Source organism: Balaenoptera acutorostrata, chromosome 21 (assembly GCF_949987535.1).
Source record: "Balaenoptera acutorostrata chromosome 21, mBalAcu1.1, whole genome shotgun sequence".
NCBI classification, from domain to species: Eukaryota; Metazoa; Chordata; class Mammalia; order Artiodactyla; family Balaenopteridae; genus Balaenoptera; species Balaenoptera acutorostrata.
The window spans coordinates 12,788,612-13,074,797 of record NC_080084.1 but is presented as its reverse complement, the minus strand read 5'-3'; the positions used below and the strand labels follow the sequence as shown (position 1 = coordinate 13,074,797).

General features: G+C 41.1%; 1 protein-coding gene, 1 long non-coding RNA gene and 1 other non-coding gene across 4 annotated transcripts in view; 1 reads left to right on the top strand and 2 right to left on the bottom strand.

The window, feature by feature from the left end:
* DUSP26 (dual specificity phosphatase 26) overlaps window positions 1-638 on the bottom strand; it is a 6,861-nt gene extending 6,223 nt beyond the window's left edge. For both annotated transcript variants that reach the window (XM_007170096.3, XM_007170095.3), the window contains exon 1: window positions 363-638. The gene's annotated coding sequence lies outside the window, so the exon portion shown is untranslated. The remainder of the gene's footprint in view (window positions 1-362) is intronic.
* Window positions 639-43,197: 42,559 nt separating this feature from the next.
* On the top strand, window positions 43,198-151,918 carry LOC130706144 (uncharacterized). The gene is made up of 4 exons (XR_009006550.1): window positions 43,198-43,268; window positions 82,471-82,569; window positions 135,682-135,739; window positions 151,476-151,918. It is a non-coding gene; the product is annotated as an uncharacterized LOC130706144 (long non-coding RNA).
* On the bottom strand, window positions 126,519-126,625 carry LOC114236294 (U6 spliceosomal RNA). Its single transcript, XR_003622263.2, has one exon. It is a non-coding gene; the product is annotated as a U6 spliceosomal RNA (small nuclear RNA).
* Window positions 151,919-286,186: the final 134,268 nt, after the last annotated feature.

Sequence of the window (286,186 nt, the reverse complement as noted above, 5' to 3'; positions counted from 1 at the left end):
ATTCTGCCGCCTGTGTGAAGCTGAACGGTGCAAAGAGAGCGGGAAGCAGACCAGGTGTAGCAGGAGCTCCGTGTGACTCTATTTCTCCCCATTCCGTCACGGGGTGCCCCCCCGGGCACTCTCCAACCCCATCCGCAGGCTTCTGGGGGCCCTGGTCTGCCGCCCCCCTCCCTCCCTCTGCTGTCGCGGTTGTAACAGGTTCATGGCTGTCGCCCAGCCCTCGTCAGCCCAGACAGCCTGGCGCGGAGGAAGGAGGGAGGGAGCCCAGGCGGGCCCCGCAGGTTGTCTCCCAGGCCCCTTCCCCCCGCCTCGCTCCGCAGCCCCGGTCCCCGCGCCTCGCCCACCCGCCCCGGCCCCGCTACCTCGGGAGGCGGCGCGGGTCTCAGTCCCGGAGGCAGATCGCAGGCTCAGACAGCCCCACGGCCATGACTCTGCTGCCACCGCCGCCTCGGCTGCCAGCGCCAGACCGGTTGACGGATTAGCATCTATTTTTAAGCCATGACACGCACGTCGAAGCAGGGCTGGTATCAGTGTGCGTGTGTGTCAGCGACACGCAGGGACACAGCCTCACACCCGGTGGCCCGAGTGGACACGCGGCGTGGGCCACGCAGCCCGCACCCCCTGCGGCCCCGCCTCACAGGCATGCTAGTGTGTATGTGTATTTTCGGAGCTGCGCCAATGACAGGCGCTTTGCCTAAAGCTGACATTATGTAAGTCGTCCCAGACTGTGTCTTGAGCACACACGCTCCACCCCAGGCAGCATTAATTAATTACACAGACACGAGGATGATTCCCACTCACTTGTACATTTCTCCTTCTCCGAGAACACCGTGGTACAGATAACTATTGTTCCTAACCCTGATCAGTATTTACTATATACCACGTGCTTCACATATCTTAGCTCATCTTATCCTCACCACAAGTCTGTGAGGGAGGTGATATTGTTATTGTACCCATTTTAGGCAGGTGGAGACGAAGAGGCACAGAGAGGCTAAGGGATCTGCCCAGGGCACGCTGGGCATCGCCAGAGCTGAGCTTCACACTCTGGCTGCCTGGCTGGGAAGTTCAAGTCCTTAAGGGCTTTCTGAACAAATGTCCCCCGCACAGTGGGGAAGGCACAGTGGATTTCTATCCGGAAAGCCATTTTGGGCAGCTCAGCTCCTAGTGAATTTCCCTTTCCTCCACTCCTGAAGAAATTCATGTGCTGCTTTTTGGGGATATTTAGCTTCACTTGCTTTTCTACCGTAAGCACCTTGTAGGCTCCAGTATTGTAAACACTTGCAAAGCAAGGACAGTGTTGTGGTCCCCGGTGCCCAGCTCACTGTGTGATGGGGAGGTGGGGGCAATAATGAATGTTATCAGGTGACGCTTTGAGAACCAGGAAGAGTCCAGGAGAGCTGCCTGACAGGAGGAAGGCAGGAAGAAGATAAGGTCATGCTGGACCTGGCTTAGGATGGGTAGGCGGTATCTACTGTAGCTGAAATCAGGATGGACTACATTCCCAGAGGGATAGTAGATCAGGCTTTGAAATCTGAGTCAGAGAAAGTGACACAATCCCCAGTTCAGTTCCATCGCAGGGTGTCATCGAAGAGTAATTCCCCCCTCCACCCAACCTTTTCCTCTCTAGAGAAGCACACACAATTCCTCTCTGTTTTCCTTGTGCCTTCTTGGTATGCAATTTACCTGAAGACATGAATCCTCATCATTTAAAACAAAAAACCCTTCACGGGTTCCCTGGTGGCGCAGTGGCTAAGAATCTGCCTGCCAAGGCGGGGGACACGGGTTCAAGCCCTGGTCCGGGAAGATCCCACATGCCGCTGAGCAACTAAGCCTGTGCGCCACAACTACAGAGCCTGTGCCCTAGAGCCCGCGAGCCACAACTACTGAGCCCGTGTGCCACAACTACTGAAGCCCACGTGCCTAGAGCCCGTGCTCCACAACCAGAGAAGCCACCGCAATGAGAAGCCTGTGCACCGCAACGAAGAGTAGCCCCCGCTCGGCGAAACTAGAGAAAGCCCGCGCACAGTAACAAAGACCCAATGCAGCCAAAAATAAATAAAATAAAATAAAAGAATAAACAAACAAACAAAACAAACAAACAAAAACCCTCCTGGGAAATTTGAAATTTGAATTTGTCGATCCAGGAAAGCCCAGGTGAAAAATGGTCACAAATCAAACTGTCAAAGAGCATATATCACACACTAACCTCATCTGAAGTGACAGTCTTTAGGGTTGGTAGGTTGTGAAGATGTTGTAGATGAACTTCATCCCAATGTTTAGCAAGATTTCTGTTTCAACCCTGCATTGCACTTTTCTCAAAAAGCTGGGAAAATATGCTTTAAAGCATATGATAGAAAATACAGGCAGATGTTTATGGGTAACCATAGAAACTGTCCACGTATTAACATCTTCATGAGGATGGGGTCAACCTACAACTCAAGTGGCTTCATACTTTTCTTTGTAACTAGAAGGCTTATTATGCTTCCAGGTGACACCAACCTAAATTAAGGATGGAGTGGGGAGAGAGAATGGAGGAAAGAGTTGCAAGGAGAAGGTAATGGAGAAGGTGGGACAGGTAACGGGCAGAAGGAAAGAGAAGAAGCATGTAATGATAACTTATTCTCGTCAATTCTTTGAACTTTCACATTTATCAACTCATTTAATCCCACCCTCCTTTTACGTGGGTGTTATTTTCCTCATTGAATACTTGAGGAGACTGATACCTGGCCAAATTAGTTAACTCACCCACAGCTAGTAAGTGGCAGAGCAGCGGTCAAAGCCCAGGGCTATCCAATTCCAAAATTTTATCTTCCAAGATGAGGCTGAAGTGTCACTTCCTCTACAAAGCCTTTCTGGATCTACTCTTATTTGTCCATTTCCTTCTTTGTGCCTGTGATGACTTCTAGCCAAGGACTTCTGAGCTAATTGGACTTCCTGAGTTTCTACATTTATTTAAATCTCTGTTCCCATTACTAGAAGTCATGAATGGATGTACCACACTGGGATAAACAGAACAGAGATGGAAAAATAAGGCTACTGAGAACTAGGAATAGATTTCCAAGTGGTTTCTAAAGAAATACACTCTCTTCTAAAAATAATTACGTAGAGAGAGAGGGCAAAGAAGTTCAGTATGAGTAGAGAGGGGGAAAAACACACACACACGAAAGACTAACAAATATATGTTAAATGGTAATTCTAACTGCTATTGTTGAACTATGGACTCTGTGGTACTGGGTTAAATGCTAATTTAATCCCATAAATAGGTACTAGCAATTTCATTTTACAGTTGAGGAAACAGGTTTGGTGGTGGTAAACCCATTCCGCAGCAGCCAAATAACTAATAATTGGGATTGGGGCATGGATTGAAACCTAGAACTGTTTAAAACCAAAACCTGGGCCTCAAAGCACTGTAGTATACCTGAAGAAAAATCATAGTTAATAGTTAAAGTGTATCAAGCCCTACTGTGTGCCAGGCATGCAGCAGCACTTACAGGAATTTCTCGCAAGAATCGGGAGCAAGGCATTCTCAAGCACCCCGCACGCCCCCCCTTGTCTCTTAGGGGGCGTGGCTCCCGGTGGCAGGATCTGCCGGTGCTGGAGGTTGGGAGCGGCCTTTAGTCCCCGGGGAGTGTCAGCTGCTGCTCTGTAATCCTTTCCCCTAAGTAGAGAAGTGCAGATCGAGAGGGACCTGGCTTCCTTTCAACCCCGCCCTCGGCACTGCCCCTCCAGCCTGTTCTGGGCTGGTGCACCCGGACCTCACCTCTGCTGCAGGTTTAAAGAGCCCTTTCATCTACAGGTTCAAACCGCAGAGGACCGACAGGTATGACTTTATTGAGCGATGGGAGTATGGTGAGGGGAGGCGGGGCAGAGAAAAACTCCACGTCTTTCCTTTGAGGATGCCCTGTATGGATGCTGACTTATTCTTCCAGATCTCCATCCTCCCAGGTCCTGCGCTTCTTTGGCTTCTTCCTCCTCCCCTATTTAGCATCTCCTCTTCCCCGGGTCCCTGCATGTGATTTGTGTGCCTGTCCTCCCAGGCGTCAGCCAGGGATTAAGGGGCTGGTTTCCCCACCCAGGCTCCTGCCAGCTCTGAATAGGCGAGGAGGGCTAGTGGGTCCTCTAGATAGAGTGAGAGTCTGGGTTTTGCCTCAACTCTACAATCTTCCTTCTCCGTCTCTCCACCAAAGCATTCTGTAGCCACTTTCTCTCAGATTTAACTAGGGGTGGACACATCTTACCACTATGAATATTCATTTCTTCTAAGAACCACACGTTTATCACAAGGAGCAGATATTCTTTCCATTAGCCTGGTACTGTAATGAAAATAAACTCTGGGGAGACTAGTGGTCCTAGAGTGGAAATAAACGAGGATCATTATTTGCAAACAAAACAGGATATAGAAGGAATATACAGTAAATATCACTATTACAAAAAAAGAAGAAAAAAGAAAAAGAAATCATGTAGGAACACACATTTCGAAAAAGATTGAAAAAGAAATATGCCAGATAAAGAGGTAAGCTCAGAGTGAGATTACAGATAACTTTTATCCTGTGCTTTAAACTGTCTACATTTCCCGCATTTTCTACAATCAGTATGAATTAATTTAAAATGTCAGTTCTATGAAACTGGTTGAGACTTCCTTAGTGGAAGTAACTGTCCCACCAGTGCTTGGAGAGAATATTCAATCTGTTTTGGGATACAAATTTCTATCTTTATTTCCCTTCTGTATAAGGTTTTAAATATTCTAAATTCTTAATTTCTGATCTTGTTTTACCAGATTTTGAGGGAGGGATTAAAACCCACCACATGTTTGTGGGTTTGTTAATTTCTTCTTCTAATTCTGTCCATTTTGGGGGGTGGGAGACAGTACCAGTCTGTATTATTAGATACACAAAGTTCATAGGTTTTTTTTCCTTTAATTAATTAATTAATTATATTTTTGGCTGCACTGGGTCTTCATTGCTGCACCCGAGCTTTCTCTAGTTGTGGCGAGCGGGGGCTACTCTTCGTTGCCGGGTGTGGGCTTCTCATTGCGGTGGCTTCTCTTGTTGTGGAGCACGGGCTGTAGGCCCGCGGGCTTCAATAGTTGTGGCACCCGTGTCCCCTGCATTGGCAGGCAGATTCTTAACCACTGCACCACCAGGGAAACCCCAGTTCATAGGGTTTTAAAAAATGTATCCTTGTTATTTAAAAAAAATTTTTTTAGTCAATAGGCAGTTTCTCTAAGACTTAAAAAAATCTCTCTTTGTTGGAATAATATATCTTTACATATAATTCTATTTTAAGTATAACTCAAACTGTTTATAGATAGATTAAAAATTAATCTATATTTTAATCAGTGACTCTCTTTTTATATTTATTGTGTTTACTAGTATTTAAAAAAATGACTTCCACCATCTTATTTTGTGTTTTCTATCTGTTGTGCTTTCTCTTTCTTCTTTTGTCCTTTTCTTTCTTTGGGTGAATTTATCTAGTGTTCTTTATCCATGTTACTGCGCTCTGTTGATTTGAAAGTTAATGTCTACATTTAATTGATACTTTTATGCTCTCCCTGAATAAGACAAGGATTTTTATTTTAATTTCCCTCAGAAACACTTTCTTTCCCATTTTCTTTATTATTATTATCTACTACTTTGAAACCAGCTTTAAAAAATTTCTTTGTTTTAGTCATCAATCACATAAGGCACGTAATTTAAAGAATCAACGCATTCTGAAATATTTATACAAAAATAGCGACCTTCTAATTATTGTCTTCCATCCATATCCCAAGGAAACATATTGAACAATTTCAGGTATTAAAATTTTTGTACCTCTCAATATGTTTATGTTGCTATCTCTTAATTTTTCAGTTTTAGGCATTATCTGTTAATTTCTCACTATGAATGCTGAGGGTTTATTTCTCTTCTATTTCATACCTCCAAGATATATATAAGCATTCCCTCTTTATGCATTTTTTATATGTACAGCTATATCATAATTTTGTTATATAAATATTCAGTATTTGAGATATTACAACTATATAATCATTATTCACATTGAATCGTGTTGTTTGTTATGATTACTTTTTTTTCTTACATGACTTTGTTTTCCCTTCAGTTAATAATTATTTTTTTGTGTGTTTCATTGCTTAATTTTCAATGGATGTCTCACTAATTCAGCCCCACACTTTTCCCCAGTTGCCTAAATTTCCTGTCAGTAAACATATCAGTTATTTTCTCAGTATCGTTTTTTTCCGTAAGTCTTTTCTGGAGCCTTCTGACTTATCCCCATCTGGATAGGTTGCTCTCAACACTAGTGAAGAACTGTTACTCTGGGATCGATCTCCTTTTACTCTCATGCTGGGAATTCCTTTTGCTTCTGGAAGCCCTGTTTCCTGGGCATCCTCTGTTCTTCGTATGCTACCACCATACTCAAATATCCCTGATATCCTCCCAGTCAAGAAAGGCTCTGTTTTACTTCTTTAGAGAATAAGCTTTATTTCTTCAAGGAAGGAGCAATTGCCTGATTGCAGTGATTGGAGGTCTGTGGAGTTTAATTTAAACAGACTTCCAATCCAGTCTATGTTTTTATTTATTTTTATTTTTTATTTTTTTTAACATCTTATTGGAGTATAATTGCTTTACAATGGTGTGTTAGTTTCTGCTTTATAACAAAGTGAATCAGCTATACATATACATATATCCCCATATCTCCTCCCTCTTGTGTCTCCCTCCCACCCTCCTTATCCCACCCCTCTAGGTGGACACAAAGCACCGAGCTCATCTCCCTGTGCTATGCGGCTGCTTCCCACTAGCTATCTAATTTACATTTGGTAGTGTATATATGTCCATGCCACTCTCTCACTTCGTCCCAGCTTACCCTTCCCCCTCCCCGTGTCCTCAAGTCCATTCTCTACGTCTGAGTCTTTATTCCTGTCCTGCCCCTAGGTTCTTCAGAACTAGTTTTTTTTTTTTTTTTTTTTTTTTAGATTCCATATATATGTGTTAGCATACTGTATTTGTTTTTCTCTTTCTGACTTACTTCACTCTCTATGATGGACTCTAGGTCCATCCACCTCACTACAAATAACTCAATTTAGTTTCTTTTTATGGCTGAGTCATATTCCATTGTATATATGTGCCACATCTTCTTTATCCATTCATCTGTCGATGGACACTTAGGTTGCTTCCATGTCCTCGTTATTGTAAATACTGCTGCAATGAAGATTGTGGTACATGACTCATTTTGAATTATGGTTTTCTCTGGGTATATGCCCAGTAGTGGGATTGCTGGGTCATATGGTAGTTCTATTTTTAGTTTTTCAGGGAACCTCCATACTGTTCTCCATAGTGGCTGTATCAATTTACATTCCCACCAACAGTGCAAGAGGGTTCCCTTTTCTCCACACCCTCTCCAGCATTTATTGTTTGTAGATTTTTTGATGATGGCCATTCTGACTGCTGTGAGGTGATACCTCACTGTAGTTTTGATTTGCATTTCTCTAATGATTAGAGATGTTGAGCATTCTTTCATGTGTTTGTTGGCAATCTGTATATCTTCTTTGGAGAAATGTCTATTTAGGTCTTCTGCCCATTTTTGGATTGGGTTGTTTGTTTTTTTGATATTGAGCTGCATGAGCTGCTTATAAATTTTGGAGATTAATCCTTTGTCAGTTGCTTCATTTGCAAATATTTTTTCCCATTCTGAGGGTTGTCTTTTTGTCTTGTTTATGGTTTCCTTTGTTGCACAAAAGCTTTTAAATTTCATTAGATCCCATTTGTTTATTTTTGTTTTTATTTCCATTTCTCTAAGAAGTGGGTCAAAAAGGATCTTGCTGTAATTTATGTCATAGAGTGTTCTGCCTATGTTTTCCTCTACGAGTTTGATAGTGTCTGGCCTTACATTTAAGTCTTTAATCCATTTTGAGTTTATTTTTGTGTATGGTGTTAGGGAGTGTTCTAATTTCATTCTTTTCCATGTAGCTGTCCAGTTTTCCCAGCACCACTTATTGAAGAGGCTGTCTTTTCTCCATTATATATTCTTGCCTCCTTTATCAAAAATAAGGACCATATGTGCAGTCTATGTTTTTAATTCATCTTCCGGAGATACCTAGAGCTGCCAGTTCCTTGGCCTTTTGGCTGCTCTGATGTGTCAATCAGATCAATCACCAATGTCCCCAACTGACTTGCCTTCTGCTCTTCAGCATCCAATTTTTTTTTTTTTTAATTTATTTTTGGCTGTGCTGGGTCTTCGTTTCTGTGCGAGGGCTTTCTCCAGTTGTGGCAAGCGGGGGCCACTCTTCATTGCGGTGCACGGGCCTCTCACTATCCTGGCCTCTCTTGCTGCGGAGCACAGGCTCCAGACGCGCAGGCTCAGTAATTGTGGCTCACGGGCTTAGTTGCTCCATGGCATGTGGGATCCTCCCAGACCAGGGCTCGAACCCGTGTCCCCTGCACTGGCAGGCAGATTCTCAACCACTGCGCCACCAGGGAAGCCCCCAGCATCCAATATTTTGTTGTAACTGAAATAGTTCCTGTTCTTTTCATTCTGGTGGGTTTTATGTTTTTAAAAAAGTCTTTCAACTGTCATTTTTGTGGGGTTTCAGGAAGAAGCAGAAGTAAATTTTTTTTTTTTAAATATGCTATCTTTCACCAGGAATGACAGCTGGCTTTTGAAAACACACAAAAAAATGATTGATATTCTAATTGTTTTCACATGCCATATTTATCTAGCTTTACCAGCATGTTTTAACAATTCTTTTGCCTACTCTTGCTTCTTTATCCTGTTCATCTCTTCTAGGTCCTTTTTTTTCTTATTTTGTAGTTCTTTTTGTTAGGGACTGTTAATAGTAAATTTCTAAGTGCTTGAATGTCAAAAAATTTCTAATTTGCCTCAACTTGTAAATGATATTTTGCCTGACTTTAGAAATTTAGGTTCCCAATTATGTTTCTTCAGCACATCAAAGATATTACTTTGTTGTCTTCCAGCAGTTATTTTATTTTATTTTTTTTTAATTAATTAATTAATTAATTTATTTATGACTGTGTTGGGTCTTCGTTTCTGTGCGAGGGCTTTCTCTAGTTGCGGCAAGCGGGGTCCACTCTTCATCGCGGTGCGTGGGCCTCTCACCATCGCGGCCTCTCTTGTTGCGGAGCACAGGCTCCAGACGCGCAGGCTCAGTAGTTGTGGCTCACGGGCCCAGTTGCTCCGCGGCATGTGGGATCCTCCCAGACCAGGGCTCGAACCCGTGTCCCCTGCATTGGCAGGCAGATTCTCAACCACTGCGCCACCAGGGAAGCCCAGCAGTTATTTTTGCTGATGAGAAGTCTTTTTTCTTTTTTTTTTTCAGTGTTCTCATCATTAGTTTATTGTAATCTGCCTTTTCTCTTCGTTGGCTTTAAGTTTTTCTCTTTGTTCTTGTAGAATGCTGGCTTCCCAATTAGTACCCGAAAAGCCTCTTGGTAACACAAAACTGAGTTTATTGCTTATTAGAGTAAGGGAGAATTCTAACTTGACAGATAGCATCTCCTAGAAGGAACTATAAGACCTGATCTATTGAGACTTTCAAGTCTGGTTTAAGGTGGGTCTTTCACCGCAGGGACTTGATTGGATTACCATGACATAGGAGTTTAGGATTTGTAGAAACAGCAAAGTGAAAGTTTTTGTTGTTGTTATTTTTGTAAAGGAAAGTACAACATTTATTGCAAGTGTCAAGCAAGGAAAATGGGCAACTCATGCTCTGAGATGAAGATTTTGAGATGAGGCATTTAAAGAGTCTTGGAATGTAAACTGTGTGTTGATCCTTTCTGGAGTTGCTGGGCCTTTTGACAAATTTCTATGATGAACTATAATGTTATTTGTAACTTTCATCTTCTTGGACAAGAGTCACCTGGGATAGCAAAATGATGCTAACGAAGACAGTGAAATAGTAAAGTCATGTCAGTGCAGACAACAAACTGTGTGTGGGGTCCATCGCTTTGGTTTTCATTGTCCTACCTTGTGGCCCTTTTTCAGCCTGAGCTGAAGCCATTAGTATCTGGGCACGTAATCAATCTAGATCGTCTCTGCTATTGGAGGTATCACAATCATGTATCAAATTTCTGGGAATGGTTGGTTCATTTGCAACTTTTATGTTTTTGACAAGAGTCACCTGGGAGAGCAAAGTTATGCCAATGAAGAAAATGAAAAGGAAAGTCACCTTATTAATATAGAATTAATTTGTGTGGAACAAGTTATATGGAAGTAGATTATTTTATTTCTCATTCTTAATGTTCTGTAGTTTTATGAAAAGTATTGAAATGTGATTTGCTACAGGCTTGGGTGTCCTCAAGATGTGGTTTCCTGTAGAGGAACTGGTGAGAGAGAGAGAGAGAAAGAGAGAGAGAGAGAGAGAGAGACCCTCAAATGGAAGCCATAGTCTTTTCATAACCTAATATTGGAAGAGATATCCCCTTACTTCTGGGGTATTCTATTTATTTTGAAGAGTGTCACTAAGTCCAGTCTACACTGAATAGGAGGGGAATTAATTTCCACCCCATGGAGGGAGGAGCATCAAAGAATTTGTGGAGCTATTTTCAAAACCACCACATTCAGGGAAGAAGTCTGGCTTCTATCCTCATTCCCTCCTCCATTTTGCCTTCTTCCCATTGTGTGTAATGATGTTAAAAATTATGCTTTATTTTTCATTGTTTAGTATAAGAAAAAAATGATCTTGCCCATCTTTTTCTTTGATAGCTTACTGGTAGCTTACTGTTTATACTTTTCTCCAAAATATTTTTTCTTAAACTTAACAATGTATTTTGAAGATCATTTATTTGCAGTATAAAAAATACTCCTCATTCTACTGTGTAGTGATACCATAGGATATTCAACCAATACTCCACTGATGGACATATGCTTTGGTTTCAATCTCTTTTTACCATAAATAGTGTTGCAAGGAATATTCTTTTGATATTATTAAAACTTCTGGATAGTGGGTTTCAGCCCATTGAACTGTGGAATGGTAGCTTAGCTTAGTTTAGCCAAAACCCTGTCTCAGGATTTTGTTCTCAGAAGACAGTTCATATCTGAGTCCAGGACAAATGTGTTATAAAAACTCAGGGTTCTTGTTTTGTGTGGATACTTCTGTTGTTTTTTTTTTTTAATCTTGGCCCCTACATTTTATTTTTATTTATATTTATTTATTTTGGTCGCACCGCATGGCATGTGAAACTTCCCCAACCAGGGATCAAACCCATGCCCCTGCAGTGGAAGTGTAGAGTCTTAACCACTGGACCTCCAAGGAAGTCCCAATATAGCTTATTTTTTTAACCAGTGATCCAATCAAGGTTCACAGATTACATCTGGTTGCTTTGCCTTTTGAACACCATGTTTCCCCCACCATTACATTGGCTTATGAGACATCCCTAGCTAGTTGTCTTAAAGGATGTCCCGCATACTGGACTTGTTTTATCATAGTGTCATTTGAATTTTTCCTTTATTCCTGTATTTTCTGTAAGCTTAGAGTTCTGTCAAAAGCTGTGGGTCTTTAAACATTCTGACAAGAACCCTCATACATGGTGGTGTGTACTTCACAACACATTAGAAATGGCACTGTACTTTTCAAGTATAATTTTATATTCCTATTTTATTAAACATTTTTATGTGTTTTCAGCTGGGACAAAGCACAACAATAGTGCTTTTTTTTCTTTCAGTTTAATTTTTAAAACTTTTTTGCAGATTATATTCCATTATAGGTTATTACAAGATATTGGATATAATTTCCTGTGCTATATAGTAAATCCTTGTTGCTTATCTATTTTAGGTATAGTAGTTTGTATCTGTTAATCCCATACTCCTAAAATAGCCTGGCAATCCAAATATTGAATGAATGAATGAATAAATACAAATTTAAAAGTCATGCCCAATGCTGGTTTGCATGAAGGGGAGTGTGGTTGAGAGACACCGTGAGGAAGATCATCTTGACATTTTTGTCATAATGGTCAACACACCCCCCACCACCCCCCGGTGTTTAATTCAGCATTAGTTTAAATCGGCCTGGTGTTTAATTCAGCATTAGCTTAAACACTGGAAGTCTATTGTGTGCAGGGCACAATGCTTACCTGTCAATCGTCTTTATTCATTTTAGCAACACAGATTCCAGAGATGAGAAAATACAATCACTGAAGAAAAAAGCTTAAATGATCTGTAATTTGGCTGCAGAAGGGAAGATTGAAGAGAAATTCAGAGATTATTTTTTTTCAGTTTATCGAAGTATCCTCCATCCTTTATGAGGTCTGATGTGTTTCCATATTAGAGCATAAAAGTAGATAAAGAGGACTTCTAAACATGTGTGTCTGTTACAAAATGTTGCCAGCAATAAATACTTGTAATGAATAAATAAATAGTATAGCTTTAAGCCAGGATTAATTTCTTCAACCTGAAATGGTTTAAGTTAACTTCTATAGTACACCAGGTTGAGGCTCTCAGTGATATTTTTAGGGCTTTTCTGTACTTCTGATTGCAGGTTCAGAATAAGTAACAAAAATTAATTTAGCTGAATCTTAATTATCCATGGGGGGAGGAAAGTTGGGAGCTTAAATGTATGACTGACTAAACACCTATAATGGCCACAATCTTTACCAGTGATCCTGAGAAATTATATCCAGTGAATTCACTGGGAATTCCAGCTAGAGTTAGTGAAAGCTTGGTGAAGTGTATATAAAAATTCCTTGTACTATTCTTGCAAGTTTTCTATAAATTTGAAATTATTTCCACAAAAAATGTTAAAAATAAGGACTCTGGTGCCTAAGATGAATGAAATAGATATATTGAGTATATTTTTATCTAGGTACCACACATGCATTATTGTTAATATATTTTACTTTTATGCCCTTATCAAGCATATTTACCTTTCTCTGGATATAATTCCAACACAATTGGTGTATACTTCTAAATCAGTATGAAATTAAAGGAAGCAAATCAGAAATCCAGAGTGGTGATATTTAATAACTTAAAAGCAATGGAGGTACAGGAAAAGGGAAAAATCCAAGAACTAAAAAACATAGAGGCAAATAGTCCCTCATACTTCAATAGCCCCTTGGGCATTGCTGTTTTGCAGCATTGCAAAATAATTGAGGGAATGAGTTGACATTGATGTATGAATTCATGTATGTAAAGCAATTAGAACAGTTCTGGCACATGGCAAGCTTTGAATAAGTATTAGCTCTTGTTAGATTGATCACGATATTCTTGTGCTATCACACAAAGGGTAAATTCAGCTCAATTACTTCTAGGAAGGCAAGACACTTTGCAATAGATTGTGTTGGATGAACGGGTGAAGGAAGTAATGAAACCTCAGTGCCTCCCTTGTGCTGTTTTTTGTTTTTTTTTTTTTGGCTACTCCACGTAGCATGTGGGATTTTAGTTCCCCGCCCAGGGATCAAACCCACGCCCCCTGCATTGGGAGCGCAGAGTCTTAACCACTGGACTGCCAGGGAAGTCTTCCCTTATGCTGTTGAGAAATGTTGACCCAGTTTTTCCCTCCTCCCTGCACCCAGGTTGGTATCACTCATGTACATAGTATGTTCTGCTTGGGAACTTGCCCCAGTGGCTATAGCCGCATTGTGGACGTTGGAAGGCAGCTGTATATGGACTATCCCAAATGGTTTAAAAGCAATTGAGGGGGACAGAGGAGAGGAAGGGGGATAAAGGAAAGAGGAAGGTGTGAAAATTGGTGATAGGGCCGCCAGCAAGCTCTTGGCTCGCTAGAAAGCTCAGCTGTTCACAATGAGTCATTTCCTTCAAGTTCAGCTGGCACCAGGGACTTCTTTTTAATGATGGAATGAAAGGCTTTGTGTCTAGGAAGGGACTTTCAGAGCATAGGGGAGCAGGAGTAAATAAAGGCATGCAGCGTTTGAATGTTGGTTCTAGGCCTTTTTGCCTGTGGCAAATCATTAATCCCATTGAGCTTTAGTTCCTTGCCTGTAGTTTGGGGTAAATAGCTCCACCAGGCCCTGTTGACCTCATAGGGCTATTGTGGGGCTCATAGACACCACACACACACACACACACACACACACACACACACACACACAGAGTGCGATGCAAATTGAAGGGGTTATTTTCAGGTTGAATGGTGGGGCTCAGGAAGCCTTTCCCAGACCTCTCCACAATCACCCCACCAGGGCTGAGAGCATATTTACTAAGGAAGACCACGGGCTTTGACCTCAGATACCTGGTGCGAATCCTGGCTTTCTGCCTGAGTGATGTGGACAAGTTACTTAAGAGTTTCTAAATCTCAATTTGCTCATCTATAGTGTGACTTGTTTGGTTGTGAGGATTGAATGAGATAAAGCACATAAAGCACTTCACTTACTCAGCACTGGTTTGTAGTAAGCACTCAGTAAATAGCTATTATTATTATTCCTGTGTAAATCATGTACTAACTCCTCGCCCATAGAGAATTTATTGGTTCATTCATTCCTTTATTTATGTTTCACATATATGTGTGTGTGTGTGTGTGTGTGTGTGTGTGTGTGTCTTCTCTCATTTAAGTGGGCACAAAGAAGCAAGAACATGTTTAGAGATCATTTAAGGAGGTCATCCATGGGGACCACATTTTTGGAACCAAGAATCAGAATGCATGATCAGAAAAAGTATGAGTGACATTAGGGCATCATGGGACAGGATACCTGTAATTGGGTGGCCTCGGAGAATCTGGAATTTGTTGGAGGGGGTAAATGAACTGGGACCAAAAATACCAAAAAGCAGGGGTTTGGGGTTGGGAGAAGGAAAAGAGACCTGGGAGGAATTCACCTCTCCAGCCACTGGAGGCTGCTCTGGTTGTTCTTATAAGTAGCTCCATGCAGCCAGCAGACTTTACCAGCCAAGGAATCTCACACTGAACAGGGAAGAGTCAAGATGGGAAGGAACTATTATCAAAGGGGAACACCATGGACACAGAACTATTCATCCCTGGCAGGAGAGAGACAAGTCATGAAAAGCAGGTCTCCTCTGAGGACAAAACAGCATTATTTATGAAAGTCTGGTGGGGAGGTAGGTCAGCTAAGCCACATGACATCTGAACTTTATAGAACTCAAGATTTCCTCCTAATTAGAGAACATAATGGGAACGTAAATACCTCTGAGGGAGAAGTGTCAAATTCACACTGATCAACATCAAATTCTTTCCTGACAGCAAGCTTTTGTGAGACACAGGAAGGAAATAGAACTGTTTCCTCTTAAAACCTGTTTCTAATTATAAACTTTTCCATCATGGGAAAAAAAATGCAAAAAACTGTAAAGAAAATATATTACTCTTATTCCCACAATCCAAAGATAACTTCTGCTGATGAAGTAAATTTGTTTTCAGTTTTAAGATTTGCCACTGTAGGTATAGAATAAATTTATAAGACCAAACATTTGGGAAACAATATTAATTTTTAAACTCTAGTATATTAAATATTCATCATTTTGAATTTGGCAAATGCCTGAAGTCACAATAAGAAAATAAAAAAGTCACTCCAAAATCCCAACACTCAGAGGTAGACTGAATAATATTTGGCTCTTTTGCCTTCCATTTTTTTACCTTGTGTATAGATACACAGATATTTTTATGAAAATCAGAATCATATTGTACATACTATTTTGTAAATGGCTTTTCCACTTGGGGGTATTTTCATAATTATTTCCCCATTCATTAAATATTTTTAAATATAAACCATTTTAAACGGTTACACAGTATTTTACTGTGTGAATGCCATCAATGTGTAACCAATTAGAAAGAGACATTTTAAGAAATATGCAGGAAAAGAAGTTTTCTAGTACCTTTAAACATTTTGGAAATAACCATTTCAATCCAAACAATTCTAAAATTCTTACATGTTTACAAAAGAAGATTCAATAAGGCAGGTCAAATAGGAGATAGTCAAAATAAAAACAAAATAAAAAAACCATCATAAGAAAATAAAGCAAAACAAAACGAAAACACAGTCATAGCTTTTCACATAAAGTCTATAATTTAGTTTTCTATTAACTCAAATTAGTCTCTGCCCAGTGAGCCCAAACTAATGAGGGGCTTTTTCAATTAGTGTTTATCTTAGAAGCACTCAAACCTGATATACTCCAAACCAAACTGATTTCTTCCTTCTCCCCTCTCCTCCTGCTCTATTTCTTGTCTCATTAGGGTGCGGCTCCTTTTTGGTCCCTAATCCTCAAACCTAAGCTCCTCAGTCTCCCTTGGTTCCTTCCCCGCCCCAACCTGACTCAACAGGTCACCAAATTACGTCACTTCCGTAACGTTAATCTTTCAAAGCACCCCCCCCCCTCTGCCATCACTGTCACTCCGTGGGTGGGTCCTCCTCAGTTCTTAGTTGGACCACACTGAGAGCCTCCAGACGGCTCCAACGCTCTCTACTTTACCCTGTTGGGGAGGAAGACATTTCCTTCTACCCTTCTAGGTGCTCTGGCTGGTCTAAGAGTTACATGGACATGAGACAGTTAAACAGGAGAAAGTCAAACAAAAGTTGACTAACATGTATCCATGGAAGAGATCCAGGAAAACTGGGCAACTCATCAAAATGGCCCAAACCCTCCACTTAAATACCATCTTCAGCTAAAGACAAAAAGAGGATGTTGGGGAGTAGTGGTTTGGGACTTCAGAAGAGAGGAAGGCAATGCACATGGAGATGGAAAGCAAATGTTTGGTAAATAAATGTTTGCCAAGCCCTGCAGAGACAGTGGGACCCAGAGTGGACGCTGATATCTAGGGGGTTCCCCCATCACACCTGATCCATATTCTTTGCAGATGTCTCTGGTGACAGCTTTATTCCAGGAACAGGCCCTCTATTTAAATTCTTTAAGCAGCTAAGGGGGGAGGTCAAAGTTTATTCCTGAGTCTTTTGGGCTGCAGAAATAAAATTCATATTTTGTGGCAAGACAAGGAAAATTTAAACATAAAAATTGTCTCTGCCTGTTGGAGTCTCCTCCCTGCATTAACCAGACCTCCTTAGGAGATAACATTCCTCCTTAATCTTGTAAGGGGTCATAATGACCCACTCTTGCTTTGTACATGCAAATATGGATGGTGTAAACTGTCATTATATCCTTTGATGTATAACCCTTTGTCTCAAGAACATATATAACTGTGCTTTGACCTCTAATGGATGAAACAGTCCTCAGAGCTTTCTGAAAGACTGTCTCCCTGGTTATAATCCTCAGGTTGGCTTGAATAAAATTTCCCATTTCTTTCTTAGATCAACTATTGATTAAATTTTTTGGCAACAGGGCCTTGCTTGTTTTCAGCTCAAAATAATCTGCATGCCAAAGAGACATGTTAGGGTGGCAAGCTTTGATCCCCTACAACCTCAGATATATTTCTACATTGCTAACTGAGTAGCGATTTTTTCTTTTTTTTTTTTTGCCACACCGTGAGGCATGCGGGATCTTAGTTCCCTGACCAGGGATCAAACCCGTGCCCCCTGCAGTGGGAGCATGGAGTCTTATCTACTGGACTGCCAGGGAAGTCCCCGTAGTAACTTTTTTAAGTGCACATTTCATTTTGTCCCCGTTGCTTAAAGTGGTTCATCGTTCCCCACTGGCTTTAGAGAAAAATCCAAACTCTTCAGCAGGGCAGCCCCTGTCTAACCTCATTTCCTATTTCCCACTCTATTGCACACCAGTTCCAAGGAACCATGTGCAATTTCCAAAATATTCCATGTTCCTTCTCATCTTCATACCTTTGTAGGAGCCTGGGGTCTCTTAGCCTGTTTTCCCTCCTTTTTTACTTGGCTCTGTCTACCCATCATTTAAAACTCAACTCCAAGGTGATCTCACCCAGTAAGTACTTCTCTCTCTCTTCATACTATCCAATCTGGAATAGTTATCTCTTTTATGTGCTTTTGTAGCCCCCAGAAGCACAATTCTATCATAGTGCTTATCACACTGCATTGTCATACTGGTTACTTATTTCTCACTTACACTCAACTTGGGGCCATCTGAGCCCGGGACACTATCTTTTATCTCTGCATTTCCCTCTAGCTGAGAAAAGGCTCACACCAATCTTAAGTGTTAAAGTCAAGCATAACTGATGTGTGGGAACTTCTCAGGACCTGGGACCACTTGGGGCACTTCACTGAGAAAGGTAAGATCTTCACCAAGGGGAAGGAAGAGGTAGGTTTGTGTTTTTAAATTAATTCTTTCTTAAGTTGATAGGTATGGTGGTATTAAAATATATCCATGTTTTTTTTTAGCTATCCATACATTTTTTAAAATTTTTTTAATTTTTGAATTGTGTAGACTATTAGTAAGAAGGAATCCTTTTTTTTTTTTAACCAGATTTTATATTTTATTCAAATCACCTTTATTTTAAATTTATTTTTTTATTTATTTATGGCTGTGTTGGGTCTTCGTTTTTTTTTTTTTTTTGTGCGAGGGCTTTCTCCAGTTGCAGCAAGCGGGGGCCTCTCTTCACCGCGATGCGCGGGCCTCTCACTATCGCGGCCTCTCTTGTTGCGGAGCACAGGCTCCAGACGCGCAGGCTCAGTAGTTGTGGCTCACGGGCCTAGTTGCTCCGCGGCATGTGGGATCCTCCCAGACCAGGGCTCGAACCCGTGTCCCCTGCATTGGCAGGCAGACTCCCAACCACTGCGCCACCAGGGAAGCCCCATACATTTTTTTGATAGTTTTCCCTTTAAAAAGTGGAGCCTAATCTTTTATTTATTTATTTATTTATTTATTTATTTATTTATTTATTTATTTATTTATGGCTGTGTTGGGTCTTCGTTTCTGTGTGAGGGCTTTCTCTAGTTGCGGCAAGCGGGGGCCACTCTTCATCGCGGTGCGCGGGCCTCTCACTATCGCGGCCTCTCTTGTTGCGGAGCACAGGCTCCAGACGCGCAGGCTCAGTAATTGTGGCTCACGGGCCCATTTGCTCCGCGGCATGTGGGATCTTCCCAGACCAGGGGTCGAACCTGTGTCCGCTGCATTGGCAGGCAGATTCTCAACCACTGCGCCACCAGGGAAGCCCTATACTTACTGATTTTTAAGAAAAGAATGTGATGAAAGTGCTGGTGTATGACTTCTGAGACTAGGTCATAAAAGGAATTGCAGGTTTTCTGCCTTGCTCTTTCTCAGATAACTTGTTTTTGGGAAACCATTTGCCGTCCCCAAATCTGTTCTTGATTTTGAATGTTAAATTGGTCTAAGTTCACCCAATTATTACTTTAAAAATTTCTTTATTGTGGTAAATATATATATATATATATTTATATTTACCATTTTAACCATTTTTAAGTGTAAAATTCAGTGGCATTAATTACATGCACCATGTTGTACAACCATCACCAGTATCTATTTCCAAAACTTTTTCATTACCCCAAACAGAAACTCTATAACCATAAAGCAATAATTTCACATTTCTCCTTCCTCATCCTCTGGTAACTTCTAATTTATTACACCTTCTGGGTCTATGAATTTGCTAATTCTAGGCATCTCATATAATGGAACCATACAATATTTGTCCTTTTGTGTCTGCCTGGCTTGTTTCACTTGGCATAATATTTTCTTTTTTTTTTCCCTGTGGCATATGAGATCTTAGTTCCCTGAGCACGGATTGAACCTGTGCCCCCTGAAGTGGAAGTGCAGAGTCCCAACCACTGGACCACCAGGGAAGTCCGTGGCATAATGTTTTCAAAGTTCACTTCTGTTGTAACATGTGTCCAAACTTTATTCCTTTTTAATGGCTGAATAATATTCCATTGTATGGGCAAAATTAATCGATGGTGCTGGAAGTCAGAATAATGCTTATCTCTGCGTGGGAGGATATTGATTGGGAAGGGCCATGAGGAGGCCTTCTGGGATTTTGGAAATGTTCTGTATCTTTTTTGGGTTTTTTTCTCATTTTTTCCAGTTTTTTTGAGATATAATTGACATATAAGGAAATGTTCTGTATCTTGAACATTTGTGTTCTATTCTGCTGTGCACATAAGATTAATGCACCTTACTATATGTATCTTATACTTCAGTTAAAAACAAAAGATCTGCCTTCTCACTTAGAGCTCCCCAGGTTCCCTGGCTAGCTTTCTTAGGGACCATGCCAGTCCTTAAGCCTCAGAAGAATGATACTTCCACAGGAGGGAGTACTTCTCTCTTGAGAAATTCTCCCTAACAGAAGTGGCAGCTAGGGAGGGTGGCAGGGAAGGCCTCATGGGGAGGGGGAATGGTGACCATTTGGGTGCTTGGTGTGTTAAATCTTCCAGGTATTGGGGTGAGGTGATAATTCTGAACAATTACTTAATAACTCTCTTGAACTGAGTCATATCTTTTTTTAAAAAATAAATTTATTTATTAAAAAAAATTCCATCGTATGTATTTACCACATTTTGTTTATCAATTCACCTGCTGATGGACACTTGAGTTGCCTCCACCTTTTGGCTATTGTGAATAATGCTGGTATGAACATTGGTGTGCAACTGTCTGTTTGAATTCCTGCTTTCAATTCCTTTGAGGAGTGGAATTGCTGGATCGTATGATAATTCTACGTCTAGCTTTTCGAGGAACTGCCAGAGTGTTTTCCACAAAAGTCACACAATGCTATGCTCCCACCAGTAAGGCACACAGATTCAAATTTCTCTCCATCCTCACTGACTTTTGTTATTTCTTGTTTTTTGGATAATAGCCATCCTAATGGGTGTCAAGCAGTATCTTACTGTGATTTTTGTTGGTATTTCCCTAATGGCTACTGAAGTTGAACATCTCAGGTTTTGTGGGTTTCAGAAACATTTTCTCACTTGGTTCCCCAAACCATGATTAGTATCATCATTTTGTAGATATTGAAACTGAGTCTTTTATACCTTGTGACTTGATGAAGTTTCACAGTTTTAAGAGTCCAAACCAGGAGGGATATTCAGGACTTCTGACTCCAATGTGCCTTCTTGTTTTGTAAATTCTTAAACATCTTACAGTGCAAGGCAATCTTAACACTCTTTTTACATGGCAAGGTATAAGTCAAGGTTCTGGGCAAGCCTTTCTGTTTCAAGCATGAATATTTTGGGCACATGAAAAGCAGTACCCTTTTATCTCTTAAGAGTGGACAGTAGTTCCTGCTACCCACACTTAAGGTCATGGAGAACACAGGTGACTTATCGGTGAAAAATGTGACCATTTATTGATCAGGAAGGATCAGGGAGAATCTCTGCTTCCCATTCAGTATTGACAGTTCCAGGGAGAAAACAGAAGGCAGAAGTCTGGCCAACCCCCCACCCCCCCCCGTCACCCCGAAAAAAAACGCTTCCATAATCTTGGACCTGAATTCAGATTCTTTTTTTCCTGGGCTTAGTCTCACATTCCTAGAAAGTGCCTATTTGTACTTGGAAGGAAATACAAGTCGCTTACGCAAAATCTTTGATATTTTGTTTTATCACAGCCTCAGCAAGCGCCACCTGGTGGAAAGATTCTGAAAATACAAGACTGCGTTTTTCCTCCCTTTAGGATGTTTGCTCCAAGTCCCTTGGTTACTGTCTTCCTGCACGTGAAGTACCAGAAGGTGGCATGAGTCAGTGTTTTCTTTCTGGTGACTGTTTATTCATTTGTGAATCTTTTTCAATTTTATGTTCATGACATTGGATTTGGGGAAAGGAAGGAGTCACGAGTATATGGAATTGGGATATCCTTTTGTCTTTCAAATGGAATTGAGATCAAGGTTCCAATTGCCCTGAAGTTCTGGATCTGGTTCTGAGGCATCAGAAGTCCACCACTACTGCTGGGGACGGAGGTGTGTGTTGGAAATGGGCGTGGAGATGACCACGGAGGGCTCAGTGTTCAGAACACCCGTGGCAGATCCTGAGGTTCTCAGAGTAGATCACTTTCAGGGGAGCAGAGCCAGTGTGCAGCCCGGGTCCTGATCAGACTTCAAAGACCAGGATGATGCAAGAATCCGGCTACAGTGACATCCCCCAGAACAGCCCCTGCAGCCACTGGGCACACACTCCGGGATCCTGCAGGTTTCCTGCTGGCTTTGGAGAACCCAGGAGATGCCACTGCTTCCAAAGTCGGCATCCTAGCATCCGAATACATCGCAGGCAACACACATTCTCAGGATTATGTGTTTTCCACCTGGCAGTCAGGCTTGGATCTGCGTGGCCTTCTTTCAGGCAGTTTTCATCCAGTTTTCGGCGGATGGCTTTGCGCTTATGAAACAGTTTGAGGCTGTAGCAGGGTTTCTGATGCTGAAGATGGGCCCGAGAGATTCTGCTTGCCTCTTTCCTTTGTGAGGTTCTCTCTCAGCTTCCTTCATTTTCTGATCCAACTCACCAGTGTTGGCTCAATCAGCTTCCAGCCATCAGGGCACTATTCCTCTTCTTTTCATTTCCCACGTGTAGGCTGCTTGAATTGATCTGAGCGTCGGGACACGCAGAACTCGTTTTCCCCGTCCTTTCCCCGCTGCTGCCTTTAGTCCTGAGCCTCTGTGAAGGTCCACGGGCTGTTTAAAGTGCTCCCACTTGATTGAGTCATGATTAACCCAGGGATTTGGGACTTTGTTTACATCTGCCAATCCCTTCAGAGCTGCATCTCAGCTAAGGTTTGGCTGGCTAACTGGGAGACAGAATGCTACAGACCATCCAGGGAATAATAATTATAACCCAGCCCAGATAATCACAGAGCTGTAATTGAAACAATTCACAAATCCAGAGTATAAATAATATGTTTATGAATTTAACTAAACGACGGACTGGAAATGTTTTCACAGGCTTGGCTCTTGCTAGTTTAATTGCCTCTTTATATGGCAAGAATGATGCCATATTTTCTATAGCATGGATAGAAAAGTAATTCAGCCTTTCCTCCAGCACAGGTGATCCCAGTGAGTTTTCTATGGCTGATCATTTAGAAAAGCTCCTTTCAGCTTCTCAAGCCCACCCTGGCTGGTCCCCTTCTTGGGTTTTCCCACAGTTTCTGGTCCAGCAGGTGCCACCTGCCAGGGGATCCTCTGGCAGCCCTCTGTCCCAGTTATGGAGAAGAACTTATGTATGTGAGGGCCCTTGGGTAGGCTGAAAATGGTCCCTCCAAAGATACTCATATCTATTCCATGGAACCTGTTACCTTGTACGGAAAAAGGATTTTGAGAAGGGGAGATTATTCTAGATTATCTGAGTGGGCCCTAAAAGCAATCACATGTATCTTCTTCTTCTTTTTTCTTTTTATTTATTTATTTACTTGGCTGCACCGGGTCTTAGTTGCAGCATGTGGGATCTTTGTTGCCGTGTGCAGGATCTTCAGTTGCCATGTGTGGGATCTTTAGTTGCAGCATGCGAACTCTTAGTTGCGGCATGCAGGATCTAGTTCCCTGACCAGGGATCAAACCTGGGCTCCCTGCTTTGGGAGCATGGAGTCTTAATTGCTGGACCACCAGGGAAGTCCCCACATGTATCTTCATAAGAGGGAGGCAAAGGGAAATTGGACCCAGGATAAGGCAATGTGACCATGGGGGGCAGAGATTGGAGGGATGTGGCCACAAGTCAGGGAGGGCTGGGAGCCGCCAGAAACTGGGAGGGGCAAGAACAGATGTCCCCTAGAGCCTCTGGGGGGAGCATGGTCCTGCCGACACCGTAATTGGGGCCAGGGATACTGATTTCAGACTTGTGGCCTCCAGAATGGTGAGAGAATAAATATGTGCTGCTTTAAGTTTCCAAGTTTGTGGTAATTTGTTCCAGCAGCACAGGAAAGTAATACAACTCTGAGGCTTAAGTTTGATTAGCTTCATACCAAACCCAACTGTTTTGATGTTTTAGACTTTGGGGCAAAAGATTGAAGGGGCGGGAGGGGGGTGGAGAATCCATCTTCAGAAAGGTGTTTTGGAGATTCCACGTGTCTGCTAAGAAGGGCGGTCAGGTTATCGCTGTGGGACTCTGGGGGGCTCTTTTAGATTTCTCAGTTTCCTGATGTTGGCCCTTTCTGTCACTGCTCTGCTTACTTTCACGTTTAGCAAGAATAGAAGGGCTTGTGTGTTTGTTTTGGTAGACTGTAAAGGGGGCGCTGGATGGGAACAATGAATTCTTTTACATAGGAAGTCTTGGGAGAACTAGGAATAGAATCCTATGAAATAAAATCAAGGTGGCAGTTTTGAAGAGGGACTGGAAAATAATATGTCAGGCTCAACACAAGAAAATGAGAAATCTGGGATTGGGAGTATGGGATTAGCAGAGGCAAACTATCATATAAAGGGTGGATAAACAACAAGGTCATACTGTATAGCACAGGGAACTATATTCAATATCCTGTGACAAACCATAATTGAAAAGAATATGAAAAGGAATATATACATGTATAACTGAGTCACTTTGCTGTACAGAAGAAATTAACACAACATTGTAAACCAACTCTACTTCAATAAAATTAAAAAAAAAAAAAAAAGAAAATGGGAAATCTGAAGCTACTGCTTACCCAGAGGTGGGTGTCCATGGGTTCTGCCCCATCAGCACTGCACAACCTTACACAGACTTAATTCCTACTAGTGAAGATGCAAGAAGAAAGCTATTGGTCTGTAGCAGATTGCATTATTGTTCCCGATTATCTTCTCTTCCCACCCCTGTAAGAGGAGCCTACATCTCTGCCTGTTGTCATGAGATTTACTGCGTGTGACTTTGGGAGGAGGATCTTTCCCACCTCACCTGTATCAGGCTTGGCAGATGATCTGATTTGGCTAATATGATTGGAAAGAGCAGTGTGCCGGTTCCCTGGAGAAGCTTTAGGAACCATCAGAATGTTTCTTCTGCTTTCCTGCTTCTCTCCTTCTGCCAGGGGATAAGTAAGTCCCAGGTGGGGACTGTTCCTTTGACCCAGACCCCCGAAGACAAGGAGGGAAGCCACGGTTGACCCTCCATGGATAAGTAGTAAGAACGGTCTCTGTGGTTTTCAGCCTTTGAGATTCTGGGGTTGGTTTTCTCACATAAACCCATAATTAAGTGGAGGTTGGGGGGATATGAGAAAGGAGGCCCCCCTTACCACATCTCCGTTACCTTAAGTGTGAAGGCGAGAGCTATAGTGGTGTTGTGAATGCATTTTCAGAAAAGGAAGCATGAGTGGGTGGAGGAAAGAGTCCTTTTGACCAGGGAGGTTCCTGGTAAGAGTGAACTTTGAACTTTTAGAAGGATATGAAGTTGTTAGCTAAGTGGAAAAATAGGGAAAACACTCCAACAGAGAGTGGGGGACACATCCCAGGAAAAGTAGAGAACTGCACGAGAGAATGGTGCCTGCAGAAAGCCTGGGTGGGGGCTTCCCTGGTGGCGCAGTGGTTAAGAATCCGCCTGCCAATGCAGGGGGCATGGGTTCGAGCCCTGGTCTGGGAAGATCCCACATGCCGCGGAGCAACTAAGCCCGTGAGCCACAACTACTGAGCCTGCGTGCCACAACTACTGAAGCCTGCGTGCCTGGAGCCCGTGCTCTGCAACAAGAGAAGCCACCGCAATGAGAAGCCCGTGCACCGCAACAAAGAGTAGCCCCCGCTCTCTGCAACTAGAGAAAACCTGCATGCAGCAACGAAGACCCAATGCGGCCATAAAAAAAAAAAAAAAAAAAAAAAAGCCTGGGTGGGACGGCTGCGCTTCGGTTGTGTGTGTGAGGTGTTGTGAATTTCTTGCAAAAGGATTTGAATTTCATTTCCAAATCTCTGGAGAGATAACAAAAGATTTCAAGCAGGAACAGTAGTATCACATTTAGGTTTTATAACGGATGGAATGGATGATCTCTTAGGTAACGGGTTGGGCTCAAAACAAGTACTGAAGGGCTGAAAAGAACCAGTGAGCTCTACCACGTCCTAAGTGTTCCAGGTGCTTGGTTTGCAAAGGTGTTCTCCAGCAACCACCTCACTAAAGGCAGCAGTAGCGGGTTTCAACTTCTACGAACAAATACACATAATAGTATTGGAACATTCTTGGCCCTTTAAAAAGGGAACAACATGAGATCTTGCGAGTGTGTGTTAAGTGAGTGCCTTGTGTTTCTCCCACTTGGCAGATGGGCTACTCCTCAGCTGAATGCCCCTGGCTATGTCACTCTTAATTATTGTTTACTCCGTTCCTAGAATGTGCCATTGGTTGAAGAAAGGAAGTGTAAGGAACACAGATTTTAAAACATTACAAGTTAGGAGTAGAGATTGAAAATATTTCTGTAAATTCCCTTCAAGTAGATCTTTATCATCAGTTTGAGTTATCTCCCATCGCTCAAATGTTTAAGAGACACATTCAATGTCTCTGGCCTAAAACATAGGTTAAAAAGAGAAAATAGAGTGGTGGGTATATAGCAGTTCTCCTTTGCATTAAATGGGAGTAAATTCTGTTCGTACCCAAAATATGTTATTTGCAGAGAAGTACAGTTGACCCTTGAGCAGCATGCATTTGAACTGTGTGGAGCAACTTATACGCGGGCTTTTTTTTTAATTATAATTTTTTTTATTATGTTTATTTATTTATATTTATTTTTGGCTGTGTTGGGTCTTTGTTGCTGCGCGTGGGCTTTCTCTAGTTGCGGCGAGCAGGGGCTACTCTTCGTTGCCGTGCGTGGGCTTCTCATTGCAGTGGCTTCTCTCGTTGTTGAGCACGGGCTCTAGGCACGTGGGCTTCAGTAGTTGCAGCATGTGGGCTCAGTAGTTGTGGCGCACAGGCTTAGTTGCTCCGTGGCATGTGGGATCTTCCTGGACCAGGGATCGAACCCTTGTCTGCTGCATTGGCAAGCGGATTCTCAACCACTGCGCCACCAGGGAAGCCCTACACGGGCTTTTTAAAATAGAAAATACTACAGTACTACTCGATCCTCGGTTGGTTAACTCCGAGGATGCAGAAAGTCAGATATGAAGGAACTATGAGTATAGAGGAACCACAGATGCAGAGGGCTGACTATAAATTATACACAGATTTTTGACCATGAGTAGGGTCAGGGCTCCTAACCCACAAGCTGTTCAAGGGCCAACAGTACTTGTAAATATCAATATCTCTCATCTTGTCAATTAAGAATAAAACACACAAATATTAAACGCCTTCATATTTTAATGCAAAATAAATGAATTCAGACATTTAGGGAGTGCAGGCAGTTTCTGCCTGTATTTGATGGCTTAACATAGGGTTGATTTGAATACATATTTTGATATAAATTCAGTCTTCAATGTAATTTGATACCAGTTTAGAATTTTTGACAACAAAAATATTTTCTTTAACTTAAAAATTTTATTTATTTATTTTATTGAAGTATAGTTGATTTACAATGCTGTGTTAATTTCTGTTGTACAACAAAGTGATTCAGTTATATATATACATATATACACACATTCTTTTTATATTCTTTTCCATTATGGTTTATCACAGGATATTGAATATAGTTCCCTGTGCTATACAGTAGGACCTTGTTGTTTAACCAGGACATACTTTTTATTTTTTTATTTTAATTTTATTGGAAAATATTGATTTACAATTTGTGTTAGTTTCAGGGGTACAGTGAAGTGATTCAGTTATACATAGACATATACATGTATTCATTCTTTTTTAGATTCTTTTCTCATATAAGTTACCACAGAATATTGACTATAGTTCCCTGTGCTATACAGTAGGTCCTTGTTGGTTATCTATTTTACATACAGTAGTGTGTGTATGTTCATTTCCAAAATATTTTTTCTATATAAAAAATTTAAGGGAAATTAAATGACATATCATTTACTAAATGAGAATCAGTTAACATGTGTCTATATGAATTAGCACAGTACCCGGCCCACATCAGGGCCTCAAGCCATATTTATTGAATAAATGAATATATATTGTTAAGATTATATTAAAATAAATTTCATAATACAATCTTTCAAGATCTAAAATATTTTTTCTACATAAAATTGCTTCCATATCGTAGATTAAGTAAAAGGGTGAAATAATTTTAGAAAATCTTAAGAAAGTTTGAGGTTCTGTATTACTGTTTTAAGGGGCAGGACCACGGACGGAGTGGCTGTCTCTAGGGGGCGCTATTCACACGGACCATAATGTGAAGGGCACTAGAAGTGAATTCAGAAATCAAGGAGATTGGGAACTTCCCTGGCGGTCCAGTAGTTAAGACTGTGGTCTCAATTCAGGGGACACGGGTTTGATCCCTGGTAGGGTAACTAAGATACTGCAAGCCCCCCCCCCAAAAAAAATCAATGAGAATGACAAATATCTCTCTGCATAGAAGGTTTCATCACATCCTCCCACCATCTTGCAAAGATGGTATTATATCCTATTTCAGACGTAGGGAAACTAAGCCTAACAAGCTTATTGTCTTGTTCCAGGCCACGTGGCAGGTTAGTGGAAGGCTTCAGATCTAAGCACAGGTCTCCCTGGTCAGAATGCCTGTCTGTCTGCCTCAGATCCTGCCTTGAGGGCTTATTACCGAGATCTTAAAGGGCAACGAGGAAGACCTGAAAAGGTGGCAGGTCAGAGAAAGGGACGAACAGTCCGGAGCATTTAGGAGGTGGTCCATGGGCGTGGGGTGTGATGGAGCAGGGGCGGAGCTTGCCGCTGGGTGGGCGGAAGCAGGTGGGAATTGTTGGGGGCTGGGCTTCGGTTTGGGACACGGTGTTTGTGAGTCGCTGGGACACTGACACGCACAGGCCAGGTTGGTAGTTGTCGGTGTTTGCCTGGAGCTTCGGAGTGTTGTCTGCATCCTGAAGACGCTTTGGGCAAAAGCTATAGAGGAAACTACCAAAGATAATGTTGACTTCCTTCTAGATTTTGTCAGGGGATGGCGCTGGACAGGAACCTTGGCTCAGGGTTTACCTGGAAGTGGATGCAGCTGGGGCCCTGGGAGTGCAGGCAGGCCCTTCATACTCTCACCTCCCTCCCCAGCCCCCGTGTTATCTTTATTTTATTTTTTAAAATTTATTTTTATTTTTTTGCTTTTTCAGTCCCCTCCACTCTTCCCTCCTGGTAACCATAAGTTCATTCTCTAATGAGAATTACTTTACTATGTTACTGTGTTATTTTTACTATGGGGGTGGAGGGGTTAGGTCAGGCCCTCAGCCCTGGGTGCTGCAGGCACTGTCCAGACTTTACTGTCTGTACAACCCAGCATTGCTCTAGGTCATGGGCACCGAAGGACGAACATCGCTGGGCCAGGGGCTTCACTCCGCTGCCACGAGCCTGAATTGAACCTGTGATCGTACCCTAGCCCGCCCTTTCCCTGCAGACCTGGCCTGGGCCTCTCTGCCTGTGCCTGTGGCTGAGCCGGGAGGTGGGGGGGGGCCTGAGATGCTGAGAAAAGGTGTGACGGGAGAAGGTGTGTGTGCTTCCGCTCTGCCTCCAAGCGGGGCTTGGAATGTTACCACGGGGTCTATTATAATGCAGTCAGTTTCTGACTTTCAGTGGGAACACAAAAGCTGTTGGCAGCTACGACCCCTCCTTCCTGAGCTGCCCTGGTGAGCCTTTATAGGTGTGTGTGTGTGTGCGCGCGCGCACGTGTGTGTAGGTAGGTAGGATGGGGGTGGGCACAGAGGAAGGGCACGAGTTCATAAAGAAAATGAAAAGAATCACAAGGATCGGAGAGAGAGAAAGAACTGGGGAAACAGTGACTCCTACCTACGTAAGCAATGATAATTTACGCTAGGAAAGGGCAGAAGGGGTAGTGAGATGAGTGGCCTTTCTGGAGAGCGAGGGAGTCACGCGAGGAAGCGGAAGGAGAGGCACTATTCTTGGCGGTGCCAGGGGGACTGCGGCTTTTATTAAAATAAGAAAGTCGGTGGTTTGTAGTGAGGTGGATGGACCTAGAGTCTGTCATACAGAGTGAAGTAAGTCAGAAAGAGAAAAACAAATACCGTATGCTAACATATATATGGAATCTAAAAAAAAGGTTCTGAAGAACCTAGGGGCAGGGCAGGAATAAATATGCAGACATAGAGAATGGACCTGAGGACACGGGGAGGGGGAAGGGTAAGCTGGGATGAAGTGAGAGAGTGGCATGGACGTATATACACTACCAAATGTAAAACAGATAGCTAGTGGGAAGCAGCCACATAGCACAGGGAGATCAGCTCAGTGCTTTGTGACCACCTAGGGGGTGGGATAGGGAGGGTGGGAGGGAGGGAGACGCAAGAGGGAAGAGCTATGGGGACATATGTATATGTATAGCTGATTCACTTTGTTATACAGCAGAAACTAACACAACAATGTAAAGCAATTATACTCCAATAAAGATGTCAAAAAGAAAAAAGGGCGGTGGAAGACAGGTGCTGAGAGCAGGCAGAGTTTTAGCAGAGTCGCTCACCATGCCCCGAAGCGGAGGTCTTACCTATCTATCGGCTGCTGGCTTCTGCGGCCGCCACCACTTGTGGGGACAGCAGGTAACCCAGCTTTCCTTCCCACCCAGCCTCTTTGTGATGGGTAAGCAGCTGAGCACATGTTTGGTCAGAAATATGCAGCCCAGATTCTATCTGGTCTCTGGGAGAAGGAGCTTTAGGTAATTACACGTATTCAGCTCAGACAGTGAATTCCACTCGACCAAGAATCCTCGTAGATACTGTGTCTCTACAGAACCTGTTCATTCAAACAGTGTTCTGTGCACTGTTTGCACCAGTGCACCAGGGAGGTCAGTTTCCAGTTTAGGGTGCTAAGGAGACTCAGTTCACGACTCTCCTTTGTAAGCTGCTAAAATTCACTAACTTGCAGTGCGTTTCTCGGCCAGAAAGACTGTAGAGTGAAAGGACAGCTCTCCAATTTCTTGCTGCTTCTGGAAAACAAGCCAGATCTTGCAAGGATTTTATTGTTGCCTCTTATGGGTTGAATTACATTCTCCCAAACTCATACATTGAAGTCTAACCCCCAGTAGCTTAGAATAAGGCCTTTTTAAAAAAAATTTTATTGGAGTATAGTTGACTTACAATGTTGTGTTACTTTCTGCTGTACAGCAAAGTGACTCAGTTATACAGATACATACATCCACTCTTGTTTAGATTCTTTTCCCATACAGGCCATTACAGTGTACTGAGTAGAGTTCCCTGTGCTTTACAGTAGGTCCTTATTATTAGTTATCTATTTTACATATAGTAGTGTGCATATGTCGATACCAATCTCTCATTTATTCTACTCCCCCTTCCTCCTGGTAACCCTAAGATTGTTTTCTACATCTTTAACTCTATTTCTGTTGTTTTTTTTGTTTTTGTTTTTTTTTTTTAAAGCTGGCTCTTTTCTTTTTTTTTTTTTTTCCAATTGTTAATTTATTTATTTATGGCTGTGTTGGGTCTTCGTTTCTGTGTGAGGGCTTTCTCTAGTTGTGGCAAGCGGGGTCCACTCTTCATCGCGGTGCGCGGGCCTCTCACTATCACGGCCTCTCCTGTTACGGAGCACAGGCTCCAGACGCGCAGGCTCAGTAATTGTGGCTCACGGGCCCAGTTGCTCCACGGCATGTGGGATCTTCCCAGACCAGGGCTCGAACCCGTGTCCCCTGCATTGGCAGGCAGATTCTCAACCACTGCGCCACCAGGGAAGCCCTCTATTTCTGTTTTGTAAATAAGTTCATTTGTAGCATTTTTTAAGATACATATAAGTGATATCATGCGATATTTGTGAATAGGACCTTTTACGGAAATGGGGTCCTTGCAGATATAATTAGTTAAGATGCAGTCCTGCTGGAGTACGGTGGTCCTTTAATCGAAGGACACCTTTTATTAAGTCCTTAATAAAAAGGAAATTTGGATACAGACAGGCATACAGGGAGAATGCCATGTGAACATGAAGGTGGCCATCTACAAGCCAAGAAGAGAGGCCTAGAACAGACACTCCCTCAGTCCTCGGAAGGAACCAATCCCGCTGACACCTTGATCTTGGACTTCCAGCCTCCAGAACGGGACACTTATCTTTCTGTTTAAGCCACCCAGTCTGTGGGACTTTGCTATAGTAGCCCTAGCAAATGAATACACTGACCATTGGTGGTCACCAATCGGAAATAACCAATGTGCACACACTGCAAAAGGAATTAAGTTTCCAGAATCGTAGAAAACCTTTACCATTTTGGTGGGGTCCAGGTTGCCTTCTGGGTGTTCTCTGGCTTTTGCTTTCAACTAGAGCCTAGCATATCCCTTTTGAAATTACTCAGTCATTCTAATAGGTGATAGCATGTGCTATTTGTTCACATTACTTATTCTCTCTCCACCCTTGCCATATCTCCCTGAGCAGAACTCACATGCCCATTTGACTGGCTTTGGTTCTGGCCTTATAACTTGAGTTGGCTGGTGGAGCATGGGTGGATGTAATAGCCCCACTCCCTGCCAAACAGAAGCTTTTTTTTTAAAACTTTATTTATTTGTTGATATTTATTTATTTTGGCCATGACATGCAGCATGCGGGATCTTAGTTCCCTGACCAGTGATTGAACCCGTGCCCCCTGAATTGACAGGCAGTTATTTTACACTATTTTTAAAAATTAATTTATTTTATTTTTAATTTATTTTTGGCTGCGTTGGGTCTTCCTTGCTGCGCGCAGGGGGCTACTCTTCGTTGTGGTGTGCGGGCTTCTCTTGTTGTGGAGCACGGCTCTAGGCACGCGGGCTTCAGTAGTTGCAGCACATGGGCTCAGTAGTTGTGGCTCACGGGCTCTAGAGCACAGGCTCAGTAGTTGTGGTGCACGGGCTTAGTTGCTTCGCGGCATGTGGGATCTTCCCAGACCAGGGCTCGAACCCGTGTCCCCTGCATTGGCAGGTGGATTCTTAACCACTGTGCCACCAGGGAAGCCCCAAAGCTAGTTTTTTTTTTTTTTTTTTTTGGCCACGCCGTGCAGCATGCTGGATCTTAGTTCCCCGACCAGGGATAGAACCCGGGCTCCCACAGTGAAAGTGCCGAGTCCTAACCACTGGACTGCCAGGGAACTCCTGAGAACTACTGCTTTAGAGAAAATAACAGTGATTAAAAAAACTTCCCTGATGACTTGCTATTACTGCCACTTCTTGACCTGTGTAAGTTCCCTACACTTTCCTCCTTTCTACCTGTAACATTAAGCAGAAGACTAGATGTCTCCACCTATGATCTGGGTCTCAGTTCTGTCTACCTCCTCAGAGGTGGTTCAATCAACTTTTCATTTTTTTCTCCTCTATTTTCCAAAGTTTTCTCTCTACTGGCTTTCCCTTTTGAATAGGCATGTATCTGAGTCTCTCTCATTTTATATATATTAAAAAAAGACAAAAGCAAAAAACAACTTCTCCTTGACATGATGCTGCCTTCTGTCTGCTTCCAGAACATTTATAACCCATCTTCTTGAAAGAGTTGATATGCTCACTGTTGCCACTTGTGGTAGGAAGAATCCTAAAGATGCCTCCCCCAAGATTCCTGTCCCTAGGTTTCTTGATCAAACACTAATCTAGATACTTCTGTGAAGGGATTTTGCAGGTAGAATTAGGTAATTAATCAGCTAAATTTAACATAGGGAGATTATCTGGGATTATCTAGGTGGACCCAACGTAATCACATGAGCCTTTAAAAGCAGAAAAGGAAGGCAGGAGAGATGATCCAGGTGGAGAGGTCAGGGAGATTTGAAGTGTGATCAAGATTGGACCAAAGTCAGCTCTATTTGACTTTGAAGATGGAGCTGGGGAATGTAGGCCGCCCCTAGATGCTGAGAACAATCCACAGCTGGCAGAGAGCAAGGAAATGGGGACTTCAGTCCAACAACCACATGGAGCAGAATTCTGCCAACAACTGGAAAGAGTAGATTTTTCCCCAGAGTCTCCAGGTAAGAGCCCACCAGCCCACACTTTGATTAGCCTGGTGAGACCTGAAGCAGCCCTCTTGGCTTGTGACCTATCAGCTATGGCATAATAAGCTTATGTTGGGTTAAGTCACTACATTTGTGGTAATTTGTTATGACACAAGTAGGAAGCCAATACACCACTCCCTCGTCTCCCATTCGCTCTTCTGCACATTGTTTTCAACTTTCTCCTCATCACTCTACTGAAACATTTATGATTAAGTTTTCAGTTATATTTTGTTGCTAAATCCCATGGATGCTTCTCAGGCCTGTCTAACTTGATGCCTCTGCAGGATTTGATGCTGCTTCTGCAACTCTCACCTCCTGTGAATTCCATAATACTGCTCTCTGCATTTTCCTGTCCTCTCTCTGTCACTTCTCATTTTTCTTCAATAGCTTCTTTTCCTCTGCTGTCACTGAAATATTTAAATTCCCCAGAGTTCTATTTTTAATTCTCATTTTATGACCTTTCCCTGATTCCTCTTATTTTTTTTCATGACTTCTACCACAGAATGATGGACAAAGTTGTCAGGGAGGAAAAACTTTCCTTCTACACTGTTTGGTTCATGGTCTAGGGGACTGTGAATTAAACTTATTGAAGAGAGATTAACAGGAGAAAAGTCACATAATTTTTATTAATGGGAGGTTGGGCCATTGATAGAGAACTATCAAGGGATAACAATAAAAACATAAAAAATATTGAGATATTATCTAACCACAATGAGCTATCACCTCACACCTGTTAGAATGGCTTTATCAAAAAGATAAGAAATAACAAGTATTGGTGAGGGTATGGAGAAAAGGGGACCCTTGTGCACTATTGGTGAAAATGTAAATTGGTGCAGCTGCTATGGAAAACAGTATGGAGGTTCCTCAAAAAATTAAAAATAGAACTACCACATGATCTAGCAATTCCATCCCTGGGTATTTATCCAAATAAAACAAAAACACTAACTCAAAAAGATATAGGCACCCTTGTGTTCATCAGAGCATTATTTATAATAACCAAGATATAGAAACAACCTAAATGTCCATCAACAGATGAGTGTTAAAGAAAATGTGATATATATATATATGAATATTAGCCAGCCATAAAAAAGAATGAAATCTTGCCATTTGTGACAACGTGGATGGACCGTGAGAGTATTAGGCTAAGTGAAATAAGTCAGACAGAGAAACACAAATACCCTATGATCTCATTTATATGTGGGATCTAAAAAGCAAAACAAATCAAAATGAAACAAACAAGCTCAAAGATACAGAGAACGTATTGGTGGTTGCCAGAGGTGGGAGTTGGCAAAATGCATGAAGCGGGTCAAAGGTACAAACTTATAGTTATAAAATAAGTAAGTCATGGGGATGTAATGTACAGCATGGCAACTATAGTTAATAATAATACTGCACTGCATATTTCAAAGTTACTAAGAGAGTAGACCTTAAACATTCTCAACATGAGAAAAAATAATTCTGTAACAATGTATGATGATGGATGTTAGCTAGACTTATTGTGGTGATCATTTCACAATATATACAAATATTAAATCATTATGTTGTATACCAGAAACTAATATAATGTCTTATGTCAATTATACCTCAATAAAATAAAAGAAGAAATTTGATAAAATTGTTAATGACTGTTATAGTATTATATTTTTGGCCTTCTGATGGTATTTCCTGTTAAATAAGAAGAATTACTTTCAAAGGAATGAATATCTAATGGAATTTAAATGACGATAGTCTGAAACTACCAGCCCTGTTTACCAACTTAAATTGTATCAGTAAAGCAACTATCTTTCTACCTCTCCGAGAAAATTGATATTACTTTTGCTGATCTTTTTCCTCTCACTTCCACAATATGTATTTTCCTTTTCATCTTGTGGTTCCTCTAGGGCCTCAATAATCAGTAAGCTTCATCTCATAAATGAATTCTATTCTATTGAGAGTAACTGTTTGGAGCAAAGTCTTGTATATACTGTATCCTGGATTAGTGAGAAATAGAGCCAAGATCAGTTAGTAATATCTACAATGGGAGTGGTTGTTCATATACAATAAATTTGCTCCTCCAAATTTAACCAAATGTTTGTATGATACCATTAGTATTATTTGACTAGACTGTGTGTCTACAGTCTTCAAGTGCTCAGAACTAGAAATTAAAATAGGAATTAGAAATTAAAAAATCTTGAACAGATTTTTTTTAATTAAAAAAAATTAAACCTCAGTAACACCAGTAGATCCTTTAAAAAACCTTTGAATACTGTAGCAGTGAAAATATCATCTTCTTGGCTCTGGACTGAAATCTGAACTTTAGCTAACTACAAGTTTAATTAACTTGATGTAGGTAGAGTTGGTCAGAAAAAGGCTGATTGTCTCGTGTCTTATGGTAAACTAAATATATATTAATTAATTAGCCTTAGAACAATATTATTAACTGGAACTGCTGGGCTAAGCTCATCCTTAATCGTGTTAACGATGATGTTACGTATTTCTGTGTGCTATTACTAGATATAAACATGCCACACATATAAAATAAATAAAAAATAAACATTTTATTATATAAAGTTTAATAAAATGTTTATTTTTTGCATGGCAGTTCACAGCAAAGAAGTGAAACTCAAAGAAGTGTTTAGACCTGGAGGCTTACATATCATTTTTAACAAAGGGAAGGGGCTTTGGGCTTCGGGGAATGATAAATCAACGGGAAGTGGCTAGGAAATCTAGGGGGGGAAACCAATGGAAGATAAAGATGATTTTAGAGGTTTGTTGATGCAGACTTATCTTCATTGCCAACTTCAGTGATATGAGTCACTCTCCTCTCCCTCGTATGGGAGAACAGGCAACTTCACAAGGGAAATTTATGCTCTGCTTTTAGGCAGACAAAAGGAGGCCAGATAATTTCTCTTACATCTGTTGATTCTCAATTGCCTTCAGCTCAAAGTAATCCTTATGCCAAAATGGCATATTTTGGGGTAACATATCCTGATCCCCTTCAAAATCTTTATCTATAGCTCTATGACTATTATTATTTAATGAACATTTATCCTCTACCTGGTCCCACAGACACCTTAAGAAGAACTTGTCTTAAACTGAAGTCAACTTTTCTCTCACCTTTACGGGACCAAACTCTCCTCTTAGAGGGTCCATTTGTGAATAGCATCAGCATCTACCCTGAATTAGCTAGGATTAGGATTGAATAACAGAAAATCCCAAATAACAGTGTATTAAAATAGATGTTGGGCTCTCCCACAAAAGAAATTCACAACCAGGCCAATCCAGGCTGGTATTGTGGCTTCTACACACCTGGACTATGTCTATCTTTCTGCCTCAATATTATAGAACACGATTTCTGTAGCCCAGGTCACCTCATGGTCCAAAACAGCTGCAGAGATCCTGCCATCGTATGGGATTCTAGGCAGCAGAAAGGAGGAAATGAGGAAGGTCAGCTAAGACTGTAGGGGAGAATAACTATGGAACATGTTGCCACCTTAAATAAAGTTCTCCATTCATACATCACTTCTTGTAAGAAATACTTCCTGACCTTCTCTCTCACCCAGTTTAGGCTAATTTCTCTCCCTCTGAGCTGCCCTGACAGCCTGTATAGACTTGTAAACTAAAGGGCAGTATGCACACTACTTTGTAATTGTCTATTTCTCTATCCATTTTCTCCCATAGTGTCCAAACTCCTTGAAGGAATGGACCATGTCTTAATTATCTTTGCATATCTAGGACCTAACAGAGTGCCTGGCTCTCAGTAAATGCTGAATTACTGAATGTGTCTCCAGAATAAAGCAGATTCTAAATACATATCTATTTCTCTATGATTAAATCATATTTACAGCAACATTTCTAAAATTTAAAAAAGGTAGTAGAAAATGGGCACAATGTCAGGGCTTTGTCATAAAACAAATGTAACACTTAGGTTTCTGGTACACTTGAGTGGGAAGAGGTGGTCTTACTTGGCATTGGAAGGGTATGGACTTTGGATAGAAGTATGTTTTAATTCTGGCTCTGACACTTATAAGTCTTACAACCTCGGGGAAATTGTTTCACCTCTGAATTTTGGAATCTTTTTCAGTAAAAATAGAGTTAATAATGGCGACCTTTCGGATTCTTGTAAGGAGTAACATAAAATATAACGTGAGCGGTCTGGTTTAACGCTTGCCACGTGGAAGAAAACCAACAAATAATACTATGCTTAATTCTTTCTCCCCAACTTCTCTTTCTATCTCTTTGCTTGATTCCTCTTTTCTTGCCCCCCTTTTTTTCCCAGACAGATATCATGTCGATGGAATAAAGAACTCTGGGCACAAGGATGGGAGTTTGAATCTCAGCCCTGCCGCTGACTGTATTTGTTATGTTTCTACACTGCGTGAGCTGTTTTTATTTTATTCCTTGAGTTACATTTCTTTGCTTCACGCCCAGCCCCTACCATAGTGCTATGTACAGAGTTTATTCAGTCATATTTATTCATTAGGAAATATCCACTGGGCCCCTGTGGTTTCTAGTTAAAGAGCCGCTCCTGGGGGAAGGATTTTCATGGCAGGGGAGGGTGAACCGGTTCCGGGATGAAGCAGCAGCTGCTGACCTGGCCCATCACTACCGGCTGGCAGCCATCTGCTTGGTCAGCACTTGATTGATGGGACATAGAAAGGAATGAAAACCAATCAAGAAAGATGACCTTTCGTGGAATTAAGCAATTTGCAAGCAGCTGCAGAAATCCTGGGAACCCACGCCCTACCCCGCCCGGTAAGAGCTCGCAGCTTTGCTGGGCTTTCCTGTTGGACTCACATCAAACTCGTTAATGTCAATAAGAAAGAAATTGAGCTAGTAGTCTTTGTTGTGAGCCTAACGAAGCCTTTGCTGGTGCACGGAATTTCTCCCTTTGATTTTCCTTTCTTTGCTTTTTTCTGTTTCACTTGATTTAATGTCCTTCTTGGCAGTGGCTCTTTCACTTTTTATTTTCAAACAACAGAGGGGGGGATGGAGAAGGGGGAGAGAAGTTTAAAAACCAAGGAAAACTTTGAAGTGAGTGTTTACCCTTTCTCCAGCGTGAGGCACTAAGATCCTCCCCAATCCAAGTCTGGGAACACTTTGCCTTAGACTGATGAGTGGTGAGGGAAAGGTGGGGTCCCGTTATGTTGTGGGTTAGAATTCACTCCAAGGGAGAGCTGAGTCCCTCCCTCTCTGCTGAACCACTTCTCAATGTGCTGTTTCTCAGCTGGCAAGATTGGTAAATTATGCCCTAATTTACCTCTAAGTGGTAAGTTAGGTTGTAGATCACACGAAATCCATCTCAAACTGACTTAAGCCAAAGGGAGACTTTTAGCTCATCTAGCTGAAAACTCCCAGGGTGAAGTTGGCTTTAGGTAATGTCATCAGAAATTGGTTCCTCTCCATCTCTTGGTTTTATAGTCAGATTTATTGGCAGGCTTCATGTGGTAGTTTCTGGAAACTGCAGGATAATATCTACCCAAGGTTAAGTTCAACAGAAGAAAAGAGAGAAAAGAGAGAGAGGGAGAGAGAGAGAGAGAGAGAATCTCTTTCCTGCAGTTCCTGCATAAATCCTGGGGTTAACTCTGATTGGAACAATTTGAGATGACTGGACCAATCACTGTGGCAAAGGAATGAAGTTTGCCAATAGGCCAGACCTGGGTCATATATTCTCACTGACCAATCACTGGACTAGGGAATTTGGGGACCATGACTGTCAAGCCTTAGTTACATATTGTACTCTTGATCTGGGGTGGATCCCACCCAGACCATATGGCCTGAGAACAGAGAAGGTTTGTGTTCCTGCAAATAGAAAAGGAAATGTGACATACTATTGCCATTAAAAAAAACAACAAAAAAAGGAATGACTTCAAGGCAACCAAACCAAACCAAACCAAACAATTATCCGTAAAAACTGGGTGGTGGGTAGAGAGATTAAATTTCTCTTAAGTAGAATAATGCCATTCATAGCCACAGTTGGGCAAACACGATGAAGACTCTGGCTTAGTGCTTTATTCTCCTATTCCAATAATTATCATAGTCATAATCAGCATTTTAGTAATTACCATAATGATATGGAATAGATAATCTTATGATACATTGTCTCATTCTATGTATATTAGTCTTGACAATTCTTTTTTACTTTAAACTTTGTCATACACTACTTTTTGGTCCCCCACAAAGGCTGAAATAAAAGTAAATATAAACTAAAAAAGGAAAGCTTTTACAGATAATTATGACAGTGTACCATGAACCGAAGAGTATGATTAAATTAACTCTTGCCCCATGAGTCTAAAATTTTTTTAAAAACACATTTTTTTTTTCTTTTACCATGACAAATGTTCAGACAATATATTCTTAGTGTTCAACAAATACTTGAGTTACCTAGTCTTTTGGGATGAGGGACATCTTTTCATTAGTTTGAGGACTAAAGGAAATATTACCAAAACAGAGGTATAGGTTATGATGAAAACAAAAAAATAATAGAAATTTAAAAATATAAATAATTAAAAAACTGTTGTAGATATAAAACTTATAGAATACAAAAGATTTGTTTAAAAGGGGAAAAAGCCTTAAAAAAGATGATTTTCTTTGAGTCACAAGGCATGCTGATTCATCTATATATAACTGAAGTAACAAAACAGTGAGGTCATGGAAACTCAGTAAACTGTCACAAGGTAGCTGGTTAAAATAAGCCTTCTGTGACCAAAATAGTTTACAAGCTAGTGTTCTAACAGTTTACTGTAGCAAATACTTTAACAAATGTAGTTTCCTATAACAAATATTTATAGTATCAGAATTGTCAGTCAACAGTGCTTGGGACTATTAAAACAAACCTTTCAATATTACAGGAAAGTTCTTTGCTATTCTCAGTAAACAGTCTCAGACAGAAACTCAACTTTATGCCGACAGGACACAGAACAAGTCTACATTTAACGTGAATTTTATGATTTGTTGCCTGTGAATGTTCACTAAGCTTTTCCTCCAGTCTAAGCAGATGGAATATCTAGTAGAACACTTTGTCTTTTCAAAGTTCCCATTCCACAGTCTTCCAATTCTTTTCAAGCGTTCTCATTATCCTGCTAATTAGGTTTTGTAGCCTTTGGCTTCAGTTACATTTTCTAGTCAAGGTTGAATTTTAAAATCTGGGGCAACTATGAAGGAGAAATATTATCAGCGGGCTGTGATTTCTCTGGTGGGCGCTAGGAGCCCATCACTTACCATGACTGTGAGATATGATTCTGGAATTTTACATTTTAGCCTGATGGGGACGGGAGAAATAGGTTACCACACCAAGGCTAAGTGTTTTGAAGTCAAGCATTCTGTTCCTGTTTCTCTGTGTTCCCCGCATGAAATGCAGATGTATAATAAATGCCATGTACGTATTGAAATGGATTCTCCTGCTCTTTTGAATTCAGCAGCAAAACCAAAGAGAATATAAATAGCAGGTAAATAATGCTACAGATTATGGCCCAGATCCACACCTTGGACTTTATGTTTTTCGGGTTCATGCTGCTGTTGTCTGAAATATTTCTGTATGCAGAGTGATGTTTTCCTCTGGGGCCCTAGAGACTCCTTGGCTGAAGCTCAGAGCACACGATTTTATTTTAACTGCATAACCGATCTTATAGGAATCCTATCTCATCTATTCCAAGTTGGTGAGCAAATGGTTATCTACCAGGGCCAAATAATGAGTGGTAATATGCCAATAATATCCATCTCCCAGCTTAGGAAAGAAAATTCTGAAATTACTCACTGCAGTATGAATTTGATAAGAGATGCCATTTACAGAACACTCTATGACATAAATCACAGCAAGATCCTTTTTGACCCACCTCCTAGAGAAATAGAAATAAAAACAAAAATAAACAAATGGGACCTAATGAAACTTAAAAGCTTTTGCACAGCAGAGGAAACCATAAACAAAATGAAAAGACAACCCTCAGAATGGGAGAAAATATTTGTAAATGAAGCACCTGAGAAAGGATTTATCTCCAAAATTTACAAGCAGCTCATTCAGCTCAATATCACAAAAACAAACAACCCAATCCAAAAATGGGCAGAAGACCTAAATAGACATTTCTCCAAAGAAGATATACAGATTGCCAACAAACACATGAAAGGATGCTCAACATTACTAATCATTAGAGAAATGCAAATCAAAACTACCATGAGCTATCACCTCACACCAGTCAGAATGGCCATCATCAAAAAATATACAAACAATAAATGCTGGATAGGGTGTGGAGAAAAGGGAACCCTCTTGCACTGTTGGTGGGAATGTAAATTGATACAGCCACTATGGAGAACAGTATGGAGGTTCCTTAAAAAACTAAAAATAGAACCACCATACGACCCAGCAATGCCACTACTGGTTATATACCCTGAGAAAACCATAATTCAAAAAGAGTCATGTACCACAATGTTCATTGCAGCACTCTTTACAATAGCCAGGACATGGAAGCAACCTACGTGTCCATCGACAGATGAATGGATAAAGAAGATGTGGCACATATATACGATGGAATATTACTCAGCCATAAAAAGAAACGAAATGGAGGTATTTGTAATGAGGTGGATGGAGTTAGAGTCTGTCATAGAGAGTGAAGTCAGTCAGAAAGAGAAAAACAAATACTGTATGCTAACACATATATATGGAATCTAAAAAAAAAAAAGAAAGGTTCTGAAGAACCTAGGGGCAGGACAGGAATAAAGACTCAGACGTAGAGAATGGACTTGAGGACATGGGGAGGGGGAAGGGTAAGCTGGGACAAAGTGAGAGAGTGGCATGGACATATATACACTACCAAATGTAAAATAGATAGCTAGTGGGGAGCAGCCGCATAGCACAGGGAGATCAGCTCGGTGCTTTGTGACCACCTAGAGGGGTGGGATAGGGAGGGTGGGAGGGAGACACAAGAGGGAGGAGATATGGGGATATATATGTATACACATAGCTGATTCACTTTGTTATAAAGCAGAAACTAACACACCATTGTAAAGCAATTATCCTCCAATAAAGATGTTAAAAAAAAAAAAAAAGAGATGCCATTTAATTTAGCCTTTGCTGGAGCTGTAAGGAAAACTCATCTGGCAAAGGGTCCTTCTACATAGTTTTCCTATTAAAGTTTAGATTTCTCTTTTTTGTTTATTTGTTTTTGTTTTTTTTGGCCACACCACACAGCATGTGGGATCTTAGTTCCCTGACCAGGGATCAAACCTTCGCCCCCTGCAGTGGAAGCACGGAGTCTTAACCACTGGACCCCCAGGGAAGTCCCAACATACAAATGTTTGAGGGTAGTTAATATATTAAGTAATTAGGCACAGTAACTTGGCTTTCAGTTTATGTGATTTGCCAGAAACAATTAACCAGACCATTCAGGAGTGGAAACTGGGGTAGTAAGTTTCCACGGGGGGTGTGGTCAGTGGTGCTTGAGGGGGAATCAGGGAAGGTCCGAGTCTGGGAGGTCCCAGATTTTACAATACGCTTCGTTGAGTATCTCTGAAAGATGTTGGACAACTAAAGCTCATCAAAAATTGTGGGCATGGAAAGCAGGAGAAACGGGAAAATACATCTCCAAAAGGTGAGTAGAATGCTGAACATTAACTTGGCTTATGTCATAAATTTTCTGAAATCTGGCTCCATCTCTGTTTTGCTTAATTGTACTTAGGTCAGTGTGTGTACATTTCAGGTGCAATAGAGGGTCTGAACATTCTATGTTTAACTAAATATTCTTTTAATGCCTACATATTAAACAAAGTCTCCTACTCAGTATACCTGGGTGTATACATATATAAAACTTAAGAGGAGAAATGTGATGGGTGTGCACTTATTATGTCTCCCTTGTACTCAGGCTATTTTTTTTTTTAAATTGGAGGATAGTTGATTTACAATGTTGTGTTCGTTTCAGCGGTACAGCAAAGTGACTCAGTTATACATAGGTGATTGTATATCTATTCTTTTTCAGATTCTTTTCCCTTATAGGTTATTACAAAATACTGAGTAGAATTCCTTGCGCTGTGTAGTAGGTCCTTGTTGGTTATCTATTTTATATATAGTAGTGGTACACAGGGTAATTTTGAGACATGAGGAGATGGTCTCATAATGGTCTTATAATGACGGGGCTCATCATAAATTCTGACCCTACAGACAGTGTTTCAACATTAAGTAATCCATCTTGAGTAAACGAAATGAAAGAAAACAGAAAGCTTAGTTGCTGCATAAGGGGCGAAGTCTGTAAAACAATGTAGGTAAAAGGGTAAGTTAGCAAAACAGCCTGATGAGTGTAGGTAAGTGGAAGGGTAACCTACTTCAATAATGTGCTGAGCTACTGGGATAACAGAATATTTACCTAAGACAAGGAGCACACATTTGCCATGGCATCAATGATCTTTTCATTCTTTCCATCCGAGGAAAGCGATTTCACTTCCATACAGCAGGTGGCAGCATTGTGGGCAACAACCCCTGCTCAGCCATGGTTGGCTGACTTTGATGAATCCGACAAGGCAGACATGCTTGTTTGCATTACAAGAGACTGTAGCTTTTTAGAATTTCATTAGGAAGAGAAAGACCACACTTACTGCTTTACAATCATTTAACATTTTCAGTATGTCCTTAGAGCAGGCAAATAAGGTAGCTGTGCTACAAGCTCCTGGGTGGCTATTTCAAAATCAGAGATAAGATTTTGATAAATTCTTGCCCTCAGTGAAAATAGATCTGCTTTTAATTATATTTACAAAATAATATTAGTGGCTACATCTTGGTGAGGTTACAGTCTGAAAATAATCATTGTGTTGCTAAAGCCAGACTATTAGTTTTCAGCTGGAGAAGTTATTCTTTTACATATTTTATTTTCTTGATTCTGTTCATATTTTGAAGAATGCCTTCTTTAACAATAAAAACTGGCAAGTTTTTACCATTTGCTGAGTTTTGTTCAGAACATTTAAATTCTTAGATTATGAGCTCCTCGAGAGTAGCCATTGTGTCTTAATTATGGTGTATTATTAACACTTTTTTTTTTCTTTTTCTTTTTGGGCCACACCACAATGTGGCATGCAGGATCTTAGTTCCCCGACCAGGGATCGAACCCATGCCCCCTTGCAGTGGAATTGCGGAGTCTTAACCACTGGACCACCAGGGAAGTCCCTGTGGTGTATTAATTATCAATACTGATAGAATACATGGAAAAATAATGATATTTAATATTTATTGAGGGCCTACTCTGTGCCAGTCACTGTTCCAAATGCTTTACAGGTATTAATACATTTAATTCTCATCACAAGGCTCTAAGGAAGATACTATTATTATCTCTGTTTTATAGATGAGGAAAGGAGGCATAGAGAGATTAAGCAGCCTCTAGAGAATTTCCGGGATATGATAATCTTGGTTATTTCCTGGTTTCTGAATGGTTTTTTGGTTTGGTATCCCTCAGAATGCTAAACTTGTGAGTTCCTTAAAAGTTGATGCAAAGCAACGTTTCATATATTTTATAAATTGTATTTTGCCATGTATGGAAATGCTGTGTGATTCCACTTACAGGAGGTCCCTAGAGTAGTGAAATTCATGGAAATAGGAAGTAGAATGGTGGTTACCAGGCTCTGGGGAAAAGGAGAAATGAGGACTTCTTTAATGGATATAGGATTTTACTTCTGTGAGATGAAAAAATTTCTGGAGATCTGTCAACACATCAGTATGAATATACTTAACACGACTGAACTGTACACTCAAAAATTGTTAAGATGGTAAATTTTGTATTATGTTTTTATCATAATTAAAAATGAAAAAAAAAAAAGAAACTTGTCCAAGAGGGACAAACTAAACATCATATTTTGTCATTATGTAGTAGATTGTTTGTAGTTAATTAAAATTTCGTTTGAGGCTCTTAACACATTAAAATCATATTTGTTGGACCAGGAAGCAAAGTAGCATGTTTGCTTCTATTCTTTTAATGTTCCTAACAATGAACTCTTAAAGAAAATCCATTTGAAATGCCAAAGCCCTTGATAAGGAGCTTTAATAGTATGCAACCGTTTTTGTGTGTGTATGTGGTAAAAAACACAACACAATTTACCGTTTTAACCATTTTTAAGTGTATATTCAGTTCTGTTAAGTGTATTCACATTGTAGTGCAACAGATATCTACAACCTTTTCATCTTGCAACACTGAAAGTCTATACCCACTAAACCCTAATTTGTTACCCCACGACCCCAGCCTTTTCTGCTTTCTGTTTCTATGACTTTGACTACTTTAGATGCTTCATATGCACGCACTTGTACAGGATTTGTCCTTTTGTGACTGGTTTATTTTGCTTAGCATAATGTCCTTGAAGTTCATCCATGTTAATGCATGTGACAGGATTTTTCTTCTTTTTTAAGGCTGCGTAACATTCCATTGTATGTATATACCACATTTTCTTTATCCATTCATCTGTTGATCAACATTTGGGGTGCTTCCACCTCTTGGCTATTGTGAATGATACTGAGATGAACTTGGGTGTGTAGATATCTCTTCAAGATCCTGCTTTGAATTCTTTTGGATACATCCCCAAAAGTGGGATTGCTGGATCATGTGGTAATTTTATTTTTAATTTTTTGAGAGACCTCATACTGTTTTCCATAATGGTTGCACCATTTTACATTCCCACCAACAAGATTTCCAATTTTTTCACATCTTTGCCAACACTCGTTATTTTCTGTTCTTTTGACAGTGACCATCCTAATGGGTGTGAGGTGATATCTCGTTGTGGTTTTGATTTGTATTTCTCTTGTGATTAGTGATGTTGAACAGTTTTATATGGTTATTCATATATCTTCTTTGGAGAATTGTCTACTCAAATCCTTTGACCATTTTTAAATTGGGTTATTTATTTTCTTGTTGTTGAGTTGTAGAAATTCCTTATATTTTCTGGATATTAACTCCATCAGATATATGATTTGCAAATATTTTCTTCCATTCCTTAGGCTGCCTTTTCACTCTGTTGATTGTTTCCTTTGATGTGCAGAAGTTTCCAAGTTTGATATAATACTATTTGTCTCTTTTAGCTTTTGTTACCTGTGATTTTGGTGTCATATCCAAGAAACCATCACCAAATCCAGTGTCCCAAAGCTCCCCCTCCAATGCTTTCTTCCAGTTTGATAGTTTTAGGTCTTACATTTAAATATTTAATTCATTTGGAATTAATTTTTGTATATGGTATAAGGTAAGGGTCCAACTTCATTCGCTTGCATGTGGATATCCAGTTTTCTCAGCACAATTTGTTGAACGAGCTGTCTTTTTCCCATTGTGTAGTCTTGGCACCCTTGTTGAAAATCATTTGCCATATATGCAGGGGTTTATTTCTGGGCTCTCTGTTCTATTCCATTGGTCTATGTATCTGTCTTTATGCCAGTACCACACTGTCTTAATTACTGTTGCTTTGTAGTATGTTTTGAAATCAGGAAGTGTGAGGTCTCCAAGTTTGTCCTTCTTTTGCAAGATTGTTTTGGCTATTCAGGGTTTCTTGAGATTCCTTATTAATTTTAGGATGGTTCTAATTCTGAAAAAGTGCCGTTGGGATTTTGATAGGGATTGCATTGAATCTATAGATTGCTCTGGGTGGTATGGATATTCCATAAACAGTTTTTAAATGGAGATGAAAAGTGTCAATAAAGGCACAATGTGTTAATGTACTAATTACTCCTAGTTTGTAAATATTACCATAAATATGGTACAGTGGGAAGAATCCTAGACTTTGAAACAGAAGATTTGGATTTAAATAATTACTTTGCTCTGTGACCTCATGCAAATTATTGCATATCTCTGAGCCATAGTTTTTTCATCTTTAATGAGGATAATAATCCTTTGTGTCTCCTAGAATTACTGAATGGATTGAATGAGTTAATGGTAGAAGAGCACTTAGGAATATTAATGATTATAATTATAAAATTGTGATCAATACTAGTAATGCTTTACATTTACATGGCAAATTATATAAGAAGTCTATGCTTTATGTCAGAGGAGACTATCTTAGCTTGTGAAATGATAGAAGACAAAGAGTAGTGCTTGTTTACTTTCTGTATGTGTCACGTAGAAACACAAACAACAAATTTCTGGGTAAGCTTTCTGGTGATGCTGCCAATGATAGTTAAGATGGTCATGGATGATATTCCCAAACATCAAAAGACAGTTTTACTTAGGAAAGAGATATATCTGTAGTTTGACTCTCTTAAGTGAGCCCACTTAAGATAACCCCTTACTATAAGTGTGGACTTTTTAGAAAGTGGAATTTCTTTTTTTTTTTTTCTTGTTGTTTTGTTCATCCTACCACCTAGAGATCTAGCACCCACCGCTGTTAACATTCTGGGACAAATTTCCTTCCTGTTTTTTTATACATATTTTTACATAGCTGAGCTCAAACTCTAGATGTAATTTTGCATCCTACTTTTCATATTTAAAAACATACTGTAGTCATTTTCCTATGTCTTTAACGCTCCATAAAATCATATTGATGGCTGCATAATATGATGCATTTAACCAATTGCCTACTGTTAGACTTTTAATATTATTCAATTTTTAACATTAATACTAGGATTTTGTTGCTTCCACTAAGGAAGAACTGATCCAGACCTGACTTTGTTCCTTTCTTAGGAGAACGATCCAGACTCTCTGGCCCTAAGAATTATGGTTCTTATGAGAATTTTCCGTCAAGGGGGATGTGGAGGTCTCTCTGAGATTTAATGGGGTCTTCAAGGACTCTCTGAAATCTGTACCCGTGTTGGTCCCCCAACCTTTTCTTTTGTGAAGATGGGAACAGCACGTGGTATTGCCATTTCCTCTTTTTAAACCATCACCAGGCTGTCATTTCAGCAACGTCTTAACAAATGAAAATCCTCCTCTGAGTCAATAGTAATTATAGGAATTTATCACAATTGCCAATCAAGGTGTTCTGAAGAGACTCATCTTTCTTGTTAAATTATCTTTCACTGCACGCAAACAGTGAGTTATCTTTAGGAAATCAATTGCAGGGAAATTACAGCTTTCACGGAGTGATATAACCTTGCCAACTGTCTTGTTATACATAATTCCTCTACCAAGAAATTCAGCTGGGCTCATATGACTTACTTTTTGGATTCATATTTCAACACAGAAAAAGTGGACAAGTCAACTTCTAAAAGCCCAGGAAGGAGGTGGAGGCAAGGACCAAGACACTTGCAGCTACTTAAATCATCACCCCAGTAGAGGTCAGTAGGCTGGAGCTTGTCATCACAAGGGACTTTGATCCAATGGATTTGGGGGGAACAGTTGGTTACAAGTGGTAGATGTTATTGACTACTCTTTTTATTTTTTAAACATCCTTATTGGAGTATAATTGCTTTACAATGGTGTGCTAGTTTCTGCTTTATAACAAAGTGAATCAGCTATACGTATACATACATCCCCATATCTCCTCCCTCCCTATCCTCACCTCTAGGTGGTCACAGAGCAAGCACGGAGCTGATCTCCCTGTGCTATGTGGCTGCTTCCCACTAGCTAACTGACTACTGTTTACATACCTACACTAGAAGAAACTCTAGTTGGAGGATACTTTAGGCAATTAGTGAGCTCTTAAAAAAACAGTAACATAGGAGGTTTTTCTGAAAAGCCATGGCGATATGGAGTGAACAGGGATCATTTCATGCAGCAGTCGGAGAAAGTTCATTTTAGCATTTAATCTCTGCTGCAGGTTCCCACATCAAATGTATGTCTCATTAATGCTATAACAAGATGGTAATTAACATGTTATTAACCCAGAATTACTAGGAATTTACTATGTGGTTTTTAAATGAACTTGACTTAGCAATTTTTATATTTATTGGCTGTGCCCAGTGCATGTTTTCTTCTTGGAACATGTGTGAGTATACTACGTGATGCCAGTGGTCATGAAAATCAGACAAAATCTTAGACTCTCACATTAGCATGATCTACCTTGGCTTGGCATGTGTATAAAATAGATATGCTGTTATACACTTTGGGATTGGGAGGTTATTAGCAGAAAGCAGAAGGACTTCTTTTAAGTTACGCCTCAGTACCATGTTAATCACTTCTTCTGTGAGTTACCTCATTTAATTCTCACCTCAACACTATGGGATCAGACTATTAGTATTCCCATTTTACAGATCAGGAAACTGAAGCACTTGCCCAAGGTCACAAAGCTAGGAAATGGCAGAAGAGGGGTTTGAACACGGCCAGTGGACTCTGGAGTCCATGTTCAATGGCTCTTTCCTTACTGTGTTCTCTAACAAGGACCCCTGTGGGCCCTGCACTAACAGTCATGCACGAAAGCACAACACCTTCATTATCTCAGTCTGCTGGGTATTGCTTTTCTTGAGAACATCAGAGACCATTTCCCTATATAGAAGCTTGGTCTCTCCTTGGTAGATGGATAAATGCAGCTTCTGGGGAAGGACAGATTGCAAGAGCTGCACTTGACTCCTAGTTTTGCACTAACACTTGTCTGATTTGGGGTAAGTCACTTAATATTTCTAGCCTTAGTTGCTTCATTTTCTTTTTTTTTTAATATATAATTTTTAAAGGTTACTTTCCATTTACGGTTACTAAAAAATATTGGCTGTATTCCCCACGCTATACAATATATCCTTGAGCCTATCTTGCTTCCATATTTGGCAATTGTAAATAAGTCTGCTATGAACATTAGGATGAATGTATCTTTTTGAATTAGTGTTTTTGGTCTTTTTTGGATATAAACCCATGAGTGGAACTGCTGGGTCATGCTTCATTTTCTTTTTAAAAGATAAAATTGCATCAGTTGAAGGCTTCGACCCCTTCCAGAAACTGGATTTTTAATTCTATGGAACTAATCGTTTTAGACACCTTCCTGAATTCTCATATAGTTTCAGGGCTCTGTAACATAGTTCTAAAATCGTGAATTCAGACAGAAGGCCTGGTTAGGAACATGATGACATTCTTCTCAAAGGGCCACTAAGGCTGGAAGAAGGAAGGTGCGAGACAAGGAAGACAAAGCTCCGAGGGAGGGTGGCCAATGCAAGAGGATCCGATGGGGACAGTCAAGGAGAAGGGAGTAGGGCTGGCATTGTCAGGGGTCAAACACAGTGGAACTTGCAAGGGAAAACGACTGAACATAAGAACCGTTGATGGTGGGACCTAAAAGGAAAATCTGATTTGGAAGTTAAATGAAGCCTAGGGTAGTTTGTCGGTGTCTAAAGAATTTTTAAAATAGAGTGGAATGGAATAGAATAGAATTGAATAGAATAAAGTAAAACAAAATAAAACAGAATAAAGTAAAATAAAATAAAATAAAATGCTAGGCTTCTCTATCTGGACAGTCGATGCCCAGTTTTCAGGCAGATTTCTGTGCTATTCGGATATGGGACACAGAAACGTGTTGGATGGCTTTCTGGTTTTGCACAGGTAGGGCTGTTGCTGTTACATTCGGTGCTTTGTGTGGAAAAGGTCCCCCAGGGCAGGCACAGCCCCTTAGGAATGTGGCTTGGGAGCCAATCATGTGTTTGTGGGAAAGGTGCTCCTTCTCGCAGGCAGCTCTCCACGTGCCAGGGGCGTGACCAGGTGCGGGGCCCAGATGCTGGAGGTCACCTGGCTTTCCCACTTAGCCAGGCACCTTTATGTGTATTCAGCTTGCACACCGACCCGCAGCGCCTCCACCTTGGGAACAGGGGTCCTGATGCTGGAAGAATCAGAGGCTTAGCCCATGTCTCTACAGGGTTAAATGTTCTCTGTCTATGTGACTGGCCTTCTGTCTGCACAGTGAAATTGAGATGTCTCCCTGATTCTGTTCCTCCTGTTTATAGGCTGCGGCTTCTGATGGATGTCAGGGGTACTAATACTCGTTGGTTCTACAGGTTGATAGACTGGGGAGATAGCACAAGGGCATAAAATCAACCTGCCAGTCCTGGTTTCTCTCCTTGATCTAGTTATGAGCTTAGCAGCCAAAATAGTTTATGACCCTCTCCGGTCTGGAGAGGATGATGGGGGCAACCTTGCTCCGAGAAATAATGTCCTTGCACTAATTCAGCCAGCAACTGAGCAAATCAAAACGAGGGTCACAAGCATCTGGAGTCAGTACCTTTTCTTTCAGAGTGGGAAGGGTGAGGGCCTTGGAAACAGCAGCCTTTGAATCAGAGCCCAAGGCCAAACACAGTTTGATGGCCCTTCCCGTGCCCTCAGCATCCTCTGGAGCCCTGACTCACAAATCTATAGAAGGCGGCAGCTCTTTACCCTGAAGGGGCGTTGGAGAATCCTCCGGTTCTGTGCAAGCTTCTGTCATTGCTAGAAGCAAATGCTACCCTCTGAGTCTCCAGGGCTTAATGGTACAGGACCTCCGAGCATCTTGGAAGCTGGTGGGGGCAGGGATTGTGGGTAAGTAGTCAGCAGAGAAACCAGCTGATAAATGTTTACGAAAGGAATGTACTACTTTTTCTCTTGTCCTCATTTGTTACGGCAAAAACAATAAAACAACATAAAATGAAATTAATAAAAGAAAAATGTAACCCACAGCCCCCCCATCTCTACACAGCTATTTTCCCTTTTGCACATTGACTCCCGTTCTTGTATCGGTATAGTTACACAGTTCTACATCAGCGATGCAATTTGTAATATACTAGGTGAAGGTAGTCAAATCCTAAATGCCTTCTCCTATTTCTTCTTCCTGTCTTCCTGTTTCTCAATTTTAATGGCTGGATAATATTCATATGTTAAAGTAAGAACATACTTTCAAAACCTTGCTCTTTAACCTTTATTCCTTCTCTGCCCTTCCATCTTTCTTAACTCCATCCTGCATGAATAGGAAGGAATACATATGATGTTTAAACTTGAGAAAATATTCTGGGCTGGCCAAAGCCGAGACAGTGGAAACATGAAGGTCTTGCCTTCAATAATTATACTTTATATCACTTGTCATCAGTAAATTTATATTGGAAAATCCTCCTGTAGTTTGTAAAACCATTTCAGGCATGTTGTCTCATGAGATCCTCACAAGTGTATGGTGGATCTTTTCTCACTCTTATAGGTGAGGAAAGAGAACCACATAAAAGGAAGTGGCAGTTCCAGGATGTAAAGTCAGACTTCTGACTCATTGTCCAGTGAACACCTATTCACCCTTCAAAGCCCAGATCACACATAATGATTTCTCAGTAACTTTTTTTTTTTACAGTGAATAATTCAGTGGCATTCCATTATTATTATTATTATTTTAATATCTTTTTTTAAAAATTAATTTATTTATTTACTTTTGGCTGTATTGGGTCTTCGTTTCTGTGCGAGGGCTTTCTCTAGTTGCGGCAAGCGGGGGCCACTCTTCATCGTGGTGCGCGGGCCTCTCACCATCGTGGCCTCTCTTGTTGTGGAGCACAGGCTCCAGACGCGCAGGCTCAGTAGTTGTGGCTCACGGGCCTAGTTGCTCCGCAGCATGTGGGATCTTCCCAGACCAGGGCTCGAACCCGTGTCCCCTGCATTGGCAGGCAGATTCTCAACCACTGCGCCACCAGGGAAGCCCGATTTCTCAGTAACTTTTGTTATCAGTGTTCTCCTAAATTTCATTCTTGTAGAGTGAAAATTTTCCTTCCTTGCTTTAAAAAGAATTGTGGTAAAATGGACACAACATAAAATTGACCATCTTAACCATTATTAAGTCTGCAGTTCGGGGGCATGAAGTACATACACTCTGTTGTGCGGCCATCACCACCATCCATCTCCAGAATGTTTTCATCATCCCAGACAGAAACTCTGTACCCATTAAATACTAAGTTCCCCATCCCCTTCAGCCTCTGGTAACCTCCCTTATTCTTTCTGTCTTTATGAATTTGCCTATCCTAGGTGCCTCATATAAGTGGGATCATACAATATTTGTCCTTTGTGCCTGATTTATTTTACTTAGCATAATGTCCTCAAGGTTCTTTCATGTTATAGCATGTATCAGAATTTCCTTTCTTTCGAAGGCTGTAAAATATACCTCTGTGTGTGTGTGTGTGTGTGTGTGTGTGTGTATCACATTTTGTTTATCTAGTTATCTGTTGATGGAAACTTGGGTTGCTTCTATCTTTTGCCTTTTATATATAATGCTGCTGTGAACATGGGTGTTTAAGTGTTCGGGTCCCAACTTTTAATTTTTTGAAAGTGGAGTTGCTGGATCCTAGAAGTGGCATTGTTGGATCATGTGATAAATCTATGTTTAACTTTTTGAGGAACCACCCAGCAGTTTTCCATAATGCCTGCACCACTTTATATTCCCACTCGTGATGCCCAAGAGTTCCAATTTCTCCTCACTAACAGTTGTTTTTGATAATAACCATCCTAATGGGTGTGAAGTGGTACCTTCACTGCCCTTTAAACATCTATTAAACATGTCTCTATTGCCCACTCCACGCCACGCGCCATCTTGCGTGGTTTATGTGTCTGAATCCTGTGGGAGACGGTGAGGCGTCTGAAGATGGGAACGGCATATCCCCAGTCCCTAGAATGGTGCCTGGCAGGGCACAGGTGCTCAAGAAATGCTTGTCGAGTTGAATTCTGACTGCTTACTAGCTCCTCATTCTGATTTACCCGTTGCCATCTCTTTTTCAGAAGTGCCCTTTCATTGTTTTGGCATATGAAGGAATGATGACGATGAAAAGGGTTTTTGTCCCCTGAGGAGTCTGGAATAATGAACCATTGCTGGACATCATTTGGCCTTTCCATTTCTTCACAGCTACCAAGAGCCTCACAACTTCACTACACCTTCCCTGGTTTTTATTGAACGAAACGCTTGAGAGCACCTCTTGTATGATAGACAGTGGGTTGGCGCTCAAGATGCAAAGTTGAACAAGACGCAGTGCCTGCACTCAAGAAGTTCCTGGTCTGTTGGGGGAAATACATATAAACAGAGCAATAAAACAGCGTGGAAAGGGCATTGTATACTATACTATGACAAGAACGAGAAAGATGGAACTGATCGTGTGGAGGAGCTGGGGGGTGTCTAACAGAGGAGTTAATATTTAATTTGTCTCTTAAGTGTGAGTAGGGAGAGGTGGGGAGAGGGGTGATCGCAGGAAGTAGGACCAGCCGTGCAAAGTCAGGGAGGGAGGTGAGAATAAGAATCTCGGAGTAATGGAGTATTGGGCAAGATTGTGAGCCAAAGGGAAGTCATGGAAGAAGTTTAAACAGGAAAGGGAAGGGTGGATTAGAGGAGGCTGAGGTAGGAGGCAAGGAGACCCATCGGGAGGGTCTTGTCATCCACAGTCTTGGAGAGAGAAGACGGGGGCTGCAGCCACATTGACCGTGGGGGTGAGAGGCAGGGAGAGGCGCTACAGGTATTTCTAGGCATTTGTAGGTAGTGGCCAATTGAATAGAGGGGATGAGAAAGAAGAAAGTGATGTAGATGGCTCTAAAATGTCTGCATAGGGTAATTCCTCTCTCTTCATCAACGTTTTAAGAGTATTTTATACTGAACACCGTGTGATAAGTCTTTTACCAGACTTTTGAGTCTGTCTCAAAATACCAAAGGTGCATTTATTTATTTATTTTTAGTTCTTTTTTTTTTAATTAATTAATTTATTTATGGCTGTGTTGGGTCTTTGTTTCTGTGCAAGGGCTTTCTCTAGTTGCGGCGAGCGGGGGCCACTCTTCATCGTGGTGCGCGGGCCTCTCACTGTCGCGGCCTCTCTTGTTGTGGAGCACAGGCTCCAGACGCGCAGGCTCAGTAGTTGTGGCTCACGGGCTCAGTTGCTCCGCGGCGTGTGGGATCCTCCCAGACCAGGGCTTGAACCCATGTCCCCTGCATTGGCAGGCAGATTCTCAACCACTGCGCCACCAGGGAAGCCCTATTTTTAGTTCTTTAGAGGATAATGTTTGCATGTGTTTGGCTCATCTTCCTTGTCATGTCTTCATATATCAGTATCAATTTTTAGGAGTCTCTTTATTATGTGCCAGGTGTTTCACATACATGCATTCTGCCCAAATTCCCACAGGGTAGTTATCACTTTTCCCAGGTAGCAGAGAGATGCATTTGTTATTTCATAGACAGGGGTGTTGAAGAAGTCATATTATTAAATCAACTCTATTCCAATATAAAATAAAAATTTTAAAAAAGAAGTCATATTATCTTATCTTAATGGAATCAGTCTAACTTCATGCATCCATTGGAGTGGGAGGAAATTCAATCTGTCATTATTGGAATTCTTTTATCACCCTCTCCCTTGGGGCCATGCAAAGGTCTTAAGGGTCTTGCCTCAAACAGAAGCTTTGGCGAAAGCCCTTTGTTTTCCTGTCCATGATGATCACAGCTCATTTGCTCATTGCCATGTCCACATGTTTTTTTTTTTTTTTTTTTTTAATTATAAGGTTTACACTTTCTTTTTTTTTTTTTTTTTTAAAGTTTTACTTGATTTTATTTATTTATTTATTTATTTTTGGCTGTGTTGGGTCTTCGGTTCGTGCGAGGGCTTTCTCCAGTTGCGGCAAGCGGGGGCCACTCTTCATTGCGGTGCGGGGACCGCTCTTCATCGCGGTGCGGGGACCGCTCTTCATCGCGGTGCGCGGGCCTTTCTCTATCGCGGCCCCTCCCGTCGCGGGGCACAGGCTCCAGACGCGCAGGCTCAGCAATTGTGGCTCACGGGCCCAGCTGCTCCGTGGCACGTGGGATCTTCCCAGACCAGGGCTCGAACCCGTGTCCCCTGCATTAGCAGGCAGATTCTCAACCACTGCGCCACCAGGGAAGCCCCCACATGTTTTTTTTAAAGGCGTCCTTGTCAAGACTGGGCATAAAGGTACTCATGGTTTTCACTTCCCTGTGAAACTATTCAGCCATCCCGTCTTATGTACTGCATTCTCTTAGGGATCCTGCCAGGTTAGGCTTTTTGAAAACAAAAGCCAAGAGAAAAGCTGTCTTCAGTCATCATAAAGCCCCCTGAGTTGAGGGAGGCCTAGATACCTTCTTAGAATGGGAAGGTCAAAATGCAGCAATAACAAAATAAAACAAAAGAATAGTAATTCAGTAAAGCATCCTGCTTTTTAGAGTTGAGGATCGTTACTCAGGTGATTTGCCAAAGTCATTCTCCAACATATAGTAATAGTGGCTCCACAAAGGTGTCCACGCCCTAATCCCTGGAAGTTGTGAATATGCTACTTTACATGGCACAAGGGAAGTTACAGATGGACTTAAAGGGAGAATGATTCTGGATAATTTGAGTGGGTCCAGTCTAATCACATGAATCCTTAAAAGTGGAAGAGGGGAGCAGTAGGTGGGTCAGATGTGAGTGAGGACTTGACTCCATATTGCTGGATTTACAGGAATATGGTAGCCGTTAGAAACCTCTAGAAGCCGTGAACAGCCCTTAGCTACAGCCAACAAGAAAACAGGGATCTTGGTACTACAGCCACATAGAACAGAACTCTGCCAACAACTGGATGAACAAGGTAACGGACCCTCCCCTAGAACTTCTGGAAAGAAACACAGTCTTGCCAACACCTGAGTCTGTAGGTATGACTTAAGAACTTAAGTTCTTAAGAACTTAAGAACTGTAAGATAATACATTTTTGTATTGTTTTTTTGGCCGCAGGGCATGTGCGATCTCAGTTCCCCAACAAGGGATTGAACCCATGTCCCCTGCAGTGGAAGCGCAGAGTCTTAACCACTGGACTGCCAGGGAAGTCCCTAAATTTGTGTTGTTTAAACTGCTAAGTTTGTGATAATTTGTTATGGTAGCAGTAGAAAGCGAATATAGTCACAAAGCTAGTAAAAGCAAAGATTGCACCTGAGGTCATATTCCAAAGCCCATGTTCTCTCCGTTATATAATGTTTCAGGTTAAAAATGTTTCCAGGTCCAGCACTATCCTACACTAAGTTAAATTAGAAAACAGAAGATGTGATTTTTCTTTTTTTCTTTTGTTGAAAAAACAATAGATCTTCTTTAAAGAGAGTCAAACAATACATAAAAATACACAAAAGTAAGTAAAAGCTCCCAGAAATTGCATAACCTAAAAGTCATCGCTAACACCATTTTCACAAACATCTTTCCAGAAAAGTTGCTTTGCATGTGTGTATGATATTTATATTTTTATATATGTTTCTGTAATGGCTTTCTTTTTTTTTTTTGGAATTTTAATTAATTAATTAATTAATTTTATTTCCTTTTTGGTTGCGTTTGGTCTTCGTTGCTGTGTGCAGGCTTTCTCTAGTTGCAGCGAGCGGGGGCTACTCTTCATTGCAGTGTGCAGGCTTCTCACTGTGGTGGCTTCTCTTGTTGCAAAGTGCAGGCTGTAGGTGCTTGGGCTTCAGTAGTTGCAGCATGCGGGCTCAGTAGTTGTGGCTCACGGGCCTAGTTGCACCGCGGCATGTGGGATCTTCCCGGACCAGGGCTTGAACCCGTGTCCCCTGCATTGGCAGGTGGATTCTTAACCACTGCGCCACCAGAGAAGTCCCTGTAATTGCTTTCTTGACTGGACAATTTTTCATCGATATCTTTGTGTCACTAAATATAGATCAACACCATTATTTTAGGTGACTGAATACTATTCTATTGGATGGATGTTTCATAATTTATTTAAGCAATTCTTATAAATGGGCATTTATGTGTTTACAATATTTTGCTCTTAAAAACAATACTGTGATTAATGCCTTTTTATCTTATCTTACTCATTTAAATATCCCATAAAGGTAATTCCTGGGAGTGGAGATTTTCAAGGAGCGTGCATAAATTGCATTTTTATATATTTTGAAAAAGCTACCTTCCAGGATGATTTTATAACTGGCATGCTCACCAACACTGCTTAAGTGAGTTAGTGTTTCCATAGAGCCATTATCACTAGGCTTTGTTAATCTTAATCTTTGTCTACCTGATAAGCAAATAAATAAATAAATTCATCGTTATTCTTTTGGTTTAGACTTTTTGGTTACTATCACAATGAAATGTTTTAAAAATGTTTTTTGGTCACTTATATTTCTTTCTTTGTGGGCCGCCTGTGAAAAATTGATGTGACATAGTGTAAAAGTACAGACTTTCAACAGACGGACCTGGTCTGAATCACTGTTTCATCATCTGCTAGCTGTGAGAGCTTGAGCAAGTTACTCAAAGCATCTAAGCCTCAGTTTTTCCATCTGCCAAATGGGTATAACATTATTTACCTCCTAAAGCATCTGAGAGATTTAAGGGAGATAATTTAAAGCTTTTAGGCTATGCCTGGCATGTAGTAAGGTTTTCATAAATATTAGTTATTATTAATGCTTATGCTTTGTGATTTGCAGGAGCTTAGCAGCTCTTTAATTATTAAGGCTATTTATCCTTTGACATGGATGTTGCAAAATGTTTTGTGCGAGTATATTTTAAACTGGTAGAAATGGAGAGGAAAAACACACCTGTAGGGCTTCCCTGGTGGCGCAGTGGTTGAGAATCTGCCTGCCAATGCAGGGGACACGGGTTCGAGCCCTGGTCTGGGAAGATCCCACATGCCGCGGAGCAACTGGGCCTGTGAGCCACAATTGCTGAGCCTGCGCGTCTGGAGCCTGTGCTCCGCAACAAGAGAGGCCGCGATAGTGAGAGGCCCGCGCACCGCGATGAAGAGTGGCCTCCGCTTGCCGCAACTAGAGAAAACCCTCGCACAGAAACGAAGACCCAACACAGCCAAAAATAAATAAATAAATAAATAAATAAATAAATAAATAAATAAATAAATAAATAAAAAGACATTCATGGAGTGAAACGTTTATTAAAAAAAAAAAAAAGAATAAAGGGCCAGTTAGGAAATTCAGAAAAGAAGGAAAAATGACATTTTTAAAAACAAAAACAAAAACAAAACCCCCCCCAAAACCCACACCTGTACAGTCATATACACGGTGGAGGGCCACACCAACAAAACTTAAGCTGTACGCCAAACAAAACCTGGTAGTCTTCCTAGCAGGTTAGACCCGGCCTTACAAACCCTTTCATTAGCATGATATTAGCAGATCTAAATTCTCGGTCTTTAGGGGGCCAGGAGCCCTGCCCTTTATGGCTTCTTCTTGGCTATGAGGCCCTGTACGGGGGTTTCTGGTTGACCTTTATGTCTCTAACTGGTGTGCATCTCCTTGGGGCCTTGTTGCTATGCTGAGTCCTCCTCTCCTTCCTTGTAGGCGGTAGCTGGCTCAGGTTGGAACAGGGGCCAATGCCCTGGCCCCTTCCCTTGCTGAGACTTGCCCTGAATCGTCAGCTTTCTTTCTCTTTACCGATTGACTCGGGGGCCCAGCCTGACAGCCGCTGACAGAGGAGTGATCCGCTGATTCATGTTAACAACTATTAATAGGGCTCGTTATTTCCCAGGAAACCGACAGGAAGATGCTCCTCCTTGTCTTCTGTTTTCAGGGCACAGTTGATTCCTCTTCACCACATTAAGCGGCAGCCGTTTAAATCAAATTGATGTCTCCAGTTCAAAGCGATGCCTCTGCTGTCTTACCTGTTAATAAATTAAATACGGACGCTGGACTCCTGAGCGTGCCATTTCCCTGCTTTCTGACACGGGATGGAGCTCGTTGCTTGGAGTGAGGCAATGGGGTTTTTTATTTTGAGGCATAAGTGTGAGCATACAGCCTATTTGTGTGGAGTTTCCATAGACGTGTCATTGCGTCTGTCATCTGTCTCTGTATGCATTTTTTTCCCCTGGATTTCCCTCTTTTTATTTATTGCCAAGTTTTATTTTACACCCCCAGTGCCTCAGTGTAATTAACCAAGAGGATTTTACAAGGTCTGGCCTTTCTGGTCTCTTCTGGAAGGATGCTGAATTTGTTTAAAGTGCATATGTATTGGGTAGGTGGAATGGACAGTCAGGCGAGTGTGAATAAGAAATTAAAGTGGGCTTGGAAGGAGAAAACATAAGATTCAAGATCAGTTACCTCTAAAAAGATGTTAAAAAACGTCTAAAATAAAGTCACCTAATATGGATAGCAGCACAGCCTGAAATAACCCAGGACACTGGACTATTATGGTTTACCAGTTGTTTTTTATTGAAAACAAAATGCAAATGAACAAAACCATTGTCCTTTCATCTACTGTGGCCTGCCTGCTTGCATTGTTTGTTTTTTTTTCAATTTTTTTTCACTGAAGTATAGTTGATTTATAATGTGTCAGTCTCTGCTGTACAGCAAAGTGACTCAGTTATACACATAGAGACATTCTTTTTTTATATTCTTTGCCATTATGGTTTATTACAGGATATTGAATATAGTTCCCTGTGCTATACGTTAGGACCTTCTTGTTTATCCATTCTAAATGTAATAGTTTGCATCTACCAACGTTAAACACCCAATCCATCCCTCTCCCTCCCCACCTCCCCCCTTGGCAACCACAAGTCTGTTCTCTATGTCTGTGAGTCTGTTTCTGTTTTGTAGATAGGTTCATTTGTGTCATATTCTAGATTCCACATATAAGTGATATCACATGGTATTTGTCTTCCTCTTTATGACTTACTTCACTTAGTATGATCATCTCTAGTTGCATCCATGTTGCTGCAAATGACATTGTTTTGTTCTTTTTTATGGATGAGTAATATTCCATTTATAAATGTATCACATCTTCTTTATCCATTCATCTGTCGATGGACATTTAGGTTGTTTTCCATGTTTTGGCTGTTGTGAATAATGCTTCTATGAACATACGGGTGCATGTATCTTTTTGAATTATAGTTTTGTCTGGATATATGCCCAGGAGAGGGATTGCTGGATCATATAGTAATTCTATTTTTTAGTTTTCCAAGGAACCTCCATACTGTTTTCCATAGTGATTGCACCAACTTATATTCCCACCAGCAGTGTAGGTGGGTTCCCTTTTCCCTACACCCTCTCTAGCATTTATTTGTAGACTTTTTGATGATGGCCGTTCTGACTGGTGTGAGGTGGTACTTCATTGTAGATTTGATTTGCATTTCTCTAATAATTAGCGAAGTTGAGCATCTTTTCATGTGCCTACTGGCCATCTGTATGTCTTCTTTGGAGAAATGTCTATTAAGGTCTTCTGCCCATTTTTTGATTGGGTTGTTTGTTTTTTTGTTGTTGAGTTGTATGAGCTGTTTGTATATTTTGGAGATTAAGCCCTTGTCCGCTGCATCATTTGCAAATATTTTCTCTCATTCTCTAGGTTGTCTTTTCATTTTGTTTATGGTTTCCTTTGCTGTGCAAAAGCTTGTAAGTTTGATTAGGTCAAGAGGGGACATTGTTAATGGATCTTCTCTTTTCCTCTGACATGTCATTTCTTCAGGGAGGGGTCTGCACCATGTGACCTGGTCAGCGAGGCTGCGGTACTGCCAGTGGTCCTGTGCCCCAGGGGGTGTGCATCTTTCCAAGTGTCTGCAGGGGGATGCTCCCCGCTCCCCAGGGAAGCCTATTTCTGTGTGGGTGCATTTCAGAATATACGTGGCTTGCCTGGGAGTTACTGATTAGCCAAGTGCAGCCCAAAGCCATCGAGGGAGGAAAGACCCCTGAAGGATTGATGTGTAATGGCTTCACAAAGTGGACTGGACTCAAATAAAACTGCCCAGAGGAGGAGCTGACGTGGCGATTGCTTCCCTCAAACCCCTCAAGTGAGTTGGCAGGCCCAGTTTCTGTGGGTGGCACACCTGATGGATTGATTGAACATGGCTGTCAGCCTCCTGCTGAGTGAGTGGCTGGTACCTGAGAGACCCCCGGGGTGTGGGGGGAGCTCCTGCTAGCTCAGAGCCCGAGGGATCCCTTCTTTTTTTTTTTTTTTTTTTTAATTTTATTTTATGGCCACACCACACAGCATGCGGATCTTGGTTCCCCAACCAGGGACCTGCGCCCACAGCAGTGGAAGCACGGAGTCTTAACCACTGGACTTTCAGGGAAGTCCCGAGGGCTCCCTTCTTGTTTCACCAGCCTTGCTGTTGCTTAGCTGACCCTGGGGTGTCCAGACAGTTTAAGAACTCCGAAGGTCATTGTGCAGACAACACACACATGCATGCATGCCCGTGCACACACGTGGTATCTTCTGGGGTCTCACAGCCAAGGGGCAAAAGGAACGAGACCATCGTGAGCTAGCTATTTATTGGAGCAGAGTCACAGAAGAGTCCCTGCATGCAGGCCTAGCATTCTGGCTGTGTGTGTGTGGGACAGGTGCTCCACAGAAAAAGAATACAGTGCAGGCAAGCAGGAAATGTGTTTACCCACAGGGGACTCCACATCCTCCTTCTGGAACAGTCAAGGAAACCACTTCGAGTTGTATGGGCAGCCCTACTATTTTCTCAGGAGGTGGCCACAGAGGAATGTGAGTCCAAGGCCACTGACCCTTACATTCCCTTAGTCTGTGGCCAGATATTTCATTACTTTGTGCCTTGGTTTAGGGTGTTGGCTACTATAAAGCTCCAGTTTCCCTAGGGGAGGAGTGTTTTCACTTGTTTCTTCTTTTACTCATTTACTCCCTACTGTGAGTTGATTTATTAGATCCCCTTCCGTGAACATGTTTTGAGGGGGTGAGTGAGTGGGCATGGTGGGCACCAGAGGATTCCTTAGGAGATAACTAGCCCTGCTGTCCAGGGGGATGGATGTGATGACTCACAATCTAATTGAATGTGACTCTGGGGACACTTGGCTGTCCTCTTGAAATCGAATGTGACCTTGTGGGCCTTACCAGGTATAAAAGGTTTTCCATGCCCCCCATTTCTTGTTTGTAGGAAAAAGACTTTCAGCCTCCTAGACTTTCCCTGAGTTCCAAGGGGCAGATTCAAACAGATCCTAATTAGGGAAGTGAGGGGATGCAGAAAGTAACAATAGTGCAATGATGGGCTAGGGTCCTGGTCCCTCCTTGGGTGATGTACATGACGATCTCGTACACATCTCTGAGTTCTTCTATGGGAACGAAGGCCCCCACCCAGGTAGAGGATGGTCACTTCAGGCTGAGTGCAAGCACGTGAACCCAGACTGGTTGGAATCGGAAGGCTGATGCCTGGAACGCCACCCTCTCACCTCACCACCAACCAATCAGAGGATGGTCACATACCTTGCAGACCTCCCCTCAAATTTTGCCGATAAAAACTCTTCCCTCAAAACCATCTGGGAGTTTGGGCTTTTTGAGCATGAGCTGCCCATTCTCCTTGCTTGGCCCTGCAATAAACCTTTCTCTCCTCCAGACTCTGATGTTTCAGCTTGTTTGGCCTCACTGTGCGTCAGACACATGAACTTGGGTTCGACAACACTCTTGGAGAGGTGGCAGAGGTGGTGGGCGTGGGCAGCGGGAGACATTCATATAGGGGGAACTAAATACACTCATGCTTCTTTCAATCTTTGTTTCTTTAGATTTGTTTGTTCCATTGCATGGGGGAAACTGAGGGCTTAAAATATGCTTCAGGACAATTCCTGCTGAATGTGGCCTGAAGGCCAATGGCATCAATAAATGATGTGCTGCATCTTACATCCAGGCCAAGCTACAGGGAGATGTGGGAAGTGTGAGGTCTGTGCTTGCTGCATCCCCTCTAAGCCCACACCTCCTCTTGCCACTTCATCCCAAACTCCTGATCTTCCACCCCCACCTACTCAGTGGCAGCCTTCCCTGTCTCAGTTGACAAGTTGACAGCCACTTCATCCTTCCAGTAGTTCAGGGCCAAGACCTTGTACATCACTCCTTCCGGTGAGCCTGGTGGTCCCACCCTCAGCATCTAGACAGGAGCTAAGCCTCTTCATGCCTCCACTGCTGTCATCCTGGCTCAACCACTGTCAGTGCTTGCCTGTGAAGTTCAATATAAGGGTCTCCCAGAAGCTCTCCTGCTTCTACCTTTGTCTCTATTGGCTTGAGTCTGTTCTTAGCACAAGAGTCAATGTGGTCCATCTGATCATAATCCAGATCAGGCCACTTTGACTCACAACCTGGTCATAGCTCCCTACTACAGAGTGAAACCAAATTCCTTACAGTGGCCTGCGAGGCCCTGCATGATTCAGCCCCTTCAGCTGTTTCACCTCTTGTCCTCTAGTCTCTTCCTTATTGACCCAGCTCCAACTGTACTGGTTTCATTATTCCTGGAACAGCCCAGAAAGCTCCCACCTGGGCTTTTGCTCTAGACGTCCCCTTTGCCTGGAAAGCTCTTCTCCACTGAGATCTGTGTGGCTAACTCCCTCACCTCCTTCAAAGCTTTACTCATCTTTTAATTATCATTTCCTTGATCATCTTATTTAAAATGGAATTTCCCACTCTTTATTCCCCCAATCATTCTTTACCTTTTCTTTTTTTCTATAGAATATATTACCTTTTAATATACTATATCAACTTAATTATGTTTATTTATTTACCTGTTTTTTGGTCTGTTCCTTACATTCACCAGAATGTAAGTTCCATGAATTGCTGTGTCCATCAGTGATGTATTCCCAATACCTAGAACAATGGCTTGCACAGTATAGGTGCTCAGGATATGGGTTGCTTGCTTTTAGATTGATTTCCTCTCTTAGTTTTGTGCCCTTGCCTTAAAAACTCTCCTCTGACTACTCATTCTGACCTTGTAAACTCATCTACCTTCCCAGGCAATGCCTTGAGCTTCTAGATATTTTTAGATTTTCTATCGACTCCCTTTATAAAAACTTACACATTCTGTGTTCTGTTCTTTGGGAACTTTGCTTTTAGGTAGATAGTTACTCAATCAACCCTGCTACAATGCTATCATTCATTTTTTTGCCCTTTGAAGTGTTTACAGTATAATATACAGTTGAGTTCCCTACATACAAACCTTCAAGTTTTGAACTTTCAAAGATGTGAACATGCGCTCCATCAGTGTCAGGTGTGAGTGAAATGGCAGCTTGCCCTCCATCTCCTATTGCTGACCGTCCTTCTGCTCTACCATCTCCCACCTGCTCTCCCTCCTCCCGTCAGTAACTCTTCTTGCCTGTTCACTTGATGCCAGCCCCTGTATACCGGCTGTTGTACTGTACTACTGTACTTTTCAAGGTACTGTACTGTAAGATAAAAAATGTTTTTAAAATTTTGTTTTTTATGTATTATTTGTGTGAAAAGTATTATAAATCTATTACAGTGCAGTACTATATAGCCGATTGTGTTAGTTGGGTATCTAGGCTAACTTTGCTGGACTTAATGAAGAAACTGGACTTACGAATGCGCTCTCGGAATGAAACTCGTTCGTATGTAGGGGACTTATTGTATTTTGGTCCTAAAAACCAAACATGCTACTCCCAGGAGTTGCTACTGTTTGCTTTTCAAGTTTCCAACAGGGCAGCGGGGCAGATAGCTTTCAATGGTGGAGGAAAAAATTTGTATCTCAAATCAGGTAATAATATAGGTGGTGCTGTCTGGGCTGGGCCTGCCTCTTTCAGTGCGGCAGTCTGGAATCCTAGCCCCAGCCTCTGCCCCAAATTCCTCACATAATTCTCCTATTATTCTTAGCTAAACAAACATTGACTGTGTGTCTATACTTATTACTTCATTTTAACCTTTGCAACATTTCTATCTGGAAGATATTATCATTCTCATTTTTGTAGATGAGGCCACTGAGGCCCAGAGAAGCCAAGTAACTTGTCCAAGTTGGCACAGCCAGACTGCGACCAAGACCATGATAGAATTAGACTCCATATATTTTGAGTCCAAGTTGAATACTTTTTTGTTTTATGAATACATTTTATTTATTTAAATTTTTTTTTTTATTTTTTAGGCCACGCCGTGCAGCATGTGGGATCTTAGTTCCCCAACCAGGGATCAAACCCATGCCCCTGCAGTGGAAGCGTGTAGTCTTAACCACTGGACCGCCAGGGAAGTCCCTACACTTTATTTTTTATGAGCAGTTTTAGGTTCATAGCAAAGTTGAGCAGAAAATACAGAAAGTTCCCATACATTCCCTGTTCCCACACATGTACAATAGCCCCCGACCACAGTGGTACATTTGTTACAATCAATGAACTTACACTGATACCTCACCATCACTCAAAGTCTTAGTTGACAGACACTAGGGTTCACTCTTGGTGTTGTACGTTTCATGGGTTTGGACAAATGTATGAATGACATATATCCATCATAATATCATACCAAATAGTTTCACTGCCCTAAAAATCCTCTGTGCTCTATCTGTTTATCCCTCTCTCCCTCCTGCCTCTAAAAACCGCAGGTTTTGTTACTGTCTCCTTAGTTTTACTTTTTCCAGAATATCATGGAGTTGGAATCGTAAGGCATGTAGCCTTTTCAGGTGGCTTCTTTCACTTAGTAATATGCACTTAATGCTCTTTTCAATATAGCAGATGCCTCTTGGGTCCAAAAAAGTACCCTCTATTGCCCAGAGTACAAAGGCACTCAAACGTGGCTGATTTTGTCATTGTAATGCATTTGTATAATACGTATTTATAAGATGCCTTAATTATAGTCGATTGTGAACATGCAATATGATGTCATTTATTCTGACTTCCCGCCTCCTGGTCCTCAGCCTCTCTTGAAGACAGACCCTCTCCCAAGCCCATAGCAACACACTCTGAGCTGGTGGCTTCCTTATAACTAATGAGGTGTAAATGGTAAGACAAACAAGATGGGGAGAGAGAAGCCAGGAAGGAAGCGGGGGACAAGGACGCAGACACAGAGATGTGGTGACCTCTGATTATCCAAAGCTGTTTATTGAACACATTCTTGTGCTAAGACCGCCTGCTGTCTCCAGTCTGCATGCTGCCTTCACTCCTCCTAATTAAAGCCAGCAGGCTAGGATGGAAGAAAACAATTTCAAGGCAAGGGGGTGGGGGAGGGAGCCAGCAATCACTTTCTTTTCTCTCTTTTTAGGGAGACTCTGAGCTTGTTCTAGGTGAAGCTGGCCTGAAGGACATGCCTGGGAAATTAAAATCCAAGGTAGTCAAAGGCAACCTTTGAATTTACTGTGTTCTATTTCACCCGGGCCTCTGGGACTTCCCTGGCGGTCCAGTGGTTAAGACTCCACGCTCCCAACGCAGGGGGCACGGGTTCGATCCCTGGTCAGGGAACTAAGATCCCGCATGCCATAACGGGGATGCCAAAAAAAGAAAGAAAAGAAAAGAAAATACAACGTGTCACCCGGGACTCTGGACTAGGGCTCAGCCTGCCGTAAGAAAGGGAACCATGAATGAGGGCAAGTTAGCCTCTGTCAGGCTGATGACCCCAATCTGCATGACTCTCTCTCTCCTTGCCTGGATCATTGCTGGAGTCTCAGCTGGAGGAAATAGCTATTCAGAAGTGACTGCATTTGCCATCCCTCTCCTTTCTTCAGTCTACGACACAAGAGGTCCTCAAATTTTGGTGGACGTCAGAATGACCCAGAGGGCTTTTTAAAATACAGATAACTGGGCCCCATCCCCGAGTTTCTGATTCAGTAGAACCGGGTGTGATCCAAGAATATGCGTTTCTAACAAGTTCCCAGGTGATGCTGATACTGCTGGTCTGGGGACCACACTTGGAGAACCACTGCCTCAATCAGCTCTTCCCAGACTTTCTCATGTATAGACCTTCAAAGTCACACATTCTTTTTTATATTCTTCCAAATTTTATTTTATTTTTTTTAAGAATGATAAACTTTATTTTTTAATTTTTTAAAATTTATTTTTCATTGAAGTATAGTTGAATTACAATGTTGTGTTAATTATAGCAAATTTACTCAGTTATACATATATATAAATTCTTTTTCATATTCTTTTCCATTATGGTTTATCACAGATTGAACATAGTTCCCTGTGCTATACAGTAGGACCTTGTTGTTTATCCATTCCATGTATACCAGTTTGCATCTGCTAATCCCAAACTCCCAATCCAACCCTCTCCTATCCCCCTCCCCCTTGGCAACCACCAGTCTGTTCTCTATGTCCCTGATTCTGTTTCTGTTTCATAGATAGGTTCATTTGTGTCATATTTTAGATTCCACATATAAGTGATATATGGTATTTGTCTTTTTCTGACTGACTTCACTTAAGATGATCATCTCTAGTTGCATCCATGTTGCTGCAAATAGCATTATTTTGTTCTTTCTTATGGCTAATATTCCATTGTATATAGGTACCACATCTTCTTTATCCATTCATCTGTCACTGGACATATAGGTTGTTTCCATGTCTTGGCTATTGTGAATAGTGCTGCTATGAACATAGGGGTGCACGTCTCTATTTGAATTATAGTTTTGTCTGGATATATGCCCAGGAGAGGGATTGCTGGATCATATAGTAATTCTATTTTTAGTTTTCTGAGGAACCTCCATACCGTTTTCCACAGTGGGTGCATCAACTTACATTCCCAGCTAACAGTGTAGGAGGGTTCCCTTTTCCCTACACCCTCTCCAGCATTTGTTATTTGTAGACTTTTTAGTGACGGCCATTCTGACCAGCGCAAAGTCATGCATTCTCGAATTTTCCTGATTTGTATTATCCCCATCATACATGGAGCTGAATTGTACCATCATGAGAGGTAATGTTTTCAGCTCAGGGCATTTGTATTGCTAAGGCCGTGGGGCAGGGAGTGGGGAGGCTTTAATATTGGATTATACTTTCTGTTTGGAAGACAAAATCTGTACCTGTTTTTCTGGTTCCACTGAAACTTCTTGGCTGGTGGGAATACTCAGCAGGGCGGCCCTGTGTTTCCTCTCCAGAGGGGCTGGGAGAGTGTATGTTTATCAGAAGGGGTTGCCGGTGACCGGGTTTAATAAACGTACCCCCAAAATGCAGCCCCTTGGCTTGTTGAATATTTCAAGCTGAAGGAATTTGAGAAACAGCAAGTGCAGGAAGGATTTTCTGACCCTCCCCTGAAGCAAATCATAAGACCCTCACATAAGAGATGTCCTCCCTCTACCCGGAGGAAAAGAACCGCTTGTCTCTGAAGATGGAGGGATGCTGACGGCGTGTGAACCAACAGGCCTTGCTCAGTTTCTTCCAGTTCACTAGCCTTAGCTTTTCGTCCTGTCACGTTTTTCCATGACCCTCTTCTTCTCCTCAAACCTGGCACAGAAGGCCGTTTCTGGGGTCTTTATTTCCTATGAAGGCTCCTGTATCACATAAAGCTTGTGTTAAATACATTTGTATGCTTTTCTGTTGCTAACATGTCTTTGGTTTTAGGGGGTCTCAGGTGAGAACTTAGAAGGGTGGAGGAAAAAGATATTTTTTCTCCCCTACACGGGGTTAAGAAACTTCAGAAAGATTACCGGATGCCTCTTAGACACTTTTGTATCTCTGGTTCTGAGGATCCAAATCGTCTTTGTCATCTAGATTGGCCACTGAGGCAGGGGGGATGTCAGGTACCCTGGAAGACGTCTCTGTCCCTCTGCCCCCTGCCCCTTCCACCCTTCTTCAACGGGCTGCAGGCACACGTGGGAAGTTAAACCTTCCGTCTCTTCCCAGTATCTGACATGCTTTGTAAAGAGAGGAAAAGGTAAAAGCATAAGGACCAGTTGAAGCCGTGGAGTGAGATGGGTGGGGCAGGGTGAAAACGGAAAACAATCAGGTACTTTGCATCCTTGATTGTAAGGAAAGGCATGGGTTTGGCTTCAGACAGGCCCAAGGTTGAATTCTAGCAACTCCACTTACACTTTGGGCCAAATACTTAAGCTTTCTTTGTCATCCATGAAATGAAAATAATGATGATGATGATGATGGTGATAAATTTAGTGCCTCCTTCTCCATTGCCCCATCCTCTCCTGCTCAGGTGAGAAGTGTTTGCTTTTGTCTGGGCTTCACATTTTAGGGGAGAAAGACATAAACTGTGTCAATCTACATCAGATGCTGCTTTTGCGATGGGAATCGCCTTTTATTTTTTTTATTTTTTTAACATCTTTATTGGAGTATAATTGCTTTACAATGGTGTATTAGTTTCTGCTTTATAAAAAAGTGAATCAGTTATACATATACATATGTTCCCATATATCTTCCCTCTTGCATCTCCCTCCCTCCCACCTTCCCCATCCCACCCCTCTAGGTGGTCACAAAGCACCGAGCTGATCTCCCTGTGCTATGCGGCTGCTTCCCACTAGCTATCTATTTTACATTTGGTAGTGTATATATGTCCATGACACTCTCTCACCCTGTCACATCTCACCCCACCCCCTCCCCATATCCTCAAGTCCATTCGCTAGTAGGTCTGTGTCCTTATTCCCGTCTTGCCACTAGGTTCTTCATGGCCTTTTTTTTTTTTTTTTCTTAGATTCCGTATATATGTGTTAGCATACTGTATTTGTTTTTCTCTTTCTGACTTACTTCACTCTGTATGACAGACTCTAACTCCATCCACCTCATTACAAATACCTCCATTTCATTTCTTTTTATGGCTGAGTAATATTCCATTGTATATATGTGCCACATCTTCTTTATCCATTCATCCGATGATAGACACTTAGGTTGCTTCCATGTCCTGGCTATTGTAAATAGAGCTGCAATGAACATTTTGGTACATGACTCTTTTTGAACTATGGTTTTCTCAGGGTATATGCCCAGTAGTGGGATTGCTGGGTCGTATGGTAGTTCTATTTGTAGTTTTTTAAGGAACCCCCATACTGTTCTCCATAGTGGCGCTATCAATTTACATTCCCACCAACAGTGCAAGAGTGTTCCCTTTCCTCCACACCCTCTCCAGCATTTATTGTTTCTAGATTTTTTGATGATGGCCATTCTGACCGGTGTGAGATGACATCTCATTGTAGTTTTGATTTGCATTTCTCTAATGATTAATGATGTTGAGCATTCTTTCATGTGTCTGTTGGCAATCTGTATATCTTCTTTGGAGAAATGTCTATTTAGGTCTTCTGCCCATTTTTGGATTGGGTTGTTCGTTTTTTTGTTATTGAGCTGCATGAGCTGCTTGTAAATCTTGGAGATTAATCCTTTGTCAGTTGCTTCATTTGCAAATATTTTCTCCCATTCTGAGGGTTGTCTTTTGGTCTTGTTTATGGTTTCCTTTGCTGTGCAAAAGCTTTTAAGTTTCATTAGGTCCCATTTGTTTATTTGTGTTCTTATTTCCATTTCTCTGGGAGCTGGGTCAAAAAGAATCTTGCTGTGATGTATGTCATAGAGTGTTCTGCCTATGTTTTCCTCTAAGAGTTTGATAGTGTCTGGCCTTGCACTTAGGTCTTTAATCCATTTTGAGTTTATTTTTGTGCATGGTGTCAGGGAGTGTACTAATTTCATACTCTTACATGTATCTGTCCAATTTTCCCAGCACCACTTATTGAAGAGGCTGTCTTTTCTCCACTGTATATGCTTGCCTCCTTTATCAAAGATAAGGTGACCATATGTGCGTCGGTTTATCTCTGGGCTTTCTATCCTGTTCCATTGATCTATATTTCTGTTTTTGTGCCAGTACCAAACTGTCTTGATTACTGTAGCTTTGTAATATAGTCTGAAGTCAGGGAGCCTGATTCCTCCAGCTCCATTTTTCGTTCTCAAGATTGCTTTGGCTATTCGGGGTCTTTTGTGTTTCCATACAAATTGTGAAATTTTTTGTTCTAGTTCTGTGAAAAATGCCAGTGGTAGTTTGATAGGGATTGCATTGAATCTGTAGATTGCTTTGGGTAGTAGAGTCATTTTCACAATGTTGATTCTTCCAATCCAGGAACATGGTATATCTCTCCATCTATTTGTATCATCTTTAATTTCTTTCATCAGTGTCTTATAATTTTCTGCATACAGGTCTTTTGTCTCCTTAGGTAGGTTTATTCCTAGATATTTTATTCTTTTTGTTGCAGTGGTAAATGGGAGTGTTTTCTTAATTTCACTTTCAGATTTTTCGTCATTAGTGTATAGAAATGCAAGAGATTTCTGTGCATTAATTTTGTATCCTGCTACTTTACCAAATTCATTGATTAGCTCTAGGAGTTTTCTGGTAGCATCTTTAGGATTCTCTATGTATAGTATCATGTCATCTGCAAACAGTGACAGCTTTACTTCTTCTTTTCTGATTTGGATTCCTTTTATTTCTTTGTCTTCTCTGATTGCTGTGGCTAACACTTCCAAAACTATGTTGAATAATAGTGGTGAGAGTGGGCAACCTTGTCTTGTTCCAGATCTTAGTGGAAATGGTTTCAGTTTTTCACCATTGAGGACAATGTTGGCTGTGGGTTTGTCATATATGGCCTTTATTATGTTGAGGAAAGTTCCCTCTATGCCTACTTTCTGCAGGGCTTTTATCATAAATGGGTGTTGAATTTTGTCGAAAGCTTTCTCTGCATCTATTGAGATTATCATATGGTTTTTCTCCTTCAATTTGTTAATATGGTGTATCACATTGATTGATTTGCGTATATTGAAGAATCCTTGCATTCCTGGAATAAACCCCACTTGATCATGGTGTATGATCCTTTTAATATGCTGTTGGATTCTGTTTGCTAGTATTTTGTTGAGGGTTTTTGCATCTATGTTCATCAGTGATATTGGCCTGTAGTTTTCTTTCTTTGTGACATCTTTGTCTGGTTTTGGTATCAGGGTGATGGTGGCCTCGTAGAATGAGTTGGGGAGTGTTCCTCCCTCTGCAACATTTTGGAAGAGTTTGAGAAGAATAGGTGTTAGCTCTTCTCTAAATGTTTGATAGAATTCACCTGTGAAGCCATCTGGTCCTGGGCTTTTGTTTGTTGGAAGGTTTTTAATCACAGTTTCAATTTCAGTGCTTGTGATTGGTCTGTTCATATTTTCTATTTCTTCCTGGTTCAGTCTCGGCAGATTGTGCATTTCTCAGAATCTGTCCATTTCTTCCAGGTTGTCCATTTTATTGGCATAGAGTTGCTTGTAGTAATCTCTCATGATCTTTTGTATTTCTGCAGTGTCAGTGGTTACTTCTCCTTTTTCATTTCTAATTCTATTGATTTGAGTCTTCTCCCTTTTTCTCTTGATGAGTCTGGCTAATGGTTTATCAATTTTGTTTATCTTCTCGAAGAACCAGCTTTTAGTTTCATTGATTTTTGCTATTGTTTCCTTCATTTCTTTTTCATTTATTTCTGACCTGATCTTTATGATTTCTTTCCTTCTGCTAGCTTTGGGGTTTTTTTGTTCTTCTTTCTCTAATTGCTTCAGGTGCAAGGTTAGGTTGTTTATTCGAGATGTTTCCTGTTTCTTGAGGTAGGCTTGTATTGCTATAAACTTCCCCCTTAGCACTGCTTTTGCTGCGTCCCATAGGTTTTGGGTCGTCGTGTCTCCATTGTCATTTGTTTCTAGGTATTTTTTGATTTCCCCTTTGATTTCTTCAGTGATCACTTCGTTATTAAGTAGTGTATTGTGTAGCCTCCATGTGTTTGTATTTTTTACAGATCTTTTCCTGTAATTGATATCTAGTCTCATAGTGTTGTGGTCAGAAAAGATACTTGATACGATTTCAATTTTCTTAAATTTACCAAGGCTTGATTTGTGACCCAAGATATGATCTATCCTGGAGAATGTCCCATGAGCACTTGAGAAAAATGTGTATTCTGTTGTTTTTGGGTGGAATGTCCTATAAATATCAATTAAGTCCATCTTGTTTAATGTATCATTTAAAGCTTGAGTTTCCTTATTTATTTTCATTTTGGATGATCTGTCCATTGGTGAAAGTGGGGTGTTAAAGTCCCCTACTATGATTGTGTTGCTGTCGATTTCCCCTTTTATGGCTGTTAGTATTTGCCTTATGTATTGAGGTGCTCCTATGTTGGGTGCATAAATATTTACAATTGTTATACCTTCCTCTTGGATCGATCCCTTGATCATTATATAGTGTCCTTCTTTGTCTCTTGTAATAGTCTTTATTTTAAAGTCTATTTTGTCTGATATGAGAATTGCTACTCCAGCTTTCTTTTGATTTCCATTTGCATGGAATATCTTTTTCCATCCCCTCACTTTCAGTCTGTATGTGTCTCTAGGTCTGAAGTGGGTCTCTTGTAGACAGCATATATATGGGTCTTGTTTTTGTATCCATTCAGCCAGTCTGTGTCTTTTGGTGGGAGCATTTAATCCATTTACATTCAAGGTAATTATCGATATGTATGTTCCTATTCCCATTTTCTTAAATGTTTTGGGTTTGTTATTGTAGGTGTTTTCCTTCTCTTGTGTTTCTTGCCTAGAGAAGTTCCTTTAGCATTTGTTGTAAAGCTGGTTTGGTGGTGCTGAACTCTCTCAGCTTTTGCTTGTCTCTAAAGGTTTTAATTTCTCCATCACATGTGAATGAGATCCTTGCTGGGTAGAGTAATCTTGGTTGTAGGTTTTTCTCCTTCATCACTTTAAGTATATCCTGCCACTCCCTTCTGGCTTGCAGAGTTTCTGCTGAAAGATCAGCTGTTAACCTTATGGGGATTCCCTTGTGTGTTATTTGTTGTTTTTCCCTTGCTGCTTTTAATATGTTTTCTTTATATTTAATTTTTGACAGTTTGATTGATATGTGTCTTGGCATGTTTCTCCTTGGATTTATCCTGTATGGGACTCTCTGTGCTTCCAGGACTTGATTAACTATTTCCTTTCCCATATTAGGGAAGTTTTCAACTATAATCTCTTCAAATATTTCCTCAGTCCCTTTCTTTTTCTCTTCTTCTTCTGGGACCCCTATAATTCAAATGTTGGTGCGTTTAATATTGTTCCAGAGGTCTCTGAGACTGTCCTCAGTTCTTTTCATTCTTTTTTCTTTATTCTGCTCTGCAGTAGTTATTTCCACCATTTTATCTTCCAGGTCACTTATCCTTTCTTCTGCCTCAGTTATTCTGCTATTGATCCCATCTAGAGTATTTTTAATTTCATTTATTGTGTTTTTCATCGTTGCTTGGTTCCTCTTTAGTTCTTCTACATCCTTGTTAAATGTTTCTTGCATTTTGTCTATTCTATTTCCAAGATTCTGGATCATCCTTACTATCATTATTCTGAATTCTTTTTCAGGTAGACTACCTATTTCCTCTTCATTTGTTAGGTCTGGTGTGTTTTGACCCTGCTCCTTCATCTGCTGTGTGTTTTTCTGTCGTCTCATTTTGCTTATCTTACTGTGTTTGGGGTCTCCTTTTCACAGGCTGCAGGTTCGTAGTTCCTGTTGTTTTTGGTATCTGTCCCCAGTGGCTAAGGTTGGTTCAGTGGGTTGTGTAGACTTGCTGGTGGAGGGAACTAGTGCCTGAGTTCTGGTGGATGAGGCTGGATCTTGTCTTTCTGGTGGGCACGTCCATGTCTGGTGGTGTATTTTGGGGTGTCTGTGGCCTTATTATGATTTTAGGCAGCCTCTCTGCTAATGGATGGGACTGTGTTCCTGTCTTGCTAGTTGTTTGGCATAGGGTGTCCAGCACTGTAGCTTGCTGGTCGTTGAGTGAAGCTGGGTCTTGATGCTGAGATGGAGATCTCTGGGAGATTTTTGCCATTTGGTATTACATGGAGCTGGGAGGTCTCTTGTGGACCAGTGTCCTGAAGTTGGCTCTCCCACCTCAGAGGCACGGCCCTGATGCCTGGCTGGAGCACCAAGAGCCTTTCATCCACACGGCTCAGAGTAAAAGGGAGAAAAAACAAAAAGAAAGAAAGAAAGAGGCTATAATATAGTGAAGTAAAATAAAGCTATTATAAAGCAAAGCTATACAGACAAAATCTCACCCAGAAGCATGTACATATACACTCACAAAAAAAGGAAAAGGGGAAAAATTAATATCTCCTGCTCCCAAAGTCCACCTCCTGAATTTGGGATGATTCGTTGTCTATTCAGGTATTCCACAGGTGCAGGCACATCAAGTTGTTTGTGGAGCTTTAATCCGCTGCTCCTGAGGCTGCTGGGAGAGATTTCCCCTTCTCTTCTGTGTTCGCACAGCTCCCGGGGTTCAGCTTTGGATTTGGACCCTCCTCTGCGTGTAGGTCGCCTGAGGGCGTCTGTTCCCCGCCCAGACAGGACGGGGTTAAAGGAGCAGTTGCTTCGGGGGCTCTGGCTCGCCAAGGCCGCGGGGAGGGAGGAGTACGGAGGAGGCGGGGCGAGCCTGTGGCGGCCGAGGCCGGCATGACGTTGCACCAGCTCGAGGCGCGCAGTGCGTTCTCCCGGGAAAGTTGTCCCCGGATCACGGGACGCTGGCAGTGGCGGGCTGCACAGGCTACCGGGAGGGGCGGTGTGGAGAGTGACCTGGGCTCGCACACAGGCTTCTTGGTGGCGGCAGCAGCAGCTCCAGCGTCTCACGCCCGTCTCTGGGGTCCGCGCTGATGGCCGCGGCTCGCGCCCGTGTCTGGAGTTCGTTTAGGCGGTGCTCTGAATCCCCTCTCCTTGCATGCCGCGAAACAAAGAGGCAAGAAAAAGTCTCTTGCCTCTTCGGCAGCTGCAAACATTTTCCCGGTCTCCCTCCTGGCCAGCTGTGGCGCACTAACCCCTTCAGGCTGTGTTCACGCCGCCAGCCCCAGTCCTCTCCCTGCGATCCGACCGCAGCCCGAGCCTCAGCTCCCAGCCCCGCCCGCCCCGGCGGCTAAGCAGACGAGCCTCTCGGGCTGGTGAGTGCTGCTCGGCGCCGAGCCTCTGTGTGGGAACCTCTCCGCTTTGCCCTCCGCACCCCTGTGGCTGCGCTCTCCTCCGTGGCTCCGAAGCTTCCCCCCTCTGCCACCCGCAGTCTCTGCCCGTGAAGGGGCTTCCTAGTGCGTGGAAACCTTTCCTCCTTCACGGCTCCCTCCCACTGGTGCAGGGCCCGTCCCTAGTCTTTTGTCTCTGTTATTTCTTTTTTCTTTTGCCCTACCCAAGTACGTGGGGGAGTTTCTTGCCTTTTGGGAGGTCTGACATCTTCTGCCAGCGTCCAATGGGTGTTCTGTAGGAGCAGTTCCACGTGTAGATGTATTTCTACTGTATCTGTGGGAAGGAAGGTGATCTCCGCGTCTTACTCTTCCGCCATCTTCTCTCCTGTCGGGAGTCGCCTTTTAAAAGGGAGCGTTCTGTGGAGAAGGTGAAGCTTAACACCCAAGCTAGAGTTTCAGTCTTCCAAGGCAAAACTCATTTGGGGTGAGGATGGATTGGAGACTTTCTGGTGTCGGTCAAAACCCCCCTCCAAATCACCTGTCTGGTTCTCATTCCTGGATCTTAGAAAGTGGGTATTTGCACCACCTTTGCAATTGCCATGCTCGCTGCGGGAGAGGCTTCTCTATGAGAGCAAGCGGGTAAGCAAGACCCTTTCTGGGCCTTAACAGGGTTCTGTTAGTTTCTGCCCACAATCTGGTGGTGATGCTGGTGGTGTGTGTGTGTGTGTGTGTGTGTGTGTGTGTGTAAAATTATATATACATATAAAATAGCTATATAGAAAAATAAATAGATAAATATATATGTGTATATAATAGTTATATATATTTATATATATAAAGTAGTACTATATATGATAACTCTGTAGATGGTAAAATTATGTATATTACATATATGTATATATAATAGCTATATAAAAATAAACATATATAAGTAGATACATTTATTTATGTACATATAATAGCTATATATAAGTTATATATATAATATATATAAAGTAGTATTATATATGATAATTCTGTAGATGGTAAAATTATATATATTACATATATATGTGTATATAATAGCTATATATTAATATATTAAATATATGTATATACATATTTATATATGTATATATAATAGCTATGTATAAATATATAAAAAATATATAAATAGATACATATTTATATATGTATATATACTAGCTCTATATATTTGTATATATTTATTAGATAGTACTATATATAATAACACTGTAGATGTGACTTGTTGTTGTTGTTACTTGTTTCCAAGATAGGTTGTGACAAATGCTACACTAGTGGTAGCAGTGAAGGGCCCCGGGCCACAGGTGAGTTGGTTGGCAGTGCTTGGAGGAAGAGGAGTGCAGCTGGCAGGAAGGGCACCTCGGGCAGAGGGAGGGGCCCGAGCAAAGGCGCTTATCCAGACAGCTCGCATCCTGGGCAAAGTGATGGAGGGCAGTGCAGGAGCACGGATAGAGCTGTGGCCTCTGGCCCCGGGTTCCTGTCCCCTCCGCGTCACCTCAGGGCCTTCCAAACCACTGAGCTGATAGCAATTCATTTGTCTTGAAGGACAAACTCCATGCCCTTGCTTTACTCTAATGCTGCATTCTTTGGGTGTCAGATTCCAAACAGCCCAGGAATGGTGCAGCTCTGTCCACACGTGGCTTTTTGAGAGGCTGATCGTAACCTTTTGGGTCCCTGGGTAGCTCACCTCTGCGGTTGTTTGGCCCATTTGCTATAAATGACTATCTCTAGCATTTGGTTAATTATGTGATTACAGCACCCAGTGACAAGGAGAAAATTAAAAACCCGTGCTGCATTTTCTATAACACTTTATTGCTCTATGCAAAAGAGGGCAAAGGCAATTTAGCTGAGCTGCGGTGAGCAAGAGCTGTTTCCTTTCCCTCATTTCGGCCCCTCTCTCCTCTTGCCCTGGGGAGAAGTTGTGTTCGCAGTTGACTAAAGCAGGGAAGAGAGCAGGTGTGGAAGAAAACATAAATTACCATTATCCCTGACAATTCTGGGCAGTGCCCCCCACAGAGAAGGTGCTCAGCCAGACATTTCCCCTCCTAATTTCAATAAAGGCCAGGAAGTTGTGGGCTTTGGGTTGAGTGCATTACACTGTGTAGAACACAGGTTCAGCCTGGGCTCTGCATTTGATCTTTATTTCTTTATGTTCACCTGTTGTGATTGTGCCTCCTTAGAAAAACCAAAGAGACACAGATCAGGATGCACTGCTAATATGCAAAGACCACATTTCTTAGAGCCGAGAGACCCGAGTTTGCTTCCTAACTCTGCCACCTGCCTGGTGTCTGATGTTGGGCCAGTGCTTACTCTCTCTAAGCTTTGGTTTCCTCACTTATAAAATGGAGAGTTTTAAGATGCACTTTTTTTTTTCTCACATTTTACCATCTCTGAAATCAGGATGCCCTTGTAACAGATGGTGTCTGGGCAGGTGTCAAAGTTTAACTGACCTAATTTTTTTCTTTTTTAGTGTTCCATAAAATAATATTGGGTCTTAGAATTGGCATTTTAGGCTTGACGAATTAAGATACTGTGTAGTCTCATAGGGATCTGAAGAGGAAATAGATGTAATCCACGTGGCTCCCTATAATATTGTAAGACTCTGAGGATATGAATTCTAATTCTGGCACCTTGGTGTCACCTAGGCAAGTTATTCAAACTTGACTCTCTCATCTGGACAGTAGAATAATCCCCCAAATCTCCTTAAGAATTATCATAAGGCAGTCTAGGACTGAAGAAGTAAACAAGGATTAGAAGGCAATATTATCTGTACCGTCTCTACCTTCAACAAATGTTTGTGGATATGCAAAGATTCATGGAGGATAGAAAGATAAAGAAAAGCTGGTCTCAGATGGGGCTTATGGTTTGTGGGTGGAGGTGGCATATCTGGACGCAATAATATTAATATACTATGTACTATTAATACACTAATATTAATAATACGAATCCAAGGTGGAATGGGATACATGTGGTAATTGAAGTACAAAAAGCATTGTGAATAGAAGAGAGAATTTCAGCAGGCAAATGCAGGAAATAGAACATTGGCTTTGAATCTTGAACTATGTCTAGGGTTTGAAAATGCAGAAATGAAGGAAATGGACAATGAAACATACTAGAAAAGAGTAGGGTGTGCTCAAGAGGTGACATGCGACCTAGTTTGACTCTAGTGTTTGGGGGCTTGAGGGACACGTAAGAGGACACGACAGCAACTCTGTAAGTGGCGCCACTGTCAGCCTGCTTGCTCAAGCCAAGCACTTCGAAGTCATCTCTGACGTCGGCTTTCACTCTTCTTTTTCCTCTGCCTCTCTCACGTGTGATCCAAGAGTACATTTTGGTGATCTACATCCCCGACATACCAAGACTCAGTTCATCTCTCTCTGTCTCTCTTGCTTCCACTCTGGTCCAAGCCACAATCATCTCTCACTTGAACTTGACCTCAGCTTCCAACTGGGCTCGCAGCTTCATCCCTTGCCCCACTGCCACCCCTTGTAACTGACCCACTTAAATTGAATATCACATTAGTTTGCGTCCTTGCTTAAAATCTACTAATGGCTTCTCATCAGACATGGAGTAAAAATCCAGATTTCTCCCCTTGCCTGCAAGGCCTCAGTGGTCCACGCATGTCCCCTCCCCACCCTCATCTTACACTGCTCTTCCCCATGTATCAGATAACCTGCCCTCTGTGGTCTTCTTCATGGTTCCGCCAGGTCTTTGTCTTGGCTGGGTCCTTTATTTGACACCCTTACCCCCTAGAGGGTCACATGGCTTGCCCTTTGTTATTCACATCTCAGCTTAAATGTCAGTTGCTCTGACGCTGTAGCAAAACTCCCCTGCCATCCTCTGTCACTCAGCTTCCTTTTTCTTCACAGCATTTATCACCATTTGAAATTTTTGCTTGCTTGCTTAATTTATCTCCCTTCTACTATTGTATATGAAACTAGGAATCTTCTTTTTAAAATTTCTCTTTGACATTAAAAAGATTGAAATATAGTTGATATATGATATTATATAAGTTATAGGGGTACAATACAGTGACTCACAATTTTTAAAGGTTATTCTTCATATATAGTTATTTTAAAACATTTGCTGTATTCCTTGTGTTGTACAACATATCCTTGTAGCTTATCTATTTATTTATTTTTTTGTTTTTTGGCCACGCCATGTGGCTTGTGGGATCTTAGTTCCCCGACCAGGGATTGAACCCGTGCCCCCTGTAGTGGAAGTTCCACGGAGTCCTAACCACTGGACGGCCAGGGAATTCCCGACATACCCTCGTAGCTTATCTTACACTTCATGAAGCTAGAAATCTTGACGGTCTTGTTTCCCCAGTATCTCTCGTGTCCGGAACAGTGCCTGACACTTACTAGATATGTATTGAATAAATAAGCAAGCCTGGAACGGAGGTGGAGGTTGGGTTTTGGAGTGCTTGGTGCTATGCTAAGGAGTCTGGACTCCGCTTAATAATCAAGAGGAGAAGCATTGCAAATCTTTCAGCAGGGGATTAACACAATTAGAATTAAACTTTAGGAGTATTAGCTAGCGGCAGGATGAAAGATGAATTAGGAAGGAGACTAGAAGTAAGAGGTTACTTAGGAAACCAGACCTCAAGTACTAGACTACTTGACTTTTTCTAAACTATTTGTTGATTTTCTGCCTTCTTTCTTTAGCCTTGTGCACAAGAAATAGTATTTGGATGCTCATATAATCCCCTGGGCATAAACCATTACAGCATCTATCACTTTCAGATGTCCTTCTTTGTACTCATTTGTTTCCTCCTCCTTTCCTCCCATCACTAGGCTCTGGCCTCATCGAGGCTGTGGACCATGTCTTGTTTTTCTCTTGCTCTCAGAGTCTGACACAATGTAAGGCACATGGCAAGTGCTTAATACATGTTTGTGGAGTGAACAGATGTGAACAGTAAACACCTTCAAGTGTTTGTGGAAGGCTATTATCCTGACTCATTTCAGGTTGGTCAATAGGCAAAAGCCTTTCTTGTTGCAGAAATCTAGAAATGAAGGCTTTAACGACTTGGGAGGCTGAGGTACAGAGATAAAAGAATGATGAGTGAAAAGATGATGAGATTTTATTTTAGTCTCTTCTCTAGACTTTGACCTATTACAGAGTTTTTCAGGTCATAAATGAAGAAGAGATGTTTAGATCATTTCTAGGAGTGCTGAGAAGGTGTCTGTGGTCATAATTCAGTATGTTTTATTTTGGGGAATGAGAAATCCTGTTTTCATTTCATTTGTTGTTTCTAAGCTCTGAAGATTGCCAATTAGCCCTTGCCCTCACTGGATGCCTCTGTAAATTTTTAAAATTCATGGTCCTTGAAAAAACAAAGCAAACAGCCCTATTATTTTTTTCTGCACTTTTGTATCTTTTTTATAGCCTGCTTTTTTTTTTTTTCAGGCCACGCCATGTGGCATGTGGGATCTTAGTTCCCCGACCAGGGATCGAACCCGGGCCCCCTGGGGTGGGAGTGCAGAGTCTTAACCACTGGACTGCCAGGTAAGTCCCTATAGCCTGCTTTATATTATGGTTATTCTTTGGTGAGTCTTCTCTGCTAGATGGGGTGAGTCTTCTCTGCTAGATTATTTTAAAAAATTAATTAATTTATTATTTGTTTTTGGTTGCATTGGGTCTTTGTTGCTGTGCTCGGGCTTTCTGTAGTTGCAGCGAGCCAGGGCTACTCTTCGTGGAGGTGCGCAGGCTTCTTGTTGTGGTGGCTTCTCTTGTTGTGGAGCACGGGCTCTAGTTGTGCGGGTTTCAGTAGTTGTGGCACACAGGCTCAGTAGTTGTGGCTTGTGGGCTCTAGAGCACAGGCTCAGTAGTTGTGGTGCACGGGCTTAGTTGCTCTGCGGCATGTGGGATCATCCCAGACCAGGGCTCGAACCGGTGTCCCCTGAATAGGCAGGTGGGTTCTTAACCACTGCGCCACCAGGGAAGCCCTCTGCTAGATTTTTAAGGCAGGCACTGTGCTCATTCATTTCTTAGCATGGAGCCAGGTACATGGAAGGGGCTTAATTGATGCAGATTCTATTGAATTTATTATAATTGTTCATTAAGAACCAGAGAAGGGACTGTTTAGCTTTTTGTCAGTCCCCACAGAAACTAGGAGTTCATGTCATGTTTTTTCATCTTTGTTAGAGCTGAAAACATTTGTACATTGCCTTCAGATAATTCACAAAAATTGTATATACCTGTTGTATGGGTCTATCTATCATCTATGTATGTAAGTACGTATGTATATATGTTTCTGTCCATTTTCTATCTGTCTATCTCTATCTATCTATCTACCTATGTATCTATCTATCTACCTATCTATCTACCTATCTATAATGTATGTATGTACATATTGATCATCTATATATGTAAGTATGTATGTATCTATTATCTATCATCTATGTATGTATGTAGTATGTATCTATTATCTATCATCTATCTATCTATCTATCTATCTATCTATCTATCTATCTACCTATCTACCAATCTATCTATCTATATCTATCTGAGTCTAACAATACAGACGTCTCTCTCACATTAGATAGCTGTTCAGAAACTGGGTGGTATCTGTGGTATGAAGATTGCCCTTGAAAGACCTCTATTGATGTCTTTTTGACATTTTTGCATTATTTTGCAGCTTCCGGGGTGTGGGCAGGAGGGATTTCCTGAGTCTTTGTCAACGATGACTTCTGTGGAGTTTTCCTAAGGGGAGGACTCTGTCTGAGGTGGTGAGCAGAATCAGAGCTTACAGCGATTCTTCCTTGAAGAGCGGGTAGCTGCAAAGCCTCTCTGTGGTCTTGGGCTGAACTTGAGCTGTACAGATGTATTTAGCCCTGGCGTAGGCACTCAGAACCCCAGGAGATGTTGGTTCTGAATCCCGAGGGGGCCTTGGAAATCCCTAATGGGATTGCTGGAGCTGCCATCACTGGCACATTTATCCCCAAAGGTCTGATTCTCTAGACTCAGTCCGAGCTTGGTCAGGCAGCCCCCTTCTTGTTCCCCTTAACTCAAGAGGAAATCAGCGAACTGGGAATGGGAAGGCCAACTTCCAAACAGCAGCTTGGTAGGACCTGTGAAACATAGGCAGGTACTGGTGGCAAACGGTCTTCTTGGCTGCCGGACTGCGGTCATGCTGGAAATCAGGATTCAGTCCATACATCCAGGTAGACATCCAAGTTACTTTACTCCATGGGCCCTAGTTTCTTTTTGGGTTTTGATTTTAAGTCTAGGTTTCACAGAGCTAATTAAAAAAATCATAGTATTGATGTATGTATGTATGGAGCCCGGAGAAGAGAAACCTGAGGCCTTGGGGAAATGCATCAGAGTGAGGCCGGGAGATAGTTAGTGCCCTTAAAAGCTTCACAAAGGTGGCCCCAGCAGTTAAAAGGAACCCCTGTGAGCTAGCCCCGAGCCAGCCATCTTCAAATGATAACCTGGGAGGGAAAATTTCCAACAACCTCCATTGGCAGCTGACAGTTACTGATTTCCAGAGGAAGCCATGGCACTAGGTAAAACTGGCCACAGAGAAGAGTATTATACAGAATGGTACCTGTAAGAATGAACAAGTTACTGATCCTCTCAAGATAGATCAGTATAAAAGATTTTTACATAAGTGGTCACATCAATGATGGAGAAAAATGATTACAGTCAAATGAACTAAATAGATTCTGGAGATGGAAGAGAGAGGACTTTGGGATGAATAGGCACCATGCCCACAAGCCAGGCCAGGTGATGATTTCTTGGCTTCTGGGTTATTTTCTAACCTGGGGCACTGAAGGGGGGAGGGTGTTAGCCACAAAGTTCCTACTGCAGAGGTAAAAACCATCAATTTATTCTTCTTGCCAATGGACCACCTGTAGAGATGACCTAGAGGGCATGATAGATAGCTCCTTCTTGTCTGGCAGGGGGGAGGTTAGGGACAGTTCTGCACAGAGGCAGAAGAATGGCCATACCATCCTGTGGCTGCAGGTCCCTCGAAGAGGTCGGGAGCCCTCAGCGTGGATGAAGAGGCAGCTGCAAGGCATCGCCCAGGGAGACGGTCTTGAGACTGTAGTTATGGGTCTAGCTGGTAGATTCCTTGGTGTGCGCCCAGCACAGGCACTCACTACCTGTGGGACCTGGCAAGTATTTCCTGTTTTGGTGCCTTGGATTCCTTACCTGTCAAGTGGGGATAATAAAGGTACCTCCTGCATAGGCTTTTGCTGGGGAAAAAACCCACTAAGTATTATTATAGAGCAGGTGTCCACAGACTATAGCCGGTGGGCTAAATCCAGCAAGCCACCTGTTTTTGTAAATAAAGCTTGATTGGACCTCCGCCACACCCATTCGTTTCCTGTTGTCTGCGGCTGCTTTCAGGCCACAACGGCAGAGCTGAGTAGTTGTGACAGACGCCATACATCCCACAAAGCCTAACATATTTATTCTCTGGCCCTTACAGAAAAAGTTTCCCGACCTCTGTTAGAAGCATAAAAATCAGGAGGAACAACTATGAAAGAGAATTTGCAAAGTGTCTTAGCGTTGGTTGATAAGAAGACTAGGGGTGGGGTACATGTGGGGAGGTGGGGTTTGACTCACAACCTTAAGTTTTCCAAAATGTGTGTGTGTCAGTCATATTTAGAATGCAGCCCTGTGGTATTTTCCACTGCATCTCATGCGCAGGGTTACGCTGCCTGCCTGCCAGCGCACCAGGCTTTATCCCCTGCCAGGGAAGTGTGTTGGCTGTTTCTACTTGGCCTCTCTTTTGACCTTTGGGCTTTCTACCCATCCTTCTCTGATCGTGGAACACAGTTGTATGTTGGGATCTCAGGATGGTAGGAATGAGATGCCAGAACAGGAGACACAGGACTGCATTTTTGTTTATTGTGTTTGAGTTAACGTGTTTCCATGAACTCCCTTCAGGCAGAAGGGAGTCTGCAGCCTCATAAAAAAAAAAATCAGTGTACTTTCCTAGTGATCAGAGATTTGGGCTCACTCAGGGGAATGCTCAGAAAATGCTTTGAATTTGAAGCCTGATGGGGCAGGACCAGGCTTTGTGGTATAATTGGAAGAATTCATATAAACCAGCTTTAACTGAAACATCCCTGTTCCCTCTCAGGGGCTGAAGCCTGAGGGTTGATACCTAATAGGCTTCAGGAATCATCCTGAAGCACCCTTAGGAAGGAGATCTGGGTTTTGATGGTATTTATAATATGCTGTTACCTGGGGGAGCTGACTCCCAAACTAACAAATGCATTTGAAGGATTAGGGTCTTAGAATCACAAAATGACAGGGACAGCAAGGCCCTAGAGACCATCCAACTGCATCCTCTTCAGGAGGCAGAAGAGACCCAGAAATGAGATGAGACCAATCCAAAGTCATACTGTCAGCCACAAACCAATACTCCGACATGAAAGAAGGTGATATGAAAGGTCTGACTCAGTGGGACCCCCAGACCTCTAGGCTGTTTTGACATTTTTATTAGGAGATTTGTGAGTGGTTTTCTATACCTATATTTATATGTGTTTAGGTCAAATAGGTTAACTTGAATGTCAGGTTTTATTATTTTGGTTAGAAATATATTAACCTAGTGTGTTAACACTGGTTCTTGTCTGCAACTAGAAAACTCTGGTTGGCATTATATATATGTTTATATATATACATATAAATCAGAGCTTATTACTGTGCAAATATATAATAGATATCATATAGTATATTTATAATTCAGTTGGAGAACTAATTCTATCCAGAAAATGCAGTGGATTTGATAGATACAATATTTCTAAGTATGGCATCTATTAGGTGATGGCTAATAAGAGGGTTTCCCAGTAGGGAAATAATTTGGGACCACTGATCTAGACCAGGGTCAACAAACTATAGCTGGCAGGCCAAACTTGTTTTTGCAAGTAAAAATTTATTAGAACCCAGACACACTCACTGTACTGTCTGTGATTGCTCTCCTAATAGCAGCGGAGATGAGAAGTTACACAGAGACCACATAGCCCCCCAGAGCCTAAAATGGTTGCCTTCTGGCCCATTACAGAAAAAGCCTGTAGACCTCTGACCTGGTCTGCCCTCTCATTTCTCATATCCCGTGAGGACACTAGCCTGGGAGGTAGAGTGACCTGCCCTGGGTCCTGTGGCTGCACCGGGCAGAGCCTGAACGGAAACCATCTTTTCTGTTTCCCTCTTTGTGCTTCTGGGCCTACATCACAGGGTACCGCCCACACCTGCTCAAGGTTCTGCTTCTCCAGTTACCATCCATTTACCTCAGGAGGAAATGGGTCCTATGAAGAGTAAGGTTTTGAAAAGGGAAAGGGAGGGAAAGGTCTGGAACATGGTGACTCTTGGGGTCCAGGGAGGTCACAGTGGGAGATTTGGGCAGGGTCCACAGTAAGAGGGAATTCATAGTTAGGTGTGGTCAACTTCTTCAACTTAACGTTTTTAGTTTTTCTGCTGTAGGAGGCTTAGGTCCCTGTCTTTACAGAGCATGTATTATGTGCCAAGCCCTGGCTATGTCTTTGTAAGGGTATGTCATCAATTCTTATGACAAACATATGGGGTAGGGGGTATTTTTCTTCCTATTTCAGAGGATGAGACAGAGTCACAGAGATGTAAAGTCACATGGCCACTATCACGGAGCTGGAACATGGTAGGGCTGGGGTTTGGACCTGTGAAGATAAACTCTAGGGCTAGCCTCATCTTAATAGCCCCTTGTATACAACATTCTTGCTTCTTTTCTGATGCTGGGCCTGTCGTAATGTGGAGAAGCACTTATTTCTTCTTTGGGAAAAAAAAGCAGAATTTACATTTATATTAACTCTAGTTTCCTTCTCTGTGACTCAGCGCAGAGAATCTTTCTTACAGGGTTCTGTTTTCTTCCAGGATGAAGCTGCTCATCCTTCAGACACCGCATACAGAAGAAGCAACTAATAATAATAATAATGCTTACCTCCTGTTTACAGGACCCCTTTCCATATAATTTACTCCAAGAGACCAGGATGCTCCAAGACAGAGAAAGAATAAGATTAATTTCTAGGGAAGGAAGTTCTGTCACTGAATCCAAATTATAATTTGAAAATAATAAACAAATCCAAATGGAATTATCTTTGAAACTGTCTTTAGTGTGACTAGAAAGGAAATCATCTTTAGAAAAATAACGGTTAACATTTTACTTATTTATTTATTTATTTTTGGCTGCCTTGGGTCTTCGTTGCTGCACGCGGGCTTTCTCTAGTTGTGGCGAACAGGGGCTACTCTCCGTTGCGGTGGACGGGCTTCTCATTACGGTAGCTTCTCTTGTTGTGGAACACGGGCTCTAGAGTGCAGGCTCAGTAGTTGTGGCACATGGGCTCAGTAGTTGTGGCACTCGGGCTCTAGAGCGCAGGCTCAGTAGTTGTGCACGCAGGTTCAGTAGTTGTGGCGCACGGGCTTAGTTGCTCCGTGGCATGTGGGATCTTCCTGGACCAGGGCTCAAACCCGTGTCCCCTGCATTGGCAGGTGGATTCTTAACCACTGCACCACCAGGGAAGTCCCGACAACCAATATTTTTTTAGAAACGTTTTTTTTTGTAAATCACTAGAGACTCATAGAAAGTTACAAGAAAAGAAAAATATATATATACAGGGAAGACCTGTTTTTCCCGAATGGTAACATCTTGCATAGCTAGAGTATAATATAAAAACCAGGAAATTGACATTGGTACAAACGTCCACCCACAAAACTTATTCAGATTTCAGTAGTTTGACATATACTCATTTGTGTGCATATATGTATAGTTCTTTGCAATTTTATCACATGTGTACATTTGTGTAGCCATGACTGCAATCAAGATATGAATTGTTTCATCACCACCAGGCTCCCTTGTGCAACTGCTTTATAACCACCCCATGGCCCCTCTCAACCATGTCTCTGTTATCTCTCTGTATAATATTGTTATTTCAAGACTCACGTTAAATGCAGTCATGCAGTATTTAGCCTTCTGGGACTGATTTTCTTTTTCCCTTTTTTTTTTTTTTGGCCACACTGCGGGGCTTGCGGGATCTTAGTTCCCGACCAGGGATTGAACCAGGGCCCTCTGCAGTGAAAGCACTGAGTCCTAACCACTGGACCACCAGGGAATTCTCCGAGGCTGATTTTTTTAACTCAGCAGAATGCCCTTGAGATCCATCTAAGTTGTTACATGTGTCAGTGGTTCATTCCTTTTTATGGCTGTGTAGTATTCCATGGTGAGGATGTACCACTCTTTGTTTAACAATTCACCCGTTGAAGGACATTTTAGTTGTTTCCAGTTTGTTTGACTATTATAAATAAAGCTTCTATGTACATTCAAGTACAGGTTTTTTTTTTGACATAAATTTTCATTTCTGGAACTTCCCTAGTGGTCCAGTGGTTAAGACTCCACGCTTCCAATGCAGGGGGCATGGGTTCGATCCCTGGTTGGGGAACTAAGATCCAAAATGCTGTGTGGTATGGCCAAATAATTTTTTTTTTTTTCATTTCTCTGGATGAATGCACAGGAGTACCATGTTGGGTCATACAGTAAGGACATGCTTAGTTTCTAAGAATCTGCCAAATTGCTTTCCAGAGTAGCTGAACCATGTTACAGTGTATGAGTGACCCCATTTCTCTACATCTTCACCAGCATTAGGTGTTATCACTATTTTTCATTTTAACAGTTCTAATACGTGCATAATGATATATTATTATGGTTTTAATTTGCATTTCCCTAATGGCTAATAATGTTGATTATGCTTTCATGTGCTTTTTTGTCATCTGTATATCCTTTTCAGTGAAATGTCTATTCATGTGTGATGCTTATTATCTAATTGGATCATTTGTTTTTTATTGCTGAGTTTTGAGAGTCTTTTATATACTTTATATCTGAGTCCATTGTTGAATATGTAGTGTAGTGTGTATTTTCTCCCACTCTGTGGCTTGTCTTGTCATTTTCTTCACAGGTAGTTTTTTTTTTCAGAGTAAAATTTTTTATTTTCATGAAGTTCAATTTTATCAGTTTTTCCTTTTATGGATTGTGCTTTTGGTGTCAAATGAAATGATCTTTTACTGGAAGGTGGGAGTTGGCTGGGAGTAGTGAGAGGGCAAGAACAAGGGGGTTAATGATAAAGCACTAAAAGTCTAAGTGACCTTTTTATTCTCCTTGCATGAAGGGTGGTCTTGGGTCTTGTTTTAGCATCAAGCCATCAGGGGATTGCGAGTCAAGCCCTCGGCATGCCACGAGGCTTCAGGGAAGGAGACAGAGGCGGGGTGTCAGTGGTGTGGGCTCAGAAAAAAATCCTCAAGAGCCAAGAGCTATCTCTGAGAATTAATGGACTGCTTTCCTCCAGCCTAGTCAAATAATCCAGCTCATTTCATGTGAGATAAATTACAGGACCTCGTCACCCTGGCTCCTAGGGGAGGACACTTCTGTGATTCATGGCGCTCGCCCCCTGGGAGCCCAAGGCGGCAGAGGACCTGCCTTGCTGACTGATGACTTGTGGCTCTGTGACCTCGCCACAGGGCTGCTATTCAAGGAGACGGGGTGGGGTGGGAAGCGTGTGCTGGGGAGGATTTCAAATGAAGTCACTGCTCCCGGCACAGACTGAGTGCCAGCCACCCAAGAAGGACAGTCTTTAGGACTACTGTCAAGTTATACCCAGCATCACTATCTAGTGTTCTGAGGGGCCTGGCCTGACTCAAGCAAATGTCCCAAACAGTCAGCGTTCAGCTTCGTGGTGCTTGGCGTTTGTGGGTGGTTGTGTTGTTTGCTGCTGTTGCATATGCGTTCAGTGTGTGGAGGGTTGTTTTGCAAGGGAGTGGAGAATGCTGGGCGTATGCCAGTATGAATGGGGCTGGCAGAAATGGAATGGATCGTGATCTTGTGGGCACAAGGGATTCTACCAAGTGGCATGTGTGTCTGGTCCTTTGAACAATGGAGAGGAATGGAAATTAACCACAGAGCAGCTTCCTGCCACCACTGCCCCTTTAAACCTCTTCACAGCAGCTGGTTTTCTTGCCGCTAGGTAACAACTCAGGTATCTGCTGACTTTTCTGGTCACTCGGAGGTAGTATAAAATCCAACAATTCTTTTCAGTAACTAACAGCCTAGTTTCAGAAAGTAGAATGCCTACTGCCTGATAGTAACCTGTAGGTCAATTCTAACTCACAGTTAAGACTTCTCCCCTTCCTCCAGCCCTAGCCAAGTCTAAGAGAGAAGCCTATAGCAGATGAAGAGGGCTGTGGTCAGCTCCTCCTACATTTCCTTCTCCTACATTCCTGCTTTCCTGCATTTCCTACATTTTCCGTTTGACTCCCTGTTATTTCTGACCCTTCCAGGTTAGAGATGAGAGGCCAGATGGAGGTGACCAGGGGAGCAGAATATTATTTAATGGACACCGTAGGGAGATGGCTTCAAGCTCTCTAAGCTTGACAGATATTTAAAATAGAATCCTTCTGGCTTCTGGTACTCTGGTTGGTTCTTTCTGGCTTCTGGTACTCTGGTTGGTTCTTTCTGGCTTCTGGTACTCTGGTTGGTTCTTTCTGGCTTCTGGTACTCTGGTTGGTTCTTTGGACATGCTTCACCTCCCAGCTGCTGGAGGTCTCTCACCAGCTGTCTCCTGACTGCAGCTGGAGATACCTGTATTCTGGCCGGTCACTTATTTCTTCTACAGCCCTTGGGAATTTGGCAATACCTTCAGCTAGCATCTCTCTAGTACAGTGCCTGAATGGGGGTGATTTTGTCTTCCAGGGCACATTTGGCAATATCTGGAAACACTTTCGCTTGTCACAACTATCGGCGTCTAGTAGATAGTGACCAAGAATGCTACTAAGTATCATACAAGGCATAGGACAGTCCCACACAACAAAGAATGATCCATCCCCAAATGTCAATAGTACCAAGGCTGAGCAACCCAACTCTAGCACAAGGAAAACTCTCATACATCCTTTGAGCTCACACATCCTGGGCTTGCAGGTGGCTATTGCTGGAGTCCGTCTCCTTCAGCTTACCTGTCACCAGCCAGCCAGCACATCCCTCGCCTGAATCCCCCAAACTGCAGTTCTCTGCGTGGTCCTGCTGAAATCCGGCTTCCTTGGCTTGGGGGTGGGGCACACAGTACAACTTTTTTCAGAGGAATTTTCCTAATAAATCTCTCCTCTTCCACTTTTACTCCCTTGCTGTGGGTGATGGACTTAGGAGTTATCTAACTGAGTATTATAAAATTTATCAGCTATTTATTGTCGCAAGAATTCTGTGTCACAACCTCAGAACCTCCATGGTGTACAACAATGTGCATATTTATTGCCTGTGTCCTTCGTGTGGTCGACTAGGGTTCTGTTAATCTGAACTTGCTCATATATCTGGGGGTCAACTGGCCATTTCCCGATCTGGGCTGGGGCTTGGTTGGGGCGATTGCCCTATGTGTCTTTCATCCTCCGGAAGGCTTGCTTGGACACGTTCCCATGGCAATGACAGAGGAGCAAGAGTGTGGGCAAGTTCAATTAGCTTTTTAAGCCTCTGCTTGTGTCGTGCTTGTGTCATATTTGCTAATACCCCAATCACCAAACCTAGTCACATAGCCAGGTCTAGAAGTCCAGAGTCAGCGTGGCAGAGCACAGGAAGGCAAAGTGGATGGATACAAGAAGGGGTGAAAGATTGGAGACATTGATGCCAGAGATCTATCCCACTTCCTTTCAAATTTCTACAATGTATTCACTTAAGAATGTGGCATCTCTTAGCTTCAAGGCTCAGCTGAAACATACACAGGAAGATTCTCATATTAACATACAATAAACACATACGTATGTTTATCTCACCCACTGTTGTACGTATAGTTGGCATGCAACGGATATCATTGCCTTTATTGCAAAAAATAAAGAAAATAAATGAATGAATGGGTGAGTAGATGAATGAGATGGGAGCAGCTTGACAGCCAGCATCTGAGGAGGCAAAAACCTACTAGCTCTATCTGACCCGGCCTCTCTCAGCCGCTTGTTACCACGTCCCCAAGAAACACAGGTTATAAACCCATACCCGATCTCACACCTTCAAATCAGGGAAATAAAAAGTAGAAACTTTTCAGGAAAAAGACAAGAAACTCCAGAGGTATAGGAAAGAAATGTTAGGATTTCTTTGAATTCAGAGAGGCACCAAAGCGGAAAAGCTCAGTAAGACAGGGTTGGACTTACCCGCACCTGTCTTTTCTTCTTCTTTTCTCCTTTCTCTGTTATGTAGCAATCTCAGACATTTATTGGGAGCTAAATATGTGTAAGGCACTGACATACCAGTTTCACAAGCGTTATTTCCTTACAACAACTTGGAGAGGCCTGTATGATGCTTATTTTACTACAGAGGAAACTGAGGCTTGGAGAGAGGTTACAGAACTTGTTTAATCTCACAGAGCTGGTAACGAGTAAAATAAAAAAAAGTTGAATTCAAGTCTGTCTGTCATTTAATCACTGTATTTTTCTGCCTCATACCTTAAGTTTGGGTTTGCTTTGTTTGAAAAAAAGAAATCTCAAGCCATACTTTGTTCATACTTTCCTCTATTTTGGTGGAAGAAATGGGTTGATTCATTTCAAGCACTGAGAAAGCTTTACCCCTTCAAACATCAGCCCTTCACCCCATACGTCTATCACCCAGAGATGTGTTTTCTTTGCCTCCTCTGGGCCACTTAATTACATTCTCTCTTCTTTAGGAGGAAAGCTGACATGTAATTATTTCCACGATTAGCACTCTTGTGCAGCTAATTGTAATTATGCCTTATAATCACAGTTATAATCATCAATTACTCATTGCTGCTTCATTTGAATGTTTTCCTTTATCCCAGCTTCACAAAGTTGATGGAGGTAATGTGCCTGCTTACACACACACACACACACACACACACACACACACACACACACTTATAAATCATGCATGGTCATTATTTGGTCTTCTCTGTTCTCACCTTTGTTCTTGTCCCAAATTTCATTACAGTATTTCACTGGCCACTGCCCAGCTGGTATTGCCTCTCGTTTCTGGCTTGGCTTGCTTTAAGCACCTTCTATTGACCCTACAGGTGAGGGAGAGATTCTTACCCTAGAATTTGGGGGATGGCTAAACACATGACACCGGACACTGGGCAGGTGAGATGGACAGCAGTTGATTAATCACATATACTCACAGCCCTGGGGAGGGGAACACTGGGCCATGCCAGGCCTACCCAGCAGTTGTCCTTGGGAGCAGAGTGAACAACCAGGGGCTGTAGGAGGCTGACTTTCTAGTATCAAGAGATTGGGGTGTCCCTGGAAGGAAGTGATTGGCTTAAATCATTCTGTGCCTGCTTCCCATGATAGGGAGGGCCCTTTGGCTGTGGGGCTTTACCTGTGGGAGCATAATGGCGAGTGGAACTTGCAGTTAGGCTATTCAAGAATTTCACCAGGTATCAAGGCAGCACATAATATTGGTCTTATTTCAGGCCTTAGACCACACCACTCCCACCTAGAAGTGGGAACAGGGTTGCTGTAGAAAAAGAGGTTATAAGCCCGGGCCCTGGTGGTGGACAGTGCAGGTTTGAGCTTCAATACTTTGATCATGGGAAAATTCCTTAACATTCCTGTGTCCTGATTTCCCCACCTGCAAACGGGAGTGATTCTGCATGTACTTCATCAGGTCGTTGCAAATATTACTCCTGTTCTGTCTTGTCTATAAAGCACTTAGCTCCGTGCCTACCCCACTGCACTGCTCCAAACATGTATCTAGTCTTCAGGACAAGATGTCTCCAGTTTTGATCTTCCAGTGAGTTCTCTAGGGTCTAGAGGACAACTACACTTTCTCTATTTCTTTCATTTCTAAGATGCTTGAGGAAAATGATGCTGCTAATAGAGTTCTAAGATTGCAGAACTCAAATTCTAGTGCCAGGGGCTTCCCTGGTGATGCAGTGGTTGAGAATCTGCCTGCCAATGCAGGGGACACGGGTTCGAGCCCTTGTCTGGGAAGATCCCACATGCCGCGGAGCAACTAGGCCTGTGAGCCACAATTACTGAGCCTGAGTGTCTGGAGCCTGTGCTCCGCAACAAGAGAGGCCGCGATAGTGAGAGACCCGCGCACCGCGATGAAGAGTGGCCCCCACTTGCCGCAACTAGAGAAAGTCCTCGCACAGAAACGAAGACCCAACACAGCCATAAATGAATAAATTAAAAAAAAAAATTCTAGTGCCAGGCTGCACAGTCCTCATAAAGAAGAACCATGTGTGGTCTAGGGACCTCGTGCATCTCTCCTTGTCACCATCAGATTATTTAAATATCACTAGTAAGCACCACACACCATTCAATATTCCTTAAATATTCTTTGGCCTGGGCTGCAGCCTGAACAACTTTGAGACCCTCAATCCACTACCGTTTTCCAAGAGCTTCAAGACACATGGAGATGAACCACCAGGCAGCCTGGATATTGTTTTGTTTTGCAGGCATCACTGCCTGCTTCAGGGATGCCTCGTCATACTCCCTGAGTATCGAAAGCTCTAAATCCATTAATCCGTTCGATTCTTCAAGTCCTGGATGGCATCTTCCCATCAAACTTTCCCTTTTCTCCTAAGACATGATACTGCCCTTTTCTAAATGCCTCTATTCATGGTCTGTTCCAATCTTGGACACTTATCTATATCATTGCAGTGTCTTGTGTTGCTGATTATATTTTTATAAAAGCAAACCTCATCTGTCCACTTAAGATGTGAGTCTGGCACAGAATGGGCACTGGTTGTACTGCTGCTAATTAACCTTCCAAAAACTGTGTGTGAGATGATCTCTGTGTTCCAAGCCCTGGTGGGATTGTGTAGATGGTCCCAGAGGAGGAACAGGGCCCGAGGTTGTTGACAGGCAGAATCTCCTGGGTCTTATTTTTGGTCCCGCTGCTGATGCTGTACTTGGCTTTTGCCATCTGATAGAGGGAAGCTGATTCTGGGCTTTGTCATCATTTCTGGTCTCAAATCAGAGTCAAACAGAAAAGGACCCTGATCCTGGAGAGTTTAGTAGCAGGTTTGCTGTGAAATTGCCCTTTGGGAAAGCTGAGAGAAGTAAGAGAAACTAATACTGAGTGTCTTCTATGTTAGTCACATGACAGACATTACCCCCCCAAAAATGGCATCTCTGCATTACAATCATAGAGCACACATGTGGCAGGTTGGATTCTCCAAGAAGCAGCCTCTGAGATGGAGATTGTCAAGTGGGAAATTGACTAGGGAAATTTATTAGGGTTTAACACCTGAGTGGGGGCAGGAGGGTGGGGAAGGGAGGAAGCAGGCATTGGGTGGAGGGAGAAGCTGGGCTGCGGTGTAGTCACCACAAAGCCCTCAGCAAGCCCATGGGAAGTTCTAGAGCTGGGATCAGGGGCCCAGGCCTTTGTAACCTCAGCCAGCAGTCACTGCATGTGTGTTGTCTCTGGGAAGGGATGCAATTTGGGGCAAAGCAAGGTGGCTCTCTTTCTTCAAGGGCAATTCCCAAAGAGGGATGACAGCTGCGGGCAGCACCCACAGACGTTGAGGAAACGAGTCATTGACTTCTGAAGGGGGGATTTCATGGTGCAGCATGGCACTCAGCACACATTTCTGAAGTCCGTGGAGCCTGTGCTCTTCATCTCTGAGAAATGCTTCTCACTCATCCTGGCAGGTCCCAGTGGCCATGTTGTCTTCTGACACCATTCTCCTGACCTTAGGTGAATGGACCAGGCATGGATCCTGGATCAAGTTGGGCCAATCAACTGTTCTGCCCCAGGGACAGATACACTGGATACCAGTTGGTTGGAGTGGTGGCCTTCGTTTTATGCCATATGCACAGAGGTGCTGAGAAAGCCAGTCTGTAAAGAGACACAGATGTGATAGCTCATGGGGTCAAAAGGAGGTGAAGGGACAGACTGTCTGGATTCCTGAGGACTTTGTGTTTCCTGGTGCTCTTTGCCCGTGAGGCCTGATTGAACTTCCTGTTCTTGGGTTCTGTATTAAAAAAGCCTGGTGTTCTCTTATTTCCCATCTCCTTTTCCTCAAGTCAAAGAGGGCTTCTGTTACTTCCAAAAAAAAAAAAGAAAGAAAGAAAGAAAGAAAAAAAAAGAGCACTGATTAAGACCACAGATGATGAAATTGAGGTTCAGAGAGGTCAAGGAACTTATCACCAAATCACAGCAAATTAGTGACAGAATAATGATTCAAATTCAGTTTTTTCTTTATTTCCAACAGAAAAATTTCTTTTCTACTATACAGTGTAACACATTTAAAGTTAACCAAAATGAAATCCAAGGTTTGGGATTATTATATTCATCTACATATGTTTTATCTTTTAAGGTTTTAAAGTACATTCACATGCATCATTTCATTAGATTTGATCAATACGGAGAACTTGGGTGTAGACAGAGCAGATACAATAATCTCCATTTTGCAGATAAGGAATCTGAGCCCAGGGCCAAAGTCCAAGATAGAGAGAGAGAGACTGAATTTTGTAGGTGGGTCCAGTTGAGCCTAGAAGTATCTCTCTTTGATGCCAGTATATTCAGTTTTGGCCTCAACAGTTGGCTCAAAAGGGACAGAAGCCAAAAGGCTGTGTTAGGTGCTGGCTTCTGTGGAATCAGAGTTGGGTGGAGCTTTCTGGCTGAAGGATCATAAGATGCTGAAAACTGGAAGGAAAAAGAAAAGTCAGGATCCTAATCCTGTAGAGATCAGGGACAAACACCGAATCCTGGGATTGGAGGGGGTCCCTTGATTCTCATAGATCCAAGAGTCTAAAGAGGAGATTGGAGCAAAGCCCCAGGAGACTCCTGGGTCTGTGTAGCTCCCTGTCTGCTGTGGGGTTGGCCGTGACCATGAAGATGAGCTTGAAGAACGAGAAGCTGGGAGACGGTTTACTCAAGAGCATCGTGTGACAGAGACTGGCTGGTCCTGTGTACATTTTCCCAGTCAGTGGCAAGTTCTTTTTCAGAATGAGGCCATGTATAAATAAATATCGAACCAATAAGGGAAGAAAGAGTGCTTCTGGCTGATGTGAATTTAATATAATCAGCCCCACTTCTTAGACTCTGAGCTATTTTATCTTTGGAGTCTTGAAAACAGATCTAATATAAACCATGACTACTTTGAACTCTGTAAGTTATAAGATAGGCATAGAACTGCCGGTTTCTTCCTGATAATTTTCCGCTAGTTATCTCATTCTCTACATATTCAGGATATACCTTTGGGGATTGAGTGCCAGCCTTCTGTTGCCGAATTACAATTGGTACATGTGGATGCTCCTTGTCATTGGTTACCAAATTCCTACCCGTGTCTCCCTGTTGGAGAGTCTGGTGAGCAGAGTAACCATGGTTACCTGGCTGGGTGGATCATCTTATTCTAATATTTCCATGTCCAGTCCTTATTCTTAAGGTTGACCCAATAACAACTGCCGATGAGGGAGCAGTGGTTGTCTGAAAGTTAAATGGATTTTTCTGGGGTCTATGATGGAATCTGGCACACAATTTTTTGAGAAGGTATTGATAAATAAGCAACTTTAAGAGACACAAGAGGGAATTCCCTGGCAGTCCAATGGTTAGGACTCTGCGCTCTCACTGCCGAGGGCCCAGCCAAAAGAACAAAAAAAAAGAGAGAGAGAGAGAGATACCAGAGAGGTGGTAGTGTGTGTGCCTGTGCCTGAGTGTGTGATGGACGGAGATGAGGATTCTGTGGGTATGGTGGACACAGAGTGCTAAAATGGCTTTGTTAGTCAATGATTTCATCCTTTTTTTTTTCCTCTTTATTTTTTCCTCTGATAGAACTCTGACTAGATTTTCATACAAATTATGCCAAGTTAATTATTTCATTCTTTTCAACTAAACAAGGACAGTTAGGAAAATTACTTCTGTGGTCCTAGATTTCACTGAAACTTGGATTCAGACCATGTTTCTTACCTCACCTCTAACAAAGGGCGCTGGCGGGAGGTGGGGAAGGGCAAGATTAGAGCTGCAAAATGATTCTGTTTCTTATTCTGAGGAAGCCAGACTCCTTTGCAGATGAATAAATAAAGAACAGTCCTCCAACTCTGAGGTGACTGCTTTCTTAATAAAACTTACAGGAATATATACACTTCTTACTTTTGATAAATTTTTTTTTGCAAAATTAGAGAAGAGTAGAAAAAGGAACAAAAATTCTTGCACCCAAATTCCACCTCTCAGACTTCTTCCATCACATTAAGTGTTCATCCTTCTATTCATAGACACTGTACATATAGACAGAGAGAAAGGAATAATCCCATAAGATAGGATAGACCAATATGTTGCTTTTTGCACAACGTTTTAACTTTAGTTTTATATGACGTCAACAGAAGAAAAAGAAACAAGTGAATTTTTAGGCGTTGCTGAACTTACATAAATGTTTTTTCACCTCAAGAGTTTTTAGGTTTTGAAAAGATCTTGTTAAGGCTATGAGCAAAGACTAGGAAAAAAATTAGGAAATGGAAACCCTCTTGTGTGTTTTATAACTTGATGCTTCCATTTTTGACAGTATTGAGTGTCTCCTTGCTATGAAGATGAAGAAATTAGCACTTTGAACAGCTTTCTGCATCTCCTCTTTCCTCCCAGACTCCCAACTACTATTTTTACTGTGTCAATGTTTATAACATTTACATTCTATTCTGTAACCATAATTTTGGCACTTATTGAGTTTAAGTTCTGTGTTTAAGAACTTTCAAATTCCAAAGATGGTAACACATATCTCAATGACATTCCTTCTCCCACCCAACATCTGAGTTCTCTCTCCAGGAGCCAAGCCCTGTCCAGATCCATCTAGTTTTTCTGTGGCCTTTCATTTCTCTCCTGGGTGGGATTCATGGTTGCCTGGACCAAAAGACATCTTCTTTCTTGGTTTATTCCACGTATTTTGGGGAATATTTACTCAACTAACTTCCTGGGGACACCTTGTTTTATGAGACTAGACTCTAAAAATGTTTGTGGGTTACTGCATTTGGCAAAATCTGAAGGTTGACAACAAACACAGGTACAGATTTTAAAACCCCGGCATGATTGTTTGAGAAGGTGAGACATTCTTCTATTTAAAAAAAGCCTTTTATTTTCTTTAAAGTAAAACATGTCCTTTATATATAATTTAGGAAATAGAGATAAACAAAAAGCAAACAATGAATCTCTCCCACAATTCGACCACCCAGAGATAAGAATTGCTAAAAATTGTAGTAATTAGGTTATTTTGTATTCTTATAATCTCCTTCTGTATTCACAGAAAAATACTTATTTATCTTTAAAAATAGAGATATGATTATACTATAATATTGTTTGTAGTCTGATGTTTTAAAACTCAGTGTTATTGGGAAATATCTTAATTGCATTTTCATTTATTGTTTTAAATAAGTGTAGCCTTTTAAAACCAATTCAGAAAATGTCAGAATCAGGATGATCTGAAATAACATTACCATCAAGTAATACAATACTTTTATTTTAAATAGGTCTAAGGATTTTACCTATATCATTACATTTATTAAACACACACACACACACACACACCCACCCTCAAAAGCATGGAATAGGGAGGAGACATTTGTAACCTGTTCAATTTTTTTTCTTTTCTTCTGAACACAATAATTGAGACAGATAATGATTTGTATAGAGATGGTAATTGTGACGGTTAATTTTATACATCAACTTGACGGGGATGTAGGGAGCCCATATTAAACGTTATTTCTGGGTGTGTCTGTGAGGGCGTTTCAGATGAGATTAGAGTTTGAATCAGTAAAGTGGATGACTTTCCCCAATATGGGTGGGTATCATCCAACCTATTAAAGACCTGAATAGAACAAAACGGCTAGGAAAGGGAGAGTTCTCCGCAGGGAAAACATTTCCTGATCTTTCCGAAAAGCTACATATCTCAAAGGTACAGTGATAGCCAGGAAAAGCTTTTTATATTCCATCTGCCTCAGTTTCATCATTGTCTAGTGAAAGTCTGAATCAGTGGTATGAGGTCATATTTTCATGTAAATTCATTTCACTGACCATTCAATCCCCTACAATAATAGTTATAATTTTCTTCAGTTGGTCTGCAGTTGGTTGAAGACCCCTTGGAGTAAGTCTGAGGTCCTCAGGTAGAGGGACTTCTGCTGAGATGGCCAGAGCCACATAGAGAGTCCAGGCACCTTTCTCCACTTAAAGCCAACTGCCCAGGTCAAAGGAAGTATCAAGAAACAAATGAGAGAATGGCTGGATTAGTTTGCTAGGGCTGCCATAACAAAGGACAGCAAACAATGTGGCTTAAAACAACAGAAATGTATTCTCTTACAGTTTTGGAGGCTAGAAATCCAAAATCAAGGTATCGGCAGGGACGTGTTCCCTCTGAATCCTTCCTTGCCTCTTTCTAGCTTCTGGTGGTACCATCCATCCTTGATGTCCCTTGGCTTGCAGAGATGCAGAGCTCCAATCTCTGCCTCCATCTTCACAGGGCACCTTTCTATCTTCATGCCATCTTCTTATGAAGACCCCAGTCTGACTGAAATAAGGACCCACACTATTCCAGCATTACCTCCTCTTAACTAATTGTATCTGCAAAGGCCCTGAGTCCAAATAAGTCACACTCTGGGGTCCTGGGGGATTTAGGACTTCAACAGCTCTTTTTGTGGGACACAGTTCAACCCATGACCATGGCCGCTAAGATTTTAGCCTTGGATGCAAGGCTTTAAAAAGTAATGACAAATGTCACACAGCCAATACTATGCTTTTCTTTCTTTTGCCAAATCTACACTTGCCTGATGACAGCGAGGAAAAGGGCAAAGGAAATGATATGATATTTGGTTTCTTGAGAAATTGTGACCCTTGGAAGGTCTAGTTATTAGAGGTAGTTTTGAAAAATAACCACTGTGCCTATCATTAGTGTAACCTTTTAGAGTTTACAAGATGCTGTCACATACGTTGTCACTTTGATCCTGACAAGGATCCTGTGGGATGGACAGGGCAGGCATTGCCATTTCCTCCATTTTACAAAAGTGAAAGCAGGTTACACAGCTAATAAGTCGTGGTCTCTGACATCAGATTACTTTTTCACACCACCCACAGTGACTCAAATCTCTCTCTTCTCTGGCCCCTGTATTATATTTAGCAGGTATTAACAGGCATTTCCTTGGGCCACATCAGTCTAGGACAATTGTGGAGAAGCAGCAGAATAATAAACCCATCAATCCCTGGGAATGGCTGATAAACATTCTGTCCAGCTTTTTCAAGTGCCTAGGAGCTCCTGGATGGCTTTAGGGCTTTTTGTTCCTTCAGTAGATTTAACAGAAAGTCTATGCTTTCCTTCCAGTCTTTCGCTCCATGTGTGAGCAGTTATAAACACATGTTTATATAGGCAAAAAGAGAATCTTATGAAGAGAGGGTGCTTTTATTTATTTATTAATTTAATTTATTTTATTAAAAATTTGATTGGATTATAGTTGATTTACAATGTTGTGTTAGTTTCAGGTGTACAGCAAAGTAAATCAGTTATACGTATACATATATTCATTCTTTTTCAGATTCTTTTCTCATATAGGTTATCACAGAATGATGGGTAGAGCTCCCTGTGCTATACAGTAGGTCCCCGTTGGTCATCTATCCTATATATAGTAGTTTGTGTGTGTGTTCATCACAAGCTCCTGATTTATCCCTCCCCCCGACATTTCCCCTTTGGTAACCATAAGTTTGTTTTTGATATCTGTAAGTCTGTTTCTGTTTTGTAAATAAATTCATTTGTATCATTTTCTTAAATTAGATTCCACATATGAGTGATATCATATGATATTTGTCTTTCTCTGTCTGACTTCACTTGGTATGATCATCTCTAGGTCTATCCATGTTGCTGCAAATGGCATTATTTCATTCTTTTAAAAAATTTTTAAAATTTTTAAAATTTAATTTAACTTTATTTTTTTAATACAGCAGGTTCTTATTAGTTATCTATTTTATACATATTAGTTTATATATGTCAATCCCAATCTCCCAATTCATCCCACCCCCTCACCCCCGCTTTCCACCTTGGTGTCCATGTTTGTTCTCTACATCTGTGTCTCTATTTCTGCCTTGCAAACCAGTTTATCTGTACCATTTTTCTAGATTCTACATATATGCGTTAATATATGATATTTGTTTTTCTCTTTCTAACTTGCCTCACTCGGTATGACAGTCTCTAGGTCCAACCACGTCTCTACAAATGACCCAATTTTGTTCCTTTTTATGGCTGAGCAATATTCCATTGTATATATGTACCACATCTTCTTTATCCATTCCTCTGTTGATGGACATTTGGGTTGCTTCCATGTCTTAGCTATTGTAAATAGTGCTGCAATGAACACTGGGGTGCAAGGTTCTTTGGGGTGCAGTGTATCTTTTCGAATTATGGTTTTCTCTGGATATATGCCCAAGAGTGGGATTGCTATATCATATGGTAATTCTATTTTTAGTTTTTAAAGGAGCCTCCAGACTGTTCTCCATAGTGGTTGTACCAATTTACATTCCCACCAAGAGTGTAAGAGGGTTCGCTTTTCTCCACATGAGAGGGTGCTTTTAAAGGGAAGGGAGATTTAAGCTTTTTCTTACCTGGAGAAGGCTTATGATCCTCACTCACAGTTACCTATTTTTTAAAAAAAAATTTAAAAAATGTATTTATTTATTTTTGGCTGCGTTGGGTCTTCGTTGCTGTGCGTGGGCTTTTCTCTAGTTGCGGTGAGCGGGGGCTACTCTTCGTTGCGGTGCGCGGGCTTCTCATTGCGGTGGCTTCTCTCGTTGAGGAGCACGGCCTCCAGGTGCGCGGGCTTCAGTAGTTGTTGCTCCTGGGCTCTAGAGCGCAGGCTCAGTAGTTGTGGCACACGGGCTCAGTAGTTGTCAGGCACGGGCTTAGTTGCTCCGCGGCATGTGGGATCTTCCCGGACCAGGGATCAAACCCGTGTCACCTACATTGGCAGGCGGATTCTTAACCACTGCGCCACCAGGGAAGCCCAAATAAACATTTTACCAGTAATACATGTAGATGGAGCATACATCAAAACTACATAAAAAGTACACACTGAACAACCCTGATTCTCCTCATGCCTCCATTGCCTGTTTCCATCCTCTGCAAATAGGAACATATATTTTTATTTCCCCAACACCCTACCTTTTACACAAAAGGAAGCATACTATATACAGTCTTCTGAATCTTGCTTTTTTCATTCAGCAATGCATTTTGGAAGCCTTTGCATAACAGTGTATAGACAACTTCTTCATTCTGTGTTACACTGCACAGGAATCTATTATATGAATGACCATAAGTAACTTAAATAGTCCCCCATGGAAGAACCCCTGCATGTTCAAACTTGTTATCATAGACAATGCTGGAAAAAAATGTGTACACACACCAGTTAGTACATATGCAAATATATCTAGGACCAATTCCAAGAAATGAGGTACTGGGTCAAAGGATAAATGGATGAACTTTGAAAATGTTATGTTAAATGAAAGAAGTCTGACACAAAAGGGCCACATGTTGTCTAATTCCATTTATATGAAATGTTCAGAATAGGTAATTCCAAAGAAATCGACAGTAGTTTAGTGGTTGCCAGGGGTTGGAGGGAGGGGGGAATGGAGAGGTTCTGCTTATGGGTCTGGGCTTTCTTTTTGGGGTGATGAAAATGGTCTAAAATTACATAGTGATGATGGTTGCATGACTTTGTGAATATACTAAAGACTACTGAATTGTATACTTTTGCAAGATGAATTTTATGGTATGCGAATTATAGCTCAATAAAGCAGTGACAAAAAATAGTTAAGATCTTGGGGTGTCAGAGGGCAGGAATAGTTCCTTGATCAGGCTGTGCTCACGTTTCCAGAGAAATCCCCCAAGACAGGTAACGTGGAAGCACTGAGCCATGTCACTAAATTCCACTGCATTGCCTGGAGACCCCTGCCCTAAATTATCCTGAAGACTTTGCAGTACCAATTCAGAAAATTAATTCAAAACTGGAATTGGGAGAAATTCTCAGGAGGGAAGGTATGCATGTCACTGAGCCCCTTCTGACATGCTAGACAGACAGAATGAAGAATTGATCAGATGGAATGATTAGGAAGAGATGCCATCCCCCAAAGAATCCCATTTTGTTATTGCAGGCATCTTTGCTCATTATTCTGATGAAAGGTGTGAGCCTCTGCCTTTCTGTGCAGATGAATATGGACGTGGGGTGTCTGCTGGAAGATGAAAGCATGCCAGCTGGCTGGGGCAGATTATGGTACCTGGAGTTAGACTTAATCAGCGGCAAATACGATCATCCACGCTCCCTCTTGCTTGTTCCAGGTCGCCCCGAAGAGGCCACCAGCTGGTGTTTTGGGGATTGAGCTGATGAGATATTATTACCTGACAGTCTTCATTTTCAAAAATAAAAAGAGATTCAAATGAATGCAGGGATCCTTGTATGCATGATGTTTGGGCAACTGTGTATAGACTTTAAAGGGTAGGGAGTTGGAGAACGGAGGCGCTCATGGGCCATTTGCTTGTGACCCTAGGAAGAGGGAAGGTGTCCAATACACACCCCTTTCTCTCTTTTCCATCCCCAACATCCTAGTTTCGGTTCTCCCGTCTCCTATTCTGTCTTTGAAATTTCCTTTTTGCCAAGTTTCTCCGTCTTCACTTTTCGTTCCTCTACTTGAATCACTCCTCTTTCTCAAATACACATTTGACACTGTGCCTCCCTTGCTGAAAAATCCCTGGTAACAGTTTTAGACCGAAGAATAAAGTGCAAAGTCTTCACCTAGGATTCAGGTTCCTCATCGGGTCACAACAGATCCTTCCACTTTGGCTTTCCAGCCATACATCCTAAGTCCCCAATACATTTAAAGAGTTTAGAGAGCATCTGTATCTCCCTTCATTTATGTTAGATATTTTTATTAATCCTTGAAGGCTCAGCTCAAATATATCTTCTCTAAGAAGCCTTTTTCTGATTCCTCCAAGCAGGATTAAATTCACCCTCCATGCCTACACCCCATCCCCCAGACAGATTGCTTATGGGGGTTCGATCAGTTTTCTACACTAGGCTAAATGCCCTAAGAACAGGCTCTTATCCAGCTCTGTATTTTTAGTTCCTAGCACAATCAATATCTTGTTCATTGCTGGTTCTCTGTCTTTCTGTTTCTCTCTCTCTCTCTCTCTCTCTCTCTCTCTCTATATATATATATATATATAAATGAAAAGGTGGACAGTGGGACCAGATACATGAATAAAATATAGGCTAAGATGAAATTCAAACTGGGAAAGATTATGCTAAATTTGGAACTTGCATCTTCTGTTTTTCCTTTGCAAATGAAGGGCACCAAAAACGAAGGCAACAAAAAGGAAGGCAGTGAGAAATGCCAGAATTGTCAGGGGCCTTTGTGATTTGAAAATGGTGTCCTTACCAAGAAATTAAACTGAGCTCATTATCTCATTAACTTTTGACTGGAGAGGGAATATGCAGCTGAAATTGTGTTATCTTTCCAATATGACAAGTTGGTAACAACCTGGGATTTTGAAAGACATTTTGTTTTCTTAGCAAGAAATTCCACCCATACAAATGAGGATCCATGGAGAGGAATTCCATTTGAGAAAGATTCTTAAAGGCAAGAAGCATGTGCGTCTAAATTGCTTTGAGTGCATGATAAATCCCAATGGGTGATAAAGGTATTCTTACACCAAGATTAAATCTTACCACCAACATATTGGAGTAGTTAAAACTTTAACTGCTATACAAGATAATTGTGCTTGACCAACCTTTTTCCTTCTCTCAAGAGATGCTTTGAAATGTGGATAGCAATGCCAGCATGCTTATTAGTGGCCACCATTTTTAATGTCCTTCAACATCTAACAGGATATTGCAAATGGAGATTCTTAAACTGCTTGTTGGTCAGACACTTACTGTATAAACCAGAGGGGATCTGTGTTCCTGGAATGAATTATTTTATTTCTAAAAGTAGGAGGAATGGCATAGAGTGGGAAGAACAATGAACCTGAAGTCAGGGACGTGGGTTTTTTAATTTTTTTTTTATTTTTTTATACAGCACGTTCTTATTAGTTATCCATTTTATACATATTAGTGTATACATGTCAATCCCAATCTCCCAATTCATCCCACCACCACCACCCCTCGCCACTTTCCCCCCTTGGTGTCCATATGTTTGTTCTCTACATCTGTGTCTCTATTTCTGCAGTCAGGGACATGGGTTTTAATTCCAATCCTTCCCCAAGTTTGTTTAAATTTAGTCTCAATTCTCTTAACTATAAAATAGGTAGAAAACATATGCCATAAGATTTTTTTTTCGTGGGGTGCTACTAAGTAGGATCAAAACGGTAGACCACTTGGATGTCTTCTCTGGCTCACAAAGACCCCCATGTCTTAGACTGGCTGGAGAAGGTTCTAAAACATGCTAAGCAAATAGTCTGAGGAGTGATTTTAATTGATGTCTTTCAAACAAATCACTTTGTATATTGTACCTCTTAAAACTTTCAGTTAATACTGGGAGGTAAGGAGTTTAGTATTTTTACTTATTTATTTACTTATTCGTTTATATATTTATTTATTTATTGGCTGCGTGGCATGCGAGATCTTACTTCCTCGACCAGGGATCGAACCCGTGCCCCCTGCAGTGGAAGCGCGGACTCCTAACCACTGGACCGCCAGGGAAGTCCCGGGAACTCAGTATTTTTAAACTCCCTGATGACTATCATCGCTGTTTGCAGGGTGAGTGCCTATAAGCACTGTACTTGGATATGACAGCAAAAATCTGAGGAGACACCCAGCAAGGTCACTTTCTTGAAAAGCAGGCTTCTCCATCTGTGTGAAGGCAAGTGGAGGGAGTGCCATCAGGGTAGCCCCAAGTTCCCTTTGTAAAGTTATTTTGAATCTGCTCTCTTTCACAAAGTAACGAGCACTTACGTTTGAGAAACTAAAATCACACCCTCTTTACCTAATATAGATTTTTCTTTCTGTTTTCCATAGCAAGATGGGCATGCACCTGCACAGTAAAGAGGTCACAAATAAACAAGTTTAGAGAGTAGAGAAAACTATTCATTCTACGGGATCCCTACCCAAAGCTCAAGATCTGCACTCGGAAATAAAGGAGCGTGGGGTGAAAGAGATTGCCCATGAGGACGAAGACACGGCTTTTCAGAGCTGGGGCAGTTAGGGGTGGGGAAAGCCTTTCTTAACATCTGCAGATAACTTTGCACTGAGATGAAAAGGTAACAACATCTGAAAGAATGTTACAGGTGGCTGAATTAATTAACTCCAAATCCCAACACCCCTGAACATCCGGCGTTGGGATTAGGGAATCAGAGCTAGTTTACTAGTGAATCCCAAATCTCAGACATTATTTGGATTCAAATTGGAACAGTTGCAGATGGATCCAGGTGGGAAAAGGATTAAGGAAATAGGGTGGTTGGATATTTTCTTTCTCCTCTGGGAAAAATGATTCCATTTCTTCCCTTTGTCCTCTCATGCTCTCTTCTTTCTGTCTCTTCCATGGACCATTCTTTTCATTCTTCCCTCCCTCCATCCATCCGTCTGTCTCTCTGCTCCATGGAACGTCTGTTTCTTATCTCTTTTCACTCCTGTCACCATTGCTCTGTCTCCACTCTTTTTCTTTCTCCTTCCTTTCATTTGTGGTTTATTTTTGCTTAAAGGCACAAACGTGCTGCTTGATGAGTTTCTGTCATTTCCAGAAAATCTGATTTAACTACAAAAGTGAAAAAATACTGCCGGTATGAAAGTGGGAGTATTAAGGATGTAAATGAACAGCCATCAAGATTGGCAAGAATGCAGTAAAGGCATGACTTCTAAGGCCATATTAAGGTAGCATGGGTGTACCCACTACTGGCTGAGCACATCAGTGGCTAATGGGATTTTATTTTCATGAGGACTAAGCACTGCATCATCAAATCGAGGAACCCTGGGTATCCTCAGCTTCCATGACAATGTTTCTGAAGGAGAAAGATGAGATTTAAGGGGGAAAAAAGTCAAGGGAATCTATTATGTGTAGGGTTTTTAGAATTAGGGATGGGATGGGTTTGACGAAAAAAAAATTTTGGGTGCAACAAAGTAGGGTGTTAATCCCAATTTATCTTCCCTGGGGATGGACATTTGATTCTTATATGATGAACTGGGCTTTGGAGTTAGACAGACTTGAATTTTCACTTGACCTCGTATTGGCTGCTTGACCTTGGGAACATTGTTTAGATTTCCTAAGCTTTGGTCTACTCACCTTAAAAAGGGGGATGAAACCTGCTTCAAGGAATTTCAGAGTGTGTGTTCAATAAGTGAGTTACTATTATTCTTATTTCCATGGAAAAAAAGCCTATGCAAATGCTTTGGTCATACTTAAAACACCCTGCTACTGAAATAATCACCTGGTACTTTCAACTTCTTTTAGAAAGCATGCTTTATATGAATACGAGTGAGGAATTCTCTGGTAGAGTCTGGTATATTAACGGAGCAGCTTGGAATGATGCTTTAGACCAGGCTCAGCAAACTTTTCCTGTGAAGAGCCAACTAGCAAATATTTGAGGCTTTGTGGGCTGCCGTCTCTGCTGCAGCTCTTCAACTTTGCCGTTGGAGCGTGAAAGCAGCCGCAGACGGTATGTAAATGAACAAACGTGGCAGTGTTCCAATACGACTTAATTATTAATGGCTGCTGAAATTAGGATTTCATATACTTTTCCTGTACCATGAAACATTAGTTTTCATTTGTTTTTTTTCCCCCCAACCATTAAAAAAAATGTAAAAAAACCATTCTTGGCTAGTGGGCTGTGCAAAAACAGGCAGCTGGCTAGATTTGACCTGAGCGGTATTTTGCTGACCCCCATTTTCAATCTACAAGATGCTAAGACATCAGTTTGCTTTCTAAGTCACAGATGAGGACTCAGAAGCACAGAGATATTCTGTCATGTGGCTGGAGTCTCTCTTAGCTGAGTGGCAGAGCTGGGATTAGAACCCAGATCTTTTTTTTTTTTTAGTAATTTATTTAAACGGATATATCCAAAATATTTTTACTTCAACATGCTGTCAAATAAAAATTAATGAGATACTTTACACTTTTTTGTGCTAAGTCTTTGAAATTCAGTGTGTTTTATACTTACAGCATACCTTTCAATTCAGATGCTAATTTTTCAATGATTAGAGAGAAATATAGTCCTACCAAAACAATAAATTTGTGTTTAATTGAAAAATATTTTACATTGCTTCACTGTTTTTTTTTAACATCTTTATTAGAGTATAATTGCGTTACAATGGTGTGTTAGTTTCTGCTTTATAACAAAGTGAATCAGCTACACATATACATATATCCCCATAACTCTTCCCTCTTGCGTCTCCCTCCCTCCCACCCTCCCTATCCCACCCCTCTAGGTGGTCACAAAGCACTGAGCTGATCTCCCTGTGCTATGCGGCTGCTTCCCACTAGCTATCTATTTTACGTTTGGTAGTGTATATGTCCATGCCACTCTCTCACTTTGTCACAGCTTACCCTTCCCCCTCCCTGTGTCCTCAAGTCCATTCTGTAGTAGGTCTGCGTCTTTATTCCTGTCCTGCCCCTAGGTTCTTCATGACCATTTTTTTTTTTTAAGATTCCATATATATGTGTTAGCATACGGTATTTGTTTTTCTCTTTCTGACTTACTTCACTCTGTATGACAGACTCTAGGTCCATCCACCTCACTACAAATAACTCAATTTCGTTTCTTTTTATGGCTGAGTAATATTCCCTTGTATATATGTGCCACATCTTCTTGATCCATTCATCTGTCGATGGACACTTAGGTTGCTTCCATGTCCTGGCTATTGTAAATAGAGCTGCAATGAACATTGTGGTACATGACTCTCTTTGAATTATGGTTTTCTCTGGGTATATGCCCAGTAGTGGGATTGCTGGGTCATATGGTAGTTCTATTTTTAGTTTTTTAAGGAACCTCCATACTGTTCTCCATAGTGGCTGTAGAACCCAGATCTTTTGACTATTGGATTCGTGATGGTTTGTCCCTGCTACCTTTTGCTGATTTTATTTTATTTATTATTTTTAAAATTTTATTATTTATTTTATTTATTTATTTTTGGCTGCTTTGGGTCTTTGTTGCTGTGCACGGGCTTTCTCTAGTTGCAGTGAGCAGGGGCTACTCTTCGTTGCGGTGAACGGGCTTCTCATTGTGGTGGCTTCTCTCGTTGCAGAGCATGGGCTCTAGGTGCCCGGGCTTCAGGAGTTGTGGCATGTGGGCTCAGTAGTTGTGGCTCACAGGCTCTGGAGTGCAGGCTTAGTAGTTGTGGCACACGGGCTTAGTTGCTCCGCAGCATGTGGGATCTTCCCGGACCAAGGCTTGAACCCGTGTCCCCTGCATTGACAGGTGGATTCTTAACCACTGCGCCACCAGGGAAGCCTCCCTTTTGCTGATTTTAGTTTCTTTTTGCTCTAAAACTTCCCTTGGTCTTGACACTCTTCTATTGTTTTGCTGTACAGCAGAAAGTAACACAACACTGTAAATCAACTATACTCCAACAAAAATTAAGAAGAAAAACACAACCTCTAAAAAATTCTCTGTTCAGGGTATACTTCGAGCAGTATCTCATTTCCCACTCAGACTTCTTGTTCTCATTTGTTACTTTCCTTCAGAATTATTATTTTAAAAGAATGTTATACACACACTAAATGCTTCCTTCTTATAATGTTGAAATCACTGCTCTCCCTAGGTAGGGAGTTTGGTAAGTAGGCACCAACCAGCACTACCCTGCAATATATGCTGCCTTCATACCGAGAGGTGGAGTTCTTTTCCCTGCCCCTTGCATCTATCTCGGCTGAATTTGGGATGGACCTTGACCAATAGAAGTGATTCTCTAGAAGTGGTGTGGTGCCTGTAGGCAGCCTCTAATTCCGCCCTCTTGGAAACCAGCCCCCAGGTAAAAGGTCTGCCTCTCTTGAGAGCATCAAGCTGTGAGGAAGCCACTGCATGGAGAAGTCATACAGAGAAAGAAGATATCCAGTGTTGGGGGGTGCAGCTCTGCATGTTCCTAGATGTCTGTGACAGCTTTGGTCTTGAACTGTCTTTTCAAGGATATCTGCATAACAAAGATCCTTGAAGGATAGAGATAGGGCCTCCCTCCTGGGCAGAGGGGAGGCTTGTTTCCTGACCAGGATAATAAAGATAATGTTTCCTTCTGGGACAAAGTTGGCTGTGTTTGCTAGCAGTTCCCTTGTAAGATTGGGAGTTTCCTAAGCTCAGGGTCCCTCAGCTGTTGGTACAACCCAATGTGAGCCGCCTGAGTCACTCCATATTGCTGCTGGGGGACCTGAGGGGGACAAGGGGAACCCATGCAAACACAAAGCTCATGCTGACTCCTATGCCATGAACAATAATGTCCTCTGTTGCTCACATAAGATTCTGCCAGCATCTATGAAACTGTGACTAATCTGCAAGCAGGGTCAATCTCATACCCTTCACAGTTCTTGACCCCTGGCCAGCCCCTAGGCATAGATGTGGTTCAGAGGCAGCTGATAGATGAGTGATGAAGCCATCTTGTTCATTTCAGCCCCAGTAGACACCACACGGAGCAGAAAAACTGCTCTGCTGAGCCGAGCCCGGAGTGCAGAATCATGAAAAATAATAAATTATTTTGAGCTAAGTTTTGAGGGTTTGATATGTAGAAGTGGATAACTGAAATAGAGAGCATAGCTGTCATCTTCTCCTTCTGAGACAAGCTCAGACGGTTTCCATAGTCCTTTCTGTTCATTCCTCATAAATCCCTACATATCTGAAATCTTACTTTAATGTCCAAATAGATGTGCCTATATCTTGAAAATATATATATATATATTTCAGAATTGAACATTCAGGCTCAACAATGGCCAGTGGCCCCCACTGCTGATAGGATAAAATTTAAGGTTCTCTGTTCTGCCTCTATCCTCCTTATCAGATGATATTATCCATAGCTTCCCTGCCAGAATTTTTTTTCCTATTGTAGCCCGTGCATGTCATTCTCCTTGTTGACTCTGAACTTAAACTCCTACTGTCCCTCTGGACTAGCATGCCTTCTCTCTGTCACTACTAAGTCATCTCCATTCTTCCAGCTTGTACTCTTGTTGATTTTCCTTTTCTGCATTCTTAGTGTTACACAGATTATTAATCACATATTGATTTATGTTGTATTTTAAAAAGTGGAATTTTATATGCAAAAGCAAATGTATTCATTGTAAAACAAATGCAAAACTACAGCTATTCAGATAAAAAAAAAAAACAAAACTCATTCTACCTAACATGAGCAACTTCTAATTTCCCGTTACTATATTTTCTGAACTTTTTTTACACACATGTGTGCACATATGCACACATTTACATGTGATCTTTTTATTGATCATTTTATTTATATAAATGAATGTCATAAGTAATTTTAAAAATTATGTAATTTTATTTATTAATTAAAATTTTTATTGGAGTATAGTTGATTTACAATGTTGTGTTAGTTTCAGGTGTACAGCAAAGTGAATCAGTTATACATATACATATATCCACTTTTTTTTTCTTTTTTTTTTTAGCATTCTTTTCCCATGTAGGCCATTACAGAGTATTGAGTAGAGTTCCCTGTGCTATGTAATTTATTTTATTTTTATGTGAAGTTACTGGAAAACGGATGTTATTGGCAACATTCTCAACACTAGAATTGCTCTAACGAGTACTGAGTTGGACACATGCTACAAATCCACATATCACTTTGGCATTCTACGACAGCAAATTAAATAAGAGCAAGGCAGTGGATGTCTTGGATCAAAAGATACGTGCATATTGAACGTCTTTTGACATAGATTGGTAAATTGCAAAATTTAAGCCTGTTTGTCCTTGCTCCTGCAGTGTTATAGAGGGTACATTTTCCCCACCCTGCCAAGATTGGAGATAAAATATATATATGATTTATCCTTGAAGAACTTGGGGTTAGGGGCCCTGACCCTCTGCACTGTGGAAAATCCAAGTACCGTAAGTCCCATATATACAAAGGAGTCCCGTTCTGAGAGCGCATTCGTAAGTCCAATTTGTTCACAAGTCCAATAAAGTTAGCCTAGGTACCCAACTAACACAATTGGCTATACAGTACTGTACTGTAATAGGTTTATAATATTTTTCACACAAATAATACATAAAAGAACACAGAAAAAAAGAAAACACTTTTACTCTTACAGTACCTTGAAAAGTATAGTAGTACAGTACAACAGCTGGCATACAGGGGCTGGCATCGAGTGAACAGGCAAGAAGAGTTACTGACTGGAGGAGGGAGAGAAGGTGGGAGATGGCAGAGCTGAAGGATCGTCAGCAACAGGAGATGGAGGGCAAGCTGCAATTTCCCTCACGCCTGACGTTGATGGCACAGGTTCTGGTTCCTTGCTGGATTCAAGCCTATCTACCCTCTTGAAAAAATGATCCAGGGATGTCTGGGTAGTAGCTCTTTTTCTCTTGTCATAGATGACGCGGTAGCACTGGATTGCATTCTGTACGGCTGCTGCAACTTTTGTGTACCGTTCTACGTTCAGGTCCTGTGCCTCAAAATCTACCAGTGCCTCCTCAAATAAAGAAAATCCCCTTGCCATTTCCTGCATCGTGAATCTCTTCAGTTCTTCAGTTACTTCTTCTTCCTCTTGTCTCTCTTTGTCCTTTCTCTGGGCCTCCAATTCCGTCAGGTCTTCATTAGTTATGTCCTCTTGTTGCACAGCAAGGAGTTCAATGAAGTCGTCCTCTTGCAGATCTAGCTCCAGCTTCTCGCTGAGGGTCACTAAGTTGCTTAAGACCTCTTTGGCCTCCCTATCCACCTTCTTAAATCCACGAAAATTGTGAACAAACTGCGGGCAAATGTTCCAAACCCCATTCATGGTGATGGCCGTAACCTCATGCCAAGCAAAGCTGTTTTTACGCTTGCTTCCGGATATCCTGAGCTTGAAATAAAGATACTGGTACTACTGTACTCTATACAATACTGTGCAGTAAAGTACACAAAAGCACAACCACTTGTAGAGGATGCACGCACGGGACAAAGTACGCCAGACATGTGAACTAACTTACGTGACTGGACATGCGAACGCATGTTCGCATCTTTGGAAGTTCGCAACTTGATGGTTTGTATGTAGGGGACTTACTGTATAACCTTGTAGTTGGCCTTCCTTAGATGCAGATTCAACCAACTGCAGACTGTGTAGTACTGTAGTATTTACTATTGAAAAATACCTGTGTGAAAGTGGATCCACGCAGTTCAAGGGTCAACTATATATAAAAGTTCAATACTCCTTTACATCACTTCTTAGTTATTATCCTAATGCTTTCTGTGTACAAAGAGCTTTCATAAATACCATCTCCTTTATCTTCACAGCAATGCCACGAGTAGAAAGAGCAGGTATATTTCTTCCCACTTCACAAAAGAGGAGATCAACACTTAGAGAAATCAAATAGCTCACATGGTTTGCATGGGGAGCAAGAGAGCCCAGAGAAGAACTCAGTCCTGTATGTCCTCTCCGGGAGTCACAGTCACCCCGTCCAAAGGTGTCCCTTGGAGAGAACTGTGTGGGAGCCCTGGTCTCCCCGCATTCCTGTTCTGAGAGGTGGTGCAGAGTTGGGGATCCCAGCCTGTCCCGACAGCTGCTGGCCCATCTGATGGGTTTCTTGATGCTCTCGGGATCTTCTTCCTTACTTGGACTCCTTATGAGCCCACCAATATATCCCTGGCTTGTAAAGACCATCGATTTTGATTTCATTCTCTTAATGCAGAGTTGTATGAAGGATGTGTCGATGAAAATGAGAAGACAACTCAGCCATTTTCTTCATTAATCACAGTAGAGTCTACAACCCCAAGATAAGGGGGAAAATAGAGGTAGGACGACTGGGAACAAGAGGAGAATGTGTGCATTTCAGTTCGGTCTCCGACGGCTCTTCTCCAAGCTGCCAGCCAGCGTTAGCAGAGTGATGGAGAGAGCCCCATCCCCCTGGCACACCAGCAAATCTTGCTAATGTAATGGAAATGATAATTATTCCCAGTGCCTAGCATTTCACTTCCTCTGGACTGTAGGGGTATTAAAGTTGATTAAACACATATGCTTTGGGTAGACAGCACATGCAGTTACATATGGAGCCGTGAGTTTTCTTTGTGCTCAGGAAAGAGACACCAAGACCACAAGAGCCAGGCAAAGGCTGAGCAGGACTTAGGAGATCATAAATGAGGGAGCCCACGTCCTTTTACAGGCCAGACAGGGGCAAAAACCTAAAGACTTTTTTTTTTTTTTAATTCCCCACATCTCTGTACAGGAAAAAAAAAGCTCAAAAAGGCTTATTAAAGTTAAAATTCAGTTTTAATAATTTTAATAGAATTTGCATTTCCCCTCTCCTCTCAATATATATATATTTGACAAAGATGAATAGGTTATACCCGTTTATCTAAAACCTGCAATTTAGGTACACATGTAAGCATATATGTCATGGATTATGAGTTGACAGAACTAGTCCATTTTACAGTGTGTGGGAAATGACTCACATGACCTCAGGATGCAATTATTTTTTTTAAAAATGTGTTTCTCCAAATGACTGTTCTGCAACATTTCTCAAAGCCAAGAAGTGATGTTTATCTCATTCGGAATCCTATGTTTGATTAATCACAGCTTGATTTTTCCACACCATTGGCATGAGGGAATATTAAGAGGCTATTCTAAACAGGCTTTGGAATAGTTGATGCTGGGTCTTGAGATTAAACTTTTGAACACTCCACTGCTTGCCCTGCAGCCTCACCAGTCTGTCCCAGTCCTGACGTAATGAAGGGCAACAGCCCACAGCTTCCCTGCCATGGATGGCTATGTTGGCTCCAAGTCTAGGCTGGACGGCAGGTTGGCTGTTTGTGCAGCAGCTGGGCTACAGTTATTCTCCGGGGCTATGGAGATATTTTGCTTGGCCACATTTCACTTGCTTCAGAATAAGGAAAGTCCCTTCCCACTCCATGTATTAAATCCATGTATTAAAATATATGTATTATATGGGGGAGGATAAATTAGGACTATGGGATTGACAGATAAACACTACCGTATATCAAATAGATAAATGGCAAGGATTTACTGTATAGCACAGGGAACTATATTCAATATCTTGTAATAACCTATAATAGAAAATAATTGAAAAATAGGAATATATATATCAATATAAGGAATATATATATATCTGAATCACTTTGCTGTATACCTGAAACTAACACAGTATTGTAAATCAACTATACTTCAATAAAAATTTAATTAAAAATATATGTATTATATCTACAAGAAGGGAATTCATAGAACTGGGTACAAAAAATATTTTAAAAATTTAAAAAATGCCCATTTTTGCCAATATCAACTCCCCTATATTTTTAATTCTTGAAAAAAAGAATCTTTGTTGTTTGCTGTGTTCTAATTCAGAAAAATTTAAGGAAAAAGTTAAGGTCACTCCAATCCTGCCATTAAGAAATACCCAAGAACACTCTATGACATACATCACAGCAAGATTCTTTTTGACCCAGCTCCCAGAGAAATGGAAATAAGAACACAAATAAACAAATGGGACCTAATGAAACTTAAAAGTTTTTGCACAGCAAAGGAAACCATAAACAAGACCAAAAGACAACCCTCAGAATGGGAGAAAATATTTGCAAATGAAGCAACTGACAAAGGATTAATCTCCAAGATTTACAAGCAGCTCATGCAGCTCAATAACAAAAAAACGAACAACCCAATCCAAAAATGGGCAGAAGACCTAAATAGACATTTCTCCAAAGAAGATATACAGATTGCCAATAGACACATGAAAGAATGCTCAACATCATTAATCATTAGAGAAATGCAAATCAAAACTACAATGAGATGTCATCTCACACCGGTCAGAATGGCCATCATCAAAAAATCTACAAACAATAAATGCTGGAGAGGGTGTGGAGGAAAGGGAACACTCTTGCACTGTTGGTGGGAATGTAAATTGATACAGCCACTATGGAGAACAGTATGGAGGTTCCTTAAAAAACTACAAATAGAACTACCATATGACCCAGCAATTCCACTACTGGGCATATACCCTGAGAAAACCATAGTTCAAAAAGAGTCATGTACCAAAATGTTCATTGCAGCTCTATTTACAATAGCCAGGACATGGAAGCAACCTAAGTGTCCATCAACAGATGAATGGATAAAGAAGATGTGGCACATATATACAATGGAATATTCCTCAGCCATAAAAAGAAATGAAATGGAGGTATTTGTAATGAGGTGGATGGAGTTAGAGTCTGTCATACAGAGTGAAGTAAGTCAGAAAGAGAAAAACAAATACAGTATGCTAACACATATATATGGAATCTAAGGAAAAAAAAAAAAAAAAAGGCCACGAAGAACCTAGTGGCAAGACGGGAATAAAGACACAGACCTACTAGAGAATGGACTTGAGGATATGGGGAGGGGGTGGGGTGAGATGTGACAGGGTAAGAGAGTGTCATGGACATATATACACTACCAAATGTAAAATAGATAGCTAGTGGGAAGTAGCCGCATAGCACAGGGAGATCAGCTCGGTGCTTTGTGACCACCTAGAGGGGTGGGATGGGGAGGGTGGGAGGGAGGGAGATGCAAGAGGGAGGAGAAATGGGAACATATTGTATATGTATAACTGATTCACTTTGTTATAAATCAGAAGCTAACACACCATTGTAAGGTAATTATACTTCAATAACGATGTTTAAAAAAAAAAAGAAATACCCAAGACTCATATTTTAATGTGTTTACTTTTTTCATCTAAAACTTTGGATAGAGTTGCAATCATAAGAATTTATCCTCCGTGAACAGACATGCAGGGAGCTTACATGCATATTAGTAAGTGAGATAAGAATTTACCCTGACTTTTTTAATAGGCATTTTCCCACCTCTTCAAACTATTTTAAAGTATAATTTTAATAGTTTCACTCATCAATTAAGCTTTTACAATAATGAGAATTATTCTCAATTATAAAAGTAGAAAATTTGGAAAATTAGAAACATGAAGGAATATAAATCACAGAAGAGCCCATCAAGTGATCAACAAATATTTTTAGTGTATTTTTTTCTCTCGCAATCCCCCTTCCTTTTATACACAAGCACATGACACACACACACAATGATTACCTATATGTGTGGATGTGTTAAATTTTGAAAAAAGTCGAATTGAGTGATTTTTAATCTTTTATTTAAAACTAGTTTGAAAATTTTCCAATGGCTTTACAAAATCTTTGACAACTTTAATCTAATATCTACATAATATTTCATCATATGGATGTACCATCATTCACTTACTAGTCTTATATTGTTGATATTTAGATTGCTTGCAACTTTTTGTTATTGTAAATATTGGAGCAAACTGCATTCATATGTAAAACTTGTGAACCCATCATTAGGGACCTCCTAGGACAGTTTCTTAGAAGGGGTACAGTAGGGCCAAAGGAGACAATGTGAGTCTTCTGCCATGTACTGCATAGGACTCCCCAGAAGCTTTTCCCGTGGTGTGTACCCTCCTACAGGACCTGGGAGGGCGTGTTTCTCTCAGCCCTATGGTCTGTCCTCTGTACCTCACTGCTGCTCTTCCAGTGAGCAGTGGAAAGACTAGCTATTCTTTCCACTTTCAATAGATGAAGAAATGGCGGGCGGCTCAGGTAACCTTACCAGAGTCATATGAACAAACAAGCGGTTCAGAAAAATAGCTAACTGACCTGAATCTTAACTCGGTGCTAGATCCTTGAAACAAAATAAAGTAAAATAAACGCCGTTGGTGACGCCCAGAGGCAATGGAACTGATGCAAAGCAACGAAAGAGATACAGATCAACAGGTCTTCTGGCATCACCAGCCAGTTGGCGACCCTAAAGGGAGAGACAGAAATAGCTTGTTGCTTTGAAATGTGCCTTGGTCTGTCTGGGGAAAAAAAGTGTGAGAGTTCTAATTTGTGGAAGTCACAAACTAAAGGGCTTTGAAATGTACTTAAGAAAAAAAACAAAGTGCTGAGACAGCTTTGTTCCCCAATAACCACAATAGAAATTTGAGGTATAGTTTTTAATCAGCTGTTTAGGGAATCCATGTGGGTATTCTCTCGATGGTGGCTGTATTTATTTATGTATTCATTTGTTTGCTTATTTATTTATTTATTTTTAATTTTTAAGAGGGAGCCAGACAAAAGTGTCTGAGGAGAAAATGCTTCGGACCTATATTAAACAAACAGAAAGCGAAACTCAAGCATTAACTCTTTGATGGCTCATTGTATTGGAAAACAAGTCTCAGAATTCATCACACTGGGCACCGATCACGGAGTTTCGCGCAGACGCTGGTGTATTCTATTCTGCAGCCGCCCCCCGGTCCTGCTGGTCACATCTGGATCAATTTTCTGAATCCTGGCAGCCTGAGCTGGTGTTTCGCTGAGGGGTATTTACTCTCACACAGCTGTTCAGCAGCAGGAGCAGAAAATCCACTCAGATACAATTAATACTATGTTGTAATAAGGAGACATCACCAAAAGAAACAGTTGCTGAATTGATTCGGATGATGCCGAGGAAGGTAACTCTAATGATAACGGTGATTAATATATTAACCATTACTGGGAAGAGACTCATAGAAGGAACATATTTTAGTCCTGGCTTTGTTTACACTGTTGCAATCTTTCATGCTCCAGTTACCCACATAGATCATGCACAGCTGCAGATAAACTTTGCTTTGGTCTGAATTCTCTATATAATCGATGAAAACACAGGTAGATGATGGAAGGACACCCAAATACCAGTATGATTTTTTTTTTTTTTCTGCTGGAGATAAACTTGTCTGAAATTGCCAAAGTTCTCATAAACTGAATCTCTTAGAGATGGCCAAGTAAGGCTGGTTACTCAGTATTCCTCCGTGTCCTGTTGGGGGGTAGGACTATTAGAACTCCTGTACTAGAAACTGTATCTCCATCCCCTAAGGGGGTTTCTCCATGGCTACCCTTCTTGCACCTGGAGGGCAATTCCCCTTTATTGGACCTGTTTGGAGAGCTGTGGGCCATTTAGCATTTGCGGGGTCTACCTGCCCTTAGTTCCCAGTCATTGTGACAATCTAAAATGTCCCTGCATGTTCCCAGATTGCCTTCCCTGCATAGAGATCCATTGACCTGGGTGTCAATGGGCGTCAAATCCATTGACTTTGTTCACATTGACTTTTAAGGTTGGAAAGAATTCACTGACATCTGTGAATTCAAATCTCCTTATTTCACAGATGAAGTGTAAGAATGTGTGACCCTTTAAGACTCTCCCTTAAAACTGATGCCTAAACTCCCACCACGGGGGATTGTTATGACTTACTACCTGGGTTCCAATCCTGGGTTTTCCACTTCTTAGCTGGGTGATCGTGCACGCGTTGCTGAACCTCGTGTTGCAGTGTTGTCATGGTTCAAAGGGGGACAAAGTAGTCCCTTCCTCACAGGATTGTTCGGATGATAATCAAGATAATGCATGTAAGAGACTGACCCCAGATGACCACTCCGGCAACCTTCTCTCTGTGCATGCGTGGTCTGCTTTTATTAAGAGCCGGACTTGAGTTCCGCAGTAACAGTGGCTGCCAGAGATGGCCAGCATTTGTGACCCAGGGGGAGGTCCTGGCTGGGAGAGAACGGCAGGCGAGACAGAGCTGCAGCTTGCCAAGGATGACTCGGATGTTAGCAATGGTTATTACCCTGTTCACCAGGATACCTACCTCTTGCTGATTTCAAGTGCCCCAAGAAGAGAGACAAATCCTGTTAGAAGCTTCCTCCTCTGCGTGGGTAGCTAGTCAGAACCAGCGGTTACTCCTGCGTCTCAGAGATCTCTCCTAGGCTAGGGGCTCTCAAACTTGACTGTGAAGGGGGACTATTACAAATACAGATTCTGGGTATCTATCTTCTTGGACTCCAATGGTTTCAAGTGGGCCCAAGGTTCTGCATTTTCAAACAAACTCCCCAGGTGATTCTGAAGTCGGTGTCTGACTTGAGAAACATTGACCCGGAAAATGTTTTCATCTTTAAAGATGAGAAGGACTTCCCTGGCGGTCCAGTAGTTAAGACTCCCCGCTTCCACTACAGGGGGGCAAGGGTTCTATCCCTGGTCCGGGAACTAAGATCCTGAATGCCGCGAGGACAAAAAAAAAAAAAAAAAATAATAAAGATGAGAGAACATGAGGCCCACAGCTGCCCAGCATCTTGGTGGCAGCATGGGGCCTGAGAGCTGGCAGCCTGATAGCCTGATAATGGCCTGTATTATGTAAAGGAGACCTCAGGAAGGCAGATGTCCCACCACTCAGTGTCAGAACTTCTTCATTTCTCTAGTTCTCTGCCCTTAGGGCCTTTCAGCCTTTTCATTTACGCTTCCAACACGCTAATTTGGTCATCAGAAGTAAATCCTGGAGGATCATTTTGCGAGCCATTTCTTTAAAGGATGTTGAGACATTTGCTCTAATGAGCAGTGGTGTTTCTGCCCACCCGGAGAGAATCAGAGAAGGATGGAAGGCAAGGGTTTGGGAAGGCCTTGGTCCCTGCACGATGCCACGGTGGGAGCTTTGGCCCCTCCCTTGGCCACCTGCTACTCCACCCAATATGGGTATGTGGCAGGGAAACCGGAGAAAAATTCCGGTTATTGGGATCCTACTCACCACCACATCACCAAATGTGCTTATATCTTATTTTTAAATGAACTTCACAGTGAGAAGATAAATTTCACTCCTTAACCCCCTGCCAGCAAACCTACTCTGAACATGGCTTTCACCTGCCAGTCAATATTCCCAGGCTGTGCAATCACTATTTATGGGCGTTCTGTGAGACAGAGACAGTTGGATACCAGCCTCCCTCCCTAATAGAATAATGTGAATGATAATAATATCTCCCATTTCTTACAAGGTATCAGGTACTAGGGCAAAAGCACTCTATATGTAATTTCTCATTTAATCCACACAAAAACCCATGAGATAAGTGATATTATTACCATTTTATGAATGCAATAGTGAGGCTTAGTGAGGTGAAGTCATTTGTCCAAGGTTACCCTGCTAAGAAGTGGTTCAGGTAGGGCCCAAGGTAAGACTCCCTGACTCCCAGGACCATATTCTTGGCTGGTATGTTCTACTGCATCTTGTAAAATCTCAGTCTGCCCTTTGAAACCTGAGTTGCCCACTCCTGCCTAGGACTGGGATGTCTTGTCAGGGATGGGGATGGAAAAGATGGATTTGGTGCTTGTGGGTCCATCACTGTTCCTCCTGTTAGTGACATTTCTTCCACATTTGGAAACTAAAACTGGCTTCAGGATCCCCTTTGTTAGAAATGGAGACAACAGGGGAGAGAAAGAAGCAGATTTGGACTTGTAGAGAGTGAGGGGTCTGGGAAGGTAGAGAGAAAGCCATTTGCCTGGACCCAGTTGACAAGAGAACGGAAATTCCTCTGTTTCCCGTTGAATTTCATTTGACGTGAGCCATTGGGTGAAGGGGCTCAGAGAGCACTGGAATGTGGGGGGAGATGGAAATGGAAGGATGGAAGATTTGAACTTGGCAGAATTAGACATTTTTGGGTGCTTACACATGTCTTTTGCCGAAATCCAGCTCCCAAATAGACAGCAGGCCACAGATACAATCTTCCTCCTCTGATCCAGTGGGTCCCTCCCCCTGAAGTTTATTTCTACTTGTTTCAGCCATCAGAACTCCTGTTCATTGAAAACTTGGCCCTGTGATAAATGTCGATGACGGTGAGCCATCTGCCTTGCACTGGCATTTGTTCACGTGGTGGTGACTCCTTTCCAACCGTATCCTTTTCCTCTCATCAGCACCAATTGACCAGCCATCATCCTTCCCAGGGTCCGCTCAGTGAAGGAAGGAGACAGAGATGGATTCTAAAGTGACTGGACAGCAAGGTTCCCAGATGGATTTGCTCCCCCTTCCCCTTCCATTCCTCATCCCGGGCTCTAATGGGACATGTGGCCCAGTTGCCCTTGTGCCCCAGCTGGCACTGAGCCAACGTTTAAAAGACAAGTCTTTGACTTCAGACACATGAATGATCCCAGCTGAGAGCAGCTGAGCCCGCACCAGAACTGCCCCACTGAACCAGCCCAAACTGCTGATCTGCAGAATCATGGCCTAAATGGCTACTGGGTTAAACCACCATGTTTGGAATGGTTTGTCTCATGGCAAAAAGTTACTGATGTATATGTGAGAAGGTAAGAGTTAAATAGTGAGAGAAAGAGATTTTGATTGGCTTTGCCAGATGCTGGTGTAAGATTTCATAGTTCCAATAACTAGGTCAAGCCCAAGTGGTAACGTTATCACTGCTGGGCCATGGAGTGGATATACTTGGCCTTTAATGAGGCTTTTTTTAAATGCAGAGAATTAGTGCTTTCTAATTCTCCTGGTACCCTTTCTCTTTTGGAGGCAGAGAGGCAGGTCTGCAAAGCAGGTGTGTCTTTATGGCTTCGAGACCTTAGCGTGGTGGATCATATTAGCAAGAGATTTGGATAATTTTTTCTAGTAGGTTAGGGATAAAGATCACGGAGGTCTAATTTTTGAGATGTTAGAGTAGAGAATCCAGGGCATCAGCCAGCAGGGCCACTAATTTCCCTGGAATTGGTTATCTCAGGAGTAATCCCATCATAAATGAAAGGGGATCCCCAGGAGGAGAATGATTGAAAATCCCAAGGCTGGTGCAGCCTCAAGGTGTGGTGGTCACTTGTGAAGTCCAGCAACGTAAGCAACGTGATCTTGTCTCACTGCCGTTAATCAATTTTTGTGACCTTGTGTGAAGCTTTTCATATCTAGGAACTTTGGATAATTTATCTTAAGACACGAATATCTGGCTCCCTGCCACAGTTTCTGCATGGATAGATGGTCCTCAGACCGGGATGTTCCAGTTGAGAGTTGCCTGTGGGAGGAGCATTGGGTGGGAGGAGCATAGAGTCTGTGCTGGTGTATGAGTGTGTCTGGGCTGGGCGGGGAGTTTTCCCTCGTTCAGAACCCAGTTGCTGAGTCTGGGGGAGGGGCAGATATTTACAGCTCCATTTGGGGATCAGACTCTAGGAATCTGCTAATGCTTAAACTGTGTAATACGTTGAAGGCTATAACATACCTTCGGAATACATGCTTGTTGGCATGTAGGAGAACTGATGGAACTTCTATAACATGTTTCCTAAATGCACACATCCTGTGCATCACACCGTGAGTGCACTTCCACAAGAAAAGAAAAGATATTACATCAGTCTCAGAAATGAAACCTCTGAATCAGGCTGATGGACGACCCAGCTGCTCACTGATTGAGGGATGATCTGTGAAGGGAAACCACGGGACACCGATTTGCGGAAAGTCTGTCGTACAGTGAGATCAGTGAGCTGTGAGGACGCATCCACTCATTAACCAAAACCTGTGCAAGGGTTTGGGTGGTTTACTGTCTACACTCCTGGATGCATTCATTGCAAAAATGGTCATTTTTGTTATAAGTCCTTAATAATTCCTGGAGGTTCTTCAGGAGGTAGTAAAGAATGTATTTGGGCTCTGAGAGAAACATTAATATTTTCATTCAACAACACTTTATTGAATGTTTACTCTGTGCCAGGCACTGTTCTAGGTACTTAAAGTACATCAGGGAATAAAACTCACAAAGATTCCCTGTCCTGGTGATGGTGTGTGTGTGGAAACTGACAATAAGTAATGAGCATAACAAAGTAAGTAAATGTAAAGTTTGGCCAAAGGAGACATTTTCTTGTATGTGCCGAGGAAAAAAAGGATAACATAGGGATAAGAGATTTCAGGAGTGCTGAAGGCAGTGGCAGTGTTTAAAATGTGGTTGGAGTGGACCTCACTGGGAAGGTGAGATCTGGGCAAAGACATGAAGGAGGTAAGGCTTACATGGAGAGATGGCAAGTCCTCTTGTTTTTTTTTTTTTTTAAACATCTTTATTGAAGTATAATTGCTTTACAATGGTGTGTTAGTTTCTGCTTTATAACAAAGTGAATCAGTTATACATATACATATGTTCCCATATCTCTTCCCTCTTGCATCTCCCTCCCTCCCACCCTCCCCATCCCACCCCTCTAGGTGGTAACAGAGCACCGAGCTGATCTCCCTGTGCTATGCGGCTGCTTCCCACTAGCTATCTATTTTACGTTTGGTAGTGTATATATGTCCATGCCACTCTCTCACTTTGTCACATCTCACCCCTCCCCCTCCCCATATCCTCAAGTCCATTCTCTAGTAGGTCTGTGTCTTTATTCCCGTCTTGCCACTAGGTTCTTCATGGCCTTTTTTTTTTTTCCCTTAGATTCCATATATATGTGTCAGCATACTGTATTTGTTTTTCTCTTTCTGACTTACTTCACTCTGTATGACAGACTCTAACTCCATCCACCTCATTACAAATACCTCCATTTCATTTCTTTTTATGGCTGAGTAATATTCCATTGTATATATGTGCCACATCTTTATCCATTCATCCGATGATGGAAAAATATGGAGCGCTTCACAAATTTGCATGTCATCCTTGCGCAGGGGCCATGCTAATCTTCTCTGTATTGTTCCAATTTTAGTATATGTGCTGCCGAAGCGAGCACAAGTCCTCTTGTTTATCCCTGCATCCCTTTTCCTGAGAATCTAGTCAAATACTTTATAGACAGTAGTGGCTTAATAAAATGATGTACATTGAATTAAAGATGACCAGATATTTCTTCAGCATGAGGTGGGTGGTTTTTCAACAGATGAATGGATAAAGAAGATGTGGTATATAGATAGATGGAGAGATAGACGGAGATGGAGATAGGTAGATATATAGAATGGAACACTATTCAGCCATAAAAAAAGAATGAAATTTTGTCATTTGCAGTAACATGGATGCATTTAGAGGGTATTATGCTTAGTGATACAAGTCAGACAGAGAAAGACAAATACTGTATGGTATCACTTATGTGTGGAATCTAAAAAATACAACAAACTAGTGGATATAACAAAACAGAAGCAAACACAGATATAGAGAACAAACTAGTGGGAACCAGTGGGGAGAGGCAAAGGCGGGGCACAATAGGGGAAGGGAATTAAGAGGTACAGACTATTATGTATAAAATAAACAAGCTGTAAGGATATATAGTACAGCACAGGGAATATAACCAATATTAAATAATAACTATAAAAAAATTAAAGAAGACCACACACTTCTTCAGCATGGGATGGGGTGCGTTTTCCCAGAAAGGGAGGTGGCTAGTTTTATCCACGATGTGTCTCTATTTTATTCTTTATTCTTTTACTATCCTCTTGCTCTTGCCCATTGCAATCTGGAGTCTGTCTGGATCGCCCCAATGAACAGTCACCATTTTTGCCTTGGTCCAGCTCTAGCTGAGGGTGAAATCCTAGAGCTGCTGTGATTTTTCTGTTCAGCAGCCGCATTCTAGCTAGTGATGCTGCAGGAATATGTACTGACGTTCCCCTTTCCGCTGGCCCACACGGCCAATGCACTGGCGGGACCGCCAGGACACAGCCTCTTTCTTCTCTCTCCTGCCGTGAAATCCCTGGCAGGAAGCAAGAAGAAACTCACTTGCCTCAACTGTTAGAGGGGTAAGATGTTAACTTCCTTGATTCAGGGGGAAATAAAATTGATCGACAGACTAGAGAGAACTGCTCCCCATTTACCCAGCAGAAGATGTTATATGGCTGTAAGCAGGGTTCAGGAGCATGAGAAGGTAATAAACAATGTGTATAAGCTTGGCTCTCAAGGGAAGGAGAGCTGCTACCAAACCCACACTCAAATTGTTTTTTTAAATTAATTAATTAATTAATTAATTTATGGCTGTGTTGGGTCTTGATTTCTGTGCGAGGGCTTTCTCTAGTTGCGGCGAGCGGGGCCCACTCTTCATCACGATGCGCGGGCCTCTCACTATCGTGGCCTCTCTTGTTGCGGAGCACAGGCTCCAGACGCGCAGGCTCAGTAATTGTGGCTCACGGACCCAGCTGCTCCACGGCATGTGGGATCTTCCCAGACCAGGGCTCGAACCCGCATCCCCTGCATTGGCAGGCAGATTCTCAACCACTGCACCACCAGGGAAGCCCTCAAATTGTTTCTTTCTTTCTTATTTCAGGGCCTCTGTGCATGCCATGTGTAATAAAGGTAATAAAAATGTAAGTTTATAAAGAAGAAAGAGACCCGTCAATGACGGAAGCCTCTTTATTTGCTCTCCTGTCGTGGAATTCTTCTCAATCCACTGGTATTTCAACACAGAAGGGGTGACTGGCTGAATGGCAGGTGTAGAACAGAAGAGCAGATGAGGGTCAGATGGATTATTCAATGAATTTACAGTGTCCTCAGTGTTGTCATAGTTTTTTTTTTTTTTGATGGCAATCCACCCATCTACTTCTCAAGAGACTGATAGCTCGTTCTCAAAAAGTAGAGCTGCTTCTTGATCTACTAGGTGGTGTGTCAAAAAACTGGGTCAGAACTCAGGCTCTGTGCTGCGGTATTGGGTCACCTTAGACAGGTGGTGTACTGTTCATGTGCATCTTCCATCACTGAGTCCACAACTGGGTACACTGCAGGTGCCAAGTAAAGATTCATTTATAAATGAATTAGTCTCCTCTATGCCTTTGATGCCTCCGTTTCCTCAACTGTAAAATAATACATTAAAAATATCCTCCCCATTCTTTCCTCCAACTCTACATGAAAATACTTCATCAGCATGTTATTCACTAGAATGTGACTAAGTCTGTGGAGTTTATGAACTCCTTAAGGTAGAGTCTTTGTAAATAAACACCAGAGAGTATTACCTTGTCTTTCTTGGAAACTTCCAGGTCTTAGGAGGTCCTGGGAAGAGTCCTGACAGAACAGGATAATCATGTGACCCTTGCATATTCAGCGATAATAAGGGACATATGTTGAATACAATGTATTAGATCCTGTGCTTCTGTGTGTTAATTTCTTTAATCCTCACAGCATGGGGGTGGGGGTGGGGGGGACTACTATTATCCCCATGTTATAGATGGGAAAACTGAGCCGCACAGAGCTTGAATAGCTGTTTCCTAAGATTGACAGTTAACAAGTAGCAGAACCAAGATTTGAACCCCAGCAGTCTAGCCCCAGAAACTTCTCTTGTAGCCACCAAAATAGAATGGCTCTTTGGAGGAGACTTTCACAGGAATCTTAAGCAAGCTTTGCTGATAAAGGAAATATTATAATGACTTCCAGGTGACTGTTATTCAGAGTTTGTCACCTTTCTCTTCACTGCTCAATTTTTTTTTTCCAAGTTTCAATTTAAGAAGAACCCATAATTACTGGGGCAATTATTCGTTTTGACAGACAATATAAATAGCCATAGAAATTCCTGCCTGTTCATTTATCCAGCTGACTAATACAGGCCACTGTATTATTTACTGTGGGCTAAGAACAATGGGGATTATATGGAAGCCACAATTTCTGTCCTCCAAGAGCTTCCATCCACTGGAGAAACAAGAATATACACCTGAATCCTGAATGGATATGGTGAAGCAGTACATGGTATGTGTCCAAGGGGATGACACAGACACTCTGCTTCATGGAAATTGAGCTTATAATGGAGCTGGAAGGACTGGGGGATGTCAGGGGGGGAGGGGCAGCTTGACCCTGCACCTTGTGGGGAAGGTAAGAATTTGATGGGAGTGGAGGTGACAGCGCAATTCCAGCCTAGTGCGTTAGTGAGGTAGTGTGTCAGGGGCTACACGAGAAGTTTCTGGAGCTAGATTGGTTGGGGTCAAATCCTGGTTCTGCTACTTATTAGCTTTAAGCCTTGAGAAACTTGACAATTTGACCTCTGTGAGGCTCAGTTTTCTCATCTAGAAGGAGGGAAAGAGAGGGTCTCAACAGATGCAGTACTCTAAATAGATAAGAGGAGCATGATTTGTTTACAAGTAACCTGGAGCAGTGGGGTGAGGGAAGAGAGAGGGCTATTATCCTCAGACCTCTAGGACTGAGAGAAAGAACAGTCATCAGCACCAGCAGGCACAGTGTAGAGGGACCTGCCTCTCAGGGAGCACTGCCCTTTAGGTGAGGGGCACAGCTAGCTTTTTTTTTTTTTTTTAATTAATTTTTATTGGAGTATAGTTGCTTTACAATGTTGTGCTAGTTTCCGCTGTACAGCAAAGTGAATTAGTTATATGTATACATATATCCACTCTTTTTTAGATTTCCTTCCCTTTCAGGTCACCACAGAGCACTGAGCAGAGTTTCCTGTGCTATACGGTAGGTTCTCATTAGTTATCTATTTTATACATAGTAGTGTACATATGTCAATCCCAATCTCCTAATTTGTCCCACCACCCCGCCCTTCCCCCCTTGGTAACCGTACGTTTGTCCTCTACATCTGTGACTGTTTCTGCTTTGCCAGTAAGTTCATCTGTACCCTTTTTCTAGATTTCACATATAAGCGATATTACATGATATAGCTTAAAGGAGACAGAAAGGGAAGAAGCCAGGACAGTGGATACCTCCTTTCTGCCCCATCCCTCTGACCTCCTGCCTGGCTCCGCCCCTCTCTCCCTATTGGCTGAGCCCAACCAGGAAGCCACCATCCTTGGGAACTGGGTGAAATCCCACACGTCAGGCTCTCAGGATGAGAGCTGGTGCAGATAGGCAGATTGTGGGTCCGGAGGGGCAGACAGGAAATATCCGGCACAGAGTGGGAACACCAAATTGCAGAGGCAGGGAAAGGCTTGCTGGTCCCATCTTGCCAATTCTTGAGAGCGGCATGTCGGGATTTGGACTTGGTTCTGAAGGGGGACCACGGAGAATTTTTCAACAGGAGGGTGACACAGTGAAGGCGTAAGTCAACCTCAGTGTCTCAGGTGGACTGAAAGGCAGAAAGACAGAATAAATCAAGGCTGGGAGGAGACGTTCTGGGTTAGACCTCAGGCCCCGTGCTTCACCCCCTGCCTTCACTTTGCAGCAGGCTTCCCGGAGGAAACTCTTTTTCTGGATTGCCTCTCTCTCTCTCTTTCCTTGCCTGTGGTTTTAAGATCTGCCCTGATAACTGTAGCCTGCTTGGCTATGAACTTTCCAGACAAGACAGAAAGCTGGATCTGAAGCAGCTCCCTGAACCACAATCTCGCAGCTGTCACAGAGCCAGGCCACCGAACACTGTTTTGGAAGGAAAGTGAACGTGCCTCATTACGGCCTGATGCAGATCGCCTCTGACAGACACCGCGGTAATGGTTCAGAATGAGCACACTCCCACGAACAACGGGAAAAGAGACTTCGCATTGTTCTCCGGGCCCATAATTCGTTTGCTGTAAAAATGACTGTGTTGTTTGTAGGACATGTTTCCTCTCTGAACGATGCCTTTATTGAATCAATTTAAATATTTTAGGAACAAAGCACTTTGTGAAAGAAGCAACCTGATGCCTGGATGTGGGCTTGAAACATCGAGGTGTCCCTGGAACCAAGTCTTTAGGGGCTGTTTCTCTACCCCCTGACAGTTGTATGTATGTCTGCCTTGCCACAGAGGACTTGACCCTGTGTTTTCCCATCATTTTTGTGTGGCAATGGACGGCAGGGGTAAGTGGCAACCGGAAACCAGCAACGGTGACCTCAGGGAACAGATGGATTTACTCATGTCCCTTTGTGAGTGGGCTTTGGAGGAAGACGCCTGTCCAGAGATGGCTCGCGATTAGATCAGTTGGGAAGTTTCAGTTCTTCTTCCTTTCAGGTGCTCATTCCAAGCCTCTAAACCCCAAACCAGGGGTGCTACTGCTTCCTCAGAGAAACAATCACACGGCAAGACATTACGTTTCTTTCTAGAAAGACATTCATTGATACGTCTCTTATCCAAACTGTAGGCCACTCAGAAGGCTGGCTGATTGCAAAGAGGCTCGATTTCAAGGTGGGAGGAGTAAACAGGCCTCTTTTTTGGATGAATGCAGATGAAGTTGCAATTTGCCGTTTTTCAATCAACAACATCAGGCCACATCAGCAAAGGTCACCCACTAACCATGTTTTATAAGAGAAATCTGAGCTCCCTTCATATTCCAGTCCTCAAGGGCAGTTTTCTGCCTTTTCCTGCCATGCCCTTCAATTATAGGATGATCTCAGATGAATCTGGATTGGGCTTTAGTTTTGCTTTTGGTTACACATAAAATAATTGTTTTCGAAACAATACCCTTGTGATTAGAAACCACTGCAGCTAAAAATATTTAAATCAGGAAGCATCCCAAATAAAGGACTTGGCAAAACACATCAGATAGGACAAAAATTTTGCTGCGGAATGTAAAATAAATATCAAAAGACTAAACTACACATAAGGCACCACGAAGCATCGGAGTTTTGATGGGTACCATTTGCCCGAGATGTTTATACATCTCCGTGAAATTGCAGCTAATCATATAAATTCTTTGTTTCAGCTTGAAATCTGTTCCGGTTGACACCTTCACTTCTGTGTTGACTATTTTTCTCCCATCTTCTGATCTCCTTCTGCCTCTTTTTTTTAAAAGAATAAATTATTGGCAGAGCATGGGCTTGTGAAGCAGGGATTTGATTCTATTTAACTCTTTTTTTCCCCTTTTCCTCATTTTCTTATGTTTGTTTCCAGCAACTCTCAGGCTTAAGCTCCAGATGCATCTCAGATTCTCTCAATAAATCCTTCTTATTTTAATTTTTACCTGTTACACTGATTTTCTCCCTTCTTCTTCCTTCTTTTCTTCCCTTTCTCTTTCTTATTTCCGTAACAGGACTTTCTCTGTTTTATAGGGTAGTTATAAGCTATATACTCGCAGGTATTGTGGATGGATTGTCCTGCTTGGGGGGCTGAGGCGTCACAACTACATGTCATGACATCAATTTCCCCTCTTGGAAGAGAAAGGCTTACACTGAAATGAGGACTGTTCTTCCTCCTTTTGTCACTGCTTTCCCTGACCAGTTGACCAAATTCAAGTTGGGCAAAAGGAAGGGTGAATAACGGTCACGAATATTGTCCTCTCCCTTCCCCCAACAGGGAAGCTGTACCCAGAGATTGTGAAGTTTGTGGATAGACAAATGTGATCCATGAGAGTGATGGGAGTTTCTGTGCTTCTATGGTCTGAACGTTTGTGTCTCCCCCAAATTCATATGTTGAAATCGTCACCTCCAAGGTGATGGTATTAGGAGTCAGGGCCTTTACGGGGTGATTAGATCATGAGGGTGGAGCCCTCATGATTGGGATCAGTGCCCTTGTAAGAAGAGGCCCCAGAGAGCTAGCTTGTCCCTTTGGCCGTGTGAGGGCACAGAGTGGCTGTGAAAGAGGAAGAATGCCCTCACCAGAACCGATCTGCCAGCATTTTGACCTTGGACTCCCCAGCCTCCAGAGTGTGAGAAATAAATTTCTATTGTTTATAAGCCACCCAGGTAATGGTATTTTTGTATAGCAGCCTGAACAGACTGAGACAGATAGAGAGTAGTGTTTTGGAGACATGAAGGGCAGGAGCAGGATGATGCTAATGTAGAAGAGAGGGTTTGTCTCACTCATTCCTTCCCTTCAGCATCTGTGTCCCTAGAAGGGAAAAGAGTCAGGTGCAACTGTAGGCACCAGGCAGAGCCGCCCTTCCTCACCGCCCTCTGACTCGCCACTTCCTTGGATCATCCGTGTCGGTGTTAACTAGGCGTGATCCCAAGGTTGAGAGCTAGGGATTTTTACTTCCCTACGGATCTTGGAGTAGCATCATTTTAGAATATTTTCCCTTCTGCAACATTTCAATTTATTTGACACCCTCCCCCCATTAACATCCCCAATGTTAAAACAACAGGGCATCAATTTCCATCCAGAACTTACTAACTTCCTGCTTCCTGTGATTTCAAATTGCATTTTTTTCTGATTGCTCAGCCCACAATGATCTTTCCATTTCAAACTCCCCCACGTGATACTCTGTTTCCATGAGGGTGGGCACTGCACCGTGCTCTCTTTGAATCCCCAGCATGTAGCAGAAGACATGCCACATGGCTGGAACTCAAGAAACACCTTCCAGCAGTCACCATGTATTGATGGTGCGTTTAATTTTTTTCATTTAAATATGCTTTGCTTTCCAACTGGATTGTAGCTGTTGGAGGGCACTGCACACCCACCACTGCAGAGTGTGCTGTTCTTTTTGCATGAAGTAGGTGCTCATTAGAGACTTGTTTTGATGATGATGATTAAACTCCACAAATATTTTGTTGAATCCTTTCTCTGTGCCAGAAAGTGTAGTGGGTACATAGGATGAAAACATTCAAAAAAAAAAAAAAAAGAAAGAAAGAAAGAAAGAAAAGAACCCTGCCCTCTAGGAAGTCGTAATAGACATGATAATAATAACATATCCCTGGGGTCTGGCAGAGAGATGCACCTTATTCGAATAGCTGTTGATTTAATCATCATTATGTAGCCCCGATTTAAGAAGTACCTGGGCTTTGTCATCCGATCACCTGACATGATTAATGCAAGGCAGGGATTGAATTAATTACCTTTGAAGTGTCCTGAGTTTTTTAGCTTTTTTAGTCAGTGAATTGCATGTATTGCTTCTCATTTAATAACTTTCCCAAAGAAAATTCGAAACAACCATCTGCACAGGCTCTGTGCTGGGCACTGGGCAGAGAGAGAGAGGATGTAGTGGATAAAATACGAGGTCTCAGGGACTCACAACTGGGACTCACACCAACACTGCTTACCCCTCCCGTGAGGCCGATCTGCTAAGCGCAAGACAGAGTAAAAACCAAGTGTTACTGGAATGATTAATTTTGACTGCAGTGATTCTGGCAGACTTCACAAACAAATTGACATTTGAGTTGGACCTTGATACTGGATTTTGACAAGCAGAGACTGAAGGAAAGACCAACTCAGACAGGTGAAACAGGATAAACAAAGGCATGGAAGTCTGCAAGTTTCTGCCCTTAGTACGAAGTGGAGGCCTGATATTTGGGTGTGGTTGGAATACAGATTTTTCAAGGGCTGTGAATGACCGCAGGCAGGGGTTGCCTTGGCATTTTCAAGGTCAAATTAGGCCTTTGGCCAAGTTTTGTTTGGCTCAGCACAAGGTTTTAAATGTTTTGATTGGCTGCCAACATTTAAAAATCAGGAGATTTCACAGACACGTTCAGATTTCGGGCTTCTCTTAAAAACAATCTAGCAATACTGTGCCTGCATTTCCTCTAAGTGACAAGTGGCTGGAATTGAGTAAGGGCTGTTCTTTGTGAACAGGCAAGTGGAGTTCTTCAGCTTGTCACCAGCCCTGGCTAACGGGCCACCATCAAATGGCACGGACAGGTATTTGAGTTTGTACCCTCTGACCCAAAAGCTTTACTGACTGCTGCATGCTGGGAGAGCTGGTGTCTGTTTCAGGGAACTTGATACAGTGGGTGACTTACACACACATCTGGATGGCTCTTGGGAGTTGGCAGACTCTTCAAGGAAGGAAACGTGTCAGGAGGTCATCCCAGATGCTGTTCTGAGGAATCTTGTTTGTCTAATGAGATCCTAAGGTGGCACACCTGGTGCATTTTGAAAGGCGGGGGTGGGGGGGATAATGACCCTCACGGTTGAAAAGATCTCTTTCCATGGCAACCCACAGTGCTTTCGTCAATCTGAGAGCTTGTTAGCCTCCCTTCTCTGGTTTCTCTTTCCCTGATAAGTGAGTTTTCTTTTCTTCTGGAATGCAGGCTGGCAGCGTGCCAACAAGAACTGGAATTCATTTTCGGAACAAAGGAGGACACATAGGTATGTTTTTCTCTTTTCATTTCCTTTGTTCAGTGGTTATGCCAATCAGGTGTTCGTACTTCTTGGACCTTCATGAACTAACTCTTCGTTTCCCTTTTTCTCATGGAAAAGTGCACTTTGGGTGTACTGGTGCCCATGGATTTGTGCTGGACTTTGTACGCAAAGTCATATGAGCGCCCCCAAATGCAAACACAGGGTGATACACACACAAAATGCAGGTGTTTGGCAGACCTGTGTGCTCTTGCTCGTGCACAGACATGCTGAGCCTGATGCCCAGTAAGAGTGAGGTTCCTGACAAAACCTTCTTTTTAGAAGGATAAAATTGAAGGTTACTGAGTCGACGAACTAATCTATCTAATTAGATGCCTCTGAGCAAAATGCATAAAATTTGCATGAATTATCTTAACAGGCAAAGAATAGGACACAGGAAGGAAAATCTCCAGGAAATTTGCATTTTGATGGGGGAGGGGGAGGCTTGGGGACTAAAATCCAGAAGGTCCTTTCTGCTTTTATGTTTTGGAACTACACTCAGGAGGACCTAACCTGTGCTGCCTGTTGTCAGCAAAGACGGCTCTTGTATCCTTGGCTTTGCGAACAGTTCCTCCAAGTCTTGTCGGCGGACTGCCTGCCGGGGAAGGAGCCAGCAGGCGGCGGAAGCTCCATTAAGGCAGTGCCCGAGGACGGGGATGATCAGTTTCAGTCCTGGCCTCTCCCTGGCTGGAGGGACAGTTCCCTCTTGGCCTCTAGGTGGCACTGTTGTATCTATTGTAAGAAGCACTTCACTTTGTAGCTACATCCCTGCTATTGAAGCTGGACGGGGGGGGGGGGGGGGGGGGGGCGGAAAGAGAGAATAAAATACAGCTCCCTCTTCCTGCTGACCCCCGCCGCCCTCCCCCTAACGTCACAACCCTTTCCACCTAGGCACAGGTGCTCCATGCAGCCCAAAGGACATTATATCCTGTTTAACCTCACATGATTTATTTAAAATCAGTGGTTCTTTTAGTTCCTTTGCTCTGTGTGCACATATTAAGCTCAGGGATAATTCATTTGAGAGCTAAACTACCCAAGACAACACTCGCCTCTCTCCATTTTACTCCCCCCCACCCCATCCCTCTCAGTTCTCATATTCACAGGGTGATGGGAGCGCTGTTGGAAGGAGGGCCGTGGTAGGGCATGTTCCTTGGACCCTGAAGGCACGGCTTAGTAGGGCAAGTCAGGGCTGAAAGGAGCAGATTGGCAGTGCTGTAACAGGGAAGATGGCAACCTGACCGAAACGCGGCAGGGACAGTGAGAAGAAAGCCGTGAGTTCCACTCCCATTCCATTCTTTCCGGCCACCTAGAAAACCTGTCTCCTCCTGGGCTGATAGGTTTGGGCCAAGTGTGAGAATCACATTCTGATGTCTAATTAGAGGTAGTGAGGTGGAGATGGAGAAGGAAGAGCTCACTCATTAAGATTGCCTCAGTTTCCCCGGTGCTGAGACGGGAAATCTTACTGACCCATTAGGCAAAGACTTGAGGATAATCGAAAAGGTATTTGCAAAAAATATGGTAGGCGTTCGGGAGATGGGGACTAATTCTCACAACATCATAGCATACACAGTCTGTCCTCGGTATCCAAGGATTTCGCGTCCGCGGATTTCGAATCCGCGAATATGGGGGACCGACAGTATCCACGGTACTTCACCATTTTACATAAGGGACTTGAGCATCCGAGGGTTTTGGTATGAGCGGGGGTGGGGGTGGGGTCCCGAAACCAATGCCCTACGGATACCGAGGGGTGACGGCAGTGAACAAGAGGGAAAGATACTGGGAAAATAGATAACATTTGGCGGCACTACTATGTTTGCAAAGACGTTTTTCTCTCTGATGTTAATCATCCCCTTCCCTCCACACAGTGATGTTATCCCTACCTCACCTGGGAGGATCCTGGGTCCATTCAGTGACTTGCTCAGATTCACAGAGTTAAGGAACAGAGCCAGTTCTTAAAACCGGTATCTGCCTCCAAGTTCTACTCTCCCTGCATAGTTGTTTTATTTTTATCCTGAACAGATTCTTCAGTTGGGAAGCAATATTCAAGTCTAGCCATCAACATTTGCCTTACTTGCCACCCAAGAATCAAATCAAGATATCCTTAGGGCAAAGTAATAAAAGAAGAACCAGTTTTCTTTTGTTTTTGTTTTTGTTTTTTTAATGAAAATTCTGACTTTATTTTGACCTGAGAAGCAATAACCTTAGGGTGTACTCTTTGTTCGCTTTCAATTTTGCTGTAGTTGTTTTTTGTTTGTTTGTTTTTGTTTTGTTTTGAATTTTAGTTTATAATTTTATCTATTTGAGTCTTAATGGTACCTTCTGTAAAATAAGTTGAATAAACTTTATCTGGGCCTTGGGAATCAAGGGAAAATAATGTTTTATGAGTCACTCAGGGGTCTTTGAATGAAAGATTCAAGACAAGCATTAGTTTTTATCATTGTTTTAATAGCAATTTATTAAGCCCAAACCTTAGGGAATTATGGAAGAATATATGATTTCCTCTGCCTGATTACATCTTTGAGTTTTGTAAAAGTTTATAATGGATGAAATAGTACTTAACAGCTTCATAAACCAAACTGTTACGCACATTTAAATGGTCTTCACTCTTATTATCTTAACTAATGAATTTTGCCAGGCATCTCTGTTATAGCTGCATGATTTATAAAGATTATATTTACTTTTTCTCCTTATAAGAACCTAATGAGACCAAACTGGTCGCACGTAATCAGCCACTGGCCTTTTCATCTCTTCGGGTTTTATTTACGAAAGCTTATTAGAGCAAACGTACTGAGTAATATGCAGCGATAGCTAGGTTTTGCCCAGTGATCCCAAACAGCCAACACAGAATGTAGATAATGAAATGACAGGCTGATTAAAATGCAAGGAGAAAAGTAAATGCGCTCAGGGCCCATTTCGAAAATCCTTACCTAGGCAGAACACCCATTAACATGTTTTCAACCTAAGAACGTCTTTTTGTACAGAGACCCGGAATGATACTGTAACACATGTCTCAGAAAATGAGGGCTGAGCTCTTTGTTTTCCGCTAGTGCAGGACTGGGTTAAAGTACGATGCACAAGTGGTTGTACGGAATGGTGAGTGCTGTGGCATCAAAGATTGGATGACCCCTAATTCATGACGAGAAACCATAGGACGTAGTCCGCAGGGCTTAAATTCAACAACAGCTGAAATAAATAATAATTTGGACTAACATGGGTATTTTCCTCCTAGAATCTCTTTATTAGAGCCAACATCTAATACAACCTGGATCGATATGACCCAAGTTAGAATTTATCACATGTCAATCCTCTCTCAAAGACATTAGCAAAGCACGTGATGACAGGGCTGGACCAAGCACTCACCACCATCATTGGTGTATCATGACTCTACACAATCTTTTGTTGTCTTTCATCCAGAGCATCTTCTTTTTTTCCCTGTTGTGATGTTCCTTTTATTTTTTTTAAGATTTTTTTTTTTTTTTTTTTTTTTTTTTTTTTTGCTGTGGACCATTTTTAAAGCCTTTATTGAATTTGTTACAATATTGCTTCTGTTTTATGTTTTGGTTCTTTGGCTGAGAGGCATGTGGGATTCTAGCTCCCTGACCAGGGATCGAACCCACACCTCCTGCATTGGAAGGCAAAGTCTTAACCCCTGGGCCTCCAGGGAAGTCCTGATGTTCCTTTCATTTTACTGAAACAAAGACTCGCTACACTCTCAGCAGAGCATTGAACTGACATTTTCCTAACCTGACTTCAAAGGCCCTTAGGGATGAGGGACAGCTTAATTGTTTTCCCAGATGTCAACCTTAAATGTTTCCAGTCCTCTGTAATGTTCTAGTCTGTCATGATTGGCCATTCATAAAACTTTCTGAAATTGTTTGAAACCATTTATACATTTGTTTCCTTTCTGTACCACCTGTTGGTGTAATGCATTTGGTAAGTAACAGCTTCCTCTATAAAGTTTCAAAGGGTGTCCCCTTGTACTAGTATTTTGAGATCTGTTTTCACCTTCTTCACATTATTGAAGATTTTATAGTTTAAGACAATGTTCCCTTTCTAGTCTTCATGTTTCTAGGCCACTGATATCCTAAGACCTTGGACCACCAGTTGGTTTGTGAAATATTCTCTTCAGGCTATCCCACTAGGAGAGCAACATTTGGGTTATTTATTGACTTATTCAGGCCTTTGCTCTGCAACTTTGTTTCCTTCACCTAGACTATACTGCATTCATCTAGAATGACCTAAATTAAAGGGTGAAAGCAGTTATGGAATCAGAGAATGTTAGAGGTCACCCTTATTGTAGGATGAAGAAAGTCAGGCTTAAAGAAATAGGTGACTTGCCCAAGGTCAGACTATTAAAGAGAGAATTAAAGAGAGACCTGGATTAGAACTGGACTCTCAGGCTGATATTCTTTCCAAGGTCTTGCTTAAGGTCAAATGGACAACTGTTTTTTGTTTGTTTGTTTTTTGTTTGTTTTTGGTTGCTATTGTTATCCAAATGTGGTCAAAAGTTCATGGTCAAAAAGTATCAAGGGTGAAATTGTAAAGTAGGCTATCCCTGTCTTCAGTGATTCTCTGTCCCCTACATGCCTCCCATTCTGGTGAAGGTGTTCCTGGTCGTGCTTGCCGAACACCCAGGGTCCTGGTGCCGCTCCTGTCTCCCACCCACACCCATCAATGTGACCTGTAAGGGGTGTGTTTCTTGCTGCCCCTTCTGACCTTTTTCTGCTGCCTTCCATCAACCTGCTACGTGGCCCCCGCGTCGAGATTTCCTAGTCTGGTACCATATGGTGGTCTTGGGACCCTGAGGATAACACTCTAATCGGATATACCACTTTCAGCTGAGATACTCAGGGCCCCAAATTCATGCTTTTTTCCCTGTCTTCCTCTTATTACAATGACACAAAGAGTGAATATTGTGTAAATAACAAGGTCCGACTGTATAGCACAGGGAACTATATTCAATATCCTGTGATAAGCCATAAAAGAATATTTAAAAAAAAGAATTTCTATATGTGTAAAACTGAGTCACTCTGCTGTAGAGCAGAGGTTGGCACAGCATTGTAAATCAACTATACTTCAATAAAATTAAAAAAAAAAAAGAGTGAATATTGTGGAGCTCTAGAAATCATGACCGCCCTATGGAGAAGATGCTTTTGCACAGAAGGGCCTTTCCACTGTCTATTGCTTTTAGGTGTTGGCTTGGGCTATAGCTGGTCCTATATATGATTCTGAACCCACCTTGTGCATAGAGGTTACAGCTCTGCCATTTTGATCCTCCTCCATCTTCAGGTCCTTTCCTCCCAGAGGAAGGCATGGAGGTTGAATAACCTTGGATGTGACTAGACATGGAACTCAGCCAGGAGCAGCGTGAGGGCACCTGGGAGAGGGTGCTTGAAGGCAAGAATGCTCAAGGGAGGGGCGTATGGAGAAGGGGGAGGAGTAAAGGACAAAGGAAAGTAGGTTTTCCTGTTCCCACGTTTTCATTGTTTTATTACATCTCGCCTCCCACAGTTTTGGTTCACTTTTCCTCATTTTGCTTTGTTTTACAGTTTTTAATCTCTTTCCTGAGTTTCTCCTGTTCTACTTCCTGCAGTGCCCTTGTAGGCACATTTCTTCTTGAACTGCTGAACAATTTTTCTCTGCTACATTGTCCCGGAGAAGTTTCCCCTGGTGAACTTTCTCCAGTTCTCCGCCTATTGGTTTTAGATATTCTTCACATTTGCCTGTGTTGTTTGGGATTCTGGATTTGAAGCAAACATTGACTCCTTTGCATTCTGAGTCTCGAAAGATGATATTTCAGAGCTTAGTGCCTTCACTCCTTCTATCTGAAGCGTCTGAACCTAAAAGAATTCCCCAAATTTGACACTCGACATTTATGAGCATCTTGTAATAGCAATGCTGGATGTTATCATGTGTCTATTACCTTGAAGACTGCAAAGTGTATCTGCAGGGCTTGCCTCACGGAGCTGCCCAATCTGCCTGCTGTGTAAAGGTTCCAGGTACCTGATGTTTCTACCCTCCTTATCATTGTAAACTCACGGGTAGAAATGCCACTAATTCCTCCTTTCCAAACTTTGCCCCCTTGTTGAAGAATGTTCTGCTCACAATGGGCACTCAATTTTCTAAATGGTAACTCTCAATCCTGAACTTAAATGTCCCCAGTACAGATGTACTGTAATTTAAGAAAACTCAATATATAAAAACTAGAATTTACAGAAAAATATATTATTTGTATTACAAAAGAATTTATCATAGGGCTTCCTCTAATAGCAAACTCCTGTAGTGGATTCAAGTTATCTTTTTTCTTAGAAGGCAGTTTAATTTATATGGAAAAAAATAGATGGGTTGACAGGGTCATATTGATTGCATAAAATCAAAACCTTTGCTTCTTTGTGACTAAGGGCTAGGTATCTCTTTTTTTTTTTTTTTTTTTTAAATAACAGAGGTCTTTAAAGTATTTGTTTATTTATTTATTTTGGCTGTGTTGGGTCTTCGTTTCTGTGCAAGGGCTTTCTCTAGTTGCGGCAAGCGGGGGCTGCTCTTCATCGCGGTGCGCGGGCCTCTCACTATCGCGGCCTCTCTTGTTGCGGAGCACAGGCTCCAGACGCGCAGGCTTAGTGGTTGTGGCTCATGGGCCCAGTTGCTCTGCGGCATGTGGGATCTTCCCAGACCAGGGCTCGAACCCGTGTCCCCTGCACTGGCCGGCAGATTCTCAACCACTGTGCCACCAGGGAAGCCCTAGCTATCTCTTTTGATCATATAGTTCTGTCATATACAGAGGTAACTATTTGTCATTACTATGAAGCACAAGTTCTCAATTTATGGAAATGGAAAGTATGTAAGGTTAAGGAGCACAGAGCGAAACAGCAGTGGTCTCCCGGGTTTCAGCCCAGAGATTAAGGTCTATCCTATCACAGGTAACTTGAAAGGGAATTGGACACACACACACAATATTCCCCCTTTCCCAGGTAGGAAGAGTGCACAGCACTGGCCTGCAACCCAGAATGACCCTGGCTTTGCTGGTGGACCTCCCCCAACCCTGCTCTGACCTGTCCTAAGCTCTGTGACGCTCAGTCTTTGCCCTCGTGGATAGCTTTCCCAGGGCGCAGGTCATACCCATGCTGCAGGACCGGGCGGGGAAGCGGACACAAACGTTCCCCAGCCGGCTCAGCTCTGCCACGGTGGAAACACTCCCTCACTGGCTCTCCTCTGATGGAAATAGTCCCGACCTCTCAGCCCTTTCTCTCTCTCTCTCACTCTTGAAAGCCAATTTCCTGCTTCAATCTTATTCTTATGAATAGAAACACGGAGCTTGCATGGAGAATGAGAAACTACTGTATCATAGGAAGCAATCACACAGAACACAAAAAGCCATTCAAAGTAATTAAACGACTCCCATCCCCTTTTCTATATTTCTTTTCAGCTCCGCGCTGACGGGCTGTTTATCTTTGCCATCACAACTGCGGCAGCCGCCGCAGCGGTGCCTCGGCTGATGCCGAGAGGCCAGAATTCAGACAAACACTTTCATTCTCGGCTGCCAAAGCGTTTTAGCTTCCGAAAAGCGAGGGAGGCGAACGCCATCACCCCGTAAGGAAATACATACATACATACATACATAAATAAAGGCCCGGGGGTGAGAGAAGCTTCTGGGTGATTTTCCACTTGTCGGAGGAAAGGGGGTGGGACCGGTCAGGATGGGGTGGGGGGCAGGGGAAGGATGGGGGAGCTCATTGTTTCCAGCCCCTGGAAGCTTTTGTTCTCTCCAGCTGGGGCAAGGAGGCTGCAGCTCCGGTCCCAGCCGTGCAGGAGCTTGCAGGCGATCTAAGGAGAGGGTGATATGTCCCCAGCAGGCTTTGCCTGGGGAGGCGACAGCGGGGCGGGAAGGTGGAAGCCGCTGGTTCTGACTGAGCAGGGCTGAGTTAACAGGGCTCCCCGTGTTACTTCCGGCATAGATGCCCTTTTCCAGGGCAGTTGCAGAGAGAGAGCTGAGAGGTTTGCCAGAGGGTTTAAACAAAAAAATTTCCCCCTTGTCCTGGTCCCAGCGGGTCTGTGGCTGCGGCTTCAGAGAGTAGGGTACCTTGGATAGCGTCACGGGGCTTAGAGTTGGAGAAAAAAGGAAAAGCTCAAAGTGGGTCAGTAGCCTGTGCTCTTCCATCAGCCCAACCTCACTAGTGCAGCTGGAATGTATTCGTTCGCCGGTGAGAATCAATGTTTCTTCAGAATACATGGTGCTGGGGCACTGGTGAGAGAGCCTGGGGAGGTTTGCCCAAGAAAGGGCTTCTGGGCTGTCAAGAAGTCGGTCACTCAGTCAATAGCACTTTTTAGGTGGGAACTGAGAGGTGTCACAAAGGATCCACATGAAAAAGCTCGTAACATCAGGATCTCCAAGGAGCAGGCTGGGCTGCTTTGGAACGTAACTCCCTTGTGTGGACTTTCACCTGCTCTTACCCCTTAGGACCAGCTCTGCTGCTACCCTTTTTGGGTTTTAAGAAACTTTGCATCTAACAGGCAGCCTCTCCCAGATTGAAAATTGTGCCGAAGATGGTCCATAAAAAGCCAAATCAAGCTACACGGACCATCTCAATTTTAAAGACTAAAGGACTTGCATTCCATTCCTCACTCCCCACTGCCCCATAGACTCACTGTAGTAGGTTTCGCTTCCTGGTTTCTGTCAATTTCATTGCAGGTCCAGAGGCCCTGGATCCACTTCTTCCCCAGTCTCACTGACCCTGCGCGTGGAGTTGCCTGTTTGGTTTAATTTGGGGAGCTGGCACCTTGCCCATTCCCCCCTGACAGACCTGCAGTATTCAGTGCTCATTTTGCATCTGTCATTATCTTTTGTATGCAAGGCAGTTTAACGTGCACTAAATGCAAATGGGCAATGTATACTCTGCGTTTTATTAACTCTCACTTGAGCCTGTTGTTGCCAGAGATGGCTCTGCCTTGCCAGGATTCATCAGCAAGACCCTCAGTACTTGGTTTCCTCTGCTTGCCCCTTCTCATTTCTGAAAGCTGCTTGTATCCAAGGTTTATTTTCTGCAGAGGCCACTGTGCCCTCCTCCTCTGGCTCGTGGAGTGATGGGTACGCCCACGCTTCAGATGGCAAAATCTTTCTGGGACATTGTACTTCAATCATGACCCAGATTTGGAGGCAGGGGTCAGAGGAGAGTGGAGAGAAAGGCTTCTTGTGCATCTGTCACCTACCTACAAGTGAATATTTCAGCAGATAGAGAACAATGAAAATATTTCCTGGTAGGTAAACACAAATATTGCTGCCTAGACAGGAACATTAAATCCTTTCCCCCCATTTAAACATTTTTAACAGGACGTAGTCTTGCAATAATTTCACTCTCTTTGCAAAAGTGTTCAATATGCTAAATGAAAATGGTCATTCAATTTATTCTCTCAGTAGGAATCCTTGTAAGGTACAAGGGAGGTGGGGCATTGCCTACTGAAAATTAAATTGAGTCTTTGGGCGCAATGGCAAAAGATCTTGGAATTCTTGACTGCCAGGGCAAGTACATTGACATTCGAAGGTCACCGGGGTTAATATGCCTCCTTAAATACTCACCTTACTCCTTAGGGTGGCTTCAAGTAATGCGACAGATTTTAATTCTGACTTTTGGGGGAGAATTGGAAGTAGTAAATCAACGGAAAATGCATTCTTATAATATTTTCTTGGAGACGTAGCCAGTGAATATTCCTGGTTTGAGGACAAGAGGGTATCCACAGTTGAATGTCAGACACAGGGCGGCGAGGACACATCGTGCTAGCAGAGTGTGTCTGTCAAGGTCCTGGAAGGTTGGAGTGGCTGTAATTGCTTCAAAGCTGTGGTTGTATTTGAGAGGGCAATCAGAACCCACAGCCATACAGCACAAAGGTCTACTACTTTATATATTTAAAATCATACTCCATCCTATCAACGTTGATTTCAGCAGGACTTCTGTGTGTGGAATTTAAAGTTCCCCTTTTTTGTTTCGTAATATATTATCCATGAGGATGTTGATAATTTGAGAATGTTCCAAATTATCCTTGGTGTAAGCTCAGGGATAAGGCTTAGCTCCTGTTTTGTGGTTACTGTAAGTCTCAGTTGCTTTATGATTTGTGGAAGTGGTTGACCCAGCAAGGGAAAGCCTTGTGCAAATTAAATAAGAGAATTAAAATTAAAAAAAGAATCAAACAAACCCTTGAGGGATTTGATTTCATAAGTTTGACGGTTACTTATTTTGTTTGTGTCAATGATGTTGTGAGGCAGGGCGGTTGAGTGAGGTTATTTTAGGTCCTTTGTACTCGAGTGACGTGTAGGCTGTTCAGTAATCATTTTTTAAAAAACTAAGTAATTTATTTATTTTTGGTTGCACTGGGTCTTCGTTGTTGGGTCTTCATTGCTGCCTGCAGGCTTTCTCTAGTTGAGGCGAGCTGGGTCCACTCTTCGTTGCGGTGTGAGGGCTTCTCATTGCGGTGGCTTCTCTTGTTGCAGAGCTCGGGCTCTAGAGCGCGGGCTCAGTAGTTGTGGCGCACGGGCTTAGTTGCTCTGGGGCATGTGGGATCTTCCCGGACCAGGGCTCGAACCCATGTCCCCTGCATTGTCAGGCAGATTCTCAACCACTGCGCCACCAGGGAAGTCTCAGTAATCATTCTTCAAAACAAAAATAATATTTCTTCTGAATAAAAAAAAAATCAGTGCTTGTTTAGAGTTTGACAGTTAGGATCTCCAGTTGCTGAGTGGACATGTGGAAGTCTGCATTATTAGAAATGGGGTCCTCGTTCAGAGATTTTATGATGGTGGGTGGTATTTTTCTGGGCTTTCCAGAGAAAGAGAATAAATGGAAGAGGGAGGGAGAGAGAGAGAGAGAGAGAGAGAGAGAAGTGAGATTTATTATAAAGAAATGCTCCATGTGATTATGGAGGCTGAGAAGTTCCAAGATCTGCAGTTGGCAAGCTGGAGACTTAAGAGAGCTTGTAGTACAGTTCCAATCTGAGTCCAAAGGCCTGAGAACCAGCAGAGTGGATGGTGTATATTCCATTCTGACCCCAAGTCCTGGGACAGGAGAAGACCTCTATCCCAGCTAGAAGACAGTCAGATAAGGAGAGAGAATTCTCTCTTACTCTGCCTTTTTGTTCTATTCAGCCCTTGGACAGATGGGGTGATGCCTACCCACCTAGGGTAGGCAATCTGCTTTACACAGTCTGCGGATTCAAATGTTCATCTCATCCAGAAACACCCTCACAGACGCCCAGAGTAATGTTTAATCAAATATCCGGGCACCCTGTGGCCCAGTCAAGATAACGCATTAAATGAACCATCATGAGGGTATTGTAGAGGCTTAGCTCCATGTGTCAGCTCTGCAGTGCCTACTAAAATCCCTGGAAAATAATTTCTTAAAGCTGTACCCTGCTTAGTGGGGTGATATGATCCCATAAATTGCAATCTTAAAAACACCCTAAAGAAAGAACTGTTTCAAAGAAACAGGATACACTTTCATCTGCTCTTGTTTTCCCAACTCATACCAGCTCTGCCTACATCTCAGACCATTTTTTATTAAAGATTCACATAATTTGGAGAAGGTTGAAACAGCGCCCAGGATTCAGGATAGTATATGATCTACTAATCCTTTCAGTGGGCAACTGGACTCTCCTTCAGTATACCTTTGGGAGATAAGTTTCTCATGGCAGCCGTTGCTGCTGGTCCAGAATTTAATTATCACATACTCTTGCATGAATAAGTGCAAATGCAGCTGTACCAGGCCAAGAATACAGCCTTCAGCCTGTGTCCAGGCTTAAAAATCACCAGCACCTTCAGAAGAGAAGGGCTCTTCATATCACTAGTGTTGCCATTTTGGAAATGTCAATAATTACTGAGTGTGTCCCATGGAAGGCTTTGCTTCTGGGATATGAAGTGAGAAAGATGACATTAGCTTTGTAGGCCCCCTTGTACAGCAGGCATCTGCTTTCTGCCATCGTGTTTATATCTCTTAGGAATATTTTAAACCCCTTTGGCAACTGAACACACTTTCCACTGACTGTGGGATATTAATGGGTTATATAAACAAAGAACCAGTGAAACTAATTGAAAACAGAAAAATTTAGTCAAACAGCCATTTAGAGTCCAGGGGAGGGGGTAGGGGAGGAAGTGGATAGCAGACAATAGGCAACACAATATCAGATAATCATTTTTTTTTTAATGTATTACCCCCAGTGAATTTATTGAATGTGTGAGCAGCTTGCCATGAAACCAAAGCAGCCAAGCTGAATGGTCAATTCAGTCAATTAGCACTGGCTTCTTTTCAGGCTTGTTCTCAGAGGTGTGCATAAATTATGCAGGGTTGTCTCCAGGCTTTTGGGCAGGTAAAACCTTTGCAAGAGAGCAGTCTCTTTGCCCTCTCAAAATGTGCTACATTTGCAACTCCTAAGTCTGTGTGGTTTTCTATCATGGTAGGGTTGGACTGGAGATGAAATTCTTTGTAGTTTGAAAACCCAAAACCAATATGATTTGGAGCCAGAAAAGAATGGGCCCAGTGATTATGAATCTAGCTGTTGGGCTCTTTCAACCAGACAGAAACTCGGAAGATGAGTAAAAGGGCTGAAATCTATACACATTTTCTTGCATGTTATTAAACTGAGAAGTAAAGATTTGTGACTATTTCCCCAACCCTGTCTCCTTCAATCAGATATCAATTCACCATCCTTGAACCCCCTTGTAATTTTGTGCTTTTTCCTCTTCCTCTTTTTCTTTCTTCTGCTTCTTCAATCAGACACTATAGTTTTTTAAAACATTTGTCTTATTTCATTTTACTTCATCCTTCTTGTATTCAGGAATGTTCATATTTATCTTCTTATATTTTCCAGCCTCCCAGCACAATGAATTATGCATATGTTTTGCAAATAAGTGAATGAATGAATGTATACCCAACTCGATTTGAACTTTACTAGGTTTCATGTAGGACAAGAGGAGTGATTCAAATTCACAAAGAGATAGTACACTCTAAAATGCTGGTAGTTGAATTTGAATGTCAAAATCACTTATTTTTTAAAACAAAGAAAGCCTTTTCCCTATGGTACCTAGAGGGGCATAGTTATTTTTGAAAATGTTGGACTGACAATTCCTGCAGGTTTGTATCATATGAAGAAAAAATTCAAAATTGTAACACTTTTGTCCTAAATCAGTTGCTTTGGAGAATATCTCCTTTACTGCATGTCTTAAATTTTAACTTGTGAAACATGGCATGTATTGGGTTGGGCAAAAAGTTTGTTCGGGTTTGTAACCTCTTACAGAAAAACCCAAATGAGCTTTTTGGTCAACCCAATATACAAAAAGATTTATAAAATGTATATATCCAGTTTAAAGAATGATTTTAGAATAAACATCCATATACCCACCACTCAGGTTAAGAAATAAACTATTACCTTAGAAAAGCCTTTGCACTTTCTCTTCTGAGAAATCACACATCCAAGAGAGGGATCACACATCCCTCTCTTGCCCTCACAGACAACCACTAGATGTTGAATGAATCATTTCCTGGCTATTCTTTATACTTTCAATTTCTTTTCTTTATACTTTTAATGAGTACATACCTATGAATAGACAGTCAACAGGGTCTTGCTTAGTGTTTTCTAAATTATATATAATAATGTTCTTGGAGGGAAAGATTTAATCTCATGAAGATGTCAATTATTCCCAGATTGGATTAAATTTGATTCCCAGATTGAACAAAATTTACATAGATTTAGTAAATTTCAATAAAAATCTGCGTTTCCGTGGAGTTTGAAAATATGATTCTAAAATTTATAGAGTGGCGAAGGGTCAAAAACAGCCAAGACACTCCTGAAAAAGTGGCAAAAAGTATGTATGTGTGGAATGGGAGGCTTTACCTAACAGATACCAAGATTTCTTATAAAGCTAGAGCAATTAAGACAGTGTGGCATTGGTGCAGAGATTGACAAGTAGACCCACACAGCAAGATAGTTAGATCAGAAGCAGGTCCATGATTTTATGGGAACTTGATATACAGCAGAAGAAGCACTGCAGACCACCAGGAAGAAAAATGAACTATCTAGCAAATCATTATCCATATGGACAAAATAAAATTGGATGTCTACTTCAAACCATGCACAATAATACACACCTATCGAATTAAATATGAATATGAAAGTTAAGAAAGTCAAAACTATAAACATTTGTGAAGAAAATATAGGAGAATATCTTTAACAACTCTGGCTGTGAATGACTTCTTTCACGAGATGAATTAAAAAAAATACAGACATAAAGGAAAGGGTTGATAAATTCAACTACATTAAAAAATAAGAACTTCTGTTCATCAAAAGACATCATAAAGAGACAAATCATAAACTGAGAGAAGATATTTGCAACAAATGTAACTGACAAAGATTTAGTATCCTGAACATATAAAAACCTCACATGAATCATTAAGCAATAGGCAAACAACTAAATTTTAAAATGGGCAAAAGACAGGAATATAAATTTCAGAGGCGAGGTAACCTATAACCCATAAACACATGAAAAGATGCTCAACGTCATTAGTATTCAGTGAAATGCAAATTGAAATCACAATGAAACTTTACTGCGTATCTACCAGATGGGCAAAAGTTAATAAAAGTTCTCTCTCTACCATTTGTGAGAATGTGGAGAAACAGGACAGGATCTCTCATCCACTTCTAGGGTGGAATGTAAACTGGTTCAAAAAAGTGTGACTCTACTTAATACATTTAAAACCACCATATCGTGTTGTCTTATTAACAGAAAAGAGATGACAGGGAAGGTGGCAGTTCCTTGAAATTATCATTAAATGCTCTTAGAAGTCAAACTGTTTGGGGACTTCCCTGGTGGTCTGGTGGTTAAGACTCTGCCCTCCCAACACAGGGGTCACCTGGTCAGGGAACTAGGATCCCCCAGGCTGCATGGCCAAAAAAAAGTCAAACTCTTCAGAGGAAGATTGGGGTGCATTGTTGATTGGAAAAACTCTCGATGGCTTTTTTTTTGAAGCTTGGCATTTTTGCATGAGTCAATTTGTTTCTTAGGAAAATGGATGAAGTTTCATCAATTTTAGAAATCTTTAGTGCTAAGAACTGGTTTATATAACTAAAATAAACACAACATAGATCTACCATCCACACACCCTTTGCGGGACCTGTACTTGTGGCCTTAGGATTGTATTAAGTTAGAAGTGGTAGGGGAGATCTCAGAGGTTGTTCTGTCTAAAAGCTCTGACTGCCAGTCCCAAATGGGTGGGGAATTGTGGGTCCTGACTAGCAGGTTACAGACTGGGGGTAAGTTAGGAACCAACTTTTGAGTCACAATGCCTGAGTTAGAATTTTAGCTCTTCCAAGGGACTTTAAAACACAGTGATTTGACTGTACATTTCTAATGGTATATACCCTAGGAACAAAAAGAACTGTTAAAAAACCCCTTAAACTGATTATGTTCTTTATATGATTGGCAATAGTTGTAGTACTGGTGCTCTTGTAAATATTGTATATATTGTAGAATAAATTTAAAAAGCTTTTATGAGGAGAATCTAATTCTATCATTTCTGGTGTCGTTGAGAACTGTAATTCTTTGTGTGGGAGAAAGGAAATAGAGATGTAAATTTGAAAATATTAAGTATGAACCTTGAGGTCTGAATTTGAAGTGGTATTGAAATGAGTATAAACTTGTGATGTATTTTGTCTTAATATTTTTTCTTAGTTCTGTCCATGGAAGAGGTCTAGAAGGAATGATCAATTCAGTAACAATGTGCAGATTGATGTCTTTGAATATCACTTCCGCTGAAAGGAACCAGCCATCCTTGGAGAGAGGTCTGGGAAAGGAAATTACATGGGATTAACTTGGAAAATCTTGTCTGGGCAGATAGCAAGGCAGCTATCAAAAACCACTAGGGGGGCTTCCCTGGTGGCGCAGTGGTTGGGAATCTGCCTGCCAATGCAGGGGACACGGGTTCGAGCCCCGGTCTGGGAAGATCCCACATGCCACGGAGCAACTGGGCCCGTGAGCCACAATTACTGAGCCTGCGCGTCTGGAGCCTGTGCTCCGCAACAAGAGAGGCCGCGACAGTGAGAGGCCCGCGCACCGCGATGAAGAGTGGTCCCCACTCGCTGCAACTGGAGAAAGCCCTCGCACAGAAACGAAGACTCAACACAGTCATAAATAAATAAATAAAAGAACATGAATTTCTTTAAAAAAAAAAAAAAAAACCACTAGGATTTTGCCAAAAGGTTTCAGGAAGCAACTTGAGTTGGCCAAGTATGGAATAAATGAACATCAGTAAGCATAACTACAATGAATTTAAATACACATAGAATTAAATCCATGAGTTTACCATGAGTTAATAATAATCCTGAGAAAACAAACATTACTGTTCATCATGGAAGGATGCCAGCAAATCCACTTATTTAGAAAACTGGTATAAAAAGGGAAAAAAATCAAGCATTTATGCTGCCATTCCCATGAACTATATAATTGGATAACTGAATGGTAGATATAGGGAAAGTAATCTTTATAGAAGTATTCCTGCTAGTAAATGAAGAAGGAAGATGTAATTAGAATATCACCATTTGTTGCAGGGCAGAAACAGAGACACAGATGTAGAGAACAAACGTATGGACACCAAGGGGGGAAAGTGGCGGGGGGCCGGGTGGTGGTGTGATGAATTGGGAGATTGGGATTGACATATATACACTAATGTGTATAAAATGGATAACTAATAAGAACCTGCTCTATAAAAAAATAAATAAAATTCTAAAATTCAAAAAAAAAAATCACCATTTGGCAACCCCTGATGAACTACTAGATCTAGGTGTTGAACATCAGTGGCTGCTAACATTATAAAAGAGAAAGAATCAGGCATTACGTATCCTTACAGGAGAGCACACACTGCTTATGAATCAGTCTTGTTAAAAAAAATCAATTAAAAAAAGTAATTTATTTATTTTTGGCTGCACTGGGTCTTTGCTGCTGTGCGCGGGATTTCTCTAGTTGCGGTGATCAGGGGCTACTCTTTGTTGCGATGTGCGAACTTCTCATTGCGGTGGCTTCTCTTGTTGTGGAGCACAGGCTCTAGAGCGCAGGCTCAGTAGTTGTGGCACATGGGCTTAGTTGCTCCGCGGCATGTGGGATCTTCCCAGACCAGGGCTCAAACCCATGTCCCCTGCTTTGACAGGTGGATTCTTAACCACTGTGCCACCAGGGAAGCCCAAAAAATCAAATTTGAATGTGATCACTCCTTTAGGTTGACCCAGCAGTACAGGAAGTTCAAGGAACAAAGCAACATGTCTGACACCACCATGAACATGTAATCAGTGGAATTCAGACTATTGGAAATTGTACAAGACAAATGATCCAGTTTCCTTAACAATTAATTTATAAGAAAAAAAAAAGAAAAAGAAGGAAAGAAAGAAGGAAAGGAAGGAAGGAAGGAAGGAAGGAAGAAGGCACTTTTAAATGAGACTAGCCAAAAGATGTATCAGTTGGAAAGAATGAGCTTCATTTAGATCTTGATCCAAACAAGCAAACTGTAGAAGCCAAACAAAAGCATTAGCTTTGCTGTTGATGCTTAAAAGTGTTTTCTTAAAAATAAGTTCATTTATTCTCTGTAAGCCTTAGTTTCCCCATCTGTGTAATGGAGATAATAAACATAGCCTCCCTCATAGGGCTTTAGTTGGAGTTAAATAAAAAGATGGTCATAGGGACTTCTCTGGTGGCACAGTGCTTAAGAATCTGCCTGCCAATGCAGGGGACGTGGGGTCGAGCCCTGGTCCGGGAAGATCCCACATGCCGCGGAGCAACTAAGCCCGTGAGCCACAACTACTGAGCCTGTGTTCTAGAGCCCCTGTTCCACAACAAGAGAAGCCACCACAATGAGAAGCCCGTGCACCACAACAAAGAGTAGCCCCCGCTCGCCACAACTAGAGAAAGCCAGCACACAGCAACGAAGACCCAAGGCAGCCATAAATAAATAAATAAATACATAAATTTATTTTAAAAAAAAAGATGGTCATAAACAACAAAGACCTACTGTATAGCACAAGGAGCTATATTCAATATCTTGTAATAACCTGTAATGAAAAGAATCTGAAAAAGATTATATATATATATATATCTGAATCACTTTGCTGTATACTTGAAACTAACACAATATTGTAAATCCACTATACTTCCATGAGAGAATAAATAAATGAAATGATATTTGTAAAGCACTTAGCACAGTGTCTAGTACATTGTAAGGACTCAATAAATGTTTGTTGTTGTTATTATTTTATTGTTATTATTATTACCATGAAAGATGCTTGTTAGAAGCTTGGGAAGCAGTCTTCTGTCACACTATCATATTCAAAATTGGAAAATTAGAAAACAATAGGAAAGCCGATCAGGTTGGCACTGGACATGACTGGAGGTGGAAGTAGGTTGTCAGAAAAGTGAGACTAAGGAACGCTTTCATCCAGAGTTCTGGAATGAACTGCAGCCTTCTAGCAAGTGTTCAGAAACTCTGGTGTGCATTTGCCAAGAGCAGAGACAGCAACTACCAAGAAGTGAATACAACCTACAGCATGTTAGTGGTTAAGGATGGGATTTGCTTCAAGACTGAGGCAGAGCTGGGACTCAAATCCAGGTTTCTTGGCTGCTGGGTTCAGGGCTCTTTTTCTTCCCCCACACCCCATCATTATACATTTCGCTGAAGTCGAAATGCAAAGAAAGTAGGGGCCTAAGTACGAAGTGTACATTGTGGTCTTTGCAATATTGCCAGGAATACTTGTGGAACAGGGAAACATGCTGAAAGATGTGAAAAACGGCAAATAGGTAGTCTTGTATTTCCCCCCCATCCTGCCTTTATAGTTCAAATGTTTCCTGAATATAAGAGCGGTTGGAAGTTGCCAGGCGAAGCTCTACAACTCTAATTGATGTGATAAGAGAGAGGACATGCTCTTTATTTATTTATTTTATTTATTTATTTTGCACGCCACACGGCATGTGGGATCTTAGTTCCCCAACCAGGGATCGAACCTGTGCTCCCTGAGGTGGAAGCGTGGAGCCTTAACCACTGGACCACCAGGGAAGTCCCGGACATGCTCTTTCATTCTCAAAATAGCCTTGAGAATTCATATTATTATTAGAACCGTATTTCAGATGAAGAAACTGAGGATTAGAAAAGTCAAGTATCAGCCAAGTTCACAGAACCAGAGAAGGCTGAGCTAGGACTCAGACCTAGCCATGCTTTTTATATTCCACCATCACTGAAATAAAGCATAGCCTTTAAAAAGGAAACAGTCCTAGTATTTTCATGAATAGAGAGGCAAAATCTTGTTCATTAGTTAAAAGAAACTAGATGTTTCTCCTCTCTTTCCCTTCGAAGTGTGGTTTTAAACTCTGAAATAAGATCACTGTTAAGGTCAAAGTAATGGTTACAGTAAGATCTCAGTTATTCCAGTTTTAAGTGCTCCATGTACCTATTATTCCTTAATTTTAAACCCTATCCATTACCATCAGGCCCATCTGATGTGCTCTTACACTTACCGTTGGGGCCCCATTCAATTCCTTTGTGGTCGTTACACATTAGGAGAAGGAGAGAAATCTCATTAAAGACACTACCAGTATTAAAATTAATTTTTCTCTTATTCTTGTAATTTGCTGTTACTATCATGGAAATCATATCTTTTTAAGACTGTAGAAAATTCTCCCTTCTGGTTGTTTTAATAAAAGATCGTATTTAGGGATGTCAATTGAAACTTGATTATGAGCTACATTTGAATTAGGGAGCCGGAAGAAATGAACTTAAGATTAACCAGTGTTCAGAAAGACAGAAATTATCTTACTATGACCACTAAGGCTTGGTCTCGAGACAAGTCATTTCGTTTCCACCCATGGCAAAGAGAGCTTTCAGAGAATGACTCCAGGCAGACTAGATTTGTTATATCTCTCAATGCATTTCTTCTCATTCTCTTTTTTTTAGAAGACCATCTCAAAACTTTAGGAGACTTTTGGGGGCTTTTCTTTTGACTGTCTGTATTACTGAATTCCCCAGTGTGTCAAAGAAAAAGCTCTAGCATCATAGAATGAGAATTAGAGAATATTGCTTAAATGGAAAAAAAAGCTCTTCTAGTGTGTTTTTCGATAACTCATGGATCACTCTTTTTCACTGCACTTTTATGTCACTTAGTTTTGTGCCTTAATACTATCTAATGCGTCATCCTGTATATGAAACATTTCTAGGAACTGACCTAGACTGACTCCTCATCTACTGGCCCCTCTGCAGGATTAAGTTTTGTCACGGATGGTTCAGAAAGAATTTAAAGTGATTAAACTATGTTATGTGATCGAGTTTACAAAAGGCACCTGCTGATGCGAATGAAATGGACTTTAATTCTATCATTATAATGAAATATCTTTAACTCCCAAACAGATATTAATATCATTTCTGCTCAAAAATCACTGCAGAACTTTTCATGCCATACCATCACCCACAGAATTCCAATTTGCTGTAGGTATTACAAGCATCATTGAATCTTCTGGGCCAAGAAAACCCCCAAACAAACCACCAAACCACCAAACTTGTGCCAGGGCTCTCTGTAGCCTGGATCAGTAGAGATTTTCTCTTGTTCTGGACTGCAGTAAAGAGTTCCATCCTTGGTACATAAGTCACAGCAACACATCCACAATGCCGTGTGTTGGTTTCAAAAAGCTCACCCGAGCACTGGGCCATTTTTTGTAGTAGTGGTAGGGGATATAAAGTAGAGCAACTTGTCTTTCACTTTGGAGGATATCCAGTCTAGACCACTGCACTTCCAGATAGTTCACTGAGTTGAATCATCTTGGCGTTTATTGCCCATCTTCTATCACAACTGTGTCTAACCAAGGCATTTAAGGTACCTGCTGCTTCTTGTTCACCACGTTGTATTCATGTGATGTTACTAATAACGTGGACCAGTATGATGTTCTAGGAAATGGGGAGACCATCAGAATCCCTGTGAACAAAAATATGGCAAAAGTTTGGATAGTTGATGTGGTCCTGGAGCATGAGAGTGTTCTGACCAAAAAGAGAAAGTAATCCACTTCTGGTGATTTCTGTTCCATGCTTTAGAAAACGAAGCATTTTCCACATCAGTGCTACATACCAGGTGCTTCACTTCGTGTTGACTTGCTCCAGTAAAGAGACCACGTCTGGAATAGCGGGTTGATTTTACGATTAAGTTTATGATAATTTACTGTCCTTCTTCAAGACCCATCTGCCTTTTGCACAAGCCAAGCCAGAGAGTTAAATGGGAATGGTAAGAATCCTCACCCCTGAATCTTTCAAGTTATTGGTAGTGGCACTAATTTCTAATAATACCCCAGTATTGGTTCTGGTTCACTATTGTGATCAAGAGATGGGACCCTATGGACCTCCTTTATGTGCTTCTTACAGTCTAGTCCTCCACCATTGGCCAGGGAACTAGTGAAGGTGTTTTGCTAGTTTTTGACCATCCTATTTCAACTCTATATTTAACTATTCTGGGAGGAATAGCCATAGGATGAACTAGACCCGTTATGAAATAGACAGGGGCCAAAACTTGCTATCAAACCCACATAAGCTCTGGTAGACCTCAGAATATCTGAGGGACTTACTTATACTTCAGTAAGTTTGACATATTAGATATCTGGGGAGGGAGTATCTTCAAATTTAAAAAATGGGAGTCTCATTAAAAAAGATTTTATTGCATAGTTGGGCTCTCAAGATGTAAGGAGATCTTCATGGGGCAAGGAAAAAGAAAGAGGAGGAAATAATATAAGCTGAAACTAAAATTGTAAACAATGAGCACATTTGAAGAGGTTCTCTGCAGGGGTTTTATATCACCTGCATGACTTTCCTCTGTGGCCCTGTTTTTCTGAGGGCATGTGGATATACCTTTTCTACTATAGAAAAAGTGCTTTGAACAGTGGAAAAAAATGAGGAAGTTGAACTCAAGACTCCCAGATATATCGTGTGAGATTGGGAATAAACCGCAGAGATCCCAGATAGGTAGAGCCTCTGGCTTCCAGCAGAAGCAAAACCAAATAAAGTAAGGAGGAATGTCTTCTCAATTTAAATTCTGAGCTCTCCCACAGGCTAAAATCAACATTATGAGCTCACAAATCATCCTGAGGGAGAGAAATAATAGATTTAGTTCCTCAAACATTTCAGATGATGGAACTATTATGTATGGATATAAGACAACTATGTGTATTGGTTTTCTATGGTTACTGTAACATATTACCACAAACCTAGTGGGTTAAAAAAACAACACAAATTTATTCTTGTACGGTTCTGGACTTCAGAAATCTAAAATCAAGGTGTTGGCTGGAATGTGTTCATTTTGGAGGTCTCAGAGGAGAATATGTTTCTTTTACTTTTCCAGCTTCTAGAGGCTGCCTGCATTCCTTGGCTCACAGCCCCTTCCTCCATCTTCAAAGTGCATCACTCAACGTCTGGTTCCATTATCCCACCTCCTTTTTCTGACTTTGCCCTCTTTTTTTCTTTTATAAAGACTCTTGTGATTACATTACCTTGGTCCCACCCAGATAATCCAGGATAATCTCCCCATCTCAAGATCCTTAATCACATCTGAAAAGTCCCTTTTACCATATAAGGTAACATATTCACAGTTTTGGGGGGATTAGAATGAGAATATCATTGGGGGAGGTACATTATTCTGTGTACCACACTATGCATGAATATTTAAAGATTTTTTTTAAAAGAATGGAATCACAAAATGACAAGCACCATGGCAATATATGAGTAACCATATAGATTTGAAAAGAACCAGATAAAAATGTTAAAATAAAACGTAATTGTCAGTTAAAAAAAAAAATGCTTAAGATGTGGGCCAAACAACAGAGTAGATGCAGCTGAAAAGAGAACTAGTGAACTGGAAGATAAAATTGAATAGTAATTCAGTTGGATAAAAATGAGGAAAGAATAAAGAAACCAATATTAAGAATGAAAAAAAGGACATTACTACATATTTGACAGACAGTTAAAAAATGAAGATATTATAAATAATTTTATGAGTGAATATTTTAAAATTGAGTAAAGTAGGTAATATTTTGAAAAAATACAACTTGCCAAAACTGATACAAGAAGAAATAAACAATTTTATGAGTATAAAAAAAATCTTAAATCTACTATTTTCTTTCCACAAAGAAATCTAGGCCCAGATTGTTTCACCTGAGAATTCTAGCAAACAAATACTAAAAAAGCCAAGTCAACCCAACACAAATTTATCCTTTTTACTGGTCATTAAGCTATTGTGTCCCAGCTCCAAGCCCATTCTTTAATACTTCGCTTTCTGATGCCAGAGCTGGGATTTTGCAATTCACAGTTGTTGTTTTTTTTTTTTTTAATTTATATTTTATTTTTGGCTGTGTTGGGTCTTCGTTTCTGTGCGAGGGCTTTCTCTAGTTGCGGCGAGCGGGGGCCACTCTTCATCGCGGTGCGCGGGCCTCTCACTGTCGTGGCCTCTCTTGTTGTGGAGCACAAGCTCCAGACGCGCAGGCTCAGTAGTTGTGGCTCACGGGCCTAGTTGCTCCGCGGCATGTGGGATCTTCCCACACCAGGGCTCGAACCCGTGTCCCCTGCATTGGCAGGCAGATTCTCAACCGCTGCGCCACCAGGGAAGCCCAATTCACAGTTCTTTTTGATTGGCTTCCTGTTAGGCTCTGTAGAAAGAGTGCACTAGGGGGAGACTGGAAAAAAGGAGGTGGAATTATATAATATCAAATATCAAAAAAATATATATTAATTAAAAAACAGATTATAAAAATCAAAAGACAAAGTAGATAGTGGTCAAAAGAGAAGTCAAATACAATGAAGACCAAATATAATCTGTGAATTTTGTAAGGTAACCATTGTACATTTAGGGAGAGCTGCTGAGGGGTAATGATGGGACAGAAGCCAGATTAGAACAGGTTTACAGGTGCATAGACAGTAACCATGGAGACCTATGGTGTGGGCTGGTGCTCACTATTTCTGGGCCCAGATGGTACTGCAACTACAGGTTTCAGGTCTTTAGCAGCTATATTTTGACATGGCTGGGACAAGCGTGGACTGACAGCATGGACCCCCAAGTTCTAAATATTATGAGGCTTAAGTGTGGATTAGATATTAATTCAGGGCTTTATCTAGAGTTAGCTCCATAAACCATACGTTGGTATTGCAGAGCTAATATATTGTGGTTGATTGATTCACCCTAGTTCTTTTAATGTCAAACCTTGTTGTACAATAAAATTGTTCTTGATGATCCAGGCCACCTGAGAATTTTCCATTCGATTCTGGTTTTCTATTAACACAGATATTTAGTCTTCTTCCATAGCAGATGTTTATGCCTCTAAGTGAGTCTAACTTTACTACTTAATTAATAGTGAATAGGATCTGGTTATAGGATTAGATGGCCCAGTCCATTAAAAAAGTCTTTGAGTCCAAGCTTCTGCCACTGGTTACTTGTGTTTGGGTAGGAGATTTGGCAGGAAGGAAAGTTTTGCTCCTGTAGGCTATTTCCAGGAAGTGATTTTAATCTGAACTACATTTACGGCGGTTCTCCTTGGTGTCACATCTCGTGTTGTGTTGGAAGATCTTGGTTTTACAGAACAGCTACAGCAGTGTTTCAGATGAGCTGGCAAAAAGGTCATGGCAGGGAGTCTATTAATGAGGGAAACTCAAAAATTTTGTGAAGGAAAACCTCCTTCCTGGGATCAGTATTAAAATTTTTATAAATAATGTCCATATGTGCTTAAAATGAAAGAGTTTGGTTCAGTTTATGAAGTTTACCTTTTGCATAAAATTCAAGCAATTTATTAGGCCATGGAACTTCCCTTGGTCCTTAGGGAACAACCAAGAAGGGCAAAGAGGCACAAAGCAATTCATGTGCATCCCTTGAGAAATAACTCAGGCAGAGACTCATCCAATAAGAAGCCTCTCTGCTCCTCCACGAGCTCCCTCCAGGTACCACTTGACTGCTTGATTCTCTCAGGACTTCTTTGTTTCTTCTTTCTTGGGAAACCGGAGCCTCATTAGCCTGTTTTCCTTACCCTCAGAATTTTTTTCCCCCAATAACAACTTGTTCCCAGACTTTAAAGACACTGGATAAAGAGGAAAAGCTGGAACAGGACACCTGCTAATCTCAGACCAATCTAAACAGAGTCACAGTAGTTGGTCAGGGTCCCAGGGAGAGCGTATGAACAGGAAATGTTAGCTGATGGGGAAAAGGAATCCACCCTGAAATGTCTTCTTCACATTTCTCTTGTTCATTCTCTCTTTCTCATTTTTGTTCATGGCAGGAAGTATGTGTATCTTGTGTTAAAGAAGCCATCAATCATCTTTTATAACCCAGGGGTGTATTTCATTTAAGTGTGTCTTCAAGGTAAAGTGTGCCCTACAGAACACACAATGCAAAGGTTTTTAGACTGTTTGAATTCAGACACGTCATCCTTTATAGGAAGGGACAATTTCCAGTATCTTTGGGCAATTATATGATACTGGGCCACATGGTAGATTGTTAAGTAACGACTTCCAATGAGTCATACCTTCTAGTATCCAAGCACTTATGTACTCCTGTCCCACGAGGACTTGAACTGGGCCACTGGCTTGCTTTGGCCAGTGATCCAAGTAAGACATTGTCAAGCACTTGCATATTGGGGCTTTCTTCTTGGAATGCTGCCCTTGGCCATTGCCATGTCAAAAGCCAGAATGAAAGGCCACAGAGAGAGAGGGGGGCTGAGCCACCCCATTTGTCTCTGCTGAGTCCAGCTGCTAGCTGTCCTGCCAGGTGAGTGAGCCACATGGATGGTCCACCGAGAGAGCACAGGAAGGACCACTCAGTCAATTTACAGGATCATGAAAAATAATGTCACCTCTTTGAAGAAAAGCAGTAAGTTTCGGGGTGTTTTGTTGCACAAATACAACTAAAATGGGTCAGGACCTTATATTTTCATATTACATTAATTTTTGGCATATTTTTGAGGGTAATTATATTTATGATATTTCACAGCAAATCACTATGTGTAGACCTACACATATCCCTGCACACATACATTAAAATATGACTCTACAGGAAGACTAGATTGGTGGTTGCCAGGGGCTGGGGGTGGGGGAAATGGGGAGATGCTTGTCAAGGGGTACAAACTTCCAGTTATAAGATGAACAAGTTCTGGGGATCTAACGTACAGTATGGTGACTATAGTTAACAACACTATTATATATACTTGAAAGGTGTTAAGAGAGTAGATCTTAAATGTTTTCACCACAGACACACGCACACACACGTAATTACGTGAGATGATAGAGGTGTTAACTAATCTTATTGTGACCATAATTTCATAATCTATGAATCATAATCTATGTATATCAAATTATCACTTTGTACACCTTAAACTTACACAATGTTTTATGTTAATTATATCTTAATAAAACTGGAAGAAATTTTAAAAAATGACTATATAGAAATGGGACAAATTTCCATAAGGCAAAGCCAAAATCCGTTCCTTTGTTCAGGACTCTATGTGTATATATTGTATAACTAAGGGTGGTAAGAGATTATAAAGGTTGGGTTGAAGGGTATGTGTAATTGGGTGACTAGAGAAGACTATGGCTGTGTGTGTGTTTGTTACATGCATGTGCATTCAAAGCAAATGAGAGAGAGAGAGAGATCAGGGAAATGATTAGAGGAAGCTAGTTAAATAGATAGGGTTCTCGGTGGGTGATGATGTACTAAACAGCGCAGGTGGGAGAAACATGCTAACTTCTGAGTTCAGGACCTACTGATTAAAACAATTTCCATGTGGTGTTGAAGCAGTGGCTCATAATTAAAAGTCAGATGAATAAATGAATAAAAACATTGGTATTCCAGGGGATTCATTCCTAGGGTTCTTTTTACTTTTTCATTACAGTGTTTGAAATTCTTTGCAAATTAAATGTGTAATGTTGGAGGCACAAAGAAAAATGGGGCATTAAAAAAGCAGATAATCTTACTTTATACCAAATTGCCTATAGACTGTCCTATGATAGTCCAGATTTTTTTTTAACTACACAGGACACAGAAAAGCATAGACTTTTCCCGATGAATAGGAAAACACAATATATTAAAAGATATTCATAATCAGAATTATGTTTGTAAAGCAATGCTGAGCCTTATTTAAAACATTCTTTCTAATGTGTGTGTGCACATGTATGTATGTGTGTTTTGCAAAGCACATTTTCAGTAGCTAAGATGTTCTCCAAGTTGAGGTTTCACAGCCCTCGTACCGTCATTGAGGGCACTGAGGCTTTAGTAGTAGGACAGGCAATGGGTTACCACCTCCTTGTCTGAACAGCTTTGTTCTGTGTATACATGTAATGCCCATTTGCGGTGAAACAAAATAAACCCTCTTGCAGTAAACACTTCCCACAGATCTGCAAAGTAGTGAGGAAACTATGCATAAATAATTACTTTTGATTTATAATAAGCAATTAAAATGTACATGACCACCCACCCACACACACACACACAGATACATCACACATATTAAAAGACACCACCACTGCTGCACCCCTTTGGGATCTAAACCTCTTGACTGTTTCTGGCATAGAAACCCACATTTTTGTTAGCTGGGAATAATTGGCAGCAGTATTAATCAAATCCTTCTCACTGCTTCCCTAATTGCCTTGCTATTATAACAGCGATGATTTCTTCGGAAGAAATCACTTGATGTGCAGCAAAGCGCTATTTGCCGAACACCCCATCCAGACTCACCAGGTTAGATGGCTTTCTTCCTCCCCAGAAATTGATAAGAACACAAATGGAAAGGAAGCACATGTGGCCGTGGGATGTGCTGTGTCAGTTGCTCCTTGGGGGTCTAAGGATACCTTGCCTTGCTGAGGAGTATGAAGGAGAACCTCAATGGTCTTATTTCTAAACGATTAGCTTAAGGACTCTTCTTTGTGCTCATAAATCATTTAAAATTACAATCTTCCCTCTTCCCTCTTCTCATTTTACACCCTCCACCTGCATCACAGGGCTCCACCGTCCACAACACATTCTCTGTGAAAATTAAGGAATCCCTAAGCCAGTGTCAATGGTGAGGTCGTTCACAGTGAGTTTGCAATGAGTTTGGGTTAAACGACTGTACTTTCGTTTAAAAGCAGTGTTACTGAAAGTGTGGTCTGGAGACCAGTGCTTCCACAGAGGGTGAATGGCACTCCAGGGGCTGTGTAATGTGTTTGCACTTGCCCTCCCAAGGCTGTGCTTAGAATTTTCCTGGGAAATAAACACATAGCAAAAAAAGTTTCTACATTCCTAGGAAAACCAATCTGAAGACCGATGAATTGAATTTTCCTACCGGCATTTTTGAAGGGTCTCAGAACGTGTGCTGTTCATCTTTTCCCAGTCCCCCTCTGCTGGAGACCAACTGTCTTGGTTACTTATTAAAGCTACTTGTGAAAATACGGATTCCTGGAACCGCTGGGAAAGTTCTGGTTTAGTAAGTCTAGCATGGGAGCAAGGAGTCTGTGTATTGTACAAGCACCTGGAAGATCTCTATGCTCACCAGTGCTTGAGAACCCCTGTTAAAGATGAGTGAAAGCTTAGATAGCATGAGGATTAACACCCTGATACACAGGATTGCTCTTGGAACAATTTGTTTGTAATTCACCAAAGATAAGTGCTATTTTATACTGTGAAGTAATTTGTATCATCAAAATGCTGTGTGTGTGTCTGTGTGTATACATTATCTATCTATCTATCTATCTATCTATCTACCTATCTATCATCTATCTATCTATCTATCTATCTATCTATCATCTATCTATCTATCATCTATAAGAGACATTTGGTCTTCAGAATCAGTAGGGAAAGGAAGTTAACATATATCAAGTGTCTACCACCAGTCAGGTACTCTGGCCCCATTTTTCTGTTGTTACATCATTTTATATACATGCTGAGCAGTACTGCCACCTTCATTTTATGGAGGGGATCACAAGACAGATACTAATGATTAACTTTGGGCCCATAGTCTTTCATATATGAGGATAGCAGAGGCTGTCAGTGGTCCCCCAATATCGATGCTCCCTTTCTTTCTATGCGATAAACTAAAGCTCTTTGTAACTGGGCACATGGACCCAAGGACTAATGACTGCATTATCCAGCCTTCCTTTCAGCTAGATACGGGCATGTGATAAAGTTTAGCTCTTGGTATATAAAGAGGAGCCATTTGAAGCTTCCAGGGGTGTCCTTTTGCTATTTTTCATTTTATTTGATTAACTTTTATCTTGTGGAAAATTTCAAACTTTTAGAAAAGTAGAGAGAATAATACAATAAATCTCTAGGTATGTGTTGCCCAGCTTTAACAGTTACCAACACTTGATGAATCTTATTCTATTTCTTCCCCTTCCTCTACTCACTTGCAATGCCTGCCACCCTCCACTGGCCATTAAATGCCACTAAAAGGGGAGGTATGCACTGCCCTTGTTACTTCCTGCCAACTGCGACATGTATGTGACAGGTGAAACCTGAGTAAATATCTCCCATCATAGGTGGAAGCCACAGGATAAAGATGGCAGAGAAAAAAGAAAGAAGGGTCCTGGGTTCCTGATGTCTTTGTGAAGTCATACTTACATCCAGGACTCTACACTGTTAGACTTTTGTATGTGAGAGAAATACGTTTCTACAAAGTTTAAGCCACTATTCTATAACTTGCAGCCAAAATTATCTCTAATGTTTACAGTGGGTCAAATAGAAGAGCCTGTTGAACGATTCTTACCAAAACAAAGCAGCACCAAACCACTCTTGTCCACATTCCTGCCTTAGTAAATTCAATGTCACCCATAAAAATGGAATCCTTTTTTTTTTGAATTTTATTTTATTTATTTTTTATACAGCAGGTTCTTATTAGTTACCCATTTTATACATATTAGTGTATACAAGTCAATCCCAATCTCCCAATTCATCCCACCACCACCCCCTGCCCACTACTTTCCCCCCTTGGTGTCCATATGTTTGTTCTCTACATCTGTGTCTCTATCTCTGCCCTGCAAACTGGTTCATCTGTACCATTTTTCTAGGTTCCACATAGGTGCATTAATATACGATATTTGTTTTTCTCTTTCTTTCTGACTTACTTCACTCTGTATGACAGTCTCTAGATCTATCCACATCTCTGCAAATGACCCAATTTTGTTCCTTTTTATGGCTGAGTAATATTCCATTGTATATATGTACCACATTTTCTCTATCCATTCGTCTGTCGATGGGCATTTAGGTTGCTTCCATGACCTGGCTATTGTAAATAGTGCTGCAATGAACATTGGGGTGCATGTGTCTTTTTGAATTATGGTTTTCTCTGGGTATATGCCCAGTAGTGGGATTGCTGGGTCATATGGTAATTCTATTTTTAGTTTTTTAAGGAACCTCCATACTGTTCTCCATAGTGGCTGTATCAATTTACATTCCCACCAACGGTGTAAGAGGGTTCCCTTTTCTCCACACCCTCTCCAACATTGGTTGTTTGTAGATTTTCAGATGATGCCCATTCTGGTGTGAGATGATACCTCATTGTAGTTTTGATTGGCATTTCTCTAATAATTAGTGATGTTGAGCAGCTTTTCATGTGCTTCTTGGCCATCTGTATGTCTTCTTTGGAGAAATGTCTATTTAGGTCTTCTGCCCAGTTTTGGATTGGGTTGTTTGTTTTTTTAATGTTGAGCTGCATGAACTGTTTATATAAAAAATGGAATCCTTGATAATTAAAGATGTTCACAGGTTTCAAATGATCCATCTGATCACCTTGAAGTCTTTACTGTAGACTCGGTATACATAGGCCACCAAGTAGACTATGTATTGATTATAACATGAACTTATTAGTTGGGTTTTGGGCCAATAATTAACATTAGTTAATAAAAGTTGAGTCAGAGACTACTTATGGTTTGTTCTCTATTATCTGCTTTTCTTTTTTTCCCCCTTATACTCGGCCCCAAGTTTTCAACTGAGCACATGACCTTATAGAATAAAGTGTGTACTTCCTAGCCTTATTTGTATCCAGGGGCCATCAGGTTACTAAGTTCTGAACAGGGAATGCAACTTGGAGAGATATAGTCGGCTTAAGGGAAGTATCCATAGGGGACAGATAAGCTCTTCTCTTACTCCATCCTCCCCTTCTTACTGCCTGGGATACAGATGTGATTCTTGGAGTGTACAGGGATTTGGGACCATGATGTAGAAGCCTCGTGTTGAGCATGGTGAAGTGACCAGTTAGAATAAGCCCAGCCCTGAACCATTTACCTCTAAACATCATTTCTGTGTGAGAAAAATACATTTCTATTTTATTTAAGTCATGTTATTTCAGGTTTTCTATTGCTTGCAGCCACACCTAATCCACACTGATTACTATTCTCATACTTTTTAAAAAAACATGAAGTGTGACTGTAATTTGAATTTTGTTAGGTTAGCTGGATTTTTATTTAATTGAGGCATACCATAATATTTTAAACAGATCCTACCTTGGGTGTATAATTTATAATGTATGTATATATATATATATTTTTAAAAATTTTGGCTGCACTGTGCAGCTTGCAGGATCTTAGTTCCCTGACAAGGGATTGAACCCAGGCCACCACAGTGAAAGCACTGAGTCCTAACCACTGGATAGCCAGGGAATTCCCTATAATTTATAATGCATTATTAGAAATATGTGTTGATTGCTGGGAGAAGATGGCGGAAGAGTAAGACGCGGAGATCACCTTCCTTCCCACAGATACAGTAGAAATACATCTACACGTGGAACTGCTCCTACAGAACACCCACTGAACGCTGGCAGAAAACGTCCGACCTCCAAAAAGGCAAGAAACTCCCCCCGTACTTGGGTAGAGCAAAAGAAAAAAGAAATAACAGAGACAAAAGAATAGGGACGGCACCTGCACCAGTGGGAGGGAGCCGTGAAGGAGGAAAGGTTTCCACGCACTAGGAGCCCCTTCGCGGGCGGAGACTGCGGGTGGCGGAGGGGGGAAGCTTTGGAGCCACGGAGGAGAGCGCAGCCACAGGGGTGCGGAGGGCAAAGCGGAGAGACTCCCGCACAGAGGCTCGGCGCCGAGCAGCACTCACCAGCCCGAGAGGCTTGTCTGCTCCCCCGCCGGGGCGGGCGGGGCTGGGAGCCGAGGCTCGGGCTTCGGTCGGAGCGCAGGGAGAGGACTGGGGCTGGCGGCGTGAACACAGCCTGAAGGGGTTAGCGCACCACAGCTAGCCGGGAGGGAGTCCGGGGAAAAAGTCTGCAGCTGCCGAAGAGGCAAGAGACTTTTTCTTCCCTCTGTGTTTCCTGGTGCGCGAGGAGAGGGGATTCAGAGCACCGCCTAAACGAACTTCAGAGACTGGCGCGAGCCGCAGCTATCAGCGCGGACCCCACAGCAACAGGGGCGCAGAGGGAAAAACGGAGAGATTCCCGCACACAGGCTCGGCGCCGAGTAGCACTCAGCAGCCCGAGAGGCTTGTCTGCTCCCCCGCCGGGGCGGGCGGGGCTGGGAGCTGAGGCTCGGCTTCGGTCGGATCGCAGGGAGAGGACTGGGGTTGGCGGCGTGAACACAGCCTGAAGGGGTTAGCGCACCACAGCTAGCCCGGAGGGAGTCCGGGAAAAAGTCTGCAGCTGCCGAAGAGGCAAGAGACTTTTTCTTGCCTCTTTGTTTCGCAGCGGGCAAGGAGAGGGGATTCAGAGCGCCGCCTAAACGAACTCCAGAGAAGGGCGCGAGCCGCGGCTATCAGCGCGGATCCCACAGCAACAGGGGCGCAGAGGGAAAAACGGAGAGACTCCCGCACAGAGGCTCGGCGCCGAGCAGCGCTCACCAGCCCGAGAGGCTTGTCTGCTCCCCCGCCGGGGCGGGCGGGGCTGGGAGCTGAGGCTCGGGCTGCGGTCGGATCACAGGGAGAGGACTGGGGCTGGCAGCGTGAACACAGCCTGAAGGGGTTGGCGCACCACAGCTAGCCGGGAGGGAGACCGGGAAAAGGTCTGCAGCTGCCGAAGAGGCAAGAGACTTTTTCTTGCCTCTTAGTTTCGCTGCGCGCAAGGAGAGGGGATTCAGAGCGCCGCCTAAACGAACTCCAGAGAAGGGCGCGAGCCGCGGCGATCAGCGCGGACCCCAGAGACAGGCGTGAGACGCTGGGGCTGCTGCTGCCGCCTCCAAAAAGCCTGTGTGTGAGCACAGGTCACTCTCCACACCGCCCCTCCCGGTAGCCTGTGCAGCCCGCCACTGCCAGGGTCCCGGGATCCGGGGACAACATCCCCGGGAGAACGCACTGCGCGCCTCGGGCTGGTACAACGTCACGCCGGCCTCGGCCGCCGCAGGCTCGCCCCGCCTCCTCTGTACCCCTCCCTCCCCGCGGCCTGGGTGAGCCAGAGCCCCCGAAGCAGCTGCTCCTTTAACCCCGTCCTGTCTGGGCGGGGAACAGACGCCCTCAGGCGACCTACACGCAGAGGAGGGTCCAAATCCAAAGCTGAACCCCAGGAGCTGTGCGAACAGGGAAGAGAAGGAGAAATCTCTCCCAGCAGCCTCAGAAGCAGCGGATTAAAGCTCCACAAACAACTTGATGGGCCTGCATCTGCTGAATACCTGAATAGACAACGAACCATCCCAAATTCAGGAGGTGGACTCTGGGAGCAGGAGATATTAATTTTTCCCCTTTTCCTTTTTTTTGTGAGTGTATATGTATATGCTTCTGGGTGAGATTTTGTCTGTATAGCTTTGCTTTACAATAGCTTTATTTTACTTCACTATATTATAGCCTCTTTCTTTCTTTCTTTCTATTTTTTCTCCCTTTTACTCTGAGCTGTGTGGACGAAAGGCTCTTGGTGCTCCAGCCAGGCATCAGGGCCGTGCCTCTGAGGTGGGAGAGCCAACTTCAGAACACTGGTCCACAAGAGACCTCCCAGCTCCACGTAATACCAAACGGCAAAAATCTCCCAGAGATCTCCATCTCAACATCAAGACCCAGCTTCACCCAACGACCAGCAAGCTACAGTGCTGGACACCCTATGCCAAACAACTAGCTAGACAGGAACACAACCCCATCCATTAGCAGAGAGGCTGCCTAAAATCATAATAAGGCCACAGACACACCAAAATACACCACCAGACGTGGACGTGCCCACCAGAAAGACAAGATCTAGCCTCATCCACCAGAACTCAGGCACTAATTCCCTCCACCAGGAAGCCTACACAACCCACTGAACCAACCTTAGCCACTGGGGACAGATACCAAAAACAACGGGAACTACGAACCTGCAGCCTGTGAAAAGGAGACCCCAAACACAGTAAGATAGGCAAAATGAGACGACAGAAAAACACACAGCAGATGAAGGAGCAGGCTCAAAACACACTGGACTTAACAAATGAAGAGGAAATAGGTAGTCTACCTGAAAAAGAATTCAGAATAATGATAGTAAGGATGATCCAAAATCTTGGAAATAGAATAGACAAAATGCAAGAAACATTTAACAAGGATGTAGAAGAACTAAAGAGGAACCAAGCAATGATGAAGAACACAATAAATGAAATTAAAAATACTCTAGGGCTTCCCTGGTGGCGCAGTGGTTGAGAATCTGCCTGCTAATGCAGGGGACACGGGTTCGAGCCCTGGTCTCGGAAGATCCCACATGCCACGGAGCAGCTGGGCCCGTGAGCCACAACTACTGAGCGTGCGCGTCTGGAGCCTGTGCTCCGCAACAAGAGAGGCCGCGACGGTGAGAGGCCCGCGCACCGCGATGAAGAGCGGTCCCCGCACCGCGATGAAGAGTGGCCCCCACTTGCCGTAACCAGAGAAAGCCCTCGCACGAACCGAAGACCCAACACAGCCAAAAATAAATAAATAAATAAATAAATAAAGTAGCTATAAAAAGTCTTCTAAAAAAAAAAAAAAAAAAAAAATACTCTAGATGGGATCAATAGTAGAATAACTGAGGCAGAAGAAAGGATAAGTGACCTGGAAGATAAAATGGTGGAAATAACTACTACAGAGCAGGATAAAGAAAAAAGAATGAAAAGAACTGAGGACAGTCTCAGGGACCTCTGGGACAACATTAAACGCTCCAACATTCGAATTATAGGGGTACCAGAAGAAGAAGACAAAAAGAAAGGGACTGAGAAAATTTTTGAAGAGATTATAGTTGAAAACTTCCCTAATATGGGAAAGGAAATAGTTAATCAAGTCCTGGAAGCACAGAGAGTCCCATACAGGATAAACCCAAGGAGGAACACGCCAAGACACATATTAATCAAACTGTCAAAAATTAAATATAAGGAAAACATATTAAAGGCAGCAAGGGAAAAAAAACAAATAACACACAAGGGAATCCCCATAAGGTTAACATCTGATCTATCAGCAGAAACTCTGCAAGCCAGAAGGGAGTGGCAGGATATACTTAAAGTGATGAAGGAGAAAAACCTACAACCAAGATTACTCTACCCAGCAAGGATCTCATTCAGATTTGATGGAGAAATTAAAACCTTTACAGACAAGCAAAAGCTGAGAGAGTTCAGCACCACCAAACCAGCTTTACAACAAATGCTAAAGGAACTTCTCTAGGCAAGAAACACAAGAGAAGGAAAACACCTACAATAACAAACCCAATACATTTAAGAAAATGGGAATAGGAACATACATATCGATAATTACCTTGAATGTAAATGGATTAAATGCTCCCACCAAAAGACACAGGCTGGCTGAATGGATACAAAAACAAGACCCATATATATGCTGTCTACAAGAGACCCACTTCAGACCTAGAGACACATACAGATTGAAAGTGAGGGGATGGAAAAAGATATTCCATGCAAATGGAAATCAAAAGAAAGCTGGAGTAGCAATTGTCATATCAGACAAAATAGACTTTAAAATAAAGACTATTACAAGAGACAAAGAAGGACACTATATAATGATCAAGGGATCGATCCAAGAAGAAGGTATAACAATTGTAAATATTTATGCACCCAACATAGGAGCACCTCAATACATAAGGCAAATACTAACAGCCATAAAAGGGGAAATTGACAGCAACACAATCATAGTAGGGGACTTTAACACCCCACTTTCACCAATGGACAGATCATCCAAAATGAAAATAAATAAGGAAACACAAGCTTTAAATGATACATTAAACAAGATGGACTTAATTGATATTTATAGGACATTCCACCCAAAAACAACAGAATACACATTTTTCTCAAGTGCTCATGGAACATTCTCCAGGATAGATCATATCTTGGGTCACAAATCAAGCCTTGGTAAATTTAAGAAAATTGAAATCGTATCAAGTATCTTTTCCGACCACAACGCTATGAGACTAGATATCAATTACAGGAAAAGATCTGTAAAAAATACAAACACATGGAGGCTACACAATACATTACTTAATAACGAAGTGATTACTGAAGAAATCAAAGGGGAAATCAAAAAATACCTAGAAACAAATGACAACGGAGACACGATGACCCAAAACCTATGGGACGCAGCAAAAGCAGTGCTAAGAGGGAAGTTTATAGCAATACAAGCCTACCTCAAGAAACAGGAAACATCTCGAATAAACAACCTAACCTTGCACCTAAAGCAATTAGAGAAAGAAGAACAAAAAAACCCCAAAGCCAGCAGAAGGAAAGAAATTATAAAGATCAGGTCAGAAATAAATGAAAAAGAAATGAAGGAAACAATAGCAAAAATCAATGAAACTAAAAGCTGGTTCTTTGAAAAGATAAACAAAATTGATAAACCATTAGCCAGACTCATCAAGAAAAAAAGGGAGAAGACCCATATCAATAGAATTAGAAATGAAAAAGGAGAAGTAACCACAGACACTGCAGAAATACAAAAGATCATGAGAGATTACTACAAGCAACTCTATGCCAATAAAATGGACAACATGGAAGAAATGGACAGATTCTTAGAAATGCACAAACTGCCGAGACTGAACCAGGAAGAAATAGAAAATATGAACAGACCAATCACAAGCACTGAAATTGAAACTGTGATTAAAAACCTTCCAACAAACAAAAGCCCAGGACCAGATGGCTTCACAGGTGAATTCTATCAAACATTTAGAGAAGAGCTAACACCTATCCTTCTCAAACTCTTCCAAAATATTGCAGAGGGAGGAACACTCCCAAACTCATTCTACGAGGCCACCATCACCCTGATACCAAAACCAGACAAAGATGTCACAAAGAAAGAAAACTACAGGCCAATATCACTGATGAACATAGATGCAAAAATCCTCAACAAAATACTAGCAAACAGTATCCAACAGCACATTAAAAAGATCATACACCATGATCAAGTGGGGTTTATTCCAGGAATGCAAGGATTCTTCAATATACGCAAATCAATCAATGTGATACACCATATTAACAAATTGAAGGAGAAAAACCATATGATCATCTCAATAGATGCAGAGAAAGCTTTCGACAAAATTCAACACCCATTTATGATAAAAGCCCTGCAGAAAGTAGGCATAGAGGGAACTTTCCTCAACATAATAAAGGCCATATATGACAAACCCACAGCCAACATTGTCCTCAATGGTGAAAAACTGAAACCATTTCCACTAAGATCAGGAACAAGACAAGGTTGCCCACTCTCACCACTATTATTCAACATAGTTCTGGAAGTCCTAGCCACAGCAATCAGAGAAGACAAAGAAATAAAAGGAATCCAAATTGGAAAAGAAGAAGTAAAGCTGTCACTATTTGCAGATGACATGATACTATACATAGAGAATCCTAAAGATGCTACCAGAAAACTCCTAGAGCTAATCAATGAATTTGGTAAAGTAGCAGGATACAAAATTAATGCACAGAAATCTCTTGCATTTCTATACACTAATGACGAAAAATCTGAAAGTGAAATTAAGAAAACACTCCCATTTACCACTGCAACAAAAAGAATAAAATATCTAGGAATAAACCTACCTAAGGAGACAAAAGACCTGTATGCAGAAAATTATAAGACACTGATGAAAGAAATTAAAGATGATACAAATAGATGGAGAGATATACCATGTTCCTGGATTGGAAGAATCAACATTGTGAAAATGACTCTACTACCCAAAGCAATCTACAGATTCAATGCAATCCCTATCAAACTACCACTGGCATTTTTCACAGAACTAGAACAAAAAATTTCACAATTTGTATGGAAACACAAAAGACCCCGAATAGCCAAAGCCATCTTGAGAACGAAAAATGGAGCTGGGGGAATCAGGCTCCCTGACTTCAGACTATATTACAAAGCTTCAGTAATCAAGACAGTTTGGTACTGGCACAAAAACAGAAATATAGATCAATGGAACAGGATAGAAAGCCCAGAGATAAACCCACACACATATGGTCAACTTATCTTTGATAAAGGAGGCAAGCATATACAGTGGAGAAAAGACAGCCTCTTCAATAAGTGGTGCTGGGAAAATTGGACAGGAACATGTAAAAGTATGAAATTAGAACACTCCCTGACACCATGCTCAAAAATAAACTCAAAATGGATTAAAGACCTAAGTGTAAGGGCAGACACTATCAAACTCTTAGAGGAAAACATAGGCAGAACACTCTATGACATACATCACAGCAAGATTCTTTTTGACCCAGCTCCCAGAGAAATGGAAATAAGAACACAAATAAACAAATGGGACCTAATGAAATTTAAAAGCTTTTGCACAGCAAAGGAAACCATAAACAAGACGAAAAGACAACCCTCAGAATGGGAGAAAATATTTGCAAATGAAGCAACTGACAAAGGATTAATCTCCAAGATTTACAAGCAGCTCATGCAGCTCAATAACAAAAAAACGAACAACCCAATCCAAAAATGGGCAGAAGATCTAAATAGACATTTCTCCAAAGAAGATATACAGATGGCCTACAGACACATGAAAGAATGCTCAACATCATTAATCATTAGAGAAATGCAAATCAAAACTACAATGAGATATCATCTCACACCGGTCAGAATGGCCATCATCAAAAAATCTAGAAACAATAAATGCTGGAGAGGGTGTGGAGGAAAGGGAACACTCTTGCACTGTTGGTGGGAATGTAAATTGATACAGCCACTATGGAGAACAGTATGGAGGTTCCTTAAAAAACTACAAATAGAACTACCATATGACCCAGCAATCCCACTACTGGGCATATACCCTGAGAAAACCATAGGTCAAAAAGAGTCATGTACCAAAATGTTCATTGCAGCTCTATTTACAATAGCCAGGACATGGAAGCAACCTAAATGTCCATCGACAGATGAATGGATGAAGAAGATGTGGCACATATATACAATGGAATATTACTCAGCCATAAAAAGAAACGAAATGGAGGTATTTGTAGTGAGGTGGATGGAGTTAGAGTCTGTCATACAGAGTGAAGTAAGTCAGAAAGAGAAAAACAAATACAGTATGCTAACACATATATACGGAATCTAAGGGAAAAAAAAAAAAGGCCATGAAGAACCTAGTGGCAAGACGGGAATAAAGACACAGACCTACTAGAGAATGGACTTGAGGATATGGGGAGGGGGTGGGGTGAGATGTGACAGGGTAAGAGAGTGTCATGGACATATATACACTACCAAATGTAAAATAGATAACTAGTGGGAAGCAGCCGCACAGCACAGGGAGATCAGCTCGGTGCTTTGTGACCACCTAGAGGGGTGGGATGGGGAGGGTGGGAGGGAGGGAGATGCAAGAGGGAAGAGAAATGGGAACATATTGTATATGTATAACTGATTCACTTTGTTATAAAGCAGAAGCTAACACACTATTGTAAGGCAATTATACTTCAATAAAGATGTTTAAAAAAATAAAAAAATAAAAATAAAAAATAAAAAAAAAAATAAAAAAATAAAAAAAAAAAGAAATATGTGTTGAGAAGGCAGTACAAGATAGTAATCCTTGACCTGGGTCTATACAAGAAAGTAGACTTGGAATAAATACACTCCTTCCCATCCTTTTCCTATTGCTATTGGCTAAAAATTCTTTGTTCCCAAATCTTGTTTTGTGATTCTTTTTGGAGGCTCCAATGTAACTGCAGACACTTGGTCAAAATCTCTAGATATTCTTTGAATTAGAAAACAGATGAGTGGCTATGGTGTGTCTCTTCGGTTTTCTTCTTCCAGGCCCACTCTCTAACTTTCTTCATCCTGCTCTGTGCCTTGGGAGGCTGACCTATATGAAACCCATGAATGGGTTCTGTCACTCTGCTGTTAGATGAATAGCAGGCACTCACAGGTGATCCAACGGACAGAAAGAGTAAGTCAGGACACTTATTCTTATGACTTCCTACTTTGGCTGCTTCTCTTGACTAAAAGTTTATATCAATCAGCTATTGCTGCATTTAAAAGTTTCCCCCAATTTAATAACTTAAAAAGCCATTTAAGGCTCATGGTTCTTTGGGGTGGAAAATTATGTTGGGCTCAGTTGGCTGGCTCTGGTCTGAGCCTGGCTTGGCCAAGTCATTGTGGAATCTGCAGTCAGTTGGTAGGTTGACTGGGTACTGACTGGCTCAGGATGGCTTCCCTGAGAAATTTGCCAGTTGGCCAACTGTCAGGTGGGACAAGGGAGATAAGGATATATGTGTCTTATCATCCAGCAAGGCTCTAGGTCATTCTCATGGAAGCTGGCGGGGTGGGGGGGGGGGGTGGTTTTAAAGGAGCAAGTGAAACACACCAGGTGTGTCTTGGGGCCTCATCTTCACTTCTGCTACATTCTATTGGCTAATACAACACAAGATCAACCCATATTCAAGAGGCGGGTGGGGGGAGATTCTTGCTTTTAGTAAAAAGAACTACAAAACTGCATTGCAAAGAGCATGGTATGCCCTTGCACAAGAAAAGAATTGTGGTCATTTTGATGATGTAATAGGTCACATCCTCCATCCAAAAGCTCTCACCATGCAGATTTTTCTTTGAGTTCTGGTAACATCTCTCTATTTTTGTTCATTATCCTTAGGGGTACCAATGGCTCATGCTGTCATTAGCAGATTGCTAAGCCATCTTTGTTCATACCTTCCTAAAGAGACAACTTCACTAAACTTTCCTGTTATCCAGCTTGAGTTTGTCTTCTTTTCCCTACCAAGACCTAGCCTGAAATATTGGAGTTTTTCTATTAAACCTGGCAAACTGAACATCTGTTTTTACCTCTGGAAATCCCACTTTGAGGGGAAAAAAGCTTTAAACCCATAAGGACAAAAATAATGTGAGAGCTGACAAAATTAATCAAACAATATTTTTGAAATATGGAACACTTTCCACCTTTATAGATGGAAACATAGAAATCTAAAAAGAGCAGGAAAATCTGAAATGAAGAGTTTGCAGAAGGGTAAGCCAGCAAGAAGCAAGTCAGTTCCTGCTGCAGGACTACACAGAAAACCTCAGGAAACTGAGGTACCAGGTACCTGAAAGTAGGGATAAAGGATGAGGAGAGAACAGGAGGATTGGATAAGGTCTGCAGGAGGGGCAAATCCAGGATGGCTTCTAAACACTTGTTGAAGACAGGTGGTTTTTCTAGAGAAACTGAACCCTTGAGAATCTGGATTTGGGGGCAACTGGCATAGAAATGAGCAGGAACAATTTACCTTAATGAGAACAGGGGACATGAAGTGAGAATCCATACACTGAAATGTCAGAACCCATGGTTTCCCCTTCCATCTCTCAGCCCTCACCATTCCAAGAATGCTTGCAGCCAGGTACCTATTGCCTCTACGTTGGCAGAGCAGAAAATTGGGGCATTCTTCTCTGCTGAAGTTGGCTGATCCCAGAAAAAAAAATCTATAGATACTGACATCTGGATGTCCCCCAATGAAAAGGTTGGGCCCTGACAGATGATAGTGGAGCTCACTTATTGACTGTCTACCTTACACACAAAAGTTCCATTTCGCTGCTCAGTACTCAATATTCCATTAAGCCAAGGATCATTGCCCAATCAAGAAATGGTCCAAACATGACAATGTCAAAAATCAACCCAAGTGAATAAGAGTAAATTCGAGAATACAGAAACAATGCAGAGAGCTAAAAATAATACACACGAAACAACCAGCATAGTCATGATCTATATTCTCAGATCCATAGAAGCAGATATCATGTCCATAAAACAAAAATAGGATAGTCTTACCAAAAGCAACCATAGCAACTATGACAACAACAAAAAACCCAGAAAAACAATGTAAGAGAACCAGGCAGAACTCTTGGAATGCAAAAATATAACCCCAGAAATGAGAAAAAAAGTCAATCGAAGAGTTAGAAGTTAAAATTGAAGAAAACTCCCCAAATGTACGAAATGACAAAATGGTAAAAATTGGGGGCTCAATTTAAGAGCCCTGTCTTCAGCTATAGGAATTTAGAATGAAAGAGAAAATGTAGAGGGGATATCAAGGAAATAATTTATTACAATTTCTCTGAACTGAAAAGCATGAGTTTTCATATATGAAGGGTCTACTAAGTGCTCATTATAATTAATGAAAAAAATCTTGCACCAAGGTATTCATGGCGGGTTGAAAAGTCATAAGAGTACTTCACTTGAAAGTTTCCGAAGAGAAAAAAAAAAAAAAACAGGTCACAAACACAAGATCAGGAATCGGATTGGTACTGGCTTCTCCAGAGCATCCCAGGAAGGTAAGAAGACAATGTGAAGATGAAGCAGTTGGACAGAGAGAAAGAGGTTTGAAGATCTAGCTGCTGGTTTTGAAGACAGGGGAAGGGAGCCAAAGCCAAAGGATGCAGGAGGCTTCTGGAAGCTGGAATGGGCAAGGAAAAGGATTCTCGGCTGGAACTCTTCACAGGAAAGTAGTCCTGAAGGCTTTATTTGAGATTTCTGACTTCTGGAACTGTAATAACACATTTACATTTTAAGCCACTAGGTTGGTGGTCATATGTTACAGCAGCAAAAGGAAACGAAGTTACTGGCCAAAATATCAACGAAGTTACTGGCCAAAATATCAACGAAGTGTGCCAGCAAAGTAAAGATATTTTAGATACTCATGTCTCAAAACTTTTACCTCCCTTTTCCTTTTATCAGGCATTTACAAGCGAACATGTTCTATTAAAAGAGAGGGGACTTTCCTGGTGGTTCAGTGGTTAAGCCTTTGTGCTTCCACTGCAGGGGGTGTGGGTTGGATCCCTGGTTGCGGAAATAAGATCCCACGTGCCACATGGTGAGGCGAAAAAAAAAGGGTCCAGCACGAGAAAGAATATGACATGAGGTCCAGAAAACAAGATGCCCATAGGAGGGGGGTGAGGAACATTCCAATGATAAGGGTATAAGGAGGTCCCAGGTAGATAACAGGGCAGAATTTTGAAAAGCAACTGTTCCCTACTGGAGCATCGCCAGGCAGGGGTGTACGAGGTTCTTCATCTGTGCATTTTGTGAGAGTGAAGAGCTCAAGCTGTCAGAAGCCGGAATGCCTGGGTTTCAACTCAGTTTCATCACCGACTATCCATGCAGCCAAATTATTTCACTCAGTTCTCTTTTTTTGCAAAGTGGAATAATAGTCCTACCACATAGTGTTGAGGTGAGGATTAAATTCATACATGTGGAATGCTTAAAATAGTTTCTGGTACCTAAGAGCTCAATTGTTGTTACCTTTTTATTATTAAAAATGTTTTAGAGTTCTGTTGGATATTTCAGGCGAGGAATTACTGATAGGCACATGGAATATTGAACAAATACACCTCTTTCCATGAGTCAATTATAAACAGTGTTGTAGTACAAGTTACAGATGTCAAGGCTATTTACCATCATAATTGCTTACTACTGATTTAACCAACATCGTGGTTTAAGTGCTTTGGGAGGTTGGTAGAAGGTGTGGTGTGTGTGGTGGGAAAATGAGTTGGGTGAATAGGACATCAAATGATAAAGTATCAAACTGTAAAATCAGGTATAGCGGTATAAGCATATTATTTAGATACAGGTAAAAGAGTTAACAATGATTGCCTCTACAGATTAGGTATCGAAGTGGGAGAAACTATTTATTTCTATTATAAGCCCCATGGCACTATTTGACTTTTTAAAATATGTACATAGATACTTTGTCAAGATTTTTAAAAATGGATAATTAAATTAACATATGCTATAGAACACATTTAGCAAGGTAGGGCAAGCCACATAAGCTTTTCTACCAATAGTGATATATTTAAAATTCTTTGACTCTTTTGTCCAAAAATGTGAGCTATAGAACAAAAATTAACTTCAGAGTTTTGGAAATTGCAAATATTCAGCAACCTTTAGGTCTTATCTCTAGCGATATTTCAAAGTCAATGGTGCTCAACATGGGCTGCAAATAAAAATCATCTGGGTTATACATTGCAGTCGCCTAGGGAACTTTTAAAACTTCTAATGCCTCAGCTCTACTCCAGACCAATTAAATCAGAATCTCTTGGGGTGGATCCAAAAATCAGTATTTTAAAGCTCCCCAGGTGATTATAATGTGTGACCAATTTGAAGACAACTGAAAGAAAACATTTTAAGTGATGTTTGATAGAATTGTTTTCACTCATTGGCTTTATAGTAAGCAACACCCCACATTCATCAGCTTGGTAGGAACAGATGTGGAACTGGTGGTAGTTTACAGAAATAAATATATATAAAGTATAAATATATACATCTGTGGGTGGGTATGGGTGTGTATTTCCTACATGTTGTAATTTGGATTAAGATCACGGTTGAGCATTTCTTTGGTTAAGTTTGTAAAACCATATATAGCTTTACACTTTTTGGGGGGTTATTTAATGCACGAGTCAGATTCCCAAGCCATAGATGTTTAAATAGTGATTTCTATTGTTGAAACACACTGATTTGTGTGAAGACAAGATTTATTAATGAACTAATGAATAATAACTAAATTACACCAGGAAGACCTAGTATTAATTACCATGTAATTCATACTGCAGTTTATAAATCAGATACAAAATCCAATAATTATAGGACAATTGCTGTGTAATTACCTTGACTCCACATAGTAATTACAGGGTAATTTTGTCAATAGTTCACATCATATATCCATAAAGAGAACTGCTATTACTTTGCACCCTGGAGTTGAAAATAACTGGCTAGATTATTCTAGCTTCGGTTTAGGGAGGAAAAAATATATGATCTTTACTCTAGTTTAGGCTATAGAAGTCATCTCAGATTTCGTTTGTAACCTGCTCAGAATTTGGCACTATAATCATTGATACCAGAGATATTTAACATGTAACACAATTAGTACGGAAGGTTTTAAGCATTCTATTATTCTGTAGCATCCAATATTTAAATTAAATCATACCTAACTAAGCAAATGAAAGTGGATATCTATGTGTAAGAATGGTCTTTGATTAAGAACAATTAGAACATGGTAGAAAATGCTGCTCTTCCTTTGATGATACAGCGTGAATAGTTTTATTCTCGCTGAACTTGAGTTGGCCAAAGCCTTCCTTAGCAAGTGAGTAGACTACGATTTACTTAGCTCTCCGCAGGGGTTTTTTTTGTTTTTTTTTTTTTTTTCAGATGTTTCAGCTCCATTGGCAGCTCACTGTGCTGGGGAGCTAAGGAAGAGACATCCAAGAGGAGGAGGAACCAATAGAATCGCTGTGAAATGGGGGGGAAACCCAATATCATCCCCTGCCCAGAAAAGGGGCTTTCAGTCTAAGACCAAATCTGAAGAAGGACAAAAACGTTTCTGCCCACGTCCAAGTAGAGCTGAAACTGGAGGGAGATTGAACCTGGAAGACTGGTATGTGGGTGCACTTTCTATGGTTCATTGGCATATGCCAATGACTGAGGTAAGTCGTCTCAGGGATTTCATTAGAGAGGTGGAGAAACAGTGATAAGACATAGATGTATGTGCCAGACTTCTGCTGCCCACACAAAGGGTTAATCCTGGACCGTCAGCTCCCTGGGGGAACAGATAAATCCCAAACAGGATGAGGTCCAGGATAATGTTCAGAAAAGCCTCCTTCTTCATTACGGTCATAGAAGTCCTCGGACATAGAGTTGAGAGGAAGATCCTTCTGAGACTCTAGGCTGAGGTTCTGGATATCCTGGATTTGGAACATTTTATTCTCATTGTTTAAAGTGGTGACAGTAATAAACGCAACAATCTTTGGAAGGTTATAAAAATAAAGTTCACTTAAATGATGACAGCTAGAGATTAACCAAGATGGCGGAGTAGAAGGACGTGCTCTCACTCCCTCTTGCAAGAGCACCAGAATCACAACTGGCTGCTGGACAATCATTGACAGGAAGACCCTGGACTTCACCAAGGAGGATACCCACGTCCAAGGACAGAGGAGAAGCCACAGTGAGACGGTAGGAGGGGCGCAATCAGAGTAAAATCAAATCCCATAACTGCTGGGTGGGTGACTCACAGACTGGCGAACACTTATACCACAGAAGTCCACCCACTGGAGTGAAGGTTCTGAGCCCCACCTCAGGCTTCCCAACCTGGGGGTCCGGCAAAGGGAGGAGGAATTCCTAGAGAATCAGACTTTGAAGTTTAGTGGGAATTGATTGCAGGACTGTGACAGGACTGGGGGAAACAGAGACCCCACTCTTGGAGGGCACACACAAAGTAATGTGTGCATCGGGACCCAGGGGAAGGAGCAGTGACCCTGGGGGAGACTGAACCAGACGTACCTGCTGGTGTTGGGGGGTCTCCTGCAGAGGCGAGTGGTGGCTCTGTTTCACCGTGGGGATAAGGACACTGGCAGCAGAGGTCCTGGGAAGTTCTCCTTGGCGTGAGCCCTCCCAGAGTCTGCCATTAACCCCACCAAAGAGCACGGGTAGGCTCCAGTGTTGGGTTGCCTCAGGCAAAACAACCAACAGGGAGGGAACCCAGCCCCACCCATCAACAGTCAAGTGGATTAAGGTTTTACTGAGCTCTGACCGCCACAGCAACAGTCAGCTCTACCCACCACCAGAGCCTCCCATCAAGCCTCTTAGATAGCCTCAACCACCAGAGGGCAGACAACAGAAGCAAGAAAAACTACAATCCTGCAGCCTGTGGACCAAAAACCACAGTTACAGAAAGACAGAGAAGATGAAAAGGCAGAGGGCTATGTACCAGATGAAGGAACAAGAAAAAACCCCAGAAAAACAACTAAATGAAGTGGAGATAGGCAACCTTCCAGAAAAAGAATTCAGAATAATGATAGTGAAGATGATCCAGGACCTCGGAATAAGAATGGAGGCAAAGATTGAGAAGATGCAAGAAATGATTAACAAAGACCTAGAAGAATTAAAGAACAAACAAACAGAGATGACCAATACAATAACTGAAATGAAAACTACACTAGAAGGAATCAATAGCAGAATAACTGAGGCAGAAGAACGGATAAGTGACCTGGAAGACAGAATGGTGGAATTCACTGCTGCGGAACAGACTAAAGAAAAAAGAATAAAAAGAAATGAAGACAGCCTAAGAGACCTCTGGGACAACATTAAACGCAACAACATTCGCATTATAGGGGTCCCAGAAGGAGAAGAGAGAGAGAAAGGACCAGAGAAAATATTTGAAGAGATTATAGTCGAAAACTTCCCTAACATGGGAAAGGAAATAGCCACCCAAGTCCAGGAAGCGCAGAGAGTCCCATACAGAATAAACCCAAGGAGAAACACGCCGAGACACATAGTAATCAAAGTGGCAAAAATTAAAGACAAAGAAAAATTACTGAAAGCAGCAAGGGAAAAACGACAAATAACATACAAGGGAACTCCCATAAGGTTAACAGCTGATTTCTCAGCAGAAACTCTGCAAGCCAGAAGGGAGTGGCATGAAATACTTAAAGTGATGAAAGGGAAGAACCTACAACCAAGATTACTCTACCCAGCAAGGATCTCATTTAGATTTGATGGAGAAATCAAAAGCTTTACAGACAAGCAAAAGCTAAGAGAATTCAGCACCACCAAACCAGTTCTACAACAAATGCTAAAGGAACTTCTCTAAGTGGGAAACACAAGAGAAGAAAAGGACCTACAAAAACAAACCCAAAACAATTAAGAAAATGGTCATAGGAACATACATATCGATAATTACCTTAAACGTGAATGGATTAAATGCCCCAACCAAAAGACATAGACTGGCTGAATGGATACAAAAACAAGACCCATATATATGCTGTCTACAAGAGACCCACTTCAGACCTAGGGACACATACAGACTGAAAGTGAGGGGATGGAAAAAGATATTCCATGCAAATGGAAATCAAAAGAAAGCTGGAGTAGCTATACTCATATCAGATAAAATAGACTTTAAAATAAAGAATGTTACAAGAGACAAGGAAGGACACTACATAATGATCCAGGGATCAATCCAAGAAGAAGATATAACAATTATAAATATATATGCACCCAACATAGGAGCACCTCAATACATAAGGCAACTGCTAACAGCTATAAAAGAGGAAATCGACAGTAACACAATAATAGTGGGGGACTTTAACACCTCACTTACACCAATGGACAGATCATCCAAAATGAAAATAAATACGGAAACAGAAGCTTTAAATGACACAATAGACCAGTTAGATTTAATTGATATTTATAGGACATTCCATCCAAAAACGGCAGATTACACGTTCTTCTCAAGTGCACACGGAACATTCTCCAGGATAGATCACATCTTGGGTCACAAATCAAGCCTCAGTAAATTTAAGAAAATTGAAATCATATCAAGCATCTTTTCTGACCACAACGCTATGAGATTAGAAATGAATTACAGGGAAAAAAACGTAAAAAAGACAAACACATGGAGGCTAAACAATACATTACTAAATAACCAAGAGATCACTGAAGAAATCAAACAGGAAATAAAAAAATACCTAGAGACAAATGACAATGAAAACACGACGACCCAAAACCTATGGGATGCAGCAAAAGCGGTTCTAAGAGGGAAGTTTATAGCTATACAAGCCTACCTAAAGAAACAAGAAAAATCTCAAGTAAACAATCTAACCTTACACCTAAAGAAACTAGAGAAAGAAGAACAAACAAAACCCAAAGTTAGCAGAAGGAAAGAAATCATAAAGATCAGAGCAGAAATAAATGAAATAGAAACAAAGAAAACAATAGCAAAGATCAATAAAACTAAAAGCTGGTTCTTTGAGAAGATAAACAAAATTGATAAGCCATTAGCCAGACTCATCAAGAAAAAGAGGGAGAGGACTCAAATCAATAAAATCAGAAATGAAAAAGGAGAAGTTACAACAGACACCGCAGAAATACAAAACATCCTAAGAGACTACTACAAGCAACTTTATGCCAATAAAATGGACAACCTGGAAGAAATGGACAAATTCTTAGAAAGGTATAACCTTCCAAGACTGAATCAGGAAGAAACAGAAAATATCAACAGACCAATCACAAGTAATGAAATTGAAACTGTGATTAAAAATCTTCCAACAAACAAAAGTCCAGGACCAGATGGCTTCACAGGTGAATTCTATCGAACATTTAGAGAAGAGCTAACACCCATCCTTCTCAAACTCTTCCAAAAAATTGCAGAGGAAGGAACTCTCCCAAACTCATTCTATGAGGCCACCATCACCCTGATACCAAAACCAGACAAAGACACTACAAAAAAAGAAAATTACAGACCAATATCACTGATGAATATAGATGCAAAAATCCTCAACAAAATACTAGCAAACAGAATCCAACAACACATTAAAAGGATCATACACCACGATCAAGTGGGATTTATCCCAGGGATGCAAGGATTCTTCAATATACGCAAATCAATCAATGTGATACACCATATTAACAAATTGAAGAATAAAAACCATATGATCATCTCAATAGATGCAGAAAAAGCTTTTGACAAAATTCAACACCGATTTCTGATAAAAAGTCTCCAGAAAGTGGGCATAGAGGGAACCTACCTCAACATAATAAAGGCCGTATATGACAAACCCACAGCAAACATCATTCTCAATGGTGAAAAACTGAAAGCATTTCCTCTAAGATCAGGAACGAGACAAGGATGTCCACTCTCACCACTATTATTCAACATAGTTCTGGAAGTCCTAGCCACGGCAATCAGAGAAGAAAAAGAAATAAAAGGAATACAAATTGGAAAAGAAGAAGTAAAACTGTCACTGTTTGCGGATGACATGATACTATACATAGAGAATCCTAAAACTGCCACCAGAAAACTGCTAGAGCTAATTAATGAATATGGTAAAGTTGCAGGTTACAAAATTAATGCACAGAAATCTCTTGCATTCCTATACACTAATGATGAAAAATCTGAAAGAGAAATTATGGAAACACTCCCATTTACCATTGCAACAAAAAGAATAAAATACCTAGGAATAAACCTACCTAGGGAGACAAAAGACCTGTATGCAGAAAACTATAAGACACTGATGAAAGAAATTAAAGATGATACCAACAGATGGAGAGATATACCATGTTCTTGGATTGGAAGAATCAACATTGTGAAAATGAGTATACTACCCAAAGCAATCTACAGATTCAATGCAATCCCTATCAAATTACCAATGGCATTTTTTACGGAGCTAGAACAAATCATCTTAAAATTTGTATGGAGACACAAAAGACCCCGAATAACCAAAGCAGTCTTGAGGCAAAAAAATGGAGCTGGAGGAATCAGACTCCCTGACTTCAGACTATACTACAAAGCTACAGTAATCAAGACAATATGGTACTGGCACAAAAACAGAAACATAGATCAATGGAACAAGATAGAAAGCCCAGAAATTAACCCATGCACCTATGGTCAACTAATCTATGGCAAAGGAGGCAAAGATATACAATGGAGAAAAGACAGTCTCTTCAATAAGTGGTGCTGGGAAAACTGGACAGCCACATGTAAAAGAATGAAATTAGAATACTCCCTAACACCATACACAAAAATAAACTCAAAATGGATTAGAGACCTAAATATAAGACTGGCCACTATAAAACTCTTAGAGGAAAACATAGGAAGAACACTCTTTGACATAAATCACAGCAAGATCTTTTTCGATCCACCTCCTAGAGTAATGGAAATAAAAAGAAAAATAAACAAGTGGGACCTAATGAAACTTCAAAGCTTTTGCACAGCAAAGGAAACCATAAACAAGACGAAAAGACAACCCTCAGAATGGGAGAAAATATTTGCAAATGAATCAACGGACAAAGGATTAATCTCCAAAATATATAAACAGCTCATTCAGCTCAATATCAAAGAAACAAACACCCCAATCCAAAAATGGGCAGAAGACCTAAATAGACATTTCTCCAAAGAAGACATACAGACGGCCACGAAGCACATGAAAAGATGCTCAACATCACTAATTATTAGAGAAATGCAAATCAAAACTACAATGAGGTATCACCTCACTCCTGTTAGAATGGGCATCATCAGAAAATCTACAAACAACAAATGCTGGAGAGGGTGTGGAGAAAAGGGAACCCTCTTGCACTGTTGGTGGGAATGTAAATTGATACAGCCACTATGGAGAACAATATGGAGGTTCCTTAAAAAACTAAAAATAGAATTACCATATGACCCAGCAATCCCACTACTGGGCATATACCCAGAGAAAACCGTAATTCAAAAAGACACGTGCACCCGAATGTTCATTGCAGCACTATTTACAATAGCCAGGTCATGGAAGCAACCTAAATGCCCATCAACAGACGAATGGCTAAAGAAGATGTGGTACATATATACAATGGAATATTACTCAGCCATAAAAAGGAACGAAATTGAGTCATTTGTTGAGAAGTGGATGGATCTAGAGACTGTCATACAGAGTGAAGTAAGTCAGAAAGAGAAAAACAAATATTGTATATTAATGCATGTATGTGGAACCTAGAAAAATGGTACAGATGAGCCAGTTTGCAGGGCAGAAGTTGAGACGCAGATGTAGAGAATGGACATATGGACACCAAGGGGGGAAAACTGCGATGAGGTGGGGATGGTGGTGTGCTGAATTGGGCGATTGGGATTGACATGTATACACTGATGTGTATAAAACTGATGCCTAATAAGAACCTGCAGTATAAAAAAACAAACAAAACAACTAATACTAAACTTTCATTGGGTTATTTGTATGGAAATATGTTAATATAAATGTTTCAGACATTACATGAAATTTCTAAAAATCTTATATTTGTATTTGTATGGAAATATGTTAATATAAATGTTTCAGACATTACATGAAATTTCTAAAAATCTTATATTTGTATTTGTATGGAAATATGTATGGAAATATGTTAATATAAATGTTTCAGACATTACATGAAATTTCTAAAAATCTTATATTTGTATTTGTATGGAAATATGTATGGAAATATGTTAATATAAATGTTTCAGACATTACAGGAAACTTCTAAAAATCTTATATGTTCTGGTATAATGTTATAAGTAATAATCCTAGTTATTACTTTAAAATGTATATCTCAGAAATAACTAATTTTCTTGTCAACTGCATTATTATGAACTTTCATCAAATCTTTAACCGTGGTCATTTTTAAGTCTTTTGTCATTTACAGACAGTTCTGGGTGTACTCTGATGATTTTGCAAATATGTTCCTATAAAAGGGTTTCATCTTCAAGAAATTCATGGAAAAGACTCTGACAAGTACAGGTTTCTGGTAACTGACTGTACTGCTGAACTGAATGAATAAGCATTTTCAGAACTCTAATGAAAAACTGATGAACTCATAAAAGTGCTAACAAAAGATCAAGATGAAAAAAAAGAAATTAATTACATGGGACTGAGTGAACTGATGAGGATGAGTATAATTTTTGTGACTTTCTGTCTGAATTAAAAAAAAAAAAATCCCACAAGGACTCAGAGGAAAAGAATATACAAATCAATTTTCACTGCAAAGTAAAGGAGCTGTTACAGTGGAGGATTACTGGACTGAATGTCAATATTATGACATAGTATGAGTGTGTTTCATGTTTGGTAATTGCAATCATTGTTGCTTTTGTTGTGGTCATCCATGTACAATGCTTGGTGTCAGTCTATTTATCTCTTGTAAAAATAAAATACAGTGTGTGTGTGTGTGGAAAAAAAAAAAAAAAAAAGAGTTCGCATGCCACAACTAAGGAGCTCGCAAGCCGCAACTAAGACCCAGTGCAACCAAACAAATAAATTTAAAAAAAAAAAAAAAAAAATGATGACAGCTAATCTGTTAACTCTCAAAGCTTTCCTGCCGGGTTAAGGATGGCCAAAGCTCAGTTCCTGGAACCACGGGAGTGTTTATAATAAGGAAACACAGAGGTTTTTGGATCAACTTTCAACTACACCAAAATAGGCTGCAGACTCCCTGATTCCTGTTCACCCAAACATAATGAGGTCATTGCTAGCGGATCAATAAAGCAATGAAACTACAAACAGGATGCAAAATCCACTGGGGCAAGACTTCGTAAATGGAACAAATGGTTCTGTAAATGTATCCTCGCCTTCCTGAAGTCTGAAATGCCCACCAAATTAGGAAGAAAAAAAAAAAAAAGAACTCCAAAGTTTGGCCTTTAATGCCCTGCACAAAGTGTCTTCCTATTATAACTGGAGTCTTTTCTCCCACTGTGCACTTGAGTGCATCCAATAACTCGGTCGTTTAGAATCTCATCTTTTGTTAGGCAAACCCTGCAGTTTCCTGTTACCAGTCTCTTCCCTTTATATGAAAGATCCATCCATCAGTAATGTCTCCTGCCCAAATCTTATTCTTTAAGGTCTAGAATAAATGCTACCTCTGCCAGGAAGCATTTTCTTATCACTCCAGTAAAGAGACTCCTCTTCTTTCTTGGAAATCCTAGACATATTCTCTCTGTATTTTTATACACATCTTTTCTATTGGCTCTTACCATGATTTACACATCTTCAGATTATTCCAAGATATGTATTAAATTTCACAATAAGGTAAAACTGGAATGCATGTACTTTTTGGTATTTCCTTTTTTATTTTATTTTATTTTTTAAATTAATTTATTTATTTTGGCTGTGTTGGGTCTTCGTTTCTGTGTGAGGGCTTTCTCCAGTTGCGGCAAGCGGGGGCCGCTCTTCATCGCGGTGCGCGGGCCTCTCACTGTAGCGGCCTCTCTTGTTGCGGAGCACAGGCTCCAGACGCACAGGCTCAGTAGTTGTGGCTCACGGGCCTAGTTGCTCCGCGGCATGTGAGATCTTCCCAGACCAGGGCTCGAACCTGTGTCCCCTGCATTGACAGGCAGATTCTCAACCACTGCACCACCAGGGAAGCCCTGGTATTTCCTTTTTTAGAGTTTAAGCATTTTTACGCTATACAAATTACTGGACTCCAGAAGTGCTGATCCATAGAGTAAACGTTTTTAGTGTGAGATTTTGACCAAAAAAAGGTCCATTTTATCCTGGAAGTATTTTCTTGTTATTATACTGATGATTATTAACAACTTGCTTTTTGATTGACACTGAAGGTTCAGTGTAGGAAATTGAAGGTGACATCTTTGAGTAATGTTAACAGAAGATCTAAGATTATATAATTAGACACAAGTAGCACTTTTGGAGGAGTTAAGGTATAGTCCCCTTAAAGCTTTACAAGTATCATCAGATCTGAAAGTGGGGACAGTGAAACAGGTCATGTGTGCTGTTGGAAGAGCCCGGATGGGGGTTCAGGAGATGGAAGGCTGCCCATTTCCCTCAATAACTAGCCATGTAGTTTCCATCAAGAACTAGTGGGGCAGGCCAAGGAACACCTCTGTAAAATCAGGGATTTAGTTTAGGCGCGCTGCAAGGCATCTTTGGGCTCTAAGACTTCATGACTCTTAAGACCAACATGCTGTGAATAAATATCGTGGAGAGAAATACTGTAATGAAACGGAAACAGAAGGCTGTGATGAAACCTTGAACTATTGGAAACAGTAATTATGAAGCACAGATAATTTTTTCTTCAGACTTGTCCCGAGGAAAATCGTGGCTAGGCACCCCTCTCTCTTTTTCTCCACTGTCCTGGTCATTTATCCTTGTTTCAATCGCAAGGGCATTGCTCTCAGATTTCTCAACGGATTCCAGTGAAGGTAGAACAGAAGGCAAGTTAAGGTATTTTTTTCTCCTGCAGAACTCTTTGCAGGAGGCACAAGAGGCCTGGCAGTTTACCAAGGTCCAAAGAAGAAGGTTTTTTAGGTACCCTCACATGGGACAGGCCCCTCAACTGTCATCCCATCCACCCTCATCGCAGGGAAGAGTTGAGCAATTAGGATAAATCATTCGTTCTAATAATTTAGAAATATCTACTATTATTATTTCAATCACACTGGCACTATCTGCAGGGCTGAGTGACCAGCCAGGGCGGAGAGGTACTCAGTTTGCTTTTTGTCCAGTCACCATTACATCATGAGCAAGCACGAAGTTCCCGCCGTCTCAGAGCGACTGGTCCTTAGCCTTCCATGACAATGGAGATTTATTGCTGGGGCATGTGTCTGTCCCCACCACCTAAAACAATGCCTGGCGCAGAGTTGGATGTTAATATACATTAATTGAAAAACAATCCTAATTGCATTATGTAATTAATGAATGTATTACACAAACACTCTTATCAGGTTACTATTTCCATCTCTGTGGGGTAATTGACAAATAAATCTTCTGAATTATATCAATGTTGGGTGAATTAGAATCCAATTATTTGGAAAGCTCAGATTTTAAGGAGAGTAATTCAAGGTCTTATAAGCAATATCTTCTTAGGAAATTACAGGCTAGCAGGTGTATAGGTCATTTCCCTGAAGTGACCCAATTTTTCTGGCTGAGCAAAGTATACTTTTATTTTTACTTACTATTTCTGGTCTTCTGAGTTGTTGAAAATTCAATTGGCTTTCACTTCTCTTGACCAAGACTTACTTGAAATGAGCCTAGAGTTGTCTTGCAACCATATTAGGATTTAATGAGGGACCGGAGTATGGTGATAAAACATATGATTTACAAAGTAAAGAACAGATCCTTTGTGGAGAATGGAATTCAGAGTTTTGTTTATTTGCTTGTAGCTTCAGGGAGGTTGTAGCGGGTAGTGCTTCTTCATTGGCTTCCAAACTATTTGACTTAAATAGACCACGGAAATGCAGACGCTATCCATTTGTCTACCATAGAAGAAAGTAGTCAGTCATTGATTTAGGGCCCTGCCCCAAATGGCAAGGCCACTGTGATGAGTATCACTTAAGACCATTTATAAATATGCTAAAGAGTAAAGCAAGACTGGAAAATGTCATGATTGATTGTCCTTGAAACACTCACAATAAAACACTACCATTTTTCTAAGGCGTGTCCACCCCTTAGAAAATGAAGTCACTTCTCTCCAAATTACCCAGTAAGGGTAGTCAGCAGGAGTGTAGCTGATATCCCCAAATAATCCAAAAGTAACTTTAGATGCTCCAGTTGATTTACCTTCCTAATTATGTTTTACATCACTTGATACCCAATAAAAACTTGGCACATTTTCATAGTGTTTAAGGTTGACTTAATAATCTTTCGATAAAAAAATGAACATATATAATCTACCAAGTCATTAGGAAAAAAGATCTGTCAGATCTTAAAAGAAAAGGACCACTGAGGGCTTCCCTGGTGGCGCAGTGGTTGAGAATCTGCCTGCTAATGCAGGGGACACGGGTTCGAGCCCTGGTCTGGGAAGATCCCACATGCCACGGAGCAGCTGGGCCCGTGAGCCACAGCTACTGAGCCTGCGCGTCTGGAGCCTGTGCCCCGCAACGGGAGGGGCCGCGATAGTGAAAGGCCCGCGCACCGCGATGAAGAGTGGTCCCCGCACCGCGATGAAGAGTGGCCCCCGCTTGCCGCAACTAGAGAAAGCCCTCGCACGAACCAAAGACCCAACACAGCCAAAAATAAATAAATAAATAAATAAAATAAAGTAGCTATAAAATTTAAAAAAAAAAAAAAAAAAAAAAAAAAAGGACCACTGAAACACAGCCCCAGCTCTCATTCACAGCTGCTGTAAGTAAATTATCTAATCTTCTGGAGAACAACTTGGCAATACGAATGAAAAATGGTATAACGTACATTTATAAAAATACAGCAATTCCTATTCTAGGAGTTTACCAAGAAGAAATAATGTGTGTATAAATATGTGTTGAATATACCAGGAATATTCCACACAGTTTGGCTTACACGACCAAAAATTGGAGTCAAAGTAAATGTTCAGCAACAGAGACTTGGTAGCATAAATTAGCAATCATGAACACTGAGGATGCAGATCTATATTTTTTCAGAATATATTGCTAAGTGGAAAAGCAGCTTCGAAACAAAGTGTATGATATGAAACCATTTTATAATTAAAAAAATTTTTTTTCATGTATAGGAAAAAGTCTGGCAGGCTATGAATTAGTTTTCAACTGTGGTTATATTTAGATGATAGAATTATGGGTGATTGTTTTTCCATTTACTTATCTACCTCTTCTATTTTTTTCTCATAAGGAACATGAATTACTTATGTAACGATCTACCCCAGTTATTATCCTCTTAGAACTTAGGAGATAACAACTCTACTGATATCTTTTAGACGTTAGAGTTGTATTATTATATGGGACATGTCAAAGAAAAAGTTTAATTTTTTATTTAACAAATATTTCTATAGTGCTTACTATATTGCTATATGCCAGACACAATATTCTCTCTCTGTGTTACTGTCTGTCTCCTTGTCTTTTATTTATTTATTTATTTAACTTTATTTATTTATGGCTGTGTCGGGTCTTAGTTGTCGCATGCGGGATTTTTCATTGTGGCGTGCGGGCTTCTCTCTAGTTGTGGCATGTGGGTTTTCTCTTCTCTAGTTGCGTCGCATGGCCTCCAGGGCGCGTGGGCTCTGTAGTTTGCGGCAGGTGGGCTCTCTAGTTGAGGCAGACAGGCTCAGTAATTGTGGCGCGTGGGCTTAGTTGCCCCACGGCATGTGGGATCTCAGTTCCCTGAACAGGGAACCTGCGTCCCCAGCATTGGAAGGCGGATTCTTTACCACTGGACCACCAGGAAAGTTCCTCCCTGTCTTTTACATGTACGGTTATTGAGATAAAATTTACTATTTTTGGTGTACAGGTCTATATGTAGTGTAGTAGTGTAACCACCACTGTCATCAAGATACAGAACAGTTCCAGGACTGCAAATGTCCCTGTGCTCCTTTGTGGTAAGTTACTATACTCTCAACCTCTAGTTCCTGGAAGCCATTGATCTGTTTTTTGTTCCTATACTTAGCTTTTGCTTTTTCCATAATGTCATCTAATTGCAGTCATGCAGCATGTAGCCTTTAGGGTCTGGCTTCTTTTACTTAGCATAATGCATTTGAGATTCAAGTTGTGTGGATCAGTGGTTTGCTCTTTTTTATTTATGAGTAGTATTCAATTACATGGATGTACTACAGTGTGTTTATCCATTCCTCAACTGAAGAACACTTGAGTTGTTTCCAGTTTTTAGCAGTTTTGAATAAAGCAGCTACAAACATTAGCATATAAATTTTGCTGTTGTTGTATCAGTACTTCATTGCTTTTTATTTTTGAGTAATAGTCCATTGTATGGACGCACTGCAATTGTTTTTTTCTTTTTTTTTAATCGAAGTACAGTTGATTTACAGCGTTGTGTTAGTTTCAGGTGTACAGCAAAGTGATTCAGTTATACATACATATATATACACAAACATATATATACACACATATATATATTCTTTTCCATTATAAGTTATTACAAGATATTGAATATAGTTCCCTGTGCTATACAGTAGGTGCATACAGATTTGTATGTGAACATAAGTTTTCATTTCTTTTGTGCAAATACCTAGGAATGAGATTACTGGGTCATATGGTTAATATCAACTTTATAAGAAGCTGCCAAAGTGTTTTCCAAAGTTGCTGTACCATTTTGTATTCCCAATGGTAATGTATGAGAGTTCCAGTTTCTCTGCCTCTTTTTCAGCACTTGGTATTGTCAGTTTTTAAAAAAAAAAAATTAGCAGCTGCTATCTGAAATATTTACAAACACTAACTCATTTAATCCTATGAGATAAATAGTATTATTCATCTTTAGTTCATAATAAATAATAGTAATAAAATTTAATAATTATTTAAATAAATATCTCATCACTTTACTGGTGAAGAAACTGGAAGGGACATCAAATTACTGTCTTAAGGTTGCATAGCCAGTGGGTGGCAGAGCTGCATTGGAACCCAGGCAGTTTAACCTCAGAACACATGCTCTTAGTATTATACTCTGCTATGACTGTCTTTCAATCAGTACAGGAAAGGAAGGCTTTTAATCTTTCCATTGCCAGTTTGAAAGTTCATCTTCTCATCTTGGAAAGTTGGCTAAAATTTCCCAAAATGTACAGTGTGCTTCAGCATAGTACATTCCCATCAGCTAATTAAAGGATGTCAATAGGCTCCTGAGAGATCTTTCATGATGCCGTGAACTTGCTGGATTCCCCATGGCCCAGCATCCTGCTTTCAGCACTGAAACCCAGAAACCTGATCCTTTTGGTGTCCCAGAAATGACTGAACTCAGCCATGCTGGAAAAATCAAGATGCAAAGTTCATCAGACTCTGATACTTTAAACACAATGGCAATTTATTAATCTACGGTGAGACATATAATGATTAAAGAGAACAAATATTCATTTCCACTTGACAGCATGTCTTCTCCCTGTAGAAAAACTTCATGGGCGCCAAATTATAACGTGAAGTTTTCTAGCTGTGCCTAGAAACTTAAGTAGGAGAGTTCACTGCTTTTAATAGCCTGAAGCCTTTAAACACTCATTCACAAAACTAAGTCTTGGTAGTTTGTACCTGAAATACCCTTATTTGTTCACTTCTACTGACTGCATTAATCTGCCCAGGGGCCACTGAGAAAGATCAAATGCTCTGACTGGCAATGTCCAACATCTGCCTTTTCATTGCTTCACCGCTGATCAATCCAACTTCTCATGAATATCAACTTTCCTTAGATGGGAATCTTCAGCCTAATTAAAATCAATCCTTATTCATCTTTGACAACCTAATATTTGTTGATCATCGGTTATGTGCCAAGACTGTTGTAGAAGCAGGGGATATAGATTATTTTAGGAATCATTCTATTCTTTTAAGATTTTGAGGTATCTCTTAAATGATAAATAAGGCTGTCCTTAGAAGATTATATATTGACATGAAATAGATCTATTTCCATGACATGTGCTAATCTTTGATTTAACCTGGTTGCTAAACATAAAAACTTCTTTTATTTCCCCTAATCTATAGAAATTCCATTCTTTAAGCAAATTCATTTTTCCCTTGAATTCTTTCCTGTTACCCCCCCAATCAGAAAAGTATCCTCTGCTGCTTTTAAATTAGAAAAGTGCTTTCTTTTAAGGTCATATTTTACTGTGCTTAAAAGTTATTTGTATATCTATTCCCTACTTTTTCAGATTATAAATTTATGGAAGATAGAAGCTAAAGCACATTAGCTTTTAGTTTCCCATGCACTTCCTAGCAGGTTCTCTGCCACTCGAAGGAGCTTGATGACTTAAATCTACTGAAGGAACAAAGGACAGGGCGATGAGTCACCTCAGCCTTACACACGCGTCCTGTTGTTCTCCACTCATCCCATCACACGACTTTTTCTTTAACTCCATACATGTAGATGGGCCACTATTTTCAGGCAAAGCCCACAGTTTGTTCCCTTCTGCCACCTTAAAGCCCTCATCATGGACCATAGCCCCAAGAGTACCCTTCTTTCCTCTGATTCCTCCTTTTCTGAATCTAGTTACAGGTGTGCCGGCTGCAGCCCTCCCTCCCTCTGCTGGCTGCCTGGGAAATTCCTGACATAATGGTCTGACCTGAAATGTCACTGAGGCCGGTTTTGTGCTGGCTCCAAGCCGAATGCAAACAGTGGGAAGAAACGACAGTGCCCTGCTCAACTCCCCACCAGTTAAGCTGTCATTGAAAGGGAAACACCTGCTACCCAGAGAGTCTTTATATTTCACTTTACCGCAGGAGTCTACTCTGGGCTTGTCAACTGATTGCTTTGGGGCTAAGTTGGAAAAAAAAATTACATTATCTCCCCATGTAACTATCAAGTAAGGAAAGAAGTTTTCTCTGTATGATTGGACCCATCCACAAAACAGGCTCATGGAGGGTAGAGAAGCACAAGCTATACTTTAGAAAAGGAGAAATACACTATGTCTAGCTGTTCTGTGGAAGAATAGAACAGGAGCAGACAATATCATTGTGCAGTTAGAATACCGTGATCAGTGGGGGGGTCTCTGTCCCACAGCAGCCATCTCTGTTATTCTAGAATTGTTTTTTAGAAGATGGCAGCGTAAAGCCCAGGTCTGCAGTCTTCTGAATTAGTATAGTGTGGGACGAAGGAGTCACAAGGGTTCAAGTCCCAACTCTATGACTTACTGTTTGTTTGACTTTGGGCAAAATAGTTAACTTCTTTGGAACTACTTCTTCATCAGTATCATGTGGGTGTTAGAGTTTGCCTAACTAGTTCTAACAGTTTAAGACTATGGTTAGTTAATGCATCCCAACTCCTGTACTTAACATTACTTAAAGCACCAGTCAGCATTACTTTATAAGACAGAGAATTTTCTCAAGATTTACAGTGAAATCTCCCTGGTTTGCGTTCAGAGGGGGCAGTGAATAGTTTGAATTATGAGATACTTTTTCAGCAATGCCATTTTTATTACTTTCAAATGGGCACAGTAAATATGCTAGGCTAACAAAATGTTGCCAGGGTGTCTTGCCAAGTATAGATCTTTGTGTGAATGCATCAGAATGATATGTAATTAACTTTTATTGTTTATACATCAGTGTGAACTCCTAAAGTACTTTAAAACAGTTTGTTCCCTTAAGTGGTTTCACAAGTACCTTTGTCACTAGACTCTCATTTACATGATACCCTATGTAAAATCTGTTGGTGCAAAGGTAAAGCTGAACTCATATTTTTCTCTACTATCAGAACTTAAAGACAAGTGTTTATGATGTTTTGAATGATGATGAGTTGGTATTTACAAGATTTTCCTAGATGTATATTTTATCGATGTAAGCATCATTACGAAGCTCTAGAATCCTGAAATCTCTGCAGGCCTTTGTCTTCATATTTACACCATTGATTCAGAAGTTCTGCTTCCTTGTCTGGTTCAGCTTGAAGTGCAAGCTTATGTTGAAAACTCCAAGAGGTTCTTTGGATTTGAATCTCTTTTACTCAGTGAGTCACTGTCTATGCCTTCTGTCCTGTGCCCTTACCCTCCAGATCCTACTTACCTTAGTACCAACTAGAACCTTGGAACCCTTCCTATCTTCTTATCCCATAGGACTTCTCAACTCTAGAGCTCCTTCATATAATTCAGGAACACCAGTCTCTATGGGGCAAAGCATTACAGCTTCAGAAATGACAAGTGATGGTCCCTGACAACCAGGTCTTTGAATTCTTAAGTCAGTATCTATTTATTGAATACCTACCATGAATAAACTGTAGAGGATTGAACAAAGATGAATAAGACACAGCCCTACTCTTAGGAGCTTGCTCACAACCTAGTAGAGGAGGCTAATTCCTTCATAATTATATTTCTGTTTTCTAGGAGAACTAATTTTTCCTTTGTCCTCGGGCTTCAATATCTACCGCATTCCGCAGAAAGAAGCTATCACCTTTTCGGCACTAGTGACAGCAAAAGGCACACTTTTCATTAGGCTTAAACTATTCCAAGGGAGAAATGACCTCAAGACAATATTACTTGGCTTAATTGCAGCTTGCTTAAAACAAACAATTTACAAAATTATTAGAAACCACAAAATAGCCTAATGATATATTGAAAATCCCAGAACAAGTGCATAGGGAGAAGGAATAATGGGATTTTCTTTTTTTTTTGAAACAAGAAATTAAACTCAGTTGTTAGCAGTGGTTGGGGGGAAGGGATAAGGAGGATTTCGGCTCAAGGCAGCATCAACTGATAGACCACATGAAGGAAGAAAAGCCAATGAACTAGAATGTCTTGACTACCTTCCATGAAGCAGAATCTATGCTGACCTCGCCATATAACTTCATTGCTTTCAGTATTGTTAGAAAGAGGTAGCACACACTTTTATGACCTGTTGCTTTGCCTGTTGACAGAGAAGCAAAGCCTGGTATGCTTTCTGTGTGGTGTGACCCAAGGTATGTCAGGGCCAAGATGACTTCCAATAGTTCTTCCCTTGGTTGGCAGCAACCAAACTCCCACCTTTAGTGTTTGCAGGTAGGTGCTTTCTGGAGACATTTACTTCATAGACAGATTAAGACCTTATTATCTAGAAGGTTCATGTCTTGGGTAGCTTCTATATAACAGGGCTTTGCTTATCTAGAGAGCCCATTAAATTGTTTCCCCTAAGGGAGAGAAGTGAGCTGGGGAAAAAGAATGGGAAATTGATAAGGTTTAATGAAGGGTGGATGGGAGAGAGAGGACAGAGAAAACAAGTTACGGCTGCTGATTGGTTTTAGAAAAATGTGTTGGGACTTCCTTGGCGGTCCAGTGGTTAAGAATCTGCACTTCCACTGCAGGGGGCGTGGGTTTAATCCCTGGTCGGGGAAGTAAGATCTGGCATGCTGCGTGGTGCAGCCAAAAAAAAAAAAAAAAGAAAATGTGTTGAAGGCTTTGGTCATCCAGGGCTGGAGGAACCGTGGTTCCTGCCCTCTCACTTCTTTAGCCTCTACTGATCCAGAGGGATGGCTGAGGTCACTCAGCATCAAATGGTGACATGTATGTGCTTGTTTGTAGGGTCAGGACTGATGGTTTTGCTATGAACCAAACCAGACACCAAGAGAGTCCTTCACTGGGTAGGAGAGTATTTCCATGGGGATGGAGATAGCACTGAACTGGATACCAGTTCCTTAGGTCCTCAGCTTGGCTCTGCCAGGATTTCCTGGGTGGGGCCTTAGGCCAATCCATTCCTTTTTCTGGAGACCCAGTTTCACTAACTGTCCGTGCCAGGGGTGTTGGAGGGAAGGGAAGTATAGGAGTAGTTGCCTTGGTCCTAGTTGGAAGTTGTGCCTGTGTTTTATAAAAGCAGAGAAGTCTGTAGTATTTGAGAACTGGATCTTACCCGTCATTATTTCAGAAATATCTAAACTTCAATTTCACAGCACGATGGGGTCCTGAACTCTTCACATGCTATTTGGGGAGAATTTAATGCATACTAAGGTAGAGAACCAAGCTACCTACCCCAAACCCTTCCCAAGCCTTCTTGACCTTCAGAGTCATCTTCCCAAGTCTGCAGATGTAGCTCCTGGGATATGCCCAGCCTTGCTCTGAGCTAGGCAGCAAACATCTACTAAGGGCAGAAGCTTGGATTTTAATATAACAACTGAGCCAATTTACAGGAGTAATATGATTTTCTAAATCATTGGGATTAGCTAGTCAAGCCTGAGAGTTACAATTATTCAGACGCTCACAAGCCCTAATAACATCTGGCAAACTCCAGCTGGGGCAGAAGGAAACAAAACAAAACAAAAAAACCCACACCATATGCAACAAGCAAATAAACCAAAAACAAACCCAAGGCACCATCAACCATTTTTATTATGATATCCTTAGGGTCACCATGTCAAGGGATGAAAGGAAATTAAAAGGAAGCTTCTTAGAGGACACAGCTTACAAGGGTTCCTTTACTTAGAGCTTGTTAATTTTCACAGTACAGTTGCCCTGGGTTGTGAATTAAAGAAACAGATGAAAAAAATATTGCGCCTTTAACTGTACTGGAGGGCCCATGTATACTCCTGTGCCTTTTGATGAGAAACATTAAACATTTTTAATTTAGTACATCAATTTGAAAATCTAATTTTTTTTTTAATGCTTTGTAGCAGCAGACGCGTTCACGGTGCTGTCACGACCATTGAAGAATTATGAGAAACGTGAACTGCAAAAAGTAAATTAGAAAAATCTCATTTCAGTTACTCTAAAAAGAGGGGAAATTAGATTTTGATTAAAATCACTCACACATACAATTTTAGGTAAACTAATTTAGCAAGACTGACTATATAATTTTTTTTCCTGTCAGTATGTCCTTTTAATACTGGCTGTGAGGTATTTGTACCCATAACCTTTCTCAGAACCAGTGGATGAAAAAAGAAACTCTAATAAAGTGGCTTCTTGACCACTGTGTATGAGGTCTGGTAGGGAGAGATTAAAGTAGTGTATTTGTCAATATAATAGGCAGAAGCTGGGGATGAATTAAGACTCCTTGTATAGTCTTTGTAGCTGGCCCTCAGCTTTGCCTTTTCAACTTTTTTTTTTTTTTTTTTAATTTTCAACTTGGAAATTTTGACTTTAAGGAATGATGTGTCAGCTAATGTAGGAATTAATTGCATCATTAGTGCTGCATAATGTACAGTCTATGACCAGAGGCCCCAGTCTGGGTTAGACAAATGCTGCCACCTCCAAGGTGAGACAGGAGAACAGCAACCCACGGTTCTCATTAATTACAGGCAGACCCGGGTCCTCTCCAAAGGTGTTGCCAAGTTGAAGTGAAACAATGCATAGCAATATGTTTCGTAAACTCTATAAAGTGCTGCCCAAGACTGTGGTGTCAGTATTATTCTGACATCTAAGTTCAGATGACTGCCCTGTGGTGTCTGAGCTTGGCTTTCTGAAATCCCAGCGTCGAAGCTAGATTCTAGGGGGGAAAAGATTGATAGGGCATTTTAGTTATTAAGTGTTTCATACAAACTTCATTTTGAAAATTGCATTGTTAACGAATTAGAAACTTTTAAATTAAAGCTTGGGGGTGAATTATTAACTCTGTAAGGGTGGTGTCCAAAACCCATTTCCTTCCCAACTGAGCACAAGACATGAAGAGGCAGGCTTCCTTGAACTTGCCAATGGCATGTTATGAGACCTCCATGACATAATGGGTGTGAGAGCCTTTGAAAATAGTAACATAATGTATAAGCAAGATACCAATTCAAAAGAAATAAACTCCATGACAGTTCCCTGGTGGTCCAGTGGTTAGGACTCCACGCACTCTCACTGCCAAGGGCAGAGGTTCAATCCCTGGTCGGGGAACTAAGATCCCAGAAGCCGCATGGCATGGCCAAAAGAGAAAAAAAAAAATAACAAACTCCAAAAACAACAGTTCAGTGGAATGTATGTAAGTAGTAGGACAAGGAGGGTAGAGAGATTAGTTTTATTCACTAATCCCTTTACTGCCACTGTCTCCCAATACTGGTATTCCAAAGGAAGATAGATAAAAGGGATAAGATTGAATCAGGAGAAGAAGAAGAGGAATGAATTAGAAAATCTTATGTAAACTATGGGCTTTGGGTGATAAGGACATGCCAATAGAGCTTCATCAATTGTTTAACAATTGGACCACTCTGGGTGGGGGAGATGTTGATGGTGTGGGAGCCTGTGCATGTGTTGGGGGAAAAGGGCATATGGGAAATCTCTGCACCTTCCACTCAATTTTTCTGTGAACCTAAAACTGCTCTAAAAAGTAAAGCCTATTAAATAAAAAGACTTAAGATACATGGATGAATACCAATTAATAAATAAATTTGAGGTTACTAAAAGGGGTTATAATGAATATGGAAACTATTGAAACTAAAAAATTTTTTTGTTTGTTTCTTCTTATCTATGCTTAGAGTGATAGGAAGAGCATGCCCTTAGTATTGGATACAATCATTTGGATCCCAGCTCTGTTATTTACAAACTATGACCTTGGGCAAATTACTTAATCTTTCTCTAAATCTCAGTAATCCCATCTATAAAATGTATACTGTATTCACCCCAATACTGATTTCATTGCATTATTGGCCAGATTAAATGATCTAGCATATGTGATAAATATGGTGTGTTGCACTATAACCTTTGTAGTGGTTAGGAACAAATGTACTGCTATGTGGTACCATGTGCCATCTGTGGATAGACTATGTTTGTAAAGGACTTTATAGGTTAAGAGATGTTTTGAACATCATTTTTTTTTTTGATATCCACAATAGATCTGTCAGGGAGATATTACTGTCTTTTGTTACAGAGATGAGAGGCTGTTTTCTTATGCAATTGGCTTGCTTAAGATTATATGGCTAGTGTTTACGCTAGAGAGAAAATAAAAATAATACTCTGAATTTTGAAAAAAACAACTGAAATAAAAAGATGTCGGAGTTCAATGACAAAAAACAAAACAAAACAAAAACAAAAACAAAAAATAAAAACCAAAAAATGAATGGTAGAGTTCAGGAAAGGAACTGAAAACAACCATAAATATTTTACCAGGATGAAGCACCATGTTAGAAGCTGTAAGTAGAATAGATGGAATCTGGGGTATGGAGAAGATGCTTGAGAAAATCACATAAAATCAAATGGGGAAGAACAAAGATATGAAGATGATTCTGTTGTGGAAATCTCAGCTTCTCTGTACGCCGGTGCCAAATGAAGTCTCAGAGACGGAGTTTTGGGTGAAGTAGAAAAGGATAGCTTTATTTCTTTGCCAGGCAAAGGGCGACACAGTGGACTCCTGACCTCGAAGAAAACTACGTTTCTCTGTTCGAATCTGCCCTTTGGAACTCAGGGAAGGTCATGGAGGCTGGAGTCTTGCCTACAGGAAATGGGGGACAAAAGGGCCTCCATGCCCGGGAGCCCCACAGGGCCTCACTCAGTTTCACTCCACCCTTTTCGTTGATACTCCTCAATCTTGAGGACAGATACTGGACAAGAAAGGGAACAATCATTTTGGATAGAGATGTTACTCATAAACGGAGGAACCCTGTTTTAGGGAGACTTGGTTTTAATCCTCACTTCGGTTTTTATCTTTCCCCAAATCTTTCAGGGAAGTGGGCAATGACTGTTCTGAATACTTCCTGCTGAGATGGGGCATAGTCCTGCCTAATTTTGGGGGAATAGATACCGAATTAAAAATATTTGAGTTCCACGTCCTGGATCCAAGTCTTATATGATTAAGATCTCAATTCCCTGGTCCGGTTAGAGGTAAGAGTGATGACTGGAACTTTAGTAGACAGAATGGATCTCATTTCCTTAGGAATTCAGGAGAATAGGTCTGAAGACCAGTTTGGAACTGGTACTTAGGAGAGACTTGTTGTAGCCAATTGTTTCCAAACCATTCCTTGTATGCGGAAAACCCATCAAGGCAATCCTGAAGACCTGGAAATAGGAAGCTGACCACATATCTAGCAGTTAGAATTATCAAAAGAATCAGCATATGAATCTATAGGTAGAAGGTATGAGAAAGGCTAAGAAAACAAAATTTTCATTCCAATTGTCGGAACAAACACTTAAGTTCCCCAAAGGGTGAGATGTCTGCTTCTCGGGAGTCTGCTCGCTGGATGTAGGAAGGCTTGGCTGGTCAGTCTCTGGTAATCTTCTTACTCTGGTGTGATGTACCCATGGTTTTACTCCATCCAATTTTAGAGAGATGTGAGTAGTAAGAAGAATGTCATAGCATCCCTTCCTAGGATCCCTTCTGTTTCTCTTTAAGCTGCTGCTTAGGTCCTTGCTCTTTCCATACTTTCAGCAGCACCTGGTCTTCTGCTTTGAGGGGATGCAAGAGAGCTTCCAGGTGAGGGGGAAACCTGTGGAACATAAACTCATCCATACATACAGTTAACAATTGACCAATCTGTTGTACATACTGTTTAGTATTTTTCCTCCTGTGTTAGAGATGTTTCTCTTTTTTACTGTTGCTACTTTTTCCCTTCTGGCTGGAAAGACCTCTACTCAATCTTGATCCAGGTGTAATCCTCTTAAATCTTTAGCCAAAATCTCATTGAAGAGGGTGGAGGAATTTTTAAATCCTTGTGGCATCCTTGAGTTTGACATAGCTCAGAAAATTCCAAGTTTGCGACAATACAGGAATGAATGTGTCTGAAATCACATCCACAACGGTCATGTAGTTTTATCATAATTACTCCATTTTGACTCTCAAATGCATTCCCCATGTCAATGTTAAAGCAGATGTACAATGCATGTCTGAAAGGCCACAAAACAGGCCGCTTTTTACTGCTTTTTAAAGTTAAACCATGTATAGGCCAGAGTGACTTCCTCATACCTCAATATGTGCAGATTGTTTTCTTTCATTTCCCCTTTTGATTGCAAGTCTTTCAATAGAAGACATTGATGATCAAAATATCTGTCCCTTGGTGCCAGGTTGATTCAGCTGTTTGCCCCAGGTGTAGATCTTGTCCCTTGGTGCTAGGCCTCCTTTGTATTTGCCTAGTTAATCCACATTGGAGGAAAACTGATCAGGTATAGTGAACAAGCACAGTGGTATGTTAATGAGGATATGCTTTATAGGCTATACATTTTATCATTTATACCCAATTGTCACACAAGCACTGTACATGTGCTTTCAGCAATAGACCTAAAAAAGCAGTGGTACATGATGAGTAATTACACTCTGATAACTTCACTAGGTAGTTTTCCTTTCTTCCTAAACATCAGGGCAAAAGTGTGGCTAACACAATAACTTTCATAAATTCAAACTTCAATTAACAGAACTAGAATTTCATATCTATTGAAACATAATTCTTTTCTCGAAAATTACCCTCATTTTCATAACCCAAGAGTCTCCAATTTCTGGAAGGACCAGGCAGAGATAAAAGAATACTTCAATTTTTCCTACAGAAGTGTAATTTACCCAATTGTTCTAAGTCATAAGTAGCTTGAGGGGAAGGGCTTCCCTATGTCTGGGAAAACCATAAACATTATTTACCATTACACACAGCCAAAATAATTTATATTAGTAATGGCATATACCACCGTTACTTTGGGAATAAAACTTCCTAATCTTTTTGCACCAGCTAACACAGCATCCAAATATTTAAGGCTAAAATTGCAGTAAATAAATGAGAAATTGACAGATATTCTAATGCAACTGCTCTTATGCCATGACAGGTAACATAAATAAAAAATGACTAAAATTACATTGGGTTTTTACAGTATAAATAATGAGTGTTCACATACACACTTATACAAACACATGTCTATTCAAGTTAATGGACTATTTTAAAAAATCAATCATATACCTTCACTTAAATTTTTTGTATGGAAAAAAATCAGCAGTTTCTAGAAGCTTCTACCCCATAGTTTTGGCAAGTTTCCCTGAAACCATAGAGTTTCATAAACTAGAGTTTGAAAACCTCTGGATTCAGAAACTAGAGCTGTGTTATTAGACTGGCAGCATGAGCAGGTTTTCTTTTGATACCAAGGAATGTATATGTAGTTTTTCCATTGTTATTTCAGAGAAAACATGGTTCTGATTACAGTTGTCTGGGCAGCTGTTAGTTATAACCAATTCTACCATTTTCTAGCAAAGGAACTACAGAAAACCTGGAATCATAAACCATCTCTCAAAGATGAATCCAGTAATAATGTTTTAGGTTGCAGTGATCTTGAGCTCGTCAGGGACCAGTTGGTATGCTCAAGGTTCTCTGATCTTTCCCCTGTAATACACTCATAACTCACAAAGATTCACTTTAATAGATGAGCATGTGTTCCTGTTAGTAACAGATCTGGGGATTGAAGCCATATCTCTTGAATCCCCATTCTTCGTTTCTTTAAGCCATACTGCTTTTCCTCAGCACACACAAGGATTGTGAATATAATGGAGCTTTTCCTTTGACTTAACGACGTTACAAGAGATGTTGGATTTAACTGGTTTTCTGACCAGGGCTCCTGTGGCTTCAGCAACTTTCCAAAATCTTCGTTCTCAGCCTGAATGTCCATTATGTAAAATGTGTTCTATTGGTCTATTCTTTATAGTATATCTTGCTCACACCCAATTATTGCTGCAGAGGAGAGCTGCAAACACAACTTTTCCCCTACAAAAATCTCTGCTCAGCCTTTGGCCCATACTAAACTCATCTGTCCTAGCTCTGAGCTGACATCTCCTGGGTACTAATCTACTAGCTCTGGTCCCATGACCCCAGGTACTGCACTACATATATATTTCTTCTAACACACCATGCATGTGGTTGTGTGCATTATGAAGACTGTTTTGTTTTGTTTTGTTTTGGCCAGACCTCTGTCTACATACTCCTATCGGTTGAATGTGTGGCCAGGTGTTTAATAGGTTCTGAGTGTTTCCCTTTACAAAGATATTTCATTTGTAATAAAAAACTAAAAAGTTCTTACTTAAAGATTATTCAAAGAGGTCGTATAGTTTAAAAATGAAATACTGATTTGTTTACTGTCTTTCTAGACATCTACTTTGAGCTTTTTGGCTCCTACCTAAGAGATAAATCTCTCCTAAGCCACTGGGAAGCTCTCGTCCTAACTAAAGAGAAGGGCTGGATATTAGTAGCTGTTTCTAGAAGAAACACATTTAAATAATTTAAAAAAAAATTTTATATTGGAGTATAGTTGATTTACAATGTTGTGTTAGTTTCAGGTGTACAGCAAAGTGATTTAGTTATACATATACATGTATCTGTTCTTTTTCATATTCTTTTCCCATTTAGGTTATTACAGAGTATAGCAGAGTGCCCTGTGCTATATAGTAGGTCCTTGTTGGCTACCTATTTTAAATATAGCAGTGTGTACATGTCAGTCCCAAACTTGCAATCTATTCTCCCTCACCCTTCCCCCCAGTAACCACAAGTTCATTCTCTAAGTCTGTGAGTCTGTTTCTGTTTTGTAAATAAGTTTGTTTGAATATTTATTTATTTATTTATTTGGCTGCATCTGGTCTTAGTCGCGGCATGTGGGCTTAGTAGCTGCGGTGCATGGGCTTAGTTGCACTGCAGCCTGTGGGATCTTAGTTCCCAGACCAGGGATCGAACCTGTGTCTCCTGAATTGGAAGGAGGATTCTTAACCACTGGACCACCAGGGAAGTCCCTAAATAAGTTTCTATCACTTTTTTTAGATTCCACATATAAGTGATATCATACGATATTTGTCTCTTTCTGTCTGACTTACTTCACTTTGTATGATAATCTCTAGGTCCATCTGTGTTGCTGCAAATGGCATTATTTCATTCTTTTTAATGGCTGTGTAATATTCCATTGTATTTATGTTCCACATCGTCTTTGTCCATTCATCTGTTGATGGACATTTAGGTTGCTTCCATGTCTTGGCTATTGTAAATAGTGCTGCAATGAACATTGGGGTGCATGTATCCTTCCGAACCATATTTTAGAAGAAACAATTTTAACATGGACAGTATCTTTATTTTTTTTACCATCAAGACTGTCTCTAAGCTAAGATACCACACTTGGGTCCTCCTGGACAAGTATGGGAAATTTAATTAATATTTATAAAGCTGGAAATCTGACTGTTTTAAAACCCGTTGAAGAAAACTTCCTGGAATGGTAAATCTGTTAGTGCAATGTGCTATCAATCACTTCTCATCTTTCCCTTTGGTGTCCCTTTATACATTTATAAAAACAAAAAATTAAAGCTGGACTAATTAAGCTTTGTGTTTTAGAGGAAATCTATTTTGAGATAATAATTTACCTCTGGCCCATGAGGCAACTTGCAAAATTTCAAGAGAGTTTTTGATGAGTATCTGAGCTACGTAATAGAATTGGCAGGAAATGACTATGTAATCCATTTTCATTTATTCAGTTATTCCATAAACATTTGTTAAGTTACTTCTGCTCCAATGTACTGTGCAAAATGTCATAAGGTGTGTGGGGAAAATGAAGCAGGCATCTTCTCAGCTACACTGCCCGCTCATTGAGGCCAGCATATGATGTGTGTATATGGTATTTTAATACGAGACAGGAAATATTAAGTATAATGAGATATGGAAGTGAAGGACTTGGAGATACCAGGTGCGGCTGAGATAATTTCTTGCTGAGGAATCTAGGAAGAGACAATATTTAAGATGAACATGGAGAAATTGCTAGGATCTTGATATGCTGAAATAGGCAGCAGTACACTTAAGCAAAGGCAGCACTGTGATCAAAGTTCTATCAACTTCTAATTGAATTATTTTTCTTAGGATCTTGCCAGGGAACCAGGTCCATTTCCAATTAGACATCCAATTTCTGGACAATAATAACTCTGATCTCTGTGTTCCGGGTGTGTATGGCTCTACAATTGCAAACCCAAGGCCAGATGACAGTATCTACCTCTTCAAGGCTCTTAAAGCCTGTGGATCACCGAGCATGTGATCAAGAGACTCAGGGCATTGCGACCCATCTGTCCTTCAGAGCCCCAGGCTGGAACATTCTTCTCCCGGCCCTCTGCTCCTGACAGCTGTACATCACCTTGGAAAAGACCTTCCTTTGGTGAGCTATGTACAACACACGTATTGCTATGTGTTGGTTTCTGATTTTTTCTTTTTAATGCATAGTAGGATATACTACAATACAATACCACAATAAAGAAATTGGAGTTTTGTGGCAGTGTCACTATTTTCTGTAATTTTTAACAAAGTCAATTTATATCTCTGAGTTTCAGTTACTCTACTTGGAAAATGGGAATATTCCCATTGGATTTGTTTCTGCCATTCATAGCAGTTGAGAGAATAAATGAGGTGCGAGGTACTGCTTTGACCTTGGCTTTTTACATGAAAACAGATGTATCTCATTCTCTGGACAAGATTTAATTCTATACATTGAGCTATGGAATATTTTCCACAGATAAAAAAAAAATATTTTTTTCTATCAATTTTCTTTATGAAAGCAAAGTATATTCAAGGAGGGAAAAACTCAAGGCACAAAACCATAAATAATGGCCAATGCATTTTCAAAATCTCACATATCTAAGATCATCTTTTTTGATAATCCACTAGTATCAATGTATAAAATAAGCTGCCCAATAACATAATGTACTTGAAAGTAAGTTCCCCTGGAATTAATCCCATGTTAGAATAAGATAGGTGATACGAGTTGCATGCCATTTAAAATAATGTATTTCCTCTGTAATAAGGGTCTGGGGTTCTTCAGCCATTCCAAGCACTTATTAAAATTCTGAGGCACTTTTCTACATGGCTGATGGGCCTGTAAACTTGAACAGCTTCTTGGAGAGCTACTTGGCAATAAGTATCAAAGGCCTTAAATTTATTTACACACTTTGACCCAGTAATTCCATGCCTGGGAATTTATCTTAAGGCAATAATCAAAGATGTGCCCATAGATTTATGTATGATGATATTTATCGCAGCATTTTTTTTTTCTTTACAATAGCAAACAGTGGAAACAACCTAAACGTCAAACAATAGCGGAGTTGGTAAAATAAATTACGATACATCTATAGCCAGAATACTGTGTTATGATTAAAAATAATAATCTTAAAAATATGGGAAAGCTGTGGGAAAATGTTCATGATATTTTATTAAGTGAAAAAGAAAAGAGTTGATAGAGCAGATCCCATTTTTTTTTAAAAAAGTAGATATATCTCTACATAGCAAAAAGATTATGGATGTATAGGAAAATGTTAATAGTGATTATCTATGGGTGGAACAAATGACTGTATTTTTCTTCTTTATACTTTTTCTCAATTTTTTGGTTTCATATATATTATCATTATCTGCAAAAATGGTTATGTATTTATTGTGTTTCTTAGTACTTTTGGACTGCTATAACAAAATATCACAGACTGGGTAGGTTATAAACAACAGAAGTTTATTTCTCACAGTTCTGGAGCCTGGGAAGTTCAAGATCAAGGCACCAGAATGGCCGTGTTGTGGTGACAGCCCTCTTCCTGGTTCATCGTTGGTGTCTTCTTTGCTGTGTCCTCATATGGCTAGGGAGGGGCTGGGAGCTCTCTGGAGCCTCTAAAAGGCACTAAACCCATTCATGAGGGCTCCACCCTCATGACCTAAGCATCTCCCCAAAGCCCACCTCCTAATCCTATCATTTTGGGGGATTAGGATGAATTGGAGGGGACACAAACATCTGAACCATAGCATTATAGGCAGACCTCATTTTATTGTGCTTTGATTTACTGCACATATGGTGTAAACATAACTTTTCTATGTTCTGGGAAAACAAAAAAATTCATGTAACTCCCTTTAGTGCTATATTCTCTCTATTGTGATGGTATGGAATTGAACCTGCAATATCTCTGAGGGATGCCTGTATACATATATTTCTTTTAATTTAATTTTTATTTTATATTGGGGTATAGTTGATTTACAATGTTGTGTTAGTTTCAGGTGTACAGCAAAGTGGTTCAGTTATACATATACATATATCAATTCTTTTTTTAATTTAATTTTTATTTTCTATTGGAGTATAGCTGATTTACAATGTTGTGTTAGTTTCAGGTACAGCAAAGTGGTCCAGTTACACATATACACATATCCATTCTTTTTCAGATTCTTTTCCCACGTAGGTTATTACAGAATATTGAGTAGAGTTCCACGTGCTATACAGTAGGTCCTTGTTGATTATTTTATATATAGTAATGTGTATATGTTAATCCCAAATATATATGTCATATAATGTATAACTTATGTTAAACATCTCCAAAATTTCCCTGCTTAACTCAGGAGATTCCTGACCTTTCGGTTGTTCTCCGTTTCCTGCTGGGATTTCCCTTGAACTCCATCCTGACTTTGTGGTGGCTTCTCAGGGCTCCACCTTCAGGTTCAGAAAGTTGATTTCATCAGTAGATTCAGAAGGTGACATGACTCTGGGAGATGAACTCTCACTAATCAAACTCAAAAAAAAGACTGATTTCCATGAAAATAAAATCAACAGTTAAGTAATTTGGAAAATTGACTATAGCTTTCCAGTGAACAGAATTCCATTGACTCGTTGCAAATATGAGCTGGAAGAGCTCTAACAATGACAAACTCCAGAATGGTTGGGGTAACTTTCCAAGGTCACATGGTTGGGAGTGGCAAACACACTGGTCTAAAGGGGACCTTTAGACTCCTTCCTCTTCTTACCTGCTTTTTTAATTTTATTTTTAAAAATTTTTTGGCCGCACTATGAGGCATACGGGATCTTATAGTTCCCTGACCAGGGATGGAACCCCTGCTGCCTTCTTTGGGAGCGTGGAGTCTTACCCACTGGACCGCCAGGGAAATCCTAACTGCTTTTAACTGAACTCTGAGGTTTGCTCTCTAGGACACTCTCTTCTTGCTGGCAAGATGCCGGACAATTTAACAAACCACTTTAAAAAAAAAAAAAAAAAAGAGATTTTTTTAAAGAGCAGTTTTAGATTCACAGCAAAATTGAGAGGTACACTGATTTCCCATATATACCCCCTAACCCCACATAGGTATAGACTCCCCCATTATCAACATCCCCACCAGAGCCGTGCATTTGTTACAGTTGATGAACCTGCATTGACACATTGTAATCACCAAAGTCCATAGTTTACATTAGGGTTCACTCTTGGTGTTGTACATTCCATGGGTTTGGACAGATGTATAATGACATGTATTCATCATTATACCATCACACAAAATAGTTTCACTGCCCTAATAATCCTGTGTGCTCCACCTATTCATGCCTTCCCCCATCCTCAATCCCCGACAACCACTGATCTATAGTTTTGCCTTTTACAGGATGTCAAATAGTTGGAATCCTATAGTGTGTAGCCTTTTTAGATGGGCTTCTTTAGCTTAGTCATATGCATTTAAGGTTCCTCCATGTCTTTTCGTGGCTTAGTAGCTCATTTCTTATTAGTGCTGGATAATATTCCACTGTCTGGATGTACTACAGTTTATCCATTCACTCATAGAAGGACATCTTGGTTGCGTCCAAGTCTTGTCAGTTAAAAATAAAGCTGAATAAGCTATCTTTTGATAACTAATTCAGTCTGAGCAAGGACAGTTGAAGAATCTTCTGGGGATAATACAGACTGACTGTATGAGCTCTTGAGGGTGGGACTTTTTTTTTTTTTTTTAAAGATTTATTTATTGATTTATTGATTGCTATGTTGGGTCTTCGTTTCTGTGCTAGGGCTTTCTCTAGTTGTGGCAAGCGGGGGCCACTCTTCATCATGGTGCGCGGGCCTCTCACTATCGCGGCCTCTTTTGTTGCAGAGCACAGGCTCCAGACGCGCAGGCTCAGTGGTTGTGGCTCACGGGCCTAGTTGCTCCGTGGCAAGTGGGATCTTCCCAGACCAGGGCTCGAACCCGTGTCCCCTGCATTAGCAGGCAGATTCTCAACCACTGCGCCACCAGGGAAGCCCCGAGGGTGGGACTTCTTATTCAATAAAATATCTACTGGGTGGGCTGAAAGACAGTGCTTACATATGCCAAATATAAGGGTCCTTTCCAGTCCGTGGAGAGAACAGGAAAAATCAATGAATTCTTCCTCTTTTTCCTTTATTCAAGATTTTTAATGTTACCATGGACTTCTGTCATTCTGACACTATCTGTTTGCAGTTTTCTAAGAGGACGGTTGCTGTTTACATTTATATGTTTCCTTCTTGATGACCCAGAGGAAAAGTACCACTGTTTATTACATGTGACTCTAGTGCTATCCAGATATAGGGAAGAATTATTTGTGGACCTCATCCTCTTGTTGAGAAGTAGTTCTTCTTTTGTGAGGGACACTTCCCACATTATCTCCTAAACCGTGATGATATTTAAAATATCATAATCTAATTGGTATCAGTACTTTGAAGTTTTGCTCAAAGACATCAAATAGGTCAGTATATATGCTTTATGCTGACCAGAATCCTACATCTAATTTTTTTTTCTACGAGGAAACTTTCTTTTCAAATGATATCAGACCATGATAAGAGATTTAGGCTTTAAATTTATTTCTCTTATTTATTTATACTCAATTTTTGCATTATGTGTTTCCTTTAAATAGTATTTTTCTGTATTTGGATTCTATTGTTACTGCAACTGATTTTTATATTTCTTTGTGGGGAAAGTGGCAGGTGGATGATATGAATGTTGTCAAATAAAATAATTGAGTAAACATCTTATGATTTTTCTTCTTCACTATACAAACATTTCACCTCTAGGTACGGGATACAGAGGGTATTGGTCTGGGCAGAAGTGCATATGGGGAATTCAGCATAGATAATACCAGTGCATCTTTCTATTAGATTACGAACACCACATGAATCTGAACACCACCTGAAGGTGTAGCAGCAGAAAATTAAACCCTGTAAATGCTGCCTGGCAAATTAAAATACATAATTGATTATATTAGCTTACTTAAGTGCTTCTAATTGTCAGATAACGTTTGTTTGGTATAGCTTTTCAACTTGCCAAACAAAGTTCACACTGTCAACAAGCAAGGAATAGAAGTTGCCAAATGGCTCTTCTAAAAATTTCAACTCTTAGGTGTTTAATTTTATATGATATTTTGCTCCTGGTGCCAGACTCGCTTCTGTGGTCTACGGTAAGTGGGAGAAGAATTAAATCATCGTGTTGGACTTGGAAGGGGTCCCCAGTGCCCATCTATTCTTCCACATTGCAGCCAGCAGTTCTAAACCCACATCCAGGCAAAGAGATTCTATTGCCTTTTGAGTTGCGGATTGTGACGGTCACATCTAATACTCAGAGATTCCTAGAGCAGGTGTTCTTGGTCAGCGCTGAGGGATACCATTCTCTCTCTTCTAAGCCACAGTGGTGGTTGCTTTGAGGTGCAGGGAAATCACTGCCCTTGAATCAGCACCTAAGCGCTCCAAGACTGGAGGACTCTAGCATCATGCTGGCTAGGCATCCTTTGGTGGTCCATTATTCCCTGGTGCAATTGGGCTGCACTGGAGCAGCATTGGAATTCCAATTCCTGCACTGAAAAAGCACCCTGATCATTCCTGCTTACTCCCATAAAGTTCTTAATCACACACACACATTTCTTACAGCTATTAGGGATGGACAAACAAAGGATTCACAGGTCCCCTCCACCTGGATGAAATTGCGTTTGTTTTCTGAATCCTGAGTCCTGCTATTAATGAATCAATACATATTTATTGGGTACTTTTTATGCACACATCACCATCCTAGATGCTCTAGGGAAAGTAACAAGAGTATCAGTCAAAGTTTTAGTCCTTAAGGAGTTTACAATATGTTAGGGAGATAGTGCACGTTCAACCTTAAAATAGCTACACGGAAGTCAGTTATTTATAAGTGTCAACCAACACGCCTTAGGGACTTGTTCTAAATTCTGCTCCATTGTAAGTACTGAGAAAGTAAGAACTCAGAATTCCTGAAGGCTAACTTGGGGTTACTCTCTCATGTTTCCTCAGCATCTCTGCCAAGAGACAGCATGAAACATAGGTCACTGTGCTTAGTTGTTGAAAAATTTCAAAATTCAATGAACTATGTCTCCACTGTTGTCCTTTTCCACCTGGGCGGATGAAACAGTAAATGGTCATTGGCAAGCTGTTTTCCTGGCCTGCCACCTCTGTTTGGAAATATCACTTACTGGAGGAATGGAACAGAGACAGAGCCAAGAAAATTTTGCTGTCTTATACATGCTCTCACATTTGTCTGCTGAGCCCGGTACCGGATTTTCCCAATTCAGATGAAACTGTGACTGGGAAAGAGTATTTAAAAGCATAAATAATAGTAACCAGCAGCATTTATGTGCACCGTGTACCGGGCACTTGGCTAAGCATTTTGTGTACATGATTTATTTTAATACAATACATGTATATGTGATTTATTTTAATCCTTATGACAACTTTAGGAAGTCAACTCCTATGTTTAGTGCCACTGTTTCACAGATGGGAGTACAGAGCTTTAAGTGGTGAAGTTGCTAGTCTAGTCTCACAGAGGTAATGACGGCTTGCAGAACAAGGACTTGAGCCTAGGTCAGGGTCACACTGGTACTCAAGTTTTCTGCCACTACTTTATTATTATTTTTTTTCACATTTTAAGAAGTTTATTTTTGTATTTTTTTAAAAATAATTTTATCTATTTATTTATTTATTTATTTATTTTTGGCTGTGTTGAGTCTTCGTTTCTGCGCGAGGGCTTTCTCTAGTTGCGGCAAGCGGGGGCCACTCTTCATCGCGGTGCGCGGGTCTCTCACTGTCGCGGCCTCTCTTGTTGCGGAGCACAGGCTCCAGACGCGCAGGCTCAGTAGTTGTGGCTCACGGGCCTAGTTGCTCCACGGCACGTGGGATCTTCCCAGACCAGGGCTCGAACCCGTGTCCCCTGCATTGGCAGGCAGATTCTCAACCACTGCGCCACTAGGGAAGCCCCAAGAAGTTTATTTTTAAGAATTAATTTTATTTAATTTCCATCTACTAAATAAAAAAGCCATAAATTCACACAGTTTGAGGGAGCTAGGAGTGGACAAAATCAAACTTGACCTAATCTGACTTACAGAAATTAATTCTACCACTTTCGCCTTTGCACCTATTGAAAGGAACCTGCTTTTTCTCACATTCTTATTACCATTCTACCACTAGTGTAAATAACCTCTTCTAAAGCATTTTATTTCTCTAAGGGATGGCCATGTAGATAACGGTGGTGGCAGCTCGTTTTCCACGTGTAGAAGGAGGCTCTCTGGCTCCCCCTGTTGGGATTTGCCGTAATCCCATTTTTCTCCTCGACCTTAGGATGCATTGCACACAGGTATCACTTCTCTACTTCAACCATGGAGTCTAGGTCGGTCCTCATTGGGACACAGGGTCCTGCCTTGAGACAAAAAAAACCCTCTGTCAGATTAGGTCACACCTTTCACTTTGGCTTACACCAGTTGCTTGCCATTTGTGATTCCCTGGCCACAGTTGCCTGAGGACAACTTAAAGTCTTCCTTTGGTGCTCTGGATTCCTCAAGTCACCTGTGGCCTTTCATAGTCATTCACGGGCTCTGTAATTGTGATTGAGGGTCTCTGACTTCCAGGTTCCTTCTTTCTCCTCCATATCACATCACTGTGTGTTTCACTGTTGACTCTGATATCAACCTCCAGGTCAGACCCGCTCTAGCTTTGCTGCTTACTGGTAGTGGGGCCTTGGGGAAGTTATTTGAAATTTCCAAGCTTTAGCTCCCTCATATCCAAAACTATTTAGTAGTGCTTATACATTTGGGTGGTGGTGAAGATTAAATAATGCTTATAAAATGCTCAGCACACTACTAGGCACAAGGAAACCAGCCAACGCACAGTTGACTAGTATTAATGAATGCCCATCTTTTTACACAGCTTTTTCTCTCTCTGAGTAACTGGACTCCTGCCAGTTTACTACCAGTATCCTGAGGCCATGATCTGGCTTAGCCTTTAGACAATGTCCTAGAGGTGAGAAGAAGTGAGTGGATGAGTCTTGGGTGTCTAGATCATTTGGATCTGCTCCAGGTACCCCTAAGGTTTCCCCAGAAGGTGGTCCTGCCCAGGAGTATTGACACCCTCAGATAATGTGATTCATACCACCCCGTGGAAAAGTGACCTCTCCGTAAACACTCACCTGCTCTGTGGGGCTGATAGTTTGGAACCACAGGAGCCCCAGCTGGCCACTTGGGAGGTGCTGCTGCTGGGCCACCCCAGCACTATCTTCATATTTCCACCCCTTTACTATGGCTTCACTGAGGCTGCTTCAGTTACTCCAACTAAAATCTCAACGACTTAATTTCTTGCCTTGCTCCTTAACTTCTGACCACCTGCTGATCTGACCTGCCACAGGTTTGCTTTAACTGTAGGGCTTCAGTTAACCCTTCTTCCTCCAAGGGCCTCCCTTATTCCTTGTCTTCCTCAATTTCTATCACCTCTGTTTTGCTTCTAACTGAGCCCTTTGGTAGCAATGCTGAAGCCACCTCGGGTAACCTGATTGGAAGTGGGAGGAAAGCAATTCCTTCTCCAGTGACCTGAGCAAGGCCATCTTCCTTAGCTACAAGTGGAGAGTTGTTCTCATTAGGACCATTTTAACGTAGTACATCTTTGTGTCTCACTAGTGATACAGAGTAAAGCCTCATTAATTAAAGCCCCACTGATTCAGAATTTAAGATAATTTGTTCACAGGCCAAGCTGAAATTTACATTTGTACTATCTATGAAAAAAAGTTTCATTAAGTAAATCAATAAAGTAAAGAAGATTGGAGGAAACCTGTTTAATCTAATTAAGAAAACAAACTAGTTTCAAGCACTTCGTAACACCATTGACATATAAACAATGTGTTCATTACAAATGACTTTTATGTGTTCATTAAAGCATATTGAGGGAGATTCCTGTTTGACAACTTAAAAATGAGTAGTTCAAGCAAATGTATTTAATTGAAGATAATGAAACTGCTTTTAAAAATACTCTTCAGGGACGGGAATAAAGACGCAGAGAACGGGCTTGAGGACACGGGGAGGGGGAAGGGGAAGCTGGGACGAAGTGAGAGAGTGGCATGGACATATATACACTACCAAATGTAAAATAGGTAGCTAGTGGGAAGCAGCCGCATAGCACAGGGAGATCAGCTTGGTGCTTTGTGACCACCTAGAGGGGTGGGATAGTGAGGGTGGGAGGGAGATGCAAGAGGGAGGGGATATGGGGATATATGTATACATAGAGCTGATTCACTTTGTTATACAGCAGAAACTAACACAACATTGTAAAGCACTTATACTCCAATAAAGGTGTTTAAAAAAAAAATACTACGCAGTTTTGGCCTCTCCTGTCAAGGAACATAAAGTAAGGTGTTGGTTGAGGGGAGAGCAGAACTGGGAACCAGACCAACTCGAGGTTTCATCTTGGCTCTGCCTGTGAACTTGGGTGTTGACTGGAAAAAAAAATGCACCACCTAGAAGTTTAGAACTATGTTTTATTCGGCTGACTTGCTGAGGACTTAGGCCCGGGAGACAGCCTCTCAGATCTCTCTGAGGTACTGCTCTCAAGAGGTGAGGGAGGAACCAGGGTATCTAGGAGCTTTTGCAACAAAAACATCAAAAGATGACAGTTAATTAAAGAAAACCAGACATCTCAAGTTAATGAAGTTAGCTCTTTTCTATGCATGGGAAGATGCAAGAGTCTGGGCTCATTGCAATCATTCCTTTGATAAGCACCTTAGCTATCTAGGGCCAGTATCCTGCCTTTCTCCATCCTGAATCCCCTCAGGGTGCACAGTCCGGGTAGCTACAGGGGCTGATGGCTTGATGGCCACACCATCCTTTGTTTACTGATACGGCAGGGACATTTTTCATCCATGTGGGCAAGGTATTCCCTTTCTATAACCTGTGATTTCCTCTTCTCAAAGGGGTTTTGAGAAGATGAAATGAAATAATACATGTAAAATGCTTTTCACTGGTTCTAGACATATAGAAATAAAGCAACAAAAAGTAACTATATTGTCTCATTTCACCCATATCCCAGAACCTGAGAAAATTCTTATTATTCTCATTTTACACATGAGGAAACACAGGCTCAGAAAAATCAAGTAACTTCTCCTGGTAGTAAGGGGAGGAGCAGGGATACAAACTCGGATTCCCTGGCTCCACGCATACCCTGCCCACCGTGGCTCACCGTGGGGTTCTGTTTGGTGATGCCAGCAGGGTAACCTGCACCCGGGACACCCCATGAGGGTGCTTTCTGCTGAGTACACTTGGCTCTACTGTACTGATAATCAGCCATGGTTGACAGCTGTTTGTCTTCTCTTTAGGGCAGGAGGAAGAACAAAACCCTTTCTCTGTTGCATTTATTTGATTTTTAAATGTTGGAGGAGGACTAACTTGACAATGAGAAGGAAAACAAGATTAAGGATATCTGAAATGGGGCTTTGAAGAGGAGCAGAAAAATTCTGGTGTCTCCGAGAAGGCAGGGGAGAGAAAACCAACCGTGCTGTCGTGAAGGCGCCAGGCTGAGTCCAGGCAAGTACACATCGCTCAGATGAGGCCAAGAGCCCTCTCTCTCTTTTATCCGGAAACCAGAGCTTCCAAAAGGATGGAACGCTATGGTTGACAAGAGGGAAGAAATATGGATGAAGCTTATAACTACTTTTGGAGCATCAGGGGATGAATTAGCCTAATTGGAATATTAGTCTCAGTTACAGAGAGTAATCACTACAGGCTGCCTCTGTTTTCATTAGCAATTTAATTAAGTTTATCAATGTTTGGCTTCTCCAGCCTTCATATTCCAGAATTTCCCTGGACAGCCCTATTGTTTAAGAGGATTTTTCTTTCGTTTTATTTTGTTTCCCAGGAAGGGGGCTGGGCTGAGACCTTGGCAAGCTTGGTGGATGGAGAGGCTAGGGTGATGATTGGCAGGGCCAGCCCTTCTCAATGAGCCTATTACCGCTCCTAGAGCGGCTGCCGCATCCAAAAAGGGCGCCCATATCCCAGCATTGTAAATCAACTATACTGCAATAAAAACAAACAAGCAAAAAACAAGAACAAAAATAAAATAAATAAAATAAAATAAAATAAAAAAGGTGTGCTTATCCAAGTCAGGGAACTGAGCATTTTCTAAATCAACTTGGAGAAGCACCAAAGTGTTTCTTTAGTTGTCTCCGAGAAAGCATAGAGATAGCCCTTCATGATTCTGCAATTTAGGATTTGACAGGCCAGTCTCCTCCAGGAAGACAGACGGTGTTAACTAATCACGTGGTGTCCGTGGCCACAATTTATAGGAAGAATTATGGGCACAATGCAAATGTAAATGCTAATCAGAAGAATCAGAGCTTTTCAGTTCTGCACAGAGGATGCCTCCCTCCCTCCCTGTTTTTCTTCTTCTCCTCCTCTGCCTCTCCCTCCTCATTTCCTTCCCTCTCCTTCACCTTACACTCTTTCTAGCCTCTCCTCCTTCTTTTGCAATGAGTTTAGGTCTCTAATGACTAACTTCCCTTCTGCTGGTTCTTCTCTTCCTGGCCACTTCCACCATTTTATTTAAAACAGTTTTCAAATCTATAGATTGTTACTGTCTTGCCTTTTATACTTCCCCCCTCTCTCCACGTATGTATAGATATGTGTGTATATATATGTGCGTTATTTGTTTTTGCTGAATCGTTTTAAAGTGCGTGAAAAACATCAATGTACTGTACTCCAATATTTCAGCATGAGAGAAGGCTTGTTATGAAATGAATTTCAAAACAGGAAATACATGACTCTGAACATGAAGTGTAAGGACCTTCTCTCTACAGGAAGAATGCCTTGAATGGGGTCCTTTTGGGATGCGGGGAGGAAGAGGCTACATGGAGAGTTAACTGCTGAAGACAGTTTGTACCAAATTGGTGTACCAATCCTCTCCATCCCTATACCAAGAAGAAAAAAAGAAAAAAGTCTTTCTTGCCACCTCAACAAATGGAACCTAAGGCTTTTTCAACATTTTGTTCTCTTTGGTTAATAAATTCATTTTCTAGAGTAACTGATCCATTTTATCCTTTTTCTCTTGTTCCGTGCCTGGTTGTAAAAAAGCAATGTGCTCTAGATTAAGGTTTTAGGGACCACTCTCAGTGTTGCCTACAGGGGCAATGAGACATTGGTGAAGCCATTAATCTTTCTGGTCTTCAGCTTTTCCTGCTGAAAAATAGGGGGTGGGGATAGGGGGGATATGGATCTTCTAGGAACTTGAAATCGAATTTATTGAGTTATTTACATATAACAACACGAACCCGTTTTAAGTATACTGTTCAATGCATTTTGACAAATGCATACCTCCATGTAACCACCACTCAAATCAATATAGATCATCCATTACCTCCAAAATGTTCCCTAGGGCTTCTTTGCAGTTGATCTCCGTGCTAGTCTCCACCCTAGGCAACCCCTGATTTATTTTCTATCCCTATAAATCAGTTTAGCCTATTTTAGAATTTTGTGCAGTGTATACTGTTCTGTGTTGTCTTCTTTGCTAAGCATACTGTGTTTGAAATTTTCCGTGTTGTTGAATGTAACAATAGCTATTCCGCTTTAGTTTTAGTATTCTATTGTGTGGAGTGTGTATGGATTTCCATTGATGTGTCTTTTGTGCTAATGTTGTCACATGTGTTTCTTCTACAGACAGTGCTTACCCCACAGCATAATGTGATCGTTCTTGCTTTTAAATTATGTTTTAAAGGTACTTTAAAAATGAGAAAAGTAACTTTTTATATTTGCCCTCACATTGACCATTTCCCGTGTTTTTCATTCCTTTGTGTAGATCCAAGTTTCCATTTAGTGTCATTTTCCTTCAGCCTGAAGAACTTTCTTTCACATTTCTTATAGGGCAGGTCTACCTATGGCAACTCTTCTCAGCTTTTGGATGTCTGAAAAAATCTTTATCTTCTTTTGGAAGTATATTTTCATTGGCTATACCAGGTGGACAGCCTTTGTTTTGTTTTGTTTTTTTCTGCTGTTCTTTCAGCACTTTAAAGATATTATTCCATTTTCTTTTGATTTTGCATTTTTCCTAACAGGAACTCAGTGGTAATTCTTTTTTTTTTTTTTAATTGAACTATAATCAATTTAAAATATTATATTAGTTTCAAGTTTCAATGTTATATTAGTGATTTGATATTTTTCTAGATTATACTTCATATAAAATTATTATAAAATATTGGCTATATTCCCTGTGCTGTACATTATGTCTTTATAACTTATTTATTTTATATCTAGTAGATTGTATCACTTAATCCCTTTCGCCTGTCTTGTCTCCCCACCCCTGACCCCTCTGGTAACCATTGGTTTGCATATGTATCTGTGAGTCTGTTTCTGTTTTGTTATATTCATTCATTTGTTTTAATTTTTTAGATCCATATATAAGTGAAAACACACCCTATTTGTCTTTCTCTGTCTGACTTATTTCATTAAGCATAATACCCTCTAGGTCCATCCATGTTTTTGCAAATGGCAAAATCTCACTCTTTTTTATGGCTGAATAGTATTCCATTGTGTGTGTGTGTGTGTGTGTGTGTGTGTGTGTGTGTGTGTACATATATATAGAGCATCTTCTTTATCCATTCATCTGTTGATGGACACTTAGGTTTTTTCCATATCTTGGCTATCAAAAAAATGCTGCAATGAATATGGGGATGAAAATATCTTTTATTATTATTATTTATTATTTTATTTATTTATTTATTTATTTTTTGTCTGTGTTGTGTCTTCGTTGCTGCGTGCAAGCTTTCTCTAGTTGAGGTGAGCGGGGGCTACTCTTCTTTGTGGTGCACCGGCTTCTCACTGCGGTGGCTTCTCTTTGTTGCGGAGCAGGGTCTCTAGGTGCGCGGGCTTCGGTAGTTGTGGCACATGGGCTCAGTAGTTGTGGCTTGCGGGCTTTAGAGCACAGGCTTAGCAGTTGTGGCACAGGGGCTTAGTTGCTCCGTGGCATGTGGGATCTTCCCGGACCAGGGCTTGAACCCATGTCCCCTGCATTGGCAGGCAGACTCTTAACCACTGCGCCACCAGGAATGTATGAATATATCTTTTTGAATTAGTGGGTTTTTTCCAGATAAATACCCAGAAATGGAATTGCTGGATCATATGGTAATTCTATTTTTAATTTCTTGAGGAACCTCCATACTGTTTTCCATAGTGGCTGCACAAATTTACATACCCACCAACAGTGTACAAGGGTTTCCTTTTCTCCACATCCTCACCAATGCTTGTTATCTCTCATCTTTTTGATGATAGGCATTCTGTCAGGTCTGAGGTTTGCATTTCCCTGATTATCAGTGATGTTGGGAATCTTTTCATGTGTCTGTTGGCCATCTGTATGTCTTCTTTGGAGAAATGTCTGTTCAGGTCTTCTGCCCATTTTTTGATGGGCTTGTTTGTTTTTTTGATATTGAGTTATATGAGTTCTTTATCTGATTTGGTTATTAACCTCTTATCAGGCATATCATTTGCAAATACCTTTTCCCACTCAGTAGGTTATCTTTTTTTGTTGATGGCTTCCTTTGCTATGTAAAAGCTTTTAAATTTGATTAGGTTCCATTTGTTTATTTTTGCTTTTGTTTTCCTTGCTTAAGGCGGTAGATCCAGAAAAATATTGCTAAGACCTATGTCAAAGAGTGTACTGCCTATGTTTTTTTTCTAGGAGTTTTATGGTTTCAGGTCTTACACTTAGGTCTTTAATGTATTTTGAATGCAGTTTTGAATATGGTATGTGAAAATGTTCTAATCTCATTATTTTACATGTAGCTGTTAAGTTTTCCCAACACTGCTTACTGAAGAGACTTTTTCCCATTTTATATTCTGGCATTCTTTGTTGTGGATTAATTGACGACATGTGCATGGGTTTATTTCTGGGCTCTCTATTTTGTTCCATTCATCTATGTGTCTGTTATCATGCCAGTACCATGCTGTTTTGATTACTGTAGTTTATGCAGTATAGTCTGATGTTAGGGAGCATGATACCTCCAGCTTTTTTCTTTATTCTCAAGATTGCTTTGGCTATTTGGGGTCTTCTGTGGTTTCATACAAATTTTAAGATCATTTCTTCTAGTTCTGTGAAAAATGTCATTTTGATAGCGATTGCATTAAATCTGTAGATTAATTTGGGCAGTATGGACATTTTTAACAATATTGATTCTTCCAAACCATGAACACGGGATGTCTGTCCATTTATTTTTATCATCTTCAATTTTCTTCACCAGTGTCTTATGGTCTTTCACCTCCTTGGTTAAATTTATTTCTAGGTATTTTATTCTTTTTGATGTAACATTAACTGGTATTGTTTTCTTGCTTTTTCTTTCTGATAGGAATCTTTACAATTTTCCCTGTATAGTATCATGTCACCTGCAAATAGTGACAGTTGTACTTATTCCCTTCCAACTTGGAGGCCTGTTATTTCTTTTTCTTGTCTGACTGCAGTGGCTAGGACTTCCAGTACTATGTTGAACAGAAATGGTGAGAGTGGGCCTCCTTGTCTTGTTCCTAACCTTAGAGGAAAAGCTTTCCACTTGTCATTGTTGGGTACAATGTTAGCTGTGGGTTTGTCATAAATGGCCTTTATTATGTTGAGATATCTTGCCTTTATCCCAACTTTGTTGGGAGTTTTTATCATGAATGGATGTTGAATTTTGTCACATGCTTTTTCTGCATCTATTGAGATGTGGTTCTTTGCTCTGCTTCATGTAGTTTCACACAACACATGCACAGCTTAGTACTGAGCCACAGACTTATGGGGACCCCTAGGCAGTTTTCTGGGTCTCTTTCTCTGAATAGCTTCCTTCTTGTCAGTACCATGGTCCACAGATTTCAGCTGCCTCAGTGTCCTTGGACTCCCATCTTCATTTTATCAAATCCAGGAGACGGTTGTGCTCTGTCTGGTCTTCCCTTCCCTGAGTTACAAAATGGAAAGTTCCTCTTGAGAGAAAGCTGCAGTGATCGTAGGACTTACCTTGTTTGCTTTTATTCTTTCAAGGATCACCATTCTGTGCTGCATGTTGTCCAACGTCTGAAAACTCTTGTTTCATATATTTTGTCCAATTTTGAAGTTGTTTACAGTGAGAGAGAAAATCTGGTAATAGTTACTCCATCACGGTCAGAAGCAGAAACTTTCCTAATCCTTGTATCTCCAAATTTCACCACCTTCAGACATAATCGTATCTTATTAGACTTCATAACCTGAAAAATTCTTTTTTATGTTCATATGTCAGAAATGAAAACAAACACAAAGTCTCAAGCTTCTCGAATGAACCAACAAATGGTAACTTTTGGTATATCTCAGCATCCTTTCTCCCCTAGATCTTTCTATTTACAGACTTGTATATATTTTTTCCTCTAGTGGCCCATTAAGATCTATGTCTGTCACTATAAAACTCTTAGAGGAAAACATAGGCAGAACACTCTATGACATAAATCACAGTAAGATCCTTTTTGACCCACCTCCTAGAGAAATGGAAATAAAACCAAAAATAAACAAATGAGACCTAATGAAACTTAAAAGCTTTTGCACAGCAAAGGAAACCATAAACAAGACAAAAAGACAACCCTCAGAAGGGGAGAAAAATATTTGCTAACGAAGCAACTGACAAAGGATTAATCTCCAAAATATACAAGCAGCTCATGCAGCTCAATATCAAGAAAACAAACAACCCAATCCAAAAATGGGCAGAAGACCTAAATAGACATTTCTCCAAAGAAGATATGCAGATTGCCAACAAACACATGAAAGAATGCTCAACATCATTAATCATTAGAGAAATGCAAATCAAAACTACAATGAGATATCATCTCACACCGGTCAGAATGGCCATCATCAAAAAATCTAGAAACAATAAATGCTGGAGAGGTTGTGGAGAAAAGGGAACCCTCTTGCACTGTTGGTGGGAATGTAAATTGATACAGCCACTATGGAGAACAGTATGGAGGTTCCTTAAAAAACTAAAAATAGAACTACCATATGACCCAGCAATCCCACTAACTGGGCATATACCCTGAGAAAACCATAATTCAAAAGGTCATGCACCACAATGTTCACTGCAGCACTATTTACAATAGCCTGGCCATGGAACCAACCTAAATGTCCATCGACAGATGAATGGATGAAGAAGATGTGGCACATATATACAATGGAATATTACCCAGCCATAAAAAGAAACGAAATTTGAGTTATTTGTAGTGAGGTGGATGGACCTAGAGTCTGTCATACAGAGTGAAGTAAGTCAGAAAGAGAAAAACAAATACCATATGCTAATGCATATATATGGAATCTAAAAAAAAAAAAAAAGGTTCTGAAGAACCTAGGGGTAGGACAGGAATAAAGACGCAGACATAGAGAATGGACATGAGGACACGGGGAGGGGGAAGGGTAAGCTGGGATGAAGTGAGAGAGTGGCATGGACATATATACACTACCAAACGTAAAATAGATAGCTAGTGGGAAGCAGCTGCATAGCACAGGGAGATCAGCTCGATGCTTTGTGACCACCTATTCAGGTGGGATAGGGAGGGTGGGAGGGAGACGCAAAAGGGAGGGGATATGGGGATATATGTATACATATAGCTGATTTGCTTTGTTATAAAGCAGAAACTAACACACCATTGTAAAGCAATAATACTCCAATAAAGGTGTTAAAAAAATCTATGTCTGTATTTCTGTTATCCATATCTATATTTGTACCTATATTTGTTTCTGTTTTTGTATTTCTTTTTTTTTTTAAAGGAATTCCTTTATTTTTATTATTTATTTATTTTTAGCTGTGTTGGGTCTTCGTTTCTATGCAAGGGCTTTCTCTAGTTGTGGCAAGCGGGGGCCGCTCTTCATCGCGGTGCGCGGGCCTCTCTCTATCACGGCCTCTGTTGTTGCGGAGCACAGACTCCAGACGCGCAGAGCTCAGTAGTTGTGGCTCACGGATCTAGTTGCTCCGCGGCATGTGGGATCTTCCCAGAGCAGGGCTCGAACCCGCGTGCCCTGCATTGGCAAGCTGACACTCAACCACTGCGCCACCAGGGAAGCCCTGTTTTTGTATTTCTATATCTAAGTTTTATTCCTATGTATATGTCTGTTTGAACCTGTATTTTTTACCTATCTGTCTTTCCATCTATTTAATGTAGATGTAGAAAGGCAGTATAGTCTAGTATTTAAGAGTCAGGCTCTTGGGATTTGAATTCCATTCCAGCAAATATTGTGTATCTTTGGGAATGTTATCTATTCTTTACATACCTGCCTTTCTTCACCTGTTAAGTGGGATAACAATAATGTCTATCTCATAAGTTTGCAGTGAAGAGTACATGAGTTAATATATGTAAAGCACTTGGAAGAGTGTCTGGTACATAGTAAGCATGATTTAAACTGTAAGAGTTAGTAGCTATATCTGAGGACTGAGAAAGGTCTTACCGAGTCCCTGGGGCTAAACTACCTGCATTGCTGTGTTTGAGCCTTCAGCACCTTGACTTACTTTCAGAAACATTTGGAAGTGAATTTGCTGTTTCCTGGGGTGAATGGAAATGATGTGACTTGGAAAAAAATGAAAATTTCTATTTATATCAAGTACTATCTTCTCAGGAACAGTAGCCCTTCTAGGTAAACAGTCTTGGCCCTACGAAGACTCATGCCAGAGGGGCTCACATTGTACGTGATAGTTATTCTATAGGGCTTCAGGTTTCTGAAGCCCTTTTACTTATAACCCGATGTGGTGGTATTCACGGTGTAACCCAGCTATCAGTTGCCTCTTCTTAAAACCTCTTTTCTCTTTCCACATCAGACTTAACACTCAGCTGCTGCAGTTTCCGTGTGTCTTACAGGCCTTCCCCGAGGCCTCTCAGTCTATTATGACTGGCTTATGCAGAGCAGTTGATCTCTTTTCCTGCTTCTATTTCCGCATTTGCATGTCATCCCCTACCTCCTACATTCCTCATCCAAAAAAGCTTCTTTAGTACCAGGACCCATCTTCCTTAACGCTTAGTGAGGAATTATTAACAAACAAATGTGTTTTCTTGTTTTATTACATTAGCAGAAGTATCTCAGAAATGATGCTATTATTAGGAATAATAATTCCTTAAGGAATAGAGAGCACAGTCAGGGTCACATGGATAGGATGTTGCAGAATAGAACCCTAATTTCAGCCTGACTGTCCCCAGATCTAAGTTGTTTATATTCCCCACATCACACAGTTCAGATGGTTTCATTAGGCCTAGAGGAATCCAACAGTCCAGGGAAATCCAAAAGTGGAAGCTGAGACCTATGCTTAGCCTTTCTTTGGTATGTGTGACAGCTTTTTTTTTTTCAACTACTTGCTTCATGTACAAGTCACATTTCCTTTCTTTCTTCCAGTTATTATAAATATAAATATATATAATATTATATTTCTCTCTGTTCTTGAGTCATCAGAATGGATACCTAAGGCAATGGAAACTCCACTTTTCCTATTAAGCCTGCTGGACACCCACGTAAGTGGTTATTTTCTTCTAGTTTCATAATTCTGGTGCTGGTACTCCTGAGATATTTTTTTCTCCTAGAGGAAAATAAAGGGGTGGGGAAAATGTGAGACTTTTTGAATCCATTACTTGCAGACTCTCAGACTGCTGCATATTTTTTTCCGCGTGGCACTGAGGGCCTAAGACAGCCTATTTTCCTCTACATGGTGTGGGTTGAACAGGTTCATGTACCCCAAGAGCATTGTGTTGGAATCATGCGATTTTTTTAATGCAGAATTCAACTCTCTCTAACTGAAGTTTACAGGGTTTTGCTTTATATAGTCACACTAGTGAGAGACAGTTGGAAACTGGACTTGTTCCAAACTGCAGAAGTGACTGCTGAGCCCCGGCAGGATCACTGTCGCTTTCGAATCTCTTCCATGACATCGCTTATTGTATTGAGTGTGTAAATGTAAACAATGACATAAGAGCTAGCATTCTCCTGTTTGAAAACCAGAGCCCATGATTGATTGTTCTGTGTCTGATCTCTGCTGAGGAGCAGAGAGGGAATTAACGTGGGTTGCATTTAGTGTTTGTCAGATACTGTAAGCTGGTCTTAGTTGAAAAGGTGAAAGGATGTGTCTCTTTTATAGTAAATGCTTTACTGTAAGCAGATATTAAAAGATGACATGGTTGATAGATCTTCCTGGTTCTCTATCAGTAGGACGTTTGCGTCTTTGGGATTCATCATGTTAATGTAGAGGTCTGAGGGTGACACCTTACTTTATCATCACACCTTAAAAACCCAATACATATGCACAACTATGCAGCATTGCTTAGCATTTGTCGTTAGAGCAAAGGGGTCTGGCAGCGGCTGCATACCCCGGTGCATTGTCTAAATTAATCCATTGAGGGATATTGAATCGCTTAATCACAACGCACACTTGCTGCCTTGGTAGGCACGCTCTCCCTTCATTAGATTTAATATATTTCTCATTATACAAATCTGCCGCTGTGACAATAAGTCTTGTTCATAAATCAGTTTGCCCTTTTGCTTTGCAGATGCGGAGAACTTTCATCAAACAAGACATAAACGGAGCTGTTAGATAGGAGGTCAGAACAGTCATTACCAGATAGTAATATCTATTCATTAACATGATTTTTAATAGCATGTTTTAATGGGCAAAGGTAAAACAATTATGGTTCTTCCTGTTTGCATTACAAACAGGAAAAAGGAAATGTAATAACGAGGAATACTTGGAACTCCTCCAGTAAACCCCCAGACTTCTTCCCCTCATTCCCTCTGAGTGCAAAACAGATGCTTGGGGATCCAGAGCTGGCATGTGTGGTCTCTCAGATTATCATGATGCCATAGAGGCTGATTTAAAATCCAAGGCATAAAAAATGATATGCGTATAAAGATATGCAAAGTGTTTGGAAATCACTTGAAAAGTGACTATTGAACAATGGAGCCTGAATTATGATTATTGACTCCAGAAAAATCTCCACTTTTATTTTTTCCCTTTCTCTACCCTGGTGCTCTGTAGACCAGAAAATTTGAATAACGTTTTTGTAAGATAAATTCTGAATGATTGCATATTTAGTACATCTCCTGGCACACTTTTGGCCTTTCTTGTTTTCTTGATCATATTCCTCAAAGGACTGTCTCTGTTATTGATCTTTTCGAAGAACAAGTTTTCTTCCCCATTGATCAATTCTACTGTTTTCATTTTGTTATTATTTTATTTCATTAATGTCTATTTTTATATTTATTGATCTCTCTTCTTCTCCTTTCTTTGGATATTGTTCTTTTATTAGCTTTCATGGATTGGAAGTTGCTTTTATTTATTTTCTGTTTGTTTTCCCTAGATCTCAAATGCACAAAAGTGGATTAATCATAGTCTATGGTTCATGACATACCATCTACTCACATTTTTTTGTTAGATTACTTATTTAACATAAAAAGCTCTTGTAAAACTACCATCTCACATGAAAGCTGGGACCTTGACCGTCTTCATCTAACACTATGGCCTCTCTGTCCTCTCTCCCTTTCTCCCTGCACTTGAGGGTACCATCATCCTGAATTCTATGTCTTTTTTCCCTTTTCATATAGTTTTATTGCATTTATATATATGCCTAAAATTATGTATCTTTATTTTAGTTGTTTTATACTTTATTAGAAGAGAGTCATGTTGTATATAATATTTTGGAACTTCCCCTGCCCACCATTTAATACATGTGTGTATTCTACAACTGTATGGATACAGTGTTTTCTACATGTCAGTCAGATCATGTTTATTAGCACTAACATTTAAACCTTTTACATATTTGATGACTTTTTTCCTTATTCTATCCCTTACTGAGAGAAGTGTGTTAAAATCTCCCACTCAGTTTGTGGGTGTGTCTACTTCAGCCAGTGTTTTGCTTTATGTATTTTTAAGCTATATTATTATGTGAATGCAATTTAGAATTGTTCTATTTTCCAAGGTAAAATAGACCTACTACCTTTAAGAAATCTCTCTTCTTGGGACTTCCCTGGCTGTCCAGTGATTAAGATTCCATGCTTCCATTGCAGAGGGCACGGGTTTGATACCTGGTTGGGGAAGTAAGATCCCACATCCCACATGCCACCTGGCATGGCCAAAAAAGGAAAAAAAAAAAAAAAAAAAGAAAGAAATCTCCCTTTTTTATTTCTGGTAATTTTTTTTTTTTTTGCCATGAAGTCTACATTGTCTGACATCCATATAGCAATACTAATTAGAAGAAAAAGACTGAAAATATAATGGAAAAAAGAATAAAAGTCATAAACAGAAATATTACAGATAAAGCGAGGAAAGCTGCTCTTAAACACATGAAAGATCTTAACCTTACTCTTAAGAGTAATGCAAATAAAAATTCCACTGAAATACCATTTTTCATCTATCATACTTAAAATAGTCAAACACTTTTTGCAAGTTTTGCTCTGTGTGTTGGCAAGACCGGCGAGAGAGGCACTCATCCATGGCGGTGGTAATCTGAAAAGGTGCAGCCCTCACGGAGAGAGAGTTGGCAATATCTGATAAAATTGCATATGTATTTATTTATTTATTTATTTATTTATTTTTATTTTTATTTTTTTGTGTTTTTTTTTTGTGTGTATTTATTTTTTGATCTGGAGTCAACGAGTCTATCCTGATAATACTCCTAAACAAATATAAAGAAAATATGCAGGAAGTTATTAATTACACCATTATTTGTAATAGCAAAAGATTGGAAACAACCCCAATGTCCTTCAATAGAGGCCTGTTTGAATAAACTGTGATATATCATAAACATGAAGTGTTAGGTAGCTGTTAAGACAGAAATGAAGACGATCTTTATGAACTGACGTCTACTGATTTCTATGATATCATTTTAAGGGGAAAGGGCAAGTCATAGAGCAGAATAAATGGTTTGCTACATTTTGTATAAGAAAGGAGGGAAAGGATGAAGAGGTACAAACTACTATGTGTAAAATAAATAAGCTACAAGGATATACTGTACAGCACATGGACTATAGCCAATATTTTATAACAACTTTAAATAGAGTGTAACCTATAAAAATTGTGAATCACTGTGTTGTACACCTGAAACCAATATAAAGTTGTAGGTGAACTATACCTCAATAATAATAATAATAATAATAATAAATGACACCCCCCAAAATAAAGGAAAGGAGGGGAAATAAGAATAAATAGATGAATTTACTCCTTTTATTCCCAAAAGAAACACAGGAAGGATAAATTAGCAATTAGGGAAATTGGTTACCAATGGGGTGGAAGAAGGGGTGGGAAATGGGCTGGGACTTCCCTGAGAATCCACTTTTGACTTTTAAAACACACATGTTTTGGGACTTCCCTGGCTGTCCAGTGGTTAAGACTCTGGGCTTCTACTGCAGGGGGCACGGCTTCAATCCCTGGTTGGGGAACTAGGATCCTACATGCCGCGCAGTGCGGCAAAAAAAACAAACAAAAAACCCAAATCTATGTTAAACTGATAGGGAAAGTAATTATCTCTAGTAACTTTTGAACCCACTACTTTGTACACTTTTAGCAGAATATGCTATAAGATCAAAAAGGACTGCAAATTATGATGTGTAAAAAAAAAAAAAAAAGGACTGCAAAGAAATCTTAAACTTCACACAATAGTTATAGTTAGTAGTAACAATTGTAATTTTGAAACTTTAAAAGATATATTGCAGGATAAAGGAAATAAGTAAATATATTAAGGTTTTTTAATAAGAGAATAAAATGTAAAAATTTTTTAATTCCTGTAATTTAAATTCAAATGAGAATTACCAATATGATCTTTCAATTAAAAAAAATTTTTTTTCCAACCTCTGTCACTGAACATACCTGGGAACAATGACATGTGAGGAGCAATGAGCACATCTAGTGTCTCATCCCCCATTAGAGCAACCAGGGCTTCTTGGAGACATGGAGGACTCCAAGTCTGGGCTAGAAAAGAACAAGGTGAGCTTAGAACATCTTATGCTAGAAAATAAGGAAGCACTCAAAGACAAATGAGGTTATGTTTAAGGAACACAAAAGTCAGCTTGAAGGGGCTCTCACTGAGCAAATCTGGGACAATCTGAACACGGCAAAGAATAATGACTGTGGTCAATTTCAATGTATGAAATGAACAAAATGTCGTGAGTCCACTGTGATGGGGCTGTAGGGTGGGCGAGAGGGGAGGGACTGACTATTATGGGGGAATGCTATTTAATAAGAGAGAAGGGCTGGTAGAATTAGAAAATCACCATTTGCTTTTTTTTTTACTATGGTTTTTAAAACATTTATTTATATATTTGTGTATTTGTTTATTTATTTATTGTGGTAACATTGGTTTATAACATTATATAAGCTTCATGTGCACAACATTGTATTTCAACTTCTGTGTACCGTACGTGTTCACCACCAAAAGTTTAATTTCCATCCATCACCGTACAGTTGACCCCCTCTACACATTTAAACCCTTCCCTTCCTGCCTCTTCCCTTTTAGTAACCACTGCTCTCTCCGTTCACTGTATCTATTTAGAAAATCACCATTTTCAATCTCCAATGAAATGTATGATCCATTTTGATCCAGGTCAGTGTCAGCGAATGATGCTAAAGCCATTAGATAAAATGTTATTTGGAAGCAGGGTATTCAAAAATGGCTGAAGCATCACCTTACAGATTAATTACTTCCTGCCAACTTGCAAAGGAAAAAATGCACTTTTATAATAGAGAGATTTGGGTTGTTACTGCAACCAAATGAACAAAGGTAACATTGAGAATGGTGGGATGACCTGACTTTATGAACTTCTTGATGTGATGCAATATGAAGTGTGCAACACCTGTGAAGTAGACCTGCCAAAAATGTTTAACTTGTCAAAAATATTCAACTTGAATGAATCCTTTAAGTGTCTAGGCATAAGTTGCAAGTAAAGTCAAAATTCAATAATACCATGAGGAAACGGTTAGGCAAATGTAGACTATGAGACATCCTCAAAGACAAGTGGTCTGAATTTTTCAAAAAGTCACTGTCATGGAAAATTTAAAAGAGAGAGAGAGAGAGAGAGAGAGAACGTTGAGGGACTGTTCTATAATGACCAAGGCAATGCCTGAACCTTGACTGGATCTTTGTTCTTTTATAACGTAGTTATAAAAGGCATTTTGGGAACAACTGGGGACATTTAAAAATGGGCTGGCTGTTAGTAAGTGTTACAGAGTTGGAATTACTGTTTACTCTCCGAAGTGGAATAATTGCATTGAAGTTATTCTCTTAGGAGATGCATGATGAAGCATTTATGGGTGAAGTGTCATGATGTCTGCACCTTTATGTGGTTTGGAGAACATCTATATATCTATGCAGGGGGCAGAAAGAGAGGCAGAGAGGTGAGAGGGAGGAGCAAATATGGCAAAATGTGAACAGTTCTTGACTCTAGTTGGTGGGTATACAGGTTCATTGTATTTTTCTTCCAACTTTTGTGTACGTTTCATGTTTGTAATAAAATTGAGGAAACAAAAAAACCTAGTTGAGAAAGAAAAGACTTGCATAGCCCTCTTGTTAACAGTGACTGTATTCCAGATGCTGTGCACTCGAACTTTGGTGCACAAAGTGTGGTCTGAGAATCCTCAGCATCAGTTATTGCAGCTCTATTCACCACGGTCAAGATCTGGGAACAACCTAAACATCTGCCAGTGGATGAATGGATAGAGGCAATGTGGTGTATATGTACCACGAGAATTGAGAACTGTTAACATTTTGCCATCTTTGCTCTCCCTCTGTTCCCTTTGTCTCTCTCTCCCTCCCACCTCACCTCTCTATCTACACACACACACACACACACTCACTCATGAAATGGAATATTATCCAGCCTTTTTAAAGAAGGAAATCATGCCATTACAACAATGTGGATGAACCTTATGCTAAACGATATATATTGGACTCAGAAAGACAAATACTGTATCTTGTTACTTATATGTGGAATCTAAAGAGTAAAACTCAAGAGTAACAGAACAGAATGATAATTGCCAGGGACCAGGGGTGGAGGAGAGGGAAATGGGGTGATGTTGGTCGAAGAGTACAAAATTTCAGTTATGCAACATGAATATGTTTTTGAGATCTAATGGACCAGCATGGTGACTATAGTTAACAATACAGTATTGTGTAGTACTTGAAATTTGCTGAGACACTAGATCTTAAATGAAGTCTTCTCATCACACACACACAAACACACACACACATACACATACAAAGAAAGAAAGAAAAAAAGAAAATGGCAACTATGTGGAGGTGATGGATATATTAATTAGCTCAATTGTAGTGATTATTTCACAACGTATATGTTTCAAAACACCAAGTTGTACACATTAACATACAATGTTTGTATGCCAATTATATCTCAATAAAGCTTTTAAAATTAAGGGACTTCCCTGGCAGTCCAGTGTTTAAGATTCCAAGCTCCCAGTGCAGGGGACACTGGTTTGATCCCTGGTCAGGAAACAAAGATCCCACATGCCACGTGGCCAAAAAAAAAAAAAAAAAAAAAAGCTATTAAAATTTTTAAAAAACTTAAATGATTAAAAAAGAAAAAACACAGAATTTTCAACCCTACCCCATACCTTCTGAATGAGAATATCCAGGTGATTCACTTGCCCATTAAATTTCGAGAAATACTTGTGTGTAAAACAAAATGACAATTGAATTCTCAGTGAAACATGTATAATTGTCTAACTTCTTCCTTAATGCTGCAACTATAACCGTCTGAATTTACACAGTCTTTGTAAACTTAAACAGGAGGACAAAATGTGTCCCTGGATCTTTTTGTCCCCCTGAGGGACATAGGATAATTGCTTCATAATTATGTTTGTCTCAGGGCAGGTAGCCTATGAGTCAATAAACAATAAGCCTGCAAGCAGATTCGGACTGGTTTCTGCTCCATTTACCTCTGTATTTCCTCTCATCAGATACAATTACAAGAAAACAAAGGGGCTTCCTTAAAGGGAGAAAAAAAATGTCCACAGGAATCTGTTCTGGATTTCCTGTGCCAGTTCAATATTTGCAGATTGCATTTGAACAGTTTCTCTGCTCTGCCTGGAGAAGAGAGCTGACCAGCAGGACTGAATTGTCATCCCATGAAAACCTTACTTCAAAAAGACTGGTTGGATGATGGCTATAGACACCCGAAGGGCCGAAAAGATTTTCTCAAACCCTAGTTTATGAAGACTTGTAATCCTTTTCCACCTTAGGAGAAGTGTTTTACCATCTCCCTCACCATGATTTATTTGCTTTAATACATCTAATCCGGGCTTTCCAAATGCATCACGTTCCTTGAGAATAAAAACATCTGCGATAATTCAAGGTAACTAGCACCATGGTAATCTTTTTTCTACTTCTGATCTACACATGAATCTAAACATAATTTGGTGCATTTCTCCCCATTTTCCTGTTAAACCCCGGGCAAGAACTAGGAGAGTTTTCATCCCCTGAGTCATTTATCTCCAGAATTACTGTCCAGCTGCTGATGTTTTCTGTGTGTTCTGCCCTGAGAGCCTTGCACAATAGCTGCCTAGCACAGGTAATAAGGCTGACAAATTGCTCCCCGTTTCTGACAGTTTTGAATGCAATTAAGAAGTGATATCTTGTGTAAGCACTACTAGTGCTCTGGGGTTTGGTGGTAAATAAACTCTAGATGCTTTGATTCATATCTCTTCTTGTTTTTTACAGCTTCCTGTCTTAATCTGGCTGGGGTTTTCTGAGGGATATTCACATGACTTAAGCCCAGGCAGTGCGCTTTTTCCTCATTTACATGTAAAAGGAAATTGGACTGCTGGGATACGATGCCTCTTCTCAATGACCAGCCTTGGCGCCAGCTTTCTCCTCAGCATTCCTACTTTACGACGCATACGTAGTGTCGGATCTTCTTTCCCTGGGAAAAAACCAGGCAGGGTGGGCTATACCTCTTCTCCCAAGTTTTTTCTCTTTTCCTCTACAATCAATATTGGTTCTGCAACCTTGTGAAATTTCCCCCTCTCAATCTGAAATCTTTGTTAACCTGAATGAATTTAAACGGACATGAAAATCATAGCACAGCAAAACAAGATGGACTGCTGTGGTTGAGGTACTGAATTTCTCAGTATTCTTACAAATTTTGGAAATTTGTTTAATTTCTCTGAGTCCTAACTTTCTCATTTATTTATTTATTTATGGCTGTGTTGGGTCTTCGTTTCTGTGCGAGGGCTTTCTCTAGTTGCGGCAAGTGGGGACCACTCTTCATCGCGCTGCGCGGGCCTCTCACTATCGCGGCCTCTCTTGTTGCGGAGCACGGGCTCCAGACGCGCAGGCTCAGTAGTTGTGGCTCACGGGCCCATTTGCTCCGTGGCATGTGGGATCTTCCCAGACCAGGGCTTGAACCCATGTCCCCTGCATTAGCAGGCAGATTCTTAACCACTGCGCCACCACGGAAGCCCCTAACTTTCTCATTTTTAAACTGCGGTTAAATGATTTAGCTCCCTGGACTATTTCCTGAGGATGTATTGAGCAACCAATGCACTTGAAGTCAGAGCACTTTTTTATACTTTTGTTTTGAGACAATTGTAGATTTACATGCAGTTGTAAGAAATAATATAAAGAGAGGCTGAAAAGCTTCACTTTCCCCCTACAGTAATTCTTGCACAACTATAGAACAATATCACAACCAGGAAATTGGCATTGATGCAATGCACTGACCTCATCAGATTTCACCAGGTTTTAAATGCATTCATTTGTGTATGTGTGTGTATTTAGTTGTTTTAATTTCCTAGGGTTGCTGCAACAAAGGACCGTAAAATTTATGGCTTAAAACAATAGAAATTTATTCTCTCATGGTTCTGGAGTCTAGACATCCAAAATCAAGATGTTGGTGGGGTCATACTCTCTCCAAAGCCTTGAGGGGAGGGTCGTTCCTCGCCTCTTCCAGCTTCTGGAAGAAGTTCTGTGCAATTTCATCACACGTGTAAATTCGTGTGACCACCACTACACTCAAGATAAAAAGTTTCATCACCACAAGGATCCTTTTATAGCCAGAGACCCCTTCTTCCGTCTCCTTTCTTCTACCCCACACACCCTTGGAATATCTCTCATTTGTTGTCCATCTCTGTAATTTTGTCATTTGAAGAATGTTATATAAATTTCAATCATGCAGACCACTTTTAAAATCTGGAACACACACACATATGTATAGAAGGGGAGTTGGATGCACCTATAAATTTTCTAGACTATCAAATGGCAGGAATTTCATATCTTGGTTTTGCCCAGTTATTTTCTTCTGGGCTCTTTGCTGACCTGTATAGAGTGTTGGCCAGCAATTCCTAGTTCCTCATCTTCTTTATCAAGGGAGGACTGGGGACCATGAGACATGTTTGTTCTCTGATGAGTAGATTGAAACATTGCCAACATCACACTGCTCCATGGTAAACCTGTACTTCCTGCAGCAGACACTTGACTTGGATTTCCAACATGCAGAAGAGTTGTCAGTCTTAAGAAAGAAAGATCGTAACTTTCCCAAGGGCTATTGATAGCAAAATGCATAACATATCAGCGATAGAATCACACGGTGTTAGAGTTATATGGGACTGTGAAGGCCCTTTTGTCCCTTCTCTCGCCTTTATGAAGGATGTATTTACACTAATACAGATAAGACACATTCCACCGCAGGATACTCAGTTGTTCTCTAGAATGTTTTGGGGAGCTTGGCAGGTTCTGAAGAGGTTGAATGCTTTTTCCTTAGGTCATTTTTTCCCCACTCTTATCTGATTTGCCTCTTTCTACTGCCTAACAGCCTCTTTCCCTGAATTAGGTCACATAGATTTGCCTTATTTCTAGGAATTAAAATAAAATTGGAAGTCACCACAATGTGCTTTTCCACTTTCAGAATTTCCAAGCAAAAGGTATCAAATTATATTTCTAAAGAGAAAGCACTAAAACAAGTTTTGGATGCTTCTAAATGAAGCCAAAGGTTGATCACTCACGTGGTCCAGAATTGCCAAACCATTCTTATTGGACAGTAAGTGAGACCTCTCTCAAAGCTTCTTCATTGTCCAACACTCCAGCTATTTTTGTCCCTTACAAATATTGTAGCCATTTAGCAATCTATCGACTTGACTTTTTTTCCATAAACATGCTGCCTGTTAGATGCATAATTCAAATTCACACACAAACCCTGAGATGTTTGCTTAGCAAGAGCTATAATTTAAGTGTAACCTCTGTAGAACACCATTCAGCAGCGCCTGTGTGTAAAGTGTAATTTAGTCTGTAGAAGCAATCTTCCCTCTGCCGTTCTAATATGTGAGCTTGTTTGCTAAATAATCATTGCAGCGTTTTGCTCAAAGCGTTGGCTTTATGTATTTTTCCCCCACTACTCGTAAGTGTTGCCAAGGTAAATGAGAGTTCTTTGGAAACTGTTACTTTTCACGTAGTTTTCATTTGAAAATGTCACAATAAAGGAATGTTCTTTGATGCCAAGAAGCATGGAACATTAGAACATGGTAAACATAATACCTAAATACAGTAAAATAACATAGCATAATGGCCTGATTCTCTCTTAAAATGAGAGGCTTTTTGTTGTTTTTATTCTAAAGGGTCTGGTTGGGGGACATAGCTGGGAGTAAGATGGAGTGCATAAAAGAGCCATCAAGGTGATAGTTTGGAGGAAATTATTATTATTTGCAGCTTGGGCCGAATGGAAAGGAAGAGAAATTTGGGAGAAAAATGTACTCCAAATAAGTGAGATGGAGATTACAGTCCAAAATATGCCATTAACACCAAATTACAAAAGTCTTTCCAAGAGCCAGGCAAAGGCACAAAGTAAAAGCAAAGTTTTAAAAGGTGTAATTTGAAGAGTCAGGAGAATATACAAACAGGAAAAAAAAAAAAAAAAAAGGAAGAAAGTTAAGGAGTTAGCCAGATAGGAAAGGACACTATTTTTCTAAGTGCATTTTAGGTACTTTTTTCTTGTCCTGCCTACTACAATGTTAGTGAATATCAACTATACATTTTTGTGTTTGAGTCCTAAAAAAGTTGGTGATTGTTATATTATCCCTTGTACTTTTTGTATTTTAAAATTTTGATAATTTCTAAATTAAAAGATGAGGTTGGGAATTTGAGTTCATTAAAGAGACTTCAGGAATGCTAAACAAATGACATCATGATATAGTAATATATGAAATGCTGTCTGCATTGCTTTTATATATTTGGATGCATAATTATTGTCTTCCAGCAAGATAATGGAACCAGTTTGCTCTAGTTTCAAACTCCAAACATTTTTTGGGTGATTACTATATGCTATTCTCTATGCTGGGCACTAGCCATCCTAAAATGAAAGATTTTGCTTTCTTCTCTGGAAAACTCAGTATCCTGTAACTTCTTAATGCTAAATTCTAAGGGAGCCCATGGTGGCTTATTTTCCCCTCTGGAGAGTTCTGTGTCTAATGTTTCTCAACTTATTAAGACACTACTTTTTTCCCCTATCACTTCTCATCATTTCATGAACTACAGAAAATTAATCTTTTCCTATTATAGCCACAGCTTGATTCTGATTATTCCTCTTAAACATCTTTTTCATTATTCTTCATGCCTTATGATTGCTTCCAGAAAACGATCACCAATGTATGATGTTTTCAACCATGGAAGATTTTTTTAAAATAAATTTATTTATTTATTTATTTATTTATTTGGGGCTGCACTGGGTCTTCCTTGCTGCGCACAGGCTTTCTCTAGTTACGGAGAGCTGGGGCTACTCTTCGTTGCGGTGCGCGATCTTCTCATTGTGGTGGCTTCTCTTGTTGTGGAACACAGGCTCTAGGAGCACGGGCTTCAGTAGTTGTGGCTCACAGGCTCTAGAACACAGGCTCAGTAGCTGTGGCGCACGGGCTTAGTTGCTCCACGGCATGTGGGATCTTCCCGGACCAGGGCTCGAACCCGTGTCCCCTGCAGTGGCAGGCAGATTCTCAACCACTGCGCCACCAGGGAAGTCCCCCAAGGGCTCTTCTTGACATGGGCCAGAGATGTCTTGAGTGCCTCTGAATCTGGTCAGTGATTTCAGCTTTTCTAGAAGAGTCCACAGCTCTAGCAAATCAAGGGTTGTTTTTCTCAAGCCAGGATAGTTTTGTAAGTAAAAAGGGACACCATGAATAATGTTGCTGGGACAGCAATTGTAAACCAAGACAGTCCCAGGCCAAGGAGGATGAAAGGTCACCCTACCTAAAGGGATTGTCCCTGGTTAGCATTCAGCTGTTTCTGAGCACACAGAGTTGTCTAAAGGTCATGATTGGCATGCTTATTTGGTGGCATTCCTTTTGGGGGTTTCCCAGAGCAGTCTTGCCCATCACCCTCCACTTTGATCTTCCTCTACCCTAGTAACCTGGGCCCATCTTGCTCTAGGCTCCATGCCAGTCCTTTCTCCTGGCTGTCTTGTCACTGCTCACCTTTCTTGTTTGCATTCAAGCTGATTTCCCTGGCTGAGGACTCAGCCTGACTTAAATGTTGCTGCCCCAGACTCCTGAAGCTGCACCTCTAACCTGGACTTGTTCCTAGAAATTGACTCACCCTAGGATACTGGCGCTTCTCAAGAATGGAAATGGAATTCTGCCACAGAACTTGGGGAAAGGTTTCCCATGGGCAGTCTGTGCTTCTCTTGCATGGGTGGAGGTGCCAGGGCCTCACACTGCTCTCAGCCCATTTCCATTGCGTCTCCTCTGTGGCGAGCCCCTCGTAATTCTCAGAGCATCCCAGGAACAGCGTTTTGTCTCAGTATCTTATAATCTCTCTGGGGGTGGTTAAGTCAGAAGATTACTTTGGATCACAAAGTATACAGGAAAACTCCAGTTTGTGAAAACATTCTTGGAATGGGGTTTTCTCATTAGTAGATATTTCTACTTAATTGGAGTAAAATAAATTTTTGTCTTTTATCATCCAAAGATAAAGCAGTCTTCAGTAGTAATGTAGTTAACAATAGCAAACATTTACTACGTGCCTACTTTTTAAAAAAATTTATCTTACTGAAGTATAGTTGTGTTACAATGTTGTGTTAGTTTCTGGTGTACAGCAAAGTGATTCAGTTATATATATAACACATATATGTTATATGTACGTATAACTTATATGTATATGTATTCTTTTTCATATTATTTTCCATTATGGTTTATCACAGGATATTGAATATAGTTCCCTATGCTATACAATAGGATCTTATTGTTTATGTATTCTGTATATAATAGTTTGCATCTGCTAATCCCACAAGTCTGTTCTCTATGTTTGTGAGTCTGTTTCTCTTTCATACCACATGGCTATTACATGTCAAGTACTCTTATTATATTCACTACTAATCTCATTTAGTAATAACTTTGAGAGGTAGGAGCATAATTACTCCCATTTTGTTGATGAGAAAACCAAGTCTTTGAAAGGTTATGTAACTTGTCCGACATTACATAGATAGTCAGAGGCAAAGAGGGATTTGAAACCAGGAATTTCGTACATTAGTATTTAGGCTTGAGCTACTACTATATTGTCTCCACACTGACAGTAGGTAATCTCACGAGCTTCTGAGATAATTTTTTTTTTTCCAGTACTATCAGAATTTATTGAAGGGCTTCTTCATCTATGGTTTGTGAACTTGCGTGGGAATAAATTGCATCTTTTTTTTTTTTTAATTTATTTATTTTATTTATATATTTTTGGCTGTATTGGGTCTCCGTTGCTGCGCGCGGGCTTTTTCTAGTTGTGGCGAGAGGGGGCTTCTCTTCGTTGCAGTGCGCGGGCTTCTCATTGCGGTGGCTTCTCTCGTTGTGGAGCACGGGCTCTAGGCACACGAGCTTCAGTAGTTGTGGCACGCGGGCTCAGTAGTTGTGGCTCGTGGGCTCTAGAGCACAGTCTCAGGAGTTGTGGCGCACGGGCTTAGTTGCTCCGCGGCATGTGGGATCTTCCCGGACCAGGGCTTGAACCCGTGTCCCCTGCATTGGCAGGCGGATTCTTAACCACTGCGCCACCAGGGAAGCCCTAAATTGCATCTTTATTTTCACTAATCTCTAACTGAAATTTGGCATGTTTTCCAATTGTAATGTAAGCAGCAAATCACAGTAGTATTAGCATGACCTTGACTTTGTCACCAATACAAATCATGGATTTTTCACATCACGCTGGAGTCGTCGTAGACATTTCAAAATGAGAGAATTTTTTTTTTGTAAGAGTGCACTTTTCAAGGCTATCCTCCTTGCTTCCTGTTGTCAGTCCCAGACCGTTGCTATTGCACCCGCCGGTACAACTTCCGGTACAACTTCTACTCCTTTGAGGTCCTTGTTATTCAACTAAACTGTCATTCTTCCATAAGGACTGTCCAATCCCTCTATTTCTCCTTGTCATGGTGAATGAATCCAAGTGACTGGGTCATTGCCTCTTGGTTCCTACGTCCTGTCATTTCCGTCAAGAGCGGGGGTAAATTTTGCAGTCTCCTATTATGACTCTGACTCTGTAACAGGGAAGAGACAATTTTGACTCCATGGTGGATCTGTTTCTTTGACTTTAGCCTTTGCTTTTTGTTGCTTTTGTTATTATAATCATACTTAACGGCCTGCCTCAGGGAATCCTACCCACGTGAATGGCTGCAAGAAAGGAGAAATGAACACATTCCCTCCCCCAGGCTGACCCTTCCAGGAGATATTTTGCAGGACTGATGCCTTTTTACTTTACTTCTTTCTCTGATTCTGTGAAAGAAACTGGCATCCAGACCCCGATAAGATGGTTATTTTGAGACACTAGTCCGCCATCTTCTCGGTCTGCTGGCTTTCCTGATAAAGTCGTATTCCCTGCCTCAACACCTCGTCTCCGATTTATTGGCCTGTTGTGTGGCGAGCAGAGCGAGCTTGGACTTGGTAACAACACCACTTCCAGTGTGTGGGTTCTTTCCCCCCACCAAGCAATTCTGTGACACCAGCTGGGTGTCCTACAATTCAACGCAGTTCTGAGACTATCTACCTGAAGATAGCATCAGATCCCACAGCTTAAGGGCTCAGTCCAACAAGACTGTTCCCCCACCGCCAACACTTCAGTGGCCAATCACAAAACCAAGTCGTCACTTGTGCTTCTGACCACAAGTGATTCAGAGATCAGAACTACTCTGATTGTAAATCAGAGATTCCAATGGGTTTGATTAATTTGTGAGAGCAGCTCACAGAACTCAAAGAAACATTTTACTTACTAGACAACTGGTTTATTGTAAAAGAATAATTCAGGAACAGCCAGATGGAAGAGGTGCACAGGGCAAGGTATGTGGGAAGCGGCGTGGAGTTTCCAGGCCCTCTCTGAGTGGGTCTGAATCTCCACCTGTTCACCCATCTGGAAGCTCTCCAAACCCTGTCCTTCTGGGTTTTATGGAGGCTTCATTCCATAGGCAGAGTTGATTAAATCATTGGCCATTTGTGATGGAACTTAATCTCCAGCCTCTCTCCCCTCCCCAGAGTCAGAGGTGGGACTGAAGTTTCCAACCCTCTCTAATCAAGTGGTTGGCTCCCCCAGCAACCAGGCTTTCAGAAAGTCAGCTCATTAAAATAACAATGGAGGTAGAGTCTGTCATACAGAGTGAAGTAAGTCAGAAAGAGAAAAACAAATACAGTATGCTAACACATATATATGGAATCTAAGGGGGAAAAAAAAAAAGGTCATGAAGAACCTAGTGGCAAGACGGGAATAAAGACACAGACCTACTAGAGAATGGACTTGAGGATATGGGGAAGGGGAAGGGTAAGCTGTGACAAAGTGAGGCAGTGGCATGGACATATATACACTACCAAACGTAAAATAGATAGCTAGTGGGAAGCAGCCGAATAGCACAGGGAGATCAGCTCGGTGCTTTGTGTCCACCTAGAGGGGTGGGATAGGGAGGGTGGGAGGGAGAGAGACTCAAGAGGGAGGAGATATGGGGATATGTGTATATGTATAACTGATTCACTTTGTTATAAAGCAGAAACTAACACACCATTGTAAAGCAATTATACTCCAATAAAGATGTTAAAAAATAAACAAACAAAAAACAAACAAAATATACCTTCATCACTGTTATCACAGGAAATTCCAAGGGTTTTGGAAGCTCTGCACCAGGAACAGGATGAAGACTACATCCTATTTCTACTGTAAATCACAATATCACACCTTTGTACTCAGCCCAGATAACTAAGTTCTGTTCCATGGTATGTGCACTATGATGATGTGATACTATTTCCCCGTGTGGGCTGTGAAACCTCCCACGCGCTCCTCCACGCTCGCTCTATCTTCCCATTTATTGCCTGGTCTCATGTAATGGAGGGCGTTGGTCCTCAGGGATGGTTCACCCAGATCCTTGCTCCATCCCCATCCCCATCCTCTGAGATGGCAACTTCCGTGTTTCTTCCTCAGGAACATCCTCCCTTTCCTCCTAATTTGGTCACATTATCCGTATGTTCTCAGAGCACCAAGGGCATCTCCTTCCTCGCAGCTATAATAAGTAGCAATCCTTTAATTGTACATTTATACTTTAAGTGTCCTCAGGGCAGAGTTTACTTCTATTCTGTTCACCTCTGAATCTCAACAGTGCCTGACACAGAATAGGTTCTAAATTAAAATATACTGAATAAATGAATGGATGAATGAGTGAATGAAATACAAAATTTTATTCTTATACTATTCTCCTATTTCCAGAAAAGAAGATATACACATTTTCCCCCTTAGTTGAAAAAATGGAAAAGACAGAATTTTCTGAATGGCCTTTCTTGGAATCCTAGTTCTATATGAACTACCTTGGCAATGTTTACTCTTGATTTTTCCAAAAAAATTTTATTTTCCACTAAACTAGAATGTAAGTAGAAGTTTGGTCTCACAGGAATTTTAAATATAGCAGAGTTGTGTTTTTGAAACTGTAGGCAAATAAGCATCCCTATGTTTCCTGATCACGCTCTATAATTTGTTTTGTTCTCTGATACCTCTTTCAGTGTATCTTAGTTCCCTAGAGTCTGTAAATGGTTGAGAAAAAGAGAAGTTATTTCCTTTGGTTTATGGAAAATTGTTTTCTTACTTTTCCAGTGGAATAAACATTAGATTCTACAGTGCTTTCTACCTGGAACTAGTCTGCCAAAGTGTGAAATTTCATGCTTTATGGCCCTTGCTGATGGTAATTAACATATACAAGTTCTTTCAAAATGACTTTTGTAATTGCATTTTTTTATTTGTCTGAGACTTCAGACATTCAGTTGTTTTGTTGCAAAATTTTGAATTCTCTAAGAAGTATGTTTCTGCTTGTGATGTCAATTCCTTAAAAAAAAAAAAAGAGGCTCTTTCTTTAGAATTGGTCTCTTGGTTAATGTTTATCCAAGATTTTACTGAGTTATTTAAAAATACACCTACCACTTTTAGATCACGCCTTAGGGAAATTGTTATGCTTAAGAGTATAAATTGTGATATTTTAATATGCTAAATTATGATGAAATCACTGAAGGCATCATCATGTGAAGAAACCCCCAGGGAGGTTATTAGCAATTTAGCATTTACAGTTCATGAGAGAATGCTAATTTCACTTACAAAGACAGTACTCATTATGAATAAGACCCAATGATTGTAAAAGCCTGAAAATGTGAAGTTGATGATTATGCAGATATACTTAGAATAAATGCATCTGATAGTGTAGAAGAAGTTGAGCATCTTGATTCAGTTAAATTTCCTTCCAGATTCTTTTTTTCTGGAAACCCGAATTGCAGTGACCTGTCTGCTTTGAATGTATATCCCAGTTCTGTGATTTTAACCTGTGCAGGTGAACACTAGCTATTGATTAGAGTATACGAGCAGATCATGGAGTCTTACACAGTAACTAAAAAAGCCATCACCGTGTCTCCTAATTGGATTAAAGCCCACCCTAATGATCTCATTTTAACCTAATTACCTCTTTAAAGACCCTATCACCAAATACAGTCATGCTCTGAGGTACCATGGCTTAGGGCTTCATCGTATGAATTTGGGGGGACACAATTTTGTCCATAACAAAGGCAGAAATGCTGAGGGGCTGACATGCCTCTTGGAGTTACGTACGGGATGAAGCAGGCCTCCCAACCCACCCATTTGCTCAGAACAATGCAACCATTTCAACCTCATGGATAAAATCACTTGGAGGTCTTGTTGCAACAGATTGCTGATTAGAGTTTCTGGTTCGGTAAGTCCAGGGTGGAGTCTGAGAAACTGCCTTTCAAAGACATGCCCTGGTGATGTTGCTGGCTGCTGGTCTGGAGACCACTCTTCCAGGGTCACCGCTCAGGGTACAGCCCCCAGCCCAGCGCCAATACCCCGGATGACCCCTAGAGGGCTCTGAGCAAGACTGCACTGCCCGGTCAGCCAGCGGCCTGGAGACAGGCTGTGGGGCTTTTTCTCTTTTTCCGGATGGTGGTAGAAGCTCTTTTTTTTTCTGATTGCCATGTTTAAGAAGCTCAATTTGCTCTGGAGATAAAGATTGTCACTGTTCCCTGTTCCTTTCTCTCTGTTTTTCTGAGCTGTTTGCTTCAGATAGGCTCTTCATCTGTCTGTGCGATGGGGCCATTTATCCCCCGCACAGCGTGGTGATTTCCAGCCACGCAGAAGACAATGGCTCTGGGATTTATCATTGTTAGCCATGGTTTTAGATTTCCTTAACGCGCTTAGTTGTCTGTTTCCTGAACACTGTGTGTGAGTGTATGTGTGTGTGCGTGTGTGTGTGTGTGTGTGTGTGTGTACCTGGGGAAAAGAGAGGGAAGAAGGTATGTCTTATTTAGTGAGTTTTTCATCACATAACTCCAGCATATTTTTTCCCTTAGGACAACTCTGGTTGAGGGCTGGTGCTTTTCGATGCTGTCTTGAAGCTGGGTATTACGATTTAATGCCAACTACTACCAATTATCATAAAACAAAACTAAGAAATTACGTTTATAACATTCGGTTCTGCAGGCCCTAAATTGGCTACAAAGGCGTACATCATCATTATGGACATTAGTGTTAAGTGGGTGCATTAATATTTTACTTCTATATTATCAGCATTGAATGGTAGTAAACACTAACAGGCAGAGTACAAAGAACTTAAAGAAGGGGTTTTTCTTTATTACTCTTTTGCCTGTTTGTCCACTTATGTGATATGCACACGGTCCAAACCAGTCTTTCCAGCCAGCTCTATAATCCATTTGGGCGACTCCATGATTAATCTGGCCCAGACAATCGGTAGCAGGGAGGAAGACAAAGGAAATAAAAGACCAGCTGTTGTCCCGTCCAACTGCCCACTGGATAGACATAGCCTATGCCTGCTTTACGAACTTTGTTCTAGAAAGTTACATGACTCAACTAACATTGTGTGTACATAAGTTCACGGTCATGAACAATGCAAACTTAAAGAGATTGTACAAATGTACAGTGTAGGTGCAATAGCAAAAGAAAATGACGTAAAGGGAGTCATTTCTTTTGCTCATTAACCATTACTTGGTCTGGATTGTTAAGAAGCTGCTCTTCCAAAAATATAAGTCCTTCTTGAGATAGTTATGCCAATCATCTGTTCACTCAACAAATATTTACAAAGTGCCTTCTCTGTGCTCGGCATTTATATTAGCAGCTGTGAACAGAGCAGTAAATAGCACATAGCTCCTCTTCTTATGGAGCTTATAATATGCTGAAAGAGATAAGCAATAAAGAAGTAAATAAACAATTGAACAATGGTAGAAGTGCTACAAAATAAACAGGGTGATGTGATAGAGGATGGGGGAAGGGTGCGACATCCTTAGAGGGGGTGGTCAGGGAAGGTTCAATGAGAAGATGACATTTAGCTGAGACAAGATGGAGAGAGCAATGTGGGTAGAGAGGACCACGTGCGGGAAAGCCTTAAATCACCAACATTCTAATCAGATGGTCTCCTAAGGGCTACGTGTTTGAAAGGATATATTTTCACTGATGGGTAAAGGTCAAAAGTAATTTTGGATCTAAGATAGTGTCAGGGGAAAGCAGAGCTCGGTGGGCAGTCTGTGGTCATTGTGAAAGCCATGGCCAGAGGGAAGAATAAAGGAAGTGTGACAAAGGCATATTTTTCTATTTTGCAATTATGTCTAAAAACCTGTGATGCCACCAGCAGTCTGTGTGCTATAGGAAATTTGCCCTAGGACAGCATCCTCTGAGAAAGGGCAGAATTCCTTAACTCTTGGTCTCTTCACATTTTGCTGGTTCCACGTTGTGGCCTAAACATGGACAGAGGTGCACTGCACTGTTTTTCCTTGTGGTCTCACCTGCTTGCTGGGCTGTGGGCATGATGGGCTAGTCCACCTGTATAAATAATCCAGGCCTATTTGGAACTGCCCATTGATCTGAACTGCACCTCCTTTGGCCATTCAGCAAAGACAAAAGGCCAGTCTTGTATTCTATATTAGGCCATGGCTCTATACTGCAAAACTACTCGGTTGAAGAGTGAAAAATCTATTCAATCAACCCATTGTTTAGTATTCAAAACATTTAGACAGTTTGACTGGGCTTTTAACTGAATTGGCCATAATTTGAATGGACGTAAACAACTGTTCAAATTAACCAAAATGAAATGGGGGATCAAGACAATTAATCTAGTCTAATCATTCACTCAAACACTGAATGAAAAACAATCATGTGTCATTGAACCCATCTTATTCTACCTGCTGGAGGAGGGGTTTCAGAGTCAGGACTGCTATTACACAGCTGAGTCTGCTTGACAATGGGAAACCCAGACCAGATCACTTTCCCTTTTCGTACCTCGGATGTGGAATTTACTGAGGCATCACCATGAGCTTGCAGCAAAGATCCAGTTAGAGCTTTGGGTACTGATTTCTCAATGTTTTTCAAAGGGTAATATAGTATCTACCATTTATTGAGATGAACGGAATGTTACGAGATGGTTAGGGATGAAGCTGTCTAGACAAAGGAAACAATATATTTTGGGGTTGTGAGGTTGGGGAAAAGTTCAGTACATTCAGAAATGGTTATTCATCCGTATGCTAGAACATAGGACCAGTGGGAGAGAATGATGAGGGAATAAAGGTAGTTGGGGCAAGTTTATGAAGGATTTGTAAGCACCATGCTGAGAAGGATGAGTTTATTTTTCAGGCTAGTGGTTCTAAAACTTCTGTGTGATTAAGGATGGCAGGGTAGGGGGGAGAGAGGCAGTGTTTACAGCGCAAATTCCTGGCTTACCTACTGAGATGACAATTCAGTAGGTCATGAGTGAGGCCTGACTGAGAATATGCCTTTCTAATGTTTCAGGTAATTTAGATGCAGGAGGTCCAAGAAGAATCACCATCTGAGAAGCATTTCTGTAGGCAATAGGAAGCTCTGGGAAGGTTTAAAGCTAGGGCCTCTTATAGGATTGCACTACCCTGGTCTAGCTGAATTCTTCCAATAATTTGCTGCATTCTCAGCTTTACTGATGCTATGGTATATGACCTGGTCTTGTATATTTTCTCATCGGTCACTGTCAGCTGGTACTCACAGGAGACTGATATGAATGATAACAGGAAGTCGGAGATTCTCTGGTACTGCCATGTGATGTGACCACCATGAAAATCTTTCATGCTGAATTGAAATGTATTGTCATGATTCAATTTAAAAACTCCCCCAAACACAATTAAGTTTTATCTACATTTGCATGGTGCAATTGTGCCTAGCACTCTGGTGATTCATTGGCTACTCCAAATGTTTTGGTCAATCTAATTTCCTACAACTAAAGCCATTCAGAGTTCTCTGGGAGGACCCTTCACTGTTCCTTAATGATATAATTTAGCTGGTCTCTAACGCCAATCTTCTGCTTCTGAAATCTATTGTATTTTTCATATTATTGCCAGAGTTGATTTTCTAAAACTCTGGTAAAGATCATTCAACTTCTTATAAAAACAAAAACAAAAACAAAGCAAACAAACAAAAAACACCTTTATTCCTAGGAAGGGAGCTAATTTTCATTGACTCCTTCCCTTGTACCTAGGGGTAAGTGTAACAAATTTCATTAAATTACATTTAACCCTTATGAAGCTGGTCTTGTTATTTCCATTTGAGAAGGAAATCTCAAGATCCAACTTCCAGGAAGCAACTGTGCTGAAATCTGAATTCGGTTCCAGAACCTGTTCTCTTTCTAGTATGCTATCGAATGGTTCAGATAAAACAGAGGTAGTAGAACTACCTCACAAAGGAAGTTTGGTTCAGTGGAAAGATCACTGGCCCAGGAGTGAGTCATGAGGGTCTTACTGGGTAAACTCTTGTTACATTTTCTCTGTGTTCTCTGGCTTTTTATCTGTAAAATGGGGATGGACCCAAAGCTGATCTAGAATGTACTTTTTTATTTGATATTTTAATTGGCTTATTATCTTTCTCTCTCTCCTAGCTTATAAGCTCCATGATGGTAAGGATTTTAAAATTGTGGTAAAAAGTATATAATATGACATTTACCACTTTAACCATTAAAAAACATTTTGTTCCTCTGGGGGACCACTTGCCACTGTTAAGAACAGCCACAGAATTCAAGGCAGTTTTTCTTAACTCGCAGGGTTTCCTCTTCCTCGAATACGCCCTTTCCTCTAATTGTGGGAATTCTACTTACTTTTTGTACTTCCTCCACAAAGACTTTCCAAATTCTCCCAGTCCTAAACAGTTGTTCTCTGCTCTCTTCTTTTCACTGCACATTTGACCTTGACTATAGAGCTAATTTAATTTTGCCATATGACATACAATAGCATATATTACCATATTTTACAGATGTTTCCCTATTCTTCTGTCCCCACTTCATTGTCTCCAAATGATTATATGGCATATTTTCTCCTGGAGGCTGGGGATGTAAAAGGGACTTAAGGTTTGGCTTCCTTAAAGCTGATCACAGGGCAGGGCAGCTAACATAGGTCTTTCTCTTGCCAGTCTGTATTCACCAGGGTAGCCTCTCTGCTATAACAAGCAACTGCCTAATCTCACTGGATTAATTTAAGAAAGGTTTGTGTTTCTGCTCCTGTCCTGGTCTAGTGCAGGTTGATGGAGAAGCTCTGTTCCCCTCAGTCACGTCCATGGCCCCAAGCTTCCTTCTAGGGACTCAAGTATCTCCTGGGCTCTTGAAGTCCTTCTTGGGATTTTTTTTTTTTTTTTTTTTTTTGCCTCAGGCCAGCAGGCAAGGAAAGAAAGCAACAAAGAGGATCGAATGGGATCTTTCATGGGTCAGGCTTGGATGTGGAAAGAAGCACTTCTGCCCATATTCCTTTGGCCAGAGTTCTGTCTCACGGCCGCTCCTGATTGTGAGAGAGGCTTGGAAATGGAGTTTAGCTGTGACCTGGGAAAAAAGAAGATGCAAGTTTGATGAGTATTTAATTGAGTTCTCTCACACAGACCAAAAGCAACTTGAAATCTCCTTAAGAGCTATGTTGTAGCACACAGTTCAGGGGGATAGACTTTCTTGGAAACAATAACAAGATAAACCAAGTCGCTGAGTGGCGAGAGAGCATCACCTGGGCAGGAGATTGGCAAATAGTATTTGGTGGTACAGCGTGTGTTGGTTACCCTGATGACACCCCCGTGGAGGTAAGCCCCAGTCTTACCAGGTCAGGGTCAGACCAGAGTCAGGGATCTGGTTTTTATAGCGAGGCTCCCAGAGCAGAGGGCATTCAGTTTGGAAGTGAATGCAAACGCTCCTCCCTGAAATCAAATGGACCAGGCTTCTGCTTTTATCAGGATGGGACTCAGTGGCCTGCCCGCTCTGTGTGGAAGCAAGCTGCGCCAGGCGGCCTCGGCACCACTGTATTGGAGGCGGAGGAGGGCACAGGTTCTGTCTCGCATTTGACTGATCAGAACGGTTTCCTTCTGAGGCTCATCCGCCACGCCAGTCTCTCGTTCCTCAGTCAGTCCTGCGTTCTCCCTAAATCCTTTACACGGATGGGCATTTTTGAGTTTGACAAATGGCACTGTCTGCATGGAGATGAACGAGAGCGGTCTGATTCTTATTTAAACCCAGCACGTCTGCGGTAACCAGAGATGTGTTGGAGCAGACAGCAACACCTGGAGCCCAGCAGAAAACAGGACTGGGAATGGGGTAAAGCCAGGGACAGCCCAGAGGCTTGTGCAAACCATTCCCGCAGCATTAGAGGGGAAGCGACCAGATGAGTCTGATGTGCTAATTAACAAGCCTTTCCAAGAGTGAGGGAGGTTCCTCTGGGCCAAGTCCAGTCCGATATTGCTGTGGAAACGAATCTTCTCTTCCTTTTCTCTTATAGAACCCAGGGGCGTCTTGAACATTCTCCTTTGTCACATTTATTTGTTTCAAAGAAGGAGTTTGCTGACAGCACCCCCATTAAGACGACTCCCCTTATTTATCAATCCAGCCAAGCCCCCTGACAGAAAGGGGGTTTGGTGTTTTAAAAATAAGTTTTCTTCCCAGATGAAGCAAAGCGTGGAGAAAGGGGAAAGAAAAGTGAAACGTGAAGCTTGTTGTGTGAAAGGCAGTTTCACTGTTTTCCTTTAGCTGCTTTTGTTCTCCCTGAGGGAGTGTTTGTGTCTGTCCCCAATTTGCTAGAGATGAAAGCCCAGTTGTCCAACCGTAAAAGACAGGAAAGGATGTGGGGAGGAAAGGCTTTTCCAGTACTAATTCTTGGTTTTCAGATTGAAAGAGGACCTGGGGACCAGTTATAGTTGCTCAGTATATGCGGGAATGTTCCAAATGTGAGTTTGCAAGGCTCTGTGTCCTGGAAAGTTCTGTTGGACAGTTGAAGTTCCCAGGGGTGGAAAATAACATTATTGGTATAGAAATTTTATTTTTTTCAAAGCTCCTTTTTTTTTTTTTTTTATTAATAAGGAGCATTTTCTTTTTTCAAATCTTATTTATTTATTTTATTTATGGCTGTGTTGGGTCTTCGTTTCTGTGCGAGGGCTTTCTCTAGTTGTGGCAAGTGGGGGCCACTCCTCATCGCGATGCACGGGCCTCTCACTATCGCAGCCTCTCCCGTTGCAGAGCACAGGCTCCAGACGCGCAGGCTCAGTAATTGTGGCTCACGGGCCCAGTTGCTCCGCGGCATGTGGGATCTTCCCAGACCAGGACTCGAACCCGTGTGCCCTGCATTGGCAGGCAGATTCTCAACCACTGCGCCACCAGGGAAGCCCAAAGCTCCTTTTCATCTCTCTGAGCTCAATCTTCTTACTCCTTTTTACCATCAGAAGAATCAAAGGGAGCTCCCTGCCTGCGCCACCATCACCCAAGACACGCTAATCCCAATGATTCCGGGAACATAATCACCCCCGAGGGAATGGGACAGGGGCTACAGATGGAAGGATGATCCAGTAAGTGCTATGGATCAATGGCGTGGTGTCGTAGAAACAGCACTGGGTCAGGTAGTGATTGGAAACGCGAGGGTGGAAGCTGCCTTACATCTTTCCACTTCTCTGGCCGTGTAGAAAGCATTTCAACAATTTGGACCTCATCTCCTACACTGTAAAATATGGCTAGAGTGGTATTGGGTTACTTAGCATCTGTACCGATCTTCCTTATGATGGGGTTATGTCCCGATAAACCATCGTAAGTTGAAAATGTTGTGAGTCGAAAATGCATTTAATACACCTAAGCTACAGAACATCATAGCTTAGCCCAGCCTGTCCTAAACGTGCTCAGGACACTTTCATTAGCTTACAGTTGGGTAAAATCATCTAACACAAAGCCTATTTTATAATAGAATGTTGAATATCTCATGTCATTTATTGAAAACTGTACTGAAGGTGGAAAAGAGTGGTTGTCTGGGGGCAGGATGGTTGTCAGTGTGTCACGTGTTCACCCTCGTGGTCGCGGGACTGCCTGGGAGCTGCGACTGTCACTGCCCAGCATCGCAAGAGAGCAGGTCACTAGCTCGGGAAAAGATCAAAATTCCAAGTACGGTTTCTAGTGAATGCGTATCGCTTTTCTCACCGCCATAAAATTGAAAAATCAAAATTTTATTAGGTTGTTGGTTAATCATTTAGTAAATTCCTGTGTTTTCAGAGGACTGAAGCAGACTCGTCAAGGTACTTAATGTCCAGTGTTTTGAGAAAGGCTAGTTGTCTCACCATCCCTGTATTCTTTAAATCTGCTTTCAAAGTGATCCAAAACCACAGATAAAAGATACCAATGAAAAAAATTAGCATATTTTTCTTCCTGTGTAGGTGGGTGCCTATGTAAATGTGTGTTCTGCACTCTCAATGTGTGTTAACACAGGAGTGAGTGAGGTATGAAGAACAATGAAAGCAATTTAATTAATTCTACTGACATTGTTATGCCTTTCAATACGAGGAAGAATTAAGATTGGAGATGCCTAGAAATCTCCATGGCTGCTATTGATGTTCCTTTTCTGTTCAGTAAAAATGGAACTACAAATGAACAAAACCAACCAACCCCCGGCAACTGATGGCTGATTGATGGTCAAATCTCTGAGGAAGTTGGAGGAATGACCTCCTTGCCCAGAAAGGAAGGACTTCTCCATCCCCATCCTCCCTGCACAAAGAGGAAGAAGGCATTTCAGCTCAAGGGAAAGGAGAGAGATTGGTATTGTGTGAATTACCTATGGGGCTCCCTAGAGCTCTGTGTCACCCCTGCTAATTAGCAGAAATGCTTTCTTGATAAGCATTATTAGAGGCAATTTTAGCCACAAAAGTTCTGAAGAATGAAACCAGAAAAAAAACCATGGAAGGGTAAGGAAACTGGGTCAACTTGCAGGGCTTTATTTGAATTGTCTGCATATGTGAATAAAGCTCTGGAAACTAATTAACGCTCATAAAAAATGTTTAGTTTTCAAATGGTCTATTCTAGCACTCCAGGGAGATGGTGGATTTATATGTAACCATTGCCACTAACTTGGGCAAGTCACATAACCTCTTTGAGAAGTCCTTTCTATTTTTAAAAGTTGGATTGCTTGATTGAAGAATTTCTAAAGCCCTTGTCATTTCTATGTTGTATAATTCTCTGTCTGTAGGACAATGGTGCACAAGGAGGGGAGGGGAGTAATTTGTCTCCCAGGGGGCATTTGACGATGCCTGGAGACATCCTTGATTGTCGTGACTTGGGGCAGGGGAGATGGATTGTTGGGCTGGTCCTGGCGTCTCATGGGTAGAGGCTAGGTTTGCTGCTAGACATCCAACAATGCATGGGATGTCCTGCTGCCACTCCCACCCCCCAACAAATAGTTGTTTTGGCCCAAAATGCCAATAGTGTCATTGAGAAACTCTGCTCTAAGAGTATAAACAGTGAACTTAGATCCTTGATTCCACTACTAAAGTTCCTTGGAAAATTTTAAAAGATTCAATTTCTTGATGATTACCACCCAACATTTTATATGATGGTTTTTAGAGGCTAACATTAGGTCCAAAGACAGATGGTGGGGTGGGGTGGGAAGGGCTCCCTTATGAGGGAAACATGGTGCTCAGGTCTAGGGAAGAGGCCGTGCAAGAGCCCTAAAGGGCTTAGGGTGTGATTAGTTAAAGGTATTTTCACTCATTTATAGGGCTGTTTGTCCATGATAAAGGCATCAGATCAAAGGGGTAAAAGATAAAATAAAAACTCATTCTCCAAGCTGCTGATAAAGCAGATACATCTACACTTGAGCTATTTATGCAAAAACTGATCATCAAGCACCCTTTAGAGTCAAAGCTGCAACACACATAGTGGCCTAAAACAACAAAAATTTATTATCTTAAAATTCTATATATTAGAAGTCCAATACAGGTGTCACTGGGCTGAAGTCCAAGGCAGGGCTGCATTTCCATCTGGAGGCTCCGGGTAAGCATCTATATACTTGACTTTTCCAGCTTCTAGAGGCTGCCCATATTCTTGGGCTTATGGTCTCTTCCTCCATTTTCAAAGTTAGTCTGTCTGACCCTGACCTTAACCAGGGAAGGTTCTTTTAAAGACTCATGTGGTTAGGTTGGGCTCACATGGATAATCCAGGAGAACTTTCCATCTCAAGGTTCTTAACCTTAATTCCGTGTGTAGAGTATCTTTTGCCATGTGTGGTCACACAGGTTCCAGGGACTGGGCTGTGGACATCTTGGTGGGGGGGGGCATCGTTCTGCCCACCACAGCAGGGTTATATGTGTTGGATATTGTGGCACCTTCTAGATCCCCTGCAGAAATGAGACACTCATTTCCCCAGTTTTAGGGAGTGTTGGCAGTTGAAGGCTCTCAGCTGAGTTTCTCCCTGGGAGTTGTCCTCAGCTAAAGAGAATTGCCGCTCCCAAGCTCAAGTCCCCTTCCCAGAGGGAGCCCCCAGCCAATGACTGGTGGATGCAGCGATATAAAACTATTGGCCCCTTGTCTCAAGATAGGACACTTTGCAAGGGCCATTCCAGCTCCAGAGCTCGCCATTGGATTGGCGAGGTTTGCTGTGATTGCATTGCAGGTCAGCCCCTCTCTCTGTCTTGTCCTTCCTCCTTTACCTCCTACTGGCGCTGATCCTGAGGACACTCCCCGGTCAGCTTCCTGAAAGCAAATCTTCATCTCAGAATCTGTTCCTGAACTGTTAAGGCCAAGAGTTATATGAGGGAGCAAATCCTCAAATGGGCTTCTGGAGCTGGCAATGAAGACCCAACCACTGTTGGAAGAATGTGTATTGTTAGCTTCCTACCACATGCCACAGTGAAATGAGTGTAAAAACCTTCACCATGCTGAGCTGCAATCAGACATTGGTAGGAAAATCTTGCTGGAGGCAGTCTTGGATGTTTGGGAAGTTTGAAGGGGGAGTAATTATTAGACTGGAATTTCTGGGGGCGATCTCTGCACTGAGAAATACAACAGTGGGTTAAGGTGATTGATCACCAATTAAAGGTTAAGTTTGAAGGCCTCCTTTCACCATGTATAGAGTATACAGTAGCCAGAGTGTAGACAAATCTGGGGATTCTGCCTAGGACTTAATTATAAGAGTGTCAGACTCCAGAGGAGGTTGAATTTTCAGCCTCAGCAAGTCTGCTCTGTGAGAGCAGGGCCTTCATCGGACTTGAGATAAGGATATTTGAATTGATGCACTTGAACCTCTTAAATCTTCAGATCCCTCTGAACTCTCTGGGCCCACAGACATGACCCATTAAAGGCTTCCCTTATAGGCTAATGCTCTTCTGTTGCTTAAAGACAGTGCAGAGGTCTCTGCCTTGCAAGACATGCACATCCCCCTCAGGACCTCCTATCCCCTCCTATCCTGATCACCAGATCAATAACTAGGGTTAAGTTACAACATAACTTGGTCAGGGAAGTTCTGGACCAGCTAAGAGAAGATGAAGGAATTGCAGGACCTACCTATCATGTACTTACGTGGTCTGGGCCACATATGGAACTGGGTCCTGAGATGTTGGATCAAGGTAGGATGTAAAATATAAGGTTAGATAAGGAAGAGTTTATCTATATGGAAGCACCTCATCATACAGGATTTTTAAAACTGGCAAGTTAATTGCTTTCCCAACACCTTATTGCTAATCCAGGGAGAAAGAGAAACGAAAGATCAAGAATTCAGGCCTAGCTGAAAATCATTCTATGATGGATCGAATCCTCAAGCCTTGGTGATATAAGCTTAGTTCTAGAAATTTCAACCAATTCAGTATATAGTGGTAAGAAATGAATTAAGACCTAATTATTCCTTAAAAATTTACAGCTAATTTCTGGAGAACCCTGGTCTAATGATAACAAATCTTAATTATCCCAAACCTACAAAATCATCTAATCCTTAGATGATTTTATGTGATATGCTATATACAGCTTTTCCAGCAACTAGTTAAAATTCATTTTTAAGAAAAGCTGTGAAATAACATCATTTTAAAGCTGAGAACAGCATGGAGAACATTTGATTCAAAGCTCTATCATGACTGAGCTCCTAAAGTGCAGTGACTATATCCCCCCAAATGAACATAATGCCAGGAACTGAGTTTTGTTAACTCAGTGTTGAGCCCCCTGATGACTCCCACAGATGTTACTTAACATCCCCAAGGTTGGACAGTGTGTTTGTGGCAATGTGAAACTGAGCTGAGTTTTATAGTCATGACTTTTTTTTTTTGACTTTTATTTTTTTTTATACAGCAGGTTTTTATTAGTTATCTATTTTATACATATTAGTGTATATATGTCAATCCCAATATCCCAATTCATCCCACCACCACCAACCCCCTCTCCACTTTCCCCCCTTGGTGTCCATATGTTTGATCTCTACATCTGTGTCTCTGTTTCTGCCTTGCAAACTGGTTCATCTGTACCATTTTTCTAGATTCCACATATGTGCGTTAATATACGATATTTGTTTTTCTCTTTCTGACTTACTTCACTCTGTATGACAGTCTCTAGGTCCATCCACATCTCTACAAATGACCCAATTTCATTCCTTTTTATGGCTGAGTAATATTCCGTTGTATATATGTACCACATCTTCTTTATCCATTCGTCTGTCAATGGGTATTTAGGTTGTTTCCATGACCTGGCTATTGTAAATAGTGCTGCAATGAACATTGGGGTGCATGTGTCTTTTTGAATTATGGTTTTTTCTGGGAGTCATGACTTTTTAAAAGATCTTTCTTCTCCATTAACTATTTCTTAGTTCACTGAAAGATCAGCCATAAAATGTAAATGTCCTTAAGAGAAGAACCGTACATTCACATTATTCATGTGGAAGTAGGTCTATTTCCACCTTGGGTTAATGGAATTTCATGAGGCAAATAGACGATTAGAGACTTTGGATGAGTGCAAGAGGGTCTTGCAGTGACCTCGAAAATAGCACCTCACTGATCCTTTCTTTATCTGGCTTATCTCTAAAATTTGCTGTGTGTTTTTTGTGGTGCTGATGATCTTGGGGGAAGAGTCAGGGGAAAAAGGTGAAAATAAGCCACTGAAATCTTTTGTTGTGGGCAGCAAAACAATGACCCCAGATGCCACCCCTCTGGATCCACTGTCACATTCATGTCATACTCACATTTCTTTGGGCTGCTTCCAACTATTGCATGAATATGGCAACGTTTTGAAGTCAAGTTTATTCTGGCAGCATCGTAGGACTCTTCCAGCGGAGGACGTTGGCTTTGGGACATCCCAGCGGCTGCATAAACCATCTTGGAATCATGCGGCTGTTGAAAGCTCTTCCTGGCCAACTTCCATCTTTGTCTTTTTCCTTCCCCAGCATCATTTCTGCATCCGAATCTGAAGATTCTTCCAGCTTACCTTGTTCCACTTGCACTTCAGATCTTGTCTTGACACCTGCTTCTCAGAAGATCCAAACTAATGTAAGTGGTACTGAGAGTGCTCTGAGAAAGCAGGCAAAAAGATGAAGATTTGGGACTGGATAGCTCTCTTCCTAGTGGGCAAAGGGGACACTATCCTGAGTGGTGAGTTGGCTATGGATGCCCATGGAACAAGTGGTGGCCCAGTTGCAAACGATTTCACTGGTGAGCCGTTAGAAGATGTCCTGGTGGAGGAGAATGTCCTTGCAGGTGATGTGGAAGAATGATGCCTACAAAGACAATGGAATTGACTGATTACTGCTAAATTCCATTGAAGCCTTGCAGAAGCATAACGAGAAATTGAAGACTATGGGAAAATATCAATGAAAATAAGAGAACACCTGATTCAGTGAGTAGGAACCATAGAAATGAAACCAAACACAGGTATATAAACCATACCATCTACTTTGTGCCTAATAACAATAGGTTTTCAATTACTAAAATCTGTGTGTGTGTGTGTGTGTGTGTGTGTGTGTGTGTGTAGCCAACTTTTAGACCTGAATTGAGGCTAACATATAGAAGGAAAGGAGGAATGGATATTACATTTCTGAATCACACCAGTGTCTCCTAGACAGGAGAATTAGCTCACCCAGTGAATGGATAATAGCATTTTTTTCTAATCTTAGAATTTACAGGAGGCATCACTGATGATATTCATTTCTCTCTTAGATTTGCATAGAATTTTTCTTCTAAACAATCTGGAACCTGTACAGACAATGTTAGAAGCATGATTCACTTTGCTTGAAAATTTCATTAGAACAACCCACTATTAATTAAAATATGGTTATGATTACAACTGGGGATGCAGAAGTGGTGAGTTTGGTACACAGAAAGCTGGATTAAAGACACAAATTGGCAGCCAGTGCATCAAACTTGGGTTTTACATGTGTTTGTTTGGTGGGGACATGCATCTTCCAATCAACCTTGGTCCTCAATTCTCCCGATTGTCTGATATCTGGACAATTTCACTTGTCTGTATTACCAGCTATGCCTTAGAAAGCATCTGAGACTTTCACCATGATTAAATATCACATGCAGGACTTCCCTGGCGGTCCAGTGGTTAAGACTCCATGCTTCCACTGCAGGAGGAACGGGTTCCATCCCTGGTCAGGGAACTAAGATCCTGCATGCTGTGCGGCCAAAACCAAACCAAAAGAAAGAAAGAAGCAAACAAACAAAAAACCATATCACATGCATTCCGTGTGTTCATGTGTACGTAAAGTTTTGAAAAGAAAAGAACAATAAGAAAAGGCTGTAAGACAACCAAAAAACAGCTCTTCTTTATTCCAAGCTATTTTTCCAAAATTCTCCACCCCTCTTGTGCCCTTAAATCTTTGTTTGGAAATGTTTGAATCATGTAAATACAAGAATTAGAATTACTATAACAATCAGTTATGTAGTTATTTTTAAAACAATTTTAATAGCATTTCATGTAACTGCTTTGCTAAAACAATCATTGCACCATGCAATCCAAATACAATTATTGAGATGGTTGACAATCTTTGTGTGTGTGTGTGTGTGTGTGTGTGTGAATATGGAAGTTCTACTCTCAGCCAATTTCAGTTGTATGATACAGTGTTACCAATTATAGTCACCATCTTATGCATTAGATCCTCAAAACTTATTCTTCTTATAACTGAAAGTTTGTACCAGTTTACCAGCTCCTTCTTATTTTCCCTCATCCCCTATCCCCTAGCAACCAGTGAAGTTATTTTTTTGTACTCCATCAACTGTTTACCTAGAGTATTCCTAAATAAAAAATAATTAACTCTTTACTAAGTTAATTTCTAAGAAAGAGATTAAAAATCAAGTATGGATCTTGGTGAATCTAGAATTATCTGGAAAAATAACTATCTCTCTTTTATTAGCAGTTTACTCTTGTAGTTAGAAATGCAAAGACCTGGAAACATTTTCTAAGTATCAGTTACTCGAAGGACATATAGATGCACAGTTCCCAGGGAGAGCAGAGTAGACAGCGCTCATGGATAATGAAACAGTGCATTCCCTGTGCTTCAATAAAAATCTTTCAAACAAGTTCTTGAAGTTGTCTCCTGTGCTAAAGGATTAAGCCATTAACCTTAACTGTGCCAATGCGTTCTTACTTTCAAATCCCACTTAATTAGTATCGAAGACAATATTAAGAACAAACTTCATACAGAGAAACGTGAAAAAGCATTAGTTGCTCATAAACATGATGGTCTTTTGAGATACCATGAAGGAAAAAAATGCCAGGCAGAATCTAAACTGTTATCTATACAAAGGGTAATGAAATTTGAGCCAAGAGGATACATTGCCAGAAGGCTTAGTAACATACTAGAGTGTAGCACCATCTAAAAGAACTTTCTATAATGATAGAAATATTCTGTATCTGTGCTGTCCAATAGGGCAGCCACTAGCCACACATGGCTGTTGAGGATGGAAATGTGGCTAGTGCAACTGAAGAACTAAATTTTAAATTTTATTTAATTTTGAGTTTAAATTACATAGTCACATGTGGCTAGGGACTACCATATTGCACAGTGCAGCTATAATGATTTATCATGATTTTCCTTACTTGGTCTTACCCATCACACTGATCCTTATGTCTCCCTTCTCCAAACAGCAACAACAAAAACAATAGCAATAACAGCCTTCCAATCTACGTAATAAACATGCACACTTGCCCAGAAGGGGGCAGCCAGAGCCTGTGCCTGTGTCGGGGGTGCAAAGACAGCATCACCTATACCTATCGGAATAAGAACTTTTTAAGACTCCTTGTCTGTTTCGTGAAGTCTTGCATTTCCAACACTTTAAATACTTCTTCTTCCAGAGTGGGATCTAATTTGTAGTTTTACATGGTGGGACGTGGTGGTGTATGTGTCCCGTTCAGATTGGGCGGACCTTCTATTACAGTAATAATTACTTCTGACACATGGTCTGACAAAAATTTCTGCTTTCTGATTTATAGTTTGTATCCATAAAGTATTACCAAGGTGGATAAACACAAAGCACACTTAGCTGTATGACGAATTTCTTGAGTATTTTGAAATGAATACAATTGCATGAAATACTGATCGTCTCTAGGTGAATGATCACCATATTAATAGCTCTTTGCCACCCCCCCCTTGAATCTTCAAATGTAGTTTGCTTGATAGCATATTGGCTGTGTTGACAAGTCTCGTGCTTAAGGAAAAGCAAGATATTGAAGCCGAAACCAGCCTCTGTAGCCTGACACCGAATTAAATCTCAGAGACAGAGTTTTGGGTGAAGTAGGGTCTTGCTTGGTATCAGTCTCAGGGCTGCTGTTCACCTCAGAGATTCTTTTGGCAGGGCCAAAGCGAAATGCAGGGCTTCGCTGGTGGCGCAGTGGTTAAGAATCCGTCTGCCAATGCAGGGGACATGGGTCCTGGTCCGGGAAGATCCCACATGCTGCGGAGCAACTAAGCCCGTGCGCCACAGCTACTGAGCCTGCTCTCCAGAGCCCACGAGCCACAACTACTGAGCCCACGTGCCACAACTACTGAAGCCCGTGTGCCTAGAGCCCGTGCTCTGCAACAAGAGAAGCCACCGCAATGAGAAGACTGTGCACTGCAAAGAAGAGTAGCCTCCACTCGCCTCAACTAGAGAAAGCTCGCACGCAGCAACGAAGACCCAAGGCAGCCAAAAATACATACATAAATAAATAAATGAAATGGAGAGATGAAGCTATGTCTTAATAAATATTGCTTTAAAAATATCTTCCTTAAGAAACAATTTTTTCCCCTAAAATTTCCAGATTGTAAGTGTTAGATTGATTAATTTCAGTCTAACACATTTCTCCCCCTGTGTTTGCTGGGAAGAGCAGTGAGCTGATGTATTATTAGCTCTGTTATTCTGAGTCTGTACCTAATTTGTCAGGAAGTTTCTTTATTGCACAATCTCTCAAAGGTGTTTATAGATGTATTTGAGATCGCTTTATGGCTCCTGGGAAGCACATATCTGAATCATGGCATCACCCACATCCAGTCGGCTTATTATACACAAAGATATACAGAGTCATCTATAAAAGGAGGACAAAGACCATATTTGAAATACCCAGAGGCCAATTATCTTCATAGCATCTAGGCGACACTATATGGGTTCGGTTATGGATCAAGTTATTTTCCAGCCACTCTGTTTGCTTTGTATCTAACAACTGCCCATATGCCTAATGCAACGAGCATGTTTACCAACAAGGAACACAATTAGCTATCTCTCCGCTCTCCCTCCCTTCCACTCTTTTCCTTCCTGTAACCTTCAAGAGTAATTACTACTATGTAGAAAGGCTCTGTGCTCTGCACTGTGGAAGGGCCTGAGATAAAGCATACTTGGTTTTTGCTCTCAGGTGGCTTAGAATTTGTCAGAGTTCTAGGTGCACAGAAACTATTCTATAAATGCTGATAACAAGAACTTGCCAATTACTGGGGAATTATTCCATGGGAGAAGTGCTTATAGAGACCTTAATAGATGTTTGAATGCATACCATACACACCCTCTGCCTTCAGGGAGCTTGTAGTTTAGGCAGGGAGGAAAAAAAAAGTAGCACACATTAAATAACTACTGAACAATTAAATCTGAACTGTGAGATGGTGATTATTTTAATACAAACAGGCATTTACAAGGAGCGAAACTAATGAGAAAAGGAGTAGTTGGAAAATATATCATGTAGAAGTAGAGGTGAACAATTACAAAAAGAGGTCTCTGTTTCTATTTGGCTTCTGTTATACAGGCAATGGCTTTGGTCTATGATTAGGGAATAAACGAAACCAATCAAATCCATGACCATTGATGAACCCTTAACCATTTCCATGGTAGCATTATAAGTTAAATTTATTGCCATCTTAAGAATGATTCTTATAGGTTTAAGACAACTATTGTTAATCATGAAAATTTCGATTGAGACTGGAGAATAGCTCCAGGCAGGGTATGATTGTGATTTAGCTCTCAGAGAAGTTCTGGAGCCTAGAAATACTGAAATAGGAGATAAAGGAAAAGGTCTGCAGAAACTTTGGCTCCAGGGAACCTAAGCAGGGTATCTTTGATTTGTTCTCCACACTAGTCTAAGCCCTGCCCTGTGCCTGGGAGGTGGACCAGTATAGATAGAATCAAGAGATGCCTTGGCCTTATGCCTTCCAGCTGGGTTTGGTCAATGAGGGAGGCTGGCAAAACACCAGAGGGAGAGAGAAGAATGAGGTCAGAGTATTGATCCCTCTGGCTTTCTCCTTGAGGGTCATGATGGGCTGGCTGCCTTCGTCAATTGAAAGATCACAACTCCTCTTGGGTGGTCCTTTTTTTTATAGCTGTCCCTCCAGGTTCTATTAACAGACCCATTCCTTTGCCCCTTCAGGTCTAGAGATTGCAACCACTTACTAGTCTGAAGGTACTGTACAAACCCTTGTTGATTTCCTGATCCCTGCCCATTCCTTTGTAAACAGTACCTTTATTACACTCTCCTCAAGTACCCAACTGCAGTGTGCTGCCAACTTTCAGTTTAATGCAGATTCTAGGATGGCAGAGGGGCTTGGAGCAGTTGCACCACCCAACAGAACAGCCCGTCGGACCATTTCTTCCAAGCCGTGCTGAAATGCTAACTCAGATGGCACGTGTGAGTTTGAGCCTGGAGTAACTTAGTTGATGTGATGACGATGGTCAATTTACCAGTAATTTGCTTGAAAATACTGTGTACTCACCTCAGACAGTTTTCTACTCCACTTCTCAAGAGTTACAGCATTCCAAGGACTCAGAGCCACCCAACTGTAGGCAAAGAGTACCGCTGACCGCCAGCCACTCTTGTCAACATTCTCTGTAGCTACGGCAGTATCACTTCCCACTTGTGCTTGCAAAAAGCATTGAATTCCACGCACTGCTCAATTAGCTAAAGCTCTAACAGCCCCATTTGCATGTGAAAAATGCTGTTTGCTCGAGAAAATACAGAGTTTTGTGCACACAAATGATTTGCTTATACAAAATTGTATCTAAAATTTTTGGTTTTCAAAAACTTATTACTTAAAGCTGATGGTCTTAGAGCAGTAATTACAAGACAGGAAAACAACCTAATGACGGTCTTTCTTTTTCCACGTGTGGTTTTAACCCTGGCCTTCAAATCCTATCTGCTTGTCTTTACTGCTTTCCCCCGGATCAGCCCAGGAGATTCAAGGACTTCGAGGGTAGGCAGGGAAGGAGCAGCAAGCTGACATCCTGCTTCATTTCCCATTGACAGCTGAGCTCTCATCACAGGGTCTTGCAACCAACAATGATGTGCAAATCAAGATCTCACATGGATTTGCAAGTCCCAGGTGGAACTCACAGCAAAAACATTTAAAAAACAGAACTGATTAAGTGTGATATGCCCTTCCCTCCGAGGATAAACTTGGAGAACTCTGAAGTAAGATCCACAGGATGGCTGCTCAGACACCAGCCACTCATTCTGAGGTGGTATTTGAACATCCCAGAGGCAAACTTGGGGCTTTACTCTAGAACTTAGTGAAATTATGCCACTGAAAAACTCTGGGACTGTCCACAGCCTGCACGATTTTGTTTTAGCTGTAAAGTGATATTTCCTATTCAAGTAAGGAATGTCTAGTATTACAACTGTTAACTTGTTTTGAAAGCTTTAAATTCCTTTAAATCAATCAACCTTCTCTATCAAGTAAATATTTATTTCCTCCTGTGGGCTGGGTCCCATCTAGACTGCCAGAGAAATACATTAAGTCATGGTCCTTGACCTCAAGGGAATTATAATCTTATTGGAGTTAAATATATATGGAATGAAATAAGTAGTGAAGATTATGGCAGAGTGTCATATTCATTTCAATGTTTATTGAACCTATTAAATGTTAGCCATGGTAGTAGGGATAAAATGATGCCTTTGCTTTGATTCTGAGGTGCTTACAATTTAGTTGGTGAGTGATGTGGACACAGGTTGTATTTGTTGTAGAATTTAGAGAAGGGAGAGGGCATAGTATGTTGGGATAGTTGAGAAATGACACAGAATTTGAGTTGTCTTTTAAAAGATGTGTAGGATTTAGGTGGGTGAAGATGAGGAGTCAGCTGTAATCTAGGAGCTGGAAGCTGGAATATACATGATAGGATGGGTTAGAAAAGGAGCTAGCTGGTTTCTTTAAAAAAATTAATTATTTTATTGACGTGTAGTTGATTTACAATGTTTCAGATGTACAGCAAAGTGATTCAATTATACATATATATAAATATATATACTTTTTCAGATTCTTTTCCATTATAGGTCATTACAAGATATTGAATATAGTTCCCTGTGCTATACAGTAGGTCCTTGTTGGTTATCTATTTTATATATAGTAGTATGTATCTGTTAATCCCAAATTCCTAATTTATCCCTCCCCCGCCCTTTCCCCTTTGGTAACCATAAGTTTGATTTCTATGTCTGTGAGTCTATTTCTGTTTTGTAAATAAGTTCATTTGTATATATTAGATTCCACATATAAGTGATATCATATGATATTTGTCTTTGTCTGACTTACTTCATTTAGTATGGTAATCTCTAGGTCCATCCACATGGCTAAGAATGGCATTATTTCATTCTTTTTTATAGCTGACTACTTTTCCATGGTATATATATACCACATCTTCTTTATCCATTTGTCTGTCAATGGACACTTAGGTTGTTTCCGTGTCTGGCTATTGTAAATGATCCTGCTATGAACATTGGGGTGCATGGGTCTTTTCGAATTAGAGTTTTCATCTTTTTAACTGGTTTCCTTTTTTAAGACAGGAGTTTGTTTGGAGAGTAGTGGGGGGTGTGTCCTTATGTCTTTGACTCTTGCCCTAGGAAGTTTAAAGACCGGGACCATCACGGTACAGTACGATGGGAAACATCAGGTAGGTGGCGTGTTGTGCTGCCAGCAATGGTGTTCCCTTCCACTCTTTTCTCATTAATTGCCAGGCATCTGTCTTTTACAATAGTGTGCCTTTTCTTCTGCAGATAAGCACTAGGTGAGCTCTCATTTTATATGTGAGAACGTTTCAGCAGTGTATTCAGCAAAAGCTGTGTCATCAATCATGCTTGACAAAGTCGGGGATGAGGGAGGAGGGGAGAAGTTTGCTTTTCATTTAGGGAAGCACAAAAGTCAGAGCCAGCTTTGCTCTCAATAGGGTTTTCAGTCCCAATATTTTGGTCTACACCTTTTTCTTTTTCTCCTTGTCAGACTTGTAGGGTTCTTTTGCCCTTTTCAACTTCTTTCTTATATGAGATGTATTTTACAAGTCTCTGTCAAGTTCCCTATGGAACATCCTCGAAGCATGAAGTCTAGAGGGCTTTTAAAATTTTTCCACATCTTGTACTATTCAGGGAACACTGATCAATCCTTTCTTGTCTCTAGGTCCCCCTTCTTGGCTCTGCTGTGAGGACAGTGCTGGGAGAGCCAGAGAGATGGAGGAGGGGAGAAAGGGGGATGGCAAATAGAAGGAAAGTACTTCTGTGTCGGGCCAGCCACTGGCTCACTCGCAGTGTGGGGCAGATACAAAAGAGCAGAAGGGAATTGCAGAGAAGTCTTGGACTGGGTTGGTGGAATGGGAGTAGTTCAAGTTGAATGAAAGAGCAGACCTAGTGAGTAATTCAGATTGGACCTCAATCTAACCTGGATGATCAATGCAAGTTAGAGAATTAGAACCTGACTGCAGGCAAACCAGAGGATCTCTGTGATGGTGAGTTAGGGCCAGGCATGAGTCAGAAGTCAGATCAAAAGACAAAACCAGGAAGACATCACGGCAGGAGGAAGAAGGAAGGGGGAGGCACAAGGTACAGGTGTAGAGATGGAAACCAGCTGCTTCTGAGACCAAGAACAGAGAGGAAGACATGCCCTCCCCTGGGAACAGGACTTAACAACATGGGGGCAAAGTCAGCTGTCTACAGGGCCAGGTAGGTACCTAAAGAGTGAGGAGAGTGCAGTGTCAGAAGGCATAAGGGAGTGGTGAGGACTGTGGCCTCAGTTCTTCTGATTTTTTTAAAGAAAAAGTAAAAAATTGGATATTTAAAATAAATCTACCTTTCAAAATAATCTTGGAAATGAATTCATATTTTTTTGAAAAACACCATAAGGCCAGGATTGTAAGAGGCTAAACCAAACACATCTGCAGGCTGCCCATGTGCTGCTTCTGTAAGTGGAAAGAATGGGATCCCTGCAGCCTGGACAGAGTTTGCACCTCCGCTCCTTACTGCCTGACTGTCCAACTCTTTGGACCTGTGTTACTTGCCCTTTCAAAGACTCTGGATCCTCATGAGCAAGAGGTAGACAGTACTAATTTAGTCACAGAGTGCTGTAATGATTACTAGTAATATACGTCAAGTAGCTTATCTATTTTATTATTTTAAGAAAGGACCTTAATATCTGAGGCAGCTTAGGTGCAGGGCTGTGAGGCTGGAATCACCAGTGTAGCCAGCCAGAGCTGAGCAGGTCACCAGAAGTCCTGAGAGGCTCTAGAAAGCAGCCGTCCTTAGCAGGCAGGCCCTGAATGGGACATTTGATCCTGTACCTAATGGAAGAACAAGTAGGAAAAAAGAAAAGCAAGAATAGATAACTTGTGAGGGATAGTGTTCCTTACAGTAGAGTCACGTGACCCTGATAATTTGGGTTCCAATGAGAAAACCCAAGTAGAAAGGAGGAAGTAGCTCCCATGCTAAGAAGATTCCATGCCTTATGCCTTTAGTCAGATTCGCCAGCACACATTTCTAGTGGTTATTTATCCAGGACAGAGCCAGGAGAGAGAGAGAAACTCTGCTCCCTTGACACCAGTTCTGTGTTTTTTCCCAGCCCAACAACATAGGGGGGATATTGGTTTGTCATTGCTCAGATAATAATAATTGTATTTTCTAAATAATGAAGCTGAATCCAGCCTCTGTACCCCGACACCAAATTAAATCTAGGAGGCAGAGTTTTGGGTGAAGTAGAAGAGAACAGCTTTATTGCTTTGCCAGGCAAAGGGGCCACAACCTGGACGTGGGTGTGAGGAGTTTTTTTTTTTTTTTTAATTTAATTTAATTTAATTTTTTTATACAGCAGGTTCTTATTAGTTATCTATTTTATACGTATTGGGATTGACATATATAGACTAATATGTATAAAATAGATAACTAGTGAGGAGTTTTATAGTAATGGTTCAAAGGGGGCGTGATCAGCTCATGGACGTTCTTCTGATTGGCTGGTGGTGAGGTAAGTGGGAGTCGGCATCATCAACCTTCTGGTTCCAACTGGTCTGGGGTCTCCGTGCTTGTGGGCGGCACACCGTTAACTTCTCCCACCTGGCGGGGGTTTCAGTATCTGCAAAACAGCTCAAAGATATTGTTGTGTGTATCCCTTGAGGGGGAACCAGGACCCTGCCCCAAGGCTGCACTATTGTTTCTTGACTCTTCCTCCCTTGTCTCTACATCCCCTCCCTTCCGTAATTTACAACTGTTTAAATCTGCCCCTTGGAACTCAGGGAAGGTCATGGAGGCTGAATGAAGCCTATTTCCTGCAATCAAGAAATGGGGGAGGGCTTCCCTGGTGGCGCAGTGGTTGAGAATCTGCCTGCCAATGCAGGGGACACGGGTTCGAGCCCTGGTCTGGGAAGATCCCACATGCCACGGAGCAACTAGGCCCGTGAGCCACAATTACTGAGCCTGCGCGTCTGGAGCCTGTGCTCCGCAACAAGAGAGGCCGCGATGGTGAGAGGCCCGCGCACCACGATGAAGAGTGGTCCCCACTTGCCGCAACTAGAGAAAGCCCTCGCACAAAAAAAAAAAAAAACGAAGACTCAACACAGTCATAAATAAATAAATAAAAGAACGTGAATTTCTTAAAAAAAAAAAAAAAAGAAATGGGGGACACAGAAAGGCTTTTGTGCTCAGGAGCCCCACATGGTCCTGCTTGGTATCAATAAGAATAAGTATAGTTTTAAGTTCTTAGGTGCCTGCTGTACATCAGACATCGTGCTGGTACCTGATATCCACTAGGTACTCAACTCCGAGGGTAAAGGATATTATCTCCATGTTAACTATTAGAAAAATGAGGTTTGGGTTCACACAAACCTCACTGGTTGAACTGAGATTTGAATCTGAGTCTTTTGGAAGTTTTACACTATGTGTTACTGCCTCCCATCCATGGGGGGGGGAATTTAAGAGGGTTGCTACCAGGGTCTCTTTTTCTTTAAACTCTTGGAGAACATGTATAATGGTAGTTCAGGGGGAAAACTTAAGAGGGGAGAGTATGCTTTATTTCAGTGAGGATTGAATAAAGCAACAAATTGTCCCAAGTCCGATGCAACCTGGGGAATTAGCATTCAGAAAGCATTCAGATCATTCAGAACAGTCTACTGCGCGTCTGCCCTCCACCATGTTTTTACTCAGTCCTTCCCCAGCCCCCCCTTTGAAGCAGGGCAGACTACTGTTATGTACACTTGTCCCTAAACTTCGCAGCTCATTTTTCTTTTGAAGCGAGCAGAGGTTGGTGCTAAAGTAATGTTCTACTGCGGTCACAGAGCCTGTATGTTGGTTTGCAGAAGAAATTGGTGGGTCAGTTTGGAATGCCAGAAGTGTTTTCCTCGTTATTGTAGAAAGTATGACAATAGAACAATATTTTAAAATGGTAACAATAAGAAGAGCTATGGCAAATAGACCCCCTCTTCACCCCCACCCCCCCAAAAAAAGCAGTTTAGTTTGACACATATACTAATTCTGCTTGGCTCAAGAAAAGGCATCTAGGGATCAGGGAGAGGCTGATGGGATAGAGCATTTGTAGACATGGGAGGAAGGGGAGTCTCACAGGGAAGGTTAGTCAACCACGTAATCAATTAAATAATGGTTATTTTCAGAGCGCCTGGCAGAAACTAGGAACCATGCCCCTTTCTCTAGGGGATACAAAAAGGCAACGATGCCTATAGGAGTCTACTTCATAGGTGGGAGCAAACCCTAGACAAATAAAAAGTAAATAAGCACAGAACACAGAGGTACAGGTGATATCAGCAGGTAGTACAGGATTAGTTTCCAAATCCTCATTGCCACTAAAGGCTCCAGCACCAGCAACAAATTATTGTATTTATTGACCTGGCTATGAATATGGCACAACTTACTATGTCAAAGACTGAAGGGATTATCTTTCCTCATCAGTCTAAGCGTGGAGAATCTACCCTACTTAGGGACTGGTGATTCTCCTCCCGACCCCTGCCCTCCAGAGCTCTCACCTCCCCAACCTCCAGTCTATGATCCCAGCTCACATCCCCCCCAACCCCCACTCCCCGTCCCACATCAATACGTCACCATCCTCCGTTCTCTCTCAAACCTTTCTGCTTCTCTTCCTATCTTCCATCTGCTGTCTTACTCTCATTTCTTTTCTCATCCAAGGGGCCATTGAGTCCTATAGATTCTTCCTCCTATATATCTCCTTAAATCTGTTCCCTCCTTTGTATTCCTAGTGCCTCTAAATTTCTCTTTTTCAATTCCCCTTACTCGATCTAGAGTTATGTGTCACCTTGATGTCATTCTTCTCCCCCAAAAGCTGTCTGTTGAATGAAGGTCAAACTCCTTGACATACTATTCAAGGCCCCTTATACACTTTTCTTTGCCTAGCCCACAGACTTATTTTTCTGCAGCTCCCTTCATTCTGTAAAACCTAAGATCTTCACTTCAGAAACTCTTTGTTGGGAAAGACCCCAATAGATTGCATTTAATGTTGAAGGATGTCTTTATTCTGTGATGTTTCACGGATCCTATGTTAAACTGGATTTGAAACTCATATTACTTTCTGCTTAAGAATATAATACCTTTGGGACTTCCCTGGTGGCGCAGTGGTTAAGACTCTGTGCTCTCAGTGTGGGGGGCCCGGGGTTCTATCCCTGGTCCGGGAACTAGATCCCCCATGCATGCCACAACTAAGGAGCCGGCAAGCTGCAACTAAAGAGCCCACCTGCTGCAACTAAGACCCAACGCAGCCAAATAAATAAATATTTTAAAAAAAGAATATAATACATTCTTGCCTAAAACATTTCTCCCATCCCCCATAATGTTAATAACTTTAAAACATCCGAATAACTTAATCCATCGTTAGCTGAAGCTTGTTTGGTAGTTTTTCCTAGAGCCATGCCTGTTTGATATATTGTCCCCTACTTAGTCATGACAGTCCTGTGATGCATTATGTCACTCAATATTTTCACCCTAGAATAATAAATTGGAGAAATGAGACATCTGCCTACAATTTATTCCTGTTATGTCTTTTCCTTCCTGAAAAGGAAATGGCAACACTTCTAAAATGAGAAAGCCAAGTCAGCTTAACCCTTTAAAAAGCTACCCGCAGATCCATGGGACAGTCACATCATTTTTGTGTCTCTTAATATATTTAGTTGAAACACAAAAATATTTATGCCTTTCCTTGGAAAGGTGTTATATTAATGAATTAAGAGTGAATGCAAACTTATGTGTCAGACACTGTACTAGCCACAGGGACCCACGGACACGGTAGGCTGGGCCCTCAGGGGAGGTGGCTGAGTGTGGTGAGTGGTTGAAAGCATGGGTTTTGGACTCAAGTCCTGCTTCTCTCATTTATTAAGTGAATGCCCTTGGGTATATGACTCTGCCTAAGTCTTACTTTCTTCAGTTCAAAAAAAAGAAAATGATTGTCTATATCACAAAGGTTCCAGGGTGGATGAAATGCTCTAATATAAGCAAAGTATATAGCAAACTCTTAGTAAATAGTATTATTTTTAATTTGGAAGACAAGTATGCAAGCTATTATAATAGAGCAAGTATTGCTATGCTAGAGATAAACAAGGTGTGTGGTAGCTGTAGAGAAGAGGTATTTGATAGAGTTTTCGGGTAGATTCCATTGATATTGTAGGAATGTCTAATGTTTATTGAGTGCTTATAATGTGCTAGGAAATGCTTAATTCCCACAACAAGTTTTCGAGGCAGATGCTATCTCTATTTCACAGACTCTGAAGGAACAGAGAGGTTAAGTAATTTGTGTAAGGTCACCCAGCTTCTTGCAAGGCTCAGGAAAGACTTCCAAAAAGAGGGGCACATATGGCCACATCGGTAAATCCCTATACACATAAAAATTAGTAACTGGATAAATTTGCGGATAGGAGGCAAGTGGTCTCCTGTCAAGGGGTCAAAGTGATGTGCGTAAGGAGTTGAAGGCCATGACAATGGAGGAGAGAGACAGAAATCTCTACGAGGTCTATAGGGGAGAAACCAGGGACCTGCTTCATGCTTCTTTCCTATGATTTATAGGGGCTATCAGAGTGCTTTGTATAAAATAGTTAACAATAAATTCATTAATTTAGAAAAATAATCAGTAGAATACTGTTTGTTACAACAAATATATTCACAGGAAACAGCAATAAGCATCCCTATAAAAATTATATTTTAAAAACTTGAATAATAAAATCACTACTGTCTCCATTGAGAGATGTTTACTGTCTCAGGGGACAATTGTTTGCAGTCAAGAAGCTGGAAGGACCAACCCTGCATTATCTGTTGATGATTATTTTATAATGGAAGGAGCCTGGAAAACAGGGAGAGAGGAGGAGAAGATCCATAGCATAGAAGATTGAAAGCAGGCGAGAGAGAAAAGTAGGCAGTGCAAGCTCTACAGTGTCTTACTTAGAGACACGTTCACTTGTTCACTGAGAGGGAACAAGCTGGCTTGCTGAATGATGTCAAAACAACCGACGGAACATGGAGAGCTCCTCAAAAATCATCCAACTCAGTAAAACTTGAATCTCATCAGTTGTCTGACACTGAAGACAGAACAAATGGTTACCTTTCAGCGTCTTCAAACTTTTTAGCAGATTTTGCTGGGTGGTGCACAGACACTGTCTTGCAGACTGGCTGCCAGTGTGAATACAGCTTGCAAGGGAAGTCCCATCAATGAGGGGGGACCGTGGTCCCAGGCGCACTCTAGGCTCTGCTTCTAGGGGAAAGTGTGACTAAAACTTCCAGCTCATGTTAACAGCACCAAGCTTTTAGGTAAACTGTACAGTCTACCAAGTGCCTTCACACACTGTATCCCTTGTCATTGTCATAGAATCCTGATGGAATAGACATTACCACCCCAATTTCATGATATTTGAAAGACTGAGTCTCAGAGCAGTCAGCTGAAGTGTCTCGGGCTGTACAGTTAGAGTGTAAAGCTAGGATGTCAACCTCCATCGTCAGACTGGAAGCTCAGTGCTTCTTCCTTATGGTCAAATTTGCTTCTGCAGAGTGGTCATGGGGGTTATTTCAAGAGCTGAGATCGGCTCCCATGTCAGCCTCCAGAGAACCCACAGAAATAAGGACGGCACGTACTCTACAATGATTAAATGAGCTTCATTAGTTAGGATTCTATAATTATGACTAATTAATTAGTCCAGTAGAGTCCATTCAATGGAAGGATCTATGTATACTAATTGCAGAGGGTTTAAAAAAAAAACTCTTTGAGAATGCCTGAATCCATTCTGTATAATGATTAATATATACGGCTTCCTACACACATATATTTTAAGCTATAAGCTATGCATGGATAGCTGGTTCCTTTTCGCTAAGGAAATTCCAGAAAGTACTAACAAGTCTGTGCACCTAAGGGAGCAGTTAACGGTTTCCTCTAGACCAGTGCTGTCCACAGACACATGATGTTAGCCGCAAATGTAGCTTTACATTTTCTGGTAGCCACATTAAAAATAAAATGAATAGGTAAAATTAATTTTAATAATATATTCTATTTAACCCAATATGCCCCAAATGTTTTCATTTCAACATGTAATCAGTATAAAGATTATTCATAAGATATTTTACATTTTGTGGGTACTAAATCTTCAGAATCTGGTGTGTGTTTATTTTGTGCTACGGCACATGTTTATTTGGACTAGTCACATTTCAAGGGCTCCATAGTCACATGTAGTGAGTGGCTACCAGGCCTAGATGTCCTTCTGTAGATGTCTCATGATTTCTTGCTTCAAGCTTTGACGACACAGTCATGTACTTGTTGAAAGCAACCTCTAATCTTGGATCTTTTACCAGCGGCTTTCAATGGAAGATAGAGCTTCTCTTAAATGTATGATCGTCTGGTCGTCCCTCGGTATTTGTGGGCGATTGGTTCTTCTAGCACCCCCTGCAGATACCAAACTCTGCAGATGCTCAAGTCCCTTATATAAAATGCTGTAGTATTTGCACATAACCTACACACATCCTCCCATTTACTTTAAATCATCTCTAGATTACTTACAATACTTAACACAATGTAAATGCTGTATAAATAGTTGTAAGTGCAATGTAAATGCTATGTAAGTAGTTGCCTGGTGCAGCAAATTCAAGTTTTGCTTTGGGGAACTTTCTGGAATTTGTTTTTCCAAATATTTTTCCATCTGCGGTTGGTTGAATCCACAGATGCAGAATTTGCAGAATCTGCAAATATGGAGAGTCAACTGTGCTCTAAAAGATACCTAACTGTGGCCTGTCTCTCCCAGGGTCTCGAACTTCAGTTCTTAAGGGACGAGATAGGTAACAGAAATGTGTGGATCTAGCCAGGTGTAAGATAAAAGAAGTGGTTGAATCTACAGGGGATTTGGAAAACGTGGGCCCAGCCTAAATTCAAAATTAAAACCCAAAAGAAACAAACCAAAACAACAACAACAACAACAAAAAAAACCAACAACAACTCTGTGCTGGTGAAAATATTTATTGGGACAACATTTATGTTCAAAACAACCCAAGCAACATGCTTGTGTTCTCTTTGACACCTAAATACATTGAAATAGTGTCTTAATGTTTTTGTGCTATGCCATAATGCTATCCCTACCTTCTGGTAAAAATAACTTGGGGCATTATTGCTGGAATTTATGAGTAAAGCATTACGGTTATACCATGTGTAATAATACACAGTCTGGAGAGGATCCTGTGGGCATTTCCTCCTATGATATTTTCTTCCTGATTATGATGAGGAGTTTTAGCCTGGTGACAAGTGGAGGCGGGAAAGGTCTTTTTCCCTGGCTGACAAGGTTTCATCCACATGGCCTTGTGGAAGAGTCCTTTCCTATCATTTAGGAAGATTAGCTGGGTGGATAGGCTGCATTGGTGTCCACATTTGCCTGCCCCAGCTATGCGCTGCCACTCAGGCTGTTGTGACTTACTATCCGCGCGACAGTAAAGTAGTGAGAAAAATCTGTGTTTGGTCACAGCCAGAGGAGTGGGGCTGGTTATTGTATTTCCTCATCTGGGAAACAATTCAGTATAACCCTGGAGAAAGGGATCTATTTTTATCTCTCGTGTGCTTGCTTTTGCTGCAGTAACAAATGCGCAACTCCTTAGGCTAGTTTCCATCTAAAATGCCACATTTTCAGGGAAGGCATCTAGAAAATTAAGAGGTTAAAAAAAAAAATCCACCTCTCCCTTCCGAAGTGTTACATAAAAATTAGTTATGCCAAATTTGCTTTCCTGTCCCCTGTTAACAGTCTCCTTGTTATCCAAAGCCCAGTCTCAATGGCTAATCAATAGTGCCCCAGGGAACACTCATGCAATGTACAGAAGGGAAAAATTCCAGTCAAACAGGGAAGTAAATTTAGCACCTTTAGGCAAACCATTACATAATTTAAAAAAAAAAATGTATGAGAGAGAGAGAGAGAGTGTGTGTGTGTGTGTATGTGTGTATGGATGGGGGGAAAGATTTGGTCAAATGAGAACTTTGCTGAATCTATTTCCTTCAAATCCAAGCTTGGGCCATCTAGTTATTGGCATAGATCATATAATATGGGGGCAGGGGAGGGGTTGCAGGAAGAAGAAGAAAACAGCAAAGCTTCACATTATAAATCTGTTCCTTATTGCTGACAGCTCCAGGCAGCCTTAAGAATCAACTTTTATTAGCTCCCTATTAGGGGACCATTTCCCTTATAATTTGATTATTAGAATGGATATATTTGAAATCTACATTTCCATATAGATAGAACCACTCTGTTTTTATGACCCTGATGCACTCTTAAAAACTCATAGAGAGACTCCTAAATTTCCACAGTTGATTATTTTCAAGAATGAAATAGGAATAAAATCCACTGAGCTCAGAGAGAGAGGGTCGAGGCCAGGGAGCGGAGAATGGCAAGAGTTGGTGCTGTGAGCATCATTAGATACAAGAAGTGTTTTCTTTTCTTGATCCTTGGCCAAAGGATCACATCAATTAAGAGCAATTTACTCTTGGATTTTTCCCTCTTTGCTCTATCCAAGGATATGTTTATTTTCTCTTTCCTCTCCCTTTTTCTCTCCCCCTTCCACTTAATATACATACTGAGGATGCTCAAACACCTGCAGAAATCTTGCTGACCCATCTAGACCTAAGCGCTCATTTCCTGATTCTGTGCTGGCATTAATAGTAGCTAACACTCATGGATATTTTACCTCATGCTGGGCCCTGATGGCGTTACATCATCTTCCCAACTACCTATGTGATAGATGCAACTGTCATTCCCATTCAACAGATAAGGAAGAACCTGTGGATTAGGGCGTTCAAGCAAATCACCTAAGGTTACATACATAATTTATATACATATATATGTATATAACGTGTGGCATGAGGAACTTCCCCGACCAGGGATTGAACCTGTGGCCCCTGCATTGGAAGCACAGAATGTTAACCACTGGACCATCAGGGAAGTCCTATACATAGTTTATAAAGGATGAGTTGGGAGTCAGATTTAGGAAGCTAGTCCATTGGCCAAATTCTGGACCATTCTGCCTTACTGCCTGCAAAGGACATCCATAAACATGATCTCATTTTATTCCCATATCTGCCCTGAGATAGTAATTGTCATCACTCTCGTTCTAAAGACATACACTTAGGTTCAGAGATATTATGTCGTTTGGACAAGCCCATTTAAATTTTCATTTTATATTGGAGTATAGTTGATTAACAATGTGGTGTTAGTTTCAGGTGTACAGCAAAGTGATTCAGTTATACATATACAAGTATCTATTCTTTTTCAAATTCTTTTCCATTTAGGTTGTTACAGAATATTGAGCTGAGTTCCCTGTACTATACAGTAGGTCCTTGTTGGATATCTATTTTAAATATAGCAGTGTGTACCTGTCAATCCCAAACTCCCAATCTATTCCTCCCCCCCACCCTTCCCCTCTGGTACCCATAAGTTTGTTCTCTAAGTCTGTGAGTCTGTTTCTGTTTTGTAAATAAGTTCGTTTATATCATTTTTTTAAGATTCTGCATATAAGTGATATCATATGATATTTGTCTTTCTCTTTCTGACTTACTTCACTTAGTATGATAATCTCCAGGTCCATCCATGTTGCTGGAAATGGCATTATTTCATTCTTTTTTATGGCTGAGTAATATTCCATTGTATATATATATCACATCTTCTTTATCCATTCCTCCATCGATGGACATTTAGGTTGCTTCCATGTCTTGGCTATCATAAATAGTGCTTCAATGAACATTGGGGTGCACATATCTTTTCGAATCATGGTTTTCTCCAGATATATGCCCAGTAGTGGGATTGCTGGGTCGTATGGTAGTTCTATTTTTAGTTTTTTAAGGAACCTCCACACTGTTCTCCATAGTGGCTGTATCAGTTTACATTCCCACCAACAGTGCAAGAGTGTTCCCTTTTCTCCACACCCTCTCAAGCATTTATTGTTTGTAGGCTTTTTGATGATGGCCATTCTGCCCTGTGTGAGGTGAGTCAGTGTCTCTAAAGTCACTACCTTTCTGCTCCTCATGTTGAGAGAGGTTTTGGAGAAGGTACAGATCCTGACTCAGTCGACTGAGAGGAAGTTCCCAAGGGGACTCTAGATCTCTCAGATACCTTTTACAGATATGAAACTCCAGAATGCACTTGAAGTTTAGAGTAATGTGTAAGGTGGAGCTCTGTGGAGACAGAGGATGTCGTGCACCCTGTTATTCCCTCTATACTTCAATCATTTCTACTTCTACTTGATTATGGTTGAAAAATGCTACCTCACTTGAGACAGTAAAAATGACAAGAGGAAAATTGTTCCATTAGCAGAACAAGGGGAAATTAATCCCTTCTAGCATTTTCCCCCTTTTGGCTGAAACTTTGAATTGAATGTGCAATAATGAGTAGAAAAAATTGATTAAATACAATCATATAAAACCAGAATTGCTCCAAATTGATTCCCTTCTCCTTATTTTTTATTCCATTTTATGTTCCTGGGGAGCATTCATTGAGGGCAGGAGACATCCTCTTAAAGTATAACAATAGGTGTTATTTTTTAAATTTGGATGAAAAAGAAAAGATGATTTGGGTGGGTTAAAATGTAAGTCCTTTTTTTGAATTTCATTTTCACTATGTACTTCAAAGGTGGGTAGACAAATATGCAACTGCTGTCATCAAGTAAGACCTGGGAGTTAGGGCTGAAGTATATAATGCTTCTTTCCAGTGAAGGGAAGACTTCCCCAGTAAGAATTCTAGTTATCATTTTATTAATGATAATGTATAGGAGATCAAAACTGCATTAGAGGTAATCTAGTCCAAATCCCTTATTCAGTAGGTAAGTTAACTGATACTTAGAGAAATTGACTTGCCCAGTCTCTTCTCAGGATGAGGTGTGCAGGAAACCAGGATTGAGTGGAAGTGGAGATAAAGGGTAAGTATCAGACTGGAAGAGAAACACGTCCAGTTGGTTCTTTAAGCAGAGGAAGTCTAAGAGGATATTCAGGACCTAAATGTGGAGCCAGAGAAGATGGGATCAGAGACATCAAGACTGAAACAGCAATCCGTGTGAGTGCCGAAAGCAGTGGTATCCTCATGTGTTCCCGTAGCAGGATCCATTTGCAACACCCAGAACTGAATGGACAAGACTTCATTCAAGGGACCACACAGAACGTCTGAGCAGAACCAAGATAAAGTCCTAAGATCCCTTGTTTCCCATTACCCCGTGGGCCTAATACTGTAAAGAGTGTGCTGTGGGTAAATCACATGGACTCTGGAGGCTCAAGTCAGACACGGGGTCAACTTTCAGTTCGTTCACTCTGACCTTGGCAAATTACTCGTCTTGGTTTTCTTAAGGTTAAGTTGAAATAATACCTCGTAGGGTCGTGTAGATAAAACATGAACAGCATTTAACACAGTGTCTAGCACAAAGTGAGTTAATAGTAACTAATAGCTATTATAATCACCATTGACTAAGAAGGTGTGACCTGTGCTTTCTGTTTTTTATTGGGAGCTGTGTTTCACTGTGACCCTGATCTCCTTGATAACAGGGACCAATGTTTATGAGAGCAGTGGCTGGGGAGAGGATGCTTTCTGTGACTGCACAAAGGGATTTCTCTGGGTGAAACTGGTTCCTGCAAGAATTGGCCTTTGGCTTTATCATCAGCACATTCTAATCAACTGAACACATGGCCCAGGTAAGAATCTGATTGTCAGCTGAAGTCACAGCTCAGAGTTTGGAAACTTAGTCCCAAGTAGACAGTACTAGTTTGGTAGGAAAAACCAGGATTCGTAAACTATGATTAGGGATTAGGCAAAGCTAATGATGGGAAATTCTTACGACTTTTGTTTTGGATATAGCCTTTTGTTTTGCCACTCCTGATATAGCAGTAAAAAATAATCTCATGGACAAAAGGCAAATTATTTATGTGAAAGAGAATTGATAATCTGTTTAGAAATAGGTTGGAGAGGAGAAAATTGATATCAAAATACTATTATGTAACAATTCATATGAACAAATCATTCATAAAGTAATAAAAGTTCCCAGTGAGGGGTCTGGAAAGAGAATTTACCTACGTTTTTGTTTTTCTTTTTCATATTTATTAAAGTATAATTGAGAAATAAAATTGTAATATATTTAAAGTGTACAGCATGATGATTTGATATATGTGTACATTGTGAAAGGATTCACTACATTGAATCCAATGTTGAACATCCAATACTTCACATATTTACCTGTGTGTGTTTTTTGTTTGTTTGTTTTGTTTTGTTTTTGAAGCTAGCACAAGTTTCTACTCTCTCAGCAAATTTAAATTATACAATAAGTATTATGAACTATAGTCACCTTGTTATACATTACATCTCAGATCTTATTCATCTTATAACTGAAAGTTTGCACTCTTTTACCACTTCTCTCTATGTCCCCCACCCCTCCGTCCCTGGCAACCACCATACTACTCTGTATTACTATGAGTTTGACTTTCTGAAAAATAGATTCCACATATAAGTGATACTACGCAGTATATTTGTCTTTCCTGTCTGGCTTATTTCACTTAGCATAATGGCCTCCAGGTTCATCCATGTTATCTCAAGTGGTAGGATTTCCTTCTTTTTTAGAGACTAATATTCCATTGTATACCACTTTGTCTTCATTCATTCATCCTTTGATGGACACTTAGATTTTTTCCATGTCTTGGCTATTCTCAATAACTGTGCAATGAATATGGTAATACATATAGCTCTTTGAGATAATGACAGTTTCCTTTAGATGTATTTGCAGAAGTGGGACTGCAGGATCATATTGTGTTCTAACATATGCTCTCTCCTGGAGAATGTTCCACGTGTGCTTGAGAAGAATGTGTATGTTGCTGCTGTTGGATGGAATGTTCTAAATATGTCTGTTAGTTCTGTCTGGTCTAATGTATAGTTTAAGTCCAATGTTTCCTTATTGATTTTCTGCCTGAATGATCTATCCATTGTTGAAAGTGTGGTATTGAAGTCCCCTACAATTATTCTATTCCTGTCTCTTTCTCCCTTCAGATCTGTTAACATTTTCTTCATATAGTTAGGTACTCTGAGGCTGGGTACATAAATATTTATAATTGTTAAATCTCTTAAAATTGTTAATATTTATAATTGTTAAATATTTATAATTATTATAGTTGAATCGATCCCTTTATTATTATATAATGACCTTCTTTGTCCCTTGTTACAGTTTTTGGCTTAGATTCTATTTTGTCTTATATCAGTATAACTCCCCCTGCTTTCTTTCTGTTTCCTTTTGCTCAGAATATCTTTTCCTGTTCTTTCATTTTCAGTCTATATGTGTCCTTACTTCTGAAGTGAATCTCTTATACGCAGCATATAGTTAGGTCTTCCTTTTTTATCCATTCAGCCATTCTATATATGAGATTGGAGAAATGAGTCCATTTACATTTAAAGTAATTACCGATAGTAATTATTCCTATTATCATTTTGTTAATTGTTTTCTGGCTGTTTTGTAGTTCCTTTGTTCCTTTCTTCCTCTCTTATTCTCTTCATTTGTCGTTTGATGATTTTCTCTGATGGTATGCTTGATTCATTTCTCTTTATCTTTTATGTATCTACTATAGATTTTTGCTTTTTAGTTACCATGAGGCTTACATAAATCATCTTATAGTTATAACAGTCTATTTTAAGCTGATAACAGCTTAACTTTGAACAATACAAAAGCTCTACATTTTTACGCCCCCCCCATTTTATGTTTTTGATGTCACAATTTACATCTTTTATATTGTTTTTCTATTAACAAATTACTGTAGTTATAGTTATTTTTAATACTTTGTCTTTTAGCCTTTATACTGGAGTTATAGGTGATTTACAAACCACTGTGATATTATTAGAGAATTCTAAATTTAACTATATATTTACCTTTGCCAGTGAGTTTTATACTTTCCTATGTTTTCATGTTACTAATTAGCAGCCTTTCATTGCAGGTTAAAGAACTCCTTCTAACATTTCTTATAGTGCCAGGCTAGTGGTGATGACTCTTTCTGCTTTTGTTTATCTGGGAAACTCTTTAGTTCTCCTTCAGTTCTGAAGGACTCGTAGATTTGCTGGTAGATTATTTTTGTTTGTCATTTTTTTTTTTTCTTTCAGCCCCTTGAATATAACATCCCACTCACTCCTGGACTGCAAAGTTTCTACTGAAAATTCTGTAGCTAGTCTTATGGAGGTTCCCTTATACTTAACAAGTTATTTTTCTCTTGCTGCTTTTAATATTCTCTCATTGTCTTTAACTTTTGACAATTTAACTGTAATGTATCTCAGTGTGGGCCCTTATAGAGTCATCTTCTTTGATCTTCTTTGGCTTCCTGGATCTGGATGTCTGTTTCTTTTCCCAGGTTAGAGAAATTTTCTGCCCTTATTTCTTTGACTAGCCTTTCTGCCTCTTTCTCTCTCTCTTTTCCTTCTGGGATCCCTATACCACATATATTAGTCTTTCTGGTGGTGTCCCATAAGTCCCTTAAACTATCTTCCCTCTTTTTCATTCTTTTTTCTTTTTGTTCCTCTGATTGGATAAACTTCACTTTTCTGTCTTCAAGTATGCTGATCCTTTCTTCTACTTAAAATAGTCAACTGTTGAAGCCCTCTACGGAATTCTTTTTCAGCTCAATTATTTTATTCTTCAACTTTAATCTTTCTGTTGGTTATTTAAAAAATATTTTCTATCTCTTTGTTGAAATGTTCACTTTGTTCATGCCTTGCTTGCCTAACTTCAGTGAGCATTTTTGTGACTGTTATTTTGAACTTTATTGGGTAAATCACTTATCTCCATTTCATTAAGATTGGTTTTAGAGATTTATCTTGTTCTATTATTTGGGACATATTCCTCTCTTCCTTCATTTTCCTTGATTTTCTATGTTGGTTTCTGCACATTTGATGAAACAGTCATCTATCCCAGTATTGAGGGACTGGTCTCATGTGGAGATGTACCTCCTCAGTCAGTCTGATCCAAGCACCTTTGTGATCGTCCAAGCTGCTGTCTTTCTGCTTAGTAGCTCTCAGTAGTTAAGGGTGTGCCAAGACCCATCAGTGTCCCAAAAGCAGGGAAATGCTCATATGGTTGTTTAGGCTCCTCGAGGGCTATTAATTGCCTGCCCCATCACCTCCCTAATTGGAGGCCCAGGTTTCAGGCTGCACTTGGGAAAGTCAGAATGTTAGATTTTCAGTCTAGCCCCTATTAGGAACAAACTAGGAGCTGGTTAGACTTTCAGTCTAGCCCCTATTAGGAACAAACTAGGAGCTGGTTTTTTTTTTTTTTTTGCTTACTCACTCTGTGCTGAGCCAGACTGAACAGTCATTAAAAGTGCTTGTGCACCCAAATAGAACTGTTTCTTTGTTTTGTGTGGTCCTGGGGGTCTCATGATTGCCAAGCCCTGTCAGTTCCCAGAGCTAGGTGATTTGGGAAGCTGTCCCTTGGGTGGCAGCAGTAACGGTTGGGGTGCTAGATGTGTTGACAAGTTCCTTCCAGGAAAAACTAGAGGCTTAGTTTTACTGTTGGAGCCAAGGAGAAACAGCAGGGGATGTGACTACCAGCTTTATCAGGCTCCCAGAAGGACCCTAGTCAATTTCCACATGTAGGCTTATTAGATGAAACCTCAGGCTGCAGCTGGGAAAACATGCAGTCAGATCCCTTCCAGGAAGAAACTGGGAGATGGGTGTTTTTGCTTGATCTGTCTGTGTTGAACCTGGGGAAGATAGGTGCAGGAAGTACTTACACACCTATTTGAAAGTTGCTTTTTGTTTATTTGTTTTGTTTGCTTAATATGGCCTTTGGGACTCATAAATGCCAAGCCCTGCGGGCTATTAAAAATAGTTGATTTGAGGGACTATTACTTGGGTAGCAGCTGTATAAGTCCGGGCACTAGCTGTTTGGACAAGCCTCTTTCTGGGAGATGCTGGTCACTTAATTTGTTGTTGGACTGAGCTGGGGGGAGAATGTGGGGAAAATGCTAACAGACTTTTTTGGGCTTTAGGGAGGATTGCAGTCAGAGCCTAGATTAGAGGCTCATTAGACACTGAACCCTCAGGTAGCAGTTGGGAAAGTATATAGTCAAACCCCTTCCCAGGTTGCTCGCTCTCTCTGTTCTGAGCAGGTGTATAGCTGTGGGGAGTTCTTCCATGCCCGTTTTAAAAACTGCTTTTTTGTTTGCTATAGTCCTGTGGGACTCACGAATGCAAGCCCTGCTGGCTTTCAGAGCTAGGTGTCTTGGGAGCCCATCCCTCAGTGTCACTCTTAAATTTGGGGTGCTAGATGTGTGGTCCAAACTCTTTGCTCCTCAGGGAGAAGCTGAGAGTTGGGGGTTCCTTTCTGACTGCATGCTGCTGTGCTAGGGGTGTGGTTTATGGCAACACTGTCTCAGCCTTCTACCATTTTAATGTGGGTATTTTCACATTGGGTAGGGGTCACTCAACTAGTTTCTGGATTTCCCATAGGGGGAATTGCTCCATGTGTAGCTGTATATTTAGTGCACCTA